The sequence below is a fragment of the Sceloporus occidentalis genome, unplaced genomic scaffold (genome assembly GCF_023333645.1).
Source record: "Sceloporus occidentalis isolate IW3139 unplaced genomic scaffold, rSceOcc1.0.p SCAF_9, whole genome shotgun sequence".
In the NCBI taxonomy this organism is placed as follows: domain Eukaryota; kingdom Metazoa; phylum Chordata; class Lepidosauria; order Squamata; family Phrynosomatidae; genus Sceloporus; species Sceloporus occidentalis.
In genome coordinates, this window is record NW_028316989.1 from 6611954 (window position 1) to 6900311 (window position 288358).

The window sequence follows — 288358 nt, forward strand, 5'->3', positions numbered from 1 at the left end:
ACAGAAACAAGAAGAAAAGAGCACAGTAGCATTCTTCAAAAAGTGAAGCAAACAAAATCACAATCAATTTAGATTCAAATTCAGATAGAACTACTGGTCCCCTCTTCACATGCCCTTTAACATTTCACATTAAAACCCAGGCCAACCAACATCAGGATGTGGTCAAGATGGCAAAGATTATTAGTGAGAAAGAATGGACAAGTTTGGAGAAGGTGCAGCAGTTTGCTTTTGCCTGAGCCTCCTGGGAAAGGCAAGATTGTCTCCTCTCCTCTACCTAGAAGAATACAAACTAGGTTTGCTCTCTAAACTCAATATGTAGCAATTGAAGTAAACCAAGGGCAAAAGGGGATAGAGGGAGGAAGAGAGAGAAACTGGGAACTTTTAAAAGCATCTGAAAAAGTGGGATGACAGAAGATGAATTAGGACTGTCCCTGCCAAGTCAGGACAATTGGGGTATGCCTTCTTGTAAGCATTGAAAGACCAAAGGATCAGTATGAGATTAAAAATCAGTCAATCCATATTCCACACTGAATAGTTACTGTTATTTTGGAGTTACAGCTCTTTCCTGTCCTGGGAATACTCTCTTCCAAACAGGTTCTGGCTAAACCAGCAATTTCCAGGGAGAACATACATACACATACAAATCTTGGCAAGAATTTTGTACAAATACTAGCATCTTGGCAACAACCAATAATAATAATAATTTTAAAAAATCAATACACAGATCAATATGTAAATCGCTTCCTCTCAACCAACAGTATATATACACCCCACTCTCTTCTATGCCAGCATTCTCCGAAGATGCCCACTACAGCTGCTGGCGAAACGTCCAGGAATAAAACTCTTCCGGAACACGGCCGCAGAGCCCCAAAAACCTGCAAGAAACTATGGATGCCAGGTGTGAAAGCCTTCGACTTTATGTTGGGAATAAAACCCTTCTGGAATATGGCCACAGAGCCCGAAAAGCCCACCCACCGACCCCCCACAAAAAACCCACCAAGTGACCTTAGGCAAATCACACTCTCTCAGCCTCAGGGACCCAACCTCCTCTGAAGAAATCCTGCCAAGGAAACCCTAGCATGTGTTCCCCTTAGGGTTGGCATAAGTCAGAAATGACATGAAGGCACCCAGCACCCAGGACAGAGCTACTTGGGCAACCTTAGTGTCTCCCTTTCCCTTTCTCTTCCCCCCCCCCCCAAAAAAAATACCCTGGTAGGGAGGGGATCTAGACCACGCCCCTTCCCCAATCCGGGGCCTGAGTGGGCGGGGTTTAGGCTGGGGGGGGCAAGGAGGAGGAGGAGGAAGAAGAAGAAGAAGGCAGAGGCAGGCCAGCCCAGGATGCGTCGTGTCCCAGGGGCAGGGCTGGCTCTGGGGCTGGAGGTGGCAGTGCGCGCCTTGCTCCTGGGACTCTTCTTGTGAGTTAAAGGGGGGGGGGATCGGAGAGAGGGAGGACTGGGCAGGACTGCAGTGCCCCTCATCCACAGACCCTGCCCTTTCCCTTTGCCCTGCAGAGGATGCTCTGCCTCCTGCATCTCTCCAGCCTTTGCATCTCCGAAGGGAGGGTTTGCACTGCCACTCGCTCTCCAAGGGCTTCCCTTTTGCAAGGCAGCATTTGGCGATCTTTTGTTTGATTCTGCCTCCAAGGCTGGGCATCCGGAGGCCTTAAGAGACGCCTCCTGCTGCCTCTCTTGCTGCATTGAGACCAAAAAGGCTGCGTTGCACAGACTCAAGGGACCCAAGGCTTTTTTTTTTTTTTTAAAGTTGGGGGGGTTCTTCTTCTCAAGGCCTTCTGGAGGGTATGGAGGGTAAGATCGGGGCTGGGAGGCAAGGAAAAGGGTCCCCAAGGTTGCCAAGGATAGCCTCCCCCTTCTTGTGAAAGACCTCTAGTGTATGAGTGTGTGTGTGTGTTGTGTGTACATAGGCAAGCTTCTGCTGCATATATGTGTGTTGTGTGCCTTCAAGGCCTTTCTGACTGATCCTATGCTGAGGTTTTCTCGGCCAGGTTTCTTCAGAGGAGGTTTGCCATAGCCTTCCCCTGAGGCCGAGAGAGTGTGACTTGCCCAAGGTCACCCAATGGGTTTCATAGCCAAGCCGGGATTCCAACCCTGGCCTCCAGAGCCCAAATCCAACACTCCACTATGCTAGCTCATAGCCTATATTAAACAGCCATGGTTTCTCTATTGAGTATGATGGCCAGATAGCCAGCGTGGCACAGCAGTTTGAGAGCTGGACAACAATTCTGGAGACCAGTGTTTGAATCTTGGCTCAGCCATGTGGCAGTAGTGCAGCTTGATTTCAAAACAATCAGTGCCAACATCAGAGCCAAAGTCATGCTTGTCCAGAGATTTTGTAGCGTGGCATAGTGGTTTGAGTGTTGGACTATGGAGACCAGGGTTAGATTTTCAGCTCAGCCAGTACTGGGTGACCTTGGGCAAGTCATATGCTCTCAGCCTCAGGGCAAACTTCTCAGGACAAATCTTGCCCAGAAAGCCCCATGATATGGCCTTAGAATCCTGCCTTCTAGCCATAAGAAGATGCAGGTTATCTCCAGCCATCTAAATATACCATTTCCAACTGCTAGAAACCCAGCCATAGATATTGAACCGTTTCTGCTTGTCTTATCAGCTGTCATGCAGACTGGGGAAGTGGGGAGTCTTTATACTCACCATAGGGAAGGAATGCTCTGAAATGGGGAAGCCAGCCTAATAAAGATGGAATAAAGCGGTGAGCTCAACATACAGCCCAGAATGACAAACTTTCCAAATAGTTGAACCCACTGTAACAACACACAAGCACAGTCATTATTCTGAATGTGTATTCCAGCTAGTTTTACAAAAAATGGTCCTGGTGTTGCAAAAGGGGAGCATAAAACTGGTTTGCAAACACCTGTTGAAAAGTGATCTGTAATAAATCTTGTAAAGCAAAACTCGTTGATCAGAGAAGAAGGAAACCCAAAGACTGTCCTGTTGCTTGGTCTCCCATCTTCTAGTCACTGGTTTGTGCTTTCTCTAGGTTCACAGAACTGCTGCCTCCATTCCAGAGAGTCATCCAGCCTGAAGAAATGTGGCTCTATAAAAACCCTTACATTGAGTTTGACCATGTGCCTGCCAAGCCCATGTTTGTAAGTAGTAGCTCATTCCAACCATCTACTGTGTGCATTCTAGGTTGTCTTGGCATATGTACGTCTTGCTGAGCTGTGACCTATATCCATTGGAGTGGGCAGCATGCAAGCCATATGTGATTTCTCAGCGCCATTTTTTGTAGCTCCTGGATCTGCCTCTGCATTCTCCTTCTCCACCACAGCAAAGCAAACAAAATACTGTTTGCATTGTTAACTGTTTGTAAGCTTCCCAGAAATCTAGTTCTCCTGCATAGCAGAATGTTCTGACTTTGTTTTCTTATGTGTGTATGTAGTTTTTAAAATGTGAAGGTTTGGTTACTTTTGGTTTTAAATCCCCACACACACACACACATACATGCGCGTGCAAAACAGGATTTTCAGCCCAGGTGCTGTAGGAAGTCCTTGTATTTGTGCCTGGAAAATTGGCTGCTTAATCTACGAAAGTTGCTCACTTCACAGAGCTAGAAGGGTGTTCAAGGGTCCAATTCTGGCCACCACTGTTTGAAAAGGCTATTGACACTGGAATGTGTAGAAAGGAGGGAGACCAATATGGCAAAACCAAGCCCTATCAGGAGTTGCTTAGAGAGCTGAGTATGTTTAACTTGGAGAAAACAATACTGAGAGGTCAAATGATAGCCATGTTTATCAGAAGGGTTGCTGTGAAGAAGATGGAATAATCTTGCTTTCTGCTGCTCCAGAGACTAGGATACAAACCCACGGATTCCAATTGCAAGAAAAAAGACTGGAAGAATTTCCTGATGGTAAGAGCTGTTCAGCAGTGTGTTAGACTGCCTCAAAAAGTGGTGGGTTTGCTTTGACAATCTTCAAATAGACGAGGTTAGGTGCAACTTCTCAGTGGTGGAAGTTGGATTCAATTACCCTTGCAGTTGATTCAGTGCTATGTTTTAGAGGAAGAACTGTGAAAAAGCATAGCTGATCCTATTGCACTGTAGGAACATAGGAACCACGTCTTAATACCCAATCAAAATATTTGTCTATCTAACCCACTACTATGTATTCAAGCACATCTGGAGTGTATAAAAATGCACTTTTCCCCCTTTTCTATTGGCCCTGCTATGTTGCTAACTCTTAATTCTGTCTCTACCGTCTTGTTCCAGTTCATTTCCTTTATGTCTCCCCTGGTCTTGATTCTCCTGGCAAAATTCTTCATGAATGCAGACCAGGAAGATACACGAGAAGCATGCCTAGGTAAGCTCAAAATGACAATGTTTATATAAACACAACAGAAGCTGGAAGCGTGGGGAGGACAGCAGATAAAACTGTCCCCATCATCAAAGAAAGCTGCCCTGCCAGTGCCCACACTTCCACAGCTTCCCCACTTCATCATCATAGTCCTTGTGCATATTTAAGCCACGTCGTCACTGCTGTTACCGCCAACCATGCTGGCATGGTTAAACATCAACCAACAGGATCTCAAGCAAGACGTTCTGGTTCTTTTGCCCTCAAACAAGCCTCCTCGACTCAAAAAATGTCTGGCAGGGGACTGAATGAGCAAAGATACTGAGGCGTGTTATAGACGGGCCCATGAGGCGCCGTCATCGCTCCGCTATTACGTGCGAGGGGCAGCGCTTCCGGACACGCCTTGCCCCTCACGCATTATCCATATGTCAAAATGGCGGCGCCCTATACAGGTGGGCGCCGCCATCTTGATGTAGCGGACGCTCTGCATCCGCACATCCCAACACGGAAGAGATGTCGTGAGTGCGCGCTTTGGCACTTGCGACGTCTCTTCCGGGTTGCCGGAAGGAGCGCGATTTTCGCGCTCATTTTTTGCAGCGCGGAGGAGTCGCGTGGTTTGGCTGCTGCAGCTCCTCCGCGCTGCAACCGGCAGCAGCCCAAGACCGCCCCTTTTGGGCAGTCTGTAACGGGCCTGAGAATGAGTTGAACTCTGCTTTCTCTTTTTTTCCCCAGGTGCCAGTCTGGCTCTTGCCCTGAATGGTGTTTTCACCAATGCTGTGAAGCTGGTTGTGGGCAGGTGAGACCCACTCAGGGTACATCTTTTCTCGTGTTTCTGCAGAGATAGTTTATGCTCATAATATCACTCCCAGTTTCAGGGGGTCAGGCCTAGCCTCCCTATATAGTGGTGGTAATCTAAAGTGGTAGGGTGGGTTGAATCCCTACTTCAGACTGCAGTTTGGGAGGCTATTCCATGTTTAATTCTACCTCATGCTAGGAAACTACCAGATTCTGGCTCTTCTTGCTACTTGCTGTGCTAGATTTATCCTTATTAAAATCATAGGCCACCTTCACCCTCAGAGTGTACAAGATAATATTTCCTCCTCCCAAGCATCAGTCTGAAATGAAAACAGTCCATTCCACTTTACCATAGTACAATTGGCTACAGGGGTGAGCTAAGCATAAAGTATAGTTTTGGGACCTTGGGATGGCTAGGAAATACAGTGGGTCCATTGTGTCTGTGGGATTTGGTTCTGGGACCCTCCATATATTCCATGGATTCTCAAGTCCCATTATATACAATGGTATTGTAAAATGGTGTCCCATGTATAAATCTGGAAAATCAAATCTTTGCTTTTTGGGGGAAAATGTATATGAATATTTTCAACCCATGGTTGGTTGAATCCGTAAATGCAGAATCTGTGGATACTGTACCAACAGAGAGTAGATTGCTCCTCTTTCTCCTTCCTTGTATGGGGAAAGAGGAAGAGGGGTGATCCCGTTGCAACAATGGGGGAATGAAGACAGGTTCCCATTTGGAACACCAGATAAAATAGCTCCATTTGGCACTTCATTCAGGGGTCTAATGACACCATCTCTACCACTACTCCACCTCCAATGTGGGAGCCCAATTGGAGGTTCCAGCTGCCTCTGTCCTTCTCATGCTGTTCTCAGGCTCTTCTCAGGCTCACTCTCACAGTCAAGCTTCATCCTTTGCTTCTCTTCCTCACTCTAGGCCACGGCCAGATTTTTTCTACCGCTGTTTTCCAGACGGCCGGGAAACCCTTCAGCTGCTGTGCACAGGTGATGCGCAAGTGGTGACTGAAGGGCGCAAGAGTTTCCCCAGTGGACATTCCTCATGTGAGTGTCTTGGTGGGTTGCATTAGTGCCAGGCCTGGGAATAGAGTTGCCAGAGTGAAAAACAGGAGGCATCTCTTGAACTATTAATGGTTTTGTAAATGTGGGAAGTTCAGCAAGTTTTGCTTTCCATGCAACCAGGTATCAAGCAACACCGGCTGAAATCCACACTTCTACAAGACCATTACTGTGGAATCCTGGAGTTTGTAGTTTGGTGAGGCACTAGAGCTCCCTGGATGAGAAGTCTAAATGCCCTTCCCTGAACTGCCAACCTCAGGAATCCACAAGGCAGGACCATGGCAATTAAATCAGTAATATTGCTACAATACTATAGTGTGAAAGAATCCTTAAAGAAAATCATTGCTAAAGGCAGTTATCCTGGTTTGCATTGCTGGGTGTCCTGATGATCTCTCCCATCTTCCAGTTGCCTTTGCGGGTCTTGCCTTTGGATCCTTCTACATAGCTGGAAAACTGCACTGCTTTGCACCTGGTGGGCGGGGGCAATCCTGGCGCCTCTGTGCCTTCCTAGCACCCCTCTTTGTTGCAATGCTCATCGCTTTGTCCCGCACCTGCGATTACAAGCACCACTGGCAAGGTGAGTGGAGCCTTGATATGAAGGTGGGTATGGTGCTTCAGAAATAGAGAGAGGAAGGAAGGAAAGGGAGTTGGCTGTGCTCTTTAGTACAGGGATTGGAAATGCTCAGGTATCCATGTATCAGCTGTTGTTGGATGCACAGTATCTGTGTGGCTAAAACAAGGGGACACCATTCTACTCCTTGAAGGGAAGGGTAGGGTGAAAAGGCGGAAGAGCTGGCATGGAGTAGTGGTTTAAGTGTTGGACTAGGAATCTAGTTTTGTTGTTTTTGTGTGCCTTCAAGTTGATTCTTATGGTGATCCTAAAACGAACCTATCACAGGGTTTTCTTAGCAGGTTTCTTCAGAGGTGGTTTGTTATTGCTGTCCTATGAGGCTGAGAGAGAGTGACTTGACTTTGAGGGTTCAAATCTCCACTTGGCCATGGAAATACACTGTATGGCCTTGGGCTGGTCATACCCTCAACCTCAGAAGCAATGGCAGACCCCCAAATCTGCCCAAGAGATCCCCATGATAGCTTCCTTTTAGGGTCACCATAAGTCTTTTATCAAGGTAGCTTCATCTCACTGTAAGAGGAGTGGGCGCCTGTGGCTCTCTTAATATTGTTGGATTCTAGGTCCCATCATCTTCAGCCAGCCTGCCTAGTATTCAGGTACTAGGCAAAATCTGGGAGGATAAATGATCCCCACCACTCAGATGAACAGTGTTTTAAATAAGCATGTTGGTATACTGAGTTAAGTGGTGTTGCAAAGCAGCTCTAAATGAAATTACCATTGCATTCTTTCTTTTTCTGTTTCCTTCCAAGATGTGCTAGTTGGCTCTGTCATGGGCTTTACATTTGCTTACCTGTGCTACAGGCAGCATTACCCTCCACTGACTGATCCCGAGTGCCATCAGCCACTACAACGCAAATCCAGACTCTCTGGCGCTGAAAGGCAAAAGCTGACACTCTCTGGCTTCAGCCTAGATGTATAAAGTCCTTTAGGATTTTAGAATTCCCTCTCCTGCATGCCCTCGGACCCAGAAGAAAAGAGAGGGCACAGCTGTCCATGTTGCCCTGTGCCTAGAAGGAAGAAGCAGCAGTAGTCCCTTCCTTGGGGCTCTTTCAGCAAGGAAGAGAGGATTGTATTTTCCTTGCATGGCAAACAAAGGAGGTCACCCCCTGCTTGTCCCTGGCAACAAGATCTTCGAACCTAGGGCTGATCATTTGCAGCCATCACACGTCAACATGTCAGTGTCAAAATGATTCCTAGAGGATCACACTGGACTAAAAGATAAGTTAATCTGATCCCTTGTCACAAAGTTGGTCTGACAGTGGATGCATTGCCTCCCCACAGATTGACATAATGTAATCCCAAAGAAGGTGTTACCAACCAGCACTCAAGAAAAATGGTGTGTCCAAGGCAATAGCACCAGATGAGTTAAACAAGCCTAGCTGTACCCAGAAGGTAAGGGAAGACAATGTTCAGTGTAGGGCTACTGTGGTCCTCCCAAATATTTTTAAACTGCAGGCCCTGTTGGCTGTGCTGCCTGGGGCTGATAGGAATTGCAATCTCACAGCATTTGGAAGGCCACCCTATCCCATCCCAGTTCAAAAATGAAGGATAGCCACTTTGTTTTCTGCGCATTCAGCTATCTCCTGGCTCCTGCCTACTCAAATCTTACATGTACAGGCCAGCTATTGATGTTAAGAAGACTCCATACTAAAGCCCTGTAGCAGTTTCAGAGCTTATTGTTGTGTGTGCACACAACAACAAAGCCATGCTCCCATCCCTAATGAAGACCTGCACAACCTTTTTATCTCTTTCCATCTTACAAAACTGTCCAGAAAACATCATGTCAGGTTCTCTTCCACTACCTCTGGCTTTTGTTACATCTTGCCTAATGAAGAGATCAGGACAAGCTGCACACATATGAGTGCCCTCTACAGAAGGCAATGCAAAAATAGAATTTGCCCTGCAGCTTTATAATGTCAGGAATACAAAGGTCCAGCCTCCAAATCTGCATTTCTCCTTATTGCCATTAAAACCACATGGAGTTTCACAAAAAGCTGCCTAAGACAGTGAAGTGCAGATTGCTTCCCCTTGCATTTTATCCCAATGTCTTTGTTGCTGCTGACTCAGATACCAGCAGATCTCCTTGGTCCTCTGACGCAGTCAGAAGCCTGTCAATTGAAGTAAAAATCATATAAAAGGAGTGGGTGCATCTTTGATGCAAGGCACAGCCACTTGCAATGATGTGAAGAATTACTATTTTTTTGATCAGGATTAGTAATGCTTGTGGCATGAGAAGACGGTTGTGAGTCACAGATTTCATTCAATAATCTGGATGTTTTAAGTTTTCCCACATGCCTAATTGCAGTTTTCAATGAAACCAGCCATCCCAAGGTCTCCAGAATAGCAAGGACAGTTATGATGCTCACATGGAGAAGGAATGTATAGTATGAACTCCAATTATCCTTCTCTATTGGGTTTTATTTCTAGAGCCAATGATAGTTGTAGTGTGACAACACATGAAGAGCTACATTTTCACATCCTATTTGGTTGTTAATCTGCCTAGCAATCACAAATGGACTGATGTTAGGCATAGAGATACTGCTTCGCAATTTCTCCCCATTCCTGGTATCAGGACACTTTCAGGTAGATTATTTTGCACTGGCCTTTAAGCCTGAGCTGACCAGAACCATCGTAGAGGGAACAATTATTGCTGTGAAAAGAATTAGAACTTCATTTTTCCTTTTCATTATTTTGTACATTTTTAGGGACCAAGTTTCTAGAAAAATGTTTTGTTTTCTGATTCTGTTTTGAAGTATTAAATAAAAATGCTGTACTCAAGAGGAAAAGAATGGTGTTGTTGCAGTGCTTTGATCCTTCTATGAATCCTAAATGTTAACAGTCGGTCAATAATAGATAACACTGGGCAGCTGAAAATGGTAGGCTTTAACTAATGGCAACTGAGTGTCCAAATACCAGTTCAAGCTACCATCCTCACTCTCCTTCTGCGCTCTGTAAAATGGACGCAACGGCAATCAGTAATTATACTAAATAGCATTATCACAAGCTGCTAAAACTCATGATAACACAGGCACTCACAATAAAAATCAATTCATTTTTTAGCTCATTAGGTGTAGCTCTTATGTGTTCCAAGGGTTTCCTTTACAGATAAGAGAACTTTTGTATTGCTTTTAGCCTAAGGCAGGAATAAAAATTAACTGAAGGAAGAGGGGTAGATCTTTATAAACATACAGTACAATAAAAATTTACATCAAAGTAAGCACTAAACTGTTTAGGACTTAAGATGAAAAGAATGCATTTTGAAATGGGAGGAGGGAAGGAAGGAAGATGTGTTTGTTTTAACTTGAGAATTAATGGATCTATTCTTGACTTCTGCCAAGCCATGCAGAAATCCAGGCATTTTCACGTATGGCAAATACAAGGTTCAGTTTTAAGATACAATCATTAAAGACCAATCTCAGGTAAGAAGCTTTTCTTCAGCAATACTGCCTGTACGGGCAGAAAGGAATCTCTATTGCAGAGTTCAATAAATACACCAAAGTCAAAAATTTATGGGAAAAAGATATATATATATTTAAATAGACATATTTTACAAAGTGCATAAATGAACTGCTTTTGGGACCTGACTGCCCAAAATTGGATTCTTCCTATGCCAACCTCTGCTACTGCAGAGGGTCTGATCCAGAACTTGATTGTGCCAGATAGCATGGCACAGTAGCAGCTGAAGCATTATGAGGTGAACTATGGAGTGACAAATAGTGCAAACACATGAGGTAAAGTAACCAAAGTGAAAACTGGTCGAGGGTTTTGATAGACTATATGGAGACAACATGGCAGGACCACATCCCAATTATAAACAAGTTAGCTGCTTCTGCCCTGATGAGATTCTTTGAAAATAAAGAGGGAATCAGTGGACACTATGCACCACTGCATTGTGCTCATGCTGAGACATGGCAGAAGTGGATAATGGTCATGTGGGAAACAGTCATACAATCACATAACATATATTCAATTTGCAGGGCTGAATTAACCAGAAAAGTCCAGGTCTATTTTGTCAACTGTGTAAGTATTACAACAGAGTGGAACATGTGGAGGCAAATGACCACTGCAATGCCATGCTTCCAACTGCCATGTCAATCAAATCAAGCAAGGTTTCACAATGCCACTTGCTAGCAGGGATGCCCTTATGTTAAGGACACCCCACACTTTCAAAGCAGTCACTGCCGTTTATGGAACAAAAAGGAAACATTTCTCCTATTGTTTCCTTCTTTGTTCAAGCTTCAGGTGCAAGTGAAGTATGAATCCACATCTCCCACCATCTATACATTAGAGGCCTTGAATAATTTAACCAACAGTCTACTGTGTAGGTAACCACACAAGCCTCCTTTAAACCCACCATCAGGGTCTCCAAGCAAAGGCGTACAGGGTGCAATTTCACTGGTTTTGGCTGCTTGCTAGGACTTCACTGCATACATACAAACACATCTCACAATGTGCTACACCAAGCTGTTGTCTACATGCTATACTGGCTTTACTCTTGTCCTTGATCCAGACTTTTTTTCCCAACATAAGATCTGAGTTTAGCCAGATGTGAGTGGATGTTCCCTCAGACCTTTTTCATGTCACCAAAAGAAGAAATTTGCAAATGTACTACATTTTCCTTTGAAACACTTGGAGCACTTACTAAACCTACGTGGAAGGGAAGAACACAGCCAAACTACTCAGGCACTCTTCCTCATTGCACAGTTGCTTTCACACTGCACAGGTCTGAAAAAGGCTGGGGCAATGAAGGCATACAATGGAAACTTGTGTGATGCTATAGCTGGATCACAACTAAACTAAACTAAACAAAAGCTAGACCATGCTGTAATGAGAGGAGTCACTTCTGCACAAGTGAGTTGTAGGAACTGGAAAAAATGTACAGATTTTCAAGTGACTTAACAGCTTCTTCCCAGGCTTTCCTTTCTTTGCTGCAACAGGACAACAAAACATGGCAACTGTCAGCACAACAGCATTTTACTGCAACAGACAGGAATCTGCTCAGGCAGCTTTTAGCTTTGGTCTGCAGTGCCACCTATTGAATAAAACAGCAGCAATAAAGATGTGCAGAGCAGAAAGAAAACAAAAATATATGGTGTTCAATGTGGCCAGAGAACAATCTCTTCCTATATATCCACACCCGTTGCAGCTTTACGCAGCCAAGTGTACAGCTATGCAACTTTACTCTTATACCTCAATCTCTTATGCAATCTTGACATTTGTAATTAGGGCTTTCCAACTGAAGAAGAGGTGTGAAATTCTAGCACCAATACCAAGCCCCAGCTAGTGCAAAGATAGACTTTATGCAGACAATATTGCATTTTGACACACACTGCCCTCTAACCAGAGGATGCCGCCCAGTCAGTGAGCATGAGGTACTATCAGGAGTCAGTAATGAGATCAAGTGCTTCTGGCATATTCTGTGGAAAATGATTAGGGCTGTGAATCCCCAAGAGCTCCAGGCAATAGGGATGATCCATGTCTGATACATCAGCAAAAGATGAGACAAAGGAAGATGGGCAGGAGTCTGGATGAGCTTCCAATGTCAGTATATCTAAGAAAGCAACAGGAAAGGTCAGTCATGCCATGGCAGTATTTCTGATAAAGGCACAGAAATTAAGGAGAAATGGGAATTACATTCAGGTATCTATCCTGATTATTTAATAACAAAATCAGAACTGACATTTCTAAACTTTTCAGCAATTGCAAGGAATTCTGGATTTGTCTATATTTTCCCACTAGCAAGGAAAAATAGCAGGCCACAGGACACCTTTCTATTGGGAAAATGGTCTAAGGAGAAAATGGATCAGAATATGATTCCACAGTGGTTTTCTAAAAGAGAAAAAGGTTTTAGACATCCAGTCAGAGATCTTCAGCATTAAACTTTTGAGGCCATGAGAAACTGCAAGAAGTGCTTTGCAAGCATTCACTATATCCTCCTAAATGTATTAAACATATGATATAATCTTAATACAGAAAGCTACAGCAGTCTATCAAAAATATGAATGTTTTGAAAACACAAGTGTACAAGTGAGGTACAAGCATAGTATGCATATTTGCTGCCTATTTCTGAACTTTTTACATTTTGCTCAGTTCTGTCATCAATAACTACAGTATGACTAAATACGAATCATCATTTCAATCATACTGTGAGTATTGATTCACAGAACTGTGCAAAATGTCAAAAAGTTCAGAAATACAGCAAATATGCACACTATACTTCCACTTCACTTGTACAAGTGACCAAGGCAGGGGACTTACATTTGGTAACCAGACTGGTGCAGTCTGTCAGTCTTTATGGAAGAGGCTGGTCCATACTGATGCCTTTTGTTTGGTAGATTTCCTTCAGCAGCAATAATACTGTGTCCTCTGACTCCCTTGAAAATATAAGTATATAAAGAATTATTTTTAGTAATACTGCAGAGCAAGGGTGGGTTACTGTGGGAGGCTAGAAGGCCCTATTAACTTGACAGGAGACCTTGAAAGCCTATTGCATTGCAAAAAAAAAAAAAAACACCCAAAGGGGCATAAGGGGCATTTTTACCATGTTTTTTGGCGCCCGCGGAACATTTAGAGCCCAGGAGAAGACTTTTTTTAACAACATAAAATGACGAGAAGTCACTTCTTGTTTACCTCCTATTTTAAAAACAGACCTCTGCTAGGCATAAAATCTGATGGCATAAGAGTGGTAAAAAGGGGCTGAAAATAAATGTGAAAGGAGACAGCAAAAATGGCCTTGGGGACACATGTGGATCCCAGGCTACACTTATCCACTCCTGCTACAGCATATGCAGGAAACCTATGAATGACCAAATTGCAAATCAACTTCTTCCTTAAGGGCAACTCCAATCTCCCTCCACAGCTACTCTCAGAGAGAGGGGCAGAAATTGTTGTTGTATCTACTCCTTGGAACTAAGGTTCTAGGACAAAGAAGGTGGCATACTTTTGCCAATTCTCTCTTTCCTTCCCCAAAGGTAACCCTCTTTCAGAACACACAACATGAAACTGGTTGGGAAATTATGTGGCTGCCCCTACTGTTTCAAGCCACCTCTTGATTCCTTGTAGTAGGAAAGTATTCTGAAGGCTGCTGAAAACCCAAAAGCATGCAAAGCAAAATAGAAATATTTTAAAATAAAAAGTTCAACTTATTTAAATTTTAAATTTCACTACGTAGTTTCTCATTATCCCTCCCCTGCCCAAAAAAAAAAAAAAAAAAGGGAAAGGGAAAGGGAAGGGAAGGGCTGGTTTATTCCACAGTGAGCATGTCTAAGAAACCAACCCCCCTCCCTTCAGCTCAGCTCAGTTGTAATTTAACTGGAGGTCCCCTCAGCTTCAGTTCTCATCTAATAAAATCAATCATCCAGAGCCAGACAGAACCTACATGAAATAAAAGACTGTAAAGAAAAATGTTCTATCTACGATTAACAAATAACTGTCAATGACTCTCATTATTAAATGCCAGTTTCAGGTCCTGCTTAGATCTACACAACCTATGGAGAAACTTGATGTAAAAGAACCCAAATCTCCCTGTATCAATTTAAGAAGGTCTGGTATAATTCCCACAAAAATTTCACTGGGTGACATTAAACCATGCACCCATCATTTTAAATCTGTCTGTCACCCTCTCTTTCTGTCTTGCTTTATTGGGTTGTTGTGAGGACAACAAGGAAAGAGCAAAATGTGGGTACTGTTTGGAGAATCTTGGAGAACATGTTAGGTAAAATTAAAAATCTAAAACTTACCAGTAGCAGAGATGGCCTTGCAGTGCAAACAGATACTCATTAAAGCTTTCAATTGGCTTCTCTTGAAGCACATAGTCAATGCGGTGGCCCCCATTAAGCATCCCCACGTTAACTGGAGTGGGCTCTTCTTTCACTGCTGTGGCTGTCTCCTCAGTTTTCTCTTCTATATTTTAAAAAAAGAGAGAAGGAGAAGATTGATAAGTATAGCAAAAAGCAGTTACTAGCTTAGATGAGCTGAGCCCTAACTATCCAGTAATAAGAGACACTGTCAGCCATATTTTCTGCCTAAGATGGATGCTTTGCCGTGTTTCAGGAAGCCCTCTTTGAAGGGAGAAGCATCCTACTTTACCAAAAACAAGAGCATCTCTTACATCTGCAAAAGCAGAACTAATTTGTAATTTTAGCTCAAAAGAGTTAGACCAAAGCAAGTTCAGCTCCAGAGACCACAAATCTTCATGGCACCTTGGCTTTCTTCATCCAAACCAATCAATATCTGGCACAAACAAGCTTTTGGGAGATTTTCAGAAAAATTGGACAAATCTCTTTAAAACATCTAAATACATGTTATCTGGATTATTATTATTATGCATGATTTACAGGACCTGGGAGTTTTGCTAGACTGGAAGCTTTGATCAAGGATTGGTACAGAACAAGACTCTTTTTGCTTGTAGGAAGAACAGGCAAATTTTAAAGGGATATATCCCAATCCTAGTTGCCTGGCTTTCAAGCTGTAACTTGCACCCTGTCCTCTCACTAACCAGTTTGCTTCACAGAATTAGTTTCAGCTTCCAGTTCAGGTTCTGCATCACCCGTGGCCCCTGCCTCCACGGCCGGTAATGAAGTCCTGGTAAATGACTGCCAAGCTGTCCTCAATGAGCCCAGCAAGTTGTTTTTGAGATCCATACTCATCCGCGTGAGGCCCTCTTTCAGCTCTGCAAAGAAAAAGAGAGAGAAAATCAATTCAGCCTTGCAAGCTAAATGCAGCAGTGAGAATACCCTATTCTAAAGCACATAATGCCTACTATTACTATCAACATGCTATATTACACTGATTACATGGGAGGGGGTTGGACCTTTACATTTCTTATCCACCAGACCAACACATCCAACCTGTCAGCAGCGTAATGTCCCCCTTTTTTTCTTTCCCATCTCTTCAGTTCTGTTCCTCACATATACAAAAATGCTAGAATCATCCTGTTGACTGGTATAACCCACAGTTATGACATATTTTTGGATGTCGCAAATGGAAGTATCCTGTACCACCTTGTGTAAAATTCCTTGCTTTGCATGTACAACAGTAGGTTAAGGAGCTCAGGGACAGCTGCAGGAATATACCTGGATGTCTTCTTACTGCCTTCATGCACAGTGGAAAGAAGGAGCAGCCAATGAATGGCCAAGGAAATAGAATATATTTATTGGATCTCAGCCTATGTCTCTCCTGTTCCTGTACCCTACCCCAATGCTTCCTTTCCACCTTTCCCACAGGCCTTTTCACACCATACCATCACACCACTATGATTTCCCTTTAATTACCATGGCTGCCTCCTATGGAAACTTGAGGTTAGTAGCTTTCAGAGCTCTCTAGCTTAAACTCCTAAATACCCCTGCCTAAACTGCAAATTCCAGGATTCCACAGGCTGTTGCCATGGTAGCTAAAGTGGAATCATAATGCTATAACTATGTTGTGTGAACAGGCTTCAGTCCTTTTTTTTCCTTGGGGCAGTTTTCAGATAATATTCTATAGCTGCAGGATGACTGCCAGAATGACTGATCTCATACATGTGTGTGAAAACATCTTTTGAAGCATCTCATTCACCTTCCTGTTAAGAGACTATGCTAGTGAACTGTAGATGACTTTATGACAAAGTAATTTGATGGATGTGCATTTATTAGAGGAGGAATCATCTTAGAAAGATAGGGGAACTAGCTAACTGCCTACTCTTTCTTAATCCCTCTCATTCAAGTCATCATCTCCCACCTATTGCTAAGATACACACCCCAGGCCACCAGTATTTGCACCTATTACTTTGAAACTACTAAGTCTTGCCTAGGAACTTCATTTGCATCCTCAATATGACCAAAGGTTTGCAGAAGCCCTCTCTGGGAGCCACAGCTGAGTGCCTGGTCACCTGGCAGATGGACAGCTGAGATGATTACCTACTCTGTAGCTATAAAGAGCTATAAGAGTTATTTTAATGAAACATATAATTATCTGGATCATTGTAACTGATTAGGAAAAGCAGAAGACAGAGTACTGGTATGAGAACACCCAGAAGTATGCAAGGAAGTATTTGTGCTTTTTTTAAAACATTAGATTCAAAGGACAGTGAAAGAACAGAGTCTCTTTTTTACCTAGATGCATCCTCTTCCTGCCTTTGTGGTGAGGAAGCAACATGGGCTCAAATTCCACATCAGGGACAATCATGGGCTCAATCCTATATGCCACTGGGTCAAACTGCAGAAGAAAGTACAAAGTACATTTTTCTTTATTGGTGACAAATTCTATCCCATCTTTGTATCCTAAACAATTTTCAGCGCAGCCCAGAAACAAAGTGGAATAACATTTAGAATATATTCAAACTCCAGTCACAAATCTGGCTACTGAATAATGGACGAACTGAAAGCCCCCAAGCTTTCAAAAGCAGTTCCAGAAGAGCACATTCAAGTGAACTAAATCTGAAAATTACATCTGCTGTATACCTATGCACACAAGCAGGAAACCAACTGTACCTCTATAGACAGCTATGCAAAAAATAAGTGTTCTTTTGTAGCGCTTCTTCCAGACATTGATTTTGATGGGATTTAAGTTAGACATGACTAATATATATTGATTTCAATAGGAACCAAATAGAAGTAACTTGATCTGTATCTGACAAGTTGAGTCTGGAGGGACTAAATGTTGCTATTGTACGTACAGGATGAAAGACATTGAAGAAGCCTTTGCAGGTAGGCAGCCTGTAGTCTGGATCAATCCTATTCACACCACGTACAGTGAGAAACATCCCAATGGGTGAGCCAAAGGCAAAGAAGATCTGTGGCTTGTAGATCAGCTGAGGGTAGTTTGCGTGGACCTGGTAGAATTCGAATACAACAGACTGTTTGCAGCGGGTAGCAATTTCATGTGGTAACTAGAGAATACCAACTTTAACTAATGACAATTATTAAATAAGAGGATTTTCTTATTGCACAGAGGATACAGATGACTGTGGAATTCCCTGCTGCAGTACATTATGAAGCCCAACAATCCTAATTCTGCACAGAATCAAGCTTCTTTAAAAATATAAAAAATACCAGTATCCCACTACAAGTAGCTTTTTAAAGCAATCCTTCCTCCAGGCCCAAACTATTAACTAATTTTAAAATCTTCATATTGTTCTATAACTTACATTTAATCAGTCATAGGTCAATACAAGTTTAACTGAATCCTTGCACAATGTTTCATGATTTTAACAGCTGAACAAAGTACAGTACAGAAGTTCATAAAGCACCAGCTGATAAGCTCAGACCAAGACACCAAAGAAGAGGGGGGAAGTTTACAATAGCAGCAAGTACCTGATGCTCCCAGCTAAGAGACTGAACAAAGCCAACCCAAGATGGATTTAGCCTGGATTTTAGGAAATAGGCCTCTAGCTACAGGAAGCTATCACCAGGAATGAAATACTCTGTAATATTGCACCATTATAAACTTTGTCAAAAGAATCTAAAACTGGGTCGTGGTTGATGCTGCATACCGGCAATACTCAATATTGGTCTGGCCCTGTAAAACTTTCTAGAGAACTCAAGTGGCCTTAATTCCAATTATGACACTGTAAAGGAAAGGCAGACATACATGAGACTAATAATTAGCTTCTAAAAGGCTGCTGGATTGCAAGGGAGGTGGGGGTTACCTGCCCTGTCATTACATCCAGACGTCGGCAACCTGTCCCTGCATGTGTGAGTTTTACAGATGCCTCCTGCTTGGCATCTCCACTTTCCCCAGAAGCTGCAGGTGTCAGCCCTTTAGAATTCTGCAACAGAAAAACAAATCAAAAGCCTCTCTCCTTAAGTTTCCCTTTCAAAGCGTACTGTTGGCACAACTGCCTGCCCCCATGCAGAAGTTTCATCTCATAAAAGAGGGATGGGTAACAGCAGCCATACAAATACTAGACTATAATTCCCATCAGCGCCAGCTAATATAGTCAATGCAAAGGAACATGGGAATAGCAGTGCAAGAATATCTGGAGGATCAGTTGCCTCATGCAAAAAGTTTTTGTATATGACAATTATATCTTATTTAAGTAGTTATCAGTTTTACAGTTTGCATAATGTACACATGCTGATGTCACTGGCTATTCATAAAGATGTACTGCATATTCTGCCTCAATAATTCACAAAATGTCAGTGATGTTTCGACAATGCTCCGTGTTGTCCCTTTCTTCAAATACAACAGGGATGGGATGCCTATCATGCTTGCTAATAGACAATTAATATATGGTATTAAGAAAAGGGAACTGTCTCATTAAAAATAATAATTGTAAGCCGCCCTGAGAGCCATTAGGGCTGAAGGGTGGGATATAAATACCTAAATAAATAAATAAATAAGTTAGTATCAACTGGTGATATAGCACTTTGATCCCACTTTATGGTAATGGATAGCAAGGTAAGGTAAGACAAGAAGACAGAGGACAGCTTATTGGCAGAGGTGGGGAAAAGGAAAGCAAAAGGACAGGAGACAGAGGATAGGATGCTAGCTATGTTTGCATTACTAGGTAATGCAAAGAGATTAAAAGCATATTTGCACTATTCTGACTTCTGACTGTGAAAGTATGGATTTATGCTATTTGAACGATTACGCAAAAGCCTACCTGGTTGCTGCTTTTATTCCTTATATAGTGCAGGATTTTCATTCGAGGTCCTAAAGGAATTCCCATGTCTTTGAGTTCTTTTTCCGTGCACAAAGCCTGCACAGTAAAAATTCCACACACAGGTATATATGAGCTGCAGTTCTACCAGTGACTCAAAGGGGGAAATTTGGGAAAGGTTCTATTTCACTGCTGCCCTTTGACAAAGGTAGAGGGTTATATTTGGCTCATCAGTTTCAAAAGACAACTTTAAACACACGTTCGTGACGACAAGTGTCCACCTACACACACATACACAGAGACAAAATTAGCCTCAAGAAACATTTCATGCAGGGGAGATCCTAATACAACCACCACAACCCAAGTGGTGTAAGCAGTAATATACTGCAGTCTCTGTAATGCTGCCAAGCAAGAGAAACTTGCCTGCTTCACACAGTGATTGCATTCCAGCGGCTTGGAGAGGGGTTCAGTGGACTTTGCTTCCTAATAGATAGTAGCTAAAATGGTGGCCACAGGAATGAGGACAGGAAACGCTGCCTGAATAATCTTGGCACCATATGGACATGACTGCAACATCCTTTCTTAAGCCACACTGAGGCGGTTAAAAGCATATTAAGTGGGATATTTAGGATATTAAGTAATCTAAATAAAGGCATATATACAGGAAACACAGGGTGTTATTTGTTGTCTATAGAGAGCAAAGACCTCTACGTATCAACCTTAGTTATCCCAGGTTGAGCTGCCAACACATGGGTTAAGATGATCCCAACATAATCCTGAATAAATAAATCTGTGCTGCTCCACATGTCACTACACTGCTCCCTGTAAATTTTAATCCAAATATTATCTTCATGAGGAAGCCTTGATGCTAAAATTATAAACCAAAAGCAAAGCAATACATAAATTCTAACTAAGAGCACCTTTCACAGCTAATTTACCAGTGCTTGCCTGTCCACTTCTTCTCTCTCAAATACAGAGCAATATTCAGAAAGTTCAAGTTCTGTCAAGATGTCCTTCATACATTTAGTGTCTTCTGAGGCAGTCACTAGCATCTGCAAAGACAGTCACCACACTTTTTTACATGAAATATGTGTTTGCATCTAAAAAACAATAAGCAAGATAGCAGTGAAGATATTACTGGAGATGATGATTGTGTCAAATATCTTTTTCAAAATACATTTGTATTTATTAACCTAACCACTAAACAGTGCGATAAGTGGCAACATTGCTGTGTCACTTCAAGTCATTTCCAGCTTACAGCAACCCTAAGGCAAACCTATCACAGGGTTTTCTTGGCAACCCTAAGGCAAACCTATCACAGGGTTTTCTTGGCAAGATTTGTTTGGGGAGGGGGGTTGCTTTTACATTCCTTTGAAAGGCTTAAAGAATGTATGACTTGCGAATGGTCACCCAAAGGGTTTTCATGGCCCAGAGGTATACTGCAAGTCCCATGATTGTTCACAGAAACCTATGCTGGCTGGAGGTGATGGAAGGTGAATTACAACATCTGGAGGGCTACACATTCCTAAGCCTTACCCTAAACAATGCCCTTCAAAACCAGTTGACTGCTATGCAGCATGTTTCAAATTGTGCTCCTAACCCTTTGGGCTGACCCAGTATTTTCTTCTTTTAGAAACATTACTTAAGCCTCTAGACACTGCAAAGTGGAGCAGAATGTGAAACAAGAAAATGAACTACTTAAATTGGAACAGCTTGTAGGAAAAGACTATTCAATTTCTGTCTCATTTTATATTTATAATACAAGCTGATTATGATAACGAAACAAAAAACAGAATGTACAAAAAAAACAATCAGATTGGTAACATCAATAACTTGAATGCCCAGCTATTATTTCATTTGTTTTCTATAAGTCTACATTACACATGATTAAATTAAAATGTCAGTGACAAAATCTACATAAATAATTATAATAGAAAAAACTGCAAAATTTATAGTAAGCTCTGAACAACACCAGATTTGCTAATCAGAACATAGAGAGGGAAAAGAGGCCAAAGACTTTTTAGTATAAATAAATAACACTATATATATAGTTGGAGTTTTATTCATACCTAGAATGTTATGTAACATTAGCCCACAGCTAAAAGGTAGCTACAGGCAGTTCCTCCTACTTGAATGCCACTCTATCATTAAAAGGACTTCTATAATCATGAAATCACTTGATAGGGAAATATGTACCTCATTTTTATCTTCTTCTCCATTCGGTGTGCTTTTTTGATTTGTGAGAAGATCAAACAATATGAGAGATCCTAAGGAAAGAATACAGTTAACAGCAGAGAAAAGTCATGAATATGACATTGAGGGGCCCTGAAATCACCTTCCCTAACCCCTTTTGTATGTACCTCTGTTTTATGTAGTTCTGTGCTTCTTGATAAACTTATTTATTCTATTTATTTGATTTATTCTATATATTTATTATAATAAAATGCAGGTAATACACTTATTAGAAGAGGGCAAACAACAGGGTGAAACTGGCTTTCTTAAGACTCTCCTCAATGAAAATGATAAAATGGAAAAGGGGAAAGAATATGACATGCTTCTTTAAATTTTTCAAGTATAGGCGATTTGGTCTGTTTTTGTTGCTGTGAGCCTTCGAGTCATTTCTGACTTACAGCGACCATAAGGCATAGGGTTTTCTTGGCAAGATTTGTTCATAGGAGGTTTGTCATTGCCTTCTCCTGAGGCTGAGAGGATGTGACTTGCCCAAAATCACCCAGTGGGGTTCCATGGCCAAGCAGGGATTCGGACTCTGGTCTCTAGAGTCTACTGTACTACCCCACAAATATTCAAATAAATACAATTTGTTGTGTGCCTTCAAATCATTTCTGACTTATGGGAATTCTAAGGCAAGCTTATCTTGGGATTTTCTTGGCAAGATTTGTTCAGAGGGGGCTTGCCTTTGCCATCTTCCAAGGCTGAGAGCACCAGTGGGCTCCATGGCTTAGTCTGTTCTCCTGAGTCGTAGTCAAATGCTCACACCACTATACCATGCTGGCTCTAAATAGAGATTTCAATCCCAAATAAAACAGCATAGCTAATATGCACACAAGCTCTGCATGTGTTTTACATGAATCAAAATAAAAGAAAGGCTGATACCTAAGCTGTGGCCTGCTATTGAGACTCCACCTTTAAAGTCAGGATTCCGCTCCAAGAAAAGCAAGTAGATTCGGTTCATTTCTGAAGCAACTGTATCCACAATGGTTTGGCAGTAGGTGGAGCTATTATAGAAGAAAACATCCAGGATGGTATCATTGATGAAATGACGCAGGCGATTGATGCTTGGCAAGGTGATTCTCTCCAGGTCTCTGAGGAAGAAGCCAAGAGGGCATTTAAAAGGAAGAATGCAGTATTAGCTCTTGTTTGCTATCAGGATTCGAGCTCATAAATTTATGTCACTGACATTTTATTCTCCTACATAAAGGCTTAACCCCAAAAACCAGACAAAAAGATTTGCCTATAAAAAGCTACAGATACAAATGTTTCAGGTTTCTATAACCTAACAATAAGAATTTGCACATGTTTATTTATAAGAACTCCCACCGAGTTCCTTTCAAGTACGCATATAAAGCAATGATAGGGGAAACATCGTTGTTCAGATGTTGTTGTACTACAACTTCCATAATCCCTAGCTAGCATATTTAGCAGTGAGGGATGATAGTAGCTGCAGCCCTGCAGCATCCAATCTCTGATATAAAGGACTGGGCTTTAAATGAGGACCTGAAATTGTTTAATTAAATTATTACCAGGCAAACCTTACTGGATCTACAACACATTTTCCTGTCAAGGAATGTAGGATGTCTAGGATTTTTAAAAGACCATCTCTTCCATCACTCAATTCTAAAGCAATGCTCTCCAGTGTAAGAGTTCTAGCATGAGAGCAAAAGAAGCTGGGGAGGAGGGGGATTTGTTGGACTCCTGAAGCAAAGGGTTACAGAAAAATCCTTTGTATACATATTTATTCATTACAGGAGTCTTGTAGTTTAAAGTCGCATAGTGCAAATAAACAGAAGGCCCTACATATAAACAGTATAGAGCATGGATGCAAGAGCAAGAGTTATACCCCCCCAGTTTGGAAATACAACAATACTGCATTTTTATTCTTTGTCTGATTTATTTTATCTTTGTTCTATTCTGTGTACTGATGCTCTCATCTGGCAGCAATGTCAGTATCCAGTGCACACAACAGGGAAATACTGGCATTTCGCTGCTGCTTCATGTGGAGGGTCTCTCTCCGTCTCCCTCCTCATAAAGGCAAATGCAGCACAATGGGAAAATAGCTGTACTCCCTGCCTGTCAGAGGAAAGGGAAAGGAATTGTGGGGAATGGGGACACTGTGGAGAAAGAATGGCTGAGGAGGGATCAAGGACAAGAGAATGTGTGGCACCAGGCTATGTCAGGTGAACAGAGTGGGACGGAGAGGGGCGATTAGCTCCTGATTTCTTACTTGCATTGTTATACTAAAGAAAAGAAGCAACAACAGGCACATTACTTTTTCCACTTTGCTACATGGAAGGAAGATTTTCCAAGAGCTTAGAACACAAAAAGTCTCATGTTGTTTCTCTCGTTTGCCATTATTAGCAGTCTTAACATTTTATGAAATAGGCGCATCTTAATGAACCTATAAGCTGTCAGCTTATAATGATGACTGGCAGCCTTGTTGGGAACACTGATGGATTAATGGGATTTACTTACACATCCACCCCGGTATGTAAAGTACTGTGCCAGTTCACTGGGAGAAATTCTACGCGGCCAATCTGTTGCTGCTCCTGAGCTTTCTTGAAGTGTGCAGGCAGCATGCTCAAGGAAACATTGCGGAAATCATTGACTGGAAGAGAATTTCAATCCTGAAATCAAGAGTAACTTAACCATATAGAGGGCCAATATAGATATAATATGTTGAGAGATCCTCAATATAATCTGCATTTTTTTCTCCCCTAAATAGACACAGGCCTTTTGGGGTGGGATGGGGTGGGGTGGGGATCAGAACAATGCTATTTTGCTTGGGGAATTAAAGAGGCATCATATTGTCTTTGTGAATTCTCCCTACTAGTAAGCTAAATAGCAGCTAAGAAGGTGATACCAATTGGGAAAAGAGGCTAATTCCACCTCCCCCAATCCCTGACCTGACAGCTTTATTGACTTTAACTAAAACACTTCTATCTCGCCCTTTATCATGGAATCTCAGAGTGGCATACAATATAAATAGTTTAAAAGACTTCCAGACTAAAACCACAAACAGTTTCAACAAGATAAAAAATATTTTAAAAAGTTGCTTTAAATGCAACCACAATCAAAACCATGTGCATGTACTTTCCAAAATAAATTAGCCACGTTTTGGCCTGGCACCAGTAAGGAACCAACATTGGCACTAGCCACCCCTCCAAGATGAGAGCATTCCACAATTGTGGCACCACAGACAAGAAGCCTTTTATTTTCAATGGATGGGAGGGAACTGGAAGAGATTTAATCACAGGCATGCTGTCATTTCTTCTCCTCTTGAAGCATTTACTAAGGTTGCATATTTATCAAAAAACACAATTCATATGTACAAACAATGGCATGTATCATTTGAACCTCAACACATTCATCCTACTCCCTAATTCTGAAGTCTGAGCATTCCCACACTTATGGAGTCTTAGCATTCCTACTTATCCAACACAAAGTTCAACAGAGCTCAGCATTTGAGAATCATGATATTGTAGCAATGATTTACCAAGGTTGTGTCATATATCCTAAAATGTATGGAATGCAAATGTTGCTCTTTCTGAAACTATTTTAACCTGTGTAACAAACTAAGCTGAGCTGGAAATGTGTTTCTTGACACAAAAACTTTCAAGCACTTCTAAAAATTGCATATTGATTTGACATTGAATTGCAACTTAAAGTGAGTTGCCTTATGCAAGCATTATGTTGGAAAGAAGCTTGCAGTATTGAATTATACATGCCCAACTTCATAAACATGTCTTATGCCAGCAAACTATGTGTGTGTATATATATAACATGCTAAGTTAATTACATAGTGTTGTGCTCTGCAATAATGATTTAACATCTATAAATATACAATAATTATAGAGTTACATCATAAAGTCTGTCATCTGAAGATCTTCCTAACAAAGAGCCTTATAGTACATTAAAAAGCCACAAATTTATTACATGGACCACAACCATTAATTAATAATATTAATACCGTACTTATAAGGGTTGAATATATCATTGTCACTGCCAGAGAGGACTGAAACCACAGCAAAAGGCTTTCTGTGGAGTCATTCTTTCTCATTTTTATTCAAGAGAATTGCAGTATCACTGCTTCTATCCTGAGGGTAGGAAACAGTTCCATATAATTTAAGGTAGTTATAACTGGAGCTTTATTTGGAAGGAGTGTACATGAAGTCCAGGTAAAGGCATTATTCTTCAGATTAACCAATTCATTCTAGGAATAAATTACTTCTGAACCTCAAACACAGAAAGCAGTTATGAAAATAAAGCAGTTATTCCATCCTGCACTGTGGTATACAGCAGATATTCATTGCACTTATGAGATCTTCTATTTGCCATTTAGATATCATCGCTACTATTCTATGAATGTATGTTAGTGTTTTTCTATATTAATGTATTTCCAGTTTTACTATACAACTGTCCTGGAAATGTAAGCTAGTCCAAACACACACAAAAACCTGGTCACTTCACACAGCACAACATTTGCTTGGGCACACCAATCTCAGTAGAACCTTCTCCTGCCGTGCCCTTTTCCAGAATGCAGATGAAATTATTTGTATTTATTCATAACATGTATATCACTCCTTTCCATCAGAAAATAACAGTCAACGAAGCAACAGTCCAATGACATCACTACCACAATCCTATCTAATTCCATGCAGAGGTAAGCTCTACTGACTTAAACAGACTTATTTCAAGAGTGTATAGAACTGAAGCTTTAAATAATAAACATGGGTTGAAAAATACAATCGTTTTACAATAATAAAAGCAGCAACTGAATAAAAAACAGATTAAAGAGCTGGACCGTGACTAAAAAGCAACAAGGGTGGGAGCTGCACAGAGCAAAATCTGTCTCCTCCATGCATCTGAAAGGGGCCATTAGAGACAATTTTGTCTCCAAAGGACCAGCTTGTAGATTTTAACAGGTTTAAAATAAGGCAGGCAGTCGCTTAAATAATCTGGCCCTGAAACGATTAGGGTTTTAAATGTTAAAATAAACAGCTTGAACTGATTGAAGAACATCACAGTACTTCTGTTTGAACAACTCCTTTAGAAGCAACTTTTGTTCTGTGTACTTACCACACTGGACAATACTTCGAAATCGAATGTCACAGGCTGGTCCAATTCCATGAACAACAAAAACTAAATGATCTATTTGCAAAGGTTCCCCTGAAACAAAGAAAGAAAAAATATGTCTGATTGATACGCTATTTTCAGAAGGATGTGGTATACATTAAAAGTATGCTTTGTATGTTTTTCTAAAGCTTTTTCGCATCCTCACCCACCAAAAGGGTGTGGATACTATATTTGTTCTAAATCAAATATTTAGTTATGCCTTGGCTTATGCTAATTGTTATTTTAGGTTCCATAGGAACACAGCACTTCTGTTGCTATTCCATATCCAGCCTTCAACTTTAGTCTTTAAGAATATTGTTTAAGTTTAGTGTACATTTTAACAAGGGCTTGTGTGACAGCTTTTTCTGAATCACATCTCTCTAACCTGTCTTAACTGTTACCTAGCCAGATTTTTTTAAATCTAGTGAGTGCCTTAATCTGAGGCATTTTCCAATACTCCAACATGTTTCATGCTATAAAAATGACCCATATCTACATGGAAATCTGTGGGTATAGAACCAAGGATATTCTAAAATACTCAGTCACTGATTCTGGGGGGAAAAACTTTCCCATGAGATAGTCTGTTTTGAGTAGACGTCACACTTCCTTGTATGCAAGATATGTGCTGCTGTTGTGTGTCTTCAAATTGTTTTAGACTTATGGAGACCCTAAGGCAAATGTATCATGGGTTTTCTTAACATGTTTCTTCAGAGGTGGTTTGCCATGGGCATTCTATGGCTGAGAGAATGTGACTTGCCCAAGATCACTCAGGGGATTTCCATGGCTGACCAAGGATTTGAACTCTGCTCTCCAGGGTTATTTTTCAACACTCAAACTACTACAGCACACTGGCTCTCATTGCTAAATATGTAACCATTCATTTTTGTTCCAGTTGGTTTTGTCTATTAAGAAAAAAATCTGGCTGGTGGCTAAAATTTGGGGACATTATTTACAACCCACCAGGTGACAATGTCATTGTAGGGTTGGTTTTGTATAGTATCAGAAACAAAATATGACTCCAGAAGACTAAAATAGCTCATCTGCCTGAATAAAAGGTTAATGAAAAGTCTCTTTGCAAACTAATACCAAACAAAGCAAAACATACAGATACAAAATAAATATGCTAAGAAGAAGAAAACATCTAGTTACCATTCGGGATATCGGCAGAAATATTTTCCACTCCTCTCTTCACTGTTCTTGGCCGGCCTTGTTCAGTGGGGCTTGCACCCCAGTCATCGGTGGTAGCCACAGGGTGGTAATGTACCATCAACTTGAAAGAAGCAACCAACAACAACAACAACAACAACAACTGAGAATAGAACAAATGAGGAAACCTGAACTTTCCCCAAAATCTCTTGGGGAAGGAGTTTCTTGGACTATCCGCAAGTATCATAGAATCATAGAGTTGGAAGAGACCTCAAGGTCCATCCAGTCCAACCCCCTGCCATGCAGGAAATCCAAATCAAAGCATCCTCGACAGATGGCTATCCAGCCTCTGTTTGAAGACCTCCAGGGAAGGAGACTCCACTACACTTCGAGGGAGTTTGTTCCACTGTCGAACAGCCCTTACTGTCAGGAAGTTCTTCCTAATGTATCATAGTAACTCACACTGAATTTCTACCTTCTATCATACATTTAAAAAATGGAATATATTTGCACATTCATACAAAATATATGCACACACATAGAAGCTAGATTCTACAATATATTGGGGTTTCAAAACAAAGATATTGGTTCAGATTGGATACTATTCCTCAGCAATCCAGCACACTCATGCAGAAGAAACTTAGAGTGTGTGTTTCTATGTACTCTTCCATCAATGTTCCCAATATAAAGCAATGCTGCTTAACAATGCTTGCAACTGCAAAGAGAAGAATGGATAGCAAACGTCTTGGCAAAGCTATTCATTTTACCTTTGGGTTATGCAATATTATTATTTCTCGTGTTGGAGACTCCAGTTTCTTTTTCCACTCATCTAAGGTAACGCAGATCATATAAGCATCCTGAGAAGGAAAAAAAAGGGAGGAAATTAATGTTACAGTGCCAAGCACCAAATTAATAAAGTCACAGCTAACTTTTAAAGACCTCCCCTATACACTCTGCCAACACCTTCTTAATTCAGCCTACTAAGCACAAGACCAAAATATGCCCATCTTTCCTTGTATCTGAGAAAGTCACAGGCAGCAATGAAGGAATAGTAAGTAAGAAATGTCCCTGCTACATGAATCAGCAAGACTTGTAATAAAAGCACAGTACTCCTAAAGACAGCATTACCTCCAGCTCATCACTGAAACTTTCAGGGTATGGAATATATCTGTTGTCTTTTTCTCCTTTATAAAACCAAGTGCAGCGTCTCACTTCAGATTCAGCTTCCTCCCAGTACACAGCACAACGTAGCCTCTTCTTCAAATACACATCATACCTGCCCCCTTCGGTCGGAACAACCAGGTCCAGGCTGTGCTTACCTGGAGAATACAGGACTATGATCAAGCAGGAATTAACATGAATACAATAAAAGGAGAAACCTGACAGCCACACAGCATTAATAGGGCAGGAACTTTAAACTAGTTTGCAAAAAGTAAACTGCTGGCATTTTGCAGAAAAACACAATTCAAATGACTAAAATTTTATTTTCAAAGCAAGAATGCCATCTTTTCAGTTGAAGAAACAGCTATGAAAATGCACAGGCCAACACTTCCAAAAGGGTAGGAGAATTTGTGGACAAACTGTATCTTTCTCGCATCCCTTTTTTGCACTTCCAATGACATTATATTTACCTCCTGCCACCATACCTCTCAAGTAAATATAATTTATAACTTAGGCCATTTCCTGGTTTTTTTTGGCGAGGGAGGTGGGAATATTAGAGTTGTGTGCTCCCTGTATTTGCCTGGTGTTCTTGGGCAAATTACATATTCCAAGGTTGCATCTGGACTGCAGAAATAACACAGTTTGACACCACTTTAACTACCATGGCCTCAACCTATAGAATCCTGGGATTTGTAGTTTATATGGCACCAGAGATCTCTAACAGAGAAGGCTAAATAGCTCACAAAGCTACAAACCCCAGGATTCAATACCATTGGGCCATGGCATTTAAAGTACTGTAGTGTGATCCTGTTTTATTTCTGTTGTGCAGTTTCAAAAGTAGTAGTAATATAAGGATAGCAGCCTAAATACCCTCAAAGCACCAGATCGTGTCTGATCTTGGCGAGTCCTGGCTAGTACTTGGATGGGAGACTGCCAAGAAATACCAGGTGCTCTAGGCTATATTTCAGTACATGAAACCACTTCTGACTATTCCTTGCCTAAGAAAGCCCTTTGAAATTAATGGAGGTGCCTTAAGTCAATAGATGATTTGAAGGTACACACATACAGTGTACATTCAAGGATTCCAGCTTGGAAACATTCATAACTCATATCTAGTTCTGAAGTCTTATGCTTTAATGTGTGAATGAACTATGTAGGCAGGCCAGTGGGACCAACAGAGTGAAACCAGTGGAGAGGATGACCATTAGGCATACTGTATGGGGCTGATAGGAGCTGAATTCTAACAACATATTTAATGGTACTTCCATGGATTTGGTATCCATAGGGGGGTCTTGGAACCAAACCCCAGCAGATATCAAGGGCTCACCATAAATAAATCCACAGCAAAAAGAACAAAAAAATCCATCAAAAAATAATTCATAGACTCATAGCATTGAAGAAACCACAAGGGCCATCTAGTCCATCCACCTGCCATGCAGGAACACATAATCAAAGCAACCTTGGCAGATGGCCATCCAGCTTCTGTTTAAAAACCTCCAAAGGAGACTCCATCACACTCCAAGGGAGTGTGTTCCACTGTCTAACAGTTCTTACTGTCAGGAAGTTCTTCCTATTGTTGAGGTGGAATCTCTTTTCCTGTACAGTAGTTTGAATCCATTGCTCTGAGTCCTATTTTCTGAAGCAGCAGAAAACAAGCTTGCTCCAACCTCAATATGACACCTCTTCAAATACTTTATACTGGGCTATCATATTACCTCTTAACCTTCTCTTCTCCAGGTTAAACATATCCAACTCCTAAATCACTCCTCACAGGGCATGGTTTACAGACCCTTCACCATTTTGGGCAACTTCCTCTGGACACACTCTAGCTTGTCAACATAATGAAATGCAATTAAGTTATAGTAAGCTTCTGGACTCCTCTCACACAATGTAGGATACAATGAAAAAGTACTAACACAGAATCTATGGTTTCGTATAACAATATGGTGCTCTTCCTCCCCGTCCCATAGGCTAGTTATCAACTTTCAACTTACCTGATTGATGGGCAATCTCCAACTTCTCTGAGTCTTGTACACTGAAGGGAATCCACCTTTCTCTGGAATCAACTAGCTTGCAATAAAACCAATGCGGAGAAACCAATTCATATTTATTTGCTCCTTCTGCTTCCACTGCATCATAGTAACTGGATGAATTAGAGTTAGATGATGGAGAAGTCTCCGTTGGCTGCTGTTCTGCTGTTGACATTGCACTGTCTGGAAAACAAGGAGATGAAATGGGTAAAAAAGAATGCAGATTCAAATAACTATACCATTTATTTCATTAGCAATGGATTAAAAATTACATACAGTGGGCCCTCCATGTCCAGGGGTTTCGTATCCACAGATTGAAGTATCCACGGCTTGAAAATATTCAAACAATATGTAAATTCCAATAAGCAAATCTTGATTTTGCCATTTATAAAAGGGACACTTTACTAGGCCATTGTATTTAATAGGATTCGGGTATCCACAGAGGCTCTTGGAATCAAACCTCAACAGATACCAAGGACCTACTGTACCTATAAAAATAGTCTTTCCTGAATAATTTCTAAGACATTAAACTAGATAAACCTTTAAATTACTACAAATGAGCTAACAGCTGACTGATTATCCTTTTCAAAATTCAGCCTCTCAGACCAAGTCAAACATACAACCATGTGGTTCTATGATTGTATATATATATAGACTATTATTTCAGCAAACAGGAGTAAGTCCTTAAGACTCTTGATTAAACATAGTTAGCAGTGGTTAGTCAACAAAACATCAACCCAGGTAGCTGCTCCTAGCAATAGCAACTCAGGTATTTGAACAAGGATCCTGCAAATGCCTTAGCCCAAGAGTAACTGATAGCATTGTCCTATACAAATCTAATGAAAAGTAAGTACAACGGATGGGACTTATTTTGAAATAACTGCAGCCTACATCAAATTGGATAAGAACCTTTGACCACGTAACAAGGACAACCATCATTTACTCCAATACTGATTTGATTTTCAATTCTTTACGCTGTGCATATGTAAAGACTGAGTGATGGATTTTTAAGTATCTAGTCCACATAACATTTTGGATTTCTGTATCTAAGTGTTGCAGTACCATCTCCTTTCACAGTTTTATTTTACTAATACCCCTGAATATATTGTTTTAAGAACTGTAAACCAAGAGACTTGACTGTTACTTTAAATTACGTTGTGTATGTAGCACCCCTCAAAAACATAAATATTCATTATAGCTTTATAATCTCATGCACCTTTAATTGCAAGATTAATTACAACTGCATCACTTACTGAACTGAATATAATCCCACAGTGATGAACTAAGTAAGAGGTATGTTGTTGTTGTTGTTGTTGTTGTTGTGTGTCCTCAAGTCGTTTCTGACTTATGGTGACCCTATGGCAAAACTAACATAGAGTTTTCTTGGCAATTTTCTTCAGAGGGGGTTTACTATTGCCATCCTCTGAGGCTGAGAGAGTGTGACTTGCCCAAGGTTATTCAGTGGGGTTCATGGCTGAGCAGGGACGCAAACCCTGGTCTCCAGAGTCACAGACCAATCCTCAAACCACTACACTACACTGGCTTTCAGGAGACTCAGGAGAACAGGGTTCGAATCTCTGCTCTGGGTGAGCATGGGCAAGTCACACTGTCTCAACCCCAGAGAAAGGCAGTGGTAAACCTCCTCTGAACAAATCATGCCAAGAAAACCCTGTGATAGGTTTACCATAGGGTCACCATAGGTCAGAAACAACTGAAGTCACACAACAACACTAGCTAGCATTGGGTTTTTTGATGCTGTATTCTGGAGACTGCAAGTGGCTCAGTATTTTTTAGCTTTGCCCCCAATTTTCCTTTTGCACGGTGGAACACACTAATCTGTGACAATATGTCTGCTTGCTCAAAAATTCCCCTCCAGGAACGTCCAGCGGAGCCTTCTCCATCGTCAAGCCATTAATACATCTCCAATGAATCAAGACCTGTCCTACAGTGTCTGCTGAGTTGTCACTTTCAGCATCACAGCTGTGCAAAGAACCAAAGGGCACGGGGCTAGACAGACAGGGGGAGAAACAGTTATGCAAACATTGCGATACACCGATCGTCTTACTTCACAATGTGACTCGTGACTTGCTTCACAATGAAAAATTTGGTCCCTGTGTGTAGGAGTACCCACTTTTCATTTCTCTTTAAGTATAGGCTTTTCCAGTCACCACCCCACTGGCATCCACAAAAGCCTCCTACCCATCAGTTTTAAGCGACTGTATGAGCACACGCTTCAACTATCATATCCATTATGCCCAGCAGCAGCAGCAGCGACAACAAATGTGATGAACGATTCTATGAATCCCCCCCCCCTTGGGGAGAAAGCCAGCAAAACAACTGTCACATTGGCACACTGCTACTCCCGGCCATTGCTGACACTATAGACGCCACGTTCAGAGAGCCCTGCTGCCCCCCCTTCATCGGGCAAGCGACTGAAATGGTTGTGATCTCAAACCAGATGTCAAAGGCAGAAGCTCTTTCTCTTGTAAACGGCATTTGAAGTTGGTTTCCCGGACTGAATCTCCCAGTATCCACATGGCAAGAAGGAACAGGGCTCCATCTGCACAAATACGCTTCCATGCAAATAGGATTTAAACTTGATTTCCCGGACAGAATCTCCCAGTATCCATATGGCAAGAAGGATACTCCATCTGCACGAATACGCTTCCATACTATCTGAATTTGAGGACAACAACCACAACATCTTGACCAAAAAGACTATGACTAAAATCAACACACACACACACATATATATATATATATTGTCCTCCTTGGTTTCTCCTGTATCATTCTGAACACCTTTGCCTGATAAAGAAGCCAGCGGAGCTTCGAAAGCTTGCAGCGTATATGAAGTTGAAGGCTTTCATGGCAGGCATCCATAGTCTTTTGTGGGTTTTGGAGGCTATATGGCCATGTTCTAGAAGTGTTTTATTCCTGAGGTTTCGCCAGCGTCTGTGGCTTTGGCATCTGCTATGAAAATACCAGTCACAGATACTGGTGGAACGTCAGGAACAAACTCTTCTAGATCACTGCAACATATATATTGTGCATTTTGGTTGGTCAAATAAAGGTATTCATTGTATGGGTTTCTTCTCTTTTTTTGGATGGTAGTGTACATTTTATATTGCAAACTGTTTTTAATTGTATTTTAATGGGAGGGAGGGTTGGGGGGGTATGATATGAATACTTTTAATGTTGGGATTGTTAGTCATTTAGACGGTTTCTCTCCATCGCAGCTGCCTCCGATGCGATCTCCATCCATTATAACCTTTATTATGCCCATATGTCAGGCAGCATCCTCTAAATGCCATGCGCATCCATACCAGCTAGGATTAAAACGCCTGGTCCTCCAAATCATAACAATAAATACAGGACGGCCGGACGTCTTAAATCACAGAGGAGGAATATTGTATGTATACACTATACAATAGTTACACCACAAAAATTGAGGTCATTCCAAACAAAATGGAGGGCACTGCCAAATAACAGCTTTTAAAGAGAGTGTGACTTGCAAAAGGTCACCCAATGGGTTTCTATGGCTGGGATTCGAACCCAGGTCTCCAGAGCCATAGTTTTAACACTATTATTCACTTAATGGAGGACATTGGGGGGGCAGAGAAGGAGGACATGGAGGACACGTCCTGGAAAAGGAGGACTTGCCTGGGCTCACCCTGGAATAAATAACTAAACCCACATTTGGGCAGCTTCACCCTCATCTAGTCCCACTACAGCTTTACAAACAGGGCTTCAATCTTACCTTAGTCCTTAGGATGCTTACCTCCTGGGCATGTGCAGAGTGCAAAGAAGCACCAAATAGACCCCAATGTGTGTGTGTGTGTTGTGTGGCTTCCCACAAAACCCACACAGGGACCTTGTCTTGCAAAACCCAGACCCGAATTCACGTGTCTCCCTGAACGTGCGGATCCTCCTCCTCTCCCTGGGCTCCCCGGCCCCTTCCTCTGAGGCCTAGTCTTCTTCCCCCGATCCCCCCGCTTTCCTACTCACCCAAGCGGCCAGGCCGCGACGCTTCTCCGGAGCCCCGGCCGGCCTCCCGCTCGCCCTCCTGCCCCAGCCAGGTTGCCTTCGCCCGGGGAGAGGGAAGGGAAGGCGGCCGCCGGGGACTGAGCGCCCAGCCTCAGCCTCAGCCTCAGCCTCAGCCCGCCTTCCTTCCTCCTCCTCCTCCTCCTCCCCAGGCGGGGCCTGCTCTGGTTCGGCCCCCAGCAGTCCTCCTCCTCAGGGCCGGGGCAGCCCCAAAGAGAACCATCGTCGCTCCCCGCTTCAGGGGCGGCTGAGGGAGTGGACCATGTTCCCTTCCTTCTTGGTGCTTCATAAGGACGAAAATACTAATTAAATTGAATTTAAAAAATACTATCCTCAGGCCCTGGGCAAAAAGGAAGCAGACATGGACCTCAGGATTAGGTTATATAAAATGAAATAATATATCATTTAGATATATATATATATATATATATATATATATATATGTCTCATTTTATACAATCTAGTAATCAAATTCATGTGTGGTTCCTATATATAATTCCTATTTAGAATATATACACTCACACACACACAAGTGTGTGTATAATTTCATTTTATATAATTAATCATCAAAGGTTAGCACAAATTCATGTGTGCTTCCTATATATACAGTAGTTCCTATATAGAATATATATTAGATATGTGTGTGTGTGTGTGTGTATATATATATATATAAAAACTTCATTTTATATAATCTAATAATCAAATTCATGTGTGCTTCCTATATATAATTTCTCTCTCTCTCTCTCTCTCTCTCTCTATATATATATATATATATATTGTACATATATATATATATATATATGTAAATATATAATTTCATTTTATATAATTAATCATGGAATTCACATGTATGTATGTATGAGAGATACACACACTGATATACATACATATACATACATACATGCGTGACATCTCATATATATGTATGTGTGTGATGTCTTGGAGATAGGCCAAATGTGTATGTATATATGTATAAGAGATATCTTGGAGATGGGCCCCATATATTTGTATGTATATCAACAACTATTAAACATGATTGCTCACTGGAGCATTCTTACTTACTTACATTTCACCATATCTCTGAAGACGATGGGGTGCGCAAGTGCGTTCGACATGCTCAAGTCATGACTGCTTACCAAAGACAGTATGTGCTTTTGATTAATTGCCCTTTGTAAATTACTATGTCTCTTTATGTTTCCCATCCGGAAATGCCGTATTAACATAGATGTGGGAGTTGCTAGACTTGTCGTGCTGCAAGGTTTGGCTTCCTTGCCAAGGTCTTTAGAAACTTAATCTCTTGAAGAGATGTTTGTATCTTGTCTTAAGAGTCAAGATGCTGGACTACAACTCCCATCAGCCAAGATCAGCATAGCCAAGAGTGAAGGGTTTACAGTCAATGGTGAGTGACAGTCTCACAACAACTTGAGGGCCAAACTTTCCCATCTTTGCTTTGAACTATAATTTATCTAGACATTCAAATCAAACTGATTTGGGTAATGATTCTTAACATACCTTTCCACAATGCTCTCATCATCACTGAAATAATCATCACCATTATAAGCAGCCCACTAATGTTCACATGCAGCTAGACTCATAATCCCCAAAATGTTCCTAAAACTAAATATCATATATGGCATGGCTCTCCAAATCAGACACAGGTTCTATATGTGTGTGTGTATGTATAAAGTACACCAAGATACCATCTCTAGTATGTAGGCAAAACAACCAGTCAACATGTTCCAGGAACCACAGCTTTGCAATCCTGACCAGATAATTACAACTGGCTAGATGCTAATCCAGAATAACATGGCCTAATTTGTTTGTGGTAGAATCCAGAATTGCAATAAACTGCAAGAACGTTAGAAAACAAGAATTCCCCATAGATTTAATGCTAAAGCACCTCACAGTCTTATCCTTAATGTTGTTCATCTACTTTGGAATGCTCCATCCTCTGTATTATATCATTTACCATTTTGAGTACAACATATTCCAAGCACTGGAAGAATGTGGATGTCCAAAAACACATTGCTATAATATTCACACAGTTAGTAACTCAGTGCAAACACACATACATGTATCTGTTTGTAAGAACGGTGTGCTTAATCCAAATTAGAGTGTGGCTCATGATAGGATTCATATGAGAATAAAGGGAAATATAAAGGCAAATGAAAATAAAGGTGATCAGAATAGAAACGAAATGGCCCCTTTTTCAGCCGAGGGGCGTCAAGAAACAAGGAGAAAATCTAGGACCATGGATCGCCAAAACAGCATAATAGTACGATTGCAGAGGTGTGATGTTGTTTTCAAACTGGTGTGTTCTCATTTGCTTCAGCAACACAACAGCTGTAGGACAACAGGCTGTTGTGATAAAGTAAAGTAACTAAAAACAAAAGGTTAATAATTTGGATTCTCTCGGCCTGTTTGCCTCATTGCTGAGCCCTCACATGTTTTACTGTTGACTAAGTAGTTTGCACAATGGTTTGTTTTCCTAATTCCTGAATACTTTGTGATTGGTGCTGATCTTTATTTTTTTCTCCTCTCTCCTAAGTATGAGACAATTGCACATAGATTACTGCAATAACACCACTTCTAAAAATAGATCTTTTTCTTTCAGTCCAAAGTCCTACAAATGACAGCTACGTTGGACCCGTTTCAATGTGCACACATATAGGAGAGTTAATGGCTAAACTAGATCTTATGTATGGCCTAGGGACAAACCTTTTTCCAGGCTTTTTTATTATATACAAACAGAAGATGGCTGGACATAATCTGTATTTGCGGCACCCAAAAGGGGACAGCAGTCTAAATTTCAACGTTGTGGATCACAAGAATATTATGTCACTGTGGATCCTCCCCATCATTAAAAATCATGTGAAATCATCAGTAGTGCTCCATCGTGAAATGGAGTACTATTTTTAGGAATGATATTTTAAAGGCTAAGGTACATAAAAGTGAGTGAATGTACACAAAACGTTTGTTTCTATGTCACACGAAGATCTCATTCCTTCCATAGCGACTGGACTGAATTGTGCCTGGAGAGGATGACAAATCGAGAAAGTAAAACTATATGGAAACCTTGGCCATTCCAGAACCTTGGCCTTCAAGTGGTTTCCAATTTACTGTGACCTTTAGGTGAATCTATCACAGGGTTTGCTTCCCTCTGAGGTTGAGAGATTGTGACTTGCACAGTCACCCAGTGGGTTTCCATAGCTGAGCAAGGACTCAAACCCTGAGTCATAGTGCAATGCTCAAATGACTACAGCACACTGACTGTTGCTACTGCTATATAGTTATTACACTGATCTTTCCCCGGATACCACTGCAGGAACAAAGGGCTAAGATCACTAACAGATAGCTTTCAAGCACCGTGGCACTTCTATCTGCTTACTTCCAATCCATGTAGTAACCTCACTGGGCAGGGCTTTGAGGCAGAAGTCCAGAGCCCCACTCGCTTAGATTACTCATGAACACTCCCAATGAGGATGACTGGCTGCATTTAGAGATAAGTGAAATGTAGGTTATGGTAAGGCAGCTGTGAATGAGTGTGGGCATCATGAAGACAATCTAGATTTTAGCCACACTTTTTGGATTTTGCCCTGTGTCATGTAAATAGGATGCAGCAAGCCTGGAGGGAATTAGGGGGTAAATCACCCATGTAGACAAGCCCTAAGACTCCAGAAGACCACTGCTGGAATCCCTGTTCAGTAAAAAAACATCCTGAATCGTCTTGGGGAAGTCATGCTCTCTCAGCCTCAGAGGAAGGCAATGGCAAACCTCCTCTGAAGAAGTCTTGCCAAATAAACCCTGTGATAAGTTTGCCTTAAGAGTTGCTGTAAGTGAGAAACAATTTGGAGGCACACAACCACCAGCACTGCCAGAGTTTGGGGACAAATATGGTTTTTTTGCTCAGTAGAAATTAAATGAAAACCATAAACATCTCTTGCAGCAAGTGCTGGCCTGTATTTGAACCAGTGCCTCCACCCTAAAACCTTCATTTACATGGTTTAAGAAGATCAGCAAACAATGTGCAGATTTCATGCCCGTTCTTTGCCCTGTCACACAGTGTTACCATCAGGGTGCTATTGCATGAATGGTGCCTGTTGTTAATGCCAACTAGCAATCAGTGGCATCCATTCATTCTCGAAATCTCCCTCATGGCTTCCAGACCAATCACAAGCCACTTTTTAGCATTCCTGTTGCTCTTGGATCATTAGAATGAAGGTTATAAGTCACACGCTTGCACAATCTTTCTGCTCGGAAGGTTGAATATAGTTGTAAATGGAACTCTTGTAATATCCTGGACTGATGCCACCTGTTACAAAAAATGTCAGATGTTTTATGTAACACACAGGCACTCTCTCAAATCACCCAACACATTATTAAATACGTTTAACCATTAGTTCACATGAATTATTGGACTGTTAATAGCACAGGTCTATGCAGTTGTAGCTATGTGCAGCATTCATTTTCAGAAAAATGAGCACCATTTTATATATACCGTGCCTTTATTATAACAAACTTTTACTTTTTATTGTATTGCAATTGTTGGTTTTATGTGTTTTCTTTTTAATTGCTTGCATTTTAATATGCTGTACCATGCCTTGAGGAGACACAGGAAATGAATTATTATTATTATCTGAACAATTCTCTTTGACTTCAATCAGAGGCAACCCAGCTGTAATTTTATGTTTCATCCAAAATTTAACTTCTAGAGATTTTAAATAATGATTACAACTCCTAGGCTGCATCTGCAGTGCAGAAATAATCCAGTTTCACACCACTTTAACTGCCATGGCCCAGAGATCCTTTGCATTGAGCCGTGGCGATTAAAGCAGTATCAACTGGATCACTTCTGCACTGTAGATGCAGCCTTAGTAATTCATTAGAAACCGATTTTCAACCCAGTAGTTCTCAAAAGAAACAAATTGGGACAATTTCTGCATAACACAGACTAGTCTTTTAATGCCCAATTCATCGTTTTAATGATCAGATACACCGGTGCTGTTATATGAAATCTTTTTGCAACACGTGGATATTTTAAAACTCAGAGGGATTTATTTCTTGCTTTTGGGAACAAGGATCACTTTGTAAGGAGCTGACGATTAACAATAGCAGCCTTATCTATCCCACTACAGATCAGTAGTCACACAGATTGAAGTGGAATACAGAAAACTGCAACATATGAAGTGACATCCCTATGAAGAGCATATGTCCTCAAATACCCCATAACATATCCATCTGTTACTTGCAAGCTGCAGTAGTCAAACAATGCCTAGTCCCCTTTTGGCTATTTAATAAAAAGCAGTGAGAATGATAACTGCATGGTATAACAAGGGAGGGAAATACCATGAAATATATACTGGCTTTGATTGCACTACTGATTGATTTATCAGTATAGCTATACTTCAACAGAATGTGACCTAAAAGATTCAAAATACTACACAATTTCAATGACAAAAAGGGATAAAGCATTAAGTAATACACAAGAGAAGCATCGAAGGAGATTGTAGTCCTGGGTTTACTGGCACAATATTGCAATTGAAATGTCTTCACACCATATGTTCAAAAGGTCACTCTGCTGTTGAAGTCCTTGGTGCTTCAAGAAATCTCTTTCATGATGCAAATGCTGGTATCAAATTGTCCTTTTACCCAATGCTTTTACTCCCAGAGCTAGTGAAACATGCAGATGTCCGTGGAGGTTACTACAGCTTCAAATAATCAGGGGTCAGAATTTCATCCCTTCCTCTACATTCATTGGTAGATTCAACAAAGTCTTTGGGTCTGACATCTTCATTCAATCATATCCAACTTACCATGTGATAACTGAAAATCAAAATGCAAGTCCCCACTTATTGCTCTGGATGGTCAAAAGAAAACTAGAGATCTTTGAGCATGTCAGGACTGGGCCTCAGGACTACTGCTCACATTTAAAGCCCCTTCCTTTCCAGTTCTTCCAGTGTTGCCTGGATTCTGTGCACAGCCTCTTTTCTTGCTTGGCGTACATTCTCCTGACCACCTGTCTCTATAGAGTCCAGCTCCAACAACTTTTTGGTCAACATTTCCTCCAGCAACCAGTAGTCCTTGTCTGTCTTTTTCCCAACAAATTCATCTACCTCTTCCTCCAGCTGTTCAACTCCCTCCATAACTTGCATAACTTTGTATATTCCTGGCTGCACATCCATTGTCTCTAATGAAGGCTGCATGCTGGGGTTAGAACCTTGTCCGTGGTCAACCACAGATTTTTTCCTATGTACATTCTCATACAGCTGTGGCTGTGCACTATATTGCACTTTGGGGTTGGATGCAGATGGCTTAGTATCAAGTGGAACAGACTTGTAATCATTCATGGTGCCAGAAGGCAAGTGATTGGCTTCAGGATAGTAGCTGTGCTGGTTGGTTCCTTGCTCCAGCTGATTATACGACTCCTAAAGGAGAAAAGAGATTTCAACATGGTGTCCAACTCTACCAGTCCCATTACCCCCCATCCTGTGTCAAAGCTGCTGTGTAAGCAGACCACTAGGCAGACAATACTGCCAGACAGCCTCTCTGTTCATTGGTACTGTCTGCATGCTCAAGATGTCAGTGCAAAAAGGTCTAGATGTTCAAAGTCACTCAAGACTGGTCCTGCACTATGCACTCTGTCAGAATGACATCATAATGTACCATGATTCACTAAGGTGAATGCCAGGTGACCTTCTCCATAAAGCTTACAGCCCAAAAGCAGTTCCACAGGAAGAATAATATAAGTGTCACAGATGTTCGCTACTCCGCGGAAACATGCTTGCTGCCTGAGCCAACAATGTTATAGGGACTCTGAAAAAAGTACAAGTGCCTATGTCAGACACATCTATGGAAACAGAAGAACTCTGAACAGCAGAGTGAAAGCTCTTCAGCTAATAAAAAGAACTGGAGTACAAAATGTTGAGTGTAGCTGCATATCTTACAAAACAAAACATGTGGGAAGAACTACAAGCCCTTTCCAGGAAGTCCAGGACATGGGACACAGACTAATACAAGGTAACATATAAACTTGAACATAGGTGTCATTTAATGTAGAAATCCTTCTTGGGGCTTCCAAGCTCAGGACACACAGATAAAGGAAATTATTTCTTAAGTGGCCAGCTCAGGATATAGCACCCACTGCTATTGCTTGGCTTTAGCTTTCACTGGAGCCAGATCAACAGTATTGAAACTTAGAGGGCAGACAATGGCACTCTCTCTAAGCAAAGAATACCAGAACTTTAGAAATTCAAGTTAAAGATATTTATAGGTATTATTTGACCTATTTAAAAGTATGGAAACAATGTATTGTTTCAGCAGATAAAGCATCCTTTTAAATCTACTAAAATAGCTATTTTTCTCAAACCGCACTATCTATTATTTTTCTTTTTAAAAGATTTTTTTTACAAAACTTTATTGAGTGATAACTATCACCGAAACAGCAATTTATATTTTGCCTCCCAGACTTAAAACTAAACATGGATAATTTAATATCCAAATATATCTGACCAACTTTGTTCTGCTATACGTCTTCAAGTTCTTTTCCAGGACAATTACTGCTTTAGGAATGCCCAGCTTTTTCATCTGTCATAATTACATTGTATGAGCCTTGACCCGAGGATGTTACTGGCCCAAGGAAAATTAAAGACTAGCTTTTCAGCTACTGGCTTCATCAGTCATAATGGTAGTAGTGACAAGCTTTAACAGCACACACCCTTTGACCGCAGACATCCTTGCTGATCACTGTAATCTCCACCCTCTTTTCAATATCATGTTTAACTCTTGGTATCAAAGGATCATAATTAACCTTAGCAAAATTATTAACCTCTTAGTATCCATGGGGGTTCCGGACCCCCTCTCCTGGAGATGCCAAAAACCATAGGACCTCAAGTCCTGTTGTTTTTAATGGCAGCACACATGTACATGCAACACCATTAGGGGCAATGGGGATTGCCATCTATAGATGCTCAAATCCGCAGTTGGGCTATACATGGATTTGTAAGCATCTACAGAACAATTATAGAATGCTTCTATAGAAGGGAGACAGAAGGGAGCTAAGCAACCTGAGAACTGCAGTCAGAACATGTCCTAGCACAGCTCAAAATGTACCTTTGGGTTATTATTTGGCGGATGCAAATTAGATGTCCCACCAGGAGGCCATGGCGGAGGAGATTCTGCAATGTATCTATTCACATTTCCTGTTGAGGCAGTGGACCAGCCATACGGAGGTTGCACTCCGTAAACTCCAGGTGGTCTCCAAGTCATATCCTGTTGTCTTGGCTGGGAAGGTGGTGGTGGAGGTGGTGGCAGTGGCGGCGGTCTCTGCTGTGGAATGCTGTGATTGCAATCACCATACGTATATGGTGGCACTGGAAATCCTTGCGTCTGCAGGGAAAAGAAAAACAGACATGATTTCTTCTTTGTTCAGCCAAGAAAAACATACCAATTAATGAAATATTAACCATGCTTCCAGATGGTGGGCTCCTAGTGCTGGCAATCACTGCTTTTCTAGTGGAACCTAGGTGAAATTCTTACTATCCATGATGGGCATCTCACTGTGAACCATCGTCCCAATGAATATGACAGAACCGAGCATAAAGTATTGTCCCCTCTCCTTTCCCAACCACTTCACCCAACATTCCAAAACTGTTGCTGATTAACATAATTTTAGCACCTTGGGGTATTTGGGGGGGGGGTGTTTATTTTTTAACCTTCCTCAAAACACATGTAAGTGCCCTTCAGCTTTACCTCTGAGCAAACATGATTATGATGAGTGTGAGAAAAAAAAATATCACGAGGAGATTTTCTGATCAGTTTCAGAGCCATGCCAGGAAGACTAGCCTGTTTGCTTTTTTAAAAAGTCAAACTCAGACTGATTGGGCAGGGCATTTTCAGAGTCAGGTTAAAAAACATGAAAAAATCGGTTAAATTCTCATTCTGATCCACTCCTGACATTTGAGTATCTAGTTCCAGGATATGCCTAATCAGCTCAGCTATTAGGAAACGTGTTACTTGTGCACATTAGACGCTTACCTGTTGTGGAGGGTATCCTGGTACTTGTCTCCTTACCGCTGAACCTTCAGCTGGGCAGTCTGGTGGAGGATAATTCCAGTTGAAAGCTGGTGGTGGAGATCTATATCTGCTATGGGACTCTGTGGAGTAAGGGGCATGAGGATGTCCTGAGGAATAGTATGTGTTTGACTGTGGAAGATTGGGATATGGTGGCCCTGTCCCAGCAGCTGAGTATGGAGTACCATAAACACCATTAGTATAGGAAGGATCAATTCTCTGGAAAACAAAAAGAGAGATTAGACAACTCTGATTACACAGAATCAAAGGCATTACATCTCAGGAAGTCAGATTAGTCAGGCTTTCATTTCATGGCTCAATATCCTTCTCAGGTTAGTAGGTAGAGCCTCAAGAGATGCTGCTAAGCTTTCCTGAATCATGCAGCTTGTCAATTAAGGGTAGCTCAGAAAGCTGCAAGGTCTTGCTGTCCTACAATCATACTTCTGTGCAGGATTTGTTGCTTCACTCCAGAGGACATTCTTAATGCCAAGTCACAAGGTAATAAACCTATGCTGGCACTTTACACTTTAAGCCAAGAAGCTAGTTTCCTCTTCCTCCACTCCTAGCATATAAAAGTGAAACAGCTTCACAACAAAATGCTTAAATATTCAGAGAAGGCCCTCTAGCGATAACAAATAGAAATACAAGTTGAGTCTCCCTCATCCAAAATGCTTGGACCAGAAATGTTTTAAATTTTGGATATTTTGAGATTTTTTAATATTTGCCAGCTTCTTACTTGCAAACAAACAACCTGGAGCGCCACCACTACCTAGAAAGTGAAAGAAGATGGCTCGAGGGCTCCCCAGAGATCTCCTGTACTGCAGTCAGGTCCCTTATATAAAAGGAAATGGTGTAGTATTTGCAGGTTGCAGAGGCACAGCTAGAAAGAACAACTTGGATTTCAGCCTGCTCATAGGTGTGCAGGCTGCTATTGCTATTTACGCCGCTCTTCCCTGGGTCCTATCACCCAGCAGCTTCTCGTGCCACAACCTCCTTCTACCTTCCCTTGCTACGACCACCACCCTCATCATTGGCAAGTTCACTGTACTTTTCATGCATTTTTAAATAGCAAGCTTTTGGAATCTCCTCAAATGCCTCTCTCTAAATGTGTCTCTCCTCTTGTGCTTCCCTGCAGCCTGCAAATACCATGACATTTTATTTCATATAATGGACCTGATTCCTCTACAGGAGATCTGTGAGGAGCCCTCCAGTCACCCCAAGAATGTGGAAAATCCGGAAATAACAAAAACATTATGCTTTTACCTGAGAGAACACCTCTCTAGGAATCTCTAGGTCCTCCCGTGCAACTCTGTGGTCAACATCTGCCAAACATTAGCCACAGACTTGCACTGGAGGAGCTACAAATGCCTAGTGGAGTGTTTTCTCTAGGAATCTCTAGGTCAGTGGTTCTCAACCTTCCTAAAGCCCACAGGTTGAGAACTGCAAAGGGGTTGTGACCCACAGGTTGAGAATTGCTGCACTAGAGTATTATAGATTATGGCACCAACCCTGGGTCTTAGGCGACCCCTGTGAAAGGGTCATTCAACCCCCAAAGGGCTTGTGACCCACAGGTTGAGAACCACTGCTCTAGGTCCTTCAGTGCAACTTTTGGTTAAAGTGGATCATAGAGTTGTTCTGGAGGACCTAGATATTCCTAGAGAGAACATATTAATAAAATCTGTGAATAATCAATTCTGCAAAAGTCCAAATGTAGAGGAACAAGTGTATTTCACAGCCAGGATTACATCAAAATACTGTACTTTGCATGATATACAGCTGCAATATACAAGAATTCGGGCGGGGGGAACCTGTCAGTTATATTTGTGTTATGACTACCACCTGTTTACATGGGGTACTTTTACAGTACTTTCAACACTGGGACACCATACACACACACCATCACAAAGCAAATTATTCCATAAGGGGCCACTCCACAGGCAAAACAGAACCCACTTATTCTACCTGGTGCTGGAGCTCTGGTCCAACCGGGTATGGGCTTGAATAGGCCATTCTAGGAGACGAATTCCAGTAGTGAGAGCCGTAAGCAGGGTAAGGAGGATGCTCCTAAGGAAGGCAAGAAAACATTTACTTCGTCAAACGATTAAACACAATTCTTGAAAATGTCTAGAACAGTGGTACCCAAACTGTAACCTTTAAGGGATTTTGGACTCCAACTCCCAGAATCCCAGGCTATTGGCCAACATGGCTGAGGCTTTTGGGAGCTGGAGTCCAAAATGTCTTAAAGGGCACAGTTTGGGGCCCAGTGGTCTAAAATTTCACTCTTCTACTTGATCTTACATGGGTAACCTCAGGAAACTGCAGATATATATATATATAGCTGTAAGAGGGCCAATGCTGTACTTCCAAACCCCGACAACAGAGTGAAGTCGAAGGCTTTCATGGCCGGCATCCATAGTTTTTTGTGGGTTTTTGGGGTTATGTGGCCATGTTCTAGCAGAGTTTCTTTCTGGCTTTTTGCCAGCATCTGTGGCTGGCATCTTCAGAGAGCGCTTTGCCTGGAAAAAGTGGGTGTATATATACTGTGAATGCAGGAGTGATCTGCATGTGTGTTGTTCTGTGCTGATGGCTGGCCTCAGCCTGGGAGGCTAATGCAAAAGAGGATTAATGTCTGCTAATTGGTGGTTCCCCATTTGCATTTGCTGGGGCCTTATTTTGCTGTTCCTCAGGAGGGACTGGTAGCCAAATTTTGTTCACTTTAAGGGTTTCTTCCTTCCGGTTGAAATTATCCAGATGTCTGTGGATCTCAATGGCTTCCCTGTGCATCCTGACGTGGAAGTGGTTGGCATGGTCCAGAACTTCAGTGTTTTCAAACTTCAGTATTTTACGCCCAGGACAGTTTGCGGCATGTTCTGCTACTGCCAGCCACAGATGCTGGCGAAACGTCAGGAAGGAAAATCTTCTAGAACACGGCCACATAGCCTGGAAAACCCACAAAAAAACATGGATGCATATAAAGTACAATAAAATAAAAGAGAGCGACGTTGGTTACAGACATTCACAGTTAGGCCTGTCTTTTTCACTCCCTGCCAGGACTGATGATGACAGTTGGGACGGAGGGAGGGAGGGAGGGAGGGAGGGCTTTTCTTCTTGAGGCAAGAATGTCATTTTTATTAATTTTAACTTAATTCAAGAGAAGAATTGGTGGACAGAGAGACCTAAGAAACAGTAAACGGGGAGAGGAACTAGGGAAGGAAGGCCTGCCGGAAGAGATCCGTCTTAAGAGCCTTCTTAAAGGCTGTAAGAGTAGAAACGTGGCGGATCTCCTTTGGCAGGTCATGCCATTCTGATCCAAAACACACTGCAGGAATAATCCAGTTTGAAACCACTTTGCTCAGTGCTAGGGAACCCTGGGAAGTGTAGTTTTCTCTCTCTCTGGCAGAGAAAGGCTAAACGTCTCACAGAACTACAGTTCCCAGAATTCCCTAGCACTAAGCCAGGGCAGTTAAAGCGGTTTCAAACCGGATTGTTTCTGCGGTGTGTTCGTGTGGACTGCCGCTCTCTGCCAACCCTGAGAATGACAGCTTTGCTTGGATGCATATTCAGTAGCCAGACTCTGAGGGGAGTCCTGAAAAGCCTCGACGTTATCAACTGACGCTGACGTCATCAACCGTCGCCCGAGCGCAGGGGGCGGGGCAGAGGACGTGGCCGTTACCTGGGAGCCGCTTCGAGTCGGCCTCTCCGCTCCTCCGCCGCCGCCGCCATGGCGGGGACACCTGCGAACTTCTCCGCCCCACGGAGGCGGGGGAGGCGGCGGCGGTGGCTCCGGCTCCGGCCGGACCCGCTCCACTTCCGTCCCGTGTAACAGTCGCCTCAGAGCCGCCGCCATTACGAGCGGCTCCTGCCCAGCTTCCACTTCCCCGCCCACCCTGTGAAGGCCAGTGCGCCTGCGCGGTCTGAGTAGGATGCCGACCACAGAGTGGCCCCCGACCAATCACCGCCGCCCTCACGCGTTCCGACCAATCGCTGCCACGCTTCCAGAGCACTGCTCGACCAATCGCCGCCGCGCTTCTAAAGCACTGTTCTAACTAAGGCTCCAACCAATCAACGCCCAGATTAGCGCCCAGAGTGCTGTCCCAGCCAATCGCCGCCTCCGCCACGCCCCCCTCTTCCCCCTCCCTCCTGATCTACAAAATATAGCGGCCCGCTTCCATCGCGTCATGTAATGTTGGACCATCTACGGAATTCCCGGATGTAGAGCGTTCCACCACCATTTGATTTGAGAAGACTGAGTCAGCTGACCCTGTAGTTAAGGGGAGGGGCTTGTCCGGTGACGTCACGGATAATCTACCCAATCAGCGGAGGGTGAAACTGGAGACACTCTTAAAGAGCTGGGAAGAAAATGGATTGAGACCTGGATGCATCCGCACTGTAGAATTAACCCAGTTTGACACTGCTTCAACTGCCATAGCTCAGTGCTATGGAATCCTGGGATTTGTAGCTTCTTTGTTAGGGAGCTCAGATGCCACAACAGATCAATATGTATTTGGTCAAATCATTTTAGCAGGTTCATTGTAGAGAAGATCCTAAAATGCAAAGATATACAACTGAGCACAAAAGTCTCACACAAGCCGTTGTGTTACCTATTACACTGTAAGAATGTGAGAGCTAAGAAAGGAGATAGGAACACAATCCACCCATTTGAGATCATGTGGCGCTGGAGAAGAGCACCAAGGCTCCCACGGATGGCCAAAAGGTCAAAGAAATGGGTCCTAGAGCAGATTGTGTCAGCCAAGATGCTAAGACTTAGGCTGCTGTACTTGGGACACATGAGAACGAACAGATAGTAATGTTAGGAAAGGTGGAGGGAAGGAGAAAGAGAGGAAGGCCACGTGCGAAAGGATAATGGGATCTATTAGGAGGTTCATGGGTCTCCAGGACGTAAGCAGGGCAATGGAGGACAGAGGGCCTTGGAGATGTCTTGTCCATAGGGTCACCATGAGTCGAGGTTGACTCCAAGGCAGTTAACAACAAAGAGAAAGCTTACCATAGTGGAGAGGAGAAGGACCAAAAGTGGGCCACCGATGTGGGTTTTGTTCTTTCTGGCTCTGTGGCCATGTTCTAGAAAGAAGACTTTATTCCTGACGAGAGAATAAACCAGAGAAGATGCCAAAGCCACATTCACTGGCGAAACGTCAGGAAGAAACTCTTCTAGAACATGGCCACAGAGTCCAAAAAACCTATGGATGCCAGCCATGAAAGCCTTTGACATTTTCAGGGCGTTTCCATGCCAGCGTGTGCTGTGGCGGTTTGCGGAGACCAGGGTTCAGATCCCAGCTCAGCCCCGAAACCCACTGTGTGACCCACTGAGATCTACTAAGATGGGTCCTAGCCCTAGAGGCACTAAATGCAGCAATATGAACCCGTCGTGCCTCTCCCTCCAAGTCACACTCTCTCAGCCTCAAGGGAAGAAGGCCAGGGCAAAGCCAAGAAAACCCCTTCCTTCATAGGGTTGCCATGAGTCGGAAAGTTACGGCACACAACAACAACAAAATGGCATCTTGGCATTTGCAGTTTAAAGGAGCCACAGAAGTAGGCCTCAAGGTCCAAAACACACTGCAGAAATAACCCAGTTTGAAACCGCTTTAACTGCCATGGGGATTCTGGGAAGTGTAGTTTTGTGAGACATTGAGCCTTCTCTGCCAGAGAGAGAGAGCACTCTGGTGCCACACAAAAAAATACACTTCCCAGGATCCTCTAGCACTGAGCCAGGGCAGTTAAAGCGGTTTGGAAGCGGAACATTCTTGCAGTGGGGACGCAGTGCTGTCGGTGGCTATTTAAGGCCGGGCCTGAAAGGAGCCTCCTCTTCCGGAAAAGAGAAGGCGGAGGAGGAAGGCTGGCTCCCTTCCTCCCAGGCGGAGTACCATGAATTACATGCCGGGCACCGCGAGCCTCATCCAAGACATAGACAGTGAGTAGGCCTTCCTCCTCAGGCTGCATCCGCACTGGGGAATAACCCAGTTTGATACCGCTTTAACTCTTATCTGGCTCAAAGGCCCACAGCAAACTCCAGCTACCAGAATCCCATAGTCTTTGAGCCAGGAAACAGTTAAAGCGGTGCCAAACCGGGTTATTTATCCACTGTGGATGCAGCAGCCAGGTTCCAAACACACCTAAGCCACTTCCAGACCTGGGAATCCTGGGAAGTGTAGTTTTAATTGTGCCCCCCTCTGTGTGTGATAGAAGAGGCTCAGTGCCTCCTGAAACTACACTTCCCAGCATCCCTTGGAATTGAGCCAGGACAGGAGGGCACTTCAACTGGAGCATCCCTGCTGCAGTGTGTTTTGGACCTTTAACTCTGGGGTGGGAATCACACTCTCAGCCTCAAAGGATGGCCATGGCAAACCCCCCTCTGAACAAAGAGGTCCTCCTTTTCCAGGACACTTTGCAGGGACCTGTCCTCCTTGGCTAGGTCACCCTGCCTTTGGGGGAGTCACACTCTCTCAGCCTCAAAGGCTGGCCATGGCAAACCCGCCTCTGAATAAGGTCACAATAAGGTGTCCTCCTTTTCCAGGACATGCCCTACGTTCCAGCCTGTTGTCCAGTAGCAACCCCAAAAGGGTTTGACTCCCAGCTCTCTGACAGAGAAGGCTCGACGCCTCGTGAAACTACACTTCCCAGAATCCCCTAGCATTGAGCCAGGGCGGTTCAAGCAGTCTTCAGCTGGATCATTCCTGCAGTGTGTTTTGGACCTACGACTCCGGAGACCTGGGTTCAAATCCCCTCTCGGCCATGGAAGCCCAGGAGACAACCCTGGGCAAGTCATGCTCTCTCAGCCTCAATGAATGGCCATGGTAAAGGCCCTCTGCACAGCGTGACCAGAGGTCCTCCTTTTCCAGGACATGCCCTGTACCTTCCAGCCTGCTGTCCACCTTCAGAACAGAATTTGGGGGAAACAGAGTGGTTCCCAATAGGCAAAGGGGTCAGGCAAGGCTGCATCCTATCACTTTATTTGTATATGCTGAAAACATCGTAAGAAAAGCAGAATTAGAATCAGAGAAAGGAGGGATGAAAATAGGAGGAAGCAACATTAACCACCTAAGATATGCGGAGGACCCCATAATATTAGCAGAAGGCATTCAGGAATTAGAACAGTTAATAAGGAAGGTCAAAGACGAAAGTGCAAAGACAGGTCTGATGTTGAATGTAAAGAAGACAAAAATAATGACCACAGAATAAATACACAAATTCAATCTAGAGGACAAGGAAATTGAAATAGTTATCTCATCCATAGGGTTGTCATAAGTCGAAACCGATTCAAGGGCAACTAACAACAACAGTGTGCTGAATTATAAGAAGCAGAACACATTGGTAATTCTAATTACTCTTTTATCTTTCTTTCCCTTCAGAGAAACATTTAGTCCTCCTCCGAGATGGCAGGACGCTAATTGGATATTTACGAAGCATCGATCAATTTGGTAAGCCACCCCAAACTTATCTTGCTTTTGGGGGCAGGCAGGGCCTTTGCAAAGCTACCTGTAACTATGCCCAGCAATCCAAAGAAAGGTAATGTGATTGGGAGGGGCGAGAAGGGCCTATGAGCTTTGCATTTGTAGCTGTAGGAGTCGCTGCCAATGGACTACATGGAGGGATGGGCAAGTTGTGACCCTACAGATGTTGCTGGATTACAACCCTCATGCAGAAAAGGCAACCAGAATGCTCAAGGGGGCTGCATGCACTTCACTTCCAGTTGCCACATATTTCAGTTTTTCTGTGCTCTTCTCTCTTCCAAAATTCTTCAGCTAATTTGGTGTTGCACCAAACCGTGGAGCGCATTCATGTGGGGAAAAAGTATGGGGATATCCCACGTGGCATCTTTGTGGTGAGAGGCGAGAACGTCGTGCTCCTCGGGGAGATTGTAAGTCAGCACTTCCCGCTTCTTAAACATGCTGAAATCTATTGACTTGGCATTTTGACTCAGTGGGTGGTGGTATCTACATTCTCTTCTACTCGCTGACAAAATCTAGTCGTACCCAAAAGTAAGTCTGTAGTGTAGGCTGCGTATCATCATGTCTGAGTCTAGAAATTTTAGTCAAAAAATCAACCCCAAAACCTGGATCAACTTATCCATGGGTCAATGTAAGTACTGTACTGTCAGTTGTATCAAAAAAGGAACCGCACTCTCAGAACATCCATTAGAGCAGTGGTGGTGAACCTTTTAGAGACTGAGTGCCCAAACTACAACCCAAAACCCACTTATTTATCGCAAAGTGCTGCATACCTCTGGCTTTCTAGTGACAAACTGTAGTGAACTCTGTGTTGCAACGATGGTACATATGCCCACAGAGGGCTCTGAGTGGCATGTCTGCCATAGGTTCGCCACCACTGCATTAGAGTATGCAAAGACCAGGTTAACAACAACTTCCCACAGAGTGTTCACTGCCATAGCCCCCAAACTCTGGAATGGCTTGCCGGAGGAGATCCATCTTATTACCACCTTAGATGCCTTTAAGATGGCACTTAAGAGGGATCTCTTCCAGCAAGCCTACTCACCCAATCTGTTATAAGAGGTTAAAAAAAATGCTCCACCTCCGTCTGTAATTATATGTATTTTAGATTATGATTTAGTTAATGTATTGTATTAAGAGTAATGTCACTATTTTATCGAATGTATTTTATATGGCACTGCTGTTTTTATTGCTGTAATGTTGTTTTTACTGCTGTAATCCCATCTCGATCTGCAGGGAGAGGTAGGAAATATAAATAAAAATTATATTATTATTATTATTATTATTATTTGTCTACTCCACAATTCTGGGGTTTCAGGATCCAATTTTCATGCACCCTCCTTGACTCGCCATAAGCCACACCAACCCCAAAATCATAACCAGCAGTAGTTGGAAATCTACTGGATGAATGGATAGAGCAATTTTTATATTGAATTTGAGCCTTCCTTTCCTATTGCAGGACCTGGAAAAGGAAAGCGACACCCCTTTGCAGCAAGTCTCAATAGAGGAGATTCTGGAAATACAACGGGTAGAGCAGCAAACCAAGCAGGAGTCAGAGAAGCTAAAAGTACAAGCACTGAAGGAGCGGGGACTCTCCATCCCACGGGCTGATACTCTAGATGAGTACTAAACCTCACATCGGGACAGTTTGGCTGCCTGCAAGCAGTCTTCGCTTTGAAGGAGTTTTGTACTTTGTGGGATGGACTACTTCTTTATTTTGTTTTATTTTATTTTATCTTTTTTTCCATTGCTGAATACAATTTAATCATGATGTATTGTTTTTCTCAGCGCAACACCATTGGTTTCCAAAGACCCTAAAAATGACGGTGTTCTCATGTAAAGAGTGCTGACCTGGGACAAAATTTTTTAAGTTGAACTTTTTTTTTTTTGTTATGCCTCTTTAATGGAGGGAGGAAGTGGAAGAATAACCCTCCTTGGCTCATCATGTGAATAAAAGCTGACTCTTGAACACTGGTGTTGTTGGGAGTGGAACTGCTTTTGAGATTTCTACTTGCCTCTTCAATGACTGAGTGCTTTTCTTTAAGTGCAAGGCAGCAGGATTGGGGATGCATCAAGAAAATGGAGTGGAAACCTTTGTCTCTATCAGTGGGAGAAGTTAATCTCTTCAAACAGGGTGACAGAGTAAATTTTGAAATGCAGGGGCAATCCCCATAGACTAAATCCCATAAGAAATTTTAAAATATTGGCAACTGCATTGATCTATATCAGGAGTATGAGAAGGTTTTGCACCACACACCAGCAGCTTGTAGCTTTAAGAATTCTAAACTATATTTAATTATACTGTTTTGATAAACAAGTATATCAAAACTATTGGTTTTGAAACTTGCATATTAATTGTAACAAGCTACGTTTAGGACTTTGGAATTATAACTGTATCTAATTTTTAAAAACAATGTCCTAAATTCTCTACTTCCATGGGTGGGATATGTCTCTGCTTGCCTGAAGCCATAGTAAGTGCTTTCATGATGCTATGTATTTTGATTCCATAGATAATGGTTTCAGCTAATGCACTTGCAAACTGTCAGAGCTGGATCTGATCTACATCTCACTCTGCTGTTTATAAATAAGCTGAAATAGGTAAGAGAGGATAGTCCAAGCCATGTATTCTCTATGGCTATGTACGGATGTGAGAGCTGAATAGTGAAAAAAGGTGATAGAAAATCAATGCATTTGAGGTGTGGTGCTGGAGAAGAGTGCTGAGGATACTTTGGATGACCAAATGTCTAGAACAGATCAAGCCTGGGAGCCAGAATGACTAAACTGAGGCTGTCGTACTTTGGCCACATCACGAGGAAAAATAAATCATTAGAAAAGGCAATGATGCTAGGAAAGGTGGAAGGCAGTAGGAAGAGCGGAAGACTGCTTGCCAAATGGTTAGACTTGATCAGAGAGGTTACAGACTTGGACCTGCTAGAGCTACACAGAGACTTTAAGTACAAGGGGTCTTGGAGATGTCTCATCCACAGGGTCGCCATGAGTCAAAGTCAACTCAAGATCGGTTAACAGTCCTCCAGATGTGCTGGAATATCACCGCATGATGAATGTTGCAGACCTCAGCCTCTGGAGGGCACCATATTGACACAAAATGAAACTGGCCATGTTTATGATGGGAGGTGGAGGATTGTGTAGCAAAACAGAAATGTCTCTGTGTGTTTGTGTATGAGAGAGAGTGTCAGGGGAGGGCAGGCTGAGGGTCATTTTCAGGTTCTGACCTCACAAGGGCTGCACATGATTCTTTTTAAAATTGCAAGTGATGTTTGAGTTGCTTCCGGTCACTTTTTTCCTGGTGGTTTGGGGGGTGTTATGAGGTGGAGCCAGGGTTGTGTAGTGGAATGAATGTTAGACAAGGGCACTGCACAATTAGGATTCAAATCCCTGCTTGGCCATGAGAACCCGTCCTCTGAGGTTGAGAGAGTGTGACTTCCCCACTGCAAAGGAGGTCCTCACTTCAAAGGAGGAGTGTGTGTGTGTGTGTGTATTACACAGGGGTGCAAAGACCACATGGGAGTCTCCCTACGCTGTATGTGACCCCTACAATTCCCACTTTTGTGTAGGTCACACATTTTAGATCTTTTCGAGTCTTTCCACGTTTTTGTCCAGGCGAGTTTTGCTCTTTTCTAGCAAACAAAATATATAAGGATACTAACTTTGGGGAGCCTTGTGTGTGTATGTGTGTGTATCTGAGGACAACAGCAATAATAGGTGTGTGTACTGAGTCAGTAATCCCTGCACATCATATCCACATTTGTCAAGCATGGATTACTCACCCTTTGTAACCTTTACTCCCTGTCGCTGTTCTCGAGATTAGTAAAGGGTTGCTTCCCTCACTCCTTCCCATTGGGTTTGCATAGGATTGGAGTGTGTTGGGTTGTAATATCCTTTGGCAGTATTATACTTATGGGTTTGAGCATCTTTGTTTGGTGAGAGGAAAGAGGAACAGGCCTGGCATGCAGTTTAAGCTTAGTTATGTTTCATTGGGGCCAGTCTTTTGAATTCTGCAAACAGAGGCATGGTGGCAAAATAACACTGGAGTTTATCAGACGGCGGCTAATTTCAGCATTAAAGAGAGATTAAAGCACATTTAACGCATCCCGCAAATAAAGCAAAAATGTTAAGTAATTGCACGAATGATGATCACACACAATTGCGCACATAAAGTGGTAGTGGAAATGCATTGTCGCTGAAATCCCGAAAGTAAAAAGATGCACATTAATGCTTCTTAGTGACTATTTTAATGGCAGGTTTTGCACAACGCTGTGCGGAATCAGATACTCACAGGTCAAAATATAGGAGATTCAAGAAGAAAAAAAGTAGGACGTGATCAAATAAAAGCTAAAAACACTTCATATAAATACAAAATTCATGCTTCTTTGTCATGCTCAGGATGCTTTGGCATTCCTCCTGGACAGAAGGTTGAAATGAAGGACAGGCCTCTCCAAATGTAGGACATTCCAGGACAAAAAATGTAGGACACGAGCAAACAAAAGCTAGAAACACTTCATATAAATGGAAATGTATGCTTCTTTGTCATGCTCAGGATGCTTTGGAATTCCTCCTGGACAGAAGACTGAAATGCAGGACAGGCCCCTCCAAATGGAGGACATCCCAAGGGAAAATGTAGGACACCAGCAAACAAAAGCTAGAAACACTTAATATAAATGGAAATCCATGCTTCTTTGGCATGATGCTCAGGATGTTTTGGAATTCCTCCTGGACAGAAGGCTGGAATGTAGGACAGGTCTTGGGAAATATGCAGTCCCTGGTCGCCCCTATGAGTTTGTATCAGTTAGGATTCGAACTCAGGACCCCAGATCAGAATCAATCCCATAAGTCCCCTCCCTTTTTTTTTGCTCTTCTCCCCCCTCCATAATCCACCCCCCATTTTAGGGAACTACATTTCCCAGGATGCTCAGGGTTTAGATGATTTCTTTAATGAGAAAAAAAGGAAGAAGAAGGTGGGGAAACTCCTGGAACGTTGCATAATCACTCTTGGAACGTTGAGACATCTGGGGAGGGTGACGTCACGGGGGAGGCTCCGCCCCGATGGAACGTTTGGGGTGCCAACGTTCGGTGGCTGCTGCTGGAGCCAAAAGGGATCCAAAGGGATCCAAAGGGAATCCAGAGAGATTCTGATTCATCTTTATTTTTTCCCACTGAAGAGCCAAGGAAAGGGATGAGCTTCTGAGACCTTCTGCTTTGTCTATCCTTGGAAGGCTGGATTGCTGAATTATTTCCTCCCCAGACCAAAGAGAAACTCTCATTTGGGGGCATGGTTTGCTGGGGAAGGGGATCCAAGGTGGGGCTGATCCCCTGTAGGATCCCCTAAAGATCCCCTCCAGCAGCAGCCCCCCAAGAAACTCCTTTTGCAAGGGCTGCCTTCCTCAAAGGAGGGTCCTTCCCCATAGATTGCATTGCAGGGCTGCCTGCCTCTCCTCTCCCCCCATAAAAGTGGGCTTCTGGAGGGAGAGAAAGTCTTGCCCATATCCACCCCAATTTCTCTGATTTGGGCCAGAGGTGGGTCTGGAGAGCTCTTGGACCCTGATCCTGGTGGACTCTTGTTATTATTATTTATTTTTTGGGGGGAGTCTCTTTTTATTGTAAAAAAAGAAAAGTCTTTTTTATTATTATTCCCCCCCCCAAAAAAAAAGTCTCTTTGATTTTGGAAAAAAGGGGGGGATGGGAGAAACAAGCCCCCCTTGAAGAGGATCGGGAAGAAAAGGACTAAGACCACCTTCTCTCCAAGATTTGGTGTATATCTGGATCTATATATTCTTTTGTTTTATCCCTATATATATATATATATAGCTTTTTCCTTTTCTTCCTCTCTTTTATCTATCTATCTATCTATTTATCTATTGCTTTTCCTTTTCTCTCTCTCTCTCTGCGTATATACTATATATATATATATCCTTCTTTCTATATATCTATCCAGATATCTATACTGTATATCTGCTTTTCCCTTCTCCTTCTGGCCCCTGCCGCAGCATCTTCCAAGCTGGAGCACTATGGAGCTGGAGAACATCGTGGCCAACACAGTCTTGCTGAAAGCCAGAGAAGGTAAGACACAGGGCAGCTCCTGCAGGATTTAATGCGGTTCCATACCGCTTTTAAAGTTTATCACACGGGACAAATTTCTCTTAATTTCGAATGAAAAGAAAGTGGGGCCAGAACGCATTCACGTGAATTCGCTAGTGCAGCGAATTTACGTGAATGCGAATTGCGTTTGAACTGACCTCCCATTGCCCGAAAATAGCATGCCATTGCCCGAATTTGCGTGTGGCGGTCTATCATGCAATAACATTAAACCCCATGATTGCGTTCGGATTGCTGTTGGATTACACTTCCAATTTCCCTTGTCTGATAACATCCGCAGAGTGATGCCAGAGGATGGAGTCAGGGGAGTTAAAGTGGTGTCAAACTGCATCAATTCTGCAGTGTGGCTGGGAGGGAGTTGGAGGAAGAGGAAGGGGTTCTGCTATGGCTTGGAGATTTCATTTAAGCAGAAAAGGAAGGGGGGGAAATGTTGGACTCTGCTTCTGACCCTCTGTGTGTTTGTGTGTCTGATTTTTCTGGTTGGGTTTTGTGTCCCTTGATGGTGCGGAAACTTGGTCTGTTGTGATCTTGAAAAGATCCATGCCCTTCCTGGAAGAAGTGTGGTTACATGGTTCTCCAATGCTTATTTACACCACCATAGGTTTTTTTAATCTTCTTTACAACTACCTTGCAAGGTTGGCCCTGGTTTTGACCCTGAGGAAAGCAATGTTGATTTGAAGAGCTCTTGGACCCTAATGTTGGTGGACTCTTATTATGACCATCATCATTATCATCATCAGTTTTGAGAAGTATGTTTATTATTTAAGGGAAAGTCTCTGTTTGAGTGTTTTAGCTTCATAAATAAAATTCAAAACAATTAAAATCATTGAAAAACATTATTAAAAATAATATTAAAAATATACAAAAGTGAGAAGACTAAGGTCCAAAACACACTGCGGAGCTCTTGGACCCTAATGTTGGTGGACTCTATCATCATCATCATCATCATCATCATCATCATCATCATCATCATCATCCTATTGATAATTACAAGTTAAAATACAGGGTCAGTAGCATCATGAGAGCCAGTGTGGTGTAATGGTTTGAGTATTGTGTATGCAGTTTTGAGAGCCAGTGTGGTGCAGTGGTTTGAACGTTGGACTATGACTCTGGAGACCAGGGTTCGAATCCCCGCTGAGGCATGAAACCTACCTTGGGCAAGTGTCACTCTCTCAGCCACAGAGGATTCATACCTTGATAGGCATATGTCTGATTCTGTCCTAGCTGAACATGCAAAGCTATAACTGAGAACAACTTCTTGTCCATTGGAATGAAAGGGCCAAAGGAGGAGAAGATGCGAAGCTGTGCTGAAATACTGCTTGTCCCCGCATGACCTCTGTAAAAAACCACCACATAGTTCCTGAATTCCTAAACCTTTTGTAACTGGGCTTGGGGCCTCCCAGAATGACTAATTTTGTTGGGAGTGAGAGCCATACATTTTATCTTTGCAGGCCTCCAAAACAAGGAACTGTCCTTCCCAGATGTGAAAAAGCCTTGGTTTTGTCCAAGGGGTAGGCATATGGGTGACAGCCAGCATTGCACAGTGGTTTGAGTGTTGGACTGCGACTCTGGGGACCAGGGTTCAAATCCCTACAGAGCCATGAAACCCACTGGGTGGCATGTCACACTTTCTCAGCCTCAGATGATGGAGATGGCAAACCCTCTCCGAACAAATCTTGCCCAAAAAACAAACAAACCTGTGATGGGGTCGGCATATGTCGGAAGAGAGGACACACGGCAGCGATAACAAAAGCATGTGGGTAGCATGGGAACAGAGATGATTCCCATGGGGTCTTTTACTACGCTAGAGACATCTATAGAAACTGTGGGATGCTGCCTTAGAAGCACAGAAGTGCACTTGGAAGGAATCATAAAACCCATCTAACTTAACTCTCTGCCAGTGCAGGAATCTACCATTAAAGTAACTTTGAGAGATGGACACCCCATCTCTGTTTTGACAAATGCAATGGAGATGAGTATACTCCCTTCTGAGGCTTAACAGCTCCAGTCGCCAAGAAGTTCTTCCTAATCTTTGGTTGGAATCGCCTTCGCTGTAGTTTGAACCCATTGGCTTGGATCCTGGCCTCTGGGGCAGCAGAAAACAAGTTTGCTCCATTTTCCGCATGGCTGCCCTTCAGATATTTGAAGATGGCTATTACCGTTCTATTGAAACGGACCATTAGTTAATCTAGCCCGATGTTGTGGACGCAATGCTGTTTCAGTGATGTTCTTTAAAATTATTTATCCAAATTTGCCGACTTCCTTGTTTTGGAGCTGGGAGGAATCTGAGGCTTTTTAATCATTATTTTTGAATGTCGCTGTGACCACAGCCTTGAATATTTAAGACTGGAAAAATGTATCTTCAAATGCTTCTGTATCTTAATGCTAAGTTAGGGTTGCCACTTTCCCCCCCTGAAAAGCCCCTCCTCATCTTTAGTATCTTGTGTATTATTTCTTGAATACAGCTTGATCCACTCTATGCTGGGAATAGCTGTATACCTATTGAATTTGGCAACTTTTGTTTCAGTTTCTTTTGGAAGAATTTACCAATATCTGTGAATGTTTGAATATTCATAAATATTAGGTTTAAACATATATGTGGGAAGAGCCACCGTGGCGCATAGTGCTTTGAGTGTTGGACTATGACTCTGGAGACCAGGTTTCCAGTTTGATTCCTGCTCAGCCATGAAACCCACTGAGTGACTTTGAGCAAGTCACACACTCTCAGCCTTAGGAGAAGACAATGGCTGAACATATCTTGCCAGATCTGAACATATCTTGCCAAGAAAACCCCATGATACCTTTGTTTTAGGGTATGCATAAGTCAGAAATGACTTGAAGGTACACGACAACAATAACTACTACTGCTACTACTACTAATATTGTAGGATTTAAAAGCTATTTTGTTTGCATGCCTCTAAGTCAGAGCTGCAGTCTTTAGGCTGGTGTAAATTTTTTAGTACTGTCCTAAGTACTGCCCTAGTAGTACTCAAAGTTTGGGATATAAAGTTTGCATGTAACATAAAACTCATGTTCTTCCTTTTCCCCCTCCAGCCTGCATGCAAAGGTAAGTTCAGAAGCTTTCCCTTCTGTTTTAAGTTAAATGCAGCTTGCCATGTCATCTGTTCAAATCACAAAAACATACATATGTTCATTCTAACTAGGCACAGCTACACTTTTGATCTGTACCCTGAGTTTTGGCGAATTCTTATCGAAAGAGATTTCTTCTGTTAGAGTAAGTCATGAGCACTAGAAATCTCCGTCGTGTGCAGATGTACAGTAGATATGTACATATATCTACAGTAGATATGTATTCATACCTATATCAGGCATTAACACAACACAGGGATGAAATCAGGAATGAACCCAAGTACCGAGATTCTCACAGATATGTGAACACAGTTAAAGTGTGAATGCACACACACCCCAACAAACTGGAGTGAATTTTAATTGTGGTTTCTTTGAGACGTCATCCAACATGTGGTTTACATGTTTCTACAGCTTGTAGAACTATCAATAAATAACCACAAATAAATTACAAATTAGATCACCTCTGGATACAGCTATTGGAATACCTTATTGTTTATTTGGTAACATTATTTGCTATAGCCATCAGGAAATGATGAGGGGATAACCTTGGATGCTATATATCTTGTCTTCTGGTGGGGATGCAAGAGTGCCATTGATAATGTGCCCCAGGTAGCAAAATGTCCTAGGGCCCATTCACACTACGTAATTATAGCACTATGTGTCTACTTTAACTGCCATAATTTTATCCTATGGAATCCTGGGATTTGGAGTTTTGGGGGGAGCATTTAGAATTCTCAGAGACCTATGATGTTTCACTGAATTACAAACCCCAGGATCCCATAGGCCCGGATGTTGCCATGGCAGTTAAAATGGAATATAATGCAATAATTGTGTAGTGTGAATAGGCCCTAGGCCAGCCCTGCTTTATTGCTGTTGACTTTATTGTTGTTAAGCCCTTAGCACATGCTTTATTGTAGTCACTTCTCTTGAATCAATCCCAACTCATAGCAACCCTGTGGATAAGATATGTCTAAGACTCTTGTCCTCCACTGCTCTGCTCAGGTCTTGCAAATTCATGCCTGTTCCATGACTGACATGTGGCATCTGGGCTTCCTCTCTTTCTACTACCTTTCCTGGCATTATTGTCTTTTCCAATGAGGCATGCCTTCTCATGATGTGGTCAACGTATAACAGCCTCAGTTTGACCATCTTGGCTTTCAGGGATAGATCAGGCCTGATCTGTTCAAGGACCCATTTGTTTGTCTTTTTGGCTGTCCATGGTATCCTCTTCTGCAGCACTCCATCAGTTACGCTGGTGTTCAGTAAAAGCTCAGTGTCCTTTCAGCCACTACATCCTAGTTCTGCTGCTCCCAATCTCATTGCAGACTTTGCTTATTATGATACAGTACATAGATCGGTGACATTCAATGCAGGGAAACTCCGGTTTAAATTGAGAGATGGTTGTCTGTGGTAAGGAAAGACTAGGCGTGGGCACAATAAGCATTGTCTTGATTTCCTCCACCTGCAACACATTTGCTATACATCTGCGCAGGATGACAATTTCTAGCGCTTGTGACTAGAAGAGACCGTCTTTTTACCAGAATCTTGACTTCCTGCCTGTGCTTTTCCCAACCCTCGCATTTTGTAAGTCCACTTGCACAGTTAATATAAGAATAGACGCTGTAGAATGCACTGAAAACTCTCCTCTTTGATGGAACAAAACAAAGAAACCTCTACAATAAGCAGTGCTGAACTGACTCATCTATTTAACTGATATCTTGCCTTGCACCCAAGGAGGAGTCAAAGCAACATACACTGTACATTAAAATGAAATAGCTAAAATGGACTGTAATACAATTTTTTCTAAGGTGGACCGATCAAGGGGTTTTCTTGGCAAGTTTATTCAGAAGGGAGTTGCCAATGGTCATCCAGTGGGTTTATATGGTCAAGCAGAGATTCAAACCCTGGTCTCCGGAGTCATAGTTCAACACTCAAACCACTACACCATGCTGGCTCTATGACTTCTGTGCCGCTTGGAAATATCCAACCGGGGTAAACGAGTGAGACAGGAACTGTATTCAAACACTCCCTTCTCAGTGAAAGCTAGTGGTAACCTGCTTGGAAAAGTCAAAAAGTACTTTTTCCAGACTGTACCCTTGACAAGTTGTAGGGGTTCCCCCCCCTTAAAAAAACATGATCTAGAATCAATCCTTTATCTCCCTGATGGAGAATCCACTGACCTTACGTAGGTGGCACTGATAGGCTGTACTTGCTGCTCTTTTGTCAGGTGAGTTATTTTGAGCTCCTGCTTACCTGGAGGTAAATATCACAATTAACCTATTGGCTCAGCAGTTGAAAGAGGGCACTGTGAGTTTCTAGTGTATTTGCAGTCTATGGAAAATAACAGTCTCCATCTTATTGTTCTTTTGAGGGTGGCGGCGATAAGGCTGTTCAGAAACACTTTGCACAGCGCTATAGAAACAATTAACCTGTCAGTGGTTTTCTGTGTTTACTTGGGCATGGCCCTGCTCTTCTGAACCCTGTGGCATGGCAATGTGGATAGCAGTCCTGTGGTGTGAGCAATCTCCCCTCACCTCCATTTTTGGTTGTCAGAGTCTCTTTGTAAGAGCTTGCCCTACCATCAAGCAAAGTGAGCAAACTGCCTTATACGTCAAATGCTTGGAGTTAGTTATACGCCAAGTAGGAATGGAGAGAATATTTTAAAATGTTCAAAAATTGGTTGGAAAACATGTTTCCTGAAACCCTGACAAGAGGAATCTTTGCAGTTTGGATCTTATCATGGTTGTTTTGCACAGAAATTAGCATTTTCTGCACAGGAAAGAGCATTTTCTGCACAGGAAAGAGCCTTTCCTGTGCAGAAAATAATATTTCTGTGGAGGAAAGGCTCTTTCCTGTGCAGTTAACAGCATTTTCTTGCAAAACAACCACATGCAAATTTTTGCACAGAGTCCCGGATAGTCTTAGTAAAACCGAACCCTTGTCACCATTTCTCACACTGGGAAGGGACTTGCTAAAAGCACTTGTTGCTTCTTCTGAGATGAAAAGTAGTGAAGAATTACATCCCTAAAGAGACAGGGATGTTGGTGAAAAGGTCCCACTGTGTCACACAGTTACACTATAAGGCCTTAAAAAGTGCCTTGGATTAAATTTATTCTAAATGGTGTTTAATTTGTTACAGTCCTTCAGTCAAAACCTCACTGGGATGGAGGTGAAAATGCATTTCGTGATTTCACGCCTTTCTCCTATCCCTGTTTTAAGCCTGAAGGAAACAGTCACATGAATTTGGTAAACCCCATTTCTCACCTGTCCTTCCAGGTGAAACATGAATGTACTCCACACACACACCATCAATGCCTTCCATTTTTGCTTTCCTCTTTGTACCCTCTCCTCTCTTCTCCTCCTCCAGCGTCAGAGGAGGGGTGAGATCCTTGTCTAGGCACATTTACTCTCTTGTAGCTTATAAGGCTGAAAACTTTTCTGTTTTCAGAAATCCTAGCCTTAATATGGCTTTTTAATCAGCATTGTCATTTTATTTTCAAGTAGTTAACAATAGGAGCATTTTCAGCCATCCTTTCATGGCTCATGAATATCAGTGCAGTGAAGTGTAAGTTGTGTAAGGTTTCCTTTGTGTGTTGTTCCTCTCTCTGAAATGATGAGAGAAGGCAGCATCTGTCTGGCCTGATGCCACCTGCCATCCAGTAACTGTGTGGGATTGGAACAACTGGGCAGAACTGATCAGGAGATCACTGTGTGCCCAAAAGGAGCAAGGAATAACGTTAACTGAAAGTTTCCTATACAACAAGTTGTCATTGGCCTGCAGCTTCCATCAATCATATACACGTGCATCTATATGGGCGTGCATGGATGGATAGAGATAGTGTGGGAAGCTTTGTTCTTCCAGATGTTTTGGACCTCCATTCCACAAATCCCCAGCCAGCATGGCCAATAGAAAGGGATTATGGACATTACCATCCAAAACCTTGAAAAGTCCATAGGCTGCCAAGGGCCACAAGCAAACAAGAAGGATCCTAGTGAAAGCAAGCACTGGAAAGAAAAAGGTTCTAACCCAATCTTTCCACGCCTTTGCTAATTTTCTACATTCATTGTGTGTGTGTGTTTGTCATTTAACAGTACGTTTAAAAATATAGTTGTCCACTTGTTGTCTGAAATGGGATTTTGCCAGCTCAGGATCCTCTCATTTCATACTGTTCCTTCCGTGGACTGGTCCTCAGGCTTACTCTGGAGGATTAGTGTGTTGTATTCCTTGATTTTCCGCAGTGGGAATCACACACAGTCTTCACTATTGCTCTGCTGCAGTCCCTCTGCAGCAGAGAAATAGTGGCACTGCCAGCTTCCACCTCTCTCTTCTGGCTCAAAGTCCACCTCAAACCTCCCCTTTTCCCATCTGTTTTCGGCCAGCCTGCCAGCCCTAGAGGAAGTAACATTCTTAAGCATTTCCATCCATGGGAAGATGATATGCCATTTACAATGAGGCTGCTAGACCAGAGATGAGAAGTTTGTCTTTTACTGATGTAGGCCACATTTCTGCAAGGTGATCTATTGGGCTCAGACAGCGAACAACCCACAACTGTTTCTTTCCCTCTTAGACAACCCTTTCTCCATAGCCACCAACCTTTTACGTACGGAAATTGAGAGCTGTGTGGCCAGGCAATGTTAGAGTGTTGTCAAGATGGCAGAAGTTATTAATGCCATAATAAATTATTGATTGAAAGTTATTAATGAAGACGAGCATGCTAGCTCGGACAGGCTGCCATGGTTTGCATTGGTCTGAATCTATCAGGAAAGGCAAGATTCCACCCTTCCTCTCGCCAAAGCTGAATTAACTGAGTGCAAACTATTTTTGCACTTTGATCTCATTTTGCAGCAATGAAAGTAAGCCAAAGCAGGAGGAGGAGAGAAACTGGGACATTTTGAAAGCATCTGAAAATGTATGATGGCAGAGGAATTAATTGGGACTGTTCCTGCCAAATTAAGAGAGTTTGAGGATATGTTTCTTCTCCTCTGTCAAAGTGCAATCCAGGCTACAGTGGAAAGACAGACCGTTCTCTTACCAGAGGTCTCATCTCATTGGGATTTTGACATTAAGTATCAGGGATGATATTTACAAAGGGCCATAGGTTCCCCACTGTCTCTATAACCTTTCAGTTCAGGGGTTTTGCACTTGTGTGCCTTTAAATTGTCGCCCCGATAATCCCAACATTGCTTCACAAGTAGCTGAACTCCCAGCACCTCTGCTTGTTTGGCGAAGGCATGAGAGAGCAGGAGGATAGTAGTTCAGGGAGGAAGGGTTTGTCTTTGCAACATTTCCTGTCTTTTGCTAACTTTAATGCAAACATGTCCTGTGGGTACAGCTTTGACAGTACTAGTATTGCCACTATATATATGAATAAGGGACAGTTGAAGTTCATGACTTGCAGGGTCGGCAGTCAGAAAGCAGCAGTTGACAAGTTTGTGTTCTATCTAAATTCCAAAGCAAAGGATTGATGTCAGTTAACCTAGCCATGTGCTTCTTTCAAAAAAAATTTAGCATATTGTCCACATTTGTTGTTGTGTGCCTTCAAATCATTTTCAAGTTATGATGACCCTAAGGCAAACCTATCATGAGGTTTTCTGGGGCTGAGAGTGTGTGACTCAGCCAAGGCCAACCAGTGGGTTTCCATGGTTGAGTTGGAAATCGAACCCTGTTCTCTAGAGTCATAGTCCAACACTAATGCTACTAGCTCACACTGGCTTTGTCCACATTCATACATGAATATCTGCTTTTAGGAAGGGCTCATAGCCCAAAATACAGGAATTTTTGACATCTTAGTCTGTCTGTATAAAAGGAATAACTTTCCAGCCCTCAGATAGGAGACATCCTTTATAACAATGGACACTTGCCAATCCTATAAAGGATAAGCTTTTGAGCCTTCAAATAAGGGACGTATATCCCTTGTAATAAAGGGCAAGCTTTCCAGTCCTAAAAGCACTTAGATAAATTATATCCCTTACAATAAGGGACAGTTAGTGACTTGAGCTGATATCAAGAAATACTTGGACCGAGTATCTCTCTCAATCTCTCTCTCTCTCTCTCAGGTTTGTTCATTTAACAGATGGAAGAAATTGTACGACTTGCCATGTGGTGCGTGGGCTTATTTTCTCCCTTCTCCCCTGTGACAGTTTTATTTTACATTCAACAGCTTGTCTGGTTTCACAGATCACCTGTGGTAGAAGGGAAGTAAGGTTTGATGTGTCTTCTTTGTTGGGTTTCTTCTCCTTCCTTTAAAAACATTTACGTGACACACAGACAGAGCACCCAGCTGGCTTTTGATGGGAATATGTTGGTGCCAGAAATGAGCTGTCACTTCCAGGGACCTGTGGAGCTGCTTTTGAAAGTGGCAGTTGGGCTCAAGACTGGCAGGTAGGCAGGCAGATAGGCATGATGAATTGTTGCCTACTTCCAGGAGCATTTGTACATCTGCTTGTTTAATGGGCTACGTAAATAATGATTGCAGTCTTTGCTTCTTTTAGGATGTTTCTTTTTGCATTATTTCCAAGGAAACTCAACTATAGTAGTAGTAGCCTTGATTTTCTTTTGTGCCTGATAATTTTTCCAGATGCTTTTAAAGGGAGTCAACTACATGGCAATCTTGGTCTAAACTGGCTTGATCATTTCATGGGAGTCTCCCAGTCTTTGTGTGATGCAGAAGGACTTGCTTTGGGGTGTGTATATAGGTGCCTTCAACTGTACTTATGACGATCCCATGAATTTCATAGGGTTTTCTTAGGCAAGGAATACAATACTCAGAGGTGGTTTTGTCAGTTCCTTCCTATTAAACGTATCTACAGAAGCTGGTGATAGCCCTGTGATAGCTGAAGTCAGGACTGTAGCTAAGGGGGGACATGTGGAGACTGTGATATTTTAGCTGCCTTTCAAGCTATATTTTTTTATCCTATTTCATGTGGCTATTCAATTCTGAAACTGCCCATTGCAATTCTGAAACTGCCCACTGAGGAATAGTCTAATTTCAACAACTTTCCATTTAATAGATCGTTTGTGTATTGCTTGCATTTATGTTCTAGCTCCTTTACATCAATCTTTCATCCTCCTAGACCTTGGATCAAGAAACAGTTAATAGGCCATTGAGGAAGAAAAACAGGTTTAGATTGTAAGATGGTTTGTGAAACAAATGGTACTTCCTCTTCCTTTTGGAGGGAGCTTATGCTCTAGATGTTTTGAAAGAAAAGACATGGGTGGACATGTCTGTTTCTGCGTATCCCACAGAGACAGCAGTGCAATTTTTCCACTTTTTAAAAACCAAGTGAAGCACTGTTCTCTAGGGATCAGAATTGGGTCTTGTTGGAGGGGGAAAGGTTGGTGTAGTATTTAGAATGGATTTGACAAACCCAGAACTCCACAACTGCTTTGTGGCCCTTGTTCTAAGTTCAAAATCCCTGCACAAGTTTCAGATCTCTGCAAGAGTCATTCAAAGAGAAAGGGGAGATGAATAGGAAGGAAGAAGAGGAGGTGCATGTGAGTGTGGGAGAAAGAAAGAAAGAAAGAAAGAAAGAAAGAGAAATGTCATGGGTTTACTGACTTTTCATTCTGTATCCACTCACAGTTCACTTCACCCTGCTTATTTTTGGCATATGTTCCACCTACAGATCTAGAATCATAGACTTGGAAGGGACTGCAAAGACCATGTAGTCCAACCTTCTGCCATACAGACATACATAAGTAAAACATTTCTGAAAGATGTTCATCAAAACTCTGTTTAAAGACCTTGAAAGAAGGAAAGTCCACCCCTTTCTGAAGCAGTCTATTCCACAGTCAAACTATTATAATAAAATTCTTCCTAATGTTTAGGTGGAATCTCTTTTTTGAGAATTTGAATGCAGCCCTCCACAGGGGGAGAAAGAGGTTGTCTAGGTCTTGATTAAGAGTACCGTCACCCTTCCGTTTTTGCGGGGATCCATTCCGGACTCCCTGCGAAAATGAAAAATCGCCAATATTCAAGCCACATTGGTTTGAATGGCAATGCATAACCCGTTTTGTCATCCTCCGTTTGCCGCTTGCAAATGGGCGAGGGACATGACCTCCAACTCTATGAAAATGAAGGGGTGAGTGTTTTAGATTCAAATCTTTATGCAGCTTATCAGGTAACATTGCACTGGTCAGCCTAACCTACTTTGCTTAGTTTTTGTGAGGATACAGTGAGAGAATGGTTGCAGATGATCATGTATGCCATCTTGAGCTCCTCAGAACAGATGTGGGATACCAATGTAATAACGTAAATATTGCATGAGAGACAGCATAGTGTAGTGGGTTGAATGTTGGACTGTGACTCTAGAGACCAGGGTTTGATTCCCTGCTCAGGTGAAGGCAAACCTCCTCTCAACATATCTTGCCAAGAAGACACCATGATAGGGTTGCCATAAGTCAGAAATGACTTGAAGGCACACAACAATAACAAAATATTGTATGTAGGAATTTCTGATCAATGGAAAGGTCCTTAGCCTCCATTGTCAGAGTGTCCTTTGAAGCTCCCGGACCTTCACTGTCGACTTTCTCAATAAATACTATCCATCATGACAGCTTGGAAGGTCTGGCGTCAAACCTGAATCATATCTTGGAGGAGGTGAAGCACACCGACTGTTCTATCTTATCCAGGCCTCCAGCTGCAACATTTCTATCTCTTTTCACTCTAAGAACTTGGTCCAAAATAGGGTTTGTCCATGCTGCTCTGCAACTAATGTCACTCTGGACTGCCAAATCACAAGATTTGTTTTGGTACAGTATTAGGAAAAGTTGCCTTTTTGGCCACGGCTTGTGAGGTCTGTAAATTGGTAGTAAAAAATAAACTGAAAGTCTTTTCCAAATTGGTTGTGCACTCTTCCTTTTTGCCTGCCTTGTTTCATTTTCCTATCAGAGTAAGAAGTCAATTCAACAGTATTATCTTTTACTTTCAATATATACTGCATGTACTCGACTATAAGTCAACCTCACATATAAGCTGAGGTTTTAGGGCCAAAATTATGGATGTTAATATGACTCATAGATAAGTTGAGGGTAAAACGTGACAAAGGATGTAAAGGATAAAACAAAGGAAAACAGTGCCAAAGAACATGCAAAATTCCAGCAGGCATAACTATTGTTGCCTTTCTACAAGCAATGGTTCCTTTTAATAAAAAATAAGAGTTAAAGTACAGTATACTAACCCATGGATAAGTCGACTTGGGATATATGGGTGAATTTTGTTACTAAAATTTTTAAACTTATACATGAGTATATATAGTATGTATTTTTTGCTTATTTGGGCAGATCCATGAATTCCACACATCCTCTCTGAAACACCAGTCAAGTGCTAGATCTCATGTTCAGCTTCGTGGTGAGCTTGGATTTTAAAAGTACTAGTTGTCCTCCACTGTCAATGTCAGTATATTGTAGAGCTACTGCTGTTAGAGTTGAAGCATGGATAGGTTTTGATTAGCAAGAATCATGACATCTTTTGCAACTCTCTGAGCTTATCTTTAGTCTTCACACTCGCTGGAGTGAGAGAATAAAGTTTCCCAGCAATGCTATGTTGTTATGAGCTGTCCCTTTTGTAATGGAAAAATATTTGAGAAGAACTTAGTCTCCAATGAACAATTAAGAGCCATTTGCTTTACAAAAGAACTGCTCCTGGCAGAGAGGAAACCTGCTAGAACTGCTTTGTTGATCGCCTGCATTTCTGCACTTGCCTTGGGGTCATAGCTATAATGTCATGCTGAATGCTTGTAGTTCAGCATTTACCACTGTGCCATTTGTGGGATCACAATGTACTGAATGCCAGGAACTTTCTAAAGGATGTTGTGAGACATCAGTGGGTTTCCTGTTCGGAGAAGATGTGGCACGTTTTTTTTTGTGTGTGTGGCTGGGTTTGCAGAGTAGCCGCTGCAAAGCAGAGTGATGGATGACTTAGAGGTGATACCAAGGGCAGGGAAAATGTTTGAGGAGGCAGGTTATGCAGAAGAGGAATTCTAACTAGGCAGAAAAAGAGTTTGTTGCTGTGTGACTTCAAGTTGTTTCTGACTTATGTCAATTTTAGGAGGACACCATCACGGGATTTTGGGGGGCTGAAAGTGTATGACTCAGCCAAGGTCACCTAGTAGGTTTCTGTGGCCAAGTGGGAATTGAACCCTAATCTCTTGTTGTTGTTGTTGTTGTTGTTGTGCCTTCAAGTCATTTTTTATATACCCCTAAGTCTTGGTTTTCTTGGCAAGATTTGTTCAGAGGAGGCTTGCCATTGCCTTCCCCTGAGGCTGAGAAAGTGTGAGTTGCCCAAGGTTACCCAGTGGGTTTCTTGGTTGAGGTGGGAATTGATCCCTGGTCTCCAGAGTCATAGTCCAACACTCAAACCACTACGCAGTGCTGGGACTCTTGATGTGTAGTGAAATGCTCAAAGCACGGCACCACGTTGGCTCTGTATGATTCTAACTCTGCCAGATTTGGAAGATTAACTCCTGGTCCAAAATAATCCCCCTCAAACATGCCTAACAGTAGCTGTGGCAGCTTTGCTCCAAGAGTGATTTGGTATTACTATTTCAAGAGCTGAAAATGCTATAGAGTCTCCAATGCAATGCCAGGTAATTCTGCAATGTGTTTTGGACTTATTGCCAGGTGCTGGTTTATACTGTTGATACCTGGGTAGTTGGGGCTCTGCATGATGCCAAGGCTGGATTAAGGAACAGCAGGTGATAGTGGTGGTAGTGGTGTTTTCAGCCTGGAAAGTGTTGGGGCTTAAGCTTTTGTCATAATAATCTTGGCCATATGGAGGAAAGGAAATGTCTGTATTTCCTGTGAGGCCAGTGTGTTTTGAAAGACGTAATATTTCTAGAAGTGAAATGCAGGTTTATACAAGGGTGTGCATGCTTAAAAATGTATTTTTAAAAAGTAACTTTTTGCAAGAGTGGTTGATTGCTGGTAATGTTATAGTCATGTTTTATGCTTGGGTCTCTCTTATCTGGATTTCAGAAATAGTCCCTAAACGAAAACCTTTTTCATGAATGGCTGAGATAGCAATGCTTTCTGAGGTTCACTGCACACTGCACACATTACCTTTGGCCTGTGTGTATAATGTGTAGGAAATGTCTCTGTGTCTGTGTCTCTGTGTGTGGGTAAGGTGTATGGAACACACACACACCCTCACACACACACACACACACATATGAATTTTGTATTTTGAATTTTGTAGTTAGGCTTGGGTCAAGCCCATCCCTGTTCATGCACTTGATTCAGATTTGGTGGAGACTCTTGAGCTTATTCTCAGGATGATGCTGTGAAGTTCCCCAACCTTGAAGACCAGGAGCATAAAACGAATAGGTTACAAGTCAAGCTATTTGTTCATGTAGCCTAGTATTGTCTGCTCAGACTGGTAGAAGATATCCAGGGTTGTAGCTGGAGATAGCAAAAACCGAACCTGGGACCTTGTGCATGTGAAGAATATGTGCTTTAAACCCTGGGCTATTCTCCCTCCCATAACCTGCTAACAACTACTGCACTTTTTGGTGGTCTGTTGTTACACATGTTGTATTACTATTCAGGCCTAACTATAGAGATCAGGTTAAAGGAAACTGCTTTGGGGGCCTTGAGCCTGCCTTAGGCAAACATCCCAAAAACAAACATTGCGGATGCCAGCTGGACAGAGACACCTGTAGCTATGTGTGCTCATGCTGCAGGCATTGGTTAGACAGTGCTGTTGACTTTGCACAGACTTCAAAATGTTGCCTTTACTTAAGAGGTAAGAGGTGTGGACATGAGGGGGTCCCCATTATTACTAGGCAGAGTGAGGTGAGTGAGGCAGACCCACCACCACCCCGACCTATTTGGACTGGAACTCAAATTGGTGAGATGATTCCCTGAGTTTTAGCACCCCAAAAGTAATTTTTCCAAGCTCTGGAATGCAGTGAGGAAGTGTGGAGTCCCTGCCACTGGTATTTAGTTTGCTAAGGCCTGACACACTTTCTCTGTAAGCATGGCAGGGAGTGTGCCATAGTATGCTGAAGTTTGCAGATTGCATCACGAGTGTAGGCCTCCTAGCTTGCTCTGAGGACACAGAAAACATTTCAGCAGGAACATTTAAGTGAGTGGTCTGTTGGTCAAAGAGGAGGAGGAGGAAAGCAGCCTCAACATCACATCCTTGTGCACCACCCACAGTAAATGATGCAGTCTTTTCAGCACAGATGACAAATGTGGGTGTTGTTCCAAAGTGTAACATGGCCAGTCCAGTGTGTTAGGCTTTTCGCTCACCATGGCTCCTTGCTAACTGGCAATGTTGTGTCTTGCATCTTGCAAGCATGGGGTGAATTCTCTGGCTTCTTTCAGCATGCAGGAAGAGCTGGAGGGGGAGTCATTCTAGTGACTAGCTGAATTGGGTCATTGATATTATTTCATGGTATCTGCTTAGAGCTAGATTTAAGAAACGACAACATAAAGAAATGATGAGCCTGCAGCACAGATCCTTGAACAGTTGTCAAGGATCACGAGTTTCCCTGGTTGGGTTCTGAGGATTTGCAGAGGGTGGGTCAAAGCAGGGCAACTATGTGACAAGAGAATTAATGAGGCCCTGCCTATATTTATCATAATTATTATCATTTACTTTATTAATAATATTTATAGGAACATAGAGTTGGAAGAGACCACAGGAACTATGCAGTCCAATCCCCTGCCATGCAGGAGTACACAATCAAAGCACTCCCGACCCATGCCACTGAGCCTCTGTTTAAAAACCTCCAAAAAAGGAGACTCTGCCATGTTCCAAGGCAGTGTATTCCTCTGTCAAACAGCTCTTACAGTTCTTCCTAATGTTTAGGTGGAATTTCTCTTCCTGTAGGGATCTGATGGCTCTGTCCATGCCCTCTGACCTGATGGTTTTATTTCACATGTGGATATTATTCAGTTTGAATTAAAACTTTGCTGAAATACAATCTCGAGTGTAATGGATCTAGAACAGTGATGGTGAACCTTTTACAGACCGAGTGCCCAAACTGCAACCCAGACCCCACTAATTTATTGCAAAGTGCCACATCCCTCTGACTTTCTAGTAAGAAACTCTGGCAAACTCACTGCTAGGGTGACAGCATGTGTGCCCACAGAGAGGGCTCTGAGTGCCACCTTCGCCATCACTGATCTAGAACAGTCAGGTCACAACATCCAACCTTACTGTCAAGATGTCTCCCACCTGGTTTACACAGTGAAGGAAAATTTCTCTGTGCCTGTTCCAAGGGAGAAGTGGGCAACTGTGGCTATCCAAGTACTATTGGAGCCCCAACCTGTTCTTGCCAACATAGCCAATGGTGAGGAATGCTGACATTTCCAATCCAAAAATACCTTGGAAGTACAGCTGTTCATTTCTGCTTTAAGCTTTCTTTTGAGTTTGCACATTGGAGGATAAGGCTTGACGTTAAATTCACAGCCCTGAGTTTCAGGACAGGGGAGCCATCAGCCAGACTGACCTTCAGCAAAGCCATATTTCTCTCAACCACAGGTCTATCAAGCACTGTCTCCTGCATGACCAGGAATTCTTTGCTTCTATTGCACCTTTTGAGGGAGGAGTGATGAAGTGTTGTGTAGCAAGAGGAGTGAATGAGTTGTTGATGGCATGTTTGGACCTGCAGAGTCCTTCTGGGTGTGTGAAAGGAAGCCTTCCACTTCCCTTTCTGGAAATATGTGTCAATCCTATTTTATTCTAGAGGCACAAGATTGCATCAGTTAAAGTCCGCACGTTCTTCTCTTGCTGAAGAAGAACTGTTATCACCAAGAAGGCCCTCTCCTGTGTTTCACATCAGATGTACCTGTGAAGGTGTGCAACAGAGAAAGCCCTCCCTAGCAGATCTCAAGACATGGGCAGATACATATAGGAGATAGAGTCCTTCAGATAACCTGAATCTGAGCCATCTAGGGCTTTGTAGTAGGGCATGAACTGCACTTTGAATTGTGCCCAGAAATAATGGCAGTCACTGGAGCTGTTGCAGCAAAGAAGTTGTGTTCTTTGTTGTAGTTGTGTGCCTTCAAGTTGTTTGTGACTTATGATGACATGCAGCCCTATCATGGGGTTTTTCTTGGCAGAATGGGTTTGCCATTGCCATCCACTGAGGCTGAGAGAGTGTGACTTGCCCAAGGTCACCCAGTGGGTTTCATGGCTGAGCTGAGTTTTGAACCCTGGTCTCCGGAGTCATGGTCCAATGTTCAAACCATTACACCACACTGGCTCTCTAACTGTTTTCTCCCTGTAGTTTAATCAGGACTAACAACAGTATTTAGGCCAAATTCTGGTTAAGTTTGTTCTTATGTGGTAAGCAGAATAAAAAAATGATCCAAGATAGAATGACAAGGAGTGCACTTTCAAAAGACTTTTTTTTTTTGGGGGGGGGTGCATATTTCCATAAAACATGCAACATTTGAAACTGCCATACCATTTGCCTCATTGCACAGACCATTAAAATGCAGTAGCATTTGAGACATTGCTTGTGGTTTTTTGATCAATCGACCTGTCCTTTGGTGCATAGTATTACAAAGGGAAAATGCACTAAGTTTTGCCCAGTGACATGTTGCACCAAATGGAAGGAAAAAACACCACACACAACAAACCCCACCCTTTAATGTGTTTACTATTGCTCATACAATACAAGATACTTGGATAATTAAATAAAACGATGTTCTTTTAAGTCTCTTAAAAAAAATTAAAAGATGTGCCCTTGCATTTTTTCCTCTCTTGGTTTGCCTCTTCCCCCATCTCTCAATATTTCCCCTTATGCTGCTTTCCTCCCACTCCTTGATTCAGTGAGTCACACATTTTCAGAGGCTGAGTGAGGTAGAAGTCAATAATTTAGAGCCAAAGATTCACTTAGGCTGCAACTACACTGCAGAAATAATCCGGTTTAATATCACTTTAATGGCCGTGGCTCCATGCTATGGAATTCTGGACATTGTAGATTGTTGTAGCCTCATAACTGTCCATCTGAGTGGCTGGAATATTGACACCTTAGTTTTCTGATGGTTCAACCTACAACAAACTTTGCTGCATGCACAAAATTATAAAAAAAATATTGCTTATAAAATTACCTTCAGGCTATGTATATAAGGTCTATATGAAACATAAATGAATGTCATGTTTAGACTTGGGCTAGATCTTCAAGGTTATGTGTTTAGACATTGGTTCCATCTCCAAGATTATGTGTACGCAAAACTTCCGAAATCCAAAATACTTCTGGTCCCAAGCATTTGAATGGGATGCTATCAGACTGAGATTCAGTCTGTGTTGAATGGCAAAGATGTACAGATGTCAGTGTGTATTGTGTTTGCATGCACCACATTGTGCAGCTCCATTTCTAAAACCTTAAACTGAATGCAGACATAGGACATTGGACAAAAATGTCAACTTGCTTCCAGGGATGAGTTTATACATGTCTAAGACACTAGCAGGATTCTGGGCTATGTTTATTACACTTACATTAATTCAAAGTTGGGGCTTAACTATCCATTAATTTTAATTATATTACTGCGTTAAAGATCTTAATGGAATGCAGGTGAAAACTCCAATATATTATTTTACTACCTGTTCCCCATTCTTGTTTTCTGCCTGTGAGAAAAGGAAACAGTGGTATAAATTTGGGAAAACCCCATTTCAGACCCAGCCACTGAAAGGGAATGAGTGACATCTTCAAGAACTACATGCATACAGGAAGCATGCAGTAAACAAAACCTTTATACTATGCATAAATCCAAGCTAGAGATCAAAGCTCTTCATCAAAAATTGTTGTTGTGGTGTGCTTTCAATACATTTCCTTAGAGTGACCCTGTCATGCCATTTTTCTTGGCAAGGTTTGTGCAGAGGAGGGTTGCCCTTCCCTTCCTCTGAGGGAGTATGACATGCCCAAGGTCTCCCAGTGGGTTTCCCTGGACAAACAGGAATTCGAACCTTGGTCTTCAGAGTCCTAGTCCAACACTCAAACGGCTACTCCATCAACAATATCCAGAATAAAAATGTGAATTTCGCATGCATGATTGCCACTGTTTTTCAGGAAAGAAAAACATAAATAGACAATCCTCCAGCTGCTCAACCACCAAGAACAATGTTCTTATTCTGAGTCAAAAGTATTTTGGAGGAACAAACAAACTATTCAGTATCTGTGGCTTCCCAGTGTATGTGCAAACATTACTCTGTTGCTGCCTGTGCTCTGCTTCCTCCAATGGCCAGCATGGTTTCCTTCCATTTTTCATGGTGTGACCTCTGAAAGAAAGAAAGAAAGAAAGAAAGAAAGAAAGAAAGAAAGAAAGATGCTAAAACATGTACACTGCCTTGGGTCCTTTATTGGGAGAAAGGCAGGATATACATTAAATACGTTAAATAAAAGTGGAAAGAAAGGTACTTCACATTCCCAGCACTTTCAAAATGCCCAACACATCCGTTGCTTTATATACAAATAATGTGTAAGGTGTTTTGAATGTATTGTAAAGGTGAAGTGTCTTTCTTCAACTAGCAGTCTTTCTCTCTAGAGATATTGCTCCACATTAAGTTGTTTGATGGGTGGAAGCATTTCACCAGCAGGATTTTCCTCTTCCTTGTTAAAAAGCTTACAGCGGTTTTCATATCTCTGCCAGTATGCCCCATTATTCAAGCCAAATGTGAATTGTAATGACCCTTCTGCATTACCTTTGGTGTCTGGAACAGCAATAAGAATACCTGGAAGAAGAGAAATAAGTCAATTAACTTTTGCATTTTGCTAAAATAAATAATAAAATAAATAATAATAAAAGCTTTATTTCTGTCCCGCCTTTCCAGGGATCAAGGCGGCGTACAATAGTGGGATTTATCATCCCGATGACAGATAAAAAAATTACAATAAAAACATTACAATATCAGCATAAAAACAACGGCAATACACAATAACACTTCCAAGCTAGCAATGGGGGGAGGAGAACATAATAGGGCTATTGGGGGTAAGCCTGTTTGAACAAATACGTTTTCAGCCCTTTTTTAAATTGGGCTAGGGAGGGGGTCGAGCGGAGCTCCTCGGGGATCGAGTTCCAGAGCTTAGGGGCCCTTTGCGTGGTGACAGCTCGTCTCGCATCTGGAACCTTTAAAAGATGTTTATCCCCAGATCTGAGAGTGCGGGGCGGATTATATGGAGAGAGGCGGTCCTCTAAGTACCCTGGGCCCAAGCCATTTAGGGCTTTATAGGTAACAACCAACAACCAAAATGGATTATAATACCTTCAAAATCCTATCTGATTTTGGTCAGGCCAACTTTGAAACTGCCTCTTTCCTTCTCTGATCTTTATCCACTTTTATCTTTTGACCTATTATTTTATAAAACCATGGCTGCTAATGTTTAGTTATTGGCTATGTTTAATATCCATCACTGTCAATATGTTGGCTCTGAACTTTTCAGTCAAGAAGCACCCCAGAACCCAATTCAGATGGGAACTAGACCAAGTCTACGAAAGCTTGTACTACAGCGTTTCACACAGTTAGTCTCAAAGGTGCTACGATATACCATTGCATACTGATAGTCAAGACTAACACAGCTATGTCTCTGTATTCCACCATCCAAGTTTGCTAGGAGAGGAAATGATTTGTGCATTGCATCATTTTATGATACTTTTACTACATGATGGCTGATTTATATTTAAAATGGGCTTACATGACTCTGAGTCAGTGCCTCCCACAAATCTCCTTGCTGTGGCCAGAAACTGCCATCTGTTTTCTGCCCCTCTCACACTTTGTGCCTTGGCAGAGCCGTTCTTCTGAGTCTGATGGCTAGCGTTTAGAAAAGTTACTTTTTTGGATAACACCTTTAAGACTTCCCCAAGAACATGGGACAATTTTTAAAATTTGAATACTTCTCCTTCAGCATATCCACTTATAAAATATGAAAGCTAGTCACTGAAGAGGAAGAGGAGGGTGGGGTGAAGGTTTAAGTAATGGACGGAAAGGTTTTTGCTGCCTTTCTGACTGTTCTGCTTGGCCAAATCTGTTTCTGCATGTACACAATCCCCAGCATTTCACAGATGAAAACTGGCACACTTGTGACCAAGAAACATCAGAGTGATCAAGATGGCAAACATTATTAATGAGGAAGAACACACAAACTAGGAGATGTGCAGCAGGTTGCTTTTGCTTGAATCTACAAGGAAGTGCAACATTCGTCCTCTCCTTGCCTGCTGAATTAATTCAATGCAAGAATTCAAAGATACAGGCATGTTAGTTTGTAGAATCAGAATGTAGAAAGATCTTATGACACCTTTGAGACTAACTGATAAAATGAAGTTGGCAGTGTGAGCTTTCATAGGCTATAGTCTACTTCCTCAGATGCATTTAGTTAATTCAATGCAAATTAGCTTTATTTGAGGCCAATGTACGGTACATCAATAGAAGTAAGATGAGGAACAAGTGGGGAAATGGGAGGAGGAGAGAAAAACAAAGGATCTTTTAATGCAGCTGAAAAAGTGGGATGACAGAAGATTAATCGAGTCTGCTCCATCCAAATCAGAACAGCTGGAGGGTGTGCTGTATAATGCAGACACATATTGAGCTTTAAAGCTCATTATCTCATGTTAAATATAGGTGTTTTTTTTAATGCCATGTAGGCCTGGGACTCAAAGGATGTATCCCTTATCCTGTAAAGGGCAGAAGCTTGTTTCCTGCATTTTTAGATATTGCAGGGCTGAAGTGTGTGTATTTTTTCCAGTTCCTTTGTTTCTTATTCTTTAGGGTTAGCAGCAATTGTTAAGAACCAAGCTGGCATTTAGATCTATTTTGCTACCCTATTGAAAGCTGTGTCATTTCATACAACAACATCAGAGCACGTATTTGAATGTTTATCCCTTTGCTATGTTCAAAAGTACATGTGGACTGAAAGCAGGGAGCAAGCTAGGATAAAATTGTTTTGAATGTCACTTTCCACTGACGGGAACTGCTTGGATGTGAGAGAGCTTTCTGCCATGCATTCCAAAGTGTTTGAAATGTTGTAACTTGCAGCTTTCCCAAAATGTGTGGTTCAGCGAAAAACTCTTGATGGGTTTCATAATCCTAGATTTGTAGGGATGGAAGAGGCTTTAGGGGTTATCTAGTTTATCCTCTTGCTCACTGCAGATATTTAGCAATTGCAAGAGAGATGAGTCTTCCAGATGTTGTTGTATTGCAACTTCATCACCTCTAGGCCTTATGGGATTGGGGTGGGCACATGGAAGTTGAAATCCAGCACATCTAGAAGGCTGGAACATCCTCCATTCCTGCTAAATCTCAGGGCCTGGCTCTGAATTTCCAGTTTTCATTTGTTATCGCCAGGTGGGAGATGAGTCTGCAACTTCTACAGTTTTGGGGGATTCAGCTCCAATCAAGAGGATGAGAAGACTAACCGCTTACTACAAGTTGTAAGGGTTAATTTGTTGGTGCAGAGTCTTCAGTATTGCTGAAGCCAGTTCAAACAGTTCAGACATTCATCTGTCAGTGTCATCTGAACATTTGCATGTGACTCTGCTCACAAAGGAGTCAGTGCAAACATTTGCATATCTGTTTTCTTTTCCTGCAGGGAAACAAATGTGGATTGGTATTTGTCAAACTATGTGTTACCTGTATCAGTCTCTCTTGCTGCTGAAGGCACTTGAAGTACCTGTTGTTGTTGTTGTTGTTGTTGTTGTTGTGTGCCGACTTATGGTGACATTAAGGTGACCCTATTGTGGGTGTCTACTACATCTGCTATTTTATCTGGATTTTTTCCATTTTTCCTGCCCAAGTCTTCTAATTTAATAAATCAGTTGTTGAAAAGGGACACTATCATAGGGTTTTCCAGGGCAGAGAGCGTGTGATGTACCCAAGGTCAACCAATGGGTATCCATGGCTGAGCAGGGAATCGAACCCTGATCTCCATAGTTGTAGTCCAGTGCTCTAACCACCACATCACACTGGCTTTAAAGTTTGAAGCATTTTTAGAACATGTCAGTTCATAAGGATTTTACTGAAGTCAGTTTCCGTTTCATTCAACAAAAGTGCAGTGACATGCGGTGAATTGCTTGCTGGATGTACCCTGCTTCGCACTATTGTTGCCATAGAGAAACTCTGCATCTCAGTTCTTTGCTTTTGAGCATGCCTTCACTTTCACTCTGCCCACTAGGCAGCATTTTTAAGCACAAAGGAACAATCATGTGGGCTGATGAGAAAAGCGCTGCGAAGACAAGGAATAAAAAGAGCACACAGACTTAAAACCATCTAACAGGAGTTTATGAACTGTGTGCTTTTTCTTTCATTGAGGCAATTAATGCAGGACTAATGTAGACTAATCCTGCCTTACCTTTTTGCGGTTCATGTTCTCTCTGCTTTTGTGTTATGGTAAAAGTGACATTTTACTGTATTTAGATATTATTTTATCTTGTTTTTGATTGTGTGTGTACCTGAAAGAAAAAGTCCTTTGCCATATATAAAAACTAAAACAGAGCCATTGTTGCCTTCAGATGTATTTATACTCCTAAACTATCCAATAACAAAAGTTCACTGTGTGATGTACAAACCTCTAAATTTATAAAATACAAGCCATAAATGATATAGACAGCACATAATAAAAGTATTATTAAACTAAGAGTATACAAGCAGAGAGCAGGCCTAAATACCCCAAAGGCACAAGATCCTGACTGATCTTGGAAGCCCTGGTTAGTACTTGGATGGGAGTCCACCAATAAATACCACATACTATAGTCTATATTTCAGAGGAATGGACTGGTAAAATCACCTCTGGATATTCCTTGCTTAAGAAAACCCTATAAAATTAATGGGGTCACCATAAGTCAACAGACGACTTGAAGGTACGCACACACATACACACACTGAGCATGACTTTGTTTACAATTGTCCCTCTTGATTCACGGACTTGGAGTCCACGGTCTCGCCCATTCGTGGATAGCAAACGGGAAGGGACAAAATTGTGTGTGTGGTTAAGGCGCATGCGCAGCGGCACACACAAGAGCATGCTTCCATCAGAATCAGTGGCAACTTGAATATTAAAGATGTTGTAAACAATTATCGGGGAGTTCTATAGTTCATTATAGGTATTGATCATTCTTGAGTGATACTAGATGGTTCCAGAATCAATCCCTGGCATCTCTTATTCAGAGGTAAGCAATGGGAAACACCTGCACATGAGATCTGTGAGATCTATTTGGCAGTCAGAATAGATAACATGAGGCTATGGACTAACAGGATATAATGATCCTGTTTGGCAGGACAGAAGCATCCCTTCCAACATATCACAGATGAAAACCAGGATACAGGTGGCCATTAGAGAGTGGTCAAGATGGCAAATGTTATTAATGGGGAAGAACACATAAACTGTGAGAGGCTGCAGCAGTTTGTTTTTGCCTGGGTCTACTGGGAAGGGCAAGACTCCGTCTTTCCTCTCCGCTTCTCCAATTGAGTGCAAATTGTTCTAGCATTTTGAACTCAGTTCGCAGCATGAGGACAAAGAAGGAAAGTGGAAATAAGAGGGAGAATCTGAGATATTTTTAAAGCAGCTGCAAAAGTGGGATGGCAGACATTTAGTTGGAACTATCCCTGCCAGATCAGGACACTTGGAGGGTATGGCTGGGAGAGGGATTCCTACTATTCGCAGAGGGAATTCCTCCACCCATCTACCCACACATAGACACTTTTGGTCATAAATTAAAATAGACTGGCAGTCAGTCCAAAACAAATGGAAAAATCTTTCCCCCTAAATGCAGAAATGAATGTTAAGTCCCTGCATCCTGAGATTTCCTTTGGATACATGCAGAAACATGTACTTCCCAACCCAGCCCCATAAAATATTGTAAGAGGGAAAAGAATGAAGTGGAATTTTTTTTTTTTACAGTTGTGCTTTGTCACATGAATTCTTATCCCTATACATTTTTTTTGCTATTTGCCTGCTGAGTGCATCTGATTAGAAGGCATGTTAGGACATCTTCTTGCTGAGATTGGGTTGCTAGGATGAAATTGCTATCTGCTGCTCCTGCCCAAATCTTTGGAAACCCTGCAGCCTGTTATGTGTCCCTCTTTCCGTGTTGAAGGCCCTAACTCTAATGGCTTGGCAAGGCACTGGAAAGCAATGAGTTATCTTCTCCCTTCCTCCCTTTGTGGCATGAATGAATTTTCATGAAGTTGCAAATAGCTATGCACTTTCTTCTTTGGAAGGCTGACTCATTTAAAGGAGCTTGTCAGAACAACTCTGAGAGCCCAGTTCTGCAAGCGTAGGCCTTGTGCTCTCACTGCCATTGCTTTGGGTGCCCCATGTGGCACACCCAGGCCTTCTAAGGGAAATCTTGGATTCCCAACTATTGGGATTAGCAGCTGGGGGACCTGAGTGGGTGTATATGAGTAATGTGGCTTTGTGGTCTAGCTCTCACTGTACTTTGGCTCCAACCTCCCCACATGCAGGAGGAATCATTGACGCTGAGAGCCAAGGCGGCACAACACACGCCAGGCCTTCCCAGCGTAAAAGGGCCCCCACATTTATGAGCGAAGGGAACAGGGTGCAAAACATGAACAGATGTGGAGTGCGTGCGAGGTGGGGAAGGTTTTGGAGATGGTGGTGGCAAAAGCTCATTGCCTGGCTGACACTAAATCCCCAATCTTCTTTCTTCAGCATTGATATTGTCCAGCCTTTCACCGATGAACACTGGGACACATGTGGCCAAGTAGCATCAGAGGGCGATCAAGAAGGCAAAAATGATTAATGAGAAAAAAACAGACAAGCTAGGAGTGGTGCTGCAGTTTGTTCTTGCCTTAGCCTTCTAGGAAGGACAACATTGCTCCTCTGCTCCCTGCTGAGTGAATTCAGTGCAAACTACTTTTGCACTTTGAACTCCATTTGCAGCAATTGAAATAAGCTGAACACAAAGGGGAGAAAACAGGAGAAGATAAATTAGGATGTTTTAAAAGCAGCTGAAAAAGCGAGACAATAGATTGTCCCTCCCAGATCTAAAGAGTTGGGGTTGATGAGCTTCTTTTCCAACCACACTGCCCCCATCATCATTCCAACACTGTGCCACGCTGGCTCTTGGAGCAAATGTATGGTAGACAACAAGGGTGAGGGGTCAGCTCCCTTAAGCCTTTTCCTTTTATTCCACAATCAAAATTGTTTATAGTAGGGAACCTTTGTTGGGATGGAAAGAAAAATTTCGGAGCATGAGTTGGTCTGTCTGCTCATGTGTCCACAGAAGAATTTCCTCTTTCCCTCTTGAAAATAACTGGAAAGAGATTATTGGCAGGAGCTGAAAGGATTCCTTTAGTTACTACAAAGACCATCCCAGTCATGAGATATACTGAAAGCTTTGCCTTAGGCTATCAATTTGGGATGCAATTTAAAGGCAATAAATTTCATCCATGTTTTGTTCACAATGGCTCCTTCCCCTAAGACCTCACGTCACTTAACTTCGAGTGACGGATGGTTTGACGGCACAAATATGTGCACAAGTATACCTTAGTAGTTACCAAAGCCTCCGACAAAGATGTTTTGTTCCCACCCAATCCCACTTTTCTTTCTTGTCTTCTTTCTAGCTGAAATTTATTAACAGAGTTGATGTGGGGAGAATGGTCATTCCCACTGACCTTTGCAGCCAGGATATCAAAAAATTTGAATATTCACAATCCATTTCCCAAGACTGCCATTGGCCACATACCAGGGACACAAGAAAAATATCCACAGATTGGATGAGCGGTCTGAAATGATCTGAAGGCACACGCTGACAACAACATTAGCTGATCGGTTGCCTACCAGCGCTACAGTGTGGTGTTAACTTACTTACCAGTGCTAAGTCCCAAGATTCCCCACCCTACATTTTCCAAGTTCTGGATCAATTATAGTCCACTTCCCCCCCCCTTCTATGCCTCCAGTAATTTGCAATTTATTACATAACCTTTATCAATAAGATAGAGAGGGAGCAAGAGAAATTATTGGGACCTATTACCCCACCTTGATGCGGCCAGCTAAATTCACTGTGATACAGATTGTTGATAACTTTGCTCTAACCCTTGGAAGACAACCAGCCAGAGGACTTCTTCAGTTTCCCTTGGTCCAGGTCAGGCAAATTTGGACGTCAGAGCTGACGTAGCTAGTATGCCGCTCACATGGGTCATTAACCTATCCAGCTCTAAGGGACAGTGGAGGAATGTAAATGGAGCCCTGTACAAATGCTTCTTTACAATGTACTGCTTCTTTATCTCTTGCCATCTCCCCCTCTTTGCTTGCCACAGATAAGACGGCGGCTGTGGAAACATGGTTATTTAATGGTTGAAATATCCCTGTATGCTACTATTTTTCTTTTTACCAGCCTACACTAGATCCATGAGATCATGGGTCAGATCTCTCAAGAACTGTATTTTTATTTGTTTTCTGTAATAGGCTAAATAGCAGCTTCAGTACTATGGAAGAGGAGGGTTTTAGAGCAGAAAACTTGCATGTCGGAAAAAGAGGAAAAAATAAAGAGAATTTACTTTTACTTGCAATGATGGGGATATTGTAATTCTCCCCTTCCAAAAAAAATATATATAGCAATTTAAATTTTTCACAATGTCATTGCATGAATTTAAATGGAAGCTTATTTCCCCAATTGCCTTCAGGTAAAAACAGACATGCCTTGTGGCTTCTTGGATAGGGACTAGAAAACGTGTTTGGTTGCTCAGAGGCCAGAATGTTAAAAATATAGGGGTTCAATAACAAGGGCCACATTTCTTCAGGAATAATTTGTCCAGGGATCAAGTGTAAGTGTTGAATAAGGTGAGAGTTTTGAAAAGTCACTTTCATTGACTATAGTTGGAAATAAAAATACAGCTTACAGCTTCTGGAATTTCCCAGACAACATATCCATCCATCCCCTGGTGAATGGCAAGAGTTCAATCTTCCTTGGAAGCTTTGACCCCCTTCTATTCTCCCATTCATCTATCCAGCCCTTTAGTATGAGCACAAATAGTTATGCTTGCAGGAATTTTGTAAGTTCTTTGGCATTGTTTTCCTTTGATTCGTCCTTTACATCTTTCATTGCATGCCCCTAAGTTTTATACTCGACTTATCCACAGGTCATATCAAAATCCATAATTTTGGCCCCAAAACCTTCCCTTGACTTATATATGAGGTTGACTTATAGTCGGGTGTATACGGTAAATAAACACGTAGATGCTCTGAATTTCAAGTTGCAGCAACAAATCAATGAAGGCTTGCAAATTGTAGCAAGCTGCCACTCTTCTGGATGAGACGGAGATTTGAGCCCAATCCTTTCCTGTTGCCTCCACAAATGGGCCAGTTTTCACCCTTGTCTCTTGCCTGGAGAAGACCCAGAAAAATTAAAGATTCAAGGCCAGCCCTTGAGATCTGGCAATGCTGATAGAGCCAGAACCTTAAATGAGTGGTAGCCTGTCCTGTACTTCCTAAAACTAGCCAACTGCCCTCAGGTTAGAATGAGAAAAGACATTATCCCATTGGAGGAAAATTCAGTTGCCAGTCCAGTCAGCTTCAGTACATGAAGTGCAGAGAGGCAGCCTTCACTTTTGGCTCAGGAAACAATATCTTGGGCTAGCCCTGATCCCTGCTGTCACCATCTTTTCAATCTTCTATGCTGCAAGGCCTGTGTTGTTCATGAACTCAAGACAAAAAAAAAAAAAATAAATCAAAATAAGAAGAGGAAAGGGTGAGTGGGGCTGGCAGAATTTGCTATGCCCACCCTTTTCCCATTTAAAATCAATTCAAACCATATGGCAGAATGTCATTTTTTTTATGAGAACTCCAGACGTCTACATTCTTATCGAGGCTCGGTGCTGACGACAGAAATGAGGTATGAATAGCCCTTAATAAGATCATTATCGGTCTCTCCCATTAAAATGCAGGGGAGGAAGGGGCCTTGAGGGTTTCGCATTTGCAGGGAGAGTGGCAGGGAATGGGTGGGTTGGGGAAGAAGCAAGGGTGGGAGGCGATCTCTCGGAAAAGTTGGCAAGCACAAGCCCCGCTATTGTTGTGACTTTGGAAGAGGAAATCCAAAAGCCCATTGAACAAGCTCATGGTGCGTAAGTAGAGTCGAAAGCCAAAGGCCTGGATTTCCTAACCAAATGTTTTCTGCTCACATTACTCTGTGCAGCCCTGTACAGGTTACAGGGATTTCAAAACACAGTTGCATGTGCTTTCTAAGCGCTGTCAGCTGTTTCTTCAGTGCTGTTTCATCACTGGCCCAAGTCAGTTGTCTTCAGTCTCATCTGGCCTGAGACGCACTTTTAATTCCAGTCTGCAACATGAGATCCTCTTCTGTGTTTTTGTGGTTTGTTGTTGTGTGCCTTCAACTGATTTCAGAACATGGGTAGATTTCTTGACTAGATTTTCTTGGGGAGGGGGCTTTTGCCAATGCCTTCCTCTGAGGCTGAGAGAGCATGATGTGCCCAAGGCACTCAGTGAGTTTTCATGGCTGAGCAACGATTCAAACCCTGCTCTTCCTGAATACTAGTCCAACACTGAAAACACTGCATGCTGTTTCTGAGTCTTACATTTGCATTTATGAGTTGCACTCCTATTCTGCTTCTCCTCCAATGAAGCTGTATATGAGGACCATGTCATCCTTCTCCTCGCTGCACCTCTTAACAACCCTGTGATTTAAGTCAAGCTGAGAAAGCCCATGGTCACTCAAGTAGTTTTAATGGCTCAGGATCGACTAGGACCTGAAATCTCCCCAATCAGCCCCAGTCTAACATTCCAACCACTACATCACATTGGTTCATGATCCATTTCTTCCCTCCTGATTTTTGGGAGGCCAGATGCGAAGCAGAACAAGGAAACTGAGCTTTAAGTTATTTTAATCAAGAACAAAAATCTTGCTAGAATTGCTTATTGTTAAGCAAGTGTGTAAAAGTCTAATTGACCAAAATCTGTTCGTGTTAAAGACAATTTCTAAATACTGTAAACAGATTAAAACGTTCTCTAGAATCATAGAAGATTATCGCACTGGGGTAAAAACATTCCCCAGTGCGTTCTCATGGGCGCGAGCATGGAGCGTGACGGGAACCCGATGGGGACCAGAACGCTAGTTTGCTGCATGGCGGAACGCCGCCATTACTGCCAGGCGTTCCCATCGGGTTCCCAATGTGTTCCAGGAGACGCCATTTCTAGGATCAGTTTCAAAGCATTCCCAGAAAAGGCGTCTCCTGGAACACATTGGGAACCCGATGGGAACGCCCGGCGACAACGGCGGTGTTCTGCTGTGCAGTAAACTAGCATTCTGGGCCCCATCGGGTTCCTATCACGCTCCATGCTCGCGCCCATGAGAACGCACTGGGGAACGTTTTTACTCCAGTGCGATAATCGTCATAGTGCAGCACTCAAATCACTACGACACGCTGGGCCTCACCTACTTGTTCCTACCATAACCTAGTATACACACCTCTCTTTCTTGGTAGCATCTCTTCAAGGTCTCAGCACACAGATCTTTGCTAGCCTGGGTACCTGAGGTCTTTCAAATGGAGAGCAAGGACTGAAGCTGGGACCTGCTCCATGAAACATGTGCTCTGGAAGTATGTTATTGCAACCAAAAGGCACAACAGTTGCTACCAGAGTAATAAATAATAATAATAATTTGTTTTATTTATATACCGCTATTCCAAAGACCACGGTAGAGTTTCTTCTTGAACCTGTGAGATATATTGTCATCCTACCCATCGCGTAATACTTTCAAAATCCTTGCCTATATATCACTCTACCATGGAAAAACATAACTAATTGATGTGCAAAAAACATTGCCAGCGGATTGTTTGTACCATCTCTCCAGATGAGGCCAAGATTTATAACCATGTCCCTATGACTAATTTGCAGTCAGAGGAAATGGTGAAATCTTTCTCCTTACATTTCTTGGTTTAGGTTTGATTTCTATGTGCTGTTATATACCAGTCAGCACGTGATGTGGTTATGTATCTATTGTATGCATGCAGGCTGGAGCATTCTGGAGGCTGATGTCCCCAAAAGAGTATCTTTTCCAAGCTGTACTGTGATAGGTTTCCTCATGGTAGCTGTTCATAGCTACCCAGGAGCAGAAATCTGTTGAGAATATATTCATATATTAACAATGAGGGTCTAAATAACAATGAGTTGAAAGGGGAAATAGAACAGAAAGTAGTGCTTAATACAGACATGTAGTGGTGAACTTCCTGAGTATGTGTACACACAGGAGCCTTTATTGTTTGATTTATTTACTTCTTGGGGCATGCTGCCAGTGTCCTGTCCCTGCCCCATACCATGGGCTTTGCTTTCTTTAAGGGATCCTGCCTTATACTGCATCAGGGCATTGGTCAAACATTTTCTAGTTCGATAACTCAGGAGTGCTCAAGACAGAAATGACAGTGGCTCTCCTAGATTTGAAGTAACAACTTTTTTTCACAGCTTGGAAACATTACTTTTTTGGATTTCTTGTTGTGTGCCTTCAAGTTGTTTCTAATGTATGGGAAAGTTGGAAAGTGAGGTTTGCCATTATCTTCCTCTGAGGATGGGTGAATGTGACTTGCCCAAAGTCACCCAGTGGGTTTTTCCACAGTCTTTCAGTTGTCAACTGCATCTGCACTGCAGAAATAATGCAGTTTGACACCGCTTTAACTGCCATGGCTCAATGTTATGGAATCCTGGGTTTTGTAGTTTGTTGTGGCACCAGAACCCCCGGCAGAGAAGGCTAAATATCACACTAAACTTCAAACCCCAGAATTCTGTAGCATTGACCCAGTTAAAGTGGTGTCAAACTACTTTATTTCTGCAGTGCAGAGATACCCATAGCCCAACACTCAAACCAATGTACCACACTGGCTCTTTGCAGTGGCCAAAGAGACTATGTCCTGGAACCAAACCCCAGTGGATACCAAAGGCCCACTGCAGAAGCACCATGAGGAATCTGGACAGGTTTATATGGGAGGACACTGCTTTCTAGATACATGAAATACCAAAGTATTATCAGTTTTTAAAGGTTAACAGATCTGCTGTTTGAATTGTGCATCTCATGGTAGTCATTGTAGACATAGTTCCTTCCAATTCTTAAGATACTATGATTCTAGATTTCAAAACAAGAACAAAAAAAGCTAGAAAAGTTTTGTGGTCTTATGGGTGAGCCCCTGTCTACCCATCTGTCTGCTTTATCCCATTTTGAATTTTGGAGCAGTCTTCAAAAGCAGCTCAGCATATAATGTATAACAGCAATCTAACCAAGCAAACTCCCCCCAAGTGACCTTTATAGAGAATCTCAAATACGTTGCTCTGTAATTTGTTCGTATTATGAGATACTTTAATAGGCCCCTCCAGGTTTTTATCATGTGTTTGTTGGCACAAACAGTCAGAATCCACGTTGTTGTTAGGAGTTGCCATTGACTCAAAGAAGAGTTCAGAAAAGGGAGGTTCTGCTTGGTATCCTCATAGCATGACTTGAAGTCATATTCATATACTACATTTAGTGGAGGGGCACAATGTAGATGTCAAAGGGTCTCCCAAGGGTACAAAGTTTAAGTACCACTGTTTTAGGGACAGTGCCAGCTGTTCCAGGTTTTGAAGGAAATACTGAAGAAACTATCCAAAGTGCTAAATTAAAGGACATTCGGTATCTTAGGCTTCATCCGCGCTGCAGAAATAATCCGGTTGGACACCACTTTAACTGCCACGGCTCATTGTTGTGGAATTCTGGGAAGGATAGATTGTTGTGGCACCAGAGATTTCTGACAGTGAAGGCTCACAAAGCTGCAGTTCCCAGAATTCTGTAGCATTGAGCCATGGCAGTTAAAGTCATGTCAAACTGGATTATTTCTGCAGCATGGATGCAGCCCAAGATAGTTTATTTAAGTTCGGACTGAAACCCAGAGCAGATTTACCTCCATGTTGAGATGGATGCCACCAGCCACAGTCTGTGGCTCTCTTATTGGAAAAGCAGATCCCAACCTTACTATTGTTTTGGATTGGCACCCCACCAGTTGTTTCAGCTGCCAGTTCCCTTGCCAATAGATTTGGAAATTGAACCTTATGGAAGAGTGGCAGTGGCCCGCCAACACACCTGATGCAGCAAGCTAGTTTAGAAGTCCAAGGATGGATCCACACTGGGGAAATCATCCGGTTTGAAACCACTTTAACTGCCATGGTTCCATGCTATGGAATTCTGGGAATTATAGGTGGAGTTCTGGTGCCACAACCAACTACAGTTCTCAGAATTCCAAATCATGGAGCCATGGCAATTAAAGTGGTGTCAAACCTGATTATATCCCCAGTATGGATACACCCCAAGGGAGGTTGTGTGGCATACACAGGTCTTTCCTCCAACAGAGGCAAACAGCTGGAGAGTTCAAGACAAACCAGCAGGAGGCTTTCCCTCCTCTCTTACATCTTATCCATGAGACAGTCACGTTGCTGAATTTCAGCGCAGAGGGTAAATTATCCAGATTGCAAAATATGGTAGCACTGATGGGGAGGCTTAGAAACTCATAACACCCTGCCCCAATAATTCTCAAAAGTTGGGGATATGACCCCCAGAAGGGGGTCATGAGAGTCGCTCAGGAGGAGCATGAAACTTGGAGGCCCTGATTCATCTTCCTTCTCTTCCCAAACCTTTTCATGTGTAAAATTTTGCATGTGCATTGAGTTAAATATTGAATTTACTTGAACAAAACTGTTCTAACTTGAACAATGTTATTTCCATATAAAATGTTAAAATACGGATATATATGAATGTGCCATTGAAAACATGTGCACTAAATAAACAAAATCTTTTATTCATCTACTACGTCAAGGGGGGGGGGTGTTATGCGACGTCTGCGCATAGCTGTGAAAGAGGGTCCCAAGGGTAAAAATTTGAGTACTATGGCTCTGCCTTACACTTTGCTGTGCAATGAATACGGTAGTGAAAGTGCCAGGTTGCCTTTAGCCGGACAGAGCAGGTGGGAGCCCTGAGAGCAGCAGCAGAGAGAAGTATAATCCTCTTCTGCTTGGTGTTTACCCAGAGGAGATGGTTCCAGCTCTGACGCTCAGCCTATTCATGTAGGAGGAAGCGAATGGATTCCAGCAGGAAGTTCTTGCCCAGTCTACTCCCCAGAGGGCTTGGAGAGACAAGGGCTCTCCACAAGTTTTGTGCAGGCGTGAGGCATGCTTGGACGTTGCCGGCAAGGGCTAGGGAGCAACCTACGTTTCAGCGGAGTCCTTGCTTCCTGTTTGCTTAGTTTGACGTCATGGATACTTTTTTGGATGGCAGTCTGGTCAAGGGGAGAAGTTATTATTGGCCAACAACCAGCTCTGAGCAGTCAGAAGGGTTGATGTCACATACCCACAGGGATTACTTCATAAGCAAGGCATTTAGGCCTTGGGGTCCATCCTAGAGAGAGAGAAAAAGAGGAGGGGGAGAGGGAATCCAGCTCATGCAGCCCACCCACCAGTCATCTCAACTTTCAGTAAACGTCAGAAGAAGCAAAGGGAATACTTACAACAGCCTGTGTTAGGACACAGCTAGCTTTCCCCAGATCCTTGGAATAAAACTGACTACATTAGCCATAGCTACTTTCTTAGCCTCACACTCTACAATACAACATGTATTGCAATACTTGGGTTTTTGCAGAGATCTGAAGGGCAAGATACCGTAGAGATGGGTAAACAGATCCACCCTTTCCAGATTCTGCGAAATCACATGAAGTAACATTCTCCATTCCTTCTGCAGAATAATATCCCTCAGCTTCCCACAGCTCAATCTATGAGATAATATGAAAGAACATTCTTCATTTCTTCTGCAGAGTAATATTCCTTATCTCCCCACAACTCAGTCTATAGATTATTTCCATATTTTCTGGTAGGGAAATGCATGGTGAGCCAAGAAGCTGTGGAGGTCATGTGCCAACTGCACACACACACTTCCAGTGTCTTCTTTTGCTGTTTTCAGCCTCCTGAGTGTCCTGCAAAAATTACATTCCTGTGCCTGAGCCACATACCTGGCTGCAGTTGGTAGACTTTCATGTTTTAGGAAAGACAAAGGCAGATTCCACAGTTCTAAAGTCTGTCCATTCCTGGGCCAGCCTACCTTGCAGAATTGTTTTGAGGATGAAATGAATGCTTGGAATTGTGAAGAGCTTCCTTTGATGCTCTTCAAAGGAAAAGCAGGATGAAAAATGTGCTCAAGAAATGTGCTCTGCTTCTGTATTTTTATCACATCTCCTCTGTGTGAGTGTGTGTATTCGTGTGAGAGAAAGACAGATAGATTTGACAAAGTGTTAGGGCTGGGTTATTGTCTCCAGTGAGTTCCTAAGCGTAAAGGATTTGCATTGTCTATGAGGAGCCGGGAGTCTCCATAAGGCAGCCGGCAAGATAAGGAAGCCAGATGGCTCTTAATGGGTGAGCCCAGAGGATGGAGCATTGTTCTTGGAGGAAGTGAGAACCACCTTTAGTCTCCAGCTTCTGGGCTCCATTCTAAAAGCATAGCCTCCTGCCTGTAAGATGGTCCCAAGAAGGTCACCAAAAAGAAACACTCATGGAAGACAAAAGGATCATCCTTGTTACAACTGCAAGATGTTTGACCCTTATTGTAAAACAGAGGGCAGATGAAGGGTATTACGAGAGGTTTTAGGTAGTTATGGTCAAGAAAAATATCAGTTACTGTATGTAATCCACTATAAGTCAACCTCATGTACAAGTTGAAGGCACATTTTGGGGCCAAAATTATGAATTTTGATATGACCTGTGGATAAGTCGAGGGTAAAACTAGGGACATGTAACAAAGGCTCTAAAGGATAAAGCAAAGGAAAACAATGCTAAAGAACTTTAAAATTCCAGCAGGCATAACTGTTTAGCTCACATTAAAGGGCTAGTTGGATGAGAGAGCGGTGGGGAGGTCAGTACTTCCAGGACAGATTACACTCTTGTCTTTCTCCAGGGGATGGTTCCTTTTTTAAAATAAGAGGTAAAGTATAGTAATTACATTGACTCATAGATATGTTGACTCAGGATTTTTGGGTCATTTTTTTGACTAAAATTTCTAGACTTATACATAAGTATATACAGTACTCCTGCAGCTGTTGCAATCATGTCTTCCTTTTCCTTTTCTGTATTTGTTTTTAGTGTTTGTTTGTTTGTTTTTACATTGCTTTCCTGGTCTTTCATCTGAGGAGGTCCTGGCAAGGCGGAAATGTGAAAATGTGATCAGTTTGCTTGTTGCAGTCATGAGGATGGATGTTGTCATAAGGAGCAGGCAGGGCCAAGACCTATCATGAAGCCAAGTGAAGCAACCACATCTGGCAAGAGATGCTGGGAAGTTGCGTTACAACCTCCCCACTACCATTATTTCTGCTTTGGCCTCGACTATTCTCCTCTCTTGGAGAGTAGTAGTGTGCTCTTCTCTGAGGGCCTGCTGCTCTCAGATGTGATAGATGACCACTGTCAATATTGGCAGAAGTTTCCATATGCCAGTCTGGCTTATGGAACAGAAGAAGGCATTTTCTAGTCCTTTGCAGAACTTAGGAAAGTTAACTATTTTAGAGCACAGTTCCTAGGTTCCCAATCAGTCATCACAGTCAATGGTTCTGGTCCTCTGGACCAAAATGTCAGCAGGAATGGACAGAAGGTAAATAGTAGTTTTCCCCAATAAGTACCAGGCTATGGTTTCTATGGTCCTGCTGATTCCTAGCAATCTTACATATAATGCTGGACTAAGGGGACCTTGATCTTATCTAGGAGGACACTTATGTTTTCATTGAAACACTCAACTCTGTTCAGCACACTTTTGTTTCCATGGTGAAATAGCCTCTGGAGCAATGGCTATAGCTAGAGAGTGGTTATTTCTGTTCCTACATCATACTTAGCGTAAGCTCTACTCAGATGCTCTTTGAAAGCAGGGAGGTGAGGCATGTGGGCCGTTTAGATGTAGTCCCACCAGCCCTGATGGTGAGAAATAATGCTGGGATCTGCAGTCCTGCAATATCTGGAGCGCCCCATGCTTCCTGTAATGTTTTAAAGCATGAGGAGAAGGCATGGAGCATACCTTTCAGCTTTTCACAGATGACAACCAGGCTATGTATGGCTGAGCATCATCAGAGTGTGGTCAAGATGGCAAAGTTATTAATGAGAAAGAAAACACAAAGCTAGGTGAGGCTTCAGCAGTTTGCTTTGACCTGAGCCTAATGGGAAGAGCAAGATTCTGCCCCCCTCTTCTCTTCCCTCAGCTGAGTTAATAGAGTGCAAATTACTTTTGCACTTTGATCTAAGTTTGCAGCAGTTCAGGTGTGTAAGCTGAGGAAAGTAGAAGGAGGAGAGAGAAACAGACATTCTAAAAGCATTTGAAAAACATGAGATCACAGAGGATGTTGGGATTGCCCCTGCCAAATTGGAACAGTTGGAAGGTGTACATGAGGCCATGCTTGCCAACCCCACCCCAGCTTCCATAGCTCTTCCATCTGTAACTCAACCTTTTGTGCATTGAACCGAAAGGCTTAAGGCTGCAGCTACACTGTTTGACACCACTTTAATCCCCATGGCCCAATACAGTGGAATTCTGGGATTTGTAATTTGTTGTGGCACCAGAGCTCTCAGATAGAGAAGGCTAAATATCTCACAAAACTACAAATCTCAGAATTCTATAGCAATGACTCATGTATCAAACTGCATTATTTCTGCAGTCTGGATAAAGTGTAAGCATATTCCCTCTTGAACATGGTCTTAAGTGGGTGAGCTACCTGTGACTAAGCCTTCCATCCTTTTGGAGGTTGGTAAAATGAGTACCCAGCTTATTGGGTGCACCACTTAGAAAGTGCTGAGATCACTGATAAGTGGTATAGAAATGTACATGCTGTTGCTATAAAGTCATGGAAAACGATCTGGCTCTATCTCTAAAATGGAGTTGCATCTCAAAAGCTATGCCCACATGGTCTTGGAAAGAGCCTAGACTGGATAAATGCCACTCTGAGCTCCTTGAACAGGATTATAATATTTAGCCAGTAAAACCGAGCTATTAAAAATTGCTTAACATTCCAAAACTAATTACACCCTCCGGTCTTTTTCCCCCCTGTGATTTTGCAGGAGGTGGAGGGAAACGGAAAGGGAGGAGTAAGAAGTGGAGAGAGATCCTCAAGTTCCCACACATCAGCCAATGCGATGACCTTCGGAAAAGTGTCGGTAAGTGACAAAGTCAAAACAGTTATGGGTTTTGTTCTCACCACGCAGGAGCTAGATACCGGATGGCAGAAGGTTTCACAAGAGCTCACTGAACTTGCTAGCCAGAGACACAATGAATTGTTATTGCACAACTACTAGATTTCCATGGTTTCTGGTAGCAAGGTTTATTGCTATTACTTTACCTTGGTAAACAGGAAGGATGGCCAATTATTTCAATTATGGCTGCTTAGGTTTAATAATGGACTTATTTTTAATTTTTATTTTTTCCCCACTCTTTAATTCTAAGACAGGGTTAACATGCATAATAGCACATACATCATGGTTATTATGCAACTGTGTCAGCCGTGATTAGCATGTAACCATATAAACCATAGTTTGGCACAGGCAACTGCCAGGAATTTGATAGGCACAGTGGTCCCCCACATCATTTTTAGCCTTTGTTCCACCCCTAAGTGGTGTGAGGGGCAATTTTGCTAAATATTTGGTCTCTCTGGGCTGTTTTGACTCACGAGGGACCCTCTATAAAAGACAAGAAATATTAGATAGGTTCGCCTTAGCATCACCATAAGTCAGAAGCGACCTGAAGGCAAAACAACACACACACAATCTGCAGGGCATTTCTTTTTAGGGGGCTCAAAACACCTTTGAGGGATGCAGGTCTTGCTTGTACTTTGCCCATCCCTGGGCAATATGAGAATGATTGTATCCTCATTCTCACTCTGAATCCCTCCAGCCTCACGCACTCCCATCTCTCCACTACTGTAATTTTAGGATTGTCTACTGTGTCACCACAATTGTGCTAGTTTAAGAACGGAAGCGTACCAGTTTGGCATCATTTCTTATTATGCTTTTCTCCATGATAGTGCTGTGATGATCCATGGTCACATAATCTGTTTTTCACACTGCCAAATGCCACTTTCCAGGAGGAAGGGTGGGAACAAGTGATTGTGCACATTCACACAGTAGCCCCATGCAAGTGATTGTGGTTACCAACCACCTCCCAAAGCTAGCTTCTTGTGATTGGGCACACAACAGCCAGATTCAAAAAGCTTGTAGTGGTGTGATGCCACCTCCAGCCATTAAATCCTAAATAAATGGACTAGGAAATAAAGAGAAGAGTGCATAGTTGCACATAGAAGGGATCAGTATCTCCCTCTGCATTGACCATTCAAAAGACATATACAGGCATAATTTCACATTATGTCTGTGTATGTGAGCCAGTGTGGTGTAGTTATTTGAGTGGTAGGCTACAACTCTGGAGATCAGGATTCAAATCCCTGCTTGACCATAGAAGCCCACTGAGCTTGGACTTTGAGCAGGCCACACACTCTCAGCCTCAGAGGAAGGCAAAGACAACCCCCTCTGAACAAATCTGGCCAAGGAAAGCCCATGATAGGTTCTTCTTAAGGTCACCATAAGTCAGAAATGACTTGAAGGCACACAGAACAACAGCACTTTTAACAGCAGTTTTCTGGCAATGAGAACTAGGGAGTTGAGCCCAAGTTCCACAGCAAAGGTTGGGCTTTGAGGATGGAATGGTAGGATTTAAGAGAGGAACCATGAAGGTGTTCTGGGAAGCCATTGAAAGCATGCAGGACAACAAGAGAGAAAACGGAATTTTGCATGTCAGTCAGGTCAAGATTAGCTCCTGTTTGCTTCACTAGTTTGATGTGGCAAGATTGTCATGGCAGTGAGTATTGTTGTTTGTGTTTCATAGAATTGACAGTGTTATATGAGACTGTGGGGATACACTGTGTTTTAACCCACTCTTGCGCTGTGTTTTAACCCACTCTGGTATTAATAAAAGAACTCCTTGACATTAATAAGAACAGCAATTAGAAACTAACTAATTAGCTGGGTTTTTGCTTGCATGAATCTTTTTTCCATAGAGAAGAACATTCAGTGCTGTTTTCCTTATTCTGCTAAAGTGGGAGTGCAGGATGGTGGATGCTATACAGCAAGTAGAGAAAAACAGGGCTTGTATGTTCGGTGTATTTGAATAAGCCTACTCCTCCCCCAGGCTCTTACAACCTATTCTCCTCATCCACAAACCCAAATCTTGCAATTTGTTTCCGAGGGCTTCAGGCTGAGATGCTAGAAAAAGAATACATTCCTATGCTAGGATGTGTGTTTACAGATATGGCCAAGCCTGTCACATCTGTGGCAGCCAGAGATTGAGGCCTGGAATGTGTAGTGTGCAGCTGAACGCAGCATGGAGCAGACCTCTGGAAGGAGGCAGCCCTGAGAACCTTCTGCCATGGTGGCTTTATGCACGACCTGCAGGCATTTTTATGAAGGGAGCAGTGGGCGATCACTTTCCTAAGAGTTAATATTTTGTTCACCTCCTCTCTGCACAGGAGACAGCCCAAAGTTAAATGGATTTATTGAGCCCTATTCATTCCATACAACTCTCATTAACAGGAATAAAACTTGTTTTGAAGTTAGTGGCTTCTAGCATGCAGGACCCACAGTCTCTTAGAGCAAGTTTTTTTTAGAATCAAAAAATTCTCGTTTTAAATTAGGGAGCCTTGGCTTTCCAAATGTTTTGGATTTCAACTCACGAAAGCCCCAGCCAGCATCAGGGCTGTATTCCCACAGTATCTGGAAGTCAAACAATTCCCTGCCTTTCAATTAAGAAAGTTAGTAGGAGCAATCTCTTTCCTGTGAACTGACAGCAGGAAATACTGATAATGCTTTAACCGTTTGGTAACAAGTATCGTGTTAAATTAGGGACAACAGTATTACAACAACATCAAAAGAAGCAGTATAGTATAAGGTAAGATTGTTGCTGTTGTTTTTAATTGCCATTGAATTTATCGTATGGCGACGCCATGAATGAGAGATATGCCCTTCTCAGATCTTGTAAACTCAGGGCTGTGGCTTTCTTGATTCAGTCTATCAAGCTGTTATGCAGTCTCCCTCTTTTTTGAATTGGATTTGCCAGCCACTCTACAAGCTTCACTTCAAAATTACACTTCTTTAACCCTTGTTTTGCTTGATATGTGTATAGCATATCAAGTCCTCTTCTATGGAAACATTTATTTGACCTCAGCACTTAATAGTTTAGCAGCTGATATTTCTACACTTCCTTTATTTTCACAACATATAGTGGCCCTTTGTGGATAAACCCCCTGTGGATAACACAATCCACGAGTTCTCAAGTCCCATTAAACACATAATAAAAAAGTGTCCCTTATATAAAATGGCAAAATCAAGGTTTACTTTTTGGAATTTATTTATTTTTGAATATTTTCAAGCAATGGATGGTTGAATCCGTGGACAAAGAATCTGTGGATATGGAAGGCCAACTGTATATCATTCTTACCTGTCTGTCCTCTTGTTACCCAGTACTTGGAGGATTTCTTTGTTCACTAGTTAAGCTGTGTGCAAGACAAAATACAGGTACCTTTAGATGTCACAGTAAATCATGATTTGCATTAACCATAATTTGTTGCTGAAGCATGGCAGACAAAGACAAAACAAAACCGTGGCCTCTCTTCTTTATTTCTGGTTTCTGCTTTCCCATCCCTTTTGTCAGCTCTGCTTCAAGTGGGCACTTGGGGAAACAAGCCATGTGGATTTGGATACCAGAGCAAGCTATAGTTTAAGTAAGACAGGAAACCAACAATAAACATTGGATTCAGATTGTGGTTTGTGACTGCATAACAAACTGTGACTTATTAGCAGCAGTTAGTTTGCTCATCACAAGAAGAGTTCAACAAATCACAGCATGGTGTGTCATGACATTTGAAATGGAGGAATCTTCCAATCTGGTCTTGGTGGCCTTATTGGAGACTTCTTCTTTAGGTTAGAATGTGTATTACTTGAAAATGCACAGTGGAAATTAGGTACTCCATCTCCTGGTCATTTTGCTGAATGTGATCCTGGACATCCGTCCCCAGGTCTTGCCCCAACGATGCCACTGCATTTTATAGAATTGCCCATTTGTGAAAATAACCACTTCTCCATCTCTTCCTTCACAGAACGGGACTACAGTAGTCTTTGTGACAAGCAACCCATTGGTCGACTGCTCTTCCGTCAGTTCTGTGAGACCCGGCTAGACCTCCTACGGTGCATCCATTTCCTGGACGCTGTGGTAAGGCGAGTGCACGGCCTGGAGCAGATCTGACTCAGAGGGATATTTGTTCTTTGGAGCTGGACTCCATGGACATTTTGTTCACAGATTGTGGGTAGCCTCTGTTTTGAAAGATCAAGCAGATTCTAAGCAAGTGGGGGGACATAGTTTCAAATTTCAACCCTAGAATCACCAGTTGAAAGGAACATGTAGGACCAAGAACCAGGTGATGGAAGGACTCTTCTCTGTCTGAAACCACATCTGTCAATCCAAGCAGAGAAAACATGGCTATATAAACAGAGCTAGAGCTTGGAGAATACACACTGAAATGAATTTGTTACCCTTAAGGGAGCCAGCATGGCGTGGTGGCTTATTGGAATAAGACCTGGAGAGCAGAGTTTGAATCCCGTGTAAGGCAAGGGCGCACTCTGTGATACAAGTGTGCACTGATCCCCGACATATTGGAAGAAGAATTGGCAGTCCCCTATATCTGAAAGACTGAAAAACACTGGCCAACAAGTTGTGTTAGTTGTAGGCCAGCAACATCTGTTCCCTGTCCCTGGGCTAGTTCCTCCATTTCTAGAATCCATTTGATGACTTAGATTAAAAAAAGAATAAAGGGCAAACTAGTCAACATTTCAATATTCAATCTTTAAAAGTGTGTACCAGGGGCAGGGTGAAAGGATATCTTCTGTTTCCTTTTCTTCAATTTCTCTCCCTGTTGGGGCTGCCTTCTGATTTGCTCAGAAGAGTAAGGCTGTCTTTAAAAGGAAAAAAAATTACAGGAGAAAAACTGAATTCCTAAAGAGCAACCCCATTCCATCCCAATGACATGTAATTTAAAATTCAGCCCTTCCTCTGAAATAATATCCTAGTGTTTTTGTGAGCTTCGTCCCCCTTTCTGCCCCCACCTTCTTCTTCCTTTTCAAAAGTCTGCTGATTCTGGAAGCATTTTTCATCCAGCAGAATGAGCCACTGCTCCAGGTCATGCCAAATCATTTTAATCTTAAAGTAAATTCTTATTCCTTTGTCCCCCCCCCCCTTTTATGCACCAGTCCAGTGTTTCTGATCTGAAATCCATTTGCTCTTGTTTGACCCTCCTCTGAGGCCAGAAGGCACTTTTAGATTCTGTTTAAGAGGGAACATAAGCCTCATAAAATGATCTGTGTTTCCCATTACCAAATTGTTTATGCAACTGAAGATTTCTCTCTCTTTCTGAACTAAGGAGTGAGCTTGGTGAACCCACTTAAATTTAGGTCAGCATGATGTGCAATGGGCCCACCGACCCAGCCAGCAAATTTTAAACCAGCGTCCAAAAAAAGTTTGGACTTTTTTTCCTTATTATTATTTGCATTAGCTTGTTGAACATGAATGACAGGAATGCCGATCTGGTCAGATGGCTGCTAAACGGGAAACACATGCTCAGAAAGTGATACTCTGCAAGGCCGTGACAATTCAAGCTTGTAAAAAAGCATGGTTATGAAAATGTGGTTATTTAAATTTGACACACAAAATAACCCTACCTGAGGGTCTTTTTGTGAGAAGAAGAAAATGAGGAATATTTGATGCTTTAGTAGTGGTGTTCACCAGGGACCCCAGAACTATTTCTAAGGTGGGAAGGACTCAACATGGGTACATTGGCTGTTATTAATTTTGACTCCTTGCGGGTACATTTCCAAATTACTTTTCCCATCCCTTGACATTGAAAATATCTTGAAATATGAAATCTTTTACAGCTATAGTGTGTACTTACACGTGTCCTCCATGTTTCAGTGTAACTTATACCCATGTAAGTGTGAATATGATACATTTCAGGCAGTTTTTATAGTTGCTAGGAAGCTCAAGAATAGTAGTTATCTCAATATTAATTAGCATGGCATAGTGGTTTGAGTGTTGGACTACAACTCCGGAGATCAGGGTTCGATTGCTAGGTTGGCCATAAAACCCACTGGGTGGCCTTGGGAAAATTACATATGCTCAGCCTCAGGGGAAGGCTATGGCAAACCTCCTCCAAACAAATCTTGCCAAGAAAACCCACATCATAGGTTGGCCTTAGGGTCATCATAAGTCGGAAATGACTTGAAGGCACACAACAACAACAACAACAAAACAATAATTTAATAAACTTCTCAATAATTCCTCAGGACACTCCCCCACACATGGATCTGGATATTCCAGTTTTGCTAGATAGTTTTAGCCTAGTCTTGAGAAGCTTGAGTCCCCAGCATCTGGTTTTGTATTCCATAGTGCTGAATGACTGGGAAAGATCTCCATCTTTCCTAACTCATGCTACGAAGGCTATTTCTCCATCTCTTGTATATAGACACCAAGAAACCTAGCACTAAGTTTTTCTCCCCAGGAACTCAGCAGCTAGGTTATTCTTGCTTGCTCAGGGTCCAAGGCTGGTCTAGGGAACTGTGTTGTTGATCACCTTCTCCCATCAGCTGATGCTGGATAATGATGAAGGACTGATAGAGGATGAAGTCCCAACTTCTCAGAGGGCCACAGATTCCCCATCCATAGTCTAAGTTTAAACTAAAGCTTATTGCAGATAAGATGTGTGCAGGCTTTATTTATTTCTTTATTTGTTTAATTGTGCACTTTTGCTCTACTCTTCAGCTAAATAGGCTCCCAAAGCAGTTTGAACAGAGCAAGAACATGAGAATCTGTGCCATTAGACTTGCAGTCTAAAACAGACTGAAGAAGATCAATTGGACCTACTGGTAAATGGCTTAAATAGAATAGCAAGGATTTTTGGCTTGCAGTATTTTAACAATAACTGCCACGAAAAGGCACCCTTTCCTTAACTCATATGCTTCTTCTGAAAGGAAAAAACCTTAAGTTAACCAGGAAATAATTTTTGTGCGCCCAAGTCTGAACTCCAATTATTTCTAGTACTCAAAACAAATTGTAAAGCTCAGCGTTCCTTCTTTCTAAGGGCACCTTTTTTTGTATTGGGCATCAGTTGGTGGATTTCAAGATGCTGGTAAAAAATAAAGTTGATACTGCAAGTCCAAAGTTTGCCTACATTTGACCTAAAAGGCATAACATAAATGGAAGTGAGACAAGTGGACAGATTGATGTACTAGTTAGTAGCTAGTTAGAAGCTGTGGTTTACATTTATAACCCATTGCCAGCGTGCTTGTCCGTTAACCTTTGGATTTGGTTTAGCTACAGTTAAAATTTCCCAGTTTCTGTGCCCTCTGAAGGCTGTGTACCACTTTGGTCTTTTAATTGTGTGAATGTTATTTTAATACTGTGTAGGCCATATTGTGGGTCCCTGGGGCAGAAAAAGTTGGATATAAATAATCAATTCAATTTAAGCTACAGGAGATTAGTTCTTTATCTCCCCATGTTCCTGTTGCTCAGTGGGTTCATTCTGCAGCCACCATCAAACTAATCCCTGTTCTGCAGCAATTGTTCTGCAGCCGACAAATTGAATAAGAACAAATCCTCAACCATCAGCAGAATGTGGGGTCAGCATGTGGGTGGGTGGGTGTTTTTACAGCCTTGCTTCCTCATCTCTCACAGGTCTGTGGCTCCAAATCATCATCCTGTTGGCTACTGTCGTGGTGTGCCTTCAACCTGGTTCCAATTTATGGATACCCTAAGGCCATCATGGGGTTTCCCTGGCAAGATTTGGGGTTTGCCATTGCCTTCCTTTGAGGCTGAAACAGTGTGACTTGACCAAGGCCACCTAGGGGGTTTCCATGGCTGAGCTGAGCTTTGAACCCAGGCCTTCCAGAGTACTAGTCCAGCACTGAAACCAATACACCACGGTAGCTCTCTGATGGCTACTTTCCAACTCATCAAATGCAGGATCTGTCAAAGTTCTGTGGTTCCTTCTCTAAACATTCCCAGCATCTCCAGCACCTCGCCCTGAGAAGAACCACCGCCTTCTTGTGGTCCTCCTCTCTTTTGAATGTGTGGGTGGCCCTGCATGCTGGCTCATGGAAGAGTTTCTAGTGAGCACCCTTGCAGTCAAGCCAGAACAAAGCACTTCCCTCGGGAGATACTGCACATTCCTTCCCATTTCATTCTCATCACTGCAGCCCTTTCCAGTAAGGAAAACACAGATGTCACTTGAGCCTTGAGAATGACAGTGACCCATCAACCATCCCAGCTATGTGGATCCCACCAGTTTCCTATTTTGGCTCTTCCTGTTTTTAAAAGGGGAACAGGGAGCCTTGTGTGTCTTTTTCAAAAATAAATCGGAGGAATCAGGCATACACCTGTTCTGCCCTTAACTTCAATTAGTTACTTCTTTGAATCTGGCTTCCCTACTGTAGCCTAGTGTAGCAAGTCACCTTCACATCTGACTCCAGCACAGCTTGGGAGTTACTTTTAAGAGGTAATTAGTTACAGTCATAGTTCCAGCTCCCCTATCAAGTTGTTAGTTGTCCCCATGGTTACAATTTTTAGAAGTAATTCTTTCCTTTCTTATTATTGAAGAGCAATTAAAAGGGTCAGTTTTTGACTACTTTAAAAATCAGAGTTCTTACAAATATGCTATACCTATAAAGGCAACCAGAGGCATATCTGCTCTGCACAGCAGTTTGATCCCACTTTAACTCCATTGGCTCCATCTGTTGGAATGCTGGGATCTGTAGTTTGTGAAGGTACTTGGAGTTCTCTTTGCAGTACCTGCCCCCAAACTACAGATCCCAGGATTCCATACCATGAAGCCATGGCAGTTAAAAGTGGTATCATACTGCAATAGCTGTGCAGTATGGATAGATTCTTAGACTGCTGTTACAATGCAGAATTAATGCAGATTGACACCATTAAACTGTCATGGCTCCTTCCTGTGAAACCCTGAGATTTGTAGTTTGTGGCGGCACCAAAGATCTCTGATAGAAAAAGCTATCTCACAAAACTACAAATCCCAAAATTGTATAGCATTGAGCCATGGGAATTAAAGCGATGTCAAACGACATTAATTCTGCAGTGCTGACGCAGCCCAAGACACAGGACAGATATACTGCAAATAAGTAACATTATTCCTTGTTAACTTGCAGCTGTAATTTCACTCAGTTATGCCTTAGCTTAGCTATTGTAAAAAGGAATTAATTACAAGAAAGCCAGCCTTTGAAGCTAGTTACTTCCAAAATGCTGGGCTTTCCTACTGAAATCAGTTCTATCCAGTGCATGCCAGGCCAATTAACCCTTCACCTGCTCCTCCGCATCCCTGTCCCTTGGGACGAGATTGCGGTTGGGGTCATTTTCTTGTTTCTTTCTGGTCTCCTAGCACCAAGCTCTGTTCCAAAACATTTCAGAGGCGACCTGCAGGTCAGATTTTTATAGCTGCAGCATGCTCCTCTTCAAAAGTCAAGCAAACAGTGTGAGTCCCGTGCAAATGGCCAGGAAAAGGGAAAGTGGAACATTGGAGAGGCAGAAAGAATGCACTAATGTGGAGTAGTGGTTTGAGCACGGACTAGCACTCTGGAGACCAGGGTTCGAATCGCCTCTCAGCCATGGAAAGCCACTGGGTGACACTGGGCAGGTCACACACTCTGAGTCTCAGAAGACCCTGTGACAGATTCACTTTAGGGTCACCATAAATGAGAAACGGCTTGAAGGCACACAGCAGCAACAACAAACCAGTCTTATAAGGGGCAAGCTTTCCGGACTCCCAGGTCATTCATTATAACAAGGAACACCTGGCAACCCTATGTGTTACAGTAATGAACATTATTTATAATGAATTAATTCTTTTTTTTAAAAAACAATGACTGGGATTTTTGAGTCACCAAGGAACAATTTTTCTGCATTACTCAAGCGAGAGGGAGAGTGCTGAGAAGAATGTTCTTTTTTTATCTTAGCAGAAGGTGGATTGGAGGGTCCAGCTCCCCTCCACATTTTAAAAACGTTTAAGCAAAGGTTCTGCCTGGCATAGTGCCACAGGAGCCTGGCACTTGCTTTTGACACAAGGCAGGAGGTTTGGCCAGTTGCCAGCCACTTTTACTGGAGAAACTAACATGGCACTCTGCTTAAAAACAGTCACTCATGTTACTCAGCCACTCCAAGAATCGTGGTTGATAGCTGTGGGATCATGTGCTGCTTTGGGATACAACCTTTGAGATACAAGAACTTGATACAAGGAACGCCTTGGGTCCCTTCTGGGAGAAAGGCGGCATGCAAATGAAATCAACAAATTAATTAAAAGAAAGAACATTGTATAAAAATTTTAAAATAGTGGGGAAAGGTCCCCATGCATATAGTGAAGAGGGGCAACACTTCTTACCTTATGATGTAAGAGGAATTGCTAAAAGGGTTGCCACATCTCAGGGTCTGGACCCCTTTCTCCAGTTTGCAGGGCAAGAGAGCTGCCTTGAAAAATGTGTGTATATGTGTGTCTATATAATTTTCCTCATTTGTTAGACTTGGTGTTTTGTGTGAATGCTCAATTTATCATGATTTGTGACATTCCCAAAGCCTGCCTCCTGGGACATCATGATGACTTGTCCCTAAGTCTTAGCCTGCAATAGTACTGACCTGCCAACCATAATTGCTAATGAATAATGCAATGTGTTGCTCTCTTCCTCCCTCAGATAATGCACAATATGGGAACAAGTTTTGGGGGGCATCATGGGATGTCTCACCTAAATACTCAGATTCTGTCTGATCTTGGAAGCTGGGCAGTCCTAGTTAGTATTTGGATGGGAGACCAAACAAATACCAGGTGCTTTAAGTGTTATATTTTGGAGGAAGGTGATGGCAAAGCCACCTCTGAGTATTCCTCGCCTACGAAAACCCTATGAAATTCATGAGTTTGCTATAAGTCAACAGGAGACTCAAAGGCATATATGTGCTGGGTTAGGTAGATAAATAGCCTGACATGGCAGAAGGAAGCTAACTATATTCCTGTTGTGTCGGTGCTTTGCTGAGGTGAGATCCGGTTTTATGTTGTTCTGTCATTCAGTTCTTATTTGCTTAAAACCAAAGGTCCTTGCAAAACAGGAGAAAAAACAAACCTACAATAGATGAGTCAACATAACCTTAGTAGATCAGTGTACTGTACTGTAGATAATTTTCATCAAATTTCAGAGGAACCGTTGCAGGTAATGCAACTGTAATATTTTTTCCTGGGACTGGTTGCATGTCACGCTGATGTGCGATCTTCACTCCCACTTCATCTATTCAATAAGGGTATCTAGCTAAGAAGTGCAGTATCCCTCTGCCCCATCAGACATCAGTTTGAATCGGCTCTAGTCAGTAATACTGTTGCCTACTGCAGCAGATCTGACCCAGCTGGCCATTATCTCTGCTCTCAGATAAGTGACTCAAGTGTAACAAATATCACAGTTGCTAGGTAGCCTCAAAGGAAGCTTTCTCTGAACTACTTCTAGTTCACCTTAGAGCTAAATGAGGAAATGTGCCTTATACCCATTTAGCACAAGGAAGGAGGATGTTGTCAGACTATAGTTCCCATCATCCGTGCCTGTTGTCTCTGCTGGCTAGGGCTGCTGAATGTTGCTGGTCCCCATTCCTGGCACAGCAAAGGCAATGCAATTGTCTCCTTCTTCCTTGTGTCTTTTGAGGACATGAGTTTGATGGTAGAAAACATGTTTTGCATAGGTAAGGCCCATTTTCATTCCATGGCATTTACAGTTACATGGAAGCATAAAGTGATGCCCTATATCATGGGCAGATCTATTTTATTATTTATTCTAGAGTTTGGAAAGGTGACTTTATAACTCTCAGAATTCACCAGCCAGCATGGCCTTTGGCCTTGGGAGATTCTAGGAGCTGTCATCGAGGAAAGTAATTTTCCCAAGCTCTGCACTAGAGTTTCAGGCAGAGGTCTGTGCCTTCCCTTGGTCCTTTAAAAATATATATATGGGGTACTGGGAATTGTAACTGGAACCTTCTGTATGAAAAGCATGCACTCTGTTGCTGAACAATGACCCAGTCTTTCCAGTGCTACACCCAGAAGGTAGTAGAAAGTAAAAAAGGATCCTTAGATGGTGAGACACCAAGGCTTAGAAAGAGAGAGGTTTTGTATATAAAAGGAAGATGCCAGCCACAGATGCTGGCGTAACGTCAGGAAGAAACTCTTCTAGAACATGGCCACATAGCCCAAAAAACCCACAAAAAACTATGTTTTGTGTATAGTTGGACATAAACTATACAGTTGGAAAAAATATGCACTTGCAAAACTACAGTTGGAAAAATGAGAGGGACACGTTAGATTTGTTAAGCACTGAAATGAAAATATGTACTCAAACATATGCACTCAGTTGCAAATGAAACCCTTACAACAGTATGAAGCATCTTCCTTTTAGCCAGAACCTCTTGCTTTTCACCTTTACTTTTGTTCCATCGACTGCTATGTAAAATGAACTAGTTTTAAATGGTCATCTGAATTGTGCTTGCCAGATGGGGAAAAAAAAGAGGCTTGGTTTTAAAGATATACCAGTTTTGGCAATACAGATTTGATGAAATAGCTAGATTGTCTCTTGCGCTGGTGCAAATGCCACAGAGTTGGGTCCATGAGCCAGTGGATTGTGCTACACAGTAGATAAGAAGTATGGTAGAGAGGTTGCCATTGATATAGGGTGCAAGCAAGGGGCAAAGATTGCCCTGCATGTCTGACTTGGTTTGTTTTTAATGTGGGATGACAGATGGAGAATTTGCGCGGTTGGAGTATATACTTAAAAAAAACCTGGAACGATGTGTAAGAAAGAACTAGAACAGAGGGGTACCACCTTAGATCTGTGGTCAAGGGCCTCCTAAGGTTATCAGAGACACAGTCTCAGCTCTGATGGGGAGAAAGGATCTTATTTTGGGAAGGCAATTCAGTAAGTCATGATTATCTTCTTTTCTCTCTCAGGCAGAATATGAACTTTCCCCAGATGAGAAGCGCAAGGAAATGGGAGAAGACATTATCCACCAGTTCTTCAACAGTGAGGTACATATTTTGTCTATATGGAATAAAGCTGTGTTTAAGGTTGTGATGGTGCAGGTGGTGAGGAGGCATGTCTTCAGCTGAATCTGCATTGCAGAAATAATGCAGTTTGACACTGCTTTACCTGACATGATTTAATCCTATGGAATTCTGGGATTTGTAGTTTAGTGAGATATTCAGACTTGTCAGACAGAGGGCTCTGCTGCCACCACAAGCTACAAATCCCAGGATTCCATAGGATAGTGCCATGGCAGTTAAAGTGGTTTTGAACTGCATTATTTGTGCAGTACAGATGCAGCTTTTTATGAAAGAATCAATACCAGCAATATTTGATATTTATATGGCACAATACAGATGCTGAAATATATATATATTTCTTTCAAACCCAGGGTTGTGGTTTCCTTGATTGCACCCCATTACCACATTCCCAGCATCTGTGCATTTGGTAAAAATGTCTGAAGTAGGTGCGTAGCATTGTACATACAGAGGTGCCCTTTTGAGTTATTATGCTAAACACAGAGATACCAAGGTAAAGGGGCTGATGTGTGCGCCATTGTCAGGAGGAGGACTAGTGGGCACAACCTGTTCATCTGGAATATGCATGTTGTGGGAATAGGTAAATAAGTGATACAGAGTAGAAAACACCTTGTTTAGGTACACCTTGGTGTTCCTGTTGTTTCATCTTACAGTCAAAAAAGGGAGCTAACATGGTGTAGTGGGTTTGAACATTGGCCTATGACTCTGGAGACCATTCTCTCAGGGGAAGGCAATGGCAAACCTCTTCTGAACAAACCTGGCCAAGAAAACCCCACAATAGTTTCACCACCTTAGTCTCACCACAAGCCAGCAACTACTTGAAAAGCACACAACGACAACTGTCAAAAGAAAACAGGAACCAAAGAATTCTTCTGGAACTATTTGAAAATCACTTAGTTTAGCTAAGTGAGCTGAGCCAAAAGGAGCCAGGGAAGAAGGTGTTCCAAATCTGGGAGTCTTGTGGAAGTGGAAGTTTAGAATGAAATTCCTCATTCACAACAGCCTGGATTCATTGTGGTTTGTTATGCATGTCACTTGTGGCTGATTTTGTTGTCATGTCTTGTTTTGGTCTTAGTCCCTGGGCTATATGGGAGAGATCAGCCAGTCCCTCATGACTCAGTGCACCGAGAACCTAGAGAGGAACGCATGCAAAGACCTCTTCAGCAGTTGCGTGCAGTGAGTGCTGGGCCTTCTGGAGTTGTAAGGCCGGAGGGAAGGGAAGGGTGGCTTGGGATCCCTTATGCAACCTTCCTGTGTATTTGTATTTGTTAAGTATGTCTTGCTGGATGCATTCCAAAGTTATTTTACAGTAAATGGTCTATCATGCCAAGACCAATTTGGAGGGTTGTAATGTCTTAGAAATTTGTAAGTGAACTCTGGGCAACGCTTACTGTTAATATCTAGTGTAACATTGGCACCACAATAGTTAATTTTGGTGCTGGTTTCTGCAGTACATTGAGCAAATCAAGTATACTAGAGTATAGATAAGTGTTTGTTTTATCATGATAGGAATGAATTTCAACTCATCCCAGGTTTTGCATGCATCTTTCTCTATAACGGCCATAAAAAGAGTGGATTTTGTCTCTGATTAGCCTCAATGTAACTTTTCATCCTTAATCTTAACCATTTTGTTAAAACCAGGTGGTTCCATAAATCACAGTAGAAGCTGACTTGGGTCAAGCAAACCACTGTTAGATTCAACCATAATTCCTTGGGTTTGGACAACCTGGCAAGCCATGGTTAATCACAAATGGAAGCAGAAACTGCACTAAAGGAGGGGAGTGTGTTTTTCTGTCCAGATGGGGCCAGGTCATCCAGTGTCCAGTTAACCAGCTCTTTGGTGTTTAGAATTGAAGCCCGAATCTTATCAAAAAGCCTTGAAAGATATAGAAATTCATTTATATGCTACCTTTCTCCCAGAAGGGACCCAGAACGGCTGAATTTTCTTACTGGTTAGTTACAGATTGGGCAATACAGTGGTGCCTCGGGTTACGAAATTAATTCGTTCCGCTGTCAATTTCGTAACCCGAAAGGCTTTCGCAAGCCGAATCCCCATAGGCGCTAATGGGGAAAAGCCGCTTTTTGGTGCGAAATCGCGCCGAAAAGCACCAAAAGTTTTTTCGTAACCCGAAAAAACTTTCTTAACCCGAAACAGTTTTTTTAAATTATTTTTTTTCGTATCCTGAAAATTTCGTAACCTGGGTAATTCGTATCCCGAGGAACCACTGTACCAGGCAAAAATGCCTTTGATTCTTAGGAAATCCACCTAGAGCAGGGATAGAGAACTTGTGGCTCTCCAAATGTTGTTGGACTCTTCATTTCCAGCATCCCTCAGTACTATCGGTCCTGACTAGGGCTGATAGGAGTCGCAGTCTTACATTTTGAGGTCACAACTCATCTCACTTAGGCCTGTAGAGGTGGCATGAGTACTGAAGATTGGGACATCATCCAACTCAATTTTAATTGCTGTCTCTTTCATAGACGCTTGCATGAATACTTGAGCGGAGCCCCGTTCACGAACTATCAAGATAGCATGTATTTTGACAGATTCCTCCAGTGGAAATACCTGGAAAGGTAAGGCAATGTTTAGATGAGCACTCGCTGATGCACCTGAGAATGGTCTTTAAGTATGGTTTTTTTGGCCTTCTTGTCATTGTAGACAATCAGTGACCAAAGACACCTTCAGGCAATACCGGATCCTTGGCAAAGGAGGCTTTGGAGAGGTAGGTTGCTTCTGCTGTAGGGTGCTGGGGCACTTCTAGACTAATGAAACCTAATATACAGGTTGATTATATATTTGGCCTTAAGTTATCACATTGGTAGTGAACTACTTGTCAAAAGGAGAATTATACCTGAACCATATACTGGATATTCCCTTCGTAAACAAGTTCAACATTTTGTCTTGTAATTTTTTTTAACTTTAGGTGAAAATATATCTGCCTCATAATGTTTTGGTAAAGTACGGTACATCTTTCTATTTAGATCTATGCAATTGAGTTATCAGCTTTTACAAATTTAAGCATTTGGACCAACTGGAAAGTATCATAATATAATTCTTCATTTGATAGGGCTAGACATCCTTCTGATACTTGGTCTTATATATGAACCTTAAAGATTTTCCCTGCTATACATTTCTCTATATTTTTTGCCATTTTTTAAATGTTGTCTTATGTACTGATACTGACAGTTAGCTCCTGGTAGATTACCTCCAAAGGTATATAGCCCTTGACAGAATGGCCCTTTGCTTTAGAGGGACTGTAGTCCCATTCAGAATGAAATCAACACTAACTCTTCAGACGGATGCAGCACCTGCCAACAAAATCTCCATCTTGTCTGTGTCCTCACTTTATTTGTCCCTCATCCAGTGCATTACTGATTCCAATTCAGTACTTCCACTGAATTATATCCTGGAATCAGATATAAATGAGAAAACAAGCAAGTACCATCAGCATGCTGATACCTCTTCTAATTCCCCTGATGACCTTAGTTAGAAAGCAAGCGGCAAAATGGTACTCCCCTCCACACCTCCACACCATACATGTGCCACAGGGCTGAACTGTAGTCTCCTACCGCCACCTTCTGGCATGCAGTTTCTGAGAAAGTAGTGAAATAAAAAGATACCAATAAATAAAAGTTTTTAGAAGTCTCAGGAAAGCCATCAGGGCAAATTGGAGCTGAGAGGACAGTTTGGTTTTGCAAAGTCAAATTCCAGACCTCCCAAGTCCTGATGTTGCCACAGGAACTGGAGTCCTATCCCCTGCTTCCCCTCTTCTCTTTCCTCCATCAAATTTTTGACAGTGGTGGATCAAAAAGAAAAGAGACAGAAATGTAAAGTTCCCACCCTTTGAACACTCATTGGGGTGTAAAAGGGGGAACAGAGATTGTATAGGACAAGTATCCTGTGAGAGTGCAGAATGGGTTGTAAAACTGACAGATAAACAATAAAGGCTATTGGTTGCTAGATGTATGCATGAATGCCTTTTTTGTACCAATTTGAGTTTGGGTATAGGAATGTGTGCCTATCAATACAATTTCAGTCTGGTTCATTTCAAGTAGGTGTGGCACTAATGGGGTGAATCTAGGGGAAAATACTGCAAGGTGACTATGAATTTTTCTTGCTAGTCTAGACAAGCCCTAGGAATCAGTAGTAATAATAGGTAGTCAGCTACAAACTGATCACATAACATAAGGCAATGCAAAAGCCCCACTTCCTTTGTTGTAAAGAATCACAAGTACTTTGTATTTCATGGTTACTTTATATAATTTATTGAAGCTATGGGTAGCAAGGGTTGAGAGGAGAAAGAGCTCCATTGCAAATTTAAACTGCCCGATGTAAATATTACAAATAAATACAGTAGTGGAATCCTTTTAATGTGGTCTCAGATAGTGAGCGCCAATAGGCTTGTAGCCAAAATGGGACTGTACCCAAAATCTTGTCTGTAGGTTTGCGCATGCCAGGTGCGAGCTACAGGGAAGATGTATGCCTGCAAGAAACTGGAGAAGAAGCGCATCAAGAAACGGAAAGGGGAGGCCATGGCACTGAATGAGAAGCAGATTCTGGAAAAAGTCAACAGCCGGTTTGTGGTGAGTGTAAGAGACTTGCTGCTGATCACAAAACTTATTATCTGCCGAAGGCTGAATGCTTTCAGGTGGCTCTGTTGCCTGGCATTTGCACTCTGCATGCACCAACACATCCTACCAACAGTTACACACTGATGGTTTGTCAGGGACACAGGAAGAACTGGATAATGGCATTTCTTTCCCAGACTCTCCTCTCCTGGGCAAATTATCCCTGTGATCTGTGATCAAATCACATCAGAGCTTGGAAATTTTACAGTTGTATACTGCATGTCAGAATCCTGAACCAACATGGTCACTGACCATGGTGCCTGAGGGATTTAGGGAGCTATACTTCCAAAATGTAATGTTTTCAAATTCTGGAAAGATTAGCTAGAAACCTTGGGGATATATTTTCAGTCAATGTAGACCAATTTCTCATAACCATGCACCATCCAAATATGTTAGATTTCACTCCCTTACCAATCTGTGGATAATGGGGGTTGCAGTCCAAGAATTTGGAGGGCACTTGATTAAGTAAAACAGGTGTAGACAATATACCAAGCTATAGATAGTTGGTAGATGGTTAGAGCATGATATAATGGTTTTGAATGTTGGACTATGGCTCTGGAGACCATGCTTGGAGTCCCTGCTCAACCCTGGAAATCCACTGGGTGACCTTGGACAAGCCACACTCTCTCAGCCTCAGAGGGAGGCAAAGGAAACCCTCCCCGAACAAATTCTGCCAAGAAAGCCCTGTAATAGGTTAGCCTGAGGGTTGCCATAAGTCAACAAAACTTGAAAGCACACAACAACAGATGATGGTGCTGATGGGCCAGTATGAGGACGTTCTTTATATTCTTAAGCAACTCAATACCAGTTTCTGGGAGAGAACTGTTTCCTTTCCTCTGCCTTGCCTGTGGACATGTTAAAGGTAATTCATTGGCCACTGTGAGAAACAGGATATTGGGAGATATAGATATTTTAAAGAGGATCAAGTAGGACAGTTTGGCAGTGGAACCAACTACTTGGAGAAGTGGTGGGATCCTTTTCTCTGAACATCTTCGAGAAGAGGATGAACAGCTACCTGTTAGGGACATTTCAGGTTGAGTTCCTTCTTTGAGCAAGGGGTTGGACACAATGGCCTAGTGAGCTCTTTTCAACTCTATGGTTCTATTATTATTCTTGTTTTGTGTGCCCACAGGTCAGCTTAGCTTATGCCTATGAGACCAAGGATGCTCTCTGTCTGGTACTCACCATCATGAATGGTGGTGACTTGAAGTTTCACATCTACAATATGGGCAACTCTGGCTTTGACAACGAGCGGGTCACCTTTTATGCTGCAGAGATCTGTTGTGGGCTTGAGCACTTGCACCGGGAGGGTATTGTGTACAGGTGAGAAAGAGGTGGGCATAGTTTCCAATGGCCCAGAATGCAAGAATAGGAACAGGAAAAGGAACAGGGAGAAGAGAGCTTTTCTTTGTTTTTGTAGAGTTGAGAGATCTGTGCAGGAGTGGGATCAATGGTGTTTGTTTGCCTTATTGAAGTTAACTGAAACATCTTTTAAGTCACAATTCCTGGTTCATATGTTAAGGATGAGCTAACTCTGCTAAGCTGAACCTGGGTGCAGTTTTATTATTTCACTTGGAGACCTCACATGCTCTCTGCCTCAGGGAAAGGCAATGGCAAATCTCTTCTGAACAAATCTTGCCAAGAAAACCACATGATAGTTTCTCCTTAGGAAAATGACTTGAAAGCACACAGCAATCTCTTCATGTTAGTAGTCATTGTGTCATCTTGGGATAGCAAATTCGTGTAAAATATGCAGTGGGTACCTCCTTACATTAAGCATCAGTGAAATTTTCCTCTATTTAGTTTCACGGGGTGACCCTAGGATCTAGTATTATACTTCTCCTTGTCCACTACTTTCATGCCATGCACAGTTTTGTGCCCCTTTTATCATGCCCTCCCACCCCATGTATGTGCTTTTAAAAAAATCAGCTAAACAGCACCAAATGGTGTAGGTAACTCTGATTTACGCTGCCCTTTTCAACACCTTTTCCAGCTTCTTCTCATTCTGACTTATCTCTCTCCCCTGTAGGGACTTGAAGCCTGAGAACATTCTTCTGGATGATGATGGTGAGTGGTGGATGCTGAAGCTGCCTTATTTGCTACTTAGATATGGACCTTCTATCCCCTATAGCTTACCTACTTGGCTCAGTAAGAGTCTGGGCTTTTCCAATATCCTAGGAAAGCTGTACCAGTTGCTTAGGTCTCATAGCAATTTTCATCTACTCCTCAATGGCATTTCCTTTCCATATTCACTCTACTTAGGTCTCCACCTGTCTTGACATAGGTGTGTATGTAAACAAGACCTGCAACAAAATGTTGCCGTATGTAGAGCACCCATTCAAAGTTTTAGTCTGCCAATGAACTGTATGCCCTTTTTCAAGATAAACTATTCCATCCCACCCATTGCAAACTTGCAACCAGCATTGACACTGAGTATGTTCTGCCCTCCATTCTCATTGGATTGGTCTTCTGATCTTAGAATACTGCATTCCAAATACTTTCATATTTTTGCATACTTTTCGATTATCCAAAGCCCTGCTGTTATCCATGGATTTTGCTGTTTATAGGAATAAAGGAGGCTTTAAAAACACAGGAAACAGGGAGATCCCATCATGTCAGAGCTTAGAAATGTTACATTCTTGAATTGTATGTCCCAGAGTGCCTCAGATAGTATGGGCACTGAATGAGCCATAGCCCAGTGGGTGCTTCTGCATATGAAGTATTCACTGTACTATTGGGCTATAGTTTCTGTCTTATTAAAGTTGATATCAGTGATCTCTGCCCACAGATTTTGTGTTTGTCCATTGGCTTTCCCCAGAGCCATTCTCCAGAGTTCCATCCAAATCATGTGATGTTGCCATGCACCACTCAGCAAAACATGACCTTGATCACACTTTTCTCTCTGGTCTTACTGCTAGGTCATATCCGGATCTCAGATTTGGGGCTGGCCATCAAGATCGCAGAAGGGGACACCATCCGTGGACGTGTAGGAACAGTTGGTTATATGGGTATGTACTGAAAGACCATTCCAGAACACAAATATCTGCCAGTTTAGTCTGACTCAGTCCACCTGGGATAGCTTCACAACTTTGCTGTTCTGGAAAGAAGAGGGCAGACTGCCTTCCTTGTGCTTTTAAGAGATCCAGATCCAAGGTTTGCATTTCCCTGGTCTTTGTATTTGATTCTGGACAAGACTTCTAGGGCAGATTTCATACCATAAAATGAGAAACAATAACTCAAGCCTGCAGGCATAACTTTTGACCTAGGAATGATTTGTCACTTAGATGGGGATTTCAACTGGTCTCTTTTATTACCTATTTGAGTTGCTTCTTATCTTTGAAGAGCCAGTTTGGGGTAGTGGTTGAGGTATTGGGCTGAGATTTGAAAGATAGAGATTCAAGTTCTCACTGAGCCATGAGTGGGATTTCCTCTCATTCCAATGTACCTCACAGAGTTGGTATGAAGATAAAGTGGGAGAAGAGTCATATGCGCCTCATTGAGTTGTTTGGTGTAAAGGTGGGATGAAATATTAATATACAAAGGAGAGTTCCAGTTGCCAGGGGTAAAGTAATAGGCCATTTTCACTTTGGATAAGGTAGTGGTATTTTCTGTTGTATACTTAGCAAGCGTGGTGTAGTGGTTTGAGCACTCTGAAGACCAGGGTTCAAATCCCTACTCAGCCGTGGAAACCTATTGGGTGACCTTGAGCAAGCCACTTTCTCTCAGCCTCAGAGGAAGGCAACGGCAAATATTGGAAAGAAAATGATATTGTTGTAGGAGAAGACAATAGTGTAATGTCTATATTTTGTTTGCTATTTTGTATTGTTTTTTTTAATTTAGATCCTATAAGGTTGCACCCAAATGCTGCAGTAATACTTTGCAGCACAGGCAGAAGAGTTCCACAGTCTAGTCTTGCACTGGCACTCCATTGGATGCATAGAAGTTTTGGGACAAGGCACATATGTCAAATATAAAACATGATCTGTTGTATTGGTCTGTAATCTTCCTGAGATCTATAATCTTCCTGAGACTGTGTTCCCAATATTCAATTACATTTGGTCCCATAGAACCCAGAAAGATGTACACTTTATCCTTAAGCTATGATCTCCTCCCTGTCACCTTGGTGTCTAAAGACCACTCTGACCACCCCCTTCTCCTCACTCAGCTCCTGAAGTGATTAACAACGAACGCTACTCCTTCAGTCCAGACTGGTGGGGTCTGGGCTGCCTCATCTATGAGATGATTGAGGGACAGTCACCTTTTCGTGCCCGGAAGGAACGGGTGAAGAGGGAGGAAGTGGAAAAACGAGTACAGGAGGAGCAGGAACAATACTCAGACAAGTTCTCAGAAGACACCAAGGCCATCTGCAAGGCGGTGAGTGGAGGGCAGCCAGAGCAGAGTGGGGAGCATCTGTGCCATCTGTCGGGGATGCTTTGATTGAGAGTCCCTGCATGGCAGGGGTATGGACTGGATGGCCCTTGTGGTCTCTTCCAGCTCTATGATTCAATGATTCTATGTGCTGCGATTTGTAGGATTAGAAAACATCTATCAGAGAGGAGAAAAGTCCTTTTCTGTGTTGGCGCCCAGTCCTATGGAACTCTTTACTGATCAGAGGCCAGTGCTGCAGTTAAGAGTGGGTTTGTGGTTCTATCACGGTGGCATCCCAAAACAGCAGAATAAGGTTCCTTCGTCCATGGGCTACAACAACCAAGGGATACACAGCCTAGTCTCAGCAAGTGATATTGTGGGCAAAAAAATCCAATTAATCCGGGTCCCTTGCCTTCCTTCCCCAGCTCCTGACCAAAGATCCCAAGCAGCGACTTGGAAGCAAAGTAGATGGTGCTGTTCAAGTGAAACTACATCCGTTCTTCAAGACCATCAACTTCAAGCGTCTGGAAGCTGGGATCATGAAACCCATATTTGTGCCAGATGTAAGTTGAGATCAACAAGAGGGAGACATCTCTCCTGCAGTTGTACCTGGCCCTCCTTCTGACCTGCACATTAGACCTTAAATGGCCTATGAGCAGGCCCACCTGCCTCATATGTAGGGCTATGTGGCCCTTCAGATGTTGTTAGAGTGTAAGTCCCATAAATCCTAAATGGGTTTGCCAGTGGCATAGCCAGTGGATAATGAGAATTGCAGTCCAGCAACAACTGGAGAATCACATTTCTGGCTTACCTGAGCTTTTATAAATTTTAGATTAGAATCAGGGCTTCTCTACCACTCAACTATGATGGCTACCCCTACTTGTGAATGCTTGAGGAATACATATTTTAGAACAGAATACATACCTCCCGGATTGATATGCAGATTGAAACATGATTCTGAGTACGATCCCTCACTTTACAAAAACATTAGTGACCTTATCTTCAAATATTGTGTTACAATTTTGAGTCGGTCTTCAGGGACCTTTCAGGGTTTCCCCCCCTCTTTACATGGAAAGATCCTAGCTGGCCCAAGTAGCTAGAAAGTTGTATTGCCATTGCTTTACCATATCTGCATTTGAAAGGGGCCTGCAAAACCCCCAGGAAAAATGGGATGTGCTGATATCTTTTATTTATTTCTAATGTCATGACAGGACACCCTACTTTTTTGTGTGGGGTTTTTCGGGCTATGTGGCCATGTTCTAGAAGAGTTTATTCCTGATAAGAGAATAAATCAGAGAAAATGCCAGCCACAGATGCTGGTGAAACGTCCGGAATAAACTCTTCTAGAACATGGCCACATAGCCTGAAAAACCCACAAAAAACTATGGATGTTGGCCATGAAAGCCTTCAACTTCAGCACACACTACTGTTCCAAGGGGCAAATGCAGGCCTATTTGAAATAAGATTGTGGTGGCAGCCAGGCTTTCTAGCTTGGAGTTTTATAGCCTGTTTAAAAAATGTAGATTTTCAAATGTTGCAAAGCAACCCTCAGACTAATCCATTAATACTATAAGTAATGTCTGGAATTTCCAATTTTAAATTTTAAAGAACAATAGCCACAAATTGAAATGAAAGTTGGACAGAACAGAGTTAGGAAAGAGAAAGCATATCTAGCCTTGTTATTAGGCCAGCCTAACTCAGTCTGGTGCCTTCCAAATGTGCTGGACTATACTTCTGTTTTCATTGACCATGGTAACACTTGTTTTTCATATCTTTCAATCACTACTCCTACAAATTTCAGAGTGTTTGGAAATTGGACCTAAGGGATTTGGGCTTCCCTTGGTGTCATGTTTTCAGTATCTTGTACAGTATACTTTAAAATAATTAAACTATGCCTATCTTGATGCATAGCAGATTCCAAACTTACCAGGACATGTCTGTCTATCCCACAGCCCCGAGCCGTGTACTGCAAAGATGTGTTGGACATTGAACAATTCTCCACTGTGAAGGGTGTCAACTTAGACCAAACTGACAATGACTTCTATGCCAAATTTGCAACAGGCAGTGTTCCCATTCCTTGGCAGAATGAGGTGAGAAGTTGGGGATGGGTGATGTTTAAATAGTAGCAAGAAATAAAAGGAAGATTGATCGAGTTTCATAAGTTCACAATGAACCAACTAATTCAAGACACAACTTAATGTATGTATACAAATTAATAGATGCTTGGATAAGTTTACATACTAAAGGTTTAAGGTTTTGAAAAAAGTTGCTTCTTTGGACTATAGCTCCCAGAATTGTACTTCTTGCCATGCTGACTTGATGAATCTGGGAGCTGTAGCATCAGGGGGGGATAAAAGTGTACTGTCTTCTTCTGTACACAAATAAGACAAACTGATGGCATGTTTTTTTCTTGTTATCTAGATGATTGAGACCGAATGCTTTAAAGATCTCAATGTTTTTGGACCAAATGGCACCCGATCTCCAGACCTGGACTGGAAGCAGCTTCCTGATCCCCCCAAGCGTAGCCTACTCCAGCGGCTTTTCCGACGTAATGTAAGCTCCCATTGATGGATAACTTGAAGGACTGACCTTGGGCCTGCCTGAATGCAAAGCTATGCCTTTTTTTAGCACTGAATACAAAAAAAATAAATAAATCCTGGTTTGAGCCAACTTATAGCACAGTGACCAGTTGAGGCCTGAGATGATAGCAATGAGAGGAGTTTCCTTTTCATCAGAGATCCCCCACAAGAGACCTGAGCTTTCTAGAGTATTTTCCACCAGGGTTGTTGCAGAGCTTGAAAATATTGATTGGCATCCTATTAGTCAGTTATGTTGTCATAAATTAGTTATGTTCTTGTGACATCTTGTGCACATGTACAGTCATGATACCATTGTCACAATCATAAATGTCCTTAAACCCCCCTTTAAAATTAGCCATCTGCCACAAGAGATTGAGTTTTGCAGTGCTGGCAAGCTGAGTGCTGGAAGGTGGCACATCCAGTCCTCTCCTGCCAACCAAGCAGTTATAACAGGACCTTGCAGGGTGGTGGGAGGATGTTGGACACAGCATTCTTCAGTGTCTTGATCACCAGTACTGCAAAAATTCATCTCAGTGCAGCTGGCTGGATTTTAAGGTGGGTTTCAGGTTCAAGAGACCAAATGTAGCCTCGGCATTGTGGCTATGATCTAATGCAGCATCTCAGCCGTTATTTTTTGGCCTAAAAGGCCCAATATCAGTCAGATAGTGTGGTTCTCAGCCATACTGGCTAGATATTTAAAGGGCTTGCATTCCAAAAAAGGAGTTTTCTCATTCTCAAGGTTATTGGACAGGACACACCTGGTAATATATGCACACAACTCATTGGAGTTTTTCAGCCTTACACTGTTGGACTGCGCTAACTTGTCTTTGTCTTTCTGTTTTCCCTGCAGCCCAGTGACTTCACCATCAGCACCAATGCACACTCCAATCTGCCAACAGCTCCCTCGCCAGCTCGGCCCACGGCACAGGCTCCCTCCTGACCCCACCTCCCCTTGCCTAGAGTTCCCCTGGAGCCACCACTGGTCTTTCACCTTCTCAGGGTTGCCTTAGGCCCGATGCTGAAGCAGGGATGCTACTGTCCTGCACTGGGCTCTGCTACAGTGAGGAGATCAGGGGGACAGAAACAGCCTGCAGTTCTTCAGGACAGACAGGGCAGCCAGTGACCAGAGAACTCTAGCAACCTCCTGGTGCTGACATGGATCACAGGTGCCATCTGGACTCTCAGTGATTCAGTTTACCCAGAGCCAGTCCTACAGCTCTTTGTGAGAATCTTCCTTCTTGTTTTTCTACACTTAGACGACACAGTGAACCTCCACCCCTTCACACAGCCCAGCAGCAGACTTTAACGTGAAACTGGCTGGGAAAAGGTGCTTCGGAGGGGAGCGTTGTCCTCTTCCTTGGAGGTGGCTCAGAGGTAGTGACTGAAGGCCAATATGTTGTGGAGGAGCAGAGAGAAGAGAGCTCAGTTCTGTGAAAAGGGGTCTTGGAGACTGAAGATGCCCTGCAGTTGCTGTGGCTTTTTTGTGTGGAGCTCAAGAATGAGTGCCAAGCTGATCACACTTATAAATGTGTGCATGCATGCACAAATGTGTGCGTATTAAACTATTACCCCTGTTGGTTCATTCAGGGTTTTTTCAGGAATCCCTCTCCTCACAGTCTTGGAACAGTTTTACAGCCTGGGCCCCATGGGTCAAAGCAATGAAGGGCCCCAGGGCTATTCCAAGCCCAGAGCAATGGAGGACCAAGCTGGACAGAAGGAGTTCCCCAGCTTCTTTAGAGGTTCCAGGTGGGAAGCCTGACTAAAATGGATCAGCGTTAGAGGGGATGGAGGTGACAGAATGCTGAGAGGTGGGATGCTGGAGGATTTGGTTCAGACTGCATGTAGAAGTGAAGTGACTTGAGTCATACCTCCCAGGCTCAGGGGTGGATTGGATCACAGATAAGCCCAGGATTCTGCCTCTCTCTGAATGTTGCAGTGCGGTTCTCAGCTTTAAATGGACCAAAAATACATATAAATATTTTGTAATAAAAGGCCTATAAAATACATACAAATGTAGGAATTTTTTTTAAAAAAATAAAAACCTACAGAGTACTGTAGAAAAATGACTGAACTGAATTACAAATAAGGTTACTTTTCAGATCTATAGCTGCCAGAATTCTCCCAGCTAGCAGTGCCAGCATTGTCTCAGGCCCTGAGGTTTCTGGAGCAAAACTGGAGACTTTGTGATATCACAACGTGCTATTCATTAAGTACCATCCAGAGTTGCTCACATCTTGTCATTCAAACACACAGAGGGGGCGGGCGGGAAGGAAGGAGGAAGTGAACTAAGTGAATGCATAGACCCCACTGAAGAGTCTTTGCAAGTTGCAGCAACATGTCAGTTAAGACTTGCAAATTACACCAAGCTGCTACTCTCTTTGCAGACCTGGAGGTTTGCACATGGTCCTGCCTTCTTACCCTTACCTGAGCCCCCTGACCCCAAATGGGAGGATTTGCACCCTCATCTCTTTCCTGGAGATGACCACTGAAAACTGGAGAGCCAGGGCCAGGCCCTGAGATCTGGGAATCCTAGTCAGTTGTCATGGGCTACAGTTCTCAATTACCTTTGGACTACAATTTCCAGACATCCCTTGAGAGTAATAATTCAGAAAAGTCACATTTCCAATCTCTGCAATGGATGCAAGGTTTTGCTATTCGCAACCATAGAAAATGCTGATTTAGGAAGCAGGATGTTCAAAAATGGCACTGTGCCTCCACCAGGCCTTTGACAGAAACCTGTCACTTGGAGAATGGAGGAAGCAAGTGACTGAAAATGCAGGGTTCAAATGCCTGGGAGCCTAAGAGTATATCAATTTCATCTGAGGTCAAGACTGGGGCTTTCCTCAAGGGCCAGAGTCTTTGCTTTTTAACCTAATGGGGTGAGAGGACTAGATCCGTTCCTTTTGCCCAAGGCCATCGCTTATTAGGAAGGCCAGGGGAAGATAGGTCTATTTTTACCCAGAATTGTGCTCCTCTTTATCTTATCATTTCATATGACCTGGTGTGTGAAGGGCTTGCTCCAAAGCTCCACTCTTTGGTTTTCTTCCCCTTCCCTCCAAAAAATCTTCTTTAAGTTTTTAACAGAGAAACAGATCTAGCCTTGGGTTTTTGCTGGCTGAGGTTCCAGGGAGATTCTCCATGGCAGCCTCCCAGCTGTTAGCCTTGGGCATTGCTTGCTTTCATTCTGCTTGTTCAGCTTGCAAAACAGAAAATTGTTTGAAGACAAGTTATTTTGAGCCATGCTGTTGTGGAGGTGGGATCCACACACTGAAACCTTTGGCAAGCCTCAAGTTGCCTCCCTGGAGTCCCCTGACCTGTGGGCTTTGTTGCTATCTTTGGAACTAGAAGTGAAGACAGGTAATGCAATGCATCCTCCTGCAAATGAAATAGTCCTGTTTCCCTTCTCAATCTCATCCCAAAGAAGGACAGTAAACTTTGACACCTCGGTGGAGCTTCTTTGCCTTTGATAACTATGTTTGGCAGGGGGGAGGCGTGGAGATTTGTAGACATTGTCGCTCTGCAAGAAAACAGCCATCAGACTTGTGGGTTGCACTGGGACTTCTTTAGACTGGGAATTAGAAAATCCCAGGCCCATTCATACTACAGAATTATAGCACTAATATTCCACTTTAACCTCCCCTTGATTCCATTCTATGGAATGCTAAGATTGGCAGCAGTGTAAGTAGGGTCCTATAGAAACCTCAGCCAGAAAATTCTTGTGCTTCACCAAACTACAAATCTCATGATTCCATATAACAGTGCTATAATTATACAACTATAATACACATCTCAGGATTCCAAATAGTAGTGCTATAATTATGTAGTGTGAATGGACCCCAGAACTTCTCTCTCTGTTGCTGTCTACAGCTTTTGTCTAGAATGAGTGTGAAGCCTTTTGTCTTTTGGACTTGAGCTCCCATCCATCCACACCTATCTTGGCCAACAGTCAAGGATTCTGGATACTGAAGACCAAAAACATCTGGAAAGCCAAGGTCACCCAACCTCAAAGTTGACTAAGACCTGGATTGTGCCATTCAGTCAGTGACACACATACACATGTGCCTGTGTTTACATGTGAGGGTCAGCCAAGAAAAGGATTAAGCAAAGCTCCTCTTTCCGCAACTTGTGTCCAGCTTGTTTCTTCGTCTCATGACTCCCCAGAGCTTTGAGTTTTTAAAGTTGTTTTCAAAATCAGATAAAAACTCTTTCAACTTACTTCTTTTGTGAGCCACCTTGGGTCTCATGCCAGCAAAAATGTGGCATATAAATGAAAAGAAATAGAAGCTCTTAAGAAGCTCATGTTTCCCTTTCGTGAAATATATTTCCAGCGTAAACATCAAGATACCGTCCCTGCCCTGGAGTGAAGGCAGATCTTGCAGGCAGGTCAGGAGTTTCCACCACCATCATTACGATCAAAAATAAACTTATTAAAAATGAAGAACTGACCTTGTCTCCCATCAGAAGAGCCTTGCCTTCTTGCAGAGAGAGTTGAGTTCAGTCATTCTAAGCATATACGCTGTAAAGATGCACAAGACCAGCTGCAATTCCAATTGAGTAGAAGTGGGTAACCTACACCCTTCCAGATGTTGGATTGCAATTCCTACCAGGTTTAGCTGGCAGAACCAGTTGTGAGGGATTATAGGAACTGTAGTCCAGCCACGTGTACAGAACTACCAGCCCCTTTTGTAATAATGGGAACATGTTAGGCTGCTAAAATCTAGGCCAGCGATTCCTAAACATTAGTCCTCCAGGTGTTTTGGACTCCAGCCAACTTGGCCAACGGTCAGGAATTCTGGAAAATGAAGTCCAAAACATCTGGAGGACCAAAGTTTGGAAACCACTGATCTAGGCTGTACTCCATTCCTGGCTGCTCCGTTATCAGTTTCATCCTTGATCCCCATAATAGAAGAGGAAGTCTAAGACAAGGAGCTTAGCTCATATTTCGCTTAGTCCATGCAGCTATTCTGTTAAGAGAAGTTTGATTTGCTGGAGGTGGTGGTGGGGATAGTAGAAGTTGGAAGGCTGCTGGAAGGTGCAGTCATGGATTTTCTGATTCGGTAGGGGCCAGATTAGAGGCCCTTTGAGGTCCCTTCTAGCTGTGATTCTGCTCCCTGCCGCAATCTGGTTGTGTATTGAAAACGAGCGAAAGGGGCATAAGAATAAGCCAATTTCTTTGCACAGAGCTCATCTAGGTGAGTGGGGATACCAGTGTCACTGCTTCTATAGGTATATTTTGTAAACTAGATCTGATACCAGCAGCTGGTATCTGTGGATCTGGCAATTCGTTCCACAACAGAATGAACTCCATGAAAGGATGCTTAAATGTTTGTATTTTCCCCTTCACTCTTTTTACACCAAAATATTGTTTTGTTGTTGAATTTTCCTCTTTTTAATTTCTTGTTCTGGTGCATTTTGGTTTACATTTGGGGGTTTGTTTTGTATATTTGTAAATATTTGTATGTCGAATGCCTGGATGTACATTTTTGAGCTTGAAAAGCTGCAAACCAAGCAATGTTATGAAAATGTTGTCAGGGATTATACACACACACACACACACACACACACACATGGTAGAATGTTGTGGGACATTAATATTTTCAGGAAGGGAGCTGAGATGGAGCCATGTCTTCAGGAATATTTGCAAGCACAGCGACCATAGCACCATGGATCCTATAGCACAAATGGATTCCATTACACAATGGGTATCATAGCACTATGGACTCGGCTGCACAAAAAGCGCATCATAGCACATTGGATCCCTTTGCATCCAGCCCCCCATCTATGGCTATCAGGGTGTTTTGCACAGTGCCCCATTGCACAAGAGGGCCTAGAAAAGCTGTGTATCATGGCAGAGATTTAGCAATGGCATCAGATGTACAGTTACAAATGTTAGCCTCTAATACAGGATTTTGACCACCATTTCCTTTGCTGGGATGTAAAGAAGAGAAAGTCTTTAGCTGGATTTAACATTCTGTTGACATTCTGAATTTAACTTGCCAACACTTTTCTGTTTGTGATCTGGAGCTTCTGGGATTTATAGTTTGGTACTCCTGATGTTCTTATTTCAATGGCTGCAAAGAACTAACCAGGCCACTAGATGCCCCCATAAGGTAGAAACTGACCCGGAGAAACCTGCTGCTTCAAGTCCCAAGGAGAAAAAAATTAATTGCACTTGATTAATTTATACATAGCCACCGTGGTCTGGTGGTTTGAGCATTGGACTATGACTTTGGAGACTAGGGTTGGAATCCTAGCTCAGCCATGGATGCCCACAAGAAGAAATGGAGGCTGAGAGCATGTGACTTGCCCAAGGTCACCCAGTGGGTTTCGTGGCCAAGCTGGGAATTGAACCCTGGTCACCAGAATCATAGTTCAGTGCTCAAACCGCTACAACATGCTGGCTCTAAGGAACACTTAATCAAGGCCGCTTGCTTCTAGCCAGAAGGTGGATGCAAAGCACACTGGAGGGTGAGCTCTGGTGTTACAGCAACTGTGATGCCAGGAAGGAAGGAACTACCTAAGGAAATACATAGTCTTTGCAAGTTGCTGCAATAAATCAATTAATCCATGCAAATTGTAGCAAGACATTTCTCTTCTAGCTGAGGTGAAGATCTGCATCCAACCCTTTCCTCTTGTTTGGAGCGTGAGCCCACCAAAACTGGAGAATTTGCTCCCAGGTGTCTGGAGATAAATCCTGAAAACTGGAGACTTGGATCCAGGTCGTGAAATTTGGCAATCTTAGATGCAACCCAATTCCTGGCACAGAGTGCCTGGGAGGTAAAACTGGAAGCAGTGCTGTTTTTGTATCAGGACAGAAGAGAAATGACTTGCTTGGGCTGTGGATTTCCTGATATTTCCATCAATGCATCTTCCTATGGTGAGCAGTTCCACAACCAAGGCCAAACTGCTAAGAAGGCTGAGATTTATGGCTATAGTTGCCCAGTTTACTCCAATGAAAAGTGGACTTTGGAAACATTTAGAAACAGCGATAATACATTTTAGTTGAATGGACCATCCAAGTTCTGATTTATGGCCCAAAAAAGCTACAAGTGAACACTGGCATGTGATGGTAGCCTTCCTTTCCTGTCGCTTTCCGATAACTGGGATGTGGAAGTTTCTTTGACTGTAAACCTAGAGGTCACAAATAGTCATAAATAGTGACCGTTGATAGCCCAGTCTTGTGTGAATTAGTCCAACTCCCTTTTGAAGCCACCTAAACAAGTGACCATGCCCATTATCTTGTGGCAGCAAATTCCACAAAATAATTTCTCTGCATAGGAAGAAATACTTCCTTTTCTGTTCTGAACATCTTATTGGTCAAGGCAATCCACAAGTCCTAGTATTAGGCGTATGGGAGAAAAGCATCTCCTGACCCACATCCTTCTTATCATACATACTTTTATAACTCTCATCACAGCCTTGGAGAACCTCCAGGCTAATCTAATCTAATCTTCCCATGGAGCTCTCAAATCTGCCCCATGAGGGTTAGGATGAAGACAGTGAGGTAGTGTGAGGGAACAGGGGGACAACTCCATCAGGAGTGCCAAGGAGAAGAGGATCCCATTGCTTGCTTAGACCACCAGATCCACTTGGGGCATTATTATACACCACAGCTGACATACATCCCCTCGCTACATGCAGGCCTGGTCATACACAGAGAACGTATCTTCCTGTTCAATAAATAAGACTTAGCTAGAGGGGTTGTTCCAAAATCAAAGAGAAATGAGAGGATTATTCCTTCTCGCTTACTGAGGGAGATGGGATAAGGAACATTTTTTTTAAAAAGGGATTTTATCACACGGGAAAATGGGCAAAATTGGATATTTAAAGAGTGATTATCCTGTGCAAAGCGCAATATCGCATTTAGGATTTTCACACGACATTGCTATTAAACAGGCAATAAACAGCAACAAAACATTCACGGGGAAATCCTGAAAATGATTTGTTGCTGTTTATTGCCTGATTAATAGCGATGTGTGTGAAAATCTTAAGTGTGATATCGCATTTTGCATGGGATTATTGCTGTTTAAAGCTCCGGTTTTCCCTGTGTGATTAAGTTCCTACTTCTTTTTAGTCAGAAGCTATATGCAGACCATAGCAGACAACGAAAATGACAAACAAATGGGTCCTTGAACAGATCAAGCTTGAAATAGCCCTAGAAGTCAAGGTGATCAAATTGCAGCTGTTGTACATTGGCCACATCATGAGAAGCAATGACTCATTAGAAAAGAGAATAATGATAGGTAGAGGGGAGTAGAAAGAGAAGGAGACCACATGCAAAATGGATGGACTCAGGGAGATAGGAATTTGTAGGACTTGAGCAGTGGAGGACAGAGTTGTTTGGACATGTCTCAAGGCAGTTAACAACAAACAACAAAGTGGAGGGTGAGTTCTAGCACCTAAGAAAAAGGGAATCTAACCTTCTAAATCCATAGACCCTTGCAATTTGCAATTTGCATTGACCAAACAATTGATCCTTGGAAAGTGTAGCAAGCTGGTGGTACAGAGTAGGTCCCAATGAACACAGTGTGTTTCCAGAGGTAGAAGTCAGCTTAGAATCTGACCTTGTTCTTTGTGTTGGTTTAAATCTATTACATATTTATGTTTAAAATTGAGGCCAGATCCCATTGGCAACAAATGTGTGCATAACTTGACAAATGCCCTCTGTCTAGCGCATTTGGGCAGCTGCTGGACTGTGTGCGTTTTTGTGGGGAAGGGAGAAAGATGGGGTGGTGGTGGTTATGCATGTGTAATGTTACACTGTGGGTGTGTAATGAGAGATCTCAAACTATATTTTAACTGAAATTTTTAATTTTACAGAATGGCATAAGGAAACCACAACCATATACAATGAACACAAAAGCCCAAAGCAATACAGTACAGAAATCCATGGGATACTGGCTAGCCATGAAGTGTGTACAGGAGAAAGCAGAAAAACACTCCTATTACTCAAAATCATTTTGTAAAAAGTCAATATAACCTTGGCCCTTGCAGTCAAGGCAAGCGTCCCTGAATGGCGTATTGAGAAATCTCTGTGTCTCCCGGATGACTCTGACAGTCACTTGGGCAGCAAGCAAAGGATGCCTAGGTCCTTGGGTGAGCACCTTTGGGAGGTGGGACCCTTTCCTTCTGAGCTCTTTTGCAATGTTTCCCCAACAAACTATAAATCCCAGAATTTCACATCATTGAGTCTTGGCAGTTAAAGTGGAGTCCAACCATTATTTTGGCAGTGCAGATGCAGCCCTGGACCCAGAACTTGGAAAAGGTTGGTTGTTTGGTTTGGGACAAGTCTCACAATCTCCAGCTAACATGGCCACTTATCCCAAAAAAATCCTCCAAGTTCTGCTTGCATCTAAGTGTGCATTCTAATATGAGGAAGCAACTGTGTTTGTGTTGATCTGCTTAGAACCAGCTTCAGTCTGGAACATGGCCAACACTTCTCGGTTCCAAAGGCTGGTCATATCCAGTCTTCTCTTCCCAATCTCATGTCAGCCCATTTGTCACTCGGGCACAGAGCAACACACAGTGTCACACCTGTCATGACACCCTCTCCCCCTTTCCCAAAAATGCATGTGCGGATTGGCTGTGTAATATATAACTCCATTTATTACACACAAGAGGTGTATTTTTAAATGCTTATTGACCAACATTAAAAATGAGTAACCAAATGAGTCAAAAGGGGAGATCATGTGAAAAGAGGGGGTGCCAAAGGAAAGCAATGACTGACGCTGAGTAATGATGTATTAAAGAACTGGGCTTCATGCAAACATGTGAGTGTGACACCAGGTTTTTCAACCAAGGGCCCTACTTGCATCTTTTGATACAAATAGCCATAGATAGCACTGCTGACTCCTTTACTTTTTTGACCTGGTTTGGTAATATGAGCCCTTCCAGATGTGCCAAGGAACAAATCCCATCTGTTGAGGATGATGAGGGAAGTTAATCTAGAGTAGTGGTTCTCAAACTCTAGTCTTCAAGGTTTTTCACACTTCAGCTCCCAGAAGCCATCTTGGCCAATGGTTAGGATTCTGGGAGCCAAAGTCCAAAACGTCCCCCACATTGACCTCCTCCCATATCACTCCACACAGAATCCTTAGCAGTGGTTTTTTTTTTGTACCGATGTTAACTCATACATTTTAATCCCCATATATCGCTGGCGATAGTTGTGACATAAGCAACTTGCAAAATTAAAGTTATACCTTTACATTACAATATCACATGCACAGACTAAACGTATTTTACCTGTGCATAGTTTCATGTGGCTAAAGTGAACATTTGATAAGATGTGATGCTTTAAAAGCAAATTTTAAAATAATAACTTTAAAAATGTAATTCAAAAGCCCCAAGGCCCTCCTTTCTGCTCCCACTGTTCCTTGTCCCATTCACACCATCTCTTCCGCTGATGTTTTAAAGAGATGCAGGAGAACTCCACAACCCACTTCTGCCCAAAGGGAGAATTTTGAGGAGTGGTGGTATCGCCTAGTGCAGCCTGCATCCCCCATGCTTCTAGTGACATGCCTGGTAATCTGTAAATGTGAAAAATGCTAAGGTATATTCATAGTTTGTTGTTGTTGTGTGCCTTCAGGTTGTTTTGGACTTATGGCAATCCTATTGCAGGGTTTCCTTGGCAATATTTGTTCAGAGGCGGTTTGCCACTGCCTTCCCCTGAGGCTGAGAGAGTGTGACTTGCCCAGGGTCACCTAGTGGGTTTTATGGCTGAGCTGGGAATCGAACCCTAGTCTCCAGAGTCATAGTCCAACACTAATACTACTACTACTAATAATAATAATAATTTATATCCCGCCTCTCCCTATGGATCAAACTGCTACACTATGCTAGTAGACTGGCCTAAAATGATGCTGAAGACAGTTCTCTATCCATTGGTTTCAGCACTCCAACAGAGAAAGCACATCTGCTGGCCTCAACAACCCCCTGGGAGTTCTTGCGACAATAACCTGGAAGGTCAGTGTCCCAGCAAAAGAGTTTAAAAACTGACGTCAAAGGAAACAGCTGTTGATTCATAGGCTCTTTGGAGAGAGCATCCCTTCAGCTGTAACTCATCTGGGAAATGTCATCTCATCCTTGACTGTTATCATCTCCCTTTCAGCCTCTCTCTTGCCTGTTATGGAAAGATAATGCAGCCCCTTTCACTGGGTCTCAACTGAGCTGGAAGCTTCTGCTGAGGGCTAATGCCTTCTTCCATTTAGCGCATTGCCGTGCGCCGTTATGTGCCATTATCCCCCGCATCATCGCATTCACCTCCCAAATGTTAGAATGGAAACCATAATTAGGATAAACTATGTTTTGTATTCTGAGGCCAGATACTTCTCCATCCACTTGATGTTGTGCCTGCTTTTTCCCTCTTTCTTTTAAATTTGTCACACTAGCAGCTTAACTTTACTGTGGAATTTTTAAAACATTGTGATTTTAAAAAGCACTCTTAGTTTTGCATTTTATAGCAACGCCTAAAAAAAACCACCCTGCTATGTAACTTGAAAGTTTTCTGCATTTTTAAAAGAAGGCACTGATGTATAGATTCGATTATGTCTTATCATATCTGTCAATCTTACTTATCAGTATGTAGCAACCAGAATAATTTCTATTGTGCCTTGCAATAAGGGATCTCCCTCATATGAGGATTGGAAAGCTTTTCTTTTTCTACAGACCGAACAAGATGCCAAAAAAACCCTGTTATTTTGGAACATGGGCCCTTCATAAAGACAGAAATGTAATTTGTGAAAGTGGACAGTATGTCAATTTTGCAGAGAGATATATGGCTGAGTTAACTGAAATCAACACTTCCTTTTGGTATTTAGATAGAACACACACTTATTAATAGCTGCTTCCTCATTGCTAACCCTTGTTGCTGTAGTTACTGTTGTGTGCCTTTAAGTTGTTATTGATTTATCATGACCCTAAGGCAACCCTGTCATAGGATTGTCTCTGCAAGATTTGTTCAAAGGGGATTTTCCATCCTCTTCCTTCCAGGATGAGAGAGTGATTTGCCCAAGGGCATCTAGTGGGTTTCCATGGCCAAGTTGGAATTCGAACCCTGGTCCTGATCTAGCCCTCATACATGAAGCTGGTTTGCTTATTAATCTTGCATGTTATGAATTTTGATTGCCAGTTATTGCTATTTCAAAACCTGGCAAACTACTGAGAGGTAAGACTCTTTCACCCCTCACTTGTTTTACATGCAAAGTCAAAATCAGATCATTGTCACAGTTCAAGAACTTCTTCAATGATTATGCTATAATTCCCTTTCCCCCCCCTTTTTCTTGGTTGGAAAGGCTTCAGAATCTGGCCTGTTACAGACTGCCAAAATAAAGCTGCTTCGGGTCTCTTTGGAGGTATGCTATTTAAATGATGCATGGGTCCTAAGAGTCTGGAGGTCGCACCAAAGCCACACTCCATTCCTAAGCACCAGAGTGCAGCTTTTGGTGCAGCTTCCGGATTCGTAGGATGCATGCATCATTTAAATGGCATACCTCCAAATAGACCCGAAGCAGCTTTATTTTGGCAGTCTGTAACAGGCCAGAAAGATCAGGGAAAAAAACTCTTGCAGGATTCTGAGTTTCCCATTTTCTTTTCAAAGTGGAGAAAACAATAATTGGCATCATCACCATAATAAAAAATCAAAGGACATTATACCTATGATGTTTTAATCCCTCACCAAGTGTAATACAGTGGAGGAACTTATTGGCATCATTAAAAATCCAAATGGCCAAACGGTATAAAGAAACCCAGCAATTATGATAAAAAGGTGAAAAAGTACTAAAGCTCTGTCTTGAAAGGAAACTTTCAACCTGGACCCTGTGGCTGGGCATCCTCTTGCTTAGTCCCAACTAGATTTGACCTATTCAATAAACTGTTCAATGGTGAGTCAACATTTAGTAAATTCGGTGGGCCTACTCTAGTTAGGACATGGTTAGGTAGGAGGAAGTTAGTTAGGAGGGAGTTACTCTAGTTAGGACATGGTTAGTTAGGAGGGAGTCTGTTAGTTAGGAGGGAGTTAGTTACGAGAGACTAAAACTACATGAAATTTGCAATGATCATTGCCATTTTAACATCTAGGAACAGGGTATCTTAGGACTAGGGCTGTGGTCTCCTGGATCTTTAGTAGTTGTGTAAAATGACAGCAGGTGTGGATTCCTTACCTAAGAAAACACCATTAAATTCATGGGTTCACCATATCAACAGGTGACTTGTAGGCACACACACACAAATGCACACACATATCTTAAATCCATCAAATCTATATGGTTGGAGTGCTGTTGTTGTCTCAAATCCAGCTGCTTCTGACCTGCAGCTGAAGAGTTGTGGGATCAGCGAGGAGAACTATTTGGAGCTGAAGACACAACAACCTGCAGTGACTGATTGTTCTGTTGTGCCAGCTATGTGTTTCCCTAAACAAAAACAGGAACATATCACAAGCTGGTGCATTGTGTCTGACGCATTTACCACATTCACCTCTTTGGTTACGGAGGCTTGATTTGAAAGCAACATACAAAAGTGAGGCAGAGGAAGCTTTGGGAGTACCCCCCATGCTAGCCAAAGAAAACTGGGATCATACCAGAAAGAAGAGAAGAAACTGTTCCAAGGTCCTTTCTTCCTTGTTTGTTTGCTGTTCGTGAGCTCATTTTGCACCCGGTACATGACTATATCTTGTATTCAACAAAACACAATGAGCGTTGTTGTTGAACAACCTCCTCACCACCACAATTAAACTAAAAGTCTAACTAGTGGGCAAGCCAGTTGTAAGGATGTCTCATGCAACAATCACAATCACACTGGACCTTTTTTGGTAAAGCTTTCAGCAAATTGTATAACTGAGAAGTTCTCTCCTGTTCACTTGTTCTCTATATCCATATTTATAGGAGCCAGAATAGTGTAGTGGTTTGAATGTTGGACAAGACTCTGGAGAACAGGGTTCAGTTCCCAGGTTGGCTATGAAACACACTTGGGCAAGTCACACTCTCTCAGCCTCAAAGGAAGGCAATGGCAAACCTCTCCTGAACATGTCTTGTCAAGAAAACCCCATGATAGGTTTGCTTTAGGGTTGCCATAAGTCAGAAAAAAGGAAAGAAAAAGACACCCAACACACATACACATACCCCACCTTTCCTGTAATGAATCAAAAGTAATCCAGGTGGCATCTTTCCTACCTTTTATTGTCACAACAACCCTGTGAGGTATGGCAGGCCAAGAGAGAATGGTTGGCCCTATGGCTCAGTAGAGCCTTAGCATGGATCTCCCAAGTCCCTGTTTGACTCCTTAACCCATACTCCCCAACTGCTCTGTTTTTCAACTGTCCTACTCCTACCTTCAGTCTTTGTCTTCAGCTTATGTCATTTGCTGCAAACTGTATCCAAACTGCAAAAGTAGCATACATTCAGTTAATTCAGCAGCAGAGAAAGGGATTGAATCTTACCCTTCCCAGTAGACTCAGGCAAAAGCAAACTGCGGCAGCCTCTCCTAACTTGTCTGACTTTCCTCATTAATAACCTTTGCTATTGTTTGGCCACACTTGTCCCGGCTTGTAGCTGTGAAATGTTGGAGGATATGTATGGGCAACACGATTGGAATCCCAGAATTAGGAGGAATATTAGGTGAGATATAGTTCTGCCTATATTATCAGAACTTTTCAAATGTAAGAGCCGTACTATTGTCTCATGCAAACCTTTGCTGGAAGTATTTTAGCAGATTCTGGAGGATAGGCTTCCTCTGTCAGGGAGGCTAAAATTGCAGGGTCAACTAGATGGCGTCCATGGTGTCTTCTGCCTCTTTGATTCTATTTTATGACATCCTATGTTTTTATTTTGTTTTGTTTTCTTATTGAGGTTGGATCTATATTTAGGTATGTGTAACAAGACAGAAGCAAAGTAAAAACAAGTAACAAGAGGACAGCAATGGCAAACCTGCTTTGAAGAAACTTACCAAAAAAAGCCCTATGACAGGTTCGCCTTAGGGGTGCCATAAGTCAGAAACAACCTGAACATGCGCATACACAAGTTACTCACAAGCTGAACCTCCTAAGTGCAATTCCTTTAGTGGCTGCAAAATGAGCCACTGGTCTCTTGCTAGAGCCCTTTTTCTCCTTAGCAAAGCTGTTGTACTGATGCAGAAAGAAGAAAGCAAGGAGGAAGCATTCAGCTAGTAAGAATGAAGGGTTGGACTCGCTTATCATTCATGAAGCCGTTTAAAAAGCATAGCAACCCTGCTTGGAAAACAACTGCCAATCCTCAAACACAGGCCCTTCTTTAATGCACAACTTGCTCTCTAATGGGGCTTTCCCTTCCACCATGCATGCCTCTCTCCCACATTCCTCCACCCCCAACATAAGCGCATGAGCTGATGGGCTTGGCCTTGGTGTCAGCCATAAATGATGTCTTTCCTTATCTCTCTGCTGACAAACCAGCATCCTTCATCTGGTGTATTTAAGGCCAGAGAGCGTTGAAAATCTCTGGCAAACAACCACTGAGAGCCAAGGAGAGACAGCAAAGCCAAAGGATCCCTGACAACAACTTAAAGACCAGCCTCAGGATGCTGCCAGCGACTTTCAAACTCTGTGCCGGCATCTCCTACAGACATCTGCACAACATGACAGGTAAGGACAAGCCAAATAAAAAACTTATGATTTTATACATTATTTTTGATGCGTTTACCCCTGTTTAGGGATTCAAAGTGTATTTCATTCTGCCATTTGTCCTCGATGCAGAAAGGGAAATCTGTGTGGAGAAACAGCTTCTGCAAGTGTGGAAATGCACATTTCCAATAACAAATTAGCTGCAGCACATTTTGTGGGATTATTTGTGGGATTCATTACTACAGGTTGAGTCTCCCCTATCTGGAATTGCAATATCTGAAATACTCTAAAAACCTTTTTTTTTCCCCAGAGGTAGTTGAGATAGTGATACCTTTCCGTATGTGTAGAAGGTCTATAGGAAACCTAAATGAATTTTGTGTTTCAATATGGGTCCCTTCCCCAAGATATCTCATTATGTACGTATGTCCAAATGCAGGCAATCCAAAATCCAAAACATCAAGCATTTTGTACAAAAAAGACTCAACCTGTACATGTCCAACTGTGCTTCAACGTATACGTTCTGCTTTTAAGAGTCTTCGTATTTAAGAATGCTTGAATGCTAATGGATGGGGAAAGTATTTTGCCCTTCCCTTTGCAAATACTCACAAGAAAACAAAATTCATAATGACTTGCCTGACAATACTGAACCCCTCCACCTTAAAATCAGTTCCAGGTGACCGGAGAAAAGGCCAAAAGTCTGCCTAGTCCAGCATGTAGCTCCATCCTTCTGCTCCGCAGCAATTGGTATTGAGAGGCATGTTTCTCCCATGCCTGCTAAGCAATGCTTCTGTGTTTGATTTCTGTTTCTTATGCAGCTTATGGCCAGAGTCTTGTTGGTGGCTTATGCTGGTATTGGACAAAGAGGTTGTGCAACTGCAAGTAGCTGGTTCCTAATACAGCTTTGCTTTCCTAGCCACTTACTGGCTCTGGAGATGTGCCCAGGTGTTTGGTTGCCACAGCACAGTTGGGGAACAAGGATTAGTATTTGCCCTCCTGGACCACCCCCATGACCACCAGATTTCCAGTAGGATCTTGACTTTTATAAGCGGAATCTCCCTGATCTATTCTGCCTGGCCTTTTCTATATTTAGAGGCACTCACAATTCCATGCAAAGAAACCTTCTCCACTGGCAGTTGATTCTTATTTCAACAATGGTGATGAGTTAACCCTCTTCATTGCATCTGAGGGCATCTGACCACCTTGGAGGGTATAGGACTAGAACCTAGAAATAACTAGTTACAAATAATTAATTCCTTAATAATATGTAATTAAGCTTATTCTTAACTATAGCCTAATTATGTTGCATTATGGTAGTGTACCTGTAAATTTTAATTACCATTGTACTTAAGCCTGTGCTATCTCACTAAATGGTGGAAGAGAAATATAGCACAATTTAAGTTGCCGCCTTGTGTTCTCTTGTGGGTGCTGAGATGGCAGTGAGGTAGACAGAAGAGTGTATTTCATAGCACAATGGGCTGTAGCATTCAGGTGCAACTGTGGTGGTAACAAACAACTTCAGGGTCCTGGAAATATAACTGTAACAAGTTGCTTTCAAAGAGCCATTGTGATGTAGTGGTTTGAGCACTGGGAGATCAGGGGCTGATTCACCACTTGGCTATGAAAACCCACATACTCTCAGCCACAGAGAACCCCATGATGGGTTCACCTCAGAATCACAGAATCATAGAGTTCGAAGAGGCCATATCACTTGAAGGCAAACAACATCAACAAATTGCTTTTAAAACTAATACCCCAGACTATGCACAATTCTTTTTCCTTCCTGCCCTTCAACATCAGCCACCTGAGGCAGCTGCCTCATTCTGCTTCATGGCCAGGCTAGCCATATAAACAGTCCTCTCGACTGTCATTGTTGACTTTATCTAGCTGGACGCAAGTGCGTTTGACACTCCAATGCAGGAATAGTTTCTCTAGGGTGCTGGAGAATCCCCATTTCCCCAATAGACATTCCATGCTTCTATAGGCCTAAGACAGGGGTAGGCAACCCTTTTGAGCCGGGGGCCGGGTTGCTGTCCCTCAGATAACTGGGGGGCCGAAGCCAATAAATAAATAAATAAATAAATAAATATTTAAAAATTAAATAAATAAATAAACTGGGACAAATGTAGGACAAAATTTTCAAATGGATGACACTTTTTAAATAAAAAATGGAGGACACGCGAAAAATTTTCTGATTTTTTAAAAAAATGTTAAGATAAATGCATGTTTCTGAGGCTTCTATAGACAATTACCCCACCATGCCCCTTGCGCGAGACGCCAAAGGCCCCGGCGGTAATCGGTGGCAGGACCGGGCTGGGGCCGGTCCCAAGGCCTCGCCGGGCTGCATCCGGCCCACGGGCCGCAGGTTGCCTACCCCTGGTCTAAGAATACTTCACAGTCCCCTTTTCATAAAAGTTGTGTTGCTTCCTCTTCTTAGGTTTGAAAAGGAGAGCCGCTGTCACAATTGTGCAGGAGCTGAATAAATTTGCATTTTCCCGGCCTGGCCCAGCTAAGTGGATCAACCAGGTCCGCAGAAGGAGCTCTTTGCTGAGTAAGTAACAGGATGCGATTTGTCATCTATTTTCTTTTTGGGATGCAAAATCTCTGATCTGAGGCAGTTGTTGCAAATGCTGATTTTACATTTAAAAATAAAAAAATCCTTCCTAACCCAACGTTACAGGTTCTAGGCTGGAGGAGAACCCCTTCAGTGAAATGGAGATGTCCTACATTAAGCAAGGAGAGGAGGCTCTTCAGAAGTCACTGAATATCCTTGAAGAACAAGATGGCTGGAAAACAGAGACAGTCATGGTAGGTTCATACAGGGACGTACCCAAGGGGGGGTTTTCTTGGGGTCCAGACCCCCCCCCTTTCCATTAGATAAAATGAATGGTGTGTGCTGCCACGCCGCCGCACCCAAGCCCCATTATAATGGTGGCACTTAGTCTGGACCCCCCCCCCCCCCCTTCCCAAAATCCTGGCTACATCCCTGGTTCATAGCATATCCAATAGGTTTTGTTGCCTTAGGTTTCTTTTCATCACACATCCAGAAATTCAAAGCAGCTTCCATCAGTTTAGTTAGGACACAAGGGGATGAACTATGTAGGGTTGTAGCAGTTGCCTTATTATTAAGCAAAGTTATTGGCTTAGTAACATGAAGTTAAAGATTTTCATGGTGCTGGCCATACAGTAAAATGAAACAAAATCCACAAAAGAGTGGTATCTTTATTGGTCAGCTTCACTGGCTTCTTCATCAGGCAAAAGACTACTAATCGCTAGAGCCTGCACAGAGTTTTTATGGCACATATATGCTCCTTGCAGGTATCAGTCTGGAGTCTCCATTCTAGATGGATTGCAACTTCTGAACAGTTTTCTAGGTCAACCCCATACAGAGCATTTAAGAAAAGACGCATTTTGGGAATTCCCAGGGCATGTGTTGTAATGATGCTACAACGTACAACAACATTCTCAACCTCTGTGTTTTAGGTTATGCAGCTCAGTGTTTTTAACTTTTTAAGTCATTTCTTCATTTTTTTGCAGAACAATGGTGACAAAGTCCTAAGCAAAGTCCTCCCAGATGTGGGAAAGGTATTTCGGCTTGAGGTGGTAGTTAATCAACCCTTGGATTGCGTCTATGGAGAGCTAGTAGAAAGGATGGAGCAGATGGGAGACTGGAACCCAAATATCAAGGAAATCAAGGTAAGCATGTCAGCCTGTACACACAAACATAAAGAAGCACATTGCCAGGAAAGGGAGAATCTGCCACATTGCCAGGAAAGGGAGAAACCTTAACCTTGGGTTAAGGTTTCAACTCTGGAAAGAATGCAACTTCCATGCTCCACCTGCTGTCTGCTGTTGCCTTTATTCAAGTCTTTGTACAGCTTTGCTAGCCATTTTTAGAATATCTAAAATCCTGGTTCTAAGTAAAATAGGGATCATTTCCCAAGGTACTAAACACTTTATTGCAAGCCCAACACATTTCATTTCCAAACCTACATTCATCATTCTAATCCATGGGCAAGCATCTGAATGGTTTTGTAACCACTCCATCCCACTGGTTTTCATTTTTGAACAAGTATCTGGGAGTGTGTACTGTGGATGCTGTCTTTGATCCTCATCCCATCCCCTGACCCCTGCTTCTGCAACTGGCTTTGGTATTCCCTATCAGCTATATGCTGCCACTGTTGATATCTGCCATGGATGCAGGAAGAACTGAGTGGTGGCATCTGCTTCCCTGGTTTACATATAGGGACCACCCTGAGATTTGTTCAAAATAAAGCTTGGCAAAACCACTGGCGGCACTGGCTAGGGGTTTTAGAAACAGCTGTCCAAGACCTTTTCCAAACTCTGCTTCAGAAACCAAAGAGGAAAAGAATGAACCTATTGTGCACTCGGGGGAGTTGGCTTCTGACCAACACAGAACTTATTCTACCTACAGAAATGCACAGAGTCTTCCATTTGGAGGGAGTGGGACTGATCCTTAGCATGTCCTGGGAGAAAACAGTTGCCCCAGAGTAGACCAGGTGAATGGTAGTAAGAGGAAAAAACAATAAGCACCACAGTGACTATTCCTAGACCATGTCTTCTTGTTCTTTATTAATAATGACAGCTGGATTGTTTCAAACAAGAGATTAATTCTCTAGACCTGTGGCAATTGCCAGATTCCAAAGATAATATTGCTTTGTCGTTTTCTGGTAAACTTTCTATAGATTCTGCAGAAAATCAGCAAAGATACTGTGATCACGCATGAAACTGCAGCACCAACTCCTGGAAACATAGTTGGCCCGCGAGACTTTGTGAGCGTCCGCTGTTCCAAGAGACGTGGCTCAACATGTGTTCTCGCTGGCATGTCCACCACCTATGCAGCAATGCCTGAGCAAAAAGGTGTAATCAGGTAAAGAGACGTTTAAAAATAACCTGAACCTACTTGCTTTCAACTTCATTCATGTAGATCAGAGATGAGGAATTTATGGGCCTCCAAATGTTGTTGGACTCCAGTTCCCATTAGTCCAGTCAGCCTAGTCACTGGTGCAACGGATGACAGGAATAGGAGGGAATCAAGATCTGATTTTCTCATGGGTCCTAATCCTTGTTGTAGATTACAACAAACCTGGTGTTAGTGGTTGTATTCTGCAATCAGATGGTGGAGCATTAGCACCTATGGTAAAACTGCAGGTGTTTCTAGGTCATACCCATCAAGCAAGCTGTTTGCCCTTCAGTTGTTGTTGGACTGGAGCTGCCATCAGCCAGTGCATCTAATGGTGGTGGATTATGGAAACTACACTCCAGCCACATCTGGGGGATTCCAAGTTGCCTAGCCTTGCTGTAGGGTAGGAGGATCAACCAGGTAGGAGGACTAAGTGGAGTTTCTCCCTTCCAAATGCTGCTGTCCTGAGCAGTTGCTAAGCTTGTTTATTTCATCAGGCTTACATGAATATTAATAAAGACAGAGGGTCAGTTATGTTTTAACTTCCATGGGAGAAGATTGCACCATTCCATGTGATAAAACTGTTCCCTTGCATGATGATGCTATCATGAATCCATCAGCACATTTGCTTCTTTCTTAACCACTGTCGGCTCACCATGGTGTGACAGGAGAACCATCAGTGCTAGCAGATTTGTGATAAGAGCCACTTGTGTGTTTGTGTGGTAGAAACTGGTTGATCCTCCTACTGGGGTCGAGTGATAGCACACTCAAGGTCAAAACAACAGAGTCTTGTGATACCTTTAAAAACTAAAACGTTTTGTTTGGAATAGACTTTTGGGGACTGCACTCTGCTTTGTCAGAAGCAGTTCACAAAAGCCTAAAACGCTGGCTAGTTTTTGCTTCAAGTGTCTAACACAGCTAAGCCCCAACATCATTCTCTGAGCCCATGATCCAAAACACACTTAGTAGAGAGTAAGCCCCATTGTGGGATGCAGTCCAAATCCAGCTTGCACAGAAGAGCACTATAAATTACCAGGGTAAGAACTAGTGCTTCTCAATGAGGTTGGGAAGGGGCAACCAAACTAAATGGACCACTGCTGTGATGCAGTGTAAGGCAGCTCCCATAGACCATATAGAATGTAGTTCAGTGGTAAAGTACATGCTTTCCATGGTTCAATCCCTAGTGTATGTGTGCCCCTTCAGATCATCTGTCAATTTATGGTGACCCATAAATTTCATATAGTTTTCTTAGGCAAGGAATACTCAGAGGTGGTTTTGCCAGTTCCTTCCTCTGAAATATAGCATACAGCACCTGGTATTCATTGTCAGTCTCCCATCCAAGAGAGATGGAGAAATACAGTGCTGCCATTATCAGTAGCATTCCTGGGGCATGTCTAGTTCCAGATCTGATCCAAGATATTTTGTTGCTTAAGGCCAAGTCTTAATAGCAGGATTGGTCCTCTTTGCTTTTACCCTAATATATTAATTTTATGGAAACACTTCTAATGTTAATGACAGTCTGTATTGCACTAATACAATGCTCTCCTGTTTTCCTACAGAGGTGAAAATGGTCCCACATGTATGGTTCTTCGACCACTCACTGGAGATCCCTCCCAGACCAAACTGACTTGGCTTCTCAGCATTGATTTGAAGGTACCTACAATTACTGAACTAGATAAATCACTGCATATACAGGTTTGATCTGAGAGACTTTCCACCTAGCTTCAGTGTAGTTATCTCTCGCTGATGCAAACAACTGAGAATATTTTCATAATCTGTAGAGCCATGAGAAGGCAGCCACATCGAGTGCAAAGAAATACAGGTCTAGTATTTAGGACACTACATACCCCATGCTGAAAAATACAAAGCAAGAGAGATCGTGGGCATTTGTGCTTCTGTATGTTTATTTTGCGCAAGCATATTACTATTATTACTAGTTAACAAGGTGGGGCAAGATCTATGCAGATTTTTTTTGACCACTAGAAACCATGTTGAATTTCATTTAATATTGCCTATGTACATTCATGACTTCTCTTAGTACAGCATTCCTATTAAATATCCTAGGAGCTCAGAGTGACAACATTGGTCCTAAAAGAAGGAAATTAACATTTAATACAACTTTTTTGTCTGTTTTTCTTTCTTTTCTCCAGGGATGGCTGCCAAAGACAATAATCAACCAAGTTCTCTCCCAGACACAGGTGGATTTTGCAAACCACCTCCGCAACCATTTGACCAACTCTTCTGCCTCCGCACAGGCTGTGTCCTGTTGAAACACGTCAACACATCACCTCCTATTCCTTCTGGAAGACTTCCCATTCACAGACCACTCATGCCAACATCTTTCTTGGGTAGCTGAGGGGCAGCTCTGGAAAAATGGCTATAGGGACAGTAATATTGGCTGATAGGGAACAAGCTGCTTCTAGGCTTCTTGATGAGAAGTGGGATCTTGTATCCTCCCAGACAATAGAACAGTAGATATACTGGACCTAGTTGTTTGCTCCATAGATCCTATCATGGTATCTCATGAGAACATGGCATGGTGACTGCTATCCTGGTAATCTTGTGGGGTAGAGTAATAGGTAGCAGTTGGTTTCAGGGCAGCCTGAGAGGTTCAAGGCTAAGTGGGGATTTGAACCTAAGCCTCTGAAGTTTTAATTCAAGCTGCACTCAAGTCACTGATGCCTCTGCATGATGCACCATCTCGTATCTGGAAGACTCAAGAAGGGGATGGTGAGGGACCATAACTGGATGCCAGAGCATGCACTTTGTATGCAGAAGTTTCCAGGCTCACACTTTGGTGTCCCTAATTCAGGTGGGATCAGGTAACAAGCATTGAAAAAGTCTCTTTGCTTGAGGTTCCAGGGAATTCCTGATGACAACTGAAGGATGGATGGAACCTGGTATATTCCAGTATTTGGCTTCAAATGTTCCAAATTACCACACCCGTGCCTCGGCCAACAAGTTATTGAAAAGTTTTTGTGGTCATATTGGGTCACACACAAGCTACTGCCAAATAAAAACAGCAACGCACTCCTCCAAAATTCCTTCTTCCAGAGGGTATCCATGCATCTCACCACTATTGCCACTGTCCTTTTACTTTTGCCTCTCAGCAGCCCTAACCCCTGCACAAGATATAGCATGCTTACTGCTTCCCCCCTTGTTCCTCTTTCTGCTCGTTCACTTGCGGAAAACAGTAAGTGGATCAGCAAGAGAGAAACACCAAAGGTTAAGAGCACTTCCCAAACTGCAGCATGACAGTTCTATTGTCTTAATTGGATCAAGTGGTCAATTTTATATGGACTTGTCTTTGGGGCCGGGGAAACTGTGGCCTTCCAAATATTGCAGAACTCAAATTCCCATCAACCCATGCCAATTGGACCAATGGTGAGCCATGATGGGAATGATAGCTCACCCAAATCTGGAGGGCTGAATCATCCCCACCCCTAGTTTGCAAGGAAGAATTCTTACACTACTTTTCTGTATATCTGAACAAAACGTGGGCCCATTTACACTACACAGTTATAGCACTATGATTCTGCTTCAACTTCCATGGCATCTTCCCATGGAATCCTGTAATTTGCAGTTTAGGGAGGAACAATAAAAACTCTCAGCCAGTGTGCTAATGCTCCACCAAAGTACAAATAGCAGGATTCCACAGGATGTTGGCTTCACTTAAAATGAAATATAGTAATAGATTTGCAGTGTCAGTGGGGCCTCTGTTAGTCATTCATGGTCATTCTGGCAGTACATTTAGTTGATAGATCTGATCACCTCTTGTCACTTAAGTCACAAAGGAACAGTGATGCTGTGACAAATTTTACAGACGAATATATGGTCACTCATGGAGCTATAACACCCCCTTTAGAAAAAAAAAAGCCTGGACCTGCACATGAACTGACAGGATATATTTAATGTCAACCAAAGTCTGTTTCTCAAGAGCCAACAACAGTTCAAAATTCAACCAGGTTAAAGTAAACCCTGTACACTCACCTTGAGAATCTGATCCCTCATCCTGAGTCAGTTGTGTAGTTGGCATCTTATCCAAGCTCTCACTTGGTATTAACTTCGGTTAGTATTTCAAGCTACCTGAATCCTTACATGTATGGCACTACTTGTAGTCTTCTATAGAAATTAATGTATATGTATTTATTTCCCCCCCCTGTGTTTGCAGCATTATTTAATATTTATTCTAGCCAGGTATCTCAAAAGTCAAAATGCTTGTTTTGCATACTTGGTTAGCTTCCATTCAAAAATTGCAGATCATGCGATGTCATGACACCGTGATTTATTTCAAGCTATGTGACAAAGAATGTCTGTATTTTTTACAATCTGAGCAAGTTAAGAGGTGTATTTGCAATTGACAGGTGCAAAAAGCATGATCTAAGTTGAACAAAGATGTCACTCTACAATTCCAACTTTTGTCAATCTACACTTCTGAAAATAAAAATTTAAAAACCCGTGTGATTTAAGATGTTGCATGAGACTCCTTTACTTACATTTTGCCCATGTATTACTGAGGTTCCATAGGATGATGAGGACAGCACACACCTAGCCTCTGAGGAGACTTTGCTCTTTATGCAGAGGAGCATTCTGGAAGAAGTGTACTTCTGTACTTCCCCTTTCCCCAAAATGATTCCTGTGAATAAACAAACCAGTAGCCCTGGCCATATATTGCCATAAAAATAATTTTTTGATGAATTTAAGGATTTGACAAAGTCCAGAAATTGTTAAAAAGAGTGTTTTATTCTTTTTCCACTTTACATCCAGTGATAATGTTCAGTTTTGTAAAAAATAAAAATATACACAATGTCTCTCAAGGCTCCCAAGGTGGGCTACGCCGCCCATCAACTTCTGTTTCTACATGATAAAGGACATCTGCCAGAGTGTGCTCTACCACAGCAACCCAGCCCATGTCACTGATCTAGTTGGGGAAAGAAAAGAAGAAAAGACCAAAAAAAAGGTTAGCTACCTTGATTTAACATAATGGTTCCAGGACTTTGGTCCTAATTGTTTTGGACTTCAACTTCCAGAAGCCCCGGCCAGCATGGCCAACAGTCAGAAATTCTGGAAGCTGAAGTGAAAAACACCTGCAAGACCAAACTCTGGGAATCACTGGAACGCAAAGGTAACACAAAATGACCAGGTATTTCTCCCAATGCTTATGAGATGTGCAAAAATCTGACCCATGCCAACCTTCAAAGGGGGGGTTGTACAGAGTTTACGTCTTCATACTTTGTAAAACAGTGAGCCTTTGCTATCTGCTAATGTTTGGTTGCAGGACTCCCTGTGAATACCAAAATCCGTGGATGCTCAAAGCCCATTATCTACAATGACATAGTAAAATAGTGTCCCTTATATAAAATGGCAAAAATCAACATTTGTTTATTGGCACCTATATATTTTGGGAGTATTTTCAAGTCATGGATGGTTGAATCTGTGGATAAAAAAACTGAGGCTACAGAGGGCCAACTGTATTTGGAAATGCAGAATGCTAAAAATGTGCACTAATCAAGTAATCCTTTGCTTGCTCATCAACAAATTTCTAGCCTTGGCCACCAGAAGGACTGCTTGGTTGTAACACAGCCTCCAAAACAGTACATATGAATGTGTAAGAAATCTGGATGGCTGGTTCAGCTATGGGCCATGGAATTTGGCAAATATAACATATCTAGAGAACTAATCTCTTGTTTCAAATAATGAAAATCTGTTTTCTAACTATCATTATTAATACAAAACAACTAGATATGGTCTAGGAATAGTCACAGTGGTGCTATTATTTCGTTCCCCTTTCAACCCCCACCTGATCTACTGTAGGGCAAATTTCGTTCTCCCAGTACATGCTAAGGATCAATCTCACTCCCTCCAAATGGAAGCTTATTTCTGGATTTCTGGTTTTATCCATGTATCTTCCAACCTTTGGGAGGTAAAATAAAGCCCAGTTTACTTTCTACGAAGGTCACATGTAAATTTTTTTCTGGCATCTTACTTACCGGGCGGTAACTGATATCTTTTGGAGGGTATTTGAAGTAGGGGCCAAAATTTATAGAGACCTATGAAAGGGAAAAGATCTATATTGTTGCACTGCTTAGCACTATCAAAAAATTATTATGAACTACATGTATAAGTAGCAAGCATACTCAACAAGCATTACAACAGTTTTAGAAACAGGTCTGCTATTTTTTAAAATAGCTTACTAAAGAGTCTTGCAACATGATGAGCAGGCAGCATGAAAATAGACGTCTCTAGCCTCTAAAAAGTGTAGTTTAATATTATCTTCTATCAAGATAGCTGGCAGAGAAGGAACCAAACAATGCAATCTCCATCCACCAGCTCACTGCATTTCTGTACTAGATTTGAAGGAAATGGCTTTAATTCTCTTCACACAGCATGGAATCCAAGTAGACTGGCAGAGGAGCATTGATTTATATCCATCCCTTCTCCATCACCAGTCTTTCACTTGCCTGCACAGAATCACTGATCACCTATGACTACTAGGACAACATTTGATTACTAGGTTTTATTACACACATTTTGTATTAGTTACTAAAATATTGGGTAAAAACACATACCATAATAGATATACAGTATCTGGCAGTTGTGAAAAAGGTGAATGTGCGTATTCACTGGTGTGCACCCTACTTCTGAGCTGATATGGACCTTACCCGAGGATTAGGCTAATGCTCTTTGCTTCAGGCCCAACCATTATAAGTGAGAGGTGAATTCAGATGAGTTTACTGATCTGTACATACCGTGCACCCTTTATACAGAGAGACAGCGGGGAAATAAACACCTTCAAAAATATCTTTGTATGCAACTCCTTGACTGGCACCATTTTTGTAGAAGATTATCTGAAAGAGACAGCCAGTCGTTATTACACAGTGTACAGGATTACTATAATCTTTGAACACTTCCCCTTTAGCCTCCTTCCCTCCATTTGTTATGTCTTAGAAGGAGACCACTGGCTCTTCAGGAGTACAAACTGTGTCTCTTTGGGATGAGAATAATGGCTAGTATTATAGAACTTAAAAGAAAAATGAAGCACAAAATCCAATTATTGCATTCTGCAAATGCAAAACAATTTCTTTCAAAACCATTTCATTATAGGTCAAAGAGAGCAGGGAATACATAAGAATTTGTTTCAGCCAAAAATATGTATCTTACAAACTTGTGACTCTCAAAGTTCAACCTTCAAATCTAAATCTGCAGCTGACTAGCTACTGTCAGGATGCTTAGCTCATCAACCTAGAAGAATCTTGAAGGCTGCATTCAATGAAAATAGAAGATGAAAAATGCCAGCCCTTTATGACTGCAAAGCATCACCTGAACGCACCATGGGAACATGTTTCCAGTGTTGTCCTGAAGGCCTTAATTGCCCAAACAGGAATGGGGAATACATCCTTCCAGTATTCATGCTGAATACAAAACCTCTAAAATGAGAATAGCTGTTCTTATTTACAGATGTTAGGAAAACTCAATAAGCCAAGAGCCATGTACACCACACTGAGATCTCTGGAAGAAATCTGGGAGAAGATTCAAGATGAATACATTTCAAACACCAGGCAAAACAAATGGTGTTTAGAAATGGAATATTTGTTGTATGGCCATGAAAATGCTACAACACAGAGGAAAACACAGAGCTCCCAGGTTGGTGCATTACAGCCAAGGTACATTTTCCCGAGATACTAGTGATGCAACTTACTTGGCTTCCAGGAGTTTGCTTTAAACTTTTCTCTGCTTTATCCACAAAGTCCTTCTCTTCAAAGTACAAGTAGCTTTTGAACTTGATCAAAGCCTAAGAAGGGAAAACAGTGGCTCAACAGTGTGACTGAAATAGCAAGACAGGACTTGCAACAAATACAAACATTGGTTATTGAGAAATACAAATGCCACTGAGTTAAATCCTGTGTAAAATTCTTCAAACGCTTTACTCTGGAGCTCTGCTTTTCTATTTATGTCACTCTTGCAGCCCAATGTGTGTGCTCACAGCTGGAAATCACAATGGAAAGGTGAGAGCTCAGGCAAGGTAGCAAGGTCATCACAATATATGTCTCGTAACTATGAATATTGTAAGATACAAAGATTTGTATCCTAAAATATGGGATATGCATTCATTAAAGTTACTGGAATCATAAGAGCCCTCTGGATCAGACCACATGCCTATCTAGTTCAGCACTGTTTTGCACAGCTGCTAACCAGAGACAAGAGGTCTCTTCAAAGCCCACAAGTAGGACAGGAAGACAACAGCCTTTTCTTATTAGAATGTAGGACTGTGACAGAAGAGATCAAAATTCTGAATCTTGTTCAGGAATGATAATCATTAGGTCATCCATCTACCTCTCTGCCAATCTACCACAAAGGGGGGTTGCGAGGATATGCGACAGTGGAAAACCATGTTAACCCCCTGCAACTGCAAGCAGCTTAGAAGAGTGGGCTAAAAAAGCAAAAATACACAAATGCAAACCAGCAAACATGACAGAACCCTCATTTTGGTATAGAATCCTATTCACTGAGAATCTCGGTTTTCAAAGGAAGTTTCTACCTTTTGTGGTAATTTGTAATGATTCTATCTGAAGTTGATTATATGCCACCCTTCAGTAGTAACTATAGTTGTATCTAAGATCTTAGCCTAGTTCATCCTCTTCCCACTCTTTCTAAAATACTGAACAAGAAGACATGCAGTATATAGGAGATGGTCACCATACCTTATCTTTGTAAGTATCTGGCAGTGATTTGGCAGTTTCAGTTTCATCGGGAAGGCTGATATAAAAACCAAGCACATCTCCTTGGCCATAGCCTGATGAATAATGTTTACCAATGGACTGGTGGAACTTTGTGCCTTTCTTGCTACGCCAGGAGTAACTGAATTTGTCATAGCCCAGAGGAGCCTGAAGGTTCCCTATAGAAAACAGAGATTGGCAGGTGACTATAAAGCAGGCTGTTTCAGAGCCCTGTGCAGCAACTCGAGGCCCATGATGGAAGAAAGACAAGATATGAATGCAAATAAGTGAAAGAAGTGCTCCCAGGCTTACCCAGTGGCTGTGACCAACCAAGCCTGGCAGCCGTTTCAGGAGGCATCTCGTCCACCGAAATTTCATAGTACCAGGCTCCCTTCCGCACTCCATGGGAGGCTCGCACCATGGAATAGCCTTTTTCCCCTATGACGGTCAGCCTGTCATCTGAGATTTTCAGCTGAGGTGCTGCAGTTGGAGGGAAAAGAGTTATTAGTAAACTCCCATGCATTTACATTCTCAAATCATAAAGAGGGGAAGCAGCCATATACTCTTCTGCCATATACTCCCATGGACAATGGGACCAATTAGCTCTACAGGTAGTAGGGTCTCCTCTTCTGGACATCTTCAGAATGAGCCTGGAGAGCTACCTGGTGTGGATGCTTTAACTGGATTTCCTGCACTGAGCAGTGTGTTGGACTCAATGGCCTATGGGGACCCTTACAACTTTACGATTTTATGCTTGTATTAATAACAACATTACTACACGGAAGCACATAAAAATGTAGCCTGACAAATTGAGATTTCCGTTCAAAGCACCCATTTTCCAGCTGTAGAAAGCTTGCAGTCAAACTTTCGCTGTTAAGAAATCCCAACCTGGGGTGGTTCTGCACAATATTATGCAGCTTTGAATGCAAGCATAAAATGTCTTTAGCTCCATACCTCGGTCATGAAGAGCTAATAGGACCCGTTCATACAGGCAGGCTCGGTAGAGATCTCCAGGGATGGGCTTGCCTGCCCAGCAGTCTAGCTCCAGCTTCTCTGGGTCAGGCGCATGAGGGTCAGGCTCCGCCAAAATGTAGCGGTAGCCATCTTTGTTAAAAGGGTGTTCCAAGGGGTAGCCGTGAGGTGGAAGACGTTGAGCGGAGAACAAAGGATCACTGGGGGGGAAAAGACATAACAAGTGTGTGGAAGCAGAAGTGCTACTGGGGCAATGAAATGGATGGGGCTGAGGCTGTTTAGTTGCTCAGCATTGCACATGATATCGGGAAAAACTGAATGAGTTATCCTTCTGCAGTTGGAACACTGCTTTACCTGAAAAAGTGACCCGTAATTTAAGATGAGCTAAAGCGTTCAAAAAATAAGATAAATTTGTGCAAATCTGGTATAATGTCATAGTTTTTACCCATACAGAGGCTTCCCCATATGGTCCTCCTTATCTTCTCATTAACTTGTGGAGACACTCTTATTAAACTGTTTACTTTGAGAGCACTGTCACAATGATATAACTGAATGGTTTGTTGGTAGTTTTCTTTGTTGAAATTGTTAATTATTTTTGTGTTGAGCAATATCTGATTAGTAAACTCTTCACATTTTGTTGTACTTACATAATATGTAATAGAGGATACATTTAAAAAAAAATCACCCAATATTGGTTAACTCTTTTTTGTACCACAAAAGAAAAGGTCCCTAAAGCAGCAGTTCTAAACCTGTGGGTCGCAACCTCTTTGGGGGTCAAACGACCCTTTCATAGGGGTCGCCCAAGACCGTTGGAAAACACATATTTCTGATGGTCTTAGGAACTGAGACACCGCTCCTCTATCCAGGGGGTCACCACAACATGAGGAACTGTATTAAAAGGTCACAGCATTAGGAAGGTTGAGAACCACTGCCCTAAAGCATTCCAGCTTAGGAACATGATCAACATTGTGGGATGGTCACAAGAAGCATCAAAGAAAACATTACATCCTACAGAAAAGACAGCAATGAAACAGAGCATCCAGGACAAAAGTATTCCAGTCTTGCTCAGTCTGGTATTCTTCAGATGTCTTGGACTGCAATTACCATTGTTTGCAGCCAGCATGACTATTAACCAGCGATGATAACAATTGCAATCCAATACAATTTGAGGACATGAAGCTGGATGATGATGTCAGAGATCACCTAAGAAATGAAAGAAAGCTCCTGATATCATCTATTTTTAAAAAAGTATTTACACAGCACTTTTGATGCACACAGTACTTTGCAGTTATTGTGTTTATTCTCACCACAAGGCCAGAATTGGGGCAGGTCACTGCTGGCTGCCAGTTATATAATCAAAAATGATGATAGAAGGGCTCTTAAAACAATGCCTTTCAGCTTACTTAGGCTGCACTTCTATCTACACTTACCTTGCACTGAGCCCCACTGAACAGAGAGTTACACTGAAGCAAATATATACACTATACACCTACATTGCACAGGATTAAGCGGTTACATGTTTGACTTTTAATTATCCAATAGATAACATTTAAGGAAAATCAACTTATTGAGAAACAAGCTCAGTGAAGGAGTTTTAAAGCTCCTGAAGGAAGGGAACCATTTCTGGGTTTGAAAACTAGAATTTAATACTAGCTTTGGATACAGATCAAAAGAGAGGCATCTTTAAAACCTATTTCTCACCAGATATGAGAGAGAAATGATGGAGCCGGTACTTATTGCTTGCAGGCAAGAGCCTTCCCAATTCACAAGCCCTACTATTTTTGTATTCTGCCCCTGCCCCAGTAAATCAGGTTTTTAACTTGTGATTTAAATTTTAGACAATGAATCACATCACATCAGTTACTCGATTTAAGGCATACAGTCTCAAACATTGGGTTGAGGACATACAGCTGCAGCTGGATAAGTCTTCAAAGGAAAAGAGTTTCAGTCTCTCAAAAGGCCATTCATCCCTAAATATGTCTCTATGTTGACCCTGAAAGCAAGAAATGATCTTCAATGTTTCAAATGACCTAATAAGCAACTATATATAAGGCTGTGTTTATTGGATAATGTACGTGAAGAAGGCATCACTTAGTGGTTTGAGAGTTGGACTATGACTCTAGAGACCAGGGTTCAAACCCCTGCTCAGCCAAATCCATTGTATGACCTTGGGCAAGTCACACTCTCTCAGACTCAAAGGAAAGCAAAGGCAAACCACCTCTGAACAAATCTTGCCAAGGAAAACCCTTTGATAGGGTCAGCCTAGGACCGCCATAAGTTAGAAACAACTTGAGGGCATACAACAAGTCATTCCTTTGAACTGTGAACAAATATATGTGCCTTGTCAGAATAACAGTGATTAATAATTAAAAACAACAGCAATCAATTAGTGTAGGCATCTCCATCTCTGTTCTGATTACCTCCTGGTTTTCTTGGCTGTTCCTGTAGTACTTCCATCCTGTTGCTTGCGTTTTGCTCCTCTTCCTTTCCCACTACTTCCTGCTATGATACCCCCTTGGGGAAGGAAACACCACAAATCTGTGTCATTTGAAGATTTCATTTTTGAGGAAGAGTCAGATCAAGTTCCCAGATGTGTTTGAATATCCACAAAACCAGACATGTTTGAGGTGGAAAGCAGAATTCTATGGTTCACATTTTGCACATCGCCCACATTAACTTGAGTATCAAAGTAGTATTTTGAGGGGGAAATGGCACTAACCATGTCTCAGTTTGAAAGTAGTATTTGTCATCTCTTTCATGGAGATTCAAAGCACACGAACACAAACCCAGGATTTGATACAATAGGGATGAGGGAAAGAATCAATCAGCTACAGATTTTCACTCATTTCAACATCACACAAAACCAGTGCTCGAATTAGGGGAGAAAAGCTGGGCAATTCTCCACCTAACAATGTTAGATAAATTGTGCCTCCAACCCACAGCCTTCAAAAAACACTAAGAGGGCCATCACAAAATGTGGGGGGGGGGCACAGTTCCTTCCGGTCCCCCTTTAAGTTGAGCACTCCATAGAAATGTTAAGGTATACTTAGACACATTGCCTCTGCTGCACACATAAGCATCCATCATTCAAAGACAACAAAATAGGGAAACCAAAGCGCAAGGTGCTTCTCTGCAGTGTTGGCAAATGCTTTATGCTGGGGATATCAACAGCTTAATGTTACTGTCCATCTGAATCTCTTTTATCCCATCTCATCTTTCTTCATTCATCTGCCTAGTACATATGTATCCACACATGTGCATGCCAGGAAAGGAAAAGCATCTGCCTTGCTGGCTGGAAACTGGACAAAGAGAGACCAGTTAGCCCTGGGATAGATTCCAAATAGCTGTATATGGGACATAAAGATGCTAACAACTCTTTGAACAAGTATTAACCCAAAGAATCATACTAAGAATCATTAAGTTTGAACATCTATCTGTTAGTGTAGTTTAGCTAAATCTACACATGTAATAGGGCTATCCACTTTTCTTCATGTGCTATCACACCTGTATATGTCAATTTCAAATAAGAACCCAAAAGTACACATGTATATGAGACTGTGGTGACCCAAACAGTTCAGAAAAGTCCCAGTTGTGAATTTTATGTCACTGCAGAGAGGAAATTCTGTCCTGCCACATGAGCCTTTAATAATACTTTCATATTTATAACAATGGTTACTGAAGTGCTGAAAAAGTGTTGGATATTCATACAGAGCTAAGAAAAGTTACATCTGGAAGGATAACTTGCAGAATCCTCCAGCCTGGGAACAGTAGGTCTTCTCCAAATAATAACATTTCCATGCTCTAGTTTTATGTTTGTGTAGATGATGATTCCAAATTCACTCTAGGTGATGAAAATTTAAAGCGGTCTAAGTTATGACCCTCAAGGGCAGGCTCTCTCCCACACTGAGGTTTCTTGCTTCTGAATAACCTGGATTTGCCCACTGCAGACAACCACCTTCCAACAGCATCACAGTGTGCCACAACTGCAAGAGTAGCAAGCTTTGTAATCAATATCCCACTAGCAGTGTAAGGAAATGGGCCTCTGAGGGGAGCATCATATTCTGCACGACCATGTATCAATTTGAACTACAGTATTGGTTCTAACCTATTACATTTGGGTTTGAAATTAAAACGGTGGCTCCCTCATTCATAATTGTTGAGTGTCCCATTTTGATTTCAATCCAGGCAACTCATTCTCAAACAACACAATGGGATTCTTATAGCACATGACTGATATGCTTTTGAATAGCACTGCAACAGCTTGGTTTTGTTTTCAGGCAGACTTTGCAAGTGGGCTTTGGTTTATCTTCCGATTGACACTCCAACCTTCCTTCAAGAAGCAAAATATTGACAGGATTAAATTCAGCCTCAAAATGACTTAGGGAAGTACGTTTCTCTGAGAGGCTGTGGCTTACCATCTGATAAGCTTCACATTTGAGGAAAGATTTCAACTTTGTGTCTAAGATCCAAAAAAACAGCTGTTTTAGATAGAATATTTATCTTATGTTAAGTCCATCCACACAGTGATTATGGAAAGACACACCAAATAAGAGTTGTAAAAATTGATTGTCTCAATCCAGACATCAATGCTAGTATAAAGTTTGCTTCAGTTTTAATCAGAAAACCAAAAAGGTGGGACATTCAAAACCATTGTTTAAATAGTAGTTTTCCATGCATTCCTCATTTCCTTATATTTATAAGTTAATCACTCACTTAGGATGGGAAACATCATTTCCTTACTCTGCAACAACCCTATGTGAAAGGTTATCATTCCCATTTTACGGGTAAGGAATTGAGGCTGAAGAACCAGAGATTTGCCTCAAGGCCTCCCAAAAGAAGCCATGCCAGTAGAATAAATTCAACTGTGAAAACAAAGGCTTTGAAGTGAACAATGAAAGGCAGAATATGATTTTGAAAAGCTGGTAGACGTTTCACACTAATGAAAAATTAATGTTTAATTTTAGCACAAATTTATGTGATGTGCTTTGGATTAATCATTTTTAGCTTCTAAGACAATTGGCAAAACAAAACAAAAGCAAAAGTAAAAGGCTTTTCAAACAACAATACTTAGGTTTTAAGAAGCTGAAAAGTAAATATTCACCTCCCAAAGAGGCTCCACCTGCAAGAACAGAAGTTGCACCATGTAGTTGTCAGGTTATAGTGAGAGAAAATCAAAATACCAAGGCATGAAATGGACACCTGTACTATCTTTGTAAGTAAAATCTGAAATGTATTGCTATGATTTCCCCCCTACTAACTTCTTAGCAGGCCAGGACAAAAAAGAAAAGAAAGGGAAAGGGAAAGAGGGGAAGGTAGGGGAAAATAGGAAGACTTTTGCAAACTAGGGTAGTCAAGACAGGATGTTCCTGATCTACCTAGTTCCCATGCTGGTTGTGCAAAAAAAGAATTATAGCTAAGACATGGCTTGGCAGATGTGGGAGAAAGGGGATGAATTTCTCCTGTGCTAGTCTACTTAGCGTCCATGGTGCTTGTGGAGGAACACATTTTGTCTCATCCATCACAAGCAGAGAAAGTAACGTGATACAGAGACAGAGGAAGCTGTCCACATAGGTAAGGAGATAAATACGACAAAGGCGGCACCAATTTATACTGAAGTTCCCAGTCAAGATCTTCATTAGATCTAGGGTAAGTATACATGACATGACACAGAAATCTCCTAGGATGTTCTCTTGCATAAGCTGTACTGAAATCAATGGCAACACAGATGTATTCAGTTCTTAAAAACACACAATTCTGCTTTTACTAGTTTGTTCTGACCTGAATTGTTCCTGGAAGCAAAATTTGATGTAGCAAAGCAGAGGCACAATAATGAATTTCATCTATTGAATCATCTGGGGTGACTGGGCTAAGTAAGCTACTGAGATAATTTTCCAACTTAATGTTCTAGGACAGGAATGGTACTTCCAGATGTTTTGAATTACAATGTCCAACAGTTCTGCCCACCTTGGCCAGTGATACTGGATTGTGAGCACTGGAATGCCAAAGGTTTGTCCCACTGTCCTCAGTCATAAAGGTCCCCCCCCCCAAGCCATCAAGTTGCAATATATCTACTAAGCTCAGGGATATTTGACTAATTCTCTATGCTTCCAAGCCAAAATACATTGTAAATATCACTCTACAGGCCATAATCACAATGGGGCATTACACTGGCCTCACGCTACGTCATGATAGCCTCTGTATTTTTTACAGATACGTAAATATCTCCTACACACATAGTTCCCATTCACCCCATGCAGTTTAAAGGTCAAGTCAAGCTGTCACACACAGCTTTGCCCCATTGCTTCCAAGATCTGGTAGTTGAAACTGGAGATATAGTCACCAAACCTATACACACACACACACTTCCAAATAAAGCTTGGAAAATGCAAAAACTCAAAGATTGAGAAATGGAAAAGAGATGGAGGGGGGATGAAACTAGTTGTGTACTTTAATTTTTTTTATCAAACAGAGATATAATTTGAGTACTGATAAGTACAAGGGTGTTTTTTTTTTTGGTACATACTGTATTCTAGTATTATTTTGTACTTCAGTTATGATCATAGATTTACTCATACATACCAGGTGTGCATCATTTATTATACACTAGCAAGAATATTTGTGATGATAATTTTGTCTATATGTGTGATGTTAGTTTGTACAATACACACAGTTCAGGCGGAGTTTCTTTTTATCCATCGTTAAGACCAGTATATCTGGGAAGCAAATTTGCTAGCCATTAATAAAAGTGATTCCTAAAGTCCAATATGATTTTAACGTTGTGCTCTTTTTAATATAGACCCAATGATTAAAAAGAAAATGAAGCTTATATTTTTAGTTTCGACAATTCTCAGCTACCTTATGAGTAAGTTAAGTACAGCTGAAATCTATGGACACTTACCTGGTACTATGACCTACACTGTACACAGTGTAACCATGTAGTAAACATGCATAGGATTGAATTCTAAATGTCATTTCTACTGAGCTATGCAGGAACTATGTGTTCAGCAGTAGTGTTTGAAATTAGAAAATAGATTCTCATTTAGAAAAATAATGGAAACAAACTTGCCATTTAGACTTCCACTAGTAGATATTGTGCTGCTCTGTTTCTGGTTATCATATGCAGGGCCAATATTACCTAGGTCCTTCAAAAAAGAAAGAAATGAAAAACAGTAATGTATATATACCCTATTTAAAAGGTTATATTTCCTCTTTAGCCTGCCTGCATCTATATCCCTCAAGTTTTGAAAGCTTTCAAGGCCCAGCAGGTCTCTCAGAACACAATCCCAAGTTTACAAGTCTCACTACATCCAATGGGGGTTATTCCAGACAAGTATGTCCAGGATTACAGTCTTTGATCAGGTAAAATAAAGAAAAGATTGCAGCAATAACCATGACGATAGAGGCTCACGCTTCCCTTTTCTCCTCTTCCTCCTCTAAGCTATTGAATCGGATTTACCTATGTCTTGATTCACTGTTCAACAATTAACTGTGTGGGTCTACTTTAATTAGGACTCACCAAGAGGATTTCTGGGAAGCTGAACCCCTCTGACTCCCAGGAAGAAACTTGTGACAAAGGGCAGTTGAAACCCATCCATCAACAAATGTAGCAGTCCCAGTGCTTACTTGTCTCTCCCCTTTCCATTTTCCTCTTTAGTTTCATTTCTGAAAGACTGAAATCTTGCAATGTTCTAATCTTACATAGTACATGTACCATGCCAATATAACATACCTGGTCTAAGAGTCCAAATTTAGGGTAATCGTCCTCTGGATCTTTGCTTCCTGGGTCCGGATGCTCTTTTACCAAGAACACATCTCTTTCCTTGCACTAGAGTAAAGCATTCAAACAATAAAAGAAACTCACAGTGTATCCAAAGTTACTGAAAAGTATGACTGTGCTTTGGGTTTTTCTTATTATTGGGTGTGTGTGTGTTTGCGTTATGATTACTAAAGCAATCATAACTTCCGATAGAGACATCAAATAGCCAAGTTAATGTCATAAAATTTTTAGTAATTTAAATAGGACATTTTCCAAACCAATGTTGTCCCTGTTCTACATTTTAATTTAAAGTGGCTATCTCATTCTTTCCCATTTCACAACTTACCATAGTCTTTACAATATTATTTGGCCAAGTCATTTTTCCTGGTCTTTGCCTTGTTGTCATATATTCCCAATATTTATCGATAAAGGGTATAATATCCTGTTGGAAATGAAAGGCAATTACTGAATATACTCATAGATAAGTCCAGGCATTTTAGTCAAAAATTGACCACCTAAAAGAAGGAAACCACTTCAGAATAAGTCCTGTGTCTTAAGAACTAGGTTTTACTGAGCTGGAACATCTGTGTTGGGCGTACCACTTCATACCAAAGATTAAAGGCTTGTCTGCATGTAAAAAACACCTGCAGACAGAAAACTATGTAGAACAATGGTTTTAGTGTCATTTCTCCATTATAATGGTTTTCAGTATGGCGTACATTTGCAAAAGATAGTAAGCATATAAGATCACATGATCTGACAGACTCTCAGTATGAAAGTGACAGAGTGGTATGAAACGCTGCAGCACAACACAAGGTTGTCATTACAGTAAGAGTAGGCTGAAATGCAGAAAGCTTATTTTCACCATCTTAAGGCAGATACTTTCTGGCTAAATGTAAAGGCAAAGAAAATGGTGACCCACCTCCCTATGCACTGGGCTTATACCACATTCAGCCTTCACATACTGTTCTAGAACCACATTCTACAGGGGGTCTTGTTCAAGAATCTTTATCACTTACCACCATGTCTTTGAAACAGGTTCAGCTTCACTGAGGATATGTATATTAGAACTAGTATGTCAGGAACCAGCTTTAATCCCAATTCCCCCTTTTTTCAATGTGACTCCAACCATGTTGAACATTCCATACCTTATCTTTTGAGAACATTGTTTTGGGGTGTTCGTCTTGAGATCTTGATTGCCAAGTTAGATTTGCCAGAGCGCTAAGACACATTTCTTTCAGATCTTTAAGGAAAGAAAATCGGAAATTAAGAAATGAATTAACAAAAATTAACCCAGCTTCTTCAAAATAAATGATGTGAAGGTAGAGAAAAACCACAAAAAAGCCAAAAAATGTTTAAGTACCAGTACTTTTTTCTGGGGGGAAAAAAGAAATGTTTTATTTTGGATAGATGAATTAAATAAGTAAACTGTTCATATATTGCTACTTGAGATTTACTTCCCCAGAGTACAAAGCCATTTTAGTGATTTGAATGAGAATTGCAGTCCAGGATTCTGCCAAGCATACCTTTCTTGCAACATTGGGCCCGAACAGACAGGCCAAAATAAAGCTGCTTCAGGTCATTTTGGAGGCATGCTGTTTAAATGACACATGCATTTTAAGAGTTCAGAAGCTGTGCCAAAGCTGCACTCCCATCCTTAGGACGGGATTTTCTTAGGACAGGAGCGTGGCTTTGGCGCAACTTCCGGCCTCTTAGGACGCATGCATCGTTTAAACAGCATGCCTCCAAAGTGACCCAAACAGCTTCATTTTGGTCATGCACACCACACTGTGGACATCCTTCAGCTACCATAAACAGCTCCCATTCTCTTTAAGCTTAGAGGTTTAAAAGCACAGAAAGAGAAAAGCATATTTTTCTCCTACTTACTTGCTTGTTTTCTTAAGAAGTATGTATTCCCACTGTGGTGGCAAATGTTGCAATGGAAACTGTAGTTGGTCATAAAAGGCAGACAGCAGCTAAAAAACAAGGGGATACTCCTTTTACTACTTTACACAAAGTAATACACAGTCAACGATCACAGAAAAGAACGTATCTATTAATTTCATATATTCAGAGTTTACAATACTAAAGAATCCATTCTAGCTCCTCTGTAATTAGAACGCAGATGTACAATGCAATCGAGCTGATGCCCCTGTATTTAAATGTTGCATGTCAAAACCAATTTATCAGGTCCAGAATCCTTTACATAAGTGAGATTCCACTATGACTTGGGAGGCCTTCACACTTGCAGCAGAGCCTATAGTTCAGCTTAGTTGCTTACATCATACGAAACTAGGTCCAAAACACACTGCAGAAATAATTGAGTTTGAGACCACTCTAACTGCCCTGGCTCAATGCTAGGGAACTCTGGGAACTGTAGTTTTGTGAGATATTTAGCCTTCTCTGTCAGAGAGCTCTGGTGTCACAATAAAACACAATTCCCAGGATTCCCTAGCAATGAACAAAGTGGTCTCAAACTGTATTATTTCTGCAGTGTGTTTTGGACCTACTGTTTGACTTGCATTTCTTATTTTATATAAGGGACACCATTTCAGTATTCTAGTGTATTTAATGTGACTTGAGCATCTACGGATTTTGGTGTCCACAGGGTGTCCTAGAACCAAACCCCAGCAGAAACCAAGGGCCCACTGTATTTCAGCTCTATTTCAAAACCATTCTTGGCACACCAATCTTTTTGGTCTCTATTGTCCAGTGTGAATCAGCAAGAGCATCTGCCTACTCAGCTTAAGTCAAGGCTCTCAACACTTCATAGAAATACCAGTTAGCAAACAGAAACTCGGCTTTTCATGGAAAGGCAGGAAAAAAAATGTAAATACCCAGTACTGCAGTTCCTAAACTGAATACTCTGGAGTGGTCTGTTTTAAATGGCTGGGTGTATTCAAACAAAGTGGGTTAATGACCACAGCTCTATAAAGTTGTGTTTGGTATAACTGGAATTGTTATTATTTACACAGGTCTTTGTGTGCTCAGTGCAACACAAATAGATGGAGAAGCGAGGTCATGTACAGCAGGGTATTGAAAGAAATCCTAAAATGTGAGTCCTAATTTACCCAATAGTCCTACAAAATAATTTTGGTCTCCATATGTAGGGATAACCAAGATGGAAGCCATGTTTTTCCATCATGTTATCAATTCGAACAATTTTTTGAATGGATATAACCTATTTACTGTTATCTTCTGTCATAACAAGAACTGTTTTTAGGGCTCAAAGTAGTCTAGAGTTTAGCCATTTAACATTGGTTCCTAGGACTCTGAGCACAGATGTCAAGAACGTGACATGCCACTTAGAAAATTCAATTAAAAAGGGTAAGAGTAATGTCAATAAACTGATAATTTGGAAATTAACAATATATACCTGTATATATCAACTGCTTTTTTTGTTTTACTTTTATGACAGACTTTATTTATTTATACTAAATTTCCCAGCATAGACGTATTTTGTTGTTATGATCCAAAGCTAAACAACCAATGCTCAAAGTGATCGATTTGAAGAGACTTCTAGTAACATGTTTCTTATTTGCTCACAATACTGTTAGCATAGACTACATTTTCACAGAAGACAAATCCCAGTGGTTTCAATCCCATGCTTACTTCAAAGTACATATATTTAGAATCAAACTGTCAACCAAGTCCATACTGCCCTCTTCTGGAATTACAGAGTCCAGGCTTTTCATATGCAGATTGACAGAATTAACAGCATTCTCTGTTAAATCTTCCAAAACAACTATCCAAAATAGATGCTAGGAAGGACAAGAGAGTAACTGCAGACATGACTCACGTGGTATCAATGCCAAATGTTTCTGCTGTGAACCACTTGGTGCAAATCCCACACTGCAGCTCAATCTCCCCCAGCTGCCGTCCGTTCTCTTCGTCTACTGAGCCGGTCTGATTATCCATAACTTCAGAACTGTCTCCAACACCTTCCTGTAACAACATCAGAATAGTTAAGTTGAAGAAAGGACTAATCAATTTACCCAAGATGCCTGAAACGGCACAAAGGGTTCTCTTCCACATTGGTGCGTGATCAAATGTGAATCAGTGAATCTCTTGTTTCAGATATCTCTGTTTCTATTCCAGCATTAACTATCATCTTATTATGCTAGTTTATGTGCCACCAGTCAACAGCCAATTCAGTTTTAACTGTTGAAGTCAACAGAAGAAGAAACACTAGCCAGGCCCCTCTCCATTGTCCATCCATCTATACTACTGACAGCCTCCTCTCCCTCCATCTATGAAAAGACCCTGTTGAGACCATCAGAACAGAGGAAGAACCAGTCCCTGCATTACATTTAAATCCAGCTTCATTACCAGCAGAAGGGGTTTGGAGGCCACAAAGCAAAGGCAGAACACATCTAGCCTAAAGAGAATGTTACTTCATGTTATATAATAATAATAATAATAATAATAATGTTTATTTATATACCGCTTTATATAGGTTCAATGTAATGACTTGGGGAAATACAGAGGGATGGGTAGGTGAAGATATTGTGTAGATTCAACTGCACAGAACACACAGAGTCTTGCACAAATAACATATGATGGCTGGCATCCTGTTCAATATTTACAAGACTGTAGACTTGTAACTTTTGGGATTCTCATTTACCGTTGTTAATGATTGAAAATGACCCCCCAAGGCAACGAAAAGACTTCCAAGTCACTTCAGGACACTAGGAAATGACAACTGCAGCACTCTGTCAGCTGCAGGGTGCATTGAGAGAATAGCAATAGCACAAGCAGTACCTCCAGCAGCCTGTGTCAATGTGCTCCATTAAAGGAGAGTCATGCAACCATCATTTCCTACTGCTTGGATTGCAGTGCCTCAGAAGCCCTTTGGTTGGAGTGCTAAGGTACATGGGGTGAGGACAGTATTGGCAGAAGTAACTACAATGATGGAGTGCCATCATTGTCTGACAATGCAGGAACTCAGCCCGCAATTTTAGTCTTCTGCCAATGCTTTTACTGTTACCATAACCAATTACTCATATGATTCATCTTGGTTATTATGTTATTGTATGCTGGAGGTCACCACAAAAAAAGCAGGTTAAAAACTGAAGAGTATAAACAGAGTGTGGAGGACACTAGTATGAGAAGCCCTCAGAGTCGCATGGCAAGAAACAGTGGGCAAAGTTTGTCAACATCAAGTATTCTGTCTAGGTCTTTTTTATATAAACATAGAACAATTAAAGGTATGAACTTTAGCTCAAGAACAACAAAAAGACTGTGATGTGTTCCATATGTTAACATAGCACTTCCTGAGCTCCATACACAAGTAGCCAAATCATTACCAGCATAAAAAGAAACAAGCCTTGGCTGACAGTTTTATTTGTCCGCCAGGAAGCAAATTACAGTGGACCCTTGTTATACGCTGGCTTTGGTTCCAAGATCCCCCGTGGATAACAAAACCTGTGGATGCTCAAGTCCCATTAAATATAATGACATAGCAACATGGTGTCCCTTTTAAAAAATGGAAAATCAAGGTTTGATATTTGAAATTTAGCCTTTTTTGGAACGTTTTCAAACCGTGGATGCTTGGATCCGTGTATAAAGAATCCGTGTATAAGAAGGGCTGACTGTATACAGCGGAAGCACCTGGCTGAGATAAAAGCCGCTGCTGCAAACACTGTATAATTTAGGTGATGCTTAGAACAAGATCAGACCTCTGGAAGCCTCCCGATTCCTTAATAGCTCAAGCGGTCCATTCGATCCACAGGACATGGAGGCATTCAAAATAGCAGCACGGTCCCAGAACAGAAGGTGCATTTCACGTACCATAGCATCCTTTCCGCTGGACGATTCCGTCTCCATGGCGGCGCTGACGTCGGCCATAGATGCATCCCCACTAATGGGCACAGAAAAGCCATTATCATTACAGACATAGAGGAAATTATTATATGTTGAAATATGCAGAATATATTCATTGAATATTATTATTATATGTTGAAATATGCAGAATATATTCATTGAATATTATTATTATATGTTGAAATATGCAGAATATTCACTGAATATTATTATTACATGTTGAAATATGCAGAATATATCAATTGAATATTATTATTATTATTATATGTTGAAATGTGGAGAATATATACACTGAATACATTGAATTAAGTGGAATATTATCATTACTATACACTTATAAAGGGAGATGACCAGGGAAACCAGCAGAGTAGATGATAATATCTGATGTAATGCCATGTACTAAATGGAGGACTCTCTCCTGGAGAGAAGCCTGGGATGTAGGACATGTCCTGGAAAAGGAGGACTGCCCTGCAGGAGGCGGGTCCGACAGAAAAGGCCAAAGGTCAAGGCTCTGGCCAATCAGAGGCGAGCCTGAGAGTCCCAGCCAATAGGAGCAGCCGTTGCAGAGGCAACGCTCTCCGACCAATAGGAGCCAAGTTGCCACTTTCTTGCTCTCCCGCGGGTCCAAACCGAGGCCTCACCCTGCTTCCGAGTCTCCGGTTCTTGGTTCCGTTGGCCCCGAGGTTTCTCCGGCTGTGGATTCCGTAGCCGCCGCCGGCCTAGTTTCCCCTTCGCCGTCTTCTTCAGGGGCCGGAGCCGGAGCCTCCCCCGCGGCCGCCATTTTCCGCCGGAACCCGCCTCTCGCGAGACTTTCCCCGTCCTGCTTTCTTAGTCCCTCCTTCCAGCGGTTTCCTTAAAGGGGCGATGCCACTTGGCCTGTTCTTAAAAGGGCAATGCCAGATCTACCCATTATATATTATAATGGTAGACTGTGTGCTATATATTATAATATATATCTATCAGTTATATACAGATATAATATATCAATATATATATATATATGTATATATATATATATGCATATGTACATATATACATATATATATACATATATATACATATATATTGATAATGTATATTATATATTGAAATATATCAATAATATATTGGTATAATATATCAATATATGTATGTGTGTGTATAATGATATATATTCATATGTGTGTATATATATACACATATATATGTATGTGTATATATATACATATATATACACACACATATCTATATACACACATATATGTATGTGTGTGTATCTTTATATATACATATATGTGTGTGTATGTATATATATACACACACTTGACACACATACACACATATCTATATACACACATATATGTATATGTGTGTATCTTTATATATACATATATGTGTATATATATATATATATACACACTTGACACACATACACACATATCTATATACACACATATATGTATGTGTGTGTATCTATATATATATACATATATGTGTGTGTGTATATATATATATACACACACTTGACACACACACATATATATCTATATACACACATATATGTATGTATATATAAATATACATACATATATAAGTGTGTGTGTGTGTATATATATATATATATGCACATATGTATATGTGTGTATAAAACATAACAAACATATAGATATAGATATATATGTGTATATATATATGTGTGTGTGTGTGTGTATATATATATGTCAAGGGACTACCTTTACCTATAGTTGTGTATCTTCAAGCCATTTCTGACTTATAGTGACCCTAAGGCAAACCTATCACAGAGTTTTCTTTGCAAGTTTCTTTCAGAGGAGGTTTGCCATTGCCATCCTCTGAAGCTGAGAGAGTGTGACTTGCCTAAGGTCACCCAATGGGCTTCCATGGTTGAGTGGGGATTCGAACCCTGGTCTCCAGAGTCATAGTCCAGCACTGAAACCACTACACTAGTACACTATCTCTCATTCATTGTTGTGTGCCTCCTCTCTCTTTTTAACTTATGGCAAGTCTAGAGCCAACCTATCATGGGGTTTTCTTGGCAAGTTTCATCAGAAAGGGTTTGTCATTGGCTTGCCCTAAGGCTGAGAGAGTGTGATTTGTCCAAGGTCACACAGTGGGTTTCTATGGCTCAATGGGGATTTGACCCCTGGTCCCCAGAGGATCTACACTATAGAAATAATGCAGGCCGACAACAATTTAAGTGCTGCAGCTCCATTTTATGGAATCTTGGGATTTGCAGTTTTGCAAGGTATTTAGCCTTCGCTGCCAAAGAGAAGTGCTGCTGGCTCACAAAACTACAAATCTTAGGGTTCTGTAGGATGAAGCCATGGCAAGTAAAAGAGGGATCCAACTAAATTATGTCTATATAGTGTATATGCACCTTGGGACAGTGCTGTGTAGTGGTTTGAGTGTTGAATTGTGACTCTGGAGACCAGGGTTTGATTCATGGCAGCTCAGCCATGAAACCCACCGGGTGACCTTGGGCTGCAAGTCACAAGAATAGTTTCTATAACTGGGTTTTCCCCTTGGAAGCAGTGCGTCTTTACAAACACAGTGCAGTTTAATGTCCCCCTTTGAAGTCGCTGATACTGTAATTCCAATTGTTTGCACCTCTGGGCCTTGATCATCACAGAAACCCTTTGAAATCACAGCTCATTTTGCAGACTGAGAAATCAAAGTGTGCTGGAACAATAGATGTGATTGAGCATAAAAGAAGACATGATGGCACTGAATCAGTCTTTGAATCCCATATTTCAGCATCTCTTCTTTTCTTTCTCCCTGATCTATATTTAGTAGAATGCTTTGGAGGCAAATAGTAGATCAGGAAGATAAATGGAAGATTTTGTTCCAGAAGTCTCAGCATATGAGACCCAGTATAATAACCAACAATAAAGAAGTGAATAAAATCGTACCAGTCTTAAAAAACACAGCATGGAGGAGTTAAAATAACAGTGAAAATAAAGCAAAGCAAAATGAAAGGCAAAACCCTTGGGAACTGAAAGCCCCCTTCAAAACAACCTACTTTGCCAAAGCTCTGCCTGAATTAAAAGATGTTTGCTTGCCTGCAAAAGGATATATAAGACATAATGATAGCCTCCGGAAATTCTACTACCGCTACAAATCCTGCTAAATAATGAATAAATATGTATATTTTCCTGGATGTAAATCTAGGCAGAAGCCACACTGTTCTAGAAATATATATATATAGTATATAGTACTCCTGAAGGCTCTTTTGCTAGGAAAGGGAAGGAAAAAGGTGAAACCGCTTGGTGGCAGCAAAAATCTAATATGAAAAGCTTAGAGCTAGTGGGAATAAGGGACCAGTAAGTGATTAAAAATAGAGACAGCATGGTATAGTGGTCTGAGTGTTTGACTGGGATACTGGGAGGCCATGGTTTGAATCCTCACATGGCCATTGAAACCTATTTGATGTACCTGGGCAAGTCAGAGGAAGGCAAGGGCAAATTCTGAACGAATTCTGCCTAGAAAACCCCATGATAGAGTCACCTTCGGGTCACCATAAGTCAGAATTTATTTGAATGCTCACACCAACAACAGGTGATAAAAGTACAAGCAGATGGGTATAGCTGTTTCCAGTTTTGCCTTCCTCTAGTAAAAAGTGTCCATAAATACCAATAGCCCTGCTCCATCCCAAATTAAAAAAAAAGGAACAGGGACAAAGCAAAAGATTTGGGGGGATGTTTCTAGTTTGCTTACCCACTTTCACAGTATGCTGGCTAACTCGGAAAATCCTCAAAGGTGCTCTGTGCAATCTGTAAAGAGACTGGGCTGCAACTCCCAAAATTTTGCAATCAGGCTGATGGATTCTGGGAGTGAAAGATCAAAAAAGCAGAATTTCCAGGCTCTTCTTGTGAATGCATCACAGAACAGAGAACATTGCTGGTTTATGGTCCCATTTAAGTTAGGATATGTGTGTGGAAGCCTCATCATGACTATTTGGTAGTGATGGTTGGTGGGCACTGGTGACAGTAGTACCACATGGGTGCTGCTGCATGTATTTCTCCCAGTGCCCTGTATATTGTGGTGTTTGGAGCATTGTGGCAAAATCCAAAATGTCTCCTCCAAACCTTTTTGGATGGATCTGGGACCAGGGTAGATACCTGTACAAATGGGACATTGAGGCCTAGGTAGTTGCTCTATAGTGCTTGCTGCCCCTGCAAGCGACCTTTGAAGAAAGAAACCCAGGCTGCATCTGCACTGCAGAAATGATCCAGTTGACACCACTTTAACCACCCTGGTTCAAAGCTATGGAATTCAGCATTGTAATTCTGTGAGAGGCATAGCCTTCTCTGTCAGAGAGCTTGAGTGCCACAACACACTCTAGTAGTCTATGCCCCCATTCTAGCTTAAGTCTTTCCACTGAGAAAGGGACCTCCAAGTGTCACAGCATCAAGGGCTTAGAATCCACAACTTCACTTGTTTTCACATGATGCCAGCTTTTCATCCAGGGATGTCTTTGCAGCACTGTTCTCTTTGTACTTAATTTCTCAATCTGCATTCTAAAAGCCTCTATTGCATCCATTATGAGGCAAATGATATGTCCAGGGAAACCATCCAATGGTGACTAGAGCACACCATGGTTATGATTATATTTTAATGATATAAATGGGTTGCTTAGGGAAAATTAGAAGTATCTAGGCTATGACCATGGGCTAGGTGTATACAATAATAAAAGTGGACTATACATTTACTAAAAGCATCTTTTAGGAAAGGCACCCTTCCGCTAAGCCTTGTGGTCTCTCTATGTGTTTGGGTTACCATTTCTATCATCTTCAACCACACTGGTGTACTGGTAAGGATGATGGGAGCAGTAGTCCAACACATCTACAGGATGCTAGAAAAGAAAAAAAATACACATTCCTGTTTGTTGCAAAGTTCCTTGAATTAAACTATTCAAATGCCACCTTTGTAGTCATGTTGGATAATTTCTTGTCCATCTAACCTGATACAGTTGGTCCTCTGTACTCATGGATTCTTCATTCATGGTTTCTCCATCCATGGCTTGAAAATATTCAGCATTTGCCAATGCTGCCAATGCAGCTTGGTCTTCACATTCACACATATAGCCAGTTGTTTCAGGTATGGTATGAAAGTCTTTCCATCATCATTGTTGGAAGATTCAACTATTTCAGGGTGTATCCACACTGCAGAAATAAAACAGTTTGGCACCACTTTAACTGTTGCGGCTCCATCCAGGGGGATCTTGGGATTTGTAATTTGGTGAAATATCCTTCCTAGTCTGTCAGAGAGCTCTAGTGCCACAACAAACTACAGTTCCCAGAATTCCATAGCAATGAGCCATGGCAATTAAAGTGGTGCCAAACTGGATAATCTACAGTTCAATGATTCTGCAATAAACGTGGTTGAACTCGGATTGAAGCCACTGAGATCAGCGAAGAAATAAAAACAAAATATAAATGCCTCTGGTCCGAAACACACTGCAGAAATAATCCAGTTTGAGACTGTTTTAACCACCTTTGGGAATCCTGGGAATTGTAGTTTATTGTGGCACCAGAGCTCTCTCTAACAGAGAAGGCGAAATGTCCCACAAATCTGCAGTTCCCAGAATTCCCTAACATTGAGCCAGGGCAGTTAAAGCGGTCTCAAATTGGATTATTCCTGCAGTGCATTTGGGGCCTCAGTCTGTACTTCAATCCGGATCACTGTCCACAATTCCCCTTTCCTTAACCATATGCACTAAAAATCTGTATAACTGTTCCATGCAGTGGATGAAGTGGGCTATGCGCCAGAAAAGCTATTCAAGAAAGAAAGAAAGAAAGAAAGAAAGAAAGAAAGAAAGAAAGAAAATCTTGTGGCACTTGAAAAAATAACAGTTTTACTATAGCCTGCATTTTCATCATTTTCCTAAACTGCATGAAATGTTATCTATAATACACACACACACATATCCACCCACATATATATATTATACACACACACATGCACATTATAGGCTACAAGACTGCATGAAATGCATCCAGATTATGCATGAAATTTTGGACAACTTTATGCCTGAATGTCTAGGCAAGGATTCATCATTGCTTTAGGTGCTGTGGGTTATTTTTAGTGCCACAGATTATCCCATCTACCTCCCTGGAGGTGAGTGTCTTCTGTGGTCTTTGAGGTTATTGTTGCATTAACTCACAACCAATTAGTGCAACAATGGCTTCAAAGGCCTTAGAAGAGCAATCGCTCACTCAAGGTTGGAATCCTGGCTCATGGAAACCCCCTGGGCGACCTTGAGCAACCCACGCTCTCTCAACCTCAAAGGATGGCAATGGCATTTGAAGAAATTTGCCAAGAAAACTTCATGGTAGATTCACCTTAGGGTCACCATAAGTTGGAAATGGCTTGAAAGCACACAACAACAGCAGCAGCAGCAACAACAAGCAACTTACCAATAAGTGAAAAGGGAGCTGGAGAGAAAGAGAGAAGATAGAAGAGAGAGACCTTTCATCAAAAGGTTTTAGGTCTAGGAGGAGAACAAAAGGATAGTAGACCTCAAAGCAAATCATACAATCCTAAATGGAGGCAAAAGAACAATAGGAGAAAATGAGGAACTTGAAACCTCTGGGCAAAAGCTTTGAACTGGAAATGAAACTGTAGCATGTTCAGCATCTGTCCCATGTCTGCAAGAAGGATGCCCACCAAAGACACTGGCTCCATGGAAGAAAAATAAACAGGAGTTGTCCATATGGATTGGCCTTGTAATCTTTTTGCCTTGGAATATGCTTGGGATACATCCTATTAAAACAAACTAGCATTGTCCCAGATTTGTAGTTTAAAAAACATTTATTTATTTATTTATTTATTTATTTATTTATTTACGTTATTTCATTTTGGTGCCACCTTCCTCCCAGAAAGGGATCCAAGTCAGCTGACAAGATAAAAACATTTTCAAACACTGTTTTTTATTTTTAAAAAACCTAGTTAAAACAGTATAAAATTAAGTTTAAAAACATACCCCAAAAAATCCCCATGATTTATTTAATTGGAAGCTTCAAATTGTTGCTGCTGCTGTTGTTGTCATCTATATCCCACCCTTCCCACGAAATTGGGAGCGAATTAGTTTACCTGTTTGTATGTTATATCTTCCCCTTTCAGCTTAGAGGAAAGGAAAAGATATAATACACAAATAGCAGTAGTAGTAGTTGTGTGCCTTCAAGGTGAACCTACCATAGGCTTTTCTTGCCAAAGGACAAAAGGAATAGGGAGGCAAGAAAGAGCCACAGAACCCTATTCCTGGATCATAAGGACAGTTTTGGGTTTTGCAAGGGAGTGCCCAAGTTGGAAACAACATTGAGACAGATGGAGCCTTGAAACTAGACTGAAGGAAGACAGGCAAAATGAGGAGACTAAAAAGCAATCTACTCAGCATTCAGTACAGATCAGCTTCCCAGAATGCAAGCCAGGCCTCAGCCATGGAGTGTCTCTCCACAGCACTATAACTCTGACAGGTGAGACTCCCAAATCCCTTGAATTTAATACAATGTCACAAGCCACCATGTCTCCAGATGGAAAGCATCCCAACAAACCCAGCTGTCCCATTACTGTCCAACTCTGGGAGCTCCTACTTTCCCAACTTAAAGTGTCCAAAATGAAGGAATCGGATCACCAGAGTATTTTATTCCTGCCTCCTTTCCATTGAAAGAGAGAGAGAGAAAGGAAGAAGCAGTCACACACATGCTTTAATAATGCATTATGACTTGCATAAGTCCCAAAATGTCACAAGGCACCAGGTCCCCAAATGGAAAGGGTCCCAACAAACCCAGCTGTCCCATTACTAGCCAAATCTGTGCGTTCCTATTTTCCCAACCTAAAGGGTCCAAAATGAAGGAATCGGATCACCAGAGTATTTTATTCCTCCTCCTCTCCATTGAAAGAGCAGAGGAGAAGACATCTCTGGAGGCTTTGAGCATCTCGAAGCATGTGTGAAAGGTCCCTTTGGTCCCCTTCCACTTTGGGCTGCTCTCTAAGGGGAGATGGGTCATTAAAGGCCTGCAAAAGGGGAAGGGGGCTGCTTTCATCCCTTTGGCCCCTTTGCCTGGGGGGGCATGGGAATAGGGACCAGGCTCGACCCTTTGACAGCTTCTTGACATCAAAGGCTGGGCCCAGGTATAAAAAAGGACCCTCCCAGGAGCAAGGCAGCAGAAGACCTTTGGCAGGGCTGCAAGCAGGAGGACCAGGAACGCTGGTGGCTGCAGAAGGAACGGGAAAGGAACGGAAAAGGAACGGATCCCCGCCAAGAGAGGAAGGCAAGCTATTGATCTCGGGAGGAGAAGGAGAGAAAGAGAGGAGAAGGCAAGAAAAAGCAGGGGCTTCGGAGGGAAAGAGGGTCCCAAAGGGGCAGAGAGGAATCTAAGAATTCATATTTAGAACTAGAGAGAAGGAAGGAAAGAAAAGGGAAAGAAAATCAGTTTATAAAAGGAGTGGAAACCGAGCCTAAAGGCGCCCCTTCGGATCCTAATCATTTGCATTTAGAAGAAGAGAGGGAAGGGAATTAATTTAGGAGATTAAAGGGAGAAACCAGAGGCAGAAAGGTCTAAAAGCGCAGAGATTGAATAATTCATATTTAGAAGAAGAAGAGAGAGAGAAAGAAGGAAGAGAAAGAAAAGAAACCACTTTAGGAAAAGGGGGGAAACAGGCAGAGAACTCTAAAGGCGCAGAGAAGAAGGAGAGAGGGAAGGAAGGAAGGACAGATAAGTAGACAGATAGACAGACAGATAGGTAGATAGATCAGAAGAGAGAGGAAACCAGAGAGCACCAGAAGCCCGCCATCCTTCCAGGGAGGGAGAGGGCATCCCTTGCCTCTCTCGCAGGGATGGCTGCCAGGGCCGGCTGGGCCCCTTGGCTGCTGCTGCTGCTGCTGCTGCCCCTCCTGGCCTTTGGCCTCTCGGAGCCCGGTGCCAGGCTCTCGCCCTCGCCGTCCTCCCCGGCGGCCCTCCGCTCCCGTCCCGCCCGCTTCCCCGGGTACATGATGCACCTCTACCGCTCTCTGGCAGTGGGGCACCCGCGGACCTTGCTGCCCCCCGCCGAAGCCTCCGCCTGGCAGGAGTCCGATGCCATCCTCAGCCTGGCAGCCAAAGGTAAGACCCAGCCCAGGTCCAGGGTTGCAAAAGAGCAGGAAGGACCAGGCGCTTCATCTGGCAGGTTTAGCCAGAGGACTTTTCGGAGGGGGATGTTAAAGGATGGTTGCTTTCGATGGGTGTTTGTCTTGTCCTTTTAAGTTAAGTGTCTTTTAATGGATGCAAATGCATCCATTTCCCTTTCCTTTTCTTCCATCCCTTCCCCTCTCGCTGCTTCTTCTTCTAAGGACCAGTTATTAGACTTCTCTGAGCCTTTAGGTTTCTTCTCTGCCTCTGTTTTCCCCTCTTCTTCTAAATCCATCCTTTCTCCCTCTTCCTCTTCTTCGAAATACGGATTATGAAATGGTGGGGTGTCTGTGAATTGTTGCTGCTCCCTGCCTCGACCCCCGGCTGTGTCCGACTCAGGGCCAACCCAGCAGAGGGGTTTCTTGCCAAGCTTTCTTCGGGGGGGGGGGGGCGGCATTGCCTTCCCTTGAGGCTGAGAGAGTGTGACTTGCCCACCCAGTGAGCCTCGTGGCCGAACTGGGAATCGAACCCTGGTCTCCGGAATTGTACTGGTTTGAGTGGTTGGACTGGGACTCTGGAGACCAAGGTTCGACTCCCACTGGGTTACGTAAGGCATCTATCTATCTATCTATCTATCTATCTATCTATCTATCTATCTATCTTGTATCTATTTATCGTCTGTCTATCTATCTATCTATCTATCTATCTATGTTTTATCTATTTATCATCTAATTATCTATCTATCATCTATCTATGTTTTATCTATTTATCATCTATCTATCTATATTTTTATCGTGTATCTATTTATCATCTATCTATCTATGTTGTATCTATCATCTATCTATCTATCTATCTTTTTATCATGTATCTATTTATCATCTGTCTATCATGTATCTATCTATCTATCTATCTATCTATCATGTTTATATAATCTATCTATCTATCTATCTATCTATCTAGTATCTATCACCTTTCTTTCTTTCTTTCTTTCTGTAGGGAGGGTGGCCTCCTGAGACGTCTGCGGCGGAGGAACGTTCCCTCCTTCGCTGCCGCTCTCTGCCTGGCGATGCCATCCCCATCCCTGGGGGCTCTTGCCTGGCTTTCTTCACTCGGGGACCAAAGCGGCACTTTATTTGCTAAGTGGAGGAAAATTGAGGGGAGAAGGAGGCATGGGACCCAGAGTGGAGCCCAAGGGAAGCCAGAGGGGTCTCCCCCCTCCCCACAGAAGAGCCCTCGAGGGAACGCAAGGCCCGGCGGAGGGGAGGCCCTGGTCTGCCTTGCCTCCCTCCCTTCGAAGGAGAAACGGAGGCAGCAGGGGCAGAAGAAATGGGGTCTGGCTGGCAGGGGACTTGGAAATGATGCACTTGGAAATGGGGAAGGGCAGAGGGATGCTTCGAAGCTTTCATTGTAAGCATTTCATGATGGTGATGGTGATGGTGATGGTGATGATGATGATGGGATTTCACTTTATCATCATCATCATCATCATCATCATGAAATGCTTATAGTCGAAGATTGGAAGCATCCCTCTACCCTTCCCAGGGATTCCATTATATTATTATTATTATTATTATTAGTTGTTGTTGTTACTGTTGTTACTGTTATTGTTATTAGGAAATGCTTACAACTGAAGCTTGGAAAGTCCCCCCACCCCCCCTTGTCCTCCCCAAGGGTTCTGGGATGGTCGCTCCAAACAGTAACTTTCAGTTAGTCTCAAATGGGTTACAAGATTTCTCTGCATACTGATTCTACAGACCAACATTGCTTGTAGCTTTCAGTTTTATCTGTCAGCATGCCTAGCACCAGTACCTATACCTTGAGTATCCTTCAGTCAATGCATTATTGCTTTTTTCCATCCATTGCCACTGACTTCCATTTGCTTTCTTTCAGATTTCTTCCAGCACAGGGACCACTGGGTCTTCTCTTTCGACATGACCTCCATTTCCAGCAGCTCTGATGTGAGGCTGGCTGAGCTCCGGGTCCACCTGCTGTCCTTCTCCCATGCTGACAATGTCACTGTGAGCATCTACCACAGCCATGATGGCGCATGCCACAGGAACTGGACCTGTAAGGACAAACTCTTCCTTGGCTCTTTCACCAGCAGCTCCTCCGTCAGCGATTCCTCTTGGAAAGTCTTCAATGTCACCAACTTGCTCCGCTTCTGGCTCCACCAAGGGTTGCCATCAGGCAAGGACACTCTTGAAGTCCTGGAGCAGGAGTGGATGGAGGAACATCTCACGGAGTGCAACGATGGAGGAAAAACCAGTGAGTTCCAGAACGAAATCTGTGCCCAGAAGAACCCCAGAGAAGCTCAGCAAGCAGTGACTCATAATGTGATGGACAGAGTCCTCCTAGTTGTCTTCTCCAAAGATAAAGAGCTGATGGAGCCCTCCCGGGGCCCAAGTCTCATCCGGACGGTGGAGATGTCTAAGCACATTATATTAGACAAATCGTCCAAGGAGGCTGGAGGCCGTCACCGTCACCGTCACCGGAGGAATAGGAAGCAATTGCAAAGGATTAAGGAGAGCAACAACACCCACACTTCCAGTTCTGGGGAAGAAGGTCGGCCTCTATGCAAGAGAGTTGATATGATGGTGGACTTTGAGAAAACTGGCTTTGGAAAATGGATCCTGCACCCCAAGAAGTACAATGCGTACCGATGTGAAGGGGAATGCCCAACGCCGGTGGATGAGACCTTTAAGCCAACAAACCATGCATATATGCAGGTAAGTGTGAACCACATCCTGAAGTTCTTTGTGGATATCTTGTGACAGGTGACACGGTCATTTATACATAACCAAAAAGGGGGAAATGCATCACACACAAGCATGCATAAAATGGCAGATGTATTTGCATTAAGTTAGCATGTGCTGTTTTAGAAGTACATCTTCATCAATTGCTTTCCAAGAGCTTATTGTCTACTGACATTAAAAACCAAGAGAGTACAGTATTCCGTCTGTTGATTTAAAATCTGTTTGGAAATAAACGCTACCATTTCAATAGATGGGAGAGACTTTAACCGGGTGAGCTGTATATCTGTCTAGTCTACTGTCCAAGGTTCTCACTATGAGCCACCATGAATCTCATTTTGGGAGAAAGGTGGGATCTAAATCAAATCAATCAAATAAAGAAATAAATGATGGCCAACTTCAAGGCCTCTGCTGTCTCAACATCTTATGGTTATTTATGTGCGAACATGGATAAGATAGGCCTTCAGAAAGAGGACACCTTTTAAAATAAGTCTGCCTTCTGCCAACTGTTCAAGTAAAGGAGTCCTCTGTAAAACAGATGTCTATCTGCACTTCATGGTTGCCCCAGTTTGATACCAGTTGACACTATTCTATGGAATTCTACTTTGGTGAGATACTTAGACTTCTCTACTAGAGAGTTCTAGTCTACTTCCATAACTTGCAGCACTAGCAGGGAATTCTAAGTTCCACAGCAAACTATAAACCCCCATATTCCAGAAGATTGAACCATGACAGTTGAACTGCTATAGTTGTTTAATTCAGGTCTTCTTGTACATGGTCACCATAAGCATAGGAAAGAAAGGAGTTTTCAACAACTGGACATTTGATTCTACATTCTCAGTTACAAACGGTGTGTTTGGCCGCTTCCTGGTCTGAGGGCCATTTGACAAAATGAGGCGGCTGCTTCAGGCAGCAGACTGTAGGTTATGAAAATGCAATAAATCACTGATTCTAGACTTTGTTAGCATGTTTTTTTTTACTGCCAGAGATATGGAAAGGTGTTATACCAAAATAACTTGCTTGACTTTAATACTTAGGTTGCTTCAGTTGGCCAAAAACATGCCAACTGTCTCCATGGCCCAAAAGCATCTGTGGAAGTAGACTGTTGTCTACAAACGCTCATGCTGGCAATTTCTTTCTTTCAGTTAGTCTCGAAGGAAGATCTCTCAACATGTTCAGTCGCCATGGTTGATGGTGGTGATGGTGGCAGTGGTGGGAATGAGATACGATGCTTCCAAGGTCCCACTTAGCTAGACTATGCCAGTTTTTGTGTATAATGCTTCCCCCTTTTCTTTCTTATCCCTTCACAGAGCTTGCTGAAGTTTTACCATCCCAGCCGAGTGCCTTGTCCATCCTGCGTGCCGGTCAAACTGAGCCCTCTCTCCATGCTTTACTATGAGGAAAGTGGGGTGAAGGTCCGTCACCATGAGGACATGATCATTGATGAATGTGGCTGCAACTGACATCTATGGACTGGCTTGGCTGGTTAAGGGGCTGCTAGCAACCAGCTCCACAAGATCAGAACTATCTTTTCTTTTGGAACAGAAACCCTTCAACATAAGGAGAAAGACTTTTTTTTCAGCAGATGGAGATCAAGCTATGTCAAGATAGAGTAAGGTAGAGGGACATAACTTTCTTCTGGGGTTTTGAAGCCAAAGTTGTGTTGCGGGACACTTGATTCTTATGGGGCTGAGCCTGCTGTGAAGAGGATCATCACAAAAACATAGTCTCCAGAGCTGGCTCTAGGTTTCAGGGTTGGGAGAGGTTGCAGCATTGCTTCTATACATTGTCATTTTAATTTCCCTACATTGCTCCTGAGTAATGTGGAAGATTAAAATCATAAGCCTAAGCCAGCTTCCCGTTGCAAATTTGGTTGAAGGGTGGCACTACCAGAGCAGAAATCTGTTGCCAGTCCTGCTGTGGATCTCAATTGACTGGCAGTAGATCCAAGGTGAACAAGATACACTTTGGGAAAGTTACTTTGGGGCTACAATTCCCTTTAGGCTACTTTTTGCAGCTCCAGGAATTTTAGTTTAATCAAGTAACTTTCCCAAACTCTGGGACAAGAGAAAATATCTTTTCATGCTTAGAGCTGGAGAAAGTTTTCTCTTGGGGAACTATACCTCCCAGAATCCTCCTGTCCAGCATGGAAGGATTTTGACAGTTGTAGTGTTAAAAACCAACTTTCCCAAACTCTGCACACAGTTTGTCAAACTCTCTGTCCCAGATGCAGATGATGGCAAATGGCACTGATAGTTTTAAGCAAGGTGTTAGATTTACTGATGAATATGAGGCCTATTGATGGTTGTTGGCTATGACAGATGTACAGGAATTCCAAATTCTGGAGCCAATCTCCTTTGAATAGCAGTTGCTGGGAGGGAAATAACATGGAATGGCTGTGGCCGATTCATCGGACATCTTACGTTCTTAGAGGTGCAAAACTGTTGGAGAGATTCACATAATTTTCTTGAACCTGTCGGAGCTCAGAAGGCGTTCTTCTAAAAACCTTTCAAGCTTCATTTAGGTGGCATTACTGACACTTGGAGAAATGTGTGGCGGATATCCTAGGACCATCCTATTGTGTGTTTACTATGAAGCACAGTTTGGGGAAATTACATTTGGGACTATAGCTCTCAGAAATTCTCAGCCAATATTGGCCAGTGGCCATGCTATAGTAGGCCTATTGAATCAATGGGAAGTTTGCAAGTCAACGGTTCAGTTGACCTATTGGCTCTGGATTTAGGTGATTCCAAGCAGCCACAGTGGCATTTGTAACAAAACGTGTAGTAACAAATGACTTTGAATTATACAACTGTCATCGATGTCTTTAATAAATGCAGTACAAAAAACAAAATGACAGTGATGGTGTGTGTGTGTTTTTTAAATCCCACTTACTGTTGAACTCATGTGAATGTGGAGGATGTTGCTTTAATGTTCTCATGTCAACAAAACAAAAAATTTGAACTTAAAAAAATTACATTGGCAATACCTTCCATAACAACGTCTTCCTTTGTAACAGTCAGTCCTTTTCTTTAAAAGTCCCAGGCATATTTTATAATAAACCAAGGGGTTGTCCTCTCCTCATATTCTTGGCAGGGAGTCTGGATCGGTAAAATTCGTTCTCAAAGGTGCTGTAAGATCCCTTTGCATAAGGATCATTAGTGTTAGGAAATGAGTTGATATTGCGACGTTTTGCTGCAGCTCACACTTATACTCTAATGTCACAGATGGAAATAGGAACAGGACATCCTCATGACACCTCCATTAACTTTTCAAAGACCACTGCTCAAATCCCTGTTATGCACTACTGAAGGGTATTACTTGATTTTAGCAGATATGAAATGACAGTGTTTGTTTTTCTGCTCCAGCATTTATTATCTAAAAACAAAATAGGGCATTAAAGGTAAAAAAATATACTTCCACACTCTTAGGACATGAGCCAGCAGGCTTTGTGCTGCCTAGTGTCTTAAGGTTCATCCACATTAATGTTAATGCACACACATTTATGTGCACCCTGCAGACAGGATATGTCCACTTCTCAGTCTCTTTCATACTACGCAATGATTGTACTTTGAAGACATTGTGACTGTCATGGTTGCATTTTGTAGCATCCTGAGATTTGTAGTTAAATGAACACTACAACTCTCTGGAAGAGAACAATAAGTACCTCATGAAACTACGAATCCCAGAATTCCATAGGATGGAGCCATGGCAGCTCAAATGGTACCAAAGTGCTGTGACTACATAGTTGGAAAGAATAGGTCCTGGGAGAAGTCTATGTGAATTTAGGCTGGTTCTTTGTGTGTCGACCCCATGAATTTCATAGGGGTTTTCTTAGGTAAGGAGTACTCAGAGGGGCTTTTGTCAGTTCCTTGCTATGAAATATAGCCTACAACATCATTGCCCAAAAAGAGGGCAGAAGCAGAGGCAGATTCCTTTAAAAAGCCTATGTGCTAATTGATATTGATAGCTAAACGTTTAAAAATAATGGTATAATTTAAACAGAAATGCAGTAGATCCCACCATAGTGGTGAAGACTCTGACTGGGCGACCTATGTGTCTGCTCATTCTGCTGCCTAAGTGCTAATTATTGATGAGCAACTTATAATTATTGTAAGTATTTATAATTATTATAAATAATTATTGATGAGCAACTTTAAGGCTTCAGTTTTCCTTTCTAACAGTTCTATGCCTTTAAGCCAGACTTGGAGTGGAGAAGCAGGCTTTTGATCAGACAAATGTCCTCTGTAAAGTAGGGCTTGTGTCCATCAGAGGAAGGCACCCCACAATGACAACACTATTTGTGACACTCTACCAGATTTTAAGAAGCATCCTCTCCAGGGTCAAAATAGAGATAGGTTTTTATAGTGGATAGGTAACAAACAAACAAAAAATTAGGCACTCTGGGCAATAGGAACACCTGATGTTTACGTTCCCTTGTTTATTAGCCTGGCCAAATCCCCAAAGTTGAAGGAAGTGTATATTTTTCTTTCCTGTCTATCCCACTTCGGTGTCTAGTCTAGATTGCAAGCCCCTGACTGTGGTTTGGATCGTGGCATTTGATCTTAAGTCTGGTGCGTGTGTGTACTGAGTGTTTGTGTAGTCAGAAGGAAACCCTTGCTTTCCCCAGGGAGTCTTGCTGTCATCCTGGGAAGTGGGAATCCAGACACCCATGCCTCAGCTCTGCAAAATGAGTGCGCATGGTGATCATTCATGCTCATAAACAGCTAATTGTCCTGGTGAGAGGCAAGAAAGTTGAGTCAAGGGTCAGCTCTACAGACAGGGCTGTCCTTTCAAGGCCTCTCAGGAATAGGTTTCTCCGCTTGGCAAAGTCCTATGAATGAACCTCCTGTCTTGCCAGATGGATTGGCATCTTATCCACTCTGCATTTGTTTTGCTTTTCAATGCATGGAATGTGAAATACTGCATTCCTAAATACAAAATTCTAGTCCATAACAATATGAACAAACATTTCCGCATTCTAGAACAGAACCAAGAGACCCTGTTGCGTGATGTATCTATTCTCATAAGATTGTCTCTTGCTTGTATTGAATTTGGTAGCACCACCATTATGGCAATTTCCTGGATCCTAAACAACAACAACAACAACAACATTCTGATAGAGAATGTGAGATTTTACATTTCCAGTGTGAAACAATAGTGACTGGCTGTAGTTAGCAAATTAATAATCACTTTTTGATCAGAGTCATCTATACAATCTAGCCATTCTATAATGGAGAAGAATCCAAAGTGGATCCATTGGTGACTCCTGTGACCTACTGAGCATAGACATGCAACCAAATTCCAATATGATTTTTACTGGTAGTGTCTCAGCAGTTCTTCCCTACTATAAAGAGACAAATAATTTATGAATTTGCCTTAGTCCATTTACCAAGTTGTCTATTTGTTCTTGCTCCCATGCCATGCCTGTGCTTCCAGAGCTGGTATCTATCAAACTGCAGTGTTTTTCTCCCAGGTTTGCCATCATCCTTGGATGCTTTTGAAGTTTCCACAATGGCTTCTGTATGCTTGTGCTGCTACACATTTTCATTCCAACGTATAATGTGCTTAATTCTCCACTTTTTGTGGGGTTTGACCAAATATTCCCCCCCCCCCACCAAATACATTCAGGAGGTGGAGAATTAAGCACATTATATATTGGAATGGAAACAAAAAAAAAAACCTGGAAGTTCATCACTTGTGACCATTTTACTCCAAGATCTGCCTCTTCATTCCCAAAGATTCGGTAGTAAAGGGGGAGTATACAGTGGTCCCTCCACATTCGCTGGGGTTAGGAGAAAAGGACCTCTGTGAATGTAGAAAAACTACAAATAAAAACACACTATTCTTTTTACCTATCCAAGTCCTCCAGTGGAACTCTATGGCCAACATCTGTCAGAGGTTGATCATAGAATCATGCTGAAGGATCTACTAGCTTCTCCAGCACAATGCTATGGTCAACTTCCAGCAGAATTGTGCTGGAGGACTTAAAGATTCCTAGAGAGAACGTATTGCTCAGAACTGCAAACAATCAAATCCGCAAAGGTCAAAGCCGCAAATGTGGAGGGCCAACTCTAGATGTCTTGTGAACCAATGTCTACATGTAATAAACAGTGGAGTTTCTGCTATTAGCCATTGGGCTTAGCCTCTACATTTATTTATTGGATATAGGTTTGCACTAAGTAGACTTATGCTTATGCTAAGCAGACGGACACTATTTTGGGAGGCAGGGCATTGCTTTCCCACAGTTTCACCAGTTTCACAGGGTCCATTACGTTCAATCCACATCCGTCTCTGCAGATAAACAAAGCATGTCTGGTTCTTACCCCCTCGGCCTGCCTCAGAGCGGTGGAGGGGAGCACTGGCGGCATATTCAGACAGCATTTCACACCATTCACCTCCAGTAATTAAGGAGCAACTAGAAGCTCATTTGCAAGCGTGGTTGCTCAGAATGATTTCCCAGAAAGGAATAACCCCACCATGAGTTATATTCTAAGGGAAACAAGTGATGGAGGTGTGAGTTTGTGTGACGGTTTCTTCATCATTTCAAGAAACGCAATGGAAATTTGGGTGCCACCTGACTTGTCAGCACACAGTCTTGCCCAGAAGGCCACAGCACACTCGACCTCTCCGGCCTAGGCTTCCTACACATAGGGAAAGACACTTGGTTCCTTTCATCAAAACATGCCCATTCCACATAGTACCAATCAGACATGTCTTCAGAGACTTAGAGGTGATGGATCTGAAAGATCATAGCTCATGGCTCAAAGACATGCACTACATTTCAAAGACCCCAGATTCAATTCTCCTCATCTCCAGTTACTCCTGCCTGAAATACTGAAGCAGTACAGCCCTGACTGTACTCTCTTAATAAGAAATGTCAGCTTTCTTAGAGGTGAGCTACCTGCTTTAGAGAATGCACTCCTTCTGGAGTCGGCTCATCTCTCTCTCTTGCTTTTGGGTGGTCCTGGTTTTGCAGGATTGGCCTTGCCATCAGGCAGTGATGGTCATGCAACTGCTTCAAGTGCCAAATGCTGAGAGCAACTGGGGCAGTCCTTCCAACTGGCCATTCCTCTTTCTTGGAGAAGAAATGTGTGAGCATTCAGCACCCTGTCCTGCACCTAGATGTGGCAAAACACCATCTCTCATTGTCAGTGCTGAAGGACATTTCAGATGCTTACTTACTTTACTAGCATCTGAAACTATGCTCTGGAAATATTACCATTTTCCCCTAAAGAGTTGATTTGTTCCAAAGATTCCTTATAGGTCATTTCAGTCTCCACAGACTCCATGGAGCATAGGTATGTACTGGAAAACCATGGCCCCATCTGCACTGCAGAAATAATGCAATTTGATGCTGCCTTGACTGCAATGGAATACTAGGATTTGTAGTTTGTTGTGGCATCAGAGCTCTCTGACAGAGAAGGCTGACAAAACTACAAATCCAGGAATTCCACAGCATTGAGCCGTCGCAGTTAAAGCAGTGTTAAACTGCATTATTTCTGCAGTGCAGATGCAACCCATTTATGTGTTATAACATAGGGCAAGGTAAGTAACCTTGCTCTTATTCACTCTCCATCTCGGTAGTTTGTGATACCTTTATAGCACAAGGCCCTTTAAGCAGGTTGGTTAAGGCAAAGATACTTGCTTGTATTCTTGCCATGGCTCCAGTTTTTCTGTCTCCTTCCCATGGTACATGACATATAAGATGCTACTATTGCATGGCTGATTTCTTTTAATTGGAAAACAGAGATTCAAACCCTGGTTTCCTAGTGTCCAAGTCCAACATTCAAATCACTGCACCACACTGTCTCCATAGGACATAAATGTAACAAAGATACACCTTAATCTATAAACCAGGTAACAGGCTACAGCCATGCTAGTTTTGGTAAAGATGTTCCAAAGCTGCACAGGGACTTTAGCTTTAGCATGTTTGATGTGCTGATGATTTGGATCAGAGAGACATTTTGCATTTCAATGCACTCGAGTGCCACCACTCTCACTTGAAAAGCAAGATGTGCTAAGCTACTAAGGCTACTAACTTATGCAAAGCCAAAGTACACACCTGCTTTCAAATGCATTTGGGGTCTTTGGGCCTCCTTGTAGAGAAAGGAATGTTTGTCAAACCTGGCACATCATTGAGCAATATCTTTTCTCCCTCAAGGGTAGTTTCACCATGTTATTCCTTTCATACTTTGCAATCTCACTTTTCCTGAAAGCACTGGTGCATGTGGGGGGGGGGGGGGGGGATTCTGAATAGAGAAAACCCATGAATAAACAGGAACACATTTTTCACAGCTTGGAAAAGTGATTTACTGAAGTGAAACCTTCAAAATGCCCAGACAGCACTGTCACTAGTGTGCAGATTGAGGGAAATGATGGGAATTGTAGTCCAAAAAAAGGTAGCATAGGCTGGCTTTCAAAACAGCAATAAGGGACAGTCAAAATTCATGACATGCAGATTTAATAATCAGAAAGGAGCTATTATCAAGCTTGCATTCTGCCTAAATTCCAAGTGAAAGTACTGGTTAACCTAGCCATATATTTCTCTGTAAAATTAACTTATTGTTCCACATTCATACATTTATTATGTGTAAATTGGATGTTGTTGTTGTTTTGTGGCTATTTTACAGTTGTAATCTTGCCTCAATCCATTGGGAGAGGCTGGAAAATATAAATAAAATTTATCATCATCATCATTATTATATATTACATGATGGTCACACTTCTGTCTTTTTGAAGGGCCCAGACTCCAAAATATGGGATTTGGAGGGCATCTGGTTCCACATACAAAAAGGGAAAGCTTTCCAATCTTCAAATAAAGGCATCCCTTATAATAAGATACACTTACCAGCTTTGTAACGAATAGGTTTTTGAGCCCCCAAATAAGGGACATCCTTTCAAAAAGTTATTTTTCCAAGCTGAGGATTTTACAAAATGAAGTGGGATGTTTGGGGAATTCACAGGAAAGCTAATTCATCAAAAAGTGGGTAACTGAGACTTGAAGCTCTTCTGTCCTGTTGCAGGTGTTAATTTAACAACACTAGTCTAAGAGGATTGTGTTATCACCATGACTATTGCTGTGAATGGTCTCTGGGGTTATAATTTGTATATGTGCCTGCTTTAGTTGACACGGCACCAACCGTGCATGTTATATTTCATGAAAATTTGTCCCCAAGGTAGATAAATAAAGTAAAACTTTTATTTATATCTCACTTCTTTGAAAAAGCAATTGGAGTGGCTTACATAAAATTCCAAGAATATCTTAACTATAACCCACATATCCCTCCTTTCAAGGTTGAATGGAGGGCAGTTTAAATGCATGTGAAGAAATACACTCTTTTGTCCACATGCTGTTGTTGTGTGCCTTCAAGTCATTTCCGACTTATGGCGACCGTAAGGCAAACCTATCATGGGTTTTTCTTGGAAAGATTTGTTCAGAGGAGGTTTGCCATTGCCTTCCTCTGAGGCCGAGAGCATGTCCCCCAATAGGTTTGATGGCTGAACCAGAAATCTCCAGAGTTGTAGTCCAATGCTCAAACCGCCACGCATATATCACATTAAATCAGTCTTTAAAATGCTGCAAGACTACATAAAATCCATAGGATTTGAAGACCTTCATAGAGTTTGCTTCTTTTCATCTTCTGAATGGGAGCTCTTCAGGTTTATGATGGTCACATTTAAATCAAACAGATATGCATTTCACACAATTGACATTGATCTGGCTCTATAATTTACACATCCAAACTCTTTCAGTAGCGAGCTGCTTCTTAGCTGGCTTACTCTAATTGCCCCATAAGCTGATTCATGATCTACTAAGGACTGTGATCAGTAACTTTCCCTCCCACTGCATTAGTCTGTCATCTTCCAGCCACACAGTGTATCCCAACCCTCTCTGAAACATGAACAAGTAGTGAAGTATTGTCTAAAGGAGAGGACAGGGCAATCAGCTTCAGCCAGTCCAGTTGCACCCATGTAAATCTCGATCTCCTTCTTAGTTTATCACAGAACTGTTTATATCTTCACAGCTTAAGTAATTTGCATTGTGTTGTTTCAATTGATCAAACCAATAGCCTCACTTACATCACAAGTGAGTGGAAGTATTTGGATTTAAGCGATGGGTCTCATTGAACTTCAAAAATCCACTTTAGGCTAGTTTGTGGATTAGTTTGAGAAAAGAACCCATTGATCAGCCAATCCACACTACAGTCCTTCAAGAGCAATTGCCTCCCAATACAAACAATAATAAAATGGGGAAAGGGTGTTTTTGATTAGACCAAATAAAGCCACTAAGGAAATGCTTTTGGATCCATCAATGTAAATAAGTCACCAGTTTTCATCAGGCTGAATGTTTAGGAAGCAAACAAAGAGGAGGTGGACTATTAATAAGTTGGAATCTCTGAATATAATGGTGAGGCAGTTTTTGAACGGTATGGACCTTGCATATTTTGGAAGATGCCTCCCCTTATGGTTCCATATCTCATGATGAGGCAAATAGGACTCTAAAGACATCTTCTTTAAGAAGAATAAAACCGATGTGATGGGCTATCACAACAAGCCTTTTTCTGCGGTCTTAAAATGTCCCCATTATTTTATGCTGATGATGTCAAAGCAGCTTTCCTCTTCGCCAAGTTCTTACAAGATGCTTTTGATTTGGAGGCTATTGACTTTTTGGATGGTTTTAATTTCTTCACTGTTAGGTGAACGCACCAAGCTTTTACTTACTAGAAAGCCTGGCAAACATTTCACTGATGAGTTGAGATTCCTTCAATAGTATTTTGGACGGATGCTCACTAAGATACGAGCGCTTGTGGTTAGATACCACAAGAGAGGGCAAGGTTCCTTGTCTTTTAATAGCTGTGTAGCCAGACAAGAGAGGGTGCCAGCAAGGGGAGGTAGCTTGTCTGACCAACTGCACTCTTGTGTGTGTGTTGTGTGTCTTCAAGTCATTTCAGACTTATGGCAACCCTAAGGCAAACCTATTGTGGGGTTTATTGGCAAGATTTTTTCAGAGGAGGTTCCATTCAGCAGCCTTCTCCAAGCCAAATTTTTGCATATTGACTGAGCTGCATATTACTCTGGAAACTCATAGTAACAGAAGCCTTATAAAATTCCTATATAAATCAAAATAAGTCAGAAAAGAAAAGAAAAAGGGAAGGGAAGGAAAGGGCCTTTGTCTGGTTAGTAGAGGTAATAACTGTCTATACTGGCTTCACAAAGACGTCAGGCTTGCTCCTTTCTTGCTGAGCTTCCAGTAAATGGATCAAACTATATGATTCTGTCTGGTGTTTAGTTTTTTAAATTATCTTTTTAAATGGTTTTTAAGGTTTTTATAGATTTTACTCCACATCACTTGGGAGGCCTTCACAGGCTGAAAAGTAATAAATACTTATAAATGAAATAAAAAAACACAAAGAACTAAGTAAACAAGTATTTCGTAACAAAAAGGAACCATCGTGTACTTTACTGATGGATTTTAGTATTTTAGCCTACTGACATAAAATCTGCATACAAGCAGTTCAAAAGTGACTGCTAAATCCTATAACTTTGCCCTACACTTTATCCTACAGTCCGACAGACATCCAAGTGTTAAGTTGTCAAATCTCTTCCATTTGACCCCTCTGCCATCCAAAATGCAAGACACCTACTTATTTTAAAGAGAGAACCCACAAGAGTGGTCACTCCTGTAGGAACTTGGTAGAGCTGGCATTTTTGCCAGTTGTTCTTTATGTTAAGAGCATATTAGCATTTTCAATTTCACTTGCTAACTAAGACAATTACAGATTGCCATGACAAGTTTTCTACAGGAGGATTGGTGGGTGGTCCTGCCGCAGCAAAAGAAACTAAGGGCCTGAACAGACAGGCCAAAATAAAGCTGTTTTGGGTCACTTTGGAGGTATGCTGTTTAAATGACACAGGCTAGAAGCTGCGCCAAAGCTGCGCTCCAGTCTTTAATCCTGGAGTGTGGCTTTGCCATGGCTTCCGGCCTCTTAGGATACATGCATCATTTAAATAGCATACCTCCAAAGTGACCTGAAGCAGCTTTATTTTGGCCTGTCTGTTCAGGTCCTAAGAGTCTTTTAGCCCCTTAAGTACTATTAAAAATTGCTTGCAAATCCAATGGTTTTTCCTAAGTGGACCCACAGAACCCACTGAGTGATCTTAAGGCATGTTACACTCCTGGGCTCTTAAACCAAGCATGAGGCATCTTTTTCATCCTAGGAACTAAATTCCAATTTAATTGTTCAATCCTTAAAGCTTCTTATCAAAGTGGATTTGGTTTGGGACCCCCATTTGTTCTACCAAGCTTGGCAAATAATGAGGGCCTGTGGGAAATAATAAACCTGGAACATCTGGAGGTGCGCTTAGTTGTTTCTGAGTGCATGAATGTCACTAGCCACTATTGGGCAGTTGGTACAACAGTTTTCCCTCGCGAAAGTTGAAGCAAGTAGAATGTTTTCTTTCTTCATTTTATTTTTAAAGTACAGTGAAGAATGTGAACAGAAGATCCGCACAAACATGTATGTAGCCCTCCTAAAGACGAAAAATAAAAAATAGTGCAAGCTACCCACCTCTCCATAGCATTTTAAGAACTTTTTAAAAAAAGTTTTTGAACACCCACCTTTGTTTGCACAATTTATAATGGAGATTACTTTTTTTGAAAGGAAAGAGTGAAGCGGACCAGAATCCGTTCATGTGAGCTGTCAGTTTTCACCAGATTGACGGATACAGCACCAGACAAAGTAGACACAGAGAGAAAACAGGAGAAATGAGCCAACAAGCAGTTTCCTGTTATGACCAGATTCACTCCCCTCCCGCTACATTTGTACTGTTATCAAGCTATTGTTGTTGGAGTGGCGCTACAGTTATGGACAGAAAAGCTAACGCTTAAGACAGAAAACCGTTGTGTTGGTTTATAGATGTGGCTCTGCAAATCATCACTTTGCCATTTGCGAGCGAATCGGAAAAACCTTTGCGCATGAAAAGGAGACATGCATAAAAAGAGAGACCCACTACTATATTAATCCCCCAGATCCAGCATGATTTTATTATTTCTCTCCTTGCAGCCAGTTCCCCCTGTTTGGGAGTACTGATGTTAGTAAACAAGGCACAAGAATCAAGGAATAGACTTTAGACAGAGCATCCCACTTCTCTCATTCCAATGCTCATCACTGGCAGCCTTTCCATCACATAAAGAATCTGCCAGAGTTTTCCATTTATAGGTAACAGGACGCCTCCTTCTTGTCCTCCCAATAAAAAAACAAAAAGATAATGGACCTTCCATCCTGAAAAGATTCTTGAAGTGTAGGCTAGTCTTCAAGCCTCACTAATTCTGGAAAGACTCCTGATTTCTTGTCTTCACTGGAAAAAATCCACAAGTACTCTCAGGGTACAGGCTTCAGATATCCATGTCAAACTGGGCTTCCTCGCCTGTGGAAGATAAAGTTATCAATGAAATTGAGGTCTTGATGAGGCTCAAGCAAAAACTATCACTGTTAACACTAGCGATGGGCAAAATCTGAATGGAAGCATCCCATTTTAAAAAGTCCCTTGCCCTCTTAAAATGCCACTCAAAGCCTTTATTTCCTGTTTGGGGGGAAAAAAGTCACACTATGCACTTCTCCACTTTAGTTCCTGGTGAAATAAAAGGCCTTTCATGCACCCAAAACATACCTGGAGGCGGGCACATGTTAAAATTAGCTCCTTCTCATGCTGGCAGGGGACATAAGGGTGTTGTTGTTTTTTACAAAAAGAGTTTTAAAAAATAAAAAAATGGGGATGTAGCCTTCTGTGGTCCTTCGAAGGTCAACATGGCTCCTCCATCTGATAGTTTCACAGCCTTTCTGTGCCAGAAGTCTTTATGTACATTTAAAGGGAGAACATGTAGAAAGGCTGTCAGCCATAATCTTTCAGTGATTCAGCCCAACTTTGAACAAACAGATGACATAACTGCTTTTGATAGTGGTAAGAGGCAGAACCAGGCTGTAATCTTTCAAAAAGCTGTTTCCGTGTTGTCTGTGTACCAACTGAGAACAAAATGTCCTCTCAAAGGTGACAGGTTCCAGCAACGCTTTATTATTGTAAGGCAGATAAAGAAGCAACCAAGCAAGACACCTAAGCTGTGGTTTCTAGGCAGCTTCACCAGTTCCACCTTGCCTCATTCTTTTACAACCACAAGCCATATGCAAGGCTTCTAGGGCCTTGTTTTGGTTAGATCCCCCCAAATATTTTAGAACTAAGGTACCCCTTTGATCTTTAATTTCCTATAACTGACTGAAGCACCTGGCATAGTGTCACTCTGGAGCACTACAGGAAATTTAAAAGGGCAGTATGCAGAGTTGTAGACACAGCAACACAATATGGAGAGGCAGATGCCAGTACAGGTGGCACTGGTGGATGCTGGCAGTGACTCTGGGATGTTGGCAGTCACTTTAGGATGCCAAATGCTGGCATCCCACTTGGGTATCGATGGTGTTTGATTACTTCCAAGTGGACATCAGGGACATGAGTTTTCCAGAGGTCCAAGTGTTTCTGGATAAAAGCTCTCTAATCTGCAATATAGGAGAAAGTAAATTTGCAGGCAGACACAGATAGGCACTTACCTAAGCCTAGTTTCTCCTCATCAGCATGGATAAGGCTGGTCTCGGTCCCGACCTCATCCACGTTTGGACATGTAACTCCTGGAATGTCTGGAAGATCACAAGGTGGTGTTTTGGCAACTGGAGAATTACGGCACTCCATTAAAAATTTACGGTCATAAATAATGCGTGTACCTAGAAAGGAAAGATAATAATAAATCACTGCTTTCACCTGAAGCCTTTTGCTTTATAAGCCATGGATGTGGATGTCCACAGGTCCCTTATTGTATCTTAAAGCAAATATCTGGAAGACATCATGCGGGGAAAGACTCAAACAATGCCAAGTATGCCACTGATGCAATAATGCCACTGATGCAATCGACTGAGCTGCGAGGAAGAGTCTTGTTCTTTTCCACACAAATGGAAAACAGATTTAAAAAAAAATTACACAAAGCATGAGGAAAGTCTTTCTGATACACTTGAGCTACCTTATTTTCCAATTTGCGGTCAGCATTTCAAAACAGGCCAGTCTCCACAGACCAAGGGGGCCGGAGCCTGGGATTGAACTGGCCAAGTCAACAGTTCAGGCCAACGCCCAACATTAAACAGCACTTAATCACAGTTTGCAGAGACAACAAGCCTTGCCGCCTTTTACAGCAGCCAACTATTGGAACGCTCACAAAACATCACCAGTTTTCCTAGAAGTGTTCTCAGTGTACCAGTTATTACAGAGACATTTCATAACAGGTTCACTAGAGGACTGCAGCTCTGGCTTTACATCTATAGAGACAAATGCCTTAATAAAACAGTTTCAGATCAAAAGACAGCAGCTTTTCCCTTTTATCTATTGGGTTGGGACAATTCTGAAGTCGCTTTTCCAGTGCTCAGTATATATCCCGCCTCACTCAATCCAATGAATTTCTGATCTTTGGGCACACACAGTAAAAATTTGGCCTGCTTTTAAAACTCTCCCCAACGCTATGCATTGCATATCTTTTGTGTATGTGTACAATGATTCCCAAACTCTGGCCTTCCAAGTGTTTTGGACTTCAGTTGCCAGAATAATACTAATACTGTACCATTGGTCAAGATGGCTGAGGTTTCTGGGATCAGTTCGCCCTAAGTCTGAAAAGAAACAGAACAGCAAACCCCACCAAGTCCTACTCTTGTCATTCTACTGTGGCATGTAGGTGAATGTGTCTCCTGAAGCTTATGCCAACAGTGCAAGATTTGGCATACTGAGGATGGAGCAGATTTGGCATATTGAGGAATGAAACAGGTTTTCTCCATAACTTCTGGAGCGTGTCCAAAGGAGGGTGACTAAAATGGTGAAGGGTCTGGAAACCATGCCCTTTGAGGAATGCCTTAGGGAGCTGGGTATGTTTAGCCTGGAGAAAAGAAGGTTAAGATGTGATATGATAACCCTGTTTAAATATTTGAAGGGATGTCATATTGAGGAGGGAGCAAGCTTGTTTTCTGCTGCTCCAGAGACTAGGAACCGGAGCAATGGATGCAAGCTGCAGGAAAAGAGATTCCAGCTCAATATCAGGAGGAATTTCCTGACAATAAAGGCTATCCGACTGTGGAACAAACTCCCTCGGAGTGTAGTGGAGTCGCCTTCCTTGGAGGCCTTCAAGCAGAGGCTAGATGGCCATCTGTCGGGGATGCTTTGATTTGGATCTCCTGCATGGCAGGGGGTTGGACTGGATGGCCCTTGCGGTCTCTTCCAACTCTATGATTCTATGATTCAAAATTTTTGAACGTTTTACACTCTAATCTGAGGCCCACATGTGACACAGCATTCACCTTTTTCTTCTTTGCTTGCATGTTTGCCTTTGAATGTGTGTCATAAGAATAAAAAAACTTACATATTTTATTAACACATACCTTTGAATATTATAAAAGCAACTTGCACTTAGCATGTATTTAGACTGACTGGTGATACTGGCAAGATTCCCAACAGCAATCTGAGACTGTTAAAAACAAGTGCAGGCAGGGCCATAAACCACCTCCGCTGCCACTCAGCAACACTAAAAGTGTCTACTTTTAAGGAGCTAAGGACTAGTCATGTGTGAACTTTCTTCCTCGGAAATCCTAAAGAGAAATCTGTCATATGTGAAGGCTGGAGTGGGAAAACTACGTTGGCAAAGGCTCTATTACAGCACTAGATTGCATGGCTATTGGTTGCAGAGTAAAACAACACCTTTCCTCTGTCACATTGAAGGTCTTTTCCTCATATCTCTATGCTGGGCTCTGTTGTAACCAGCAAACAACTGTCTGACAGGTCAGCTCTTTGGTTTGTATCCAGGATGGGATGGTTCTCCATATTCTTTCTCTGAAAGGCTCTCCCAGACAATCAAAGGTTAGGACCATTGACTCCAATCTGAGGGAATGTAACTAAATCCATGTTTTTATCGAGGTTAGTATTTGCGTCAGCAAGCAACTGTCAGGTCACTTCTCTGGACTTGGCTATGAACGTAACTCGCCAGCAACTCATCCATACCAGTCTCAGGTGTCCTATCTTCAGGCCATGCAAGTTCTCATCCTGCAAACTGACTGTATTACCTTCTCCTTGGCATTTTCCATGATCCCATATTGCAAAATGTAAACCTCCTCTAACTTGTACATTACACTGGCAGAAAGAACTCTTACACCAAAGCTCTCTGAATGTTTACTTCCCAATATTATAGCAACTGTAAAGTTATTCTCAACAGCATCAAACCACAGCATTCATGTTATTATTGTCACATGTAATAATCCGTAACCATCATTATTCAAGTTGTTTTACTGATTCTAATGAAAAGCACCTTAAAAGGAAGGACAGAAAAGTTTCATATAAATGACTAACACAAACAGATGTGAGGAGTTAGTTAGATCTTTATAGGTTAGCATACTCAAAAGAGGACAGGGACTCAGTTCTTGGGCAACGCAAGATCAGGAACCTACTAAAAAGAACTACAGTAGTCAGACTGGTCATTTCCCCGCTCTTGACATTGCTTTGGGCCTTCAAAGATTGCTTAATAAGGAGAAATTCGGCAGATAAAGCTTTTCTTGGTCTGCAGATGCAAGCATGAGATACTTCACCAACTGTATTTGTGTCAGGAATATAAGACTCCTGCCAAGAGCGGAGGAGAAGCAGATAATTCTAGGTCAAATACTCTGGAGTCTCTAAGGTAAATGTTATAAACTCAAGCAAATATTTAACCAGTGTTTGTTCTTCGAAGTTAGACACTAGGAACAGGATATAATACAGAAACATTGGTCACAAGACCCATTATACATAACTTGTTTTGACACATGTTCATTTGCCTTAACTGAACCCACCAACTGACTAGTAACATTGTTAAGTTGCCTTGGGTTCCTATTATGGGAGAAAGGCAGGATATAAATCAAATGAATAAAACATAACTTGAAAATAATTAAACTTTCCATGGGTTTCCATGGCTTGAATGGGGATTCAAAATGTGATCACCTGCAGTCCTAGTCCAATGCTTAAAGTATACCATGCTGGCTCTTCAGATGACATTTGCTCCAGGACTGAGACTGTCCAATTTGCAAATTTATTCTGAAAAATGCACATATTAATGCATCCTATTACTGCAACTGAAGTCAGGCCTACACTTCAGGAAACACTGATATTCTCCCAAAGGAGAGTTGCCTTACAAACTTGAGAGTTTGTGCATAGAAGGTTTGTGTATACACAAAAGTTCTTCTGTATGCAAGAATGAAGGAAACCTCCACATATTTTCTAGCGCATGGGAACCTTTCTCTTGACTATCTCCTGGAAAACATGGCCCCACAAAGAGTAGAGTGTTTCTGTAATAAAGTGTCACAACTCATAATGTAGTCATGAACTCCTTAATTTTTTAACACAAGAGTTTCCCCCTCAGTAGATGTCCATAGTGGAGAAAGGCAATTGTTAGTGCAAGATAACAGTGTCTTCCGTTGTACAGTTGCTAACAAGTGTCTCTAGAACTGTACCATTATAAATGCACTCAATGGACTTAGTGTACATCATTTCTGAATAAGCGTGCACATGATTTAGACTGCAAAGCACGAAGGAATTGTGCGGGGAAAGTGAAGAATCAATAGCTTTACAAGACATCTAAGTTCAAGTCAACTCTTCAGTCCAAACCAAGCAAACACACATTTATCCTCAAGCGCCAAATGCCCTTGGAACACTGATTAGAAGAAGGCCATACTTCATAAACCCAGTGGAACAGAACAAACACAACCACCTAGTGTATTACATTATCTGCAACAAAGCTTGCGCATGCATGCACAAATGGGTCCTAACATGAAGTAAGAGCCAGATTATATAGAACAGGACAGTAAAATACTGTATCCTGAACTCTGAAATCTGCACAAAGGACCCAATGACATCTCCTCAGGTTTTACAAGTAAGGGGTCATGGGATTCATGCAGCTGATGAAATGGGCTACAGTCCACAAAAGCTCATGCTGTATTCAATGCATTAGTATTCAAATATATCTCTTTTTAAGATCTTTGTTGTTGTTGTTGTTGCAACATACGAACACATGACAACTCTTTTGGAAATTACTTCTTTTGCAATCATTCATCTCCATATTGCAAAGACAAAAGACCAATCATGTCTTTTGCGTGTATGTGTATGTGTGCATTTGTACCTTCAAGTCACCTTTTAACTTATGGCGATCTTATTAATTTCATAGAGTTTTCTCAGGCAAGAAAGACCCAGAGGTGGTTTTGCCAGTTCCTGCCTCTGAAATGAAATATTGGAAGTTAGGGAGGGTATCCCATCCAAGTGATAACAAGGGTTGACCCTGCTTAGCTTTCAATTTCGTTTGTCACCTCAGCCATAAATCCATAGGTGATCTTGGGCAGGTCACACTCTCTCATCCTCAGGGGAAGGCAATGGCAAACCTCCCATGATAGGTTCACCTTAGAGTCGCCATAAGTTGGGAATGACCTGAAGGCACACAACAACAACAATAGCATCTGTCACACATTTGAATCTCACAAAAACAGGTATTTAAAAAGCCCTAGTGCCAAAGTAAGCAGACTTAAATGTTCCCAGTTAAAGCTGGGAAGAAGGTACAGTCGGTTAAGCTTGAGAAAATGTGTGCATGGGAAACCGCAAAAGTTTGCACACAGATGAATATCAGCCAAATAAAATGAATGGCTTCCTATCTGTTGCATAAACTGCGCAATAAAAAGATGCTGGTAAACAACTTTTATTCAAAGGCAAGCCATATGAGTTCTTGCATCAGAACGTCTAATGAAATGTTCTCAGGTTTGGTGGAATCTCTGGCTGCGTCCGCAGTGCTGAAATAATCTGGTTTGACACCATGTTAACTGCCATGGCTCAATGCTATGGAAGGTAGGAAGGGTGTCCTATCCTAATACTAACAAGGGCTGGACCTGCTTAGCTTCCTATTTGGTTTGTCACCATTAAACCCACTGGGTGACCCTGGGCAAGTCACACTCTCTCAGCCTCAGGGGAAAGTAATGGCAAAGCGCCTCTGAACAAATCTTGGTAGGGTTGCCATAAGTCAGGAATGACTTGAAAGCACACAGTAACAAATGTCTGTCACACAATGTGAATTCCACAACAAACTAAGATCCCCACGATTCCATAGCACTGAGCCGTGGCAGTTAAAGCGGTGTCAAACCAGGTTATTTTGGGTAGTGCGGATGCACCCTACATCTCCCTAAGTAATGGCCTGTCTCTAGTGATGTGGATAAAGCTGCAGACTTGCAAGCCAGGCTGAACATTGTGGCCTAACTGTTTACATTCTTTTCCTCTGTGCGCATCAATGTGCCTGCCAACCGAAAATAACACGCCATGCATCTGACTCCGGTGGGCTCCAGTCCATGAGGGCTTATCCTGCAATAAATCTGCCAGTCTTTAAAGAGGGCTTTTGGGGCATGCACCTTTAAAAACAACAACAAAATAACAACACAGTCTAGTATTTTTCCTCTGTGAAAGGGAAAAAAAGGAACCAGCTGTGAATCTTGTCTGGAGGTCTCTTAAATATAGGAATCTCTATATTTATATAGGGATTCGAACTCTTCTCCTCCAGAAAGATCTGCACCGCAGGAAGAACGCGGTTCTACACCGCTTTGACTGCCCTGCCTGGCTCCTTGCTATGGAATCCTGGGACTTGTTGTCTGGCTGTGTGTTTGTGCATTGTGCGCCTTTGGGGCATTTCCGACTTAGGATGGAGACCCTATCGTGGGGTTTTCTCGGCAAGGTTTGTCCAGAGGTTTGTCATTGCCTTTCCCTGAGGCTGAGAGAGTGTGAAATCCACAAACGGATCCTTCTCCAAATGAAGGCCCAGCGCAGACTTTGGAGACCAGAGTTCGAATCCATGCAAAGCCACTGTGTGTGTGTGTTATGTATGCCTTCAAGTTGTTTCTGGCTTACAGAGACCTCGGTGGAGTCACACTCTCTCAGCCTCAAAGGGAAGCCAGGGCCAACAAACACAATCTGAAGACACTGCAGCTTCTTCTAAAAGGGAAGAGTGCAGTGCCTTGATTGCTGGACTTAGGGCTTGTTTTCAATGTATTTTAAGCATTTTAATCTTTTAAATTGGATTTTTAGTACTGGATTTGTTTTAATTACTGTTGCAATTAATATAATATTATAGTATTATATTATAATAAATATAATAATTTAATTCTATTTTAACAACAGGTCGACCTCATAAATAAATACATATTATATATATATATATATATTGCTGTAGATGTTTAAATAAAAATTTCCTTTATTTTATTTTACAATTTTTTTTAAAAAAATAAATTATAATAATAGATAAATTTTTATTCAAAAATGTTATAAAATTTTATTTTATAACATTTTCGGTGAAAAAATTATAAATAAAATAATAAGTGAATAATTTTAATGAATTTTAATTTTATTTTATAAAATAATAAATAATAAATATTTTTTTAAAAAATAAAAAATGTTATAAAATTATTTTAAATAAAATAATAAATAAATAAATTTCGTATAATTTTAATAATTTTACTATTTAATATTAAATAATATTAAAGTTTAAATAATAATATCAATATTATTTAATAATAATAAAATGAAATACATACATACATATATATGGTTTCTATTATATATTTGTACAGGGATTCGAACTCTTGGCCTCCAGAAAGGGTCTACATTGCAGGAAGAACGCAGTTTGACACCGCTTCGACTGCCCTGCCTGGGACTTGCTGCACTCTGCACTCTCTCAGAGGCACTCTTTACCTCCCGGCGTGGTTCCGAAGAGGGTGCCTCCGGGGGTGGTGCTGTAGTCTCCCGGAGGCAAAGCGACTCCTTCGGGAAGGATGACCCTCTTGGCCGGGGCCGGGATATCCCTTCCCAGCGTCGGCCCCAGAGGAGAAGGGTGAGCGCGGCAGAAAGCGGCGGCAGACATCGTGCCTCTTCTCTCTCAGGAAGCTCAGCTCCTTCTGCCTCAGCTTCTCCTCCGCCGCCTAAGAGAGCCAGACTCACTCTCTCTCAGAGGCCACGCCTTTTTGGCCACGCCCCTTTAGCATCTCAGCCGCGCGAGGAACCATGGGAAGTGTAGTCCGCAGGCCCCGCCGCCATTTTGGGTCCATAGGGTGTTACTATGCAGCTTCCCAATTGGCAAAAGAGGGCAAGCAAGGCTGCCTCTTACCACCCCTACGTCACTATTATTGTTATTATTACTAGCCAGCCAAGGCTGCCTCTTTACCACCCTACCTGATTATTATTATTATTAATTAATATTTTATTATTAGACAAGACCCTCTTATCACTCTACCGGATTATTATTATTATTGTTATTATTAGTGGGTCGTACTAAAACAAAGGACAATATTTCCCCACAGGGAAAGCATTCTTGCCCATACAGATTCATTTGAGATTGCTTGCTCATACGAAATAATGGAGATTGCTTGCCCATAGAGATTCATTGGAGATTGCTTGCCGTTTGGGAAACATAGTATTTACCTGACCATAGGGAAACATAAGAAACTGCATGCCCATAAGGAAAAATGGAGATTGCTTGCCCATAGAGAATCATTGGAGATTGCCTGCTCTTTGGGAAACAGAGTATTTACCTGCCCATAGAGAATCATTAGAGATTGCTTGCCCATAGGAAATAATGGAGATTGCTTGCCCATAGAGAATCATTGGGGATTGCTTGCCCCTAGAGAATCATTGGAGATTGCTTGCCCATAGAGAATCATTGGAGATTGCTTGCCCATAGGAAATAATGGAGATTGCTTGCCCATAGAGAATCATTGGAGATTGCTTGCCCTTTGGGAAACATAGTATTTACCTGCCCATAGGGAAACATAAGTGATTGCTTGCCCTTCGGAAATAATGGAGATTGCTTGCCCATAGAGATTCATTGGAGATTGCTTGGCCTTTGGGAAACATAGTATTTATCTGACCATAGGGTAATATAAGAGATTGCTTGCCCATACGAAATAATGGAGATTGCTTGCCCATAAAGATTCATTAGAGATTGCTTGCCCATAGGGATTCAATTAGAGATGGCTTGCCCATAGAGATTCATTGGAGATTGCTTGCCCTTTGGGAAACATAGTATTTACCTGAACATAGGGAAACATAATGGGTTGCTTGCCCATAGGAAATAATGGAGATTGCTTGCCCATAGAGAATCATTGGGGATTGCTTGCCCATAGAGATTCATTGGAGATTGCTTCCCCTTTGGGAAACATAATATTTACCTGCCCTTAGGGAAACATAAGAAATTGCTTGCCCTTAAGGAAAAATGGAGATTGCTTGCCCATAGATATTCACTGGAGATTGCTTACCCTTAGGAAATAAGGGAGATTGCTTGCCCATAGAAAATCATTGAAGATTGCTTGCCCTTTGGGAAACATAGTATTTACCGGCCCATAGGGAAACATAAGAAATTGCTTGTCGATAAGGAAAAATGGAGATTGCTTGCCCATAGAGAATCATTGGAGATCTCCATTTTTCTTTATGGGCATGCAATTTCTTATGTTTCCCTAAGGGAAGGTAAATACTATGTTTCCCAAAGGGCAAGCAATCTTCAATGATTCTCTATGGGCAAGCCATCTCTAATGAATCTCTATGTGCAAGCAATCTCCATTATTTCCTATGGGCAAGCAATCTCTTATGTTTCCCTATGGGCAGGTAAATACTATGTTTCCCAAAGAGCAAGCAATCTCCAATGATTCTCTATGGGCAAGCAATCTCCAATGATTCTCTAGGGGCAAGCAATGTCCAATGATTCTCTATGGGCAAGCAATCTCCATTTTTCCTTATGGGCATGCAGTTTCTTATGTTTCCCTATGGGCAGGTAAATACTATGTTTCCCAAAGGGCAAGCAGTCTCCATTGAATCTCTATGAGCAATCAATCTCCATTATTTCCTATGAGCAAGCAATCCCTTATGTTTCCCTATGGTCAGGTAAATACTATGTTTCCCAAAGGGCAAGTAATCTGCAATGAATCTCTATGGGCAAGCAATCTCCATTATGTCCTACGGGCAAGCAATCTCCAATGATTCTCTATGGGCAAGCAATCCCCAATGATTCTCTATGGGCAAGCAATCTCCATTATTTCCTATGGGCAAGCAATCTCCAATGATTCTCTATGGGCAAGCAATCTCCATTATGTCCTAAGGGCAAGCAATCTCCAATGATTCTCTATGGGCAAGCAATCTCCATTATTTCCTATGGGCAAGCAATCCCCAATGAATCTCTATGGGCAAGCAATCTCCATTATGTCCTATGGGCAAGCAATCTCCAATGATTCTCTATGGGCAAGCAATCCCCAATGATTCTCTATGGGCAAGCAATCTCCATTATTTCCTATGGGCAAGCAACCCATTATGTTTCCCTATGTTCAGGTAAATACTATGTTTCCCAAAGGGCAAGCAATCTCCAATGAATCTCTATGGGCAAGCAATCTCCATTATGTCCTATGGGCAAGCAATCCCCAATGATTCTCTATGGGCAAGCAATCTCCATTATTTCCTATGGGCAAGCAATCTACAATGATTCTCTATGGGCAAGCAATCTCCATTATTTCCTATGGGCAAGCAATCTCCAATGATTCTCTATGGGCAAGCAATCCCCAATGATTCTCTATGGGCAAGCAATCTCCATTATTTCCTATGGGCAAGCAATCTCCAATGATTCTCTATGGGCAAGCAATCTCCATTATTTCCTATGGGCAAGCAATCTCTAATGATTCTCTATGGGCAAGCAATCTCCAATGATTCTCTATGGGCAAGCAATCTCCATTATTTCCTATGGGCAAGCTATTTCTTATGTTTCCCTATGGGCCGGTAAATACTATGTTTCCCAAAGGGCAAGCAATCTCCAATGATTCTCTATGGGCAAGAATCTCCATTTTTCTTCATGGGAATGCAATTTCTTATGTTTCCCTAAGGGAAGGTAAACACTATGTTTCCCAAAGGGCAAGCAATCTACAATGATTCTCTATGGGCAAGCAATCTCCATTATTTCCTATGGGCAAGCAATCTCCAATGATTCTCTATGGGCAAGCAATCCCCAATGATTCTCTATGGGCAAGCAATCTCCATTATTTCCTATGGGCAAGCAATCTCCAATGATTCTCTATGGGCAAGCAATATCCGTTATTTCCTTATGGGCAAGCAATTTCTTATGTTTCCCTATGGGCCGGTAAATACTATGTTTCCCAAAGGGCAAGCAATCTCCAATGATTCTCTATGGGCAAGCAATCTCCAATGATTCTCTATGGGCAAGTATCTCCATTTTTCTTTATGGGCAAGCAATTTCTTATGTTTCCCTAAGGGCAGATAAATACTATGTTTCCCAAAGTGCAAGCAATCTCCAATGATTCTCAATGGGCAAGCCATCTCTAATGAATCTCTATGGGCAAGCAATCTCCATTATTTCCTACGGGCTAGCAATCTCAATGAATCTCTATGGGCAAGCAATCTCCATTATTTCCTATGGGCAAGCAATCCCTTATGTTTCCCTATGGTCAGGTAAATACTATGTTTCCCAAAGAGCAAGCAATCTCCAATGAATCTCTATGGGCAAGCAATCTCCATTATTTCTTATGGGCAAGCAATCTCCAATGATTCTCTATGGGCAAGCAATCTCCATTATTTCCTATGGGCAAGCAATTTCTTATGTTTCCCCATGGGCCGGTCAATACTATGTTTCCCAAAGGGCAAGCAATCTCCAATGATTCTCTATGGGCAAGAATCTCCATTTTTCTTCATGGGCATGCAATTTCTTATGTTTCCCTAAGGGAAGGTAAATACTATGTTTCCCAAAGGGCAAGCAATCTTCAATGATTCTCTATGGGCAAGCCATCTCTAATGAATCTCTATGGGCAAGCAATCTCCATTATTTCCTATGGGCAAGCAATCTCTTATGTTTCCCTATGGGCAGGTAAATACTATGTTTCCCAAAGAGCAAGCAATCTCCAATGATTCTCTATGGGCAAGCAATCTCCAATGATTCTCTAGGGGCAAGCAATGTCCAATGATTCTCTATGGGCAAGCAATCTCCATTTTTCCTTATGGGCATGCAGTTTCTTATGTTTCCCTATGGGCAGGTAAATACTATGTTTCCCAAAGGGCAAGCAGTCTCCATTGAATCTCTATGAGCAATCAATCTCCATTATTTCCTATGAGCAAGCAATCCCTTATGTTTCCCTACGGTCAGGTAAATACTATGTTTCCCAAAGGGCAAGCAATCTGCAATGAATCTCTATGGGCAAGCAATCTCCATTATGTCCTATGGGCAAGCAAGCTCCAATGATTCTCTATGGGCAAGCAATCCCCAATGATTCTCTATGGGCAAGCAATCTCCATTATATTCTATGGGCAAGCAATCTACAATGATTCTCTATGGGCAAGCAATCTCCATTATTTCCTATGGGCAAGCAATCCCCAATGATTCTCTATGGGCAAGCAATCTCCATTATTTCCTATGGGCAAGCAATCTCCAATGATTCTCTATGGGCAAGCAATCCCCAATGATTCTCTATGGGCAAGCAATCTCCATTATTTCCTATGGGCAAGCAATCTCCAATGATTCTCTATGGGCAAGCAATATCCATTATTTCCTTATGGGCAAGCAATTTCTTATGTTTCCCTATGGGCCGGTAAATACTATGTTTCCCAAAGGGCAAGCAATCTCCAATGATTCTCTATGGGCAAGCAATCTCCATTATTTCCTATGGGCAAGCAATCTCCAATGATTCTCTATGGGCAAGCAATCTCCAATGATTCTCTATGGGCAAGCAATCCCCAATGATTCTCTATGGGCAAGCAATCTCCATTATTTCCTATGGGCAAGCAATCTCTAATGATTCTCTATGGGCAAGCAATCTCCATTATCTCCTATGGGCAAGCAATCTCCAATGATTCTCTAAGGGCAAGCAATCTCCATTATTTCCTATGGGCAAGCAATTTCTTATGTTTCCCTATGGGCCGGTAAATACTATGTTTCCCAAAGGGCAAGCAATCTCCAATGATTCTCTATGGGCAAGAATCTCCATTTTTCTTTATGGGAATGCAATTTCTTATGTTTACCTAAGGGAAGGTAAACACTATGTTTCCCAAAGGGCAAGCAATCTCCAATGATTCTCTATGGGCAAGCCATCTCTAATGAATCTCTATGGGCAAGCAATCTCCATTATTTCCTATGGGCAAGCAATCTCTTATGTTTCCCTATGGGCAGGTAAATACTATGTTTCCCAAAGAGCAGGCAATCTCCAATGATTCTCTATGGGCAAGCAATCTCCATTTTTCCTTATGGGCATGCAGTTTCTTATGTTTCCCTATGGGCAGGTAAATACTATGTTTCCCAAAGGGCAAGCAGTCTCCATTTAATCTCTATGGGCAAGCAATCTCCAATGATTCTCTATGGGCAAGCAATCTCCATTATTTCCTATGGGCAAGCAATTTCTTATGTTTCCCTATGGGCCAGTAAATACTATGTTTCCCAAAGGGCAAGCAATCTCCAATGATTCTCTATGGGCAAGAATCTCCATTTTTCTTTAAGGGAATGCAATTTCTTATGTTTCCCTAAGGGAAGGAAAATACTATGTTTCCCAAAGGGCAAGCAATCTCCAATGATTCTGTATGGGCAAGCCATCTCTAATGAATCTCTATGGGCAAGCAATCTCCCTTATTTCCTATGGGCAAGCAATCCCTTATGTTTCCCTATGGTCAGGTAAATACTATGTTTCCCAAAGAGCAAGCAATCTCCAATGAATCTCTATGGGCAAGCAATCTCCATTATTTCCTATGGGAAAGCAATCTCCAATGATTCTCTCTGGGCAAGCAATCTCCATTATTTCCTATGGGCAAGCAATCACCAATGATTCTCTATGGGCAAGCAATCTCCAATGATTCTCTATGGGCAAGCAATCTCCATTATTTCCTATGGGCAAGCAATCTCCAATGATTCTCTATGGGCAAGCAATCTCCATTATTTCCTATGGGCAAGCAATCTCCAATGATTCTCTATGGGCAAGCAATCTCCAATGATTCTCTATGGGCAAGCAATCCCCAATGATTCTCTATGGGCAAGCAATCTCCATTATTTCCTATCGGCAAGCAATCTCAAATGATTCTCTATGGGCAAGCAATCGCCATTATTTCTTATGGGCAAGCAATGTCCAATGATTCTCTATGGGCAAGAATCTCCATTTTTCTTTATGGGAATGCAATTTCTTATGTTTCCCTAAGGGAAGGTAAATACTATGTTTCCCAAAGGGCAAGCAATCTCCAATGATTCTCTATGGGCAAGCCATCTCTAATGAATCTCTATGGGCAAGCAATCTCCATTATTTCCTATGGGCAAGCAATCTCTTATGTTTCCCTATGGGCAGGTAAATACTATGTTTCCCAAAGAGCAGGCAATCTCCAATGATTCTCTATGGGCAAGCAATCTCCATTTTTCCTTATGGGCATGCAGTTTCTTATGTTTCCCTATGGGCAGGTAAATACTATGTTTCCCAAAGGGCAAGCAGTCTCCATTTAATCTCTATGGGCAAGCAATCTCCAATGATTCTCTATGGGCAAGCAATCTCCATTATTTCCTATGGGCAAGCAATTTCTTATGTTTCCCTATGGGCCAGTAAATACTATGTTTCCCAAAGGGCAAGCAATCTCCAATGATTCTCTATGGGCAAGAATCTCCATTTTTCTTTAAGGGAATGCAATTTCTTATGTTTCCCTAAGGGAAGGAAAATACTATGTTTCCCAAAGGGCAAGCAATCTCCAATGATTCTGTATGGGCAAGCCATCTCTAATGAATCTCTATGGGCAAGCAATCTCCCTTATTTCCTATGGGCAAGCAATCCCTTATGTTTCCCTATGGTCAGGTAAATACTATGTTTCCCAAAGAGCAAGCAATCTCCAATGAATCTCTATGGGCAAGCAATCTCCATTATTTCCTATGGGAAAGCAATCTCCAATGATTCTCTCTGGGCAAGCAATCTCCATTATTTCCTATGGGCAAGCAATCACCAATGATTCTCTATGGGCAAGCAATCTCCAATGATTCTCTATGGGCAAGCAATCTCCATTATTTCCTATGGGCAAGCAATCTCCAATGATTCTCTATGGGCAAGCAATCTCCATTATTTCCTATGGGCAAGCAATCTCCAATGATTCTCTATGGGCAAGCAATCTCCAATGATTCTCTATGGGCAAGCAATCCCCAATGATTCTCTATGGGCAAGCAATCTCCATTATTTCCTATGGGCAAGCAATCTCAAATGATTCTCTATGGGCAAGCAATCGCCATTATTTCTTATGGGCAAGCAATGTCCAATGATTCTCTATGGGCAAGAATCTCCATTTTTCTTTATGGGAATGCAATTTCTTATGTTTCCCTAAGGGAAGGTAAATACTATGTTTCCCAAAGGGCAAGCAATCTCCAATGATTCTCTATGGGCAAGCCATCTCTAATGAATCTCTATGGGCAAGCAATCTCCATTATTTCCTATGGGCAAGCAATCTCTTATGTTTCCCTATGGGCAGGTAAATACTATGTTTCCCAAAGAGCAGGCAATCTCCAATGATTCTCTATGGGCAAGCAATCTCCATTTTTCCTTATGGGCATGCAGTTTCTTATGTTTCCCTATGGGCAGGTAAATACTATGTTTCCCAAAGGGCAAGCAGTCTCCATTTAATCTCTATGGGCAAGCAATCTCCATTATTTCCTATGGGCAAGCAATCCCTTATGTTTCCCTATGTTCAGGTAAATACTATGTTTCCCAAAGGGCAAGCAATCTCCAATGAATCTCTATGGGCAAGCAATCTCCATTATGTCCTATGGGCAAGCAATCCCCAATGATTCTCTATGGGCAAGCAATCTCCATTATTTCCTATGGGCAAGCAATCTCCAATGATTCTCTATGGGCAAGCAATCTCCATTATTTCCTATGGGCAAGCAATCTCCAATGATTCTCTATGGGCAAGCAATCCCCAATGATTCTCTATGGGCAAGCAATCTCCATTATTTCCTATGGGCAAGCAATCTCCAATGATTCTCTATGGGCAAGCAATATCCGTTATTTCCTTATGGGCAAGCAATTTCTTATGTTTCCCTATGGGCCGGTAAATACTATGTTTCCCAAAGGGCAAGCAATCTCCAATGATTCTGTATGGGCAAGCAATCTCCAATGATTCTCTATGGGCAAGTATCTCCATTTTTCTTTATGGGAATGCAATTTCTTATGTTTCCCTAAGGGCAGATAAATACTATGTTTCCCAAAGTGCAAGCAATCTCCAATGATTCTCAATGGGCAAGCCATCTCTAATGAATCTCTATGGGCAAGCAATCTCCATTATTTCCTACGGGCTAGCAATCTCAATGAATCTCTATGGGCAAGCAATCTCCATTATTTCTTATGGGCAAGCAATCTCCAATGATTCTCTATGGGCAAGCAATCTCCATTATTTCCTATGGGCAAGCAATTTCTTATGTTTCCCTATGGGCCGGTCAATACTATGTTTCCCAAAGGGCAAGCAATCTCCAATGATTCTCTATGGGCAAGAATCTCCATTTTTCTTTATGGGCATGCAATTTCTTATGTTTCCCTAAGGGAAGGTAAATACTATGTTTCCCAAAGAGCAAGCAATCTCCAATGAATCTCTATGGGCAAGCAATCTCCATTATTTCTTAGGGGCAAGCAATCTCCAATGATTCTCTATGGGCAAGCAATCTCCATTATTTCCTATGGGCAAGCAATTTCTTATGTTTCCCTATGGGCCAGTAAATACTATGTTTCCCAAAGGGCAAGCAATCTCCAATGATTCTCTATGGGCAAGAATCTCCATTTTTCTTTATGGGCATGCAATTTCTTATGTTTCCCTAAGGGAAGGTAAATACTATGTTTCCCAAAGGGCAAGCAATCTTCAATGATTCTCTATGGGCAAGCCATCTCTAATGAATCTCTATGGGCAACCAATCTCCATTATTTCCTATGGGCAAGCAATCTCTTATGTTTCCCTATGGGCAGGTAAATACTATGTTTCCCAAAGAGCAAGCAATCTCCAATGATTCTCTATGGTCAAGCAATCTCCAATGATTCTCTAGGGGCAAGCAATGTCCAATGATTCTCTATGGGCAAGCAATCTCCATTTTTCCTTATGGGCATGCAGTTTCTTATGTTTCCCTATGGGCAGGTAAATACTATGTTTCCCAAAGGGCAAGCAATCTCCAATGATTCACTATGGGCAAGCAATCTCCATTATTTCCTATGGGCAAGCAATCTCCAATGATTCTCTATGGGCAAGCAATCTCCAATGATTCTCTATGGGCAAGCAATCCCCAATGATTCTCTATGGGCAAGCAATCTCCATTATTTCCTATGGGCAAGCAATCTCTAATGATTCTCTATGGGCAAGCAATCTCCATTATTTCTTATGGGCAAGCAATCTCCAATGATTCTCTATGGGCAAGCAATCTCCATTATTTCCTATGGGCAAGCAATTTCTTATGCTTCCCTATGGGCCGGTCAATACTATGTTTCCCAAAGGGCAAGCAATGTCCAATGATTCTCTATGGGCAAGAATCTCCATTTCTCTTTATGGGAATGCAATTTCTTATGTTTCCCTAAGGGAAGGTAAATACTATGTTTCCCAAAGGGCAAGCAATCTCCAATGATTCTCTATGGGCAAGCCATCTCTAATGAATCTCTATGGGCAAGCAATCTCCATTATTTCCTATGGGCAAGCAATCTCTTATGTTTCCCTATGGGCAGGTAAATACTATGTTTCCCAAAGAGCAGGCAATCTCCAATGATTCTCTATGGGCAAGCAATCTCCATTTTTCCTTATGGGAATGCAGTTACTTATGTTTCCCTATGGGCAGGTAAATACTATGTTTCCCAAAGAGCAAGCAATCTCCAATGAATCTCTATGGGCAAGCAATCTCCATTATTTCCTATGGGAAAGCAATCTCCAATGATTCTCTCTGGGCAAGCAATCTCCATTATTTCCTATGGGCAAGCAATCACCAATGATTCTCTATGGGCAAGCAATCTCCAATGATTCTCTATGGGCAAGCAATCTCCATTATTTCCTATGGGCAAGCAATCTCCAATGATTCTCTATGGGCAAGCAATCTCCATTATTTCCTATGGGGAAGCAATCTCCAATGATTCTCTATGGGCAAGCAATCTCCAATGATTCTCTATGGGCAAGCAATCCCCAATGATTCTCTATGGGCAAGCAATCTCCATTATTTCCTATGGGCAAGCAATCTCAAATGATTCTCTATGGGCAAGCAATCGCCATTATTTCTTATGGGCAAGCAATGTCCAATGATTCTCTATGGGCAAGAATCTCCATTTTTCTTTATGGGAATGCAATTTCTTATGTTTCCCTAAGGGAAGGTAAATACTATGTTTCCCAAAGGGCAAGCAATCTCCAATGATTCTCTATGGGCAAGCCATCTCTAATGAATCTCTATGGGCAAGCAATCTCCATTATTTGCTATGGGCAAGCAATCTCTTATGTTTCCCTATGGGCAGGTAAATACTATGTTTCCCAAAGAGCAGGCAATCTCCAATGATTCTCTATGGGCAAGCAATCTCCATTTTTCCTTATGGGCATGCAGTTTCTTATGTTTCCCTATGGGCAGGTAAATACTATGTTTCCCAAAGGGCAAGCAGTCTCCATTTAATCTCTATGGGCAAGCAATCTCCATTATTTCCTATGGGCAAGTAATCCCTTATGTTTCCCTATGTTCAGGTAAATACTATGTTTCCCAAAGGGCAAGCAATCTCCAATGAATCTCTATGGGCAAGCAATCTCCATTATGTCCTATGGGCAAGCAATCCCCAATGATTCTCTATGGGCAAGCAATCTCCATTATTTCCTATGGGCAAGCAATCTCCAATGATTCTCTATGGGCAAGCAATCTCCATTATTTCCTATGGGCAAGCAATCTCCAATGATTCTCTATGGGCAAGCAATCTCCAATGATTCTCTATGGGCAAGCAATCTCCATTATTTCCTATGGGCAAGCAATCTCCAATGATTCTCTATGGGCAAGCAATATCCGTTATTTCCTTATGGGCAAGCAATTTCTTATGTTTCCCTATGGGCCGGTAAATACTATGTTTCCCAAAGGGCAAGCAATCTCCAATGATTCTGTATGGGCAAGCAATCTCCAATGATTCTCTATGGGCAAGTATCTACATTTTTCTTTATGGGAATGCAATTTCTTACGTTTCCCTAAGGGCAGATAAATACTATGTTTCCCAAAGTGCAAGCAATCTCCAATGATTCTCAATGGGCAAGCCATCTCTAATGAATCTCTATGGGCAAGCAATCTCCATTATTTCCTACGGGCTAGCAATCTCAATGAATCTCTATGGGCAAGCAATCTCCATTATTTCTGATGGGCAAGCAATCTCCAATGATTCTCTATGGGCAAGCAATCTCCATTATTTCCTATGGGCAAGCAATTTCTTATGTTTCCCTATGGGCCGGTCAATACTATGTTTCCCAAAGGGCAAGCAATCTCCAATGATTCTCTATGGGCAAGAATCTCCATTTTTCTTTATGGGCATGCAATTTCTTATGTTTCCCTAAGGGAAGGTAAATACTATGTTTCCCAAAGAGCAAGCAATCTCCAATGAATCTCTATGGGCAAGCAATCTCCATTATTTCCTATGGGAAAGCAATCTCCAATGATTCTCTCTCGGCAAGCAATCTCCATTATTTCTTAGGGGCAAGCAATCTCCAATGATTCTCTATGGGCAAGCAATCTCCATTATTTCCTATGGGCAAGCAATTTCTTATGTTTCCCTATGGGCCAGTAAATACTATGTTTCCCAAAGGGCAAGCAATCTCCAATGATTCTCTATGGGCAAGAATCTCCATTTTTCTTTATGGGCATGCAATTTCTTATGTTTCCCTAAGGGAAGGTAAATACTATGTTTCCCAAAGGGCAAGCAATCTTCAATGATTCTCTATGGGCAAGCCATCTCTAATGAATCTCTATGGGCAAGCAATCTCCATTATTTCCTATGGGCAAGCAATCTCCAATGATTCTCTATGGGCAAGCAATCTCCATTATTTCCTATGGGCAAGCAATCTCCAATGATTCTCTATGGGCAAGCAATCTCCAATGATTCTCTATGGGCAAGCAATCTCCATTATTTCCTATGGGCAAGCAATCTCCAATGATTCTCTATGGGCAAGCAATATCCGTTATTTCCTTATGGGCAAGCAATTTCTTATGTTTCCCTATGGGCCGGTAAATACTATGTTTCCCAAAGGGCAAGCAATCTCCAATGATTCTGTATGGGCAAGCAATCTCCAATGATTCTCTATGGGCAAGTATCTACATTTTTCTTTATGGGAATGCAATTTCTTACGTTTCCCTAAGGGCAGATAAATACTATGTTTCCCAAAGTGCAAGCAATCTCCAATGATTCTCAATGGGCAAGCCATCTCTAATGAATCTCTATGGGCAAGCAATCTCCATTATTTCCTACGGGCTAGCAATCTCAATGAATCTCTATGGGCAAGCAATCTCCATTATTTCTGATGGGCAAGCAATCTCCAAAGATTCTCTATGGGCAAGCAATCTCCATTATTTCCTATGGGCAAGCAATTTCTTATGTTTCCCTATGGGCCGGTCAATACTATGTTTCCCAAAGGGCAAGCAATCTCCAATGATTCTCTATGGGCAAGAATCTCCATTTTTCTTTATGGGCATGCAATTTCTTATGTTTCCCTAAGGGAAGGTAAATACTATGTTTCCCAAAGAGCAAGCAATCTCCAATGAATCTCTATGGGCAAGCAATCTCCATTATTTCCTATGGGAAAGCAATCTCCAATGATTCTCTCTCGGCAAGCAATCTCCATTATTTCTTAGGGGCAAGCAATCTCCAATGATTCTCTATGGGCAAGCAATCTCCATTATTTCCTATGGGCAAGCAATTTCTTATGTTTCCCTATGGGCCAGTAAATACTATGTTTCCCAAAGGGCAAGCAATCTCCAATGATTCTCTATGGGCAAGAATCTCCATTTTTCTTTATGGGCATGCAATTTCTTATGTTTCCCTAAGGGAAGGTAAATACTATGTTTCCCAAAGGGCAAGCAATCTTCAATGATTCTCTATGGGCAAGCCATCTCTAATGAATCTCTATGGGCAAGCAATCTCCATTATTTCCTATGGGCAAGCAATCTCTTATGTTTCCCTATGGGCAGGTAAATACTATGTTTCCCAAAGAGCAAGCAATCTCCAATGATTCTCTAGGGGCAAGCAATGTCCAATGATTCTCTATGGGCAAGCAATCTCCATTTTTCCTTATGGCCATGCAGTTTCTTATGTTTCCCTATGGGCAGGTAAATACTATGTTTCCCAAAGGGCAAGCAATCTCCAATGATTCTCTATGGGCAAGCAATCCCCAATGATTCTCTATGGGCAAGCAATCTCCATTATTTCCTATGGGCAAGCAATTTCTTATGTTTCCCTATGGGCCGGTCAATACTATGTTTCCCAAAGGGCAAGCTATGTCCAATGATTCTCTATGGGCAAGAATCTCCATTTCTCTTTATGGGAATGCAATTTCTTATGTTTCCCTAAGGGAAGGTAAATACTATGTTTCCCAAAGGGCAAGCAATCTCCAATGATTCTCTATGGGCAAGCCATCTCTAATGAATCTCTATGGGCAAGCAATCTCGATTATTTCCTATGGGCAAGCAATCTCTTATGTTTCCCTATGGGCAGGTAAATACTATGTTTCCCAAAGAGCAGGCAATCTCCAATGATTCTCTATGGGCAAGCAATCTCCATTTTTCCTTATGGGAATGCAGTTTCTTATGTTTCCCTATGGGCAGGTAAATACTATGTTTCCCAAAGGGCAAGCAGTCTCCATTTAATCTCTATGGGCAAGCAATCTCCATTATTTCCTATGGGCAAGCAACCCATTATGTTTCCCTATGTTCAGGTAAATACTATGTTTCCCAAAGGGCAAGCAATCTCCAATGAATCTCTAAGGGCAAGCAATCTCCATTATGTCCTATGGGCAAGCAATCCCCAATGATTCTCTATGGGCAAGCAATCTCCATTATTTCCTATGGGCAAGCAATCTACAATGATTCTCTATGGGCAAGCAATCTCCATTATTTCCTATGGGCAAGCAATCTCCAATGATTCTCTATGGGCAAGCAATCCCCAATGATTCTCTATGGGCAAGCAATCTCCATTATTTCCTATGGGCAAGCAATCTCCAATGATTCTCTATGGGCAAGCAATATCCGTTATTTCCTTATGGGCAAGCAATTTCTTATGTTTCCCTATGGGCCGGTAAATACTATGTTTCCCAAAGGGCAAGCAATCTCCAATGATTCTCTATGGGCAAGCAATCTCCAATGATTCTCTATGGGCAAGTATCTCCATTTTTCTTTATGGGCAAGCAATTTCTTATGTTTCCCTAAGGGCAGGTAAATACTATGTTTCCCAAAGGGCAAGCAATCTCCAATGATTCTCTATGGGCAAGCAATCTCCATTATTTCCTATGGGCAAGCAATATCCAATGATTCTCTATGGGCAAGCAATCTCCAATGATTCTCTATGGGCAAGCAATCCCCAATGATTCTCTATGGGCAAGCAATCTCCATTATTTCCTATGGGCAAGCAATCTCCAATGATTCTCTATGGGCAAGCAATATCCATTATTTCTTATGGGCAAGCAATCTCCAATGATTCTCTATGGGCAAGCAATCTCCATTATTTCCTATGGGCAAGCAATTTCTTATGTTTCCCTATGGGCCGGTCAATACTATGTTTCCCAAAGGGCAAGCAATGTCCAATGATTCTCTATGGGCAAGAATCTCCATTTCTCTTTATGGGAATGCAATTTCTTATGTTTCCCTAAGGGAAGGTAAATACTATGTTTCCCAAAGGGCAAGCAATCTCCAATGATTCTCTATGGGCAAGCCATCTCTAATGAATCTCTATGGGCAAGCAATCTCCATTATTTCCTATGGGCAAGCAATCTCTTATGTTTCCCTATGGGCAGGTAAATACTATGTTTCCCAAAGAGCAGGCAATCTCCAATGATTCTCTATGGGCAAGCAATCTCCATTTTTCCTTATGGGAATGCAGTTTCTTATGTTTCCCTATGGGCAGGTAAATACTATGTTTCCCAAAGGGCAAGCAGTCTCCATTTAATCTCTATGGGCAAGCAATCTCCATTATTTCCTATGGGCAAGCAACCCATTATGTTTCCCTATGTTCAGGTAAATACTATGTTTCCCAAAGGGCAAGCAATCTCCAATGAATCTCTATGGGCAAGCAATCTCCATTATGTCCTATGGGCAAGCAATCCCCAATGATTCTCTATGGGCAAGCAATCTCCATTATTTCCTATGGGCAAGCAATCTACAATGATTCTCTAAGGGCAAGCAATCTCCATTATTTCCTATGGGCAAGCAATCTCCAACGATTCTCTATGGGCAAGCAATCCCCAATGATTCTCTATGGGCAAGCAATCTCCATTATTTCTTATGGGCAAGCAATCTCCAATGATTCTCTATGGGCAAGCAATATCCGTTATTTCCTTATGGGCAAGCAATTTCTTATGTTTCCCTATGGGCCGGTAAATACTATGTTTCCCAAAGGGCAAGCAATCTCCAATGATTCTCTATGGGCAAGCAATCTCCAATGATTCTCTATGGGCAAGTATCTCCATTTTTCTTTATGGGCAAGCAATTTCTTATGTTTCCCTAAGGGCAGATAAACACTATGTTTCCCAAAGTGCAAGCAATCTCCAATGATTCTCAATGGGCAAGCCATCTCTAATGAATCTCTATGGGCAAGCAATCTCCATTATTTCCTACGGGCTAGCAATCTCAATGAATCTCTATGGGCAAGCAATCTCCATTATTTCCTATGGGCAAGCAATCCCTTTTATTTCCCTATGGTCAGGTAAATACTATGTTTCCCAAAGAGCAAGCAATCTCCAATGAATCTCTATGGGCAAGCAATCTCCATTATTTCCTATGGGAAAGCAATCTCCAATGATTCTCTCTGGGCAAGCAATCTCCATTATTTCTTATGGGCAAGCAATCTCCAATGATTCTCTATGGGCAAGCAATCTCCATTATTTCCTATGGGCAAGCAATTTCTTATGTTTCCCTATGGGCCGGTCAATACTATGTTTCCCAAAGGGCAAGCAATCTCCAATGATTCTCTATGGGCAAGAATCTCCATTTTTCTTTATGGGCATGCAATTTCTTATGTTTCCCTAAGGGAAGGTAAATACTATGTTTCCCAAAGGGCAAGCAATCTTCAATGATTCTCTATGGGCAAGCCATCTCTAATGAATCTCTACGGGCAAGCAATCTCCATTATTTCCTATGGGCAAGCAATCTCTTATGTTTCCCTATGGGCAGGTAAATACTATGTTTCCCAAAGAGCAAGCAATCTCCAATGATTCTCTATGGGCAAGCAATCTCCAATGATTCTCTAGGGGCAAGCAATGTCCAATGATTCTCTATGGGCAAGCAATCTCCATTTTTCCTTATGGGCATGCAGTTTCTTATGTTTCCCTATGGGCAGGTAAATACTATGTTTCCCAAAGGGCAAGCAGTCTCCATTGAATCTCTATGAGCAATCAATCTCCATTATTTCCTATGAGCAAGCAATCCCTTATGTTTCCCTATGGTCAGGTAAATACTATGTTTCCCAAAGGGCAAGCAATCTGCAATGAATCTCTATGGGCAAGCAATCTCCATTATGTCCTATGGGCAAGCAATCTCCAATGATTCTCTATGGACAAGCAATCCCCAATGATTCTATATGGGCAAGCAATCTCCATTATTTTCTATGGGCAAGCAATCTACAATGATTCTCTATGGGCAAGCAATCTCCATTATTTCCTATGGGCAAGCAATCTCCAATGATTGTCTATGGGCAAGCAATCCCCAATGATTCTCTATGGGCAAGCAATCTCCATTATTTCCTATGGGCAAGCAATCTCCAATGATTCTCTATGGGCAAGCAATCCCCAATGATTCTCTATGGGCAAGCAATCTCCATTATTTCCTATGGGCAAGCAATCTCCAATGATTCTCTATGGGCAAGCAATATCCATTATTTCCTTATGGGCAAGCAATTTCTTATGTTTCCCTATGGGCCGGTAAATACTATGTTTCCCAAAGGGCAAGCAATCTCCAATTATTCTCTATGGGCAAGCAATCTCCATTATTTCCTATGGGCAAGCAATCTCCAATGATTCTCTATGGGCAAGCAATCCCCAATGATTCTCTATGGGCAAGCAATCTCCATTATTTCCTATGGGCAAGCAATCTCTAATGATTCTCTATGGGCAAGCAATCTCCAATGATTCTCTATGGGCAAGCAATCTCCATTATTTCCTATGGGCAAGCTATTTCTTATGTTTCCCTATGGGCCGGTAAATACTATGTTTCCCAAAGGGCAAGCAATCTCCAATGATTCTCTATGGGCAAGAATCTCCATTTTTCTTTATGGGAATGCAATTTCTTATGTTTCCCTAAGGGAAGGTAAACACTATGTTTCCCAAAGGGCAAGCAATCTCCAATGATTCTCTATGGGCAAGCCATCTCTAATGAATCTCTATGGGCAAGCAATCTCCATTATTTCCTATGGGCAAGCAATCTCTTATGTTTCCCTATGGGCAGGTAAATACTATGTTTCCCAAAGAGCAGGCAATCTCCAATGATTCTCTATGGGCAAGCAATCTCCATTTTTCCTTATGGGCATGCAGTTTCTTATGTTTCCCTATGGGCAGGTAAATACTATGTTTCCCAAAGGGCAAGCAGTCTCAATTTAATCTCTATGGGCAAGCAATCTCCAATGATTCTCTATGGGCAAGCAATCTCCATTATTTCCTATGGGCAAGAAATTTCTTATGTTTCCCTATGGGCCAGTGAATACTATGTTTCCCAAAGGGCAAGCAATCTCCAATGAGTGTCTATGGGCAAGAATCTCCATTTTTCTTTATGGGAATGCAATTTCTTATGTTTCCCTAAGGGAAGGAAAATACTATGTTTCCCAAAGGGCAAGCAATCTCCAATGATTCTCTATGGGCAAGCCATCTCTAATGAATCTCTATGGGCAAGCAATCTCCATTATTTCCTATGGGCTAGCAATCTCTTATGTTTCCCTATGGGCTGGTAAATACTATGTTTCCCAAAGAGCAAGCAATCTCCAATGATTCTCTATGGGCAAGCAATCTCCAATGATTCTCTATGGGCAAGCAATCTCCATTTTTCCTTATGGGCATGCAGTTTCTTATGTTTCCCTATGGGCAGGTAAATACTATGTTTCCCAAAGGGCAAGCAGTCTCCATTTAATCTCTATGGGCAAGCAATCTCCATTATTTCCTATGGGCAAGCAATCCCTTATGTTTCCCTATGTTCAGGTAAATACTATGTTTCCCAAAGGGCAAGCAATCTCCAATGAATCTCTATGGGCAAGCAATCTCCATTATGTCCTATGGGCAAGCAATCTCCAATGATTCTCTATGGGCAAGCAATCTCCATTATTTCCTATGGGCAAGCAATCTCCAATGATTCTCTATGGGCAAGCAATATCCGTTATTTCCTTATGGGCAAGCAATTTCTTATGTTTCCCTATGGGCCGGTAAATACTATGTTTCCCAAAGGGCAAGCAATCTCCAATGATTCTGTATGGGCAAGCAATCTCCAATGATTCTCTATGGGCAAGTATCTCCATTTTTCTTTATGGGAATGCAATTTCTTATGTTTCCCTAAGGGCAGATAAATACTATGTTTCCCAAAGTGCAAGCAATCTCCAATGATTCTCAATGGGCAAGCCATCTCTAATGAATCTCTATGGGCAAGCAATCTCCATTATTTCCTACGGGCTAGCAATCTCAATGAATCTCTATGGGCAAGCAATCTCCATTATTTCTGATGGGCAAGCAATCTCCAATGATTCTCTATGGGCAAGCAATCTCCATTATTTCCTATGGGCAAGCAATTTCTTATGTTTCCCTATGGGCCGGTCAATACTATGTTTCCCAAAGGGCAAGCAATCTCCAATGATTCTCTATGGGCAAGAATCTCCATTTTTCTTTATGGGCATGCAATTTCTTATGTTTCCCTAAGGGAAGGTAAATACTATGTTTCCCAAAGAGCAAGCAATCTCCAATGAATCTCTATGGGCAAGCAATCTCCATTATTTCCTATGGGAAAGCAATCTCCAATGATTCTCTCTGGGCAAGCAATCTCCATTATTTCTTAGGGGCAAGCAATCTCCAATGATTCTCTATGGGCAAGCAATCTCCATTATTTCCTATGGGCAAGCAATTTCTTATGTTTCCCTATGGGCCAGTAAATACTATGTTTCCCAAAGGGCAAGCAATCTCCAATGATTCTCTATGGGCAAGAATCTCCATTTTTCTTTATGGGCATGCAATTTCTTATGTTTCCCCAAGGGAAGGTAAATACTATGTTTCCCAAAGGGCAAGCAATCTTCAATGATTCTCTATGGGCAAGCCATCTCTAATGAATCTCTATGGGCAAGCAATCTCCATTATTTCCTATGGGCAAGCAATCTCTTATGTTTCCCTATGGGCAGGTAAATACTATGTTTCCCAAAGAGCAAGCAATCCCCAATGATTCTCTATGGGCAAGCAATCTCCAATGATTCTCTAGGGGCAAGCAATGTCCAATGATTCTCTATGGGCAAGCAATCTCCAATGATTCTCTAGGGGCAAGCAATGTCCAATGATTCTCTATGGGCAAGCAATCTCCATTATTTCCTATGGGCAAGCAATCTCTTATGTTTCCCTATGGGCAGGTAAATACTATGTTTCCCAAAGAGCAGGCAATCTCCAATGATTCTCTATGGGCAAGCAATCTCCATTTTTCCTTATGGGAATGCAGTTTCTTATGTTTCCCTATGGGCAGGTAAATACTATGTTTCCCAAAGGGCAAGCAGTCTCCATTTAATCTCTATGGGCAAGCAATCTCCATTATTTCCTATGGGCAAGCAACCCATTATGTTTCCCTATGTTCAGGTAAATACTATGTTTCCCAAAGGGCAAGCAATCTCCAATGAATCTCTATGGGCAAGCAATCTCCATTATGTCCTATGGGCAAGCAATCCCCAATGATTCTCTATGGGCAAGCAATCTCCATTATTTCCTATGGGCAAGCAATCTACAATGATTCTCTAAGGGCAAGCAATCTCCATTATTTCCTATGGGCAAGCAATCTCCAACGATTCTCTTTGGGCAAGCAATCCCCAATGATTCTCTATGGGCAAGCAATCTCCATTATTTCTTATGGGCAAGCAATCTCCAATGATTCTCTATGGGCAAGCAATATCCGTTATTTCCTTATGGGCAAGCAATTTCTTATGTTTCCCTATGGGCCGGTAAATACTATGTTTCCCAAAGGGCAAGCAATCTCCAATGATTCTCTATGGGCAAGCAATCTCCAATGATTCTCTATGGGCAAGTATCTCCATTTTTCTTTATGGGCAAGCAATTTCTTATGTTTCCCTAAGGGCAGATAAACACTATGTTTCCCAAAGTGCAAGCAATCTCCAATGATTCTCAATGGGCAAGCCATCTCTAATGAATCTCTATGGGCAAGCAATCTCCATTATTTCCTACGGGCTAGCAATCTCAATGAATCTCTATGGGCAAGCAATCTCCATTATTTCCTATGGGCAAGCAATCCCTTTTATTTCCCTATGGTCAGGTAAATACTATGTTTCCCAAAGAGCAAGCAATCTCCAATGAATCTCTATGGGCAAGCAATCTCCATTATTTCCTATGGGAAAGCAATCTCCAATGATTCTCTCTGGGCAAGCAATCTCCATTATTTCCTATGGGCAAGCAATCCCTTTTATTTCCCTATGGTCAGGTAAATACTATGTTTCCCAAAGAGCAAGCAATCTCCAATGAATCTCTATGGGCAAGCAATCTCCATTATTTCCTATGGGAAAGCAATCTCCAATGATTCTCTCTGGGCAAGCAATCTCCATTATTTCCTATGGGCAAGCAATTTCTTATGTTTCCCTATGGGCCGGTCAATACTATGTTTCCCAAAGGGCAAGCAATCTCCAATGATTCTCTATGGGCAAGAATCTCCATTTTTCTTTATGGGCATGCAATTTCTTATGTTTCCCTAAGGGAAGGTAAATACTATGTTTCCCAAAGGGCAAGCAATCTTCAATGATTCTCTATGGGCAAGCCATCTCTAATGAATCTCTACGGGCAAGCAATCTCCATTATTTCCTATGGGCAAGCAATCTCTTATGTTTCCCTATGGGCAGGTAAATACTATGTTTCCCAAAGAGCAAGCAATCTCCAATGATTCTCTATGGGCAAGCAATCTCCAATGATTCTCTAGGGGCAAGCAATGTCCAATGATTCTCTATGGGCAAGCAATCTCCATTTTTCCTTATGGGCATGCAGTTTCTTATGTTTCCCTATGGGCAGGTAAATACTATGTTTCCCAAAGGGCAAGCAGTCTCCATTGAATCTCTATGAGCAATCAATCTCCATTATTTCCTATGAGCAAGCAATCCCTTATGTTTCCCTATGGTCAGGTAAATACTATGTTTCCCAAAGGGCAAGCAATCTGCAATGAATCTCTATGGGCAAGCAATCTCCATTATGTCCTATGGGCAAGCAATCTCCAATGATTCTCTATGGACAAGCAATCCCCAATGATTCTATATGGGCAAGCAATCTCCATTATTTTCTATGGGCAAGCAATCTACAATGATTCTCTATGGGCAAGCAATCTCCATTATTTCCTATGGGCAAGCAATCTCCAATGATTGTCTATGGGCAAGCAATCCCCAATGATTCTCTATGGGCAAGCAATCTCCATTATTTCCTATGGGCAAGCAATCTCCAATGATTCTCTATGGGCAAGCAATCCCCAATGATTCTCTATGGGCAAGCAATCTCCATTATTTCCTATGGGCAAGCAATCTCCAATGATTCTCTATGGGCAAGCAATCTCCATTATTTCCTTATGGGCAAGCAATTTCTTATGTTTCCCTATGGGCCGGTAAATACTATGTTTCCCAAAGGGCAAGCAATCTCCAATTATTCTCTATGGGCAAGCAATCTCCATTATTTCCTATGGGCAAGCAATCTCCAATGATTCTCTATGGGCAAGCAATCCCCAATGATTCTCTATGGGCAAGCAATCTCCATTATTTCCTATGGGCAAGCAATCTCTAATGATTCTCTATGGGCAAGCAATCTCCAATGATTCTCTATGGGCAAGCAATCTCCATTATTTCCTATGGGCAAGCTATTTCTTATGTTTCCCTATGGGCCGGTAAATACTATGTTTCCCAAAGGGCAAGCAATCTCCAATGATTCTCTATGGGCAAGAATCTCCATTTTTCTTTATGGGAATGCAATTTCTTATGTTTCCCTAAGGGAAGGTAAACACTATGTTTCCCAAAGGGCAAGCAATCTCCAATGATTCTCTATGGGCAAGCCATCTCTAATGAATCTCTATGGGCAAGCAATCTCCATTATTTCCTATGGGCAAGCAATCTCTTATGTTTCCCTATGGGCAGGTAAATACTATGTTTCCCAAAGAGCAGGCAATCTCCAATGATTCTCTATGGGCAAGCAATCTCCATTTTTCCTTATGGGCATGCAGTTTCTTATGTTTCCCTATGGGCAGGTAAATACTATGTTTCCCAAAGGGCAAGCAGTCTCCATTTAATCTCTATGGGCAAGCAATCTCCAATGATTCTCTATGGGCAAGCAATCTCCATTATTTCCTATGGGCAAGAAATTTCTTATGTTTCCCTATGGGCCAGTGAATACTATGTTTCCCAAAGGGCAAGCAATCTCCAATGAGTGTCTATGGGCAAGAATCTCCATTTTTCTTTATGGGAATGCAATTTCTTATGTTTCCCTAAGGGAAGGAAAATACTATGTTTCCCAAAGGGCAAGCAATCTCCAATGATTCTCTATGGGCAAGCCATCTCTAATGAATCTCTATGGGCAAGCAATCTCCATTATTTCCTATGGGCTAGCAATCTCTTATGTTTCCCTATGGGCTGGTAAATACTATGTTTCCCAAAGAGCAAGCAATCTCCAATGATTCTCTATGGGCAAGCAATCTCCAATGATTCTCTATGGGCAAGCAATCTCCATTTTTCCTTATGGGCATGCAGTTTCTTATGTTTCCCTATGGGCAGGTAAATACTATGTTTCCCAAAGGGCAAGCAGTCTCCATTTAATCTCTATGGGCAAGCAATCTCCATTATTTCCTATGGGCAAGCAATCCCTTATGTTTCCCTATGTTCAGGTAAATACTATGTTTCCCAAAGGGCAAGCAATCTCCAATGAATCTCTATGGGCAAGCAATCTCCATTATGTCCTATGGGCAAGCAATCTCCAATGATTCTCTATGGGCAAGCAATCTCCATTATTTCCTATGGGCAAGCAATCTCCAATGATTCTCTATGGGCAAGCAATATCCGTTATTTCCTTATGGGCAAGCAATTTCTTATGTTTCCCTATGGGCCGGTAAATACTATGTTTCCCAAAGGGCAAGCAATCTCCAATGATTCTGTATGGGCAAGCAATCTCCAATGATTCTCTATGGGCAAGTATCTCCATTTTTCTTTATGGGAATGCAATTTCTTATGTTTCCCTAAGGGCAGATAAATACTATGTTTCCCAAAGTGCAAGCAATCTCCAATGATTCTCAATGGGCAAGCCATCTCTAATGAATCTCTATGGGCAAGCAATCTCCATTATTTCCTACGGGCTAGCAATCTCAATGAATCTCTATGGGCAAGCAATCTCCATTATTTCTGATGGGCAAGCAATCTCCAATGATTCTCTATGGGCAAGCAATCTCCATTATTTCCTATGGGCAAGCAATTTCTTATGTTTCCCTATGGGCCGGTCAATACTATGTTTCCCAAAGGGCAAGCAATCTCCAATGATTCTCTATGGGCAAGAATCTCCATTTTTCTTTATGGGCATGCAATTTCTTATGTTTCCCTAAGGGAAGGTAAATACTATGTTTCCCAAAGAGCAAGCAATCTCCAATGAATCTCTATGGGCAAGCAATCTCCATTATTTCCTATGGGAAAGCAATCTCCAATGATTCTCTCTGGGCAAGCAATCTCCATTATTTCTTAGGGGCAAGCAATCTCCAATGATTCTCTATGGGCAAGCAATCTCCATTATTTCCTATGGGCAAGCAATTTCTTATGTTTCCCTATGGGCCAGTAAATACTATGTTTCCCAAAGGGCAAGCAATCTCCAATGATTCTCTATGGGCAAGAATCTCCATTTTTCTTTATGGGCATGCAATTTCTTATGTTTCCCCAAGGGAAGGTAAATACTATGTTTCCCAAAGGGCAAGCAATCTTCAATGATTCTCTATGGGCAAGCCATCTCTAATGAATCTCTATGGGCAAGCAATCTCCATTATTTCCTATGGGCAAGCAATCTCTTATGTTTCCCTATGGGCAGGTAAATACTATGTTTCCCAAAGAGCAAGCAATCCCCAATGATTCTCTATGGGCAAGCAATCTCCAATGATTCTCTAGGGGCAAGCAATGTCCAATGATTCTCTATGGGCAAGCAATCTCCATTTTTCCTTATGGGCATGCAGTTTCTTATGTTTCCCTATGGGCAGGTAAATACTATGTTTCCCAAAGGGCAAGCAATCTCCAATGATTCTCTATGGGCAAGCAATCTCCATTATTTCCTATGGGCAAGCAATCTCCAATGATTCTCTATGGGCAAGCAATCTCCAATGATTCTCTATGGGCAAGCAATCCCCAATGATTCTCTATGGGCAAGCAATCTCCATTATTTCCTATGGGCAAGCCATCTCTAATGAATCTCTATGGGCAAGCAATCTCCATTATTTCCTATGGGCTAGCAATCTCTTATGTTTCCCTATGGGCCGGTAAATACTATGTTTCCCAAAGGGCAAGCAATCTCCAATGATTCTCTATGGGCAAGCAATCTCCAATGATTCTCTATGGGCAAGTATCTCCATTTTTCTTTATGGGCAAGCAATTTCTTATGTTTCCCTAAGGGCAGGTAAATACTATGTTTCCCAAAGGGCAAGCAATCTCCAATGATTCTCTATGGGCAAGCAATCTCCATTATTTCCTATGGGCAAGCAATATCCAATGATTCTCTATGGGCAAACAATCTCCAATGATTCTCTATGGGCAAGCAATCCCCAATGATTCTCTATGGGCAAGCAATCTCCATTATTTCCTATGGGCAAGCAATCTCCAATGATTCTCTATGGGCAAGCAATATCCATTATTTCTTATGGGCAAGCAATCTCCAATGATTCTCTATGGGCAAGCAATCTCCATTATTTCCTATGGGCAAGCAATTTCTTATGTTTCCCTATGGGCCGGTCAATACTATGTTTCCCAAAGGGCAAGCAATGTCCAATGATTCTCTATGGGCAAGAATCTCCATTTCTCTTTATGGGAATGCAATTTCTTATGTTTCCCTAAGGGAAGGTAAATACTATGTTTCCCAAAGGGCAAGCAATGTCCAATGATTCTCTATGGGCAAGCCATCTCTAATGAATCTCTATGGGCAAGCAATCTCGATTATTTCCTATGGGCAAGCAATCTCTTATGTTTCCCTATGGGCAGGTAAATACTATGTTTCCCAAAGAGCAGGCAATCTCCAATGATTCTCTATGGGCAAGCAATCTCCATTTTTCCTTATGGGAATGCAGTTTCTTATGTTTCCCTATGGGCAGGTAAATACTATGTTTCCCAAAGGGCAAGCAGTCTCCATTTAATCTCTATGGGCAAGCAATCTCCATTATTTCCTATGGGCAAGCAACACATTATGTTTCCCTATGTTCAGGTAAATACTATGTTTCCCAAAGGGCAAGCAATCTCCAATGAATCTCTATGGGCAAGCAATCTCCATTATGTCCTATGGGCAAGCAATCCCCAATGATTCTCTATGGGCAAGCAATCTCCATTATTTCCTATGGGCAAGCAATCTACAATGATTCTCTAAGGGCAAGCAATCTCCATTATTTCCTATGGGCAAGCAATCTCCAACGATTCTCTATGGGCAAGCAATCCCCAATGATTCTCTATGGGCAAGCAATCTCCATTATTTCTTATGGGCAAGCAATCTCCAATGATTCTCTATGGGCAAGCAATATCCGTTATTTCCTTATGGGCAAGCAATTTCTTATGTTTCCCTATGGGCCGGTAAATACTATGTTTCCCAAAGGGCAAGCAATCTCCAATGATTCTCTATGGGCAAGCAATCTCCAATGATTCTCTATGGGCAAGTATCTCCATTTTTCTTTATGGGCAAGCAATTTCTTATGTTTCCCTAAGGGCAGATAAACACTATGTTTCCCAAAGTGCAAGCAATCTCCAATGATTCTCAATGGGCAAGCCATCTCTAATGAATCTCTATGGGCAAGCAATCTCCATTATTTCCTACGGGCTAGCAATCTCAATGAATCTCTATGGGCAAGCAATCTCCATTATTTCCTATGGGCAAGCAATCCCTTTTATTTCCCTATGGTCAGGTAAATACTATGTTTCCCAAAGAGCAAGCAATCTCCAATGAATCTCTATGGGCAAGCAATCTCCATTATTTCCTATCGGAAAGCAATCTCCAATGATTCTCTCTGGGCAAGCAATCTCCATTATTTCTTATGGGCAAGCAATCTCCAATGATTCTCTATGGGCAAGCAATCTCCATTATTTCCTATGGGCAAGCAATCTCCATTATTTCCTATGGGCAAGCAATTTCTTATGTTTCCCTATGGGCCGGTCAATACTATGTTTCCCAAAGGGCAAGCAATCTCCAATGATTCTCTATGGGCAAGAATCTCCATTTTTCTTTATGGGCATGCAATTTCTTATGTTTCCCTAAGGGAAGGTAAATACTATGTTTCCCAAAGGGCAAGCAATCTTCAATGATTCTCTATGGGCAAGCCATCTCTAATGAATCTCTATGGGCAAGCAATCTCCATTATTTCCTATGGGCAAGCAATCTCTTATGTTTCCCTATGGGCAGGTAAATACTATGTTTCCCAAAGAGCAAGCAATCTCCAATGATTCTCTATGGGCAAGCAATCTCCAATGATTCTCTAGGGGCAAGCAATGTCCAATGATTCTCTATGGGCAAGCAATCTCCATTTTTCCTTATGGGCATGCAGTTTCTTATGTTTCCCTATGGGCAGGTAAATACTATGTTTCCCAAAGGGCAAGCAGTCTCCATTGAATCTCTATGAGCAATCAATCTCCATTATTTCCTATGAGCAAGCAATCCCTTATGTTTCCCTATGGTCAGGTAAATACTATGTTTCCCAAAGGGCAAGCAATCTGCAATGAATCTCTATGGGCAAGCAATCTCCATTATGTCCTATGGGCAAGCAATCTCCAATGATTCTCTATGGACAAGCAATCCCCAATGATTCTATATGGGCAAGCAATCTCCATTATTTTCTATGGGCAAGCAATCTACAATGATTCTCTATGGGCAAGCAATCTCCATTATTTCCTATGGGCAAGCAATCTCCAATGATTGTCTATGGGCAAGCAATCCCCAATGATTCTCTATGGGCAAGCAATCTCCATTATTTCCTATGGGCAAGCAATCTCCAATGATTCTCTATGGGCAAGCAATCCCCAATGATTCTCTATGGGCAAGCAATCTCCATTATTTCCTATGGGCAAGCAATCTCCAATGATTCTCTATGGGCAAGCAATATCCATTATTTCCTTATGGGCAAGCAATTTCTTATGTTTCCCTATGGGCCGGTAAATACTATGTTTCCCAAAGGGCAAGCAATCTCCAATTATTCTCTATGGGCAAGCAATCTCCATTATTTCCTATGGGCAAGCAATCTCCAATGATTCTCTATGGGCAAGCAATCCCCAATGATTCTCTATGGGCAAGCAATCTCCATTATTTCCTATGGGCAAGCAATCTCTAATGATTCTCTATGGGCAAGCAATCTCCAATGATTCTCTATGGGCAAGCAATCTCCATTATTTCCTATGGGCAAGCTATTTCTTATGTTTCCCTATGGGCCGGTAAATACTATGTTTCCCAAAGGGCAAGCAATCTCCAATGATTCTCTATGGGCAAGAATCTCCATTTTTCTTTATGGGAATGCAATTTCTTATGTTTCCCTAAGGGAAGGTAAACACTATGTTTCCCAAAGGGCAAGCAATCTCCAATGATTCTCTATGGGCAAGCCATCTCTAATGAATCTCTATGGGCAAGCAATCTCCATTATTTCCTATGGGCAAGCAATCTCTTATGTTTCCCTATGGGCAGGTAAATACTATGTTTCCCAAAGAGCAGGCAATCTCCAATGATTCTCTATGGGCAAGCAATCTCCATTTTTCCTTATGGGCATGCAGTTTCTTATGTTTCCCTATGGGCAGGTAAATACTATGTTTCCCAAAGGGCAAGCAGTCTCCATTTAATCTCTATGGGCAAGCAATCTCCAATGATTCTCTATGGGCAAGCAATCTCCATTATTTCCTATGGGCAAGAAATTTCTTATGTTTCCCTATGGGCCAGTGAATACTATGTTTCCCAAAGGGCAAGCAATCTCCAATGAGTGTCTATGGGCAAGAATCTCCATTTTTCTTTATGGGAATGCAATTTCTTATGTTTCCCTAAGGGAAGGAAAATACTATGTTTCCCAAAGGGCAAGCAATCTCCAATGATTCTCTATGGGCAAGCCATCTCTAATGAATCTCTATGGGCAAGCAATCTCCATTATTTCCTATGGGCTAGCAATCTCTTATGTTTCCCTATGGGCTGGTAAATACTATGTTTCCCAAAGAGCAAGCAATCTCCAATGATTCTCTATGGGCAAGCAATCTCCAATGATTCTCTAGGGGCAAGCAATCTCCAATGATTCTCTATGGGCAAGCAATCTCCATTTTTCCTTATGGGCATGCAGTTTCTTATGTTTCCCTATGGGCAGGTAAATACTATGTTTCCCAAAGGGCAAGCAGTCTCCATTTAATCTCTATGGGCAAGCAATCTCCATTATTTCCTATGGGCAAGCAATCCCTTATGTTTCCCTATGTTCAGGTAAATACTATGTTTCCCAAAGGGCAAGCAATCTCCAATGAATCTCTATGGGCAAGCAATCTCCATTATGTCCTATGGGCAAGCAATCTCCAATGATTCTCTATGGGCAAGCAATCTCCATTATTTCCTATGGGCAAGCAATCTCCAATGATTCTCTATGGGCAAGCAATATCCGTTATTTCCTTATGGGCAAGCAATTTCTTATGTTTCCCTATGGGCCGGTAAATACTATGTTTCCCAAAGGGCAAGCAATCTCCAATGATTCTGTATGGGCAAGCAATCTCCAATGATTCTCTATGGGCAAGTATCTCCATTTTTCTTTATGGGAATGCAATTTCTTATGTTTCCCTAAGGGCAGATAAATACTATGTTTCCCAAAGTGCAAGCAATCTCCAATGATTCTCAATGGGCAAGCCATCTCTAATGAATCTCTATGGGCAAGCAATCTCCATTATTTCCTACGGGCTAGCAATCTCAATGAATCTCTATGGGCAAGCAATCTCCATTATTTCTGATGGGCAAGCAATCTCCAATGATTCTCTATGGGCAAGCAATCTCCATTATTTCCTATGGGCAAGCAATTTCTTATGTTTCCCTATGGGCCGGTCAATACTATGTTTCCCAAAGGGCAAGCAATCTCCAATGATTCTCTATGGGCAAGCAATCTCCATTATTTCCTATGGGCAAGCAATTTCTTATGTTTCCCTATGGGCAGGTAAATACTATGTTTCCCAAAGGGCAAGCAGTCTCCATTTAATCTCTATGGGCAAGCAATCTCCATTATTTCCTATGGGCAAGTAATCCCTTATGTTTCCCTATGTTCAGGTAAATACTATGTTTCCCAAAGGGCAAGCAATCTCCAATGAATCTCTATGGGCAAGCAATCTCCATTATGTCCTATGGGCAAGCAATCCCCAATGATTCTCTATGGGCAAGCAATCTCCATTATTTCCTATGGGCAAGCAATCTCCAATGATTCTCTATGGGCAAGCAATCTCCAATGATTCTCTATGGGCAAGCAATCTCCATTATTTCCTATGGGCAAGCAATCTCCAATGATTCTCTATGGGCAAGCAATATCCGTTATTTCCTTATGGGCAAGCAATTTCTTATGTTTCCCTATGGGCCGGTAAATACTATGTTTCCCAAAGGGCAAGCAATCTCCAATGATTCTGTATGGGCAAGCAATCTCCAATGATTCTCTATGGGCAAGTATCTCCATTTTTCTTTATGGGAATGCAATTTCTTATGTTTCCCTAAGGGCAGATAAATACTATGTTTCCCAAAGTGCAAGCAATCTCCAATGATTCTCAATGGGCAAGCCATCTCTAATGAATCTCTATGGGCAAGCAATCTCCATTATTTCCTACGGGCTAGCAATCTCAATGAATCTCTATGGGCAAGCAATCTCCATTATTTCTGATGGGCAAGCAATCTCCAATGAATCTCTATGGGCAAGCAATCTCCATTATTTCCTATGGGAAAGCAATCTCCAATGATTTTCTCTGGGCAAGCAATCTCCATTATTTCTTAGGGGCAAGCAATCTCCAATGATTCTCTATGGGCAAGCAATCTCCATTATTTCCTATGGGCAAGCAATTTCTTATGTTTCCCTATGGGCCAGTAAATACTATGTTTCCCAAAGGGCAAGCAATCTCCAATGATTCTCTATGGGCAAGAATCTCCATTTTTCTTTATGGGCATGCAATTTCTTATGTTTCCCTAAGGGAAGGTAAATACTATGTTTCCCAAAGGGCAAGCAATCTTCAATGATTCTCTATGGGCAAGCCATCTCTAATGAATCTCTATGGGCAAGCAATCTCCATTATTTCCTATGGGCAAGCAATCTCTTATGTTTCCCTATGGGCAGGTAAATACTATGTTTCCCAAAGAGCAAGCAATCCCCAATGATTCTCTATGGGCAAGCAATCTCCAATGATTCTCTAGGGGCAAGCAATGTCCAATGATTCTCTATGGGCAAGCAATCTCCATTTTTCCTTATGGGCATGCAGTTTCTTATGTTTCCCTATGGGCAGGTAAATACTATGTTTCCCAAAGGGCAAGCAATCTCCAATGATTCTCTATGGGCAAGCAATCTCCATTATTTCCTATGGGCAAGCAATCTCCAATGATTCTCTATGGGCAAGCAATCTCCAATGATTCTCTATGGGCAAGCAATCCCCAATGATTCTCTATGGGCAAGCAATCTCCATTATTTCCTATGGGCAAGCAATCTCTAATGATTCTCTATGGGCAAGCAATCTCCATTATTTCCTACGGGCTAGCAATCTCAATGAATCTCTATGGGCAAGCAATCTCCATTATTTCTGATGGGCAAGCAATCTCCAATGAATCTCTATGGGCAAGCAATCTCCATTATTTCCTATGGGAAAGCAATCTCCAATGATTTTCTCTGGGCAAGCAATCTCCATTATTTCTTAGGGGCAAGCAATCTCCAATGATTCTCTATGGGCAAGCAATCTCCATTATTTCCTATGGGCAAGCAATTTCTTATGTTTCCCTATGGGCCAGTAAATACTATGTTTCCCAAAGGGCAAGCAATCTCCAATGATTCTCTATGGGCAAGAATCTCCATTTTTCTTTATGGGCATGCAATTTCTTATGTTTCCCTAAGGGAAGGTAAATACTATGTTTCCCAAAGGGCAAGCAATCTCCAATGATTCTCTATGGGCAAGCAATCTCCATTATTTCCTATGGGCAAGCAATCTCCAATGATTCTCTATGGGCAAGCAATCTCCAATGATTCTCTATGGGCAAGCAATCCCCAATGATTCTCTATGGGCAAGCAATCTCCATTATTTCCTATGGGCAAGCAATCTCTAATGATTCTCTATGGGCAAGCAATCTCCATTATTTCCTACGGGCTAGCAATCTCAATGAATCTCTATGGGCAAGCAATCTCCATTATTTCTGATGGGCAAGCAATCTCCAATGAATCTCTATGGGCAAGCAATCTCCATTATTTCCTATGGGAAAGCAATCTCCAATGATTTTCTCTGGGCAAGCAATCTCCATTATTTCTTAGGGGCAAGCAATCTCCAATGATTCTCTATGGGCAAGCAATCTCCATTATTTCCTATGGGCAAGCAATTTCTTATGTTTCCCTATGGGCCAGTAAATACTATGTTTCCCAAAGGGCAAGCAATCTCCAATGATTCTCTATGGGCAAGAATCTCCATTTTTCTTTATGGGCATGCAATTTCTTATGTTTCCCTAAGGGAAGGTAAATACTATGTTTCCCAAAGGGCAAGCAATCTTCAATGATTCTCTATGGGCAAGCCATCTCTAATGAATCTCTATGGGCAAGCAATCTCCATTATTTCCTATGGGCAAGCAATCTCTTATGTTTCCCTATGGGCAGGTAAATACTATGTTTCCCAAAGAGCAAGCAATCCCCAATGATTCTCTATGGGCAAGCAATCTCCAATGATTCTCTAGGGGCAAGCAATGTCCAATGATTCTCTATGGGCAAGCAATCTCCATTTTTCCTTATGGGCATGCAGTTTCTTATGTTTCCCTATGGGCAGGTAAATACTATGTTTCCCAAAGGGCAAGCAATCTCCAATGATTCTCTATGGGCAAGCAATCTCCATTATTTCCTATGGGCAAGCAATCTCCAATGATTCTCTATGGGCAAGCAATCTCCAATGATTCTCTATGGGCAAGCAATCCCCAATGATTCTCTATGGGCAAGCAATCTCCATTATTTCCTATGGGCAAGCAATCTCTAATGATTCTCTATGGGCAAGCAATCTCCATTATTTCTTATGGGCAAGCAATCTCCAATGATTCTCAATGGGCAAGCCATCTCTAATGAATCTCTATGGGCAAGCAATCTCCATTATTTCCTACGGGCTAGCAATCTCAATGAATCTCTACGGGCAAGCAATCTCCATTATTTCTTATGGGCAAGCAATCTCCAATGATTCTCTATGGGCAAGCAATCTCCATTATTTCCTATGGGCAAGCAATTTCTTATGTTTCCCTATGGGCCGGTCAATACTATGTTTCCCAAAGGGCAAGCAATGTCCAATGATTCTCTATGGGCAAGAATCTCCATTTCTCTTTATGGGAATGCAATTTCTTATGTTTCCCTAAGGGAAGGTAAATACTATGTTTCCCAAAGGGCAAGCAATCTCCAATGATTCTCTATGGGCAAGCCATCTCTAATGAATCTCTATGGGCAAGCAATCTCCATTATTTCCTATGGGCAAGCAATCTCTTATGTTTCCCTATGGGCAGGCAAATACTATGTTTCCCAAAGAGCAGGCAATCTCCAATGATTCTCTATGGGCAAGCAATCTCCATTTTTCCTTATGGGAATGCAGTTACTTATGTTTCCCTATGGGCAGGTAAATACTATGTTTCCCAAAGAGCAAGCAATCTCCAATGAATCTCTATGGGCAAGCAATCTCCATTATTTCCTATGGGAAAGCAATCTCCAATGATTCTCTATGGACAAGCAATCCCCAATGATTCTATATGGGCAAGCAATCTCCATTATTTTCTATGGGCAAGCAATCTACAATGATTCTCTATGGGCAAGCAATCTCCATTATTTCCTATGGGCAAGCAATCTCCAATGATTGTCTATGGGCAAGCAATCCCCAATGATTCTCTATGGGCAAGCAATCTCCATTATTTCCTATGGGCAAGCAATCTCCAATGATTCTCTATGGGCAAGCAATCCCCAATGATTCTCTATGGGCAAGCAATCTCCATTATTTCCTATGGGCAAGCAATCTCCAATGATTCTCTATGGGCAAGCAATATCCATTATTTCCTTATGGGCAAGCAATTTCTTATGTTTCCCTATGGGCCGGTAAATACTATGTTTCCCAAAGGGCAAGCAATCTCCAATTATTCTCTATGGGCAAGCAATCTCCATTATTTCCTATGGGCAAGCAATCTCCAATGATTCTCTATGGGCAAGCAATCCCCAATGATTCTCTATGGGCAAGCAATCTCCATTATTTCCTATGGGCAAGCAATCTCTAATGATTCTCTATGGGCAAGCAATCTCCAATGATTCTCTATGGGCAAGCAATCTCCATTATTTCCTATGGGCAAGCAACCCATTATGTTTCCCTATGTTCAGGTAAATACTATGTTTCCCAAAGGGCAAGCAATCTCCAATGAATCTCTAAGGGCAAGCAATCTCCATTATGTCCTATGGGCAAGCAATCCCCAATGATTCTCTATGGGCAAGCAATCTCCATTATTTCCTATGGGCAAGCAATCTACAATGATTCTCTATGGGCAAGCAATCTCCATTATTTCCTATGGGCAAGCAATCTCCAATGATTCTCTATGGGCAAGCAATCCCCAATGATTCTCTATGGGCAAGCAATCTCCATTATTTCCTATGGGCAAGCAATCTCCAATGATTCTCTATGGGCAAGCAATATCCGTTATTTCCTTATGGGCAAGCAATTTCTTATGTTTCCCTATGGGCCGGTAAATACTATGTTTCCCAAAGGGCAAGCAATCTCCAATGATTCTGTATGGGCAAGCAATCTCCAATGATTCTCTATGGGCAAGTATCTCCATTTTTCTTTATGGGAATGCAATTTCTTATGTTTCCCTAAGGGCAGATAAATACTATGTTTCCCAAAGTGCAAGCAATCTCCAATGATTCTCAATGGGCAAGCCATCTCTAATGAATCTCTATGGGCAAGCAATCTCCATTATTTCCTACGGGCTAGCAATCTCAATGAATCTCTATGGGCAAGCAATCTCCATTATTTCTGATGGGCAAGCAATCTCCAATGAATCTCTATGGGCAAGCAATCTCCATTATTTCCTATGGGAAAGCAATCTCCAATGATTTTCTCTGGGCAAGCAATCTCCATTATTTCTTAGGGGAAAGCAATCTCCAATGATTTTCTCTGGGCAAGCAATCTCCATTATTTCTTAGGGGCAAGCAATCTCCAATGATTCTCTATGGGCAAGCAATCTCCATTATTTCCTATGGGCAAGCAATTTCTTATGTTTCCCTATGGGCCAGTAAATACTATGTTTCCCAAAGGGCAAGCAATCTCCAATGATTCTCTATGGGCAAGAATCTCCATTTTTCTTTATGGGCATGCAATTTCTTATGTTTCCCTAAGGGAAGGTAAATACTATGTTTCCCAAAGGGCAAGCAATCTTCAATGATTCTCTATGGGCAAGCCATCTCTAATGAATCTCTATGGGCAAGCAATCTCCATTATTTCCTATGGGCAAGCAATCTCTTATGTTTCCCTATGGGCAGGTAAATACTATGTTTCCCAAAGAGCAAGCAATCCCCAATGATTCTCTATGGGCAAGCAATCTCCAATGATTCTCTAGGGGCAAGCAATGTCCAATGATTCTCTATGGGCAAGCAATCTCCATTTTTCCTTATGGGCATGCAGTTTCTTATGTTTCCCTATGGGCAGGTAAATACTATGTTTCCCAAAGGGCAAGCAATCTCCAATGATTCTCTATGGGCAAGCAATCTCCATTATTTCCTATGGGCAAGCAATCTCCAATGATTCTCTATGGGCAAGCAATCTCCAATGATTCTCTATGGGCAAGCAATCCCCAATGATTCTCTATGGGCAAGCAATCTCCATTATTTCCTATGGGCAAGCAATCTCTAATGATTCTCTATGGGCAAGCAATCTCCATTATTTCTTATGGGCAAGCAATCTCCAATGATTCTCAATGGGCAAGCCATCTCTAATGAATCTCTATGGGCAAGCAATCTCCATTATTTCCTACGGGCTAGCAATCTCAATGAATCTCTACGGGCAAGCAATCTCCATTATTTCTTATGGGCAAGCAATCTCCAATGATTCTCTATGGGCAAGCAATCTCCATTATTTCCTATGGGCAAGCAATTTCTTATGTTTCCCTATGGGCCGGTCAATACTATGTTTCCCAAAGGGCAAGCAATGTCCAATGATTCTCTATGGGCAAGAATCTCCATTTCTCTTTATGGGAATGCAATTTCTTATGTTTCCCTAAGGGAAGGTAAATACTATGTTTCCCAAAGGGCAAGCAATCTCCAATGATTCTCTATGGGCAAGCCATCTCTAATGAATCTCTATGGGCAAGCAATCTCCATTATTTCCTATGGGCAAGCAATCTCTTATGTTTCCCTATGGGCAGGCAAATACTATGTTTCCCAAAGAGCAGGCAATCTCCAATGATTCTCTATGGGCAAGCAATCTCCATTTTTCCTTATGGGAATGCAGTTACTTATGTTTCCCTATGGGCAGGTAAATACTATGTTTCCCAAAGAGCAAGCAATCTCCAATGAATCTCTATGGGCAAGCAATCTCCATTATTTCCTATGGGAAAGCAATCTCCAATGATTCTCTATGGACAAGCAATCCCCAATGATTCTATATGGGCAAGCAATCTCCATTATTTTCTATGGGCAAGCAATCTACAATGATTCTCTATGGGCAAGCAATCTCCATTATTTCCTATGGGCAAGCAATCTCCAATGATTGTCTATGGGCAAGCAATCCCCAATGATTCTCTATGGGCAAGCAATCTCCATTATTTCCTATGGGCAAGCAATCTCCAATGATTCTCTATGGGCAAGCAATCCCCAATGATTCTCTATGGGCAAGCAATCTCCATTATTTCCTATGGGCAAGCAATCTCCAATGATTCTCTATGGGCAAGCAATATCCATTATTTCCTTATGGGCAAGCAATTTCTTATGTTTCCCTATGGGCCGGTAAATACTATGTTTCCCAAAGGGCAAGCAATCTCCAATTATTCTCTATGGGCAAGCAATCTCCATTATTTCCTATGGGCAAGCAATCTCCAATGATTCTCTATGGGCAAGCAATCCCCAATGATTCTCTATGGGCAAGCAATCTCCATTATTTCCTATGGGCAAGCAATCTCTAATGATTCTCTATGGGCAAGCAATCTCCAATGATTCTCTATGGGCAAGCAATCTCCATTATTTCCTATGGGCAAGCTATTTCTTATGTTTCCCTATGGGCCGGTAAATACTATGTTTCCCAAAGGGCAAGCAATCTCCAATGATTCTCTATGGGCAAGCAATCTCCATTATGTCCTATGGGCAAGCAATCCCCAATGATTCTCTATGGGCAAGCAATCTCCATTATTTCCTATGGGCAAGCAATCTACAATGATTCTCTATGGGCAAGCAATCTCCATTATTTCCTATGGGCAAGCAATCTCCAATGATTCTCTATGGGCAAGCAATCCCCAATGATTCTCTATGGGCAAGCAATCTCCATTATTTCCTATGGGCAAGCAATCTCCAATGATTCTCTATGGGCAAGCAATATCCGTTATTTCCTTATGGGCAAGCAATTTCTTATGTTTCCCTATGGGCCGGTAAATACTATGTTTCCCAAAGGGCAAGCAATCTCCAATGATTCTGTATGGGCAAGCAATCTCCATTTTTCCTTATGGGCATGCAGTTTCTTATGTTTCCCTATGGGCAGGTAAATACTATGTTTCCCAAAGGGCAAGCAGTCTCCATTTAATCTCTATGGGCAAGCAATCTCCAATGATTCTCTATGGGCAAGCAATCTCCATTATTTCCTATGGGCAAGAAATTTCTTATGTTTCCCTATGGGCCAGTGAATACTATGTTTCCCAAAGGGCAAGCAATCTCCAATGAGTGTCTATGGGCAAGAATCTCCATTTTTCTTTATGGGAATGCAATTTCTTATGTTTCCCTAAGGGAAGGTAAACACTATGTTTCCCAAAGGGCAAGCAATCTCCAATGATTCTCTATGGGCAAGCCATCTCTAATGAATCTCTATGGGCAAGCAATCTCCATTATTTCCTATGGGCAAGCAATCTCTTATGTTTCCCTATGGGCAGGTAAATACTATGTTTCCCAAAGAGCAGGCAATCTCCAATGATTCTCTATGGGCAAGCAATCTCCATTTTTCCTTATGGGCATGCAGTTTCTTATGTTTCCCTATGGGCAGGTAAATACTATGTTTCCCAAAGGGCAAGCAGTCTCCATTTAATCTCTATGGGCAAGCAATCTCCATTATTTCCTATGGGCAAGCAATCCCTTATGTTTCCCTATGTTCAGGTAAATACTATGTTTCCCAAAGGGCAAGCACTCTCCAATGAATCTCTATGGGCAAGCAATCTCCATTATGTCCTATGGGCAAGCAATCTCCAATGATTCTCTATGGGCAAGCAATCTCCATTATTTCCTATGGGCAAGCAATCTCCAATGATTCTCTATGGGCAAGCAATATCCGTTATTTCCTTATGGGCAAGCAATTTCTTATGTTTCCCTATGGGCCGGTAAATACTATGTTTCCCAAAGGGCAAGCAATCTCCAATGATTCTGTATGGGCAAGCAATCTCCAATGATTCTCTATGGGCAAGCCATCTCTAATGAATCTCTATGGGCAAGCAATCTCCATTATTTCCTATGGGCAAGGAATCTCTTATGTTTCCCTATGGGCAGGTAAATACTATGTTTCCCAAAGAGCAGGCAATCTCCAATGATTCTCTATGGGCAAGCAATCTCCATTTTTCCTTATGGGCATGCAGTTTCTTATGTTTCCCTATGGGCAGGTAAATACTATGTTTCCCAAAGGGCAAGCAGTCTCCATTTAATCTCTATGGGCAAGCAATCTCCAATGATTCTCTATGGGCAAGCAATCTCCATTATTTCCTATGGGCAAGAAATTTCTTATGTTTCCCTATGGGCCAGTGAATACTATGTTTCCCAAAGGGCAAGCAATCTCCAATGAGTGTCTATGGGCAAGAATCTCCATTTTTCTTTATGGGAATGCAATTTCTTATGTTTCCCTAAGGGAAGGAAAATACTATGTTTCCCAAAGGGCAAGCAATCTCCAATGATTCTCTATGGGCAAGCCATCTCTAATGAATCTCTATGGGCAAGCAATCTCCATTATTTCCTATGGGCTAGCAATCTCTTATGTTTCCCTATGGGCTGGTAAATACTATGTTTCCCAAAGAGCAAGCAATCTCCAATGATTCTCTATGGGCAAGCAATCTCCAATGATTCTCTAGGGGCAAGCAATCTCCAATGATTCTCTATGGGAAAGCAATCTCCATTTTTCCTTATGGGCATGCAGTTTCTTATGTTTCCCTATGGGCAGGTAAATACTATGTTTCCCAAAGGGCAAGCAGTCTCCATTTAATCTCTATGGGCAAGCAATCTCCATTATTTCCTATGGGCAAGCAATCCCTTATGTTTCCCTATGTTCAGGTAAATACTATGTTTCCCAAAGGGCAAGCAATCTCCAATGAATCTCTATGGGCAAGCAATCTCCATTATGTCCTATGGGCAAGCAATCTCCAATGATTCTCTATGGGCAAGCAATCTCCATTATTTCCTATGGGCAAGCAATCTCCAATGATTCTCTATGGGCAAGCAATATCCGTTATTTCCTTATGGGCAAGCAATTTCTTATGTTTCCCTATGGGCCGGTAAATACTATGTTTCCCAAAGGGCAAGCAATCTCCAATGATTCTGTATGGGCAAGCAATCTCCAATGATTCTCTATGGGCAAGTATCTCCATTTTTCTTTATGGGAATGCAATTTCTTATGTTTCCCTAAGGGCAGATAAATACTATGTTTCCCAAAGTGCAAGCAATCTCCAATGATTCTCAATGGGCAAGCCATCTCTAATGAATCTCTATGGGCAAGCAATCTCCATTATTTCCTACGGGCTAGCAATCTCAATGAATCTCTATGGGCAAGCAATCTCCATTATTTCTGATGGGCAAGCAATCTCCAATGATTCTCTATGGGCAAGCAATCTCCATTATTTCCTATGGGCAAGCAATTTCTTATGTTTCCCTATGGGCCGGTCAATACTATGTTTCCCAAAGGGCAAGCAATCTCCAATGATTCTCTATGGGCAAGAATCTCCATTTTTCTTTATGGGCATGCAATTTCTTATGTTTCCCTAAGGGAAGGTAAATACTATGTTTCCCAAAGAGCAAGCAATCTCCAATGAATCTCTATGGGCAAGCAATCTCCATTATTTCCTATGGGAAAGCAATCTCCAATGATTCTCTCTGGGCAAGCAATCTCCATTATTTCTTAGGGGCAAGCAATCTCCAATGATTCTCTATGGGCAAGCAATCTCCATTATTTCCTATGGGCAAGCAATTTCTTATGTTTCCCTATGGGCCAGTAAATACTATGTTTCCCAAAGGGCAAGCAATCTCCAATGATTCTCTATGGGCAAGAATCTCCATTTTTCTTTATGGGCATGCAATTTCTTATGTTTCCCTAAGGGAAGGTAAATACTATGTTTCCCAAAGGGCAAGCAATCTTCAATGATTCTCTATGGGCAAGCCATCTCTAATGAATCTCTATGGGCAAGCAATCTCCATTATTTCCTATGGGCAAGCAATCTCTTATGTTTCCCTATGGGCAGGTAAATACTATGTTTCCCAAAGAGCAAGCAATCCCCAATGATTCTCTATGGGCAAGCAATCTCCAATGATTCTCTAGGGGCAAGCAATGTCCAATGATTCTCTATGGGCAAGCAATCTCCATTTTTCCTTATGGGCATGCAGTTTCTTATGTTTCCCTATGGGCAGGTAAATACTATGTTTCCCAAAGGGCAAGCAATCTCCAATGATTCTCTATGGGCAAGCAATCTCCATTATTTCCTATGGGCAAGCAATCTCCAATGATTCTCTATGGGCAAGCAATCTCCAATGATTCTCTATGGGCAAGCAATCCCCAATGATTCTCTATGGGCAAGCAATCTCCATTATTTCCTATGGGCAAGCAATCTCAATGAATCTCTATGGGCAAGCAATCTCCATTATTTCTTATGGGCAAGCAATCTCCAATGATTCTCTATGGGCAAGCAATCTCCATTATTTCCTATGGGCAAGCAATTTCTTATGTTTCCCTATGGGCCGGTCAATACTATGTTTCCCAAAGGGCAAGCAATGTCCAATGATTCTCTATGGGCAAGAATCTCCATTTCTCTTTATGGGAATGCAATTTCTTATGTTTCCCTAAGGGAAGGTAAATACTATGTTTCCCAAAGGGCAAGCAATCTCCAATGATTCTCTATGGGCAAGCCATCTCTAATGAATCTCTATGGGCAAGCAATCTCCATTATTTCCTATGGGCAAGCAATCTCTTATGTTTCCCTATGGGCAGGTAAATACTATGTTTCCCAAAGAGCAGGCAATCTCCAATGATTCTCTATGGGCAAGCAATCTCCATTTTTCCTTATGGGAATGCAGTTACTTATGTTTCCCTATGGGCAGGTAAATACTATGTTTCCCAAAGAGCAAGCAATCTCCAATGAATCTCTATGGGCAAGCAATCTCCATTATTTCCTATGGGAAAGCAATCTCCAATGATTCTCTCTGGGCAAGCAATCTCCATTATTTCCTATGGGCAAGCAATCACCAATGATTCTCTATGGGCAAGCAATCTCCATTATTTCCTATGGGCAAGCAATCTCCAATGATTCTCTATGGGCAAGCAATCTCCATTATTTCCTATGGGGAAGCAATCTCCAATGATTCTCTATGGGCAAGCAATCTCCAATGATTCTCTATGGGCAAGCAATCCCCAATGATTCTCTATGGGCAAGCAATCTCCATTATTTCCTATGGGCAAGCAATCTCAAATGATTCTCTATGGGCAAGCAATCGCCATTATTTCTTATGGGCAAGCAATCTCCAATGATTCTCTATGGGCAAGCCATCTCTAATGAATCTCTATGGGCAAGCAATCTCCATTATTTGCTATGGGCAAGCAATCTCTTATGTTTCCCTATGGGCAGGTAAATACTATGTTTCCCAAAGAGCAGGCAATCTCCAATGATTCTCTATGGGCAAGCAATCTCCATTTTTCCTTATGGGCATGCAGTTTCTTATGTTTCCCTATGGGCAGGTAAATACTATGTTTCCCAAAGGGCAAGCAGTCTCCATTTAATCTCTATGGGCAAGCAATCTCCATTATTTCCTATGGGCAAGTAATCCCTTATGTTTCCCTATGTTCAGGTAAATACTATGTTTCCCAAAGGGCAAGCAATCTCCAATGAATCTCTATGGGCAAGCAATCTCCATTATGTCCTATGGGCAAGCAATCCCCAATGATTCTCTATGGGCAAGCAATCTCCATTATTTCCTATGGGCAAGCAATCTCCAATGATTCTCTATGGGCAAGCAATCTCCATTATTTCCTATGGGCAAGCAATCTCCAATGATTCTCTATGGGCAAGCAATCTCCAATGATTCTCTATGGGCAAGCAATCTCCATTATTTCCTATGGGCAAGCAATCTCCAATGATTCTCTATGGGCAAGCAATATCCGTTATTTCCTTATGGGCAAGCAATTTCTTATGTTTCCCTATGGGCCGGTAAATACTATGTTTCCCAAAGGGCAAGCAATCTCCAATGATTCTGTATGGGCAAGCAATCTCCAATGATTCTCTATGGGCAAGTATCTCCATTTTTCTTTATGGGAATGCAATTTCTTATGTTTCCCTAAGGGCAGATAAATACTATGTTTCCCAAAGTGCAAGCAATCTCCAATGATTCTCAATGGGCAAGCCATCTCTAATGAATCTCTATGGGCAAGCAATCTCCATTATTTCCTACGGACTAGCAATCTCAATGAATCTCTATGGGCAAGCAATCTCCATTATTTCTGATGGGCAAGGAATCTCCAATGATTCTCTATGGGCAAGCAATCTCCATTATTTCCTATGGGCAAGCAATTTCTTATGTTTCCCTATGGGCCGGTCAATACTATGTTTCCCAAAGGGCAAGCAATCTCCAATGATTCTCTATGGGCAAGAATCTCCATTTTTCTTTATGGGCATGCAATTTCTTATGTTTCCCTAAGGGAAGGTAAATACTATGTTTCCCAAAGAGCAAGCAATCTCCAATGAATCTCTATGGGCAAGCAATCTCCATTATTTCCTATGGGAAAGCAATCTCCAATGATTCTCTCTCGGCAAGCAATCTCCATTATTTCTTAGGGGCAAGCAATCTCCAATGATTCTCTATGGGCAAGCAATCTCCATTATTTCCTATGGGCAAGCAATTTCTTATGTTTCCCTATGGGCCAGTAAATACTATGTTTCCCAAAGGGCAAGCAATCTCCAATGATTCTCTATGGGCAAGAATCTCCATTTTTCTTTATGGGCATGCAATTTCTTATGTTTCCCTAAGGGAAGGTAAATACTATGTTTCCCAAAGGGCAAGCAATCTTCAATGATTCTCTATGGGCAAGCCATCTCTAATGAATCTCTATGGGCAAGCAATCTCCATTATTTCCTATGGGCAAGCAATCTCTTATGTTTCCCTATGGGCAGGTAAATACTATGTTTCCCAAAGAGCAAGCAATCTCCAATGATTCTCTATGGGCAAGCAATCTCCAATGATTCTCTAGGGGCAAGCAATGTCCAATGATTCTCTATGGGCAAGCAATCTCCATTTTTCCTTATGGGCATGCAGTTTCTTATGTTTCCCTATGGGCAGGTAAATACTATGTTTCCCAAAGGGCAAGCAATCTCCAATGATTCTCTATGGGCAAGCAATCTCCCTTATTTCCTATGGGCAAGCAATCTCCAATGATTCTCTATGGGCAAGCAATCTCCAATGATTCTCTATGGGCAAGCAATCCCCAATGATTCTCTATGGGCAAGCAATCTCCATTATTTCCTATGGGCAAGCAATCTCTAATGATTCTCTATGGGCAAGCAATCTCCATTATTTCTTATGGGCAAGCAATCTCCAATGATTCTCTATGGGCAAGCAATCTCCATTATTTCCTATGGGCAAGCAATTTCTTATGTTTCCCTATGGGCCGGTCAATGCTATGTTTCCCAAAGGGCAAGCAATGTCCAATGATTCTCTATGGGCAAGAATCTCCATTTCTCTTTATGGGAATGCAATTTCTTATGTTTCCCTAAGGGAAGGTAAATACTATGTTTCCCAAAGGGCAAGCAATCTCCAATGATTCTCTATGGGCAAGCCATCTCTAATGAATCTCTATGGGCAAGCAATCTCGATTATTTCCTATGGGCAAGCAATCTCTTATGTTTCCCTATGGGCAGGTAAATACTATGTTTCCCAAAGAGCAGGCAATCTCCAATGATTCTCTATGGGCAAGCAATCTCCATTTTTCCTTATGGGAATGCAGTTTCTTATGTTTCCCTATGGGCAGGTAAATACTATGTTTCCCAAAGGGCAAGCAGTCTCCATTTAATCTCTATGGGCAAGCAATCTCCATTATTTCCTATGGGCAAGCAACCCATTATGTTTCCCTATGTTCAGGTAAATACTATGTTTCCCAAAGGGCAAGCAATCTCCAATGAATCTCTATGTGCAAGCAATCTCCATTATGTCCTATGGGCAAGCAATCCCCAATGATTCTCTATGGGCAAGCAATCTCCATTATTTCCTATGGGCAAGCAATCTACAATGATTCTCTATGGGCAAGCAATCTCCATTATTTCCTAAGGGCAAGCAATCTCCAATGATTCTCTATGGGCAAGCAATCCCCAATGATTCTCTATGGGCAAGCAATCTCCATTATTTCCAATGGGCAAGCAATCTCCAATGATTCTCTATGGGCAAGCAATATCCGTTATTTCCTTATGGGCAAGCAATTTCTTATGTTTCCCTATGGGCCGGTAAATACTATGTTTCCCAAAGGGCAAGCAATCTCCAATGATTCTCTATGGGCAAGCAATCTCCAATGATTCTCTATGGGCAAGCAATCTCCATTTTTCCTTATGGGCATGCAGTTTCTTATGTTTCCCTATGGGCAGGTAAATACTATGTTTCCCAAAGGGCAAGCAATCTCCAATGATTCTCTATGGGCAAGCAATCTCCATTATTTCCTATGGGCAAGCAATCTCCAATGATTCTCTATGGGCAAGCAATCTCCAATGATTCTCTATGGGCAAGCAATCCCCAATGATTCTCTATGGGCAAGCAATCTCCATTATTTCCTATGGGCAAGCAATCTCAATGAATCTCTATGGGCAAGCAATCTCCATTATTTCTTATGGGCAAGCAATCTCCAATGATTCTCTATGGGCAAGCAATCTCCATTATTTCCTATGGGCAAGCAATTTCTTATGTTTCCCTATGGGCCGGTCAATACTATGTTTCCCAAAGGGCAAGCAATGTCCAATGATTCTCTATGGGCAAGAATCTCCATTTCTCTTTATGGGAATGCAATTTCTTATGTTTCCCTAAGGGAAGGTAAATACTATGTTTCCCAAAGGGCAAGCAATCTCCAATGATTCTCTATGGGCAAGCCATCTCTAATGAATCTCTATGGGCAAGCAATCTCCATTATTTCCTATGGGCAAGCAATCTCTTATGTTTCCCTATGGGCAGGTAAATACTATGTTTCCCAAAGAGCAGGCAATCTCCAATGATTCTCTATGGGCAAGCAATCTCCATTTTTCCTTATGGGAATGCAGTTACTTATGTTTCCCTATGGGCAGGTAAATACTATGTTTCCCAAAGAGCAAGCAATCTCCAATGAATCTCTATGGGCAAGCAATCTCCATTATTTCCTATGGGAAAGCAATCTCCAATGATTCTCTCTGGGCAAGCAATCTCCATTATTTCCTATGGGCAAGCAATCTCCAATGATTCTCTATGGGCAAGCAATCTCCATTATTTCCTATGGGGAAGCAATCTCCAATGATTCTCTATGGGCAAGCAATCTCCAATGATTCTCTATGGGCAAGCAATCCCCAATGATTCTCTATGGGCAAGCAATCTCCATTATTTCCTATGGGCAAGCAATCTCAAATGATTCTCTATGGGCAAGCAATCGCCATTATTTCTTATGGGCAAGCAATGTCCAATGATTCTCTATGGGCAAGAATCTCCATTTTTATTTATGGGAATGCAATTTCTTATGTTTCCCTAAGGGAAGGTAAATACTATGTTTCCCAAAGGGCAAGCAATCTCCAATGATTCTCTATGGGCAAGCCATCTCTAATGAATCTCTATGGGCAAGCAATCTCCATTATTTGCTATGGGCAAGCAATCTCTTATGTTTCCCTATGGGCAGGTAAATACTATGTTTCCCAAAGAGCAGGCAATCTCCAATGATTCTCTATGGGCAAGCAATCTCCATTTTTCCTTATGGGCATGCAGTTTCTTATGTTTCCCTATGGGCAGGTAAATACTATGTTTCCCAAAGGGCAAGCAGTCTCCATTTAATCTCTATGGGCAAGCAATCTCCATTATTTCCTATGGGCAAGTAATCCCTTATGTTTCCCTATGTTCAGGTAAATACTATGTTTCCCAAAGGGCAAGCAATCTCCAATGAATCTCTATGGGCAAGCAATCTCCATTATGTCCTATGGGCAAGCAATCCCCAATGATTCTCTATGGGCAAGCAATCTCCATTATTTCCTATGGGCAAGCAATCTCCAATGATTCTCTATGGGCAAGCAATCTCCAATGATTCTCTATGGGCAAGCAATCTCCATTATTTCCTATGGGCAAGCAATCTCCAATGATTCTCTATGGGCAAGCAATATCCGTTATTTCCTTATGGGCAAGCAATTTCTTATGTTTCCCTATGGGCCGGTAAATACTATGTTTCCCAAAGGGCAAGCAATCTCCAATGATTCTGTATGGGCAAGCAATCTCCAATGATTCTCTATGGGCAAGTATCTCCATTTTTCTTTATGGGAATGCAATTTCTTATGTTTCCCTAAGGGCAGATAAATACTATGTTTCCCAAAGTGCAAGCAATCTCCAATGATTCTCAATGGGCAAGCCATCTCTAATGAATCTCTATGGGCAAGCAATCTCCATTATTTCCTACGGGCTAGCAATCTCAATGAATCTCTATGGGCAAGCAATCTCCATTATTTCTGATGGGCAAGCAATCTCCAATGATTCTCTATGGGCAAGCAATCTCCATTATTTCCTATGGGCAAGCAATTTCTTATGTTTCCCTATGGGCCGGTCAATACTATGTTTCCCAAAGGGCAAGCAATCTCCAATGATTCTCTATGGGCAAGAATCTCCATTTTTCTTTATGGGCATGCAATTTCTTATGTTTCCCTAAGGGAAGGTAAATACTATGTTTCCCAAAGAGCAAGCAATCTCCAATGAATCTCTATGGGCAAGCAATCTCCATTATTTCCTATGGGAAAGCAATCTCCAATGATTCTCTCTCGGCAAGCAATCTCCATTATTTCTTAGGGGCAAGCAATCTCCAATGATTCTCTATGGGCAAGCAATCTCCATTATTTCCTATGGGCAAGCAATTTCTTATGTTTCCCTATGGGCCAGTAAATACTATGTTTCCCAAAGGGCAAGCAATCTCCAATGATTCTCTATGGGCAAGAATCTCCATTTTTCTTTATGGGCATGCAATTTCTTATGTTTCCCTAAGGGAAGGTAAATACTATGTTTCCCAAAGGGCAAGCAATCTTCAATGATTCTCTATGGGCAAGCCATCTCTAATGAATCTCTATGGGCAAGCAATCTCCATTATTTCCTATGGGCAAGCAATCTCTTATGTTTCCCTATGGGCAGGTAAATACTATGTTTCCCAAAGAGCAAGCAATCTCCAATGATTCTCTATGGGCAAGCAATCTCCAATGATTCTCTAGGGGCAAGCAATGTCCAATGATTCTCTATGGGCAAGCAATCTCCATTTTTCCTTATGGGCATGCAGTTTCTTATGTTTCCCTATGGGCAGGTAAATACTATGTTTCCCAAAGGGCAAGCAATCTCCAATGATTCTCTATGGGCAAGCAATCTCCATTATTTCCTATGGGCAAGCAATCTCCAATGATTCTCTATGGGCAAGCAATCTCCAATGATTCTCTATGGGCAAGCAATCCCCAATGATTCTCTATGGGCAAGCAATCTCCATTATTTCCTATGGGCAAGCAATCTCTAATGATTCTCTATGGGCAAGCAATCTCCATTATTTCTTATGGGCAAGCAATCTCCAATGATTCTCTATGGGCAAGCAATCTCCATTATTTCCTATGGGCAAGCAATTTCTTATGTTTCCCTATGGGCCGGTCAATACTATGTTTCCCAAAGGGCAAGCAATGTCCAATGATTCTCTATGGGCAAGAATCTCCATTTCTCTTTATGGGAATGCAATTTCTTATGTTTCCCTAAGGGAAGGTAAATACTATGTTTCCCAAAGGGCAAGCAATCTCCAATGATTCTCTATGGGCAAGCCATCTCTAATGAATCTCTATGGGCAAGCAATCTCCATTATTTCCTACGGGCTAGCAATCTCAATGAATCTCTATGGGCAAGCAATCTCCATTATTTCCTATGGGCAAGCAATCCCTTTTATTTCCCTATGGTCAGGTAAATACTATGTTTCCCAAAGAGCAAGCAATCTCCAATGAATCTCTATGGGCAAGCAATCTCCATTATTTCCTATGGGAAAGCAATCTCCAATGATTCTCTCTGGGCAAGCAATCTCCATTATTTCTTATGGGCAAGCAATCTCCAATGATTCTCTATGGGCAAGCAATCTCCATTATTTCCTATGGGCAAGCAATTTCTTATGTTTCCCTATGGGCCGGTCAATACTATGTTTCCCAAAGGGCAAGCAATCTCCAATGATTCTCTATGGGCAAGAATCTCCATTTTTCTTTATGGGCATGCAATTTCTTATGTTTCCCTAAGGGAAGGTAAATACTATGTTTCCCAAAGGGCAAGCAATCTTCAATGATTCTCTATGGGCAAGCCATCTCTAATGAATCTCTATGGGCAAGCAATCTCCATTATTTCCTATGGGCAAGCAATCTCTTATGTTTCCCTATGGGCAGGTAAATACTATGTTTCCCAAAGAGCAAGCAATCTCCAATGATTCTCTATGGGCAAGCAATCTCCAATGATTCTCTAGGGGCAAGCAATGTCCAATGATTCTCTATGGGCAAGCAATCTCCATTTTTCCTTATGGGCATGCAGTTTCTTATGTTTCCCTATGGGCAGGTAAATACTATGTTTCCCAAAGGGCAAGCAGTCTCCATTGAATCTCTATGAGCAATCAATCTCCATTATTTCCTATGAGCAAGCAATCCCTTATGTTTCCCTATGGTCAGGTAAATACTATGTTTCCCAAAGGGCAAGCAATCTGCAATGAATCTCTATGGGCAAGCAATCTCCATTATGTCCTATGGGCAAGCAATCTCCAATGATTCTCTATGGACAAGCAATCCCCAATGATTCTATATGGGCAAGCAATCTCCATTATTTTCTATGGGCAAGCAATCTACAATGATTCTCTATGGGCAAGCAATCTCCATTATTTCCTATGGGCAAGCAATCTCCAATGATTCTCTATGGGCAAGCAATCCCCAATGATTCTCTATGGGCAAGCAATCTCCTTTATTTCCTATGGGCAAGCAATCTCCAATGATTCTCTATGGGCAAGCAATCTCCATTTTTCCTTATGGGCATGCAGTTTCTTATGTTTCCCTATGGGCAGGTAAATACTATGTTTCCCAAAGGGCAAGCAGTCTCCATTGAATCTCTATGAGCAATCAATCTCCATTATTTCCTATGAGCAAGCAATCCCTTATGTTTCCCTATGGTCAGGTAAATACTATGTTTCCCAAAGGGCAAGCAATCTGCAATGAATCTCTATGGGCAAGCAATCTCCATTATGTCCTATGGGCAAGCAATCTCCAATGATTCTCTATGGACAAGCAATCCCCAATGATTCTATATGGGCAAGCAATCTCCATTATTTTCTATGGGCAAGCAATCTACAATGATTCTCTATGGGCAAGCAATCTCCATTATTTCCTATGGGCAAGCAATCTCCAATGATTCTCTATGGGCAAGCAATCCCCAATGATTCTCTATGGGCAAGCAATCTCCATTATTTCCTATGGGCAAGCAATCTCCAATGATTCTCTATGGGCAAGCAATATCCATTATTTCCTTATGGGCAAGCAATTTCTTATGTTTCCCTATGGGCCGGTAAATACTATGTTTCCCAAAGGGCAAGCAATCTCCAATGATTCTCTATGGGCAAGCAATCTCCATTATTTCCTATGGGCAAGCAATCTCCAATGATTCTCTATGGGCAAGCAATCCCCAATGATTCTCTATGGGCAAGCAATCTCCATTATTTCCTATGGGCAAGCAATCTCTAATGATTCTCTATGGGCAAGCAATCTCCAATGATTCTCTATGGGCAAGCAATCTCCATTATTTCCTATGGGCAAGCTATTTCTTATGTTTCCCTATGGGCCGGTAAATACTATGTTTCCCAAAGGGCAAGCAATCTCCAATGATTCTCTATGGGCAAGAATCTCCATTTTTCCTTATGGGCATGCAATTTCTTATGTTTCCCTAAGGGAAGGTAAACACTATGTTTCCCAAAGGGCAAGCAATCTCCAATGATTCTCTATGGGCAAGCCATCTCTAATGAATCTCTATGGGCAAGCAATCTCCATTATTTCCTATGGGCAAGCAATCTCTTATGTTTCCCTATGGGCAGGTAAATACTATGTTTCCCAAAGAGCAGGCAATCTCCAATGATTCTCTATGGGCAAGCAATCTCCATTTTTCCTTCTGGGCATGCAGTTTCTTATGTTTCCCTATGGGCAGGTAAATACTATGTTTCCCAAAGGGCAAGCAGTCTCCATTTAATCTCTATGGGCAAGCAATCTCCAATGATTCTCTATGGGCAAGCAATCTCCATTATTTCCTATGGGCAAGAAATTTCTTATGTTTCCCTATGGGCCAGTGAATACTATGTTTCCCAAAGGGCAAGCAATCTCCAATGAGTGTCTATGGGCAAGAATCTCCATTTTTCTTTATGGGAATGCAATTTCTTATGTTTCCCTAAGGGAAGGAAAATACTATGTTTCCCAAAGGGCAAGCAATCTCCAATGATTCTCTATGGGCAAGCCATCTCTAATGAATCTCTATGGGCAAGCAATCTCCATTATTTCCTATGGGCTAGCAATCTCTTATGTTTCCCTATGGGCTGGTAAATACTATGTTTCCCAAAGAGCAAGCAATCTCCAATGATTCTCTATGGGCAAGCAATCTCCAATGATTCTCTAGGGGCAAGCAATCTCCAATGATTCTCTATGGGCAAGCAATCTCCATTTTTCCTTATGGGCATGCAGTTTCTTATGTTTCCCTATGGGCAGGTAAATACTATGTTTCCGAAAGGGCAAGCAGTCTCCATTTAATCTCTATGGGCAAGCAATCTCCATTATTTCCTATGGGCAAGCAATCCCTTATGTTTCCCTATGTTCAGGTAAATACTATGTTTCCCAAAGGGCAAGCAATCTCCAATGAATCTCTATGGGCAAGCAATCTCCATTATGTCCTATGGGCAAGCAATCTCCAATGATTCTCTATGGGCAAGCAATCTCCATTATTTCCTATGGGCAAGCAATCTCCAATGATTCTCTATGGGCAAGCAATATCCGTTATTTCCTTATGGGCAAGCAATTTCTTATGTTTCCCTATGGGCCGGTAAATACTATGTTTCCCAAAGGGCAAGCAATCTCCAATGATTCTGTATGGGCAAGCAATCTCCAATGATTCTCTATGGGCAAGTATCTCCATTTTTCTTTATGGGAATGCAATTTCTTATGTTTCCCTAAGGGCAGATAAATACTATGTTTCCCAAAGTGCAAGCAATCTCCAATGATTCTCAATGGGCAAGCCATCTCTAATGAATCTCTATGGGCAAGCAATCTCCATTATTTCCTACGGGCTAGCAATCTCTTATGTTTCCCTATGGGCAGGTAAATACTATGTTTCCCAAAGAGCAGGCAATCTCGAATGATTCTCTATGGGCAAGCAATCTCCATTTTTCCTTATGGGCATGCAGTTTCTTATGTTTCCCTATGGGCAGGTAAATACTATGTTTCCCAAAGGGCAAGCAGTCTCCATTTAATCTCTATGGGCAAGCAATCTCCAATGATTCTCTATGGGCAAGCAATCTCCATTATTTCCTATGGGCAAGAAATTTCTTATGTTTCCCTATGGGCCAGTGAATACTATGTTTCCCAAAGGGCAAGCAATCTCCAATGAGTGTCTATGGGCAAGAATCTCCATTTTTCTTTATGGGAATGCAATTTCTTATGTTTCCCTAAGGGAAGGAAAATACTATGTTTCCCAAAGGGCAAGCAATCTCCAATGATTCTCTATGGGCAAGCCATCTCTAATGAATCTCTATGGGCAAGCAATCTCCATTATTTCCTATGGGCTAGCAATCTCTTATGTTTCCCTATGGGCTGGTAAATACTATGTTTCCCAAAGAGCAAGCAATCTCCAATGATTCTCTATGGGCAAGCAATCTCCAATGATTCTCTAGGGGCAAGCAATCTCCAATGATTCTCTATGGGCAAGCAATCTCCATTTTTCCTTATGGGCATGCAGTTTCTTATGTTTCCCTATGGGCAGGTAAATACTATGTTTCCCAAAGGGCAAGCAGTCTCCATTTAATCTCTATGGGCAAGCAATCTCCATTATTTCCTATGGGCAAGCAATCCCTTATGTTTCCCTATGTTCAGGTAAATACTATGTTTCCCAAAGGGCAAGCACTCTCCAATGAATCTCTATGGGCAAGCAATCTCCATTATGTCCTATGGGCAAGCAATCTCCAATGATTCTCTATGGGCAAGCAATCTCCATTATTTCCTATGGGCAAGCAATCTCCAATGATTCTCTATGGGCAAGCAATATCCGTTATTTCCTTATGGGCAAGCAATTTCTTATGTTTCCCTATGGGCCGGTAAATACTATGTTTCCCAAAGGGCAAGCAATCTCCAATGATTCTGTATGGGCAAGCAATCTCCAATGATTCTCTATGGGCAAGCCATCTCTAATGAATCTCTATGGGCAAGCAATCTCCATTATTTCCTATGGGCAAGCAATCTCTTATGTTTCCCTATGGGCAGGTAAATACTATGTTTCCCAAAGAGCAGGCAATCTCCAATGATTCTCTATGGGCAAGCAATCTCCATTTTTCCTTATGGGCATGCAGTTTCTTATGTTTCCCTATGGGCAGGTAAATACTATGTTTCCCAAAGGGCAAGCAGTCTCCATTTAATCTCTATGGGCAAGCAATCTCCAATGATTCTCTATGGGCAAGCAATCTCCATTATTTCCTATGGGCAAGAAATTTCTTATGTTTCCCTATGGGCCAGTGAATACTATGTTTCCCAAAGGGCAAGCAATCTCCAATGAGTGTCTATGGGCAAGAATCTCCATTTTTCTTCATGGGAATGCAATTTCTTATGTTTCCCTAAGGGAAGGAAAATACTATGTTTCCCAAAGGGCAAGCAATCTCCAATGATTCTCTATGGGCAAGCCATCTCTAATGAATCTCTATGGGCAAGCAATCTCCATTATTTCCTATGGGCTAGCAATCTCTTATGTTTCCCTATGGGCTGGTAAATACTATGTTTCCCAAAGAGCAAGCAATCTCCAATGATTCTCTATGGGCAAGCAATCTCCAATGATTCTCTAGGGGCAAGCAATCTCCAATGATTCTCTATGGGCAAGCAATCTCCATTTTTCCTTATGGGCATGCAGTTTCTTATGTTTCCCTATGGGCAGGTAAATACTATGTTTCCCAAAGGGCAAGCAGTCTCCATTTAATCTCTATGGGCAAGCAATCTCCATTATTTCCTATGGGCAAGCAATCCCTTATGTTTCCCTATGTTCAGGTAAATACTATGTTTCCCAAAGGGCAAGCACTCTCCAATGAATCTCTATGGGCAAGCAATCTCCATTATGTCCTATGGGCAAGCAATCTCCAATGATTCTCTATGGGCAAGCAATCTCCATTATTTCCTATGGGCAAGCAATCTCCAATGATTCTCTATGGGCAAGCAATATCCGTTATTTCCTTATGGGCAAGCAATTTCTTATGTTTCCCTATGGGCCGGTAAATACTATGTTTCCCAAAGGGCAAGCAATCTCCAATGATTCTGTATGGGCAAGCAATCTCCAATGATTCTCTATGGGCAAGCCATCTCTAATGAATCTCTATGGGCAAGCAATCTCCATTATTTCCTATGGGCAAGCAATCTCTTATGTTTCCCTATGGGCAGGTAAATACTATGTTTCCCAAAGAGCAGGCAATCTCCAATGATTCTCTATGGGCAAGCAATCTCCATTTTTCCTTATGGGCATGCAGTTTCTTATGTTTCCCTATGGGCAGGTAAATACTATGTTTCCCAAAGGGCAAGCAGTCTCCATTTAATCTCTATGGGCAAGCAATCTCCAATGATTCTCTATGGGCAAGCAATCTCCATTATTTCCTATGGGCAAGAAATTTCTTATGTTTCCCTATGGGCCAGTGAATACTATGTTTCCCAAAGGGCAAGCAATCTCCAATGAGTGTCTATGGGCAAGAATCTCCATTTTTCTTTATGGGAATGCAATTTCTTATGTTTCCCTAAGGGAAGGAAAATACTATGTTTCCCAAAGGGCAAGCAATCTCCAATGATTCTCTATGGGCAAGCCATCTCTAATGAATCTCTATGGGCAAGCAATCTCCATTATTTCCTATGGGCTAGCAATCTCTTATGTTTCCCTATGGGCTGGTAAATACTATGTTTCCCAAAGAGCAAGCAATCTCCAATGATTCTCTATGGGCAAGCAATCTCCAATGATTCTCTAGGGGCAAGCAATCTCCAATGATTCTCTATGGGCAAGCAATCTCCATTTTTCCTTATGGGCATGCAGTTTCTTATGTTTCCCTATGGGCAGGTAAATACTATGTTTCCCAAAGGGCAAGCAGTCTCCATTTAATCTCTATGGGCAAGCAATCTCCATTATTTCCTATGGGCAAGCAATCCCTTATGTTTCCCTATGTTCAGGTAAATACTATGTTTCCCAAAGGGCAAGCACTCTCCAATGAATCTCTATGGGCAAGCAATCTCCATTATGTCCTATGGGCAAGCAATCTCCAATGATTCTCTATGGGCAAGCAATCTCCATTATTTCCTATGGGCAAGCAATCTCCAATGATTCTCTATGGGCAAGCAATATCCGTTATTTCCTTATGGGCAAGCAATTTCTTATGTTTCCCTATGGGCCGGTAAATACTATGTTTCCCAAAGGGCAAGCAATCTCCAATGATTCTGTATGGGCAAGCAATCTCCAATGATTCTCTATGGGCAAGTATCTCCATTTTTCTTTATGGGAATGCAATTTCTTATGTTTCCCTAAGGGCAGATAAATACTATGTTTCCCAAAGTGCAAGCAATCTCCAATGATTCTCAATGGGCAAGCCATCTCTAATGAATCTCTATGGGCAAGCAATCTCCATTATTTCCTACGGGCTAGCAATCTCTTATGTTTCCCTATGGGCAGGTAAATACTATGTTTCCCAAAGAGCAGGCAATCTCGAATGATTCTCTATGGGCAAGCAATCTCCATTTTTCCTTATGGGCATGCAGTTTCTTATGTTTCCCTATGGGCAGGTAAATACTATGTTTCCCAAAGGGCAAGCAGTCTCCATTTAATCTCTATGGGCAAGCAATCTCCAATGATTCTCTATGGGCAAGCAATCTCCATTATTTCCTATGGGCAAGAAATTTCTTATGTTTCCCTATGGGCCAGTGAATACTATGTTTCCCAAAGGGCAAGCAATCTCCAATGAGTGTCTATGGGCAAGAATCTCCATTTTTCTTTATGGGAATGCAATTTCTTATGTTTCCCTAAGGGAAGGTAAACACTATGTTTCCCAAAGGGCAAGCAATCTCCAATGATTCTCTATGGGCAAGCCATCTCTAATGAATCTCTATGGGCAAGCAATCTCCATTATTTCCTATGGGCAAGCAATCTCTTATGTTTCCCTATGGGCAGGTAAATACTATGTTTCCCAAAGAGCAGGCAATCTCCAATGATTCTCTATGGGCAAGCAATCTCCATTTTTCCTTATGGGCATGCAGTTTCTTATGTTTCCCTATGGGCAGGTAAATACTATGTTTCCCAAAGGGCAAGCAGTCTCCATTTAATCTCTATGGGCAAGCAATCTCCATTATTTCCTATGGGCAAGCAATCCCTTATGTTTCCCTATGTTCAGGTAAATACTATGTTTCCCAAAGGGCAAGCACTCTCCAATGAATCTCTATGGGCAAGCAATCTCCATTATGTCCTATGGGCAAGCAATCTCCAATGATTCTCTATGGGCAAGCAATCTCCATTATTTCCTATGGGCAAGCAATCTCCAATGATTCTCTATGGGCAAGCAATATCCGTTATTTCCTTATGGGCAAGCAATTTCTTATGTTTCCCTATGGGCCGGTAAATACTATGTTTCCCAAAGGGCAAGCAATCTCCAATGATTCTGTATGGGCAAGCAATCTCCAATGATTCTCTATGGGCAAGCCATCTCTAATGAATCTCTATGGGCAAGCAATCTCCATTATTTCCTATGGGCAAGCAATCTCTTATGTTTCCCTATGGGCAGGTAAATACTATGTTTCCCAAAGAGCAGGCAATCTCCAATGATTCTCTATGGGCAAGCAATCTCCATTTTTCCTTATGGGCATGCAGTTTCTTATGTTTCCCTATGGGCAGGTAAATACTATGTTTCCCAAAGGGCAAGCAGTCTCCATTTAATCTCTATGGGCAAGCAATCTCCAATGATTCTCTATGGGCAAGCAATCTCCATTATTTCCTATGGGCAAGAAATTTCTTATGTTTCCCTATGGGCCAGTGAATACTATGTTTCCCAAAGGGCAAGCAATCTCCAATGAGTGTCTATGGGCAAGAATCTCCATTTTTCTTTATGGGAATGCAATTTCTTATGTTTCCCTAAGGGAAGGAAAATACTATGTTTCCCAAAGGGCAAGCAATCTCCAATGATTCTCTATGGGCAAGCTATCTCTAATGAATCTCTATGGGCAAGCAATCTCCATTATTTCCTATGGGCTAGCAATCTCTTATGTTTCCCTATGGGCTGGTAAATACTATGTTTCCCAAAGAGCAAGCAATCTCCAATGATTCTCTATGGGCAAGCAATCTCCAATGATTCTCTAGGGGCAAGCAATCTCCAATGATTCTCTATGGGCAAGCAATCTCCATTTTTCCTTATGGGCATGCAGTTTCTTATGTTTCCCTATGGGCAGGTAAATACTATGTTTCCCAAAGTGCAAGCAGTCTCCATTTAATCTCTATGGGCAAGCAATCTCCATTATTTCCTATGGGCAAGCAATCCCTTATGTTTCCCTATGTTCAGGTAAATACTATGTTTCCCAAAGGGCAAGCACTCTCCAATGAATCTCTATGGGCAAGCAATCTCCATTATGTCCTATGGGGAAGCAATCTCCAATGATTCTCTATGGGCAAGCAATCTCCATTATTTCCTATGGGCAAGCAATCTCCAATGATTCTCTATGGGCAAGCAATATCCGTTATTTCCTTATGGGCAAGCAATTTCTTATGTTTCCCTATGGGCCGGTAAATACTATGTTTCCCAAAGGGCAAGCAATCTCCAATGATTCTGTATGGGCAAGCAATCTCCAATGATTCTCTATGGGCAAGTATCTCCATTTTTCTTTATGGGAATGCAATTTCTTATGTTTCCCTAAGGGCAGATAAATACTATGTTTCCCAAAGTGCAAGCAATCTCCAATGATTCTCAATGGGCAAGCCATCTCTAATGAATCTCTATGGGCAAGCAATCTCCATTATTTCCTACGGGCTAGCAATCTCTTATGTTTCCCTATGGGCAGGTAAATACTATGTTTCCCAAAGAGCAGGCAATCTCGAATGATTCTCTATGGGCAAGCAATCTCCATTTTTCCTTATGGGCATGCAGTTTCTTATGTTTCCCTATGGGCAGGTAAATACTATGTTTCCCAAAGGGCAAGCAGTCTCCATTTAATCTCTATGGGCAAGCAATCTCCAATGATTCTCTATGGGCAAGCAATCTCCATTATTTCCTATGGGCAAGAAATTTCTTATGTTTCCCTATGGGCCAGTGAATACTATGTTTCCCAAAGGGCAAGCAATCTCCAATGAGTGTCTATGGGCAAGAATCTCCATTTTTCTTTATGGGAATGCAATTTCTTATGTTTCCCTAAGGGAAGGTAAACACTATGTTTCCCAAAGGGCAAGCAATCTCCAATGATTCTCTATGGGCAAGCCATCTCTAATGAATCTCTATGGGCAAGCAATCTCCATTATTTCCTATGGGCAAGCAATCTCTTATGTTTCCCTATGGGCAGGTAAATACTATGTTTCCCAAAGAGCAGGCAATCTCCAATGATTCTCTATGGGCAAGCAATCTCCATTTTTCCTTATGGGCATGCAGTTTCTTATGTTTCCCTATGGGCAGGTAAATACTATGTTTCCCAAAGGGCAAGCAGTCTCCATTTAATCTCTATGGGCAAGCAATCTCCATTATTTCCTATGGGCAAGCAATCCCTTATGTTTCCCTATGTTCAGGTAAATACTATGTTTCCCAAAGGGCAAGCACTCTCCAATGAATCTCTATGGGCAAGCAATCTCCATTATGTCCTATGGGCAAGCAATCTCCAATGATTCTCTATGGGCAAGCAATCTCCATTATTTCCTATGGGCAAGCAATCTCCAATGATTCTCTATGGGCAAGCAATATCCGTTATTTCCTTATGGGCAAGCAATTTCTTATGTTTCCCTATGGGCCGGTAAATACTATGTTTCCCAAAGGGCAAGCAATCTCCAATGATTCTGTATGGGCAAGCAATCTCCAATGATTCTCTATGGGCAAGCCATCTCTAATGAATCTCTATGGGCAAGCAATCTCCATTATTTCCTATGGGCAAGCAATCTCTTATGTTTCCCTATGGGCAGGTAAATACTATGTTTCCCAAAGAGCAGGCAATCTCCAATGATTCTCTATGGGCAAGCAATCTCCATTTTTCCTTATGGGCATGCAGTTTCTTATGTTTCCCTATGGGCAGGTAAATACTATGTTTCCCAAAGGGCAAGCAGTCTCCATTTAATCTCTATGGGCAAGCAATCTCCAATGATTCTCTATGGGCAAGCAATCTCCATTATTTCCTATGGGCAAGAAATTTCTTATGTTTCCCTATGGGCCAGTGAATACTATGTTTCCCAAAGGGCAAGCAATCTCCAATGAGTGTCTATGGGCAAGAATCTCCATTTTTCTTTATGGGAATGCAATTTCTTATGTTTCCCTAAGGGAAGGAAAATACTATGTTTCCCAAAGGGCAAGCAATCTCCAATGATTCTCTATGGGCAAGCTATCTCTAATGAATCTCTATGGGCAAGCAATCTCCATTATTTCCTATGGGCTAGCAATCTCTTATGTTTCCCTATGGGCTGGTAAATACTATGTTTCCCAAAGAGCAAGCAATCTCCAATGATTCTCTATGGGCAAGCAATCTCCAATGATTCTCTAGGGGCAAGCAATCTCCAATGATTCTCTATGGGCAAGCAATCTCCATTTTTCCTTATGGGCATGCAGTTTCTTATGTTTCCCTATGGGCAGGTAAATACTATGTTTCCCAAAGTGCAAGCAGTCTCCATTTAATCTCTATGGGCAAGCAATCTCCATTATTTCCTATGGGCAAGCAATCCCTTATGTTTCCCTATGTTCAGGTAAATACTATGTTTCCCAAAGGGCAAGCACTCTCCAATGAATCTCTATGGGCAAGCAATCTCCATTATGTCCTATGGGGAAGCAATCTCCAATGATTCTCTATGGGCAAGCAATCTCCATTATTTCCTATGGGCAAGCAATCTCCAATGATTCTCTATGGGCAAGCAATATCCGTTATTTCCTTATGGGCAAGCAATTTCTTATGTTTCCCTATGGGCCGGTAAATACTATGTTTCCCAAAGGGCAAGCAATCTCCAATGATTCTGTATGGGCAAGCAATCTCCAATGATTCTCTATGGGCAAGTATCTCCATTTTTCTTTATGGGAATGCAATTTCTTATGTTTCCCTAAGGGCAGATAAATACTATGTTTCCCAAAGTGCAAGCAATCTCCAATGATTCTCAATGGGCAAGCCATCTCTAATGAATCTCTATGGGCAAGCAATCTCCATTATTTCCTACGGGCTAGCAATCTCAATGAATCTCTATGGGCAAGCAATCTCCATTATTTCTGATGGGCAAGCAATCTCCAATGATTCTCTATGGGCAAGCAATCTCCATTATTTCCTATGGGCAAGCAATTTCTTATGTTTCCCTATGGGCCGGTCAATACTATGTTTCCCAAAGGGCAAGCAATCTCCAATGATTCTCTATGGGCAAGAATCTCCATTTTTCTTTATGGGCATGCAATTTCTTATGTTTCCCTAAGGGAAGGTAAATACTATGTTTCCCAAAGAGCAAGCAATCTCCAATGAATCTCTATGGGCAAGCAATCTCCATTATTTCCTATGGGAAAGCAATCTCCAATGATTCTCTCTGGGCAAGCAATCTCCATTATTTCTTCGGGGCAAGCAATCTCCAATGATTCTCTATGGGCAAGCAATCTCCATTATTTCCTATGGGCAAGCAATTTCTTATGTTTCCCTATGGGCCAGTAAATACTATGTTTCCCAAAGGGCAAGCAATCTCCAATGATTCTCTATGGGCAAGAATCTCCATTTTTCTTTATGGGCATGCAATTTCTTATGTTTCCCTAAGGGAAGGTAAATACTATGTTTCCCAAAGGGCAAGCAATCTTCAATGATTCTCTATGGGCAAGCCATCTCTAATGAATCTCTATGGGCAAGCAATCTCCATTATTTCCTATGGGCAAGCAATCTCTTATGTTTCCCTATGGGCAGGTAAATACTATGTTTCCCAAAGAGCAAGCAATCCCCAATGATTCTCTATGGGCAAGCAATCTCCAATGATTCTCTAGGGGCAAGCAATGTCCAATGATTCTCTATGGGCAAGCAATCTCCATTTTTCCTTATGGGCATGCAGTTTCTTATGTTTCCCTATGGGCAGGTAAATACTATGTTTCCCAAAGGGCAAGCAATCTCCAATGATTCTCTATGGGCAAGCAATCTCCATTATTTCCTATGGGCAAGCAATCTCCAATGATTCTCTATGGGCAAGCAATCTCCAATGATTCTCTATGGGCAAGCAATCCCCAATGATTCTCTATGGGCAAGCAATCTCCATTATTTCCTATGGGCAAGCAATCTCTAATGATTCTCTATGGGCAAGCAATCTCCATTATTTCTTATGGGCAAGCAATCTCCAATGATTCTCTATGGGCAAGCAATCTCCATTATTTCCTATGGGCAAGCAATTTCTTATGTTTCCCTATGGGCCGGTCAATACTATGTTTCCCAAAGGGCAAGCAATGTCCAATGATTCTCTATGGGCAAGAATCTCCATTTCTCTTTATGGGAATGCAATTTCTTATGTTTCCCTAAGGGAAGGTAAATACTATGTTTCCCAAAGGGCAAGCAATCTCCAATGATTCTCTATGGGCAAGCCATCTCTAATGAATCTCTATGGGCAAGCAATCTCCATTATTTCCTATGGGCAAGCAATCTCTTATGTTTCCCTATGGGCAGGTAAATACTATGTTTCCCAAAGAGCAGGCAATCTCCAATGATTCTCTATGGGCAAGCAATCTCCATTTTTCCTTATGGGAATGCAGTTACTTATGTTTCCCTATGGGCAGGTAAATACTATGTTTCCCAAAGAGCAAGCAATCTCCAATGAATCTCTATGGGCAAGCAATCTCCATTATTTCCTATGGGAAAGCAATCTCCAATGATTCTCTCTGGGCAAGCAATCTCCATTATTTCCTATGGGCAAGCAATCACCAATGATTCTCTATGGGCAAGCAATCTCCAATGATTCTCTATGGGCAAGCAATCTCCATTATTTCCTATGGGCAAGCAATCTCCAATGATTCTCTATGGGCAAGCAATCTCCATTATTTCCTATGGGGAAGCAATCTCCAATGATTCTCTATGGGCAAGCAATCTCCAATGATTCTCTATGGGCAAGCAATCCCCAATGATTCTCTATGGGCAAGCAATCTCCATTATTTCCTATGGGCAAGCAATCTCAAATGATTCTCTATGGGCAAGCAATCGCCATTATTTCTTATGGGCAAGCAATCTCCAATGATTCTCTATGGGCAAGCCATCTCTAATGAATCTCTATGGGCAAGCAATCTCCATTATTTGCTATGGGCAAGCAATCTCTTATGTTTCCCTATGGGCAGGTAAATACTATGTTTCCCAAAGAGCAGGCAATCTCCAATGATTCTCTATGGGCAAGCAATCTCCATTTTTCCTTATGGGCATGCAGTTTCTTATGTTTCCCTATGGGCAGGTAAATACTATGTTTCCCAAAGGGCAAGCAGTCTCCATTTAATCTCTATGGGCAAGCAATCTCCATTATTTCCTATGGGCAAGTAATCCCTTATGTTTCCCTATGTTCAGGTAAATACTATGTTTCCCAAAGGGCAAGCAATCTCCAATGAATCTCTATGGGCAAGCAATCTCCATTATGTCCTATGGGCAAGCAATCCCCAATGATTCTCTATGGGCAAGCAATCTCCATTATTTCCTATGGGCAAGCAATCTCCAATGATTCTCTATGGGCAAGCAATCTCCATTATTTCCTATGGGCAAGCAATCTCCAATGATTCTCTATGGGCAAGCAATCTCCAATGATTCTCTATGGGCAAGCAATCTCCATTATTTCCTATGGGCAAGCAATCTCCAATGATTCTCTATGGGCAAGCAATATCCGTTATTTCCTTATGGGCAAGCAATTTCTTATGTTTCCCTATGGGCCGGTAAATACTATGTTTCCCAAAGGGCAAGCAATTTCCAATGATTCTGTATGGGCAAGCAATCTCCAATGATTCTCTATGGGCAAGTATCTCCATTTTTCTTTATGGGAATGCAATTTCTTATGTTTCCCTAAGGGCAGATAAATACTATGTTTCCCAAAGTGCAAGCAATCTCCAATGATTCTCAATGGGCAAGCCATCTCTAATGAATCTCTATGGGCAAGCAATCTCCATTATTTCCTACGGACTAGCAATCTCAATGAATCTCTATGGGCAAGCAATCTCCATTATTTCTGATGGGCAAGGAATCTCCAATGATTCTCTATGGGCAAGCAATCTCCATTATTTCCTATGGGCAAGCAATTTCTTATGTTTCCCTATGGGCCGGTCAATACTATGTTTCCCAAAGGGCAAGCAATCTCCAATGATTCTCTATGGGCAAGAATCTCCATTTTTCTTTATGGGCATGCAATTTCTTATGTTTCCCTAAGGGAAGGTAAATACTATGTTTCCCAAAGAGCAAGCAATCTCCAATGAATCTCTATGGGCAAGCAATCTCCATTATTTCCTATGGGAAAGCAATCTCCAATGATTCTCTCTCGGCAAGCAATCTCCATTATTTCTTAGGGGCAAGCAATCTCCAATGATTCTCTATGGGCAAGCAATCTCCATTATTTCCTATGGGCAAGCAATTTCTTATGTTTCCCTATGGGCCAGTAAATACTATGTTTCCCAAAGGGCAAGCAATCTCCAATGATTCTCTATGGGCAAGAATCTCCATTTTTCTTTATGGGCATGCAATTTCTTATGTTTCCCTAAGGGAAGGTAAATACTATGTTTCCCAAAGGGCAAGCAATCTTCAATGATTCTCTATGGGCAAGCCATCTCTAATGAATCTCTATGGGCAAGCAATCTCCATTATTTCCTATGGGCAAGCAATCTCTTATGTTTCCCTATGGGCAGGTAAATACTATGTTTCCCAAAGAGCAAGCAATCTCCAATGATTCTCTATGGGCAAGCAATCTCCAATGATTCTCTAGGGGCAAGCAATGTCCAATGATTCTCTATGGGCAAGCAATCTCCATTTTTCCTTATGGGCATGCAGTTTCTTATGTTTCCCTATGGGCAGGTAAATACTATGTTTCCCAAAGGGCAAGCAATCTCCAATGATTCTCTATGGGCAAGCAATCTCCCTTATTTCCTATGGGCAAGCAATCTCCAATGATTCTCTATGGGCAAGCAATCTCCAATGATTCTCTATGGGCAAGCAATCCCCAATGATTCTCTATGGGCAAGCAATCTCCATTATTTCCTATGGGCAAGCAATCTCTAATGATTCTCTATGGGCAAGCAATCTCCATTATTTCTTATGGGCAAGCAATCTCCAATGATTCTCTATGGGCAAGCAATCTCCATTATTTCCTATGGGCAAGCAATTTCTTATGTTTCCCTATGGGCCGGTCAATGCTATGTTTCCCAAAGGGCAAGCAATGTCCAATGATTCTCTATGGGCAAGAATCTCCATTTCTCTTTATGGGAATGCAATTTCTTATGTTTCCCTAAGGGAAGGTAAATACTATGTTTCCCAAAGGGCAAGCAATCTCCAATGATTCTCTATGGGCAAGCCATCTCTAATGAATCTCTATGGGCAAGCAATCTCGATTATTTCCTATGGGCAAGCAATCTCTTATGTTTCCCTATGGGCAGGTAAATACTATGTTTCCCAAAGAGCAGGCAATCTCTAATGATTCTCTATGGGCAAGCAATCTCCATTTTTCCTTATGGGAATGCAGTTTCTTATGTTTCCCTATGGGCAGGTAAATACTATGTTTCCCAAAGGGCAAGCAGTCTCCATTTAATCTCTATGGGCAAGCAATCTCCATTATTTCCTATGGGCAAGCAACCCATTATGTTTCCCTATGTTCAGGTAAATACTATGTTTCCCAAAGGGCAAGCAATCTCCAATGAATCTCTATGTGCAAGCAATCTCCATTATGTCCTATGGGCAAGCAATCCCCAATGATTCTCTATGGGCAAGCAATCTCCATTATTTCCTATGGGCAAGCAATCTACAATGATTCTCTATGGGCAAGCAATCTCCATTATTTCCTAAGGGCAAGGAATCTCCAATGATTCTCTATGGGCAAGCAATCCCCAATGATTCTCTATGGGCAAGCAATCTCCATTATTTCCTATGGGCAAGCAATCTCCAATGATTCTCTATGGGCAAGCAATATCCGTTATTTCCTTATGGGCAAGCAATTTCTTATGTTTCCCTATGGGCCGGTAAATACTATGTTTCCCAAAGGGCAAGCAATCTCCAATGATTCTCTATGGGCAAGCAATCTCCAATGATTCTCTATGGGCAAGTATCTCCATTTTTCTTTATGGGCAAGCAATTTCTTATGTTTCCCTAAGGGCAGGTAAATACTATGTTTCCCAAAGGGCAAGCAATCTCCAATGATTCTCTATGGGCAAGCAATCTCCATTATTTCCTATGGGCAAGCTATCTCCAATGATTCTCTATGGGCAAGCAATCTCCAATGATTCTCTATGGGCAAGCAATCCCCAATGATTCTCTATGGGCAAGCAATCTCCATTATTTCCTATGGGCAAGCAATCTCCAATGATTCTCTATGGGCAAGCAATATCCATTATTTCTTATGGGCAAGCAATCTCCAATGATTCTCTATGGGCAAGCAATCTCCATTATTTCCTATGGGCTAGCAATCTCTTATGTTTCCCTATGGGCTGGTAAATACTATGTTTCCCAAAGAGCAAGCAATCTCCAATGATTCTCTATGGGCAAGCAATCTCCAATGATTCTCTAGGGGCAAGCAATCTCCAATGATTCTCTATGGGCAAGCAATCTCCATTTTTCCTTATGGGCATGCAGTTTCTTATGTTTCCCTATGGGCAGGTAAATACTATGTTTCCCAAAGGGCAAGCAGTCTCCATTTAATCTCTATGGGCAAGCAATCTCCATTATTTCCTATGGGCAAGCAATCCCTTATGTTTCCCTATGTTCAGGTAAATACTATGTTTCCCAAAGGGCAAGCACTCTCCAATGAATCTCTATGGGCAAGCAATCTCCATTATGTCCTATGGGGAAGCAATCTCCAATGATTCTCTATGGGCAAGCAATCTCCATTATTTCCTATGGGCAAGCAATCTCCAATGATTCTCTATGGGCAAGCAATATCCGTTATTTCCTTATGGGCAAGCAATTTCTTATGTTTCCCTATGGGCCGGTAAATACTATGTTTCCCAAAGGGCAAGCAATCTCCAATGATTCTGTATGGGCAAGCAATCTCCAATGATTCTCTATGGGCAAGTATCTCCATTTTTCTTTATGGGAATGCAATTTCTTATGTTTCCCTAAGGGCAGATAAATACTATGTTTCCCAAAGTGCAAGCAATCTCCAATGATTCTCAATGGGCAAGCCATCTCTAATGAATCTCTATGGGCAAGCAATCTCCATTATTTCCTACGGGCTAGCAATCTCAATGAATCTCTATGGGCAAGCAATCTCCATTATTTCTGATGGGCAAGCAATCTCCAATGATTCTCTATGGGCAAGCAATCTCCATTATTTCCTATGGGCAAGCAATTTCTTATGTTTCCCTATGGGCCGGTCAATACTATGTTTCCCAAAGGGCAAGCAATCTCCAATGATTCTCTATGGGCAAGAATCTCCATTTTTCTTTATGGGCATGCAATTTCTTATGTTTCCCTAAGGGAAGGTAAATACTATGTTTCCCAAAGAGCAAGCAATCTCCAATGAATCTCTATGGGCAAGCAATCTCCATTATTTCCTATGGGAAAGCAATCTCCAATGATTCTCTCTGGGCAAGCAATCTCCATTATTTCTTCGGGGCAAGCAATCTCCAATGATTCTCTATGGGCAAGCAATCTCCATTATTTCCTATGGGCAAGCAATTTCTTATGTTTCCCTATGGGCCAGTAAATACTATGTTTCCCAAAGGGCAAGCAATCTCCAATGATTCTCTATGGGCAAGAATCTCCATTTTTCTTTATGGGCATGCAATTTCTTATGTTTCCCTAAGGGAAGGTAAATACTATGTTTCCCAAAGGGCAAGCAATCTTCAATGATTCTCTATGGGCAAGCCATCTCTAATGAATCTCTATGGGCAAGCAATCTCCATTATTTCCTATGGGCAAGCAATCTCTTATGTTTCCCTATGGGCAGGTAAATACTATGTTTCCCAAAGAGCAAGCAATCCCCAATGATTCTCTATGGGCAAGCAATCTCCAATGATTCTCTAGGGGCAAGCAATGTCCAATGATTCTCTATGGGCAAGCAATCTCCATTTTTCCTTATGGGCATGCAGTTTCTTATGTTTCCCTATGGGCAGGTAAATACTATGTTTCCCAAAGGGCAAGCAATCTCCAATGATTCTCTATGGGCAAGCAATCTCCATTATTTCCTATGGGCAAGCAATCTCCAATGATTCTCTATGGGCAAGCAATCTCCAATGATTCTCTATGGGCAAGCAATCCCCAATGATTCTCTATGGGCAAGCAATCTCCATTATTTCCTATGGGCAAGCAATCTCTAATGATTCTCTATGGGCAAGCAATCTCCATTATTTCTTATGGGCAAGCAATCTCCAATGATTCTCTATGGGCAAGCAATCTCCATTATTTCCTATGGGCAAGCAATTTCTTATGTTTCCCTATGGGCCGGTCAATACTATGTTTCCCAAAGGGCAAGCAATGTCCAATGATTCTCTATGGGCAAGAATCTCCATTTCTCTTTATGGGAATGCAATTTCTTATGTTTCCCTAAGGGAAGGTAAATACTATGTTTCCCAAAGGGCAAGCAATCTCCAATGATTCTCTATGGGCAAGCCATCTCTAATGAATCTCTATGGGCAAGCAATCTCCATTATTTCCTATGGGCAAGCAATCTCTTATGTTTCCCTATGGGCAGGTAAATACTATGTTTCCCAAAGAGCAGGCAATCTCCAATGATTCTCTATGGGCAAGCAATCTCCATTTTTCCTTATGGGAATGCAGTTACTTATGTTTCCCTATGGGCAGGTAAATACTATGTTTCCCAAAGAGCAAGCAATCTCCAATGAATCTCTATGGGCAAGCAATCTCCATTATTTCCTATGGGAAAGCAATCTCCAATGATTCTCTCTGGGCAAGCAATCTCCATTATTTCCTATGGGCAAGCAATCACCAATGATTCTCTATGGGCAAGCAATCTCCAATGATTCTCTATGGGCAAGCAATCTCCATTATTTCCTATGGGCAAGCAATCTCCAATGATTCTCTATGGGCAAGCAATCTCCATTATTTCCTATGGGGAAGCAATCTCCAATGATTCTCTATGGGCAAGCAATCTCCAATGATTCTCTATGGGCAAGCAATCCCCAATGATTCTCTATGGGCAAGCAATCTCCATTATTTCCTATGGGCAAGCAATCTCAAATGATTCTCTATGGGCAAGCAATCGCCATTATTTCTTATGGGCAAGCAATCTCCAATGATTCTCTATGGGCAAGCCATCTCTAATGAATCTCTATGGGCAAGCAATCTCCATTATTTGCTATGGGCAAGCAATCTCTTATGTTTCCCTATGGGCAGGTAAATACTATGTTTCCCAAAGAGCAGGCAATCTCCAATGATTCTCTATGGGCAAGCAATCTCCATTTTTCCTTATGGGCATGCAGTTTCTTATGTTTCCCTATGGGCAGGTAAATACTATGTTTCCCAAAGGGCAAGCAGTCTCCATTTAATCTCTATGGGCAAGCAATCTCCATTATTTCCTATGGGCAAGTAATCCCTTATGTTTCCCTATGTTCAGGTAAATACTATGTTTCCCAAAGGGCAAGCAATCTCCAATGAATCTCTATGGGCAAGCAATCTCCATTATGTCCTATGGGCAAGCAATCCCCAATGATTCTCTATGGGCAAGCAATCTCCATTATTTCCTATGGGCAAGCAATCTCCAATGATTCTCTATGGGCAAGCAATCTCCATTATTTCCTATGGGCAAGCAATCTCCAATGATTCTCTATGGGCAAGCAATCTCCAATGATTCTCTATGGGCAAGCAATCTCCATTATTTCCTATGGGCAAGCAATCTCCAATGATTCTCTATGGGCAAGCAATATCCGTTATTTCCTTATGGGCAAGCAATTTCTTATGTTTCCCTATGGGCCGGTAAATACTATGTTTCCCAAAGGGCAAGCAATTTCCAATGATTCTGTATGGGCAAGCAATCTCCAATGATTCTCTATGGGCAAGTATCTCCATTTTTCTTTATGGGAATGCAATTTCTTATGTTTCCCTAAGGGCAGATAAATACTATGTTTCCCAAAGTGCAAGCAATCTCCAATGATTCTCAATGGGCAAGCCATCTCTAATGAATCTCTATGGGCAAGCAATCTCCATTATTTCCTACGGACTAGCAATCTCAATGAATCTCTATGGGCAAGCAATCTCCATTATTTCTGATGGGCAAGGAATCTCCAATGATTCTCTATGGGCAAGCAATCTCCATTATTTCCTATGGGCAAGCAATTTCTTATGTTTCCCTATGGGCCGGTCAATACTATGTTTCCCAAAGGGCAAGCAATCTCCAATGATTCTCTATGGGCAAGAATCTCCATTTTTCTTTATGGGCATGCAATTTCTTATGTTTCCCTAAGGGAAGGTAAATACTATGTTTCCCAAAGAGCAAGCAATCTCCAATGAATCTCTATGGGCAAGCAATCTCCATTATTTCCTATGGGAAAGCAATCTCCAATGATTCTCTCTCGGCAAGCAATCTCCATTATTTCTTAGGGGCAAGCAATCTCCAATGATTCTCTATGGGCAAGCAATCTCCATTATTTCCTATGGGCAAGCAATTTCTTATGTTTCCCTATGGGCCAGTAAATACTATGTTTCCCAAAGGGCAAGCAATCTCCAATGATTCTCTATGGGCAAGAATCTCCATTTTTCTTTATGGGCATGCAATTTCTTATGTTTCCCTAAGGGAAGGTAAATACTATGTTTCCCAAAGGGCAAGCAATCTTCAATGATTCTCTATGGGCAAGCCATCTCTAATGAATCTCTATGGGCAAGCAATCTCCATTATTTCCTATGGGCAAGCAATCTCTTATGTTTCCCTATGGGCAGGTAAATACTATGTTTCCCAAAGAGCAAGCAATCTCCAATGATTCTCTATGGGCAAGCAATCTCCAATGATTCTCTAGGGGCAAGCAATGTCCAATGATTCTCTATGGGCAAGCAATCTCCATTTTTCCTTATGGGCATGCAGTTTCTTTTGTTTCCCTATGGGCAGGTAAATACTATGTTTCCCAAAGGGCAAGCAATCTCCAATGATTCTCTATGGGCAAGCAATCTCCCTTATTTCCTATGGGCAAGCAATCTCCAATGATTCTCTATGGGCAAGCAATCTCCAATGATTCTCTATGGGCAAGCAATCCCCAATGATTCTCTATGGGCAAGCAATCTCCATTATTTCCTATGGGCAAGCAATCTCTAATGATTCTCTATGGGCAAGCAATCTCCATTATTTCTTATGGGCAAGCAATCTCCAATGATTCTCTATGGGCAAGCAATCTCCATTATTTCCTATGGGCAAGCAATTTCTTATGTTTCCCTATGGGCCGGTCAATGCTATGTTTCCCAAAGGGCAAGCAATGTCCAATGATTCTCTATGGGCAAGAATCTCCATTTCTCTTTATGGGAATGCAATTTCTTATGTTTCCCTAAGGGAAGGTAAATACTATGTTTCCCAAAGGGCAAGCAATCTCCAATGATTCTCTATGGGCAAGCCATCTCTAATGAATCTCTATGGGCAAGCAATCTCGATTATTTCCTATGGGCAAGCAATCTCTTATGTTTCCCTATGGGCAGGTAAATACTATGTTTCCCAAAGAGCAGGCAATCTCTAATGATTCTCTATGGGCAAGCAATCTCCATTTTTCCTTATGGGAATGCAGTTTCTTATGTTTCCCTATGGGCAGGTAAATACTATGTTTCCCAAAGGGCAAGCAGTCTCCATTTAATCTCTATGGGCAAGCAATCTCCATTATTTCCTATGGGCAAGCAACCCATTATGTTTCCCTATGTTCAGGTAAATACTATGTTTCCCAAAGGGCAAGCAATCTCCAATGAATCTCTATGTGCAAGCAATCTCCATTATGTCCTATGGGCAAGCAATCCCCAATGATTCTCTATGGGCAAGCAATCTCCATTATTTCCTATGGGCAAGCAATCTACAATGATTCTCTATGGGCAAGCAATCTCCATTATTTCCTAAGGGCAAGCAATCTCCAATGATTCTCTATGGGCAAGCAATCCCCAATGATTCTCTATGGGCAAGCAATCTCCATTATTTCCTATGGGCAAGCAATCTCCAATGATTCTCTATGGGCAAGCAATATCCGTTATTTCCTTATGGGCAAGCAATTTCTTATGTTTCCCTATGGGCCGGTAAATACTATGTTTCCCAAAGGGCAAGCAATCTCCAATGATTCTCTATGGGCAAGCAATCTCCAATGATTCTCTATGGGCAAGTATCTCCATTTTTCTTTATGGGCAAGCAATTTCTTATGTTTCCCTAAGGGCAGGTAAATACTATGTTTCCCAAAGGGCAAGCAATCTCCAATGATTCTCTATGGGCAAGCAATCTCCATTATTTCCTATGGGCAAGCTATCTCCAATGATTCTCTATGGGCAAGCAATCTCCAATGATTCTCTATGGGCAAGCAATCCCCAATGATTCTCTATGGGCAAGCAATCTCCATTATTTCCTATGGGCAAGCAATCTCCAATGATTCTCTATGGGCAAGCAATATCCATTATTTCTTATGGGCAAGCAATCTCCAATGATTCTCTATGGGCAAGCAATCTCCATTATTTCCTATGGGCAAGCAATTTCTTATGTTTCCCTATGGGCCGGTCAATACTATGTTTCCCAAAGGGCAAGCAATGTCCAATGATTCTCTATGGGCAAGAATGTCCATTTCTCTTTATGGGAATGCAATTTCTTATGTTTCCCTAAGGGAAGGTAAATACTATGTTTCCCAAAGGGCAAGCAATCTCCAATGATTCTCTATGGGCAAGCCATCTCTAATGAATCTCTATGGGCAAGCAATCTCGATTATTTCCTATGGGCAAGCAATCTCTTATGTTTCCCTATGGGCAGGTAAATACTATGTTTCCCAAAGAGCAGGCAATCTCCAATGATTCTCTATGGGCAAGCAATCTCCATTTTTCCTTATGGGAATGCAGTTTCTTATGTTTCCCTATGGGCAGGTAAATACTATGTTTCCCAAAGGGCAAGCAGTCTCCATTTAATCTCTATGGGAAAGCAATCTCCATTATTTCCTATGGGCAAGCAACCCATTATGTTTCCCTATGTTCAGGTAAATACTATGTTTCCCAAAGGGCAAGCAATCTCCAATGAATCTCTATGGGCAAGCAATCTCCATTATGTCCTATGGGCAAGCAATCCCCAATGATTCTCTATGGGCAAGCAATCTCCACTATTTCCTATGGGCAAGCAATCTACAATGATTCTCTAAGGGCAAGCAATCTCCATTATTTCCTATGGGCAAGCAATCTCCAATGATTCTCTATGGGCAAGCAATCCCCAATGATTCTCTATGGGCAAGCAATCTCCATTATTTCCTATGGGCAAGCAATCTCCAATGATTCTCTATGGGCAAGCAATATCCGTTATTTCCTTATGGGCAAGCAATTTCTTATGTTTCCCTATGGGCCGGTAAATACTATGTTTCCCAAAGGGCAAGCAATCTCCAATGATTCTCTATGGGCAAGCAATCTCCAATGATTCTCTATGGGCAAGTATCTCCATTTTTCTTTATGGGCAAGCAATTTCTTATGTTTCCCTAAGGGCAGATAAACACTATGTTTCCCAAAGTGCAAGCAATCTCCAATCATTCTCAATGGGCAAGCCATCTCTAATGAATCTCTATGGGCAAGCAATCTCCATTATTTCCTACGGGCTAGCAATCTCAATGAATCTCTATGGGCAAGCAATCTCCATTATTTCCTATGGGCAAGCAATCCCTTTTATTTCCCTATGGTCAGGTAAATACTATGTTTCCCAAAGAGCAAGCAATCTCCAATGAATCTCTATGGGCAAGCAATCTCCATTATTTCCTATGGGAAAGCAATCTCCAATGATTCTCTCTGGGCAAGCAATCTCCATTATTTCTTATGGGCAAGCAATCTCCAATGATTCTCTATGGGCAAGCAATCTCCATTATTTCCTATGGGCAAGCAATTTCTTATGTTTCCCTATGGGCCGGTCAATACTATGTTTCCCAAAGGGCAAGCAATCTCCAATGATTCTCTATGGGCAAGAATCTCCATTTTTCCTTATGGGCATGCAATTTCTTATGTTTCCCTAAGGGAAGGTAAATACTATGTTTCCCAAAGGGCAAGCAATCTTCAATGATTCTCTATGGGCAAGCCATCTCTAATGAATCTCTATGGGCAAGCAATCTCCATTATTTCCTATGGGCAAGCAATCTCTTATGTTTCCCTATGGGCAGGTAAATACTATGTTTCCCAAAGAGCAAGCAATCTCCAATGATTCTCTATGGGCAAGCAATCTCCAATGATTCTCTAGGGGCAAGCAATGTCCAATGATTCTCTATGGGCAAGCAATCTCCATTTTTCCTTATGGGCATGCAGTTTCTTATGTTTCCCTATGGTCAGGTAAATACTATGTTTCCCAAAGGGCAAGCAGTCTCCATTGAATCTCTATGAGCAATCAATCTCCATTATTTCCTATGAGCAAGCAATCCCTTATGTTTCCCTATGGTCAGGTAAATACTATGTTTCCCAAAGGGCAAGCAATCTGCAATGAATCTCTATGGGCAAGCAATCTCCATTATGTCCTATGGGCAAGCAATCTCCAATGATTCTCTATGGACAAGCAATCCCCAATGATTCTCTATGGGCAAGCAATCTCCATTATTTTCTATGGGCAAGCAATCTACAATGATTCTCTATGGGCAAGCAAATTCCATTATTTCCTATGGGCAAGCAATCTCCAATGATTGTCTATGGGCAAGCAATCCCCAATGATTCTCTATGGGCAAGCAATCTCCATTATTTCCTATGGGCAAGCAATCTCCAATGATTCTCTATGGGCAAGCAATCCCCAATGATTCTCTATGGGCAAGCAATCTCCATTATTTCCTATGGGCAAGCAATCTCCAATGATTCTCTATGGGCAAGCAATATCCATTATTTCCTTATGGGCAAGCAATTTCTTATGTTTCCCTATGGGCCGGTAAATACTATGTTTCCCAAAGGGCAAGCAATCTCCAATGATTCTCTATGGGCAAGCAATCTCCATTATTTCCTATGGGCAAGCAATCTCCAATGATTCTCTATGGGCAAGCAATCCCCAATGATTCTCTATGGGCAAGCAATCTCCATTATTTCCTATGGGCAAGCAATCTCTAATGATTCTCTATGGGCAAGCAATCTCCAATGATTCTCTATGGGCAAGCAATCTCCATTATTTCCTATGGGCAAGCTATTTCTTATGTTTCCCTATGGGCCGGTAAATACTATGTTTCCCAAAGGGCAAGCAATCTCCAATGATTCTCTATGGGCAAGAATCTCCATTTTTCTTTATGGGAATGCAATTTCTTATGTTTCCCTAAGGGAAGGTAAACACTATGTTTCCCAAAGGGCAAGCAATCTCCAATGATTCTCTATGGGCAAGCCATCTCTAATGAATCTCTATGGGCAAGCAATCTCCATTATTTCCTATGGGCAAGCAATCTCTTATGTTTCCCTATGGGCAGGTAAATACTATGTTTCCCAAAGAGTAGGCAATCTCCAATGATTCTCTATGGGCAAGCAATCTCCATTTTTCCTTATGGGCATGCAGTTTCTTATGTTTCCCTATGGGCAGGTAAATACTATGTTTCCCAAAGGGCAAGCAGTCTCCATTTAATCTCTATGGGCAAGCAATCTCCAATGATTCTCTATGGGCAAGCAATCTCCATTATTTCCTATGGGCAAGAAATTTCTTATGTTTCCCTATGGGCCAGTGAATACTATGTTTCCCAAAGGGCAAGCAATCTCCAATGAGTGTCTATGGGCAAGAATCTCCATTTTTCTTTATGGGAATGCAATTTCTTATGTTTCCCTAAGGGAAGGAAAATACTATGTTTCCCAAAGGGCAAGCAATCTCCAATGATTCTCTATGGGCAAGCCATCTCTAATGAATCTCTATGGGCAAGCAATCTCCATTATTTCCTATGGGCTAGCAATCTCTTATGTTTCCCTATGGGCTGGTAAATACTATGTTTCCCAAAGAGCAAGCAATCTCCAATGATTCTCTATGGGCAAGCAATCTCCAATGATTCTCTAGGGGCAAGCAATCTCCAATGATTCTCTATGGGCAAGCAATCTCCATTTTTCCTTATGGGCATGCAGTTTCTTATGTTTCCCTATGGGCAGGTAAATACTATGTTTCCCAAAGGGCAAGCAGTCTCCATTTAATCTCTATGGGCAAGCAATCTCCATTATTTCCTATGGGCAAGCAATCCCTTATGTTTCCCTATGTTCAGGTAAATACTATGTTTCCCAAAGGGCAAGCAATCTCCAATGAATCTCTATGGGCAAGCAATCTCCATTATGTCCTATGGGCAAGCAATCTCCAATGATTCTCTATGGGCAAGCAATCTCCATTATTTCCTATGGGCAAGCAATCTCCAATGATTCTCTATGGGCAAGCAATATCCGTTATTTCCTTATGGGCAAGCAATTTCTTATGTTTCCCTATGGGCCGGTAAATACTATGTTTCCCAAAGGGCAAGCAATCTCCAATGATTCTGTATGGGCAAGCAATCTCCAATGATTCTCTATGGGCAAGTATCTCCATTTTTCTTTATGGGAATGCAATTTCTTATGTTTCCCTATGGTCAGGTAAATACTATGTTTCCCAAAGGGCAAGCAATCTGCAATGAATCTCTATGGGCAAGCAATCTCCATTATGTCCTATGGGCAAGCAATCTCCAATGATTCTCTATGGGCAAGCAATCCCCAATGATTCTCTATGGGCAAGCAATCTCCATTATTTTCTATGGGCAAGCAATCTACAATGATTCTCTATGGGCAAGCAATCTCCATTATTTCCTATGGGCAAGAAATCTCCAATGATTGTCTATGGGCAAGCAATCCCCAATGATTCTCTATGGGCAAGCAATCTCCATTATTTCCTATGGGCAAGCAATCTCCAATGATTCTCTATGGGCAAGCAATCCCCAATGATTCTCTATGGGCAAGCAATCTCCATTATTTCCTATGGGCAAGCAATCTCCAATGATTCTCTATGGGCAAGCAATATCCATTATTTCCTTATGGGCAAGCAATTTCTTATGTTTGCCTATGGGCCGGTAAATACTATGTTTCCCAAAGGGCAAGCAATCTCCAATGATTCTCTATGGGCAAGCAATCTCCATTATTTCCTATGGGCAAGCAATCTCCAATGATTCTCTATGGGCAAGCAATCTCCATTATTTCCTATGGGCAAGCAATCTCCAATGATTCTCTATGGGCATGCAATCTCCAATGATTCTCTATGGGCAAGCAATCTCCATTATTTCCTATGGGCAAGCAATCTCCAATGATTCTCTATGGGCAAGCAATCTCCATTATTTCCTATGGGCAAGCAATCTCCAATGATTTTCTATGGGCAAGCAATCCCCAATGATTCTCTATGGGCAAGCAATCTCCATTATTTCCTATGGGCAAGCAATCTCTTATGTTTCCCTATGGGCAGGTAAATACTATGTTTCCCAAAGAGCAAGCAATCTCCAATGATTCTCTATGGGCAAGCAATCTCCAATGATTCTCTAGGGGCAAGCAATGTCCAATCATTCTCTATGGGCAAGCAATCTCCATTTTTCCTTATGGGCATGCAGTTTCTTATGCTTCCCTATGGGCAGGTAAATACTATGTTTCCCAAAGGGCAAGCAGTCTCCATTGAATCTCTATGAGCAATCAATCTCCATTATTTCCTATGAGCAAGCAATCCCTTATGTTTCCCTATGATCAGGTAAATACTATGTTTCCCAAAGGGCAAGCAATCTGCAATGAATCTCTATGGGCAAGCAATCTCCATTATGTCCTATGGGCAAGCAATCTCCAATGATTCTCTATGGGCAAGCAATCCCCAATGATTCTCTATGGGCAAGCAATCTCCATTATTTCCTATGGGCAAGCAATCTCTAATGATTCTCTATGGGCAAGCAATCTCCAATGATTCTCTATGGGCAAGCAATCTCCATTATTTCCTATGGGCAAGCTATTTCTTATGTTTCCCTATGGGCCGGTAAATACTATGTTTCCCAAAGGGCAAGCAATCTCCAATGATTCTCTATGGGCAAGAATCTCCATTTTTCTTTATGGGAATGCAATTTCTTATGTTTCCCTAAGGGAAGGTAAACACTATGTTTCCCAAAGGGCAAGCAATCTCCAATGATTCTCTATGGGCAAGCCATCTCTAATGATTCTCTATGGGCAAGCAATCTCCATTATTTCCTATGGGCAAGCAATCTCTTATGTTTCCCTATGGGCAGGTAAATACTATGTTTCCCAAAGAGCAGGCAATCTCCAATGATTCTCTATGGGCAAGCAATCTCCATTTTTCCTTATGGGCATGCAGTTTCTTATGTTTCCCTAAGGGAAGGAAAATACTATGTTTCCCAAAGGGCAAGCAATCTCCAATGATTCTCTATGGGCAAGCCATCTCTAATGAATCTCTATGGGCAAGCAATCTCCATTATTTCCTATGGGCAAGCAATCTCTTATGTTTCCCTATGGGCTGGTAAATACTATGTTTCCCAAAGAGCAAGCAATCTCCAATGATTCTCTATGGGCAAGCAATCTCCAATGATTCTCTAGGGGCAAGCAATCTCCAATGATTCTCTATGGGCAAGCAATCTCCATTTTTCCTTATGGGCATGCAGTTTCTTATGTTTCCCTATGGGCAGGTAAATACTATGTTTCCCAAAGGGCAAGCAGTCTCCATTTAATCTCTATGGGCAATCAATCTCCATTATTTCCTATGGGCAAGCAATCCCTTATGTTTCCCTATGTTCAGGTAAATACTATGTTTCCCAAAGGGCAAGCAATCTCCAATGAATCTCTATGGGCAAGCAATCTCCATTATGTCCTATGGGCAAGCAATCTCCAATGATTCTCTATGGGCAAGCAATCTCCATTATTTCCTATGGGCAAGCAATCTCCAATGATTCTCTAAGGGCAAGCAATCTCCATTATTTCCTATGGGCAAGCAAACCCTTATGTTTCCCTATGGTCAGGTAAATACTATGTTTCCCAAAGAGCAAGCAATCTCCAATGAATCTCTATGGGTAAGCAATCTCCATTATTTCCTATGGGAAAGCAATCTCCAATGATTCTCTTTGGGCAAGCAATCTCCATTATTTCCTATGGGCAAGCAAGCACCAATGATTCTCTATGGGCAAGCAATCTCCAATGATTCTCTATGGGCAAGCAATCTCCAATGATTCTCTATGGGCAAGCAATCTCCAATGATTCTCTATGGGCAAGCAATCTCCATTATTTCCTATGGGCAAGCAATCTCCAGTGATTCTCTATGGGCAAGCAATCTCCATTATTTCCTATGGGCAAGCAATCTCCAATGATTCTCTATGGGCAAGCAATCTCCAATGATTCTCTATGGGCAAGCAATCCCCAATGATTCTCTATGGGCAAGCAATCTCCATTATTTCCTATGGTCAAGCAATCTCTAATGATTCTCTATGGGCAAGCAATATCCATTATTTCTTATGGGCAAGCAATCTCCAATGATTCTCTATGGGCAAGCAATCTCCATTATTTCCTATGGGCAAGCAATTTCTTATGTTTCCCTATGGGCCGGTCAATACTATGTTTCCCAAAGGGCAAGCAATGTCCAATGATTCTCTATGGGCAAGAATCTCCATTTCTCTTTATGGGAATGCAATTTCTTATGTTTCCCTAAGGGAAGGTAAATACTATGTTTCCCAAAGGGCAAGCAATCTCCAATGATTCTCTATGGGCAAGCCATCTCTAATGAATCTCTATGGGCAAGCAATCTCCATTATTTCCTATGGGCAAGCAATCTCTTATGTTTCCCTATGGGCAGGTAAATACTATGTTTCCCAAAGAGCAGGCAATCTCCAATGATTCTCGATGGGCAAGCAATCTCCATTTTTCCTTATGGGAATGCAGTTTCTTATGTTTCCCTATGGGCAGGTAAATACTATGTTTCCCAAAGGGCAAGCAGTCTCCATTTAATCTCTATGGGCAAGCAATCTCCATTATTTCCTATGGGCAAGCAATCCCTTATGTTTCCCTATGTTCAGGTAAATACTATGTTTCCCAAAGGGCAAGCAATCTCCAATGAATCTCTATGGGCAAGCAATCTCCATTATGTCCTATGGGCAAGCAATCCCCAATGATTCTCTATGGGCAAGCAATCTCCATTATTTCCTATGGGCAAGCAATCTCCAATGATTCTCTATGGGCAAGCAATCCCCAATGATTCTCTATGGGCAAGCAATCTCCATTATTTTCTATGGGCAAGCAATCTACAATGATTCTCTATGGGCAAGCAATCTCCATTATTTCCTATGGGCAAGCAATCTCCAATGATTCTCTATGGGCAAGCAATCCCCAATGATTCTCTATGGGCAAGCAATCTCCATTATTTCCTATGGGCAAGCAATCTCCAATGATTCTCTATGGGCAAGCAATATCCGTTATTTCCTTATGGGCAAGCAATTTCTTATGTTTCCCTACGGGCCGGTAAATACTATGTTTCCCAAAGGGCAAGCAATCTCCAATGATTCTCTATGGGCAAGCAATCTCCAATGATTCTCTATGGGCAAGTATCTCCATTTTTCTTTATGGGCAAGCAATTTCTTATGTTTCCCTAAGGGCAGATAAATACTATGTTTTCCAAAGTGCAAGCAATCTCCAATGATTCTCAATGGGCAAGCCATCTCTAATGAATCTCTATGGGCAAGCAATCTCCATTATTTCCTACGGGCTAGCAATCTCAATGAATCTCTATGGGCAAGCAATCTCCATTATTTCCTATGGGCAAGCAATCCCTTATGTTTCCCTATGGTCAGTTAAATACTATGTTTCCGAAAGAGCAAGCAATCTCCAATGAATCTCTATGGGCAAGCAATCTCCATTATTTCCTATGGGAAAGCAATCTCCAATGATTCTCTCTGGGCAAGCAATCTCCATTATTTCTTATGGGCAAGCAATCTCCAATGATTCTCTATGGGCAAGCAATCTCCATTATTTCCTATGGGCAAGCAATTTCTTATGTTTCCCTATGGGCCGGTCAATACTATGTTTCCCAAAGGGCAAGCAATCTCCAATGATTCTCTATGGGCATGAATCTCCATTTTTCTTTATGGGAATGCAATTTCTTATGTTTCCCTAAGGGAAGGTAAATACTATGTTTCCCAAAGGGCAAGCAATCTCCAATGATTCTCTATGGGCAAGCCATCTCTAATGAATCTCTATGGGCAAGCAATCTCCATTATTTCCTATGGGCAAGCAATCTCTTATGTTTCCCTATGGGCAGGTAAATACTATGTTTCCCAAAGAGCAAGCAATCTCCAATGATTCTCTATGGGCAAGCAATCTCCAATGATTCTCTAGGGGCAAGCAATGTCCAATGATTCTCTATGGGCAAGCAATCTCCATTTTTCCTTATGGGCATGCAGTTTCTTATGTTTCCCTATGGGCAGGTAAATACTATGTTTCCCAAAGGGCAAGCAGTCTCCATTGAATCTCTATGAGCAATCAATCTCCATTATTTCCTATGAGCAAGCAATCCCTTATGTTTCCCTATGGTCAGGTAAATACTATGTTTCCCAAAGGGCAAGCAATCTGCAATGAATCTCTATGGGCAAGCAATCTCCATTATGTCCTAAGGGCAAGCAATCTCCAATGATTCTCTATGGGCAAGCAATCCCCAATGATTCTCTATGGGCAAGCAATCTCCATTATTTTCTATGGGCAAGCAATCTACAATGATTCTCTATGGGCAAGCAATCTCCATTATTTCCTATGGGCAAGAAATCTCCAATGATTGTCTATGGGCAAGCAATCCCCAATGATTCTCTATGGGCAAGCAATCTCCATTATTTCCTATGGGCAAGCAATCTCCAATGATTCTCTATGGGCAAGCAATCCCCAATGATTCTCTATGGGCAAGCAATCTCCATTATTTCCTATGGGCAAGCAATCTCCAATGATTCTCTATGGGCAAGCAATATCCATTATTTCCTTATGGGCAAGCAATTTCTTATGTTTCCCTATGGGCCGGTAAATACTATGTTTCCCAAAGGGCAAGCAATCTCCAATGATTCTCTATGGGAAGCAATCTCCATTATTTCCTATGGGCAAGCAATCTCCAATGATTCTCTATGGGCAAGCAATCTCCATTATTTCCTATGGGCAAGCAATCTCCAATGATTCTCTATGGGCATGCAATCTCCAATGATTCTCTATGGGCAAGCAATCTCCATTATTTCCTATGGGCAAGCAATCTCCAATGATTCTCTATGGGCAAGCAATCTCCATTATTTCCTATGGGCAAGCAATCTCTAATGATTCTCTATGGGCAAGCAATCTCCAATGATTCTCTATGGGCAAGCAATCTCCATTATTTCCTATGGGCAAGCTATTTCTTATGTTTCCCTATGGGCCGGTAAATACTATGTTTCCCAAAGGGCAAGCAATCTCCAATGATTCTCTATGGGCAAGAATCTCCATTTTTCTTTATGGGAATGCAATTTCTTATGTTTCCCTAAGGGAAGGTAAACACTATGTTTCCCAAAGGGCAAGCAATCTCCAATGATTCTCTATGGGCAAGCCATCTCTAATGATTCTCTATGGGCAAGCAATCTCCATTATTTCCTATGGGCAAGCAATCTCTTATGTTTCCCTATGGGCAGGTAAATACTATGTTTCCCAAAGAGCAGGCAATCTCCAATGATTCTCTATGGGCAAGCAATCTCCATTTTTCCTTATGGGCATGCAGTTTCTTATGTTTCCCTAAGGGAAGGAAAATACTATGTTTCCCAAAGGGCAAGCAATCTCCAATGATTCTCTATGGGCAAGCCATCTCTAATGAATCTCTATGGGCAAGCAATCTCCATTATTTCCTATGGGCAAGCAATCTCTTATGTTTCCCTATGGGCTGGTAAATACTATGTTTCCCAAAGAGCAAGCAATCTCCAATGATTCTCTATGGGCAAGCAATCTCCAATGATTCTCTAGGGGCAAGCAATCTCCAATGATTCTCTATGGGCAAGCAATCTCCATTTTTCCTTATGGGAATGCAATTTCTTATGTTTCCCTAAGGGAAGGTAAACACTATGTTTCCCAAAGGGCAAGCAATCTCCAATGATTCTCTATGGGCAAGCCATCTCTAATGAATCTCTATGGGCAAGCAATCTCCATTATTTCCTATGGGCAAGCAATCTCTTATGTTTCCCTATGGGCAGGTAAATACTATGTTTCCCAAAGAGCAGGCAATCTCCAATGATTCTCTATGGGCAAGCAATCTCCATTTTTCCTTATGGGCATGCAGTTTCTTATGTTTCCCTATGGGCAGGTAAATACTATGTTTCCCAAAGGGCAAGCAGTCTCCATTTAATCTCTATGGGCAAGCAATCTCCATTATTTCCTATGGGCAAGCAATCTCTTATGTTTCCCTATGGGCAGGTAAATACTCTGTTTCCCAAAGAGCAGGCAATCTCCAATGATTCTCTATGGGCAAGCAATCTCCATTTTCCTTATGGGCATGCAGTTTCTTATGTTTCCCTAAGGGAAGGAAAATACTATGTTTCCCAAAGGGCAAGCAATCTCCAATGATTCTCTATGGGCAAGCCATCTCTAATGAATCTCTATGGGCAAGCAATCTCCATTATTTCCTATGGGCAAGCAATCTCTTATGTTTCCCTATGGGCTGGTAAATACTATGTTTCCCAAAGAGCAAGCAATCTCCAATGATTCTCTATGGGCAAGCAATCTCCAATGATTCTCTAGGGGCAAGCAATCTCCAATGATTCTCTATGGGCAAGCAATCTCCATTTTTCCTTATGGGCATGCAGTTTCTTATGTTTCCCTATGGGCAGGTAAATACTATGTTTCCCAAAGGGCAAGCAGTCTCCATTTAATCTCTATGGGCAATCAATCTCCATTATTTCCTATGGGCAAGCAATCCCTTATGTTTCCCTATGTTCAGGTAAATACTATGTTTCCCAAAGGGCAAGCAATCTCCAATGAATCTCTATGGGCAAGCAATCTCCATTATGTCCTATGGGCAAGCAATCTCCAATGATTCTCTATGGGCAAGCAATCTCCATTATTTCCTATGGGCAAGAAATCTCCAATGATTGTCTATGGGCAAGCAATCCCCAATGATTCTCTATGGGCAAGCAATCTCCATTATTTCCTATGGGCAAGCAATCTCCAATGATTCTCTATGGGCAAGCAATCCCCAATGATTCTCTATGGGCAAGCAATCTCCATTATTTCCTATGGGCAAGCAATCTCCAATGATTCTCTATGGGCAAGCAATATCCATTATTTCCTTATGGGCAAGCAATTTCTTATGTTTCCCTATGGGCCGGTAAATACTATGTTTCCCAAAGGGCAAGCAATCTCCAATGATTCTCTATGGGCAAGCAATCTCCATTATTTCCTATGGGCAAGCAATCTCCAATGATTCTCTATGGGCAAGCAATCTCCATTATTTCCTATGGGCAAGCAATCTCCAATGATTCTCTATGGGCAAGCAATCTCCATTATTTCCTATGGGCAAGCAATCTCCAATGATTCTCTATGGGCAAGCAATCTCCATTATTTCCTATGGGCAAGCAATCTCCAATGATTCTCTATGGGCAAGCAATATCCATTATTTCCTTAATGGCAAGCAATTTCTTATGTTTCCCTATGGGCCGGTAAATACTATGTTTCCCAATGGGCAAGCCATCTCTAATGAATCTCTATGGGCAAGCAATCTCCATTATTTCCTACGGGCTAGCAATCTCAATGAATCTCTATGGGCAAGCAATCTCCATTATTTCCTATGGGCAAGCAATCCCTTATGTTTCCCTATGGTCAGGTAAATACTATGTTTCCCAAAGAGCAAGCAATCTCCAATGAATCTCTATGGGCAAGCAATCTCCATTATTTCCTATGGGCAAGCAATCTCCAATGATTCTCTATGGGCAAGCAATCTCCTTTATTTCCTATGGGCAAGCAAGCACCAATGATTCTCTATGGGCAAGCAATCCCCAATGATTCTCTATGGGCAAGCAATCCCCAATGATTCTCTATGGGCAACTAATCTCCATTATTTCCTATGGGCAAGCAATCTCCAATGATTCTCTATGGGCAAGCAATCTACATTATTTCCTATGGGCAAGTAATCTCTAATGATTCTCTATGGGCAACCAATCTCCATTATTTCCTATGGGCAAGCAATCTCCAATGATTCTCTATGGGCAAGCAATCTCCATTATTTCCTATGGGCAAGCAATTTCTTATGTTTCCCTATGGGCCGGTAAATACTATGTTTCCCAAAGGGCAAGCAATCTCCAATGATTCTCTATGGGCAAGAATCTCCATTTTTCTTTATGGGAATGCAATTTCTTATGTTTCCCTAAGGGAAGGAAAATACTATGTTTCCCAAAGGGCAAGCAATCTCCAATGATTCTCTATGGGCAAGCCATCTCTAATGAATCTCTATGGGCAAGCAATCTCCATTATTTCCTATGGGCAAGCAATCTCTTATGTTTCCCTATGGGCAGATAAATACTATGTTTCCCAAAGAGCAAGCAATCTCGAATGATTCTCTATGGGCAAGCAATCTCCAATGATTCTCTAGGGGCAAGCAATGTCCAATGATTCTCTATGGGCAAGCAATCTCCATTTTTCCTTATGGGCATGCAGTTTCTTATGTTTCCCTATGGGCAGGTAAATACTATGTTTCCCAAAGGGCAAGCAGTCTCCATTGAATCTCTATGAGCAATCAATCTCCATTATTTCCTATGAGCAAGCAATCCCTTATGTTTCCCTATGGTCAGGTAAATACTATGTTTCCCAAAGGGCAAGCAATCTGCAATGAATCTCTATGTGCAAGCAATCTCCATTATGTCCTATGGGCAAGCAATCTCCAATGATTCTCTATGGGCAAGCAATCCCCAATGATTCTCTATGGGCAAGCAATCTCCATTATTTTCTATGGGCAAGCAATCTACAATGATTCTCTATGGGCAAGCAATCCCCAATGATTCTCTATGGGCAAGCAATCTCCATTATTTCCTATGGGCAAGAAATCTCCAATGATTGTCTATGGGCAAGCAATCCCCAATGATTCTCTATGGGCAAGCAATCTCCATTATTTCCTATGGGCAAGCAATCTCAAATGATTCTCTATGGGCAAGCAATCCCCAATGATTCTCTATGGGCAAGCAATCTCCATTATTTCCTATGGGCAAGCAATCTCCAATGATTCTCTATGGGCAAGCAATATCCATTATTTCCTTATGGGCAAGCAATTTCTTATGTTTCCCTATGGGCCGGTAAATACTATGTTTCCCAAAGGGCAAGCAATCTCCAATGATTCTCTATGGGCAAGCAATCTCCATTATTTCCTATGGGCAAGCAATCTCCAATGATTGTCTATGGGCAAGCAATCCCCAATGATTCTCTATGGGCAAGCAATCTCCATTATTTCCTATGGGCAAGCAATCTCCAATGATTCTCTATGGGCATGCAATCTCCAATGATTCTCTAAGGGCAAGCAATCTTGCCCATAGAGAATCATTGGAGATTGCTTGCCCTTTGGGAAACATAGTATTTACCGACCCATAGGGAAACATAAGAAATTGCTTGCCCGTAAGGAAATAATGGAGATTGCTTTCCCATAGAGAATCATTGGGGATTGCTTGCCCATAGAGAATCATTGGAGATTGCTTGCCCATTTTTAGTCAGTCAAGCGTGTCTCTTTATCAACCTATCTGATTATTATTATTAATAATAATTAATATTTTTATTATTAGACAAGACTGCCTCTTATCACTCTACCTGTTAATAATAATAATAATAATTTTTAGTCAGTCAATTCTGCCTCTTTATCACTCTACCTGATTATTATTAGCATTATTATTAATATTATTTTTATTATTAATAATAATTAATATTATTTGTATTATTAGACAAGACTTCCTCTTATCACCCTACTTGTTAATAATAATAATAATAATAATAATTAGTCAGTTAAGGCTGCCTGTTATTACCCTACCTGATTGTTGTTGTTGTTATTATTATTATTATTATTATACAAGTCTGCCTCTTATCACCCTACCTGTTTATAATAATAATAATAATAATTATTATTATTATTAGTCAGTTAAGGCTGCCTGTTATTACCCTACCTGATTGTTATTATTATTATTATTATTAGTAGTAGTAGACAAGACTGCCTCTTATCACCCTAGCTGTTTATAATAATAATAATAATAATTATTATTATTAGTCAAGGCTGCCTCTTATTACCCTACCTGATTGTTATTATTATTATTATTATTATTGTTTTTGATAGGCAAGGCTGTCTCTTATCACCCTACCTGTTTTTAATAATAATAATAATAATAATTATTATTATTATTAGTCAATGCTGCCTCTTATTACTCTTCCTGATTGTTATTATTATTAATATTGTTTTTATTATTAATCAGACAAGACTGCCTCTTATCACCCTACCTGTTTATAATAATAATAATTATTATTAGTCAAGGCTGCCTCTTATCACCTTACCTGATTAGCCGACTAATTTTTAATTTATTGTATTTTATAAAATGTTATTTTATAAACCACTTTGTGTCCCAGTTTGAGTCAAGACATAAAATAAAATTAGTAACTACTACAACAACACATATACCTAAAACAAAAAGCTGATTATTATTATTATTATTAGTTAGCCAAGGCTGCCTCTTAACACCTATCTGATTGTTATTATTAATAGTATTATTAGTCAGACAAGGCTGCCTCTTATCACCCTAGTTGCTTATATCACAACTATACTCATCCCTCCATATTTGCGGCTTTGATATTTGCGACTTTGATTATTCACGGATATGATTAATATGGTCTCTCTAGGAATACCTAGGTCCTCCAGTGCAACTCTGTGGTCAACTTTAAACATTGCACTGAATGACCTAGAGATTCCTAGAGAGAATACTCTAATAGGCATTTGTAGCTCCTCCAATGCAACTCTATGGTCAGTGTCTTTCGGATGTTGACCACAGAGTTGCGCTGGAGGACCTAGAGATTCCTAGAGAGGTAAAAACATGGTGTTTTTGTTATTTGCGGTTTTTCCATATTCATGGGGGGGGTCTTGTGCCCCTAACCCAAGCGAATATGGAGGGACAAGTGTATTAGCTTTACATTCAGTGGTATATGGGAATTTCAATTTATGAGTAACATTAGTGTAAAGACGCATTGCTAAGGATTTTGTGTGGTGTGAAACGAGCAGTGTGTGTGTGTGTGTGTTTGTGTGTGTGTGAGACACCATGAGTTACTGCACTGGGTGACACCAACCTTAGTGCCTCAGGGTTTGTGGTGGTTGGGTAGTTTGTTATTGTTATTGTTCATAAAGTTTATTGTGCCATCTGTTTCCTGTTGTAATCCTTTACTCTCCTGCCCTTTAATCCCTCTGTTGCACCATCCGCTCTCAAAGCATCTGATCCAAGAGCTATCCAAAGTTGATCCGTTTAACTAAAGAAGTGAATTGGCATATATCTCCCCTTCTTCAACTCTGAATTAAGGTATAATTGAAGAAACGTATGGAAGAGGGAACATCTCAAGCATCTTGTGAGGAGCAGATCTTGGTATTTCTAGTTTGCAAGCACAGTGAGTGAAAGCATGGCTCATACAGTATAAATCAATATTAGCCTCATGGCAGGGAATGCACATTGAAGATTGCATTTAATGTGTTACATTTAACAAAATAAATAATAATATTTCACTGTAATGTTGGTGGGGTTGTGATACAATCGGGGCATTAAGACTACATGGGGTTGAAATATCCTAAAGTTATGGCTTTTTGGAATGAAGTGATTAAACGTAAGCGCTTTCCGTAAAGAGTGTTTTGCTATACGGTTGCGGTGTGCACAGTTCAAAATTACAAAAATATGGAAAATATCGAAAGGTCCCTCATTTGGACAATGTGCGAGGAGCTGACCTTGTGGAAAAACTGATCTGTAGAATTAAAATGGCCAGATTAGAAGGATACCTCTGATAGATAATTGACTGGGAAGCAGAAGAACTCTGGACCAAAACTAGGAACAAAGGAAGAATGCAAAAAGACACCATCTGTAGCCAAAGACAAAACCTATCAAGTGTTTGCCAAAGAGGGAATAGCAATATGTCATCCCATGATTTTCTTTATCTTTTAACTTTCTGCAAACTCCTTCCCTTTACTGCCTTACTATTGGTATTCCTTGGGGGTTTCTTGCTGTCCTACTGTTGATGGTTGACATCAGGTCACTTAGTCTTTCCCGTCATGTTGGTGGTCCAGACTTCTCTGTCATGTCCTAAGAAAACAAGTCAGCTTATGGGTGGGCTTTTCTGGGTGGCTTTCAAAGCAACCTGTGAAACCCATGAGGTGTGAGCTTTTGCAGCTTTTCCTTCCTCTTGCCTCCTTTTTTCCTCCTCCTCCTCCATCATGAAGTGGAGGAGGACTGAGGGTCTTTGTGTGTGACCTTGCATTTGTGTGATCTGTTTACCTGTTGAGGTTACAGTACGTGGTGTGAAAGAATCAAAGTCTGCCTTATGGTCCTTTCCAGCGATCAAAATAGTGCCAAGAACAGAGAAAATATACGTCAAATTGACCAATAGGTTAGGTGGCGGTGTGACTTACAAACAGGTTTGAACTCTAGCTTTCCTCCCTCTGTCAAATTCAAAGGTGACAGTTATTAGGACGGAGTATTCCCTCCTTCCTCCTTTTCTTCTTTTGTTGATTCTGTTTCTCTGCTCTTAGCAATGAATTGAAATGCAGAAAATTTAGCCAGCAAAGCTCCACTTGCTTCCCATCTTAATTTCTTTGTGTTGGACTACTGTTTAAAAGCAGAGGAGTGAGACTGGTTAAAACAAAAAGTTGGTAACATGTAAGTAATACATGTTCTTAGCTTTTTGTTGTTGTGTGTCTTCAAGCCATTTTGGATGAAGATGAACCTATCATGGGGTTTTCCTGGCAAGATTTGTTCAGAGGAGGTTTGCCATTGCCATCTTCTGAGGCTGAGAGCGCATGACTTGCCCAGGTCACCCAGTGGGTTTACATGGATTTGAACCTGGTCTCTCATAGTCCTTAGCTTTGATTTTACCTAAAAGGATCAATATTACCATGATTTGCTTTACAATTAACATTGTAAACCACAAACTGTACCATGGAACGTATGCTTACTAGTGAGTGAAGCTCACTGAACACCCCAGTGCTGAGTAAATATTATTTAGGCTATGCAGTAAAAGTACAAGATAAACATGTCACCATTGTGTTTGTGGTTGTATGAGTTTCTTAAGTGTGGTAGAGATTGTCTTTATATTTTGGAGGCATAAGTAGGCATGTGCATTGAGGTAGCAGCCAAATGCTTAATGCAGCAGTGTAAGTGTAGTCAACATCCATGAAAAGAACACCTAGAGATTCCTACAGAGGAGATTCCTAGAGAGAACACTTTGTAGGCATTTGTAGGTCCTCCAGTGCAATTCTATGGCCAACGTCCAACATATATTGATCGCAGACATGTCCTGGAGGACCTAGAGATTCCTACAGAGGTGTTCTCTCCAGTTAAAAAATTAGTACAGGTACTTTTCTATTTCCAGTTTTTTCACTTCCATGGGGGTCCTGTGCCCCAAACCCCAGTGAATGTGGAAGGCTCACTGTAATGTTTTTCTTTGTTCTTTGAAATACCCAATGGGTATTTCCAATGGGACAAAGCTGTGCCTGCTGTAAACAAGCAAGGCAGCCCCTATCTACCTTCCAAAGTAGCTGTCCAGAGTGCTGGATTTGCTAAAAGGTTTTGTTAAAGGGACTGTCCAAATGAACTTTCCAGAGTCCTAAGGGTTCTTAACCATTTTAGTGC

The 288358-nt window shown here is 41.8% G+C and overlaps 9 protein-coding genes across 13 annotated transcripts; 5 read left to right on the forward strand and 4 right to left on the reverse strand.

Moving 5' to 3' along the window:
* The first annotated feature begins 1306 nt into the window (after positions 1–1306).
* PLPP5 (phospholipid phosphatase 5) lies at positions 1307–9607 on the forward strand. Of its 2 annotated transcripts, none has more exons than XM_089538538.1 (7): positions 1307–1415; positions 3013–3121; positions 4240–4330; positions 5054–5117; positions 6054–6178; positions 6600–6770; positions 7574–9607. In XM_089538538.1, the coding sequence occupies exons 1-7, from the start codon at positions 1339–1341 to the stop codon at positions 7741–7743; spliced, it is 807 nt and encodes a 268-aa protein (XP_089394664.1). In that variant the 5' UTR covers positions 1307–1338; the 3' UTR covers positions 7744–9607. The 2 variants fall into 2 exon arrangements, with proteins under 2 accessions (XP_089394664.1, XP_089394665.1); XM_089538539.1 differs by having other exon boundaries at positions 6054–6121.
* Positions 9608–10330: 723 nt separating this feature from the next.
* Positions 10331–35245, reverse strand: DDHD2 (DDHD domain containing 2). Of its 2 annotated transcripts, XM_089538536.1 has the most exons (18): positions 35097–35245; positions 31056–31274; positions 29029–29219; positions 28668–28757; positions 27904–28024; positions 26719–26808; positions 24115–24247; positions 22519–22727; positions 21601–21671; positions 20343–20456; positions 19408–19503; positions 18451–18570; positions 17479–17634; positions 16916–17018; positions 15322–15495; positions 14564–14726; positions 13083–13198; positions 10331–12375 (listed from the first exon to the last, which is right to left on the reverse strand). In XM_089538536.1, exons 2-17 carry the CDS (start codon positions 31264–31266, stop codon positions 13117–13119), a joined length of 2124 nt encoding a protein of 707 aa, XP_089394662.1. In that variant the 5' UTR covers positions 31267–31274; positions 35097–35245; the 3' UTR covers positions 10331–12375; positions 13083–13116. The 2 variants fall into 2 exon arrangements, with proteins under 2 accessions (XP_089394662.1, XP_089394663.1); XM_089538537.1 differs by lacking the exon at positions 18451–18570.
* Positions 35246–39636: 4391 nt separating this feature from the next.
* BAG4 (BAG cochaperone 4) lies at positions 39637–48095 on the reverse strand. Its single transcript, XM_089538010.1, has 5 exons — positions 47875–48095; positions 46164–46265; positions 44166–44420; positions 43242–43517; positions 39637–41557 (listed from the first exon to the last, which is right to left on the reverse strand). The coding sequence occupies exons 1-5, from the start codon at positions 48046–48048 to the stop codon at positions 41060–41062; spliced, it is 1305 nt and encodes a 434-aa protein (XP_089394136.1). The 5' UTR covers positions 48049–48095; the 3' UTR covers positions 39637–41059.
* A 1843-nt stretch (positions 48096–49938) lies between these two features.
* Positions 49939–53636, forward strand: LOC149306804 (U6 snRNA-associated Sm-like protein LSm1). Its single transcript, XM_089538440.1, has 4 exons — positions 49939–50130; positions 51569–51637; positions 51962–52077; positions 53127–53636. The coding sequence occupies exons 1-4, from the start codon at positions 50085–50087 to the stop codon at positions 53295–53297; spliced, it is 402 nt and encodes a 133-aa protein (XP_089394566.1). The 5' UTR covers positions 49939–50084; the 3' UTR covers positions 53298–53636.
* A 3103-nt stretch (positions 53637–56739) lies between these two features.
* On the forward strand, positions 56740–122646 carry LOC149306805 (G protein-coupled receptor kinase 5-like). Of its 2 annotated transcripts, none has more exons than XM_089539122.1 (17): positions 56740–57436; positions 57621–57745; positions 95885–95980; positions 99964–100076; positions 108889–108966; positions 110075–110175; positions 111481–111573; positions 111659–111722; positions 113443–113583; positions 114761–114951; positions 115658–115695; positions 116547–116636; positions 117794–118002; positions 118422–118559; positions 119949–120086; positions 120418–120549; positions 121426–122646. In XM_089539122.1, the coding sequence occupies exons 2-17, from the start codon at positions 57694–57696 to the stop codon at positions 121513–121515; spliced, it is 1764 nt and encodes a 587-aa protein (XP_089395248.1). In that variant the 5' UTR covers positions 56740–57436; positions 57621–57693; the 3' UTR covers positions 121516–122646. The 2 variants fall into 2 exon arrangements, with proteins under 2 accessions (XP_089395248.1, XP_089395249.1); XM_089539123.1 differs by having other exon boundaries at positions 57673–57745.
* Positions 122647–136044: 13398 nt separating this feature from the next.
* Positions 136045–145471, forward strand: LOC149306806 (steroidogenic acute regulatory protein, mitochondrial-like). The gene is made up of 7 exons (XM_089537642.1): positions 136045–136182; positions 138596–138709; positions 138839–138966; positions 139696–139854; positions 140865–141049; positions 142642–142735; positions 143233–145471. Exons 1-7 carry the CDS (start codon positions 136119–136121, stop codon positions 143350–143352), a joined length of 864 nt encoding a protein of 287 aa, XP_089393768.1. The 5' UTR covers positions 136045–136118; the 3' UTR covers positions 143353–145471.
* A 333-nt stretch (positions 145472–145804) lies between these two features.
* Positions 145805–165159, reverse strand: LOC149306807 (set1/Ash2 histone methyltransferase complex subunit ASH2-like). Of its 2 annotated transcripts, XM_089537501.1 has the most exons (17): positions 164992–165159; positions 164318–164387; positions 162327–162472; positions 160415–160503; positions 159676–159770; positions 158874–158969; positions 158501–158596; positions 157838–157913; positions 155873–155890; positions 153192–153285; positions 150754–150971; positions 150112–150279; positions 149785–149978; positions 148782–148874; positions 147832–147930; positions 147073–147132; positions 145805–146003 (listed from the first exon to the last, which is right to left on the reverse strand). In XM_089537501.1, exons 1-17 carry the CDS (start codon positions 165129–165131, stop codon positions 145896–145898), a joined length of 1860 nt encoding a protein of 619 aa, XP_089393627.1. In that variant the 5' UTR covers positions 165132–165159; the 3' UTR covers positions 145805–145895. The 2 variants fall into 2 exon arrangements, with proteins under 2 accessions (XP_089393627.1, XP_089393628.1); XM_089537502.1 differs by lacking the exon at positions 155873–155890.
* Positions 165160–173186: 8027 nt separating this feature from the next.
* LOC149306808 (nodal homolog 2-A-like) lies at positions 173187–178933 on the forward strand. The gene is made up of 3 exons (XM_089538204.1): positions 173187–173451; positions 175348–176183; positions 177518–178933. The coding sequence occupies exons 1-3, from the start codon at positions 173187–173189 to the stop codon at positions 177668–177670; spliced, it is 1254 nt and encodes a 417-aa protein (XP_089394330.1). The 3' UTR covers positions 177671–178933.
* A 10303-nt stretch (positions 178934–189236) lies between these two features.
* On the reverse strand, positions 189237–198264 carry EIF4EBP1 (eukaryotic translation initiation factor 4E binding protein 1). Its single transcript, XM_089538296.1, has 3 exons — positions 198033–198264; positions 190811–190981; positions 189237–189638 (listed from the first exon to the last, which is right to left on the reverse strand). The coding sequence occupies exons 1-3, from the start codon at positions 198199–198201 to the stop codon at positions 189607–189609; spliced, it is 372 nt and encodes a 123-aa protein (XP_089394422.1). The 5' UTR covers positions 198202–198264; the 3' UTR covers positions 189237–189606.
* Positions 198265–288358: the final 90094 nt, after the last annotated feature.

Coding starts and splice junctions, on each gene's coding strand:
- EIF4EBP1 (XM_089538296.1), bottom strand. CDS start 198,201: ATGTCTGCCGCCGCTTTCTGCCGCGCTCACCCTTCTCCTCTGGGGCCG. Junction 190,982..198,032: donor CTTCGGAACCACGCCGGGAG/GTAAAGAGTGCC, acceptor TTTCCTTTCTAG/GTACACGCATTATTTATGAC. Junction 189,639..190,810: donor TGAGGAGAAACTAGGCTTAG/GTAAGTGCCTAT, acceptor TATCTTCCACAG/GCGAGGAAGCCCAGTTTGAC.
- LOC149306805 (XM_089539122.1), top strand. CDS start 57,694: ATGGAGCTGGAGAACATCGTGGCCAACACAGTCTTGCTGAAAGCCAGA. Junction 95,981..99,963: donor TGACCTTCGGAAAAGTGTCG/GTAAGTGACAAA, acceptor CTTCCTTCACAG/AACGGGACTACAGTAGTCTT. Junction 100,077..108,888: donor TCCATTTCCTGGACGCTGTG/GTAAGGCGAGTG, acceptor TTTCTCTCTCAG/GCAGAATATGAACTTTCCCC.
- LOC149306807 (XM_089537501.1), bottom strand. CDS start 165,131: ATGGCGGCCGCGGGGGAGGCTCCGGCTCCGGCCCCTGAAGAAGACGGC. Junction 158,597..158,873: donor ATAATATTGTAAAGACTATG/GTAAGTTGTGAA, acceptor GCTTTACTCTAG/TGCAAGGAAAGAGATGTGTT. Junction 157,914..158,500: donor AATTTGGACTCTTAGACCAG/GTATGTTATATT, acceptor TCTTTTTTGAAG/GACCTAGGTAATATTGGCCC.
- BAG4 (XM_089538010.1), bottom strand. CDS start 48,048: ATGGCGGCGGCTCTGAGGCGACTGTTACACGGGACGGAAGTGGAGCGG. Junction 44,421..46,163: donor GACCAGAGCTCCAGCACCAG/GTAGAATAAGTG, acceptor TTTGTTTTCCAG/AGAATTGATCCTTCCTATAC. Junction 43,518..44,165: donor CAGGATACCCTCCACAACAG/GTAAGCGTCTAA, acceptor TTTTCCCTGCAG/ACGCAAGGATTTCCAGTGCC.
- DDHD2 (XM_089538536.1), bottom strand. CDS start 31,266: ATGTCAACAGCAGAACAGCAGCCAACGGAGACTTCTCCATCATCTAAC. Junction 24,248..26,718: donor TCGAAGTATTGTCCAGTGTG/GTAAGTACACAG, acceptor ATTCTCTTCCAG/TCAATGATTTCCGCAATGTT. Junction 15,496..16,915: donor CAGGAAGAGGATGCATCTAG/GTAAAAAAGAGA, acceptor TTTTCTTTGCAG/AGCTGAAAGAGGGCCTCACG.
- LOC149306806 (XM_089537642.1), top strand. CDS start 136,119: ATGCTGCCAGCGACTTTCAAACTCTGTGCCGGCATCTCCTACAGACAT. Junction 138,710..138,838: donor CAGAAGGAGCTCTTTGCTGA/GTAAGTAACAGG, acceptor CCAACGTTACAG/GTTCTAGGCTGGAGGAGAAC. Junction 138,967..139,695: donor GGAAAACAGAGACAGTCATG/GTAGGTTCATAC, acceptor ATTTTTTTGCAG/AACAATGGTGACAAAGTCCT.
- LOC149306804 (XM_089538440.1), top strand. CDS start 50,085: ATGAATTACATGCCGGGCACCGCGAGCCTCATCCAAGACATAGACA. Junction 50,131..51,568: donor CCTCATCCAAGACATAGACA/GTGAGTAGGCCT, acceptor CTTTCCCTTCAG/AGAAACATTTAGTCCTCCTC. Junction 52,078..53,126: donor TCGTGCTCCTCGGGGAGATT/GTAAGTCAGCAC, acceptor TTCCTATTGCAG/GACCTGGAAAAGGAAAGCGA.
- PLPP5 (XM_089538538.1), top strand. CDS start 1,339: ATGCGTCGTGTCCCAGGGGCAGGGCTGGCTCTGGGGCTGGAGGTGGCA. Junction 5,118..6,053: donor GTGAAGCTGGTTGTGGGCAG/GTGAGACCCACT, acceptor TCCTCACTCTAG/GCCACGGCCAGATTTTTTCT. Junction 6,771..7,573: donor TTACAAGCACCACTGGCAAG/GTGAGTGGAGCC, acceptor TTTCCTTCCAAG/ATGTGCTAGTTGGCTCTGTC.
- LOC149306808 (XM_089538204.1), top strand. CDS start 173,187: ATGGCTGCCAGGGCCGGCTGGGCCCCTTGGCTGCTGCTGCTGCTGCTG. Junction 173,452..175,347: donor CCTCAGCCTGGCAGCCAAAG/GTAAGACCCAGC, acceptor GCTTTCTTTCAG/ATTTCTTCCAGCACAGGGAC. Junction 176,184..177,517: donor CAAACCATGCATATATGCAG/GTAAGTGTGAAC, acceptor ATCCCTTCACAG/AGCTTGCTGAAGTTTTACCA.